Source organism: Stomoxys calcitrans, chromosome 1 (genome assembly GCF_963082655.1).
Source record: "Stomoxys calcitrans chromosome 1, idStoCalc2.1, whole genome shotgun sequence".
NCBI classification, from domain to species: Eukaryota; Metazoa; Arthropoda; class Insecta; order Diptera; family Muscidae; genus Stomoxys; species Stomoxys calcitrans.
The window spans coordinates 67384406-67650742 of record NC_081552.1 but is presented as its reverse complement, the minus strand read 5'-3'; the positions used below and the strand labels follow the sequence as shown (position 1 = coordinate 67650742).

Genomic DNA, 266337 nt, shown 5'->3' with positions numbered 1-266337 from the left:
AGAACTCGACAAATGCGATCCATGGTGGAGGGTATATAAGATTCGGCCCGGCCGAACTTAGTACGCTTTTACTTGTTTTTTAATATTAAGAAACCCACGCTTATTAATTGATAGTACACACACACATATCCGATATATTTTAAGAAAAATCGAGAGAAAAACACTCTCAAGCCATCGTAAATATTTATCTTCATTTATTTCCAAATAATTGTCCGTCGTTTAGTTAACAAATTTCTTTTCGTTAGCGAAAACAGCTGATTTTAATGATGTCGATTATCGTTGAAAGTGGCTACTGAATACCAAAATCGTTAACTTTTCTGTTATCGATTTTTAATAAACGATTTTCGTTAAAACGCTGGCCTTGGCAGACATTTACATTCAAGTGACTTCGTCACGTTCCATCATATTTTTCTTTGTGTTGATTGGTATAGTTAGATTTCTTATTCATTTTGATTTGATTTGATTTGATTTATTTATTGACATTACTAGTACAACAAGATGAAATATCTTATAATTGACTGTACTAGAATTAAAAGTGAACACACAAAAAATGCAAACGATACTTAAAGAATAATTATAGAGTAATTATGGTAAGAATTAACATTATATAGGTTGAATATGAAAAACGATTATATAAATCAAGCATAAAATTTAAAAAGTTCAGTTTTAAAGGCGGAAGCATTGCTTAACAATTGAATATTATTGGGGAGCGAGTTCCAAAGACGTGGTGTGCCTATGTAGAATTGTCGTTCTGAAGAAAGTTTTCTAAATCTGGGTAGAATTAGTTTTTTTCCTCTATTGGATCTTGCGAACTGTAAACGATTGTACAGATAAGGAGGTACTTGTGTATAAATTATTTTATGCAGTTGTAATAGACATTTGATTTTAAGATAGTTGTCAAATTGGACATTAAAAATTTGGTATGAAAACTCCGAAATTCTTTCCCTTCTTCCTTTGTTAAAGACATATCTTGCAATATTATTATAGGCAACATTAAGTGTCCTTGTGTCATTATAACCGCAGCATGCAAAAACTTCACATCCATAGAGAAGCGTTGGGATTAAATACGTTTTAGCAAGCAATAAGCGAATATCTTGAGGAGTCGATGTACGTAATTTCCATAGGTTTCTCAACATGCCGTGAATTTTGCCGGAAGCTCGATTTATGTGGTTAGTCCAATTCAACTTGGTGTTAAAAGTCAAACCCAAATTGCTAGATGACTCCACTCGCTGAATAGTTGAGTCTGAAATTCTTAAGTTAATATCGGGTTGAGAGGCTGGAGTCTTGCCAATAATTATTAGTTTAGATTTCGATGGATTTATGTTTAAACAATTTGTACATGCCCATTCGCTGATTGCTTGCAAGTCTTTATTGAATTTTGAGATACAGCTATTGATATCTTCGACTTTTGTACTAGCATATAGTTGTACGTCATCCGCATACATTTGTATACTGCATGTCTCAGGGACGTCAGGAAGGTCATTTATATATAGGGTAAACAATAAAGGACCAAGAATAGAGCCCTGAGGCACACCTCGCGATATATCCAATACGTTCGACTTTTGTTCATTTAGGACAACACACTGGGAACGATTTGACAAATAAGACGCAATAAGATTGCAGGCGGTATCGGAGAAATAAAACAGCTTATTGAGTTTTGAACACAAGATATCATGATTTACTGTGTCAAACGCCTTACTATGGTCCAACAGGACGAGCATGGATATCATATTTTTATCCTGTTTTTTACGAAGGTCTTCGACGACACCAATAAGAGTTGTTGTGCAGCTTCTTCTTTTCCTGAACCCAGACTGGTACTCAGTCAACAGTTTCTCATTTTCAAGAAACGCTGTTATCTGGGAACTTAACAAATTTTCCAAAACTTTTGATAGAAAAGGTAAAATTGCTATTGGTCTAAATTCGTTGTTTGCTTTCAGTATTGGTATTATTTTAGCTTGTTTCCACTTCTGGGGAAACGTGGATTTTGTAATTATGCTGTTAATTAGATACGTAATGTACGGTAATAGCTGAGGCATCAAAAATTTAATAAAAATTGGGCTAACGTCATCAGTACCCACAGCGTTGGACTTAATTGAAGTGATACTTTTCATGACATCAGTACTATTGACGCATTGAAATGAAAAATCATGTTCAATGGGAACCGTCTGGAGACATGAATAAAAATCGTTAGAGGTGCTAGAATTACCCACTTTTGTAAATAGCTCATTTAATTGATTTAAATTAACGTTAGTTGTATTGCATTGCATAGTGCCAATACCGATATCGCGAATAGTTTTCCATTTTGATTTGCTGTCCACAGCACATTTAAACTTCCTGCTGTAATACTCGTATTTAGCCGCATTAATGCTTCTTACAACTGCACGCCGGGCATGCTTAAAAATATCATGTAGATACGATGTTTTAAAACGTTGCCATCTTTGATAAGCCAGGTCTCTCTGTTCGATTAAAATTTTAATATTATTATTAAACCAGGGTTGCTGATTGTGACTCACCACCTTGGTTTTAACAGGAACACAGTAGTTATATAGAAAAAGAAGGTTGTTTTGCAGAAACGTTAGTTGGTCATCGACACTACTCAGTGTATAAATGAAATTCCAATTGATTTTATCAAGGCAACTGTTTACCAGATTGAGATCGATGTTTTTAAAATCCCGGTAGGTGTAACTTGTAGGCGTGGTATTAACATGCACATCATAGATAAAAAATAAAAGATCGTGTTTCGAAAAACCAGGAGCACACAGCTGATCGTACAAAAGTATTTTCATTAATGTACACAACAAAGTTATTTGTCAGATTGCGGTTTACACGACACGATCAGCCAATATGTCTTCTACAGAGTTAAGAGTTTAATTTTTTATGAGAGAGAGAGAGAGAATCAAAAAAAAGCTTTGCTAAGTTTTTTGTGACCACGACTAATGAATTTGTTGACAATAAAATTTCATAACAAATAATATGCAAAAAATGCCACATCGGTGCTGAATTCAAATTACCTTAAAGAAGTCTTTGAAAACAATGTCATTATAAACTTTTGGACTGCTGGGATACTTCTGGGCTAAATTTATTTGGTCTTAAAATAATTCATACAATCGCATGTTGTCCGGCTTCAGACCATAGGGTTATCTGTATCTATTGCAAATAGAAAACACAAAACCCTTATTTGTTAAAGTTGATTATTTATAGCTAATTTTTAGTTGCGTTTAATATGACATTTCTTAATTTCAAACTTTAAAGGCGCCAATAAACCGCCTTTTCATATCGACCATCATAGGCGGTGCCGCTCGTCCTCTCACTGAGACTGTCCACTCGTTATCGCTGATTGCCCGCAACTGCCGTAGCAGCTTACTGCGTATGGAGCATTCCACTATCCGCAACCTGTGGACGCGCATGGTACCTCGGAGCTAAGCTTCTCATGACAGCAATGAACACCGCTTAGATCGGACCTCAATGTTCCAGCCTGGGTGGTGCTCATAGCTACCCCGTGACGAGATTCGTGCTGAAGAATCGTTCTTCAATTAAACCTAATTATGCGTCTTTGCCTCAGGTAACGTCCTTCACGGTCTTACAAACAAACCTTGCTAGGTAAGAATAAACCCGTCGATTTCTCGCTTTCATGGTATTTGACTTGTTCTGTCAAAATCTACCGAACACTGTCTTGTGATCATTGTCATAAAGATCCTAGTTAGACAATATCAGGTCCTCCATCTCCACATTCACCATCTGGCACCTACCACCCCTGGAAAATCTCGTCCCGAAGGTTGAGGAATTCGATTACGATGGACCCAGAGCGGTTAGGGCTGTCAATTTTTGGCTATGGTTTGACGTTGAAATCTGGGAGGTGGATCCTTGTCTAAACACTTGGGTTCAATAACTGTCAAAACAATGGATTTTGAATGTTAATTTTGTTACAGAGGTCATGGCTATGATTTTTTTGGAATATCAAGCATACTTTTTATTATGGTGGACAATAGAAACTCTACGGGATCTGATCTCTATAAGCAAGCTGTACCCTTAGTCGTATGCCAATATAATCAAACCTATTTGCCTCTTTTTCACAGTTTTGAGACTTACATTTATTTTGTCATCATTTTAAAAATCTAATAGAATACAAAATTGAAATTATTTCCATGTTTTTTTAACAATTTGCCCCACTGTGCTATGTTTCGTTAAAAACGATTATTTACTATATACGCTAATTTTATTTCAATTGGCCGTTAGAAATAATTTACACTAGAAGATTATTTAGTTTTTGTGTAGTAAGAATTTTAAGGTTTTAAATAGTTTTTTTTTTTTTTTAAGTTCAAGGAAACATTTGTAAAAAATGTTGGATAAAGAAAGATAATAGCAAAGCAAAAAAGAGAACAATGTATTTTCCAAATTAAAGCGTAACTAAAGTTCTAAATTACATTTTAAATATTTCATAAATCAAAATATTGCATATACATAAATACAGACAAAAATAAATAAATATATTCTATATACACAAAAAAATATTTAAAAAACATGCAAAACTAATGACCAATAACATGTTTTTATTGCAAATTGGTTCTATATATTATTATTTAAAAAATGTACTGTACATATAAAGACGCATGTAATTTTAAATCAAAAAAAAAATACAAATACCATATGTAATTTATTTAAATTGAAAGTGTATTATTTAGTAAAAAAAAAAACAAAGAAGAAACTATAATAAAAACAAGTGGAACATTTTTAGATTTACAAAATACTAAAACAAAACTGTAAGTTAACGCAATACGAATAAACGAACATTTGGAGCTGTCATTGTAAATGCAAAATTTTTTGCTTTTTGACACAAAACACAAAAAAAGAAACTAAAAAAATATATACATATATATATATTTCAAATATGACAGTATTTTTAAAAATAAACATGAGATCTAAATTGATACTTAAATATTTATATAAAAAAAAAATAAATAAATATACCACATTTTAGAATTACAATCTTGAAAAAAAGTTTTTAGTGCATTTGTCGTTGGTATGGGGGTTTACGAAATTGTTGACCGAATTAAAATACATCGAGCAAACCTCAACCTAATTTCTAGTCTTCCTGGTGGTGATAGAGTGATGTGCTGTTTTAGACTGGTATTACTATGTGGGGCAGCAGTCACTTAGGTAAGTAAAGACACAATAATGGTCATGAATGTTTTAATTCCATCGGCCAAAAGACAAAAAAGTTTGCTGAAAATAGCAAGCACTGTCTGCTGAATATTAGTAGTTAATTTTGCTCATCTGATATATACAATATTTTCAAAGTCATCAAAACACTCCCTAAAACGGTAATGGTTGCCGATTATGAAAAAATTGCGCTCAAATGAAAGGTATTTGGAAGTAGACCATGAATCTGATATCAACATTCGGGACGAACCGTCTAGGTGACGTCCCACCACCATAACAACCCAAATAAATGATATATGGATATATGAGATTTTCAGGGCTTAGTGTTTGGGGGCCCACCCCACTCCCCAAACCACGACTAAATCGGGCATATTTACCGCCACAACAATGTGGGGCTTAAATGAAAGGTATTGGGGGGTAGAACAAGAATTGATACCCACTTTCGGGACCAAGTTTCTTTGGGAAAAGGGGTCTACCCCACAAACAAAAATTTTTTACTGACCATCGCAATATGGGGCTCAAATAAGGGTATTTGGTATTCCCCAAAACACCCCCCCCCCCCATGCCAATATGTGGCTCAAATGATAGGTATTTAAGATTAAAATTAAGAATTTGATAACAAATTTTGGGGCCATGTGTTAGGGTGACGCTTCATCCTGTAAACACCCCTTACACCAATGACAGTATGGGGTTTAAATAAATGGTATTTGAGAGAGGAGCACGATGCTGATATTGTTTCAGGGCCAAGTGTCTGGGGGACCATCTCATCCCCGAAAACACCCCTAAATCAGACATCATGAGAATATCGGGCAGAAATAAAGAATAGAGTACACCTTACATCCAAACTTCAATTCGTAGACCGATAAAGATCATATGGGATTCTGATAAAGGCACTTATAATGTTAAACTTTTAGTCAAGCGATATACTATTTTCGTAGCATGGTATTTCACTAAAAGCTCTTTAATTGTCGAAAATAAATATTCCAAGGAAACTTTTGTTCCATATAAAGTAAAAGATGGCGCAGCGGAGCGGGACCGGGTCAGCTAGTAAATTATAAATCAGACACCGACAACTGTGACAACATTTACAGAAATATAGAAGAAAATATTAGCATTAGTAGTAAAATAACTCCGTGGTGAACAAGTCAATTGTCTGGCGTTAAATATGTAATTATAACTAGAGTTTTTTTCTAAACGAAATTTCAACAATTAATTGTGGTAAATTCTGGTTTTTGTTACTTGTTTTATATAAAAAAAGAGCTGATATATTCCCTGAGGAAGATGTATGTATCGGTTTTTTTATAAATATATGACCTCGAGCCAGACAAACGGTGACAAACAAAAAACAGTAGGTCAACTATTTCAACAACAACATATTTATAAATAATTAAATTCAATTAAAAGAGAGCATGTACTAATAGCCTCCTTTAAACATATTTTTGGGTGAAATATTATCATCTGAAATATCAACATCAGATTCATCTTATCTGTGACAATTGTGATATCTATAATTCCATAATGAGACAAAACAGCGCATTGGAAAGCATTGTTGTCACACCTGCCCAATCATTTTATTTCCTCAGTGTTAAAATAGTTCATTACATTTAATATTTCTGTTGCATTACCGAATTCATATGTCATATCGACGACTGAAACAGGAGTAGATACATTTTTATACCCTCCACCATAGGATGGGGGTATACTAATTTCGTCAGTCTGTTTGCAACTCCTCGAAATATTCGTCTAATACCCCGTAGAGTATATATATTCTTAATCGTCATGACATTTTAAGTCGAACTAGCCATGTCCGCCCGTCAGTCCGTCTGTCTGTCGAAAGCACGCTAACTTTCGAAGGAGTAACGCTGGCCGCCAAATTTTGCACAAATACTTTTCATTAGTGTAGGTCGGTTGGGATTGTAAATGGGCCAAATCGGTCCACGTTTTGATATAGCTGCCATATAAACCGATCTGGGGTCTTGACTTCTTGAGGCACTAGTGGACACAATTATTGTATTATCCGATGTGGCTGAAAGTTTGCATGAGGTGTTTTGTTATGGCTTACAACAACTGTGCTTAGAATAGTTCAAATCGCTCCATAACCTGATATAGCTGCCATATAAACCGATCTGGGGTCTTGACTTCTTGAGCCACTAGGGTGCGCAATTATTATCCGACTTAGCTGAAATTTTGTACAACGGCTTCTCTTATTACCTTTAACATACGCGTGGAAAATGGCATGAATGGGCTAATAGCCTAATGCAGCTTCCCCATAAACCGATCTCCCTATTTTATTTCTTCAGCCCCTAAAGGTCACAATTCTTACTAGATTTGGCTGAAATTTTACACAATGACTTCTACTATGGTCTCCAATATTCAGTTCAATTATGGTCCGAATAGAACCATAACTGGATATTGTTCCAATAATATAGCAATTCTTTTCTTTTATCCTTTGTTTGCCTAAAATGAGATACCGTGGCAAGAGCTCGACAAATGCGATCCATGGTGGAGGGTATATAAGATTCGGCCCGGCCGAACTTAGCACGCTTTTACTTGTTAAACCTATTCCTTAATTCCGGTTATATTAATTTTCTGGGCAATTTACCCAAGACATTTTGTTGTTGTTGTTGTAGCCAAATTTTTATGTGGAGCTGGCGATTCTCATCAAGCTCCTGTAGGTTAGCAAGCTCGCTCCGGTCCAAAGGACCAATCGCCGCTAGAACAGGGTGGCCATTGGTTATTTAAAGGCGCCAATAACTCGCCTCATAGGCACTCAGTATTTGTGCAAGAGCCGGTACTGCCCGGCCTCTCAATTGAGACTCTCCGCTTGATACCGCTGATTGTCCGCGACTGCTGTTGCAGCTACTCCGTATGGAGCTTTCCAATATCCGCAACCTTTGGACGCGCCCGGTAACTCGAAGCTAAACTTCTCGTGGCAGCAAAGAACACCACACAGATTGGAGCTCAATGTTGAAACGTGTGTGGTGCTCACAGCTATCCCAAGCCGGGCAACACATTTTGTAAATGACCAAAGTATTTTCTTAATGTGACGTGACCAGTCTTTGCACAATATTATAACGAAATGCAATTTAAAGCTCCATATTACACAATGGTCTATCGGATGTTTAAAGAAGTGAAATTCGGTGGAAAAAATTTTCCAATAACATTTTGAGATTTGAAATCATTAACGTTTGGTTGAAATCATTAAAAGTTGGTTGTCTATTAACAGAAGGATTTTGGTATCATCTTTAAGACTAATTTACATCCAATGATCTCTTATTTCGAGAACAAAATGATTGTTCAACAATTCTTAAGATATTTGTTAAGTTGCCAAACTTTAATATTGGGTTTATAAATAACTGAAAGTTCGTGAACATTCAGCAGCTGTTCAGTTTGGTCTCCAAACTGCTTTCGGTCAAACTTCCAGTTTCGTTTCGTAATCGATAAACTGGAGCCACCGTAGCTCAGAGGATCACATGTCCGCCTATGACGCTGAACACCCTTGTTCGAATCCAGCAAAATTTTGGCGGTGGTTATCCTCTCCTAATGCAGGCGACATTTGTAAAAAAACAGCCATGTAAAAACTTCTCTCCAAAGAGGTGTCGCACTAAGGCTCGCTGTTCGAACTCGTCTATAGAAAGGCGGTCCCTTATAATACAATTTAAACATGAATTAGACATCACTCATTGAAATGTTGGCAGTTTTCCCCCTGTTCCTTAATGTAATGTGCGAGGGAAAATTTGCAAATTTGCAGTTGTAAAATGTGCTTATACTCCCGGATAATAGAGCTAATCGAAACAAGTAAAAGCGTGCTAAGTTCGGCCGGGCCGAATCTTATATACCCTCCACCATGGATCGCATTTGTCGAGTTGTTTTCCCGGCATCTCTTCTTAGGCAAAAAAGGATATAAGAAAAGATTTCCTCTGCTATTAGAGCGATATCAAGATATGGTCCGGTTTGGACACAATTAAATGACATGTTGGAGAACTGTGTAAAATGTCAGCCAATTCGAATAAGAATTGCACCCTTTGGGGGCTCAAGAAAATAGAGAGATCGATTTATATGGGAGCTGTATCGGGCTATAGACCGATACAGATCATAATAAACACGTATGTTGATGGTCATGAGAGGATCCGTCGTACAAAATTTCAGGCAAATCGGATAATAATTGCGACCTCTAGAGGCTCAAGAAATCAAGATCCCAGATCGTTTTATTTGACAGCTATATCAGGTTATGAACCGATTTGAACCTTATTTGACACAATTGTTGAAAGTAAGAATAAAATACTTCGTGAAAATTTTCTGCCAAATCGGAATTGCGTCCTCTAGAAGCTCAAGAAGTCAAGTCCCCAGATCTGTTTATATGACAGCTATATCAGGTTATAAACTGACTTAAACCACACTTGGCACAGTTGTTGGATATCATAACAAAACACTTCGTGCAAAAATTCATTTAAATCGGATAAGAATTGTGCCCTCTAGAGGCTCAAGAAGTCAAGACCCAAGATCGGTTTATATGACAGCTATATCAGGTTATGATCCGATTTGAACCATACGTGGCACAGTTATTGGATATCATAACAAAACACGTTGTGCAAAATTTCATTCCAATCGGATAAGAATTGCGCACTCTAGAGGCTCAAGAAGTCAAGACCCAAGGGGGTCCACCCTAACCACCAAAACATTCTAATCGGATAAGAATTGCGCACTCTAGAGGCTCAAGAAAATCAAGACCCAAGATCGGTTTATATGGCAGCTATATCAGGTTATAGACCGATTTGAACCCTTTCATTCCAATCGGATAAGAATTGCGTACTCTAGAGGCTCAAGAAGTCAAGACCCAAGATCGGTTTATATGGCAGCTATACCAAAACATGGACCGATATGGCCCATTTACACTACCAACCGACCTACACTAATAAGAAGTATTTGTGCAAAATTTCAAGCGGCCAGCTTTACTCCTTCGGAAGTTAGCGTGCTTTCGACAGACAGATGGACGGACAGACGGACGGACAGACGGACGAACATGGCTAGATCGACATAAAATGTCGCGACGATCAAGAATATATGTACTTTATGGGGTCTCAGACGAATATTTCGAGTAGTTACAAACAGAATGACGAAATTAGTATACCCCCCATCTTATGGTGAAGGGTATAAAAAGACAAAACTATGTTTTCTATCCCTTATAATAGAGGTTCGCGAATAATCGATTCTCGGATAATCCAAATCCGACTGTATTGTCATCTGTACGTTGTGCACAAATTTACATGGTCAGCCAGACGGACATAGAGAAATGGTTTTCTGTAGATCCGAATGCTTATTAAAGGGTCTTTCTCCCTTCAAACAAATGCGCCCAGTTATAATACCCTATACCACAGCAGTGGTGCATAATAATCCCGTGGTGAAAATAGGTTACTACGTTTTTTGTTATCTGATAATCTGGACCCTCCCCCTTACCTAAACTTTCAGAAACGCTAGATCTCGGTCATGGGTGGTGCGATTTAAGCGATACTTTGTGTGCTCTCTTATAGTACCCTAACCAAAGTACCCTTGGTGTCCAAATTTCGGATGCGTTACCAAGAGGCCCCTCTAAATCCCCACACTAAATCCTACCAGATATATATTTAGACCAATAACGACAATATGGGACTCAAGTGAAAGGTATTTAGGATAAGAAAACGCATCTGATATCCAATAGTCGGATCAAGTGTTAGGGGGTCCACCCTAACCACCAAAACACCCTAAATCGGACATATTTACCGACCACGGCAATATAGGACTCCAATGAAAGGTATTTGCGAGTAGAATACGAATCTGATATCCAAATGAGGGACCAAGTTTCTGGAGGTAAAGACCTTCCCCAAACAGGACTTATTTACCCAAACAGGACTTATTGACCAAGAATTTTCCGTAACTCGTAATAGGTCATTATTTTTGGAAGAAAAATGTAGGTCACTCAAGGATAGCTGCGATAGAGGTATCCATTAGGCGATTGATGATTGGCGTCTGTTTCCAGTGGAGCGGCAGATCTAGAGCCCGGGAGTAGGTTTAGAATGGACTCCAAAGAGCCAACAGTTGCGGTGGTGGTATTAGGCCGTAGCATGTAGTCTGATACTGAAAGCTCGACTGGTGGAGCGGCTGCTCCAGGCTCCACTAGCCGACAGACGACTGGTCAGCAGGGGCTTTTGACGAAGACACCTGGTTCGGGTTTAAAGAAAAAGGCCAAACCTATTCCTTCTTCGCATGCCAATAATTTGCCTAGGCCATCGACCTTCCCCGGCAAACCAAAACGTTCTTTAAGAGGTTTGAATAATAGAAGACGCCCTCAGGTTTATTGAGAGGCTTGGTGCGAATGATCATAAGACTCTCACTAATAGGGAGAGAGATTCCCTTAACTGGGCTCGGGAATTCGCTGCAAAGGCTATCCCAAAGATTACACGTCTAGATTCGGAAACTGCATCGCAGTCAACCCAAAGGCTGCGGTCACCTGGAGGGCATCCCATGTCTAAAAGAACTAGGGCGAATAACAGTAAGATGGGTCCAAGAACCTTTGCTAATGTCGCTAGGGACAGTTTGGTGATGGCAGTTGTCGACAAGGGAGAAGAACAGGGCTGCGTACCTAGGAATAATTGGAGTGGGATAGTCAATGAACTGTCAACAGTATACTCCGATGTCCTTGCGAAATTTCCTGGGTCTCCTCCAGTTTGTGACGATGCAGGCTGGTATCGAGGCCGATACAGACTAATTGCCTTCGGCGATCAACGCTCAATTGAAATGTATCGTTGCGCGCTAAGAAAAATTGGTGAGATCTGGCCAGGTGCAGCACTAGATTTAGTCAAGAAGGAAGATATTCCTTCTCGACCAATGGCGCATGCTTGTATACCAAGGATTCCCTCAGATCCTGAAGCGATACTTGGAAGATCAAGGGAATGTAATCCCAATCTTTCAACCACCGACTGGAAGATTGGATGCGGCTGATGATGACCCGAGACATGCAGTATTCGTACTAAACTCCGGCTGTCTCGCAGACCTCAACGAGGGATTGAATCCTACGGATTCAACAAGTTGAAACTGAAGGTCTATAGTAGCGGGGGAGTGAACACTTGCCTGAGGAACTAAAAGTCTGGCGGATTGCAGGAGACTGAAAATCCCCCTGCCACAATCGAGACAGGAGGGGATGGCATCGAAATGGGACCGGACAAGCCCTGTGTGGGTGGGTCACAAAGTTGGACTGGGCTCAAAGTGCGCACCAGCGGGGAAGCATGGAACTCAGAAAGTACTTCGAACGCAGCAGTTAGTGAAGAATCTAAGGAGAAATCGTCCACACCGTAAGTGTCCAGTGTCCTGAGGAAGAGTGGTTCCGCTGCTTTCTCACCTATCCCTGGATGCGTACGGAAGCTCTTCATGACAAGTTCTAACGAATCTTGTGAGGATGAACTCCTGGCGGAGTCAGAAGACGAGGCTAACACAACAGTGGTGGTGGTTCTGAATCCTGACTATGGTTCGGTTTCTACAGATAAATTTCCGCCATTGTAAGGCCGCGTCGGCGGCACTAAAGGTCCTCCTGATGGCTGGGGGATTTGACGTGGTTCATATCCAGTAACCATGGGTGTGTGGAGGAATGGTACGTGGACTAAGAATTCCGGGATTTAAACTTCTCAAGGGTACGGGGAATGGGAGACACAGAGCCTGTATTCTTGCAAAGGGTAGACTAAATGTTTTTCTTTTTCCGCCGCTAAGTACTGAAGATTTAGTAGTAGCCAGCCTTGAAATAAACAAGTCTTATTACTGGCTGCCCTCCCTATGTATTGCACACGATTCAGAGATGCCGCCTTCAAACCTTATGTCGCTGGTTGAAGCTGCTTCTGTAGGGAAGAAAAGCCTCATTGTAGGAAGTGCTGCTAACGCACGTCACCAGATATGGGGAAGATCGGATGTCAACAAAAGGGGTGAGCTGCTTATTGAATGTATTATATGTTGCAATCTGGCGATTTGTAATAAAGGGGATAAAACTACCTTTATTACCAGGAACAGGCAGGAGGTACTAGATATTACCTTTGTATCGGAAGTTATAAGTGGAAGAATATGCGACTGGGAAGTGTTGTATGACCACAGCTTCTCTGATCATCGTTATATATCTCGGCTAAACAGAAGAATGTCGGATAGGCATAAATTTCGGCACAAATTCTGCACTACTATCCCTTCTAGACTTGAAAAGGTAGTGGAAACTACGGAGAATAAAGACATAGTGGTCCAGCGGATCACGAAAGCCCTGAATCACTCGCTTGTGTCAGCATGTCCTAGTTCCAAGCCAAGGGGCTAACAGCGACCGCCATGGTGGACCTCAGAGCTGGTTAGTCTAAGGAAAGACTGCAGAAAACTCTTCAACGAAGCAAAAGCCACAAGAGCACCACACGATTGGGACATCTATAAGCTGAGCTAAGAAAATATAAGGGTGAGCTGAGAAAGGCTCAGAACAAATCCTGGGTAGAACATATCTTAGGGCAATGATCCCTGGATATCGCCTGTCGCGGCAACAGCATGCATATAGTAAAGGCAAATCCACTGAAACAGCCCTTCACGGCCTAGTCGGCTACATAGAGGGTTCTCTCACTGTCATGGAATATACAATGGTAGCATTTCTTGACATTGGAGGTGCCTTCAATAATGTAAAACCGACGTCAATCATGAAGAAGTTGGAGTTTCTAGGCATTAACTCTACCATAAGAAAGTTTATTAATAAATTACTTACTAAAAGATGCATTGCAGCAGGGGAACTCCTCAAGGAGATGTACTGTCTCCTCTACTTTGAAATATAGCCATTAACAGTATGTTATTGCCTCTGGAAGAAAACGGCATAAAAGTGGTCGCGTATGCTGATGACGTGGCAATTGCGGTTAGAGGAAAGTTTCCCATCACTCTACGAGATATACTTCAGGAAGTCCTACGTGCAACAGCAAAGTGATCTGGGTATAAATCCGTGCAAGACAGAGGTAGTTCTTTTCAGCAGGAGATACAAGTTGCCTAAAGTGGAACCTGTCTCCTTGTGTAGAGAGAATGTCCCATTTACAGGAAGCGCAAAATACCTGGTTGTTTTGCTGGACAGGATATTGAACTTCAAATCCAACATTTTGAAAAGGGCAAGAAAGGCCACTCTTGCCCTATACACCTGCAAGAGAGCAATTGACAAAAGTTGGGGATTTAGACCGTGTGTCATGCATTGGGTATATACTGAAGTTTTCAGACCTATTATGCTATATGGTGTCGTGGTCTAGTGGACGACGTTTCAAAAATCCACCTACGGCTCAATACTTAACCGGATTCAATGTATGGCTTGTTTGTGCATCACACCGCACTGAGGACGACACCATCTGATGCACTGAATGTAATGGTACATCTATAACTGGTTATATCGAAGAGATTCCTCGACCACTGCAGTGTGTATCAAGCAGAGATCCTTTCAATTAAGGAAGTGGTGGGATGGCTAAGATATAATGTCATTACGACGATTGGCATAAATATCTTCTCAGACAACCAGGCAGCCATTAAATCCCTGGAGAACGTATTTCTTAACACAAAAACCGTCCTCGAATGTTTCAGTCATTGTGTACGTCATGACAGGTAACTGTCTAATCGGAAAACATGCTAATGTAATGAAGGTTGCCAGCAACGACTTTTGCAGAAGCTGTAGGGACATCGAGGAAGAAGAGACTATAGAACACCTTCTGTGTGTATGTCCCGCACTAGCAGTTAGAAAGAGTTCCACTTTAGGTTCTCATTTCTTTGAGAACTGTCCCGCACTAGCAGTTGGAAGGAGTCCCACTTTAGGTTCTCATTTCTTTGAGAACCGTCTGATTTAGCGGATGTGAACATTCGTAAGTTATTGAGCTTTTTAAAGCGATCTGGATGGTTTAACGGTAGGAACTAGAAGGCATCTTCCTTCTTCTTTTCCTGTGATACCGTCTAAGTGAGTCTGATGGCAGACTGCCACTTAAACCTAACCTGACGTACTGACCATGGCAATATGGGGCTTAAATAAAAGGTATTTGAGTGTAGAATACGAATCTGATATCAAAATGTGGGGCCAAGTGTTTGGAGCCGCCCCTTCCCCCAAACCGGTCATGTTTGCGGCTATGGAAATATGGGGCTCAAATGAAAGGTATTTGGTAGTAGACCACTAATCTGATATCAAAATTCAGGGCCAACTGCATAAGGAACGTCCCACCCCCATAACAACCCCCAAATGGGACGGATTTGCTCACAATGACAATTTGGATATTGAAGGAAGTGGATCTCGATATTAATAATTTTTAGGACCCATAGCCCAAATCGGAAATATTTGCTGACTTTTGCCATAAGGGGTTAAATGGAAGGTATTTGAGATTAGAAAACGAATTAGATATCCAATTTTGAGGTCAATGCCAAAATGGGGTTCAAATAAATAATATTTGAGAGTAGAGAACAATACTGATATATTTTCAGGGCTGTGTTTAACCGAGCATATTTACAGACCACGTCAATGTGGGGCTCAAATAAAGGTATTTGAAAGTAGAAAACTAATCTGATATCCAAATGTGGGACCATGTATTTGGCGCACCGCCCCTTTTCTAAAACACCCCCCAAAGAGTACAAATTTTGGGGCCAAGAGTTTGAGATCGCCTCATCTCACAAACTCCCCTTAAAACAATGGCAATATGGGGTTTAAATAAATGGTATTTGAGCATGATGCTGATACTTTTTTCAGGGCCAAGTGTCGACGGGACCAGCTAACCCCCGAAATCGGACATCATGACAACATCGGGCTGAAATAAAGACTTTTAAAAATAGAGTATATCAAACACCTAAACGTTAATGACCCTAAAACTATTCACCAATAAAGACCATATAGGATTCAGATAAAGGCATTTATATTCTTATACTGTGAGTCATGCGATATACATATACTATTTTCGTAGCATGGTATTTCACTAATTGTCGAAAATACATATTCAAATGATAATTTCCTTCCATATAGGCGCAGTGGAGCGCTAGTGAATAATATAGCTTTTTGTTTTTTTAGTGCTATATTTTCCTCAAATTTTGGATAATTCATTTTTTCGTAGAGCGCAATTTTTTAATAGAATTTAATCTTTTTATTTTACCATAAAAAGGGTGAGTGGCTTAAGAGTCGAACAAAATATAAAACGAGTTCATATTGAAATACGTGTATACAAACAAACTTCTCTGTAATTTGTAGTTTTTTTTACAGCATATAGCAAAAACAAAACATATAAATTTTTTATAATTAAATTAAATTAAAAATTTAAAACTAGGTGAACCATATTGAAACCACGTCATTGTTAAAAAAAATAAAACCCCAACATTTCATTAAAATTGGCCAAAAAATAAGCATTTTATAGAACAAAATCAACAAATTTGCCAATTTTAAGGTATTTAATATCAATATCAAGTTTTTTGCCTGTTAGGGCGAGATCATTAAATTCTAAAATTTTTGTTTATTTCTCTTTCGAGACGAGCTCAATGATCGGAGATGCAAATGGAAAAGGAAAGCCAATGATAGCAACACACACCAACCACTATGGGAAGCATTTCGTCTTTGGTTAGAAGACTTTTTAACCATATTAGGTATGATGGCTTCAAGGGCCGTGCGTTGGTATGTTGTATTTGAATCGAATTAATTGGGAAAACGCATCTATGATAAAACAAGTATGAGCGTGCTGTGAAGTTCGGCCGGGCTGAATCTTATATACCCTCCACCACTGATCGCATTTATCGAGTTCTATGCGCGGTATCTCTTATTAGACAAACATAGAATATTGAATAAGAACTGTTATGCTATTTGAGCTATATCAAGTCATTGTCCGATTCGGACCATAAATGAATGCAGAACATTGTAGACGTCATTGTGTAATATTTCAGTTCATCCGGATAAGAATTGCGCATCGTAGGGGCTCAAGAAGCAAAATTGGGAGATAGGTTTATATGGGAGCTGTATCAAGCTACTGATCGATTCAGACCATATTAGACACGTACGTTGAAGATCATGAGAGAAGCCGTTGTACAAAACTTCAGCCAAATCGGATGAGAATTGCGCCCTCTAGAGGTTCAAGAAGTCAAGATTCCAGATCGGTTTATATGGCAGCTATATCAGGTTCTATACCGATTAACGCCGTACTTAGCACAGTTATTGGAAGTCATAGCAAAACACCTCATGCAAATTTTCAGCCAAATCGGATGTGAATTGCGCGCTCTATTGGCTCAAGAAGTCAAGATTCAAGATCGGTTTATATGACAGCTATACCAGATTATGAACCTACTTAGCACAGTTGTTGAAAGTGATACCAAAACTCTATGTGCAAAATTTCAGTTAAATCGGACGGAGAATTGCGCCCTCTAGAGGCTCAAGAAGTCAAGACCCATATGGCAGCTATATCAAAACATGGTCCGATATGGCCCATTTACAATACCAACCGACCTACACTAATAAAAAGTATTTGCGCAAAATTTCAAGCGGCTAGCTTTACTCCTTCGAAGTTACCGTGCTTTCGACAGACAGACGGGGTCTTAGACGCATATTTCGAGGCGTTACAAACAGAATGACGAAATTAGTATACCCCCATCAAATGGTGGAGGGTATAAAAAATGGTATTAAATATCTTTGAATAATTTTTGTTTTGGAAGGTAGTTTTATAAAAAAGTGAAAGCACGCATGCTGAGCTAAAAGCCATATAAAGGGTGATTTTTTTGAGGTTAGGATTTACATGCATTAGTATTTGACAGATCACGTGGGATTTCAGACATGGCGTCAAAGAGAAAGATGCTCAGTATGCTTTGACATTTCATCATGAATAGACTTACTAACGAGCAACGCTTGCAAATCATTGAATTTTATTACCAAAATCAGTGTTCGGTTCGAAATGTGTTCAAATTTTGTTCAGCGATGAGGCTCATTTCTGGTTGAATGGCTACGTAAATAAGCAAAATTGCCGCATTTGGAGTGAAGAGCAACCAGAAGCCGTTCAAGAACTGCCCATGCATCCCGAAAAATGCACTGTTTGGTGTGGTTTGTACGCTGGTGGAATCATTGGACCGTATTTTTTCAAAGATGCTGTTGGACGCAACGTTACGGTGAATGAACACATTTCGAACCGAACACTGATTTTGGTAATAAAATTCAATGATTTGCAAGCGTTGCTCGTTAGTAAGTCTATTCATGATGAAATGTCAAAGCATACTGAGCATCTTTCTCTTTGACACCATGTCTGAAATCCCACGTGATCTGTCAAATACTAATGCATGAAAATCCTAACCTCAAAAAAATCACCCTTTATAATGTTTTCTTTCTTCTATGTTCTTTTACATTTTCTAAAAAAAAAAACAAAAATATTTGTTTAAAAAACAAAAGATTTGGATACCAAATTTTTGTTTTTAGGTTACTAAAAGAGAGCACACAAAAATTCGCTAAAAATCGCACGACCCATTTCCGAGATCTGGCGTTTCTGAAAATTGGGGTTAGGGGAAGGGGCCGCCCCTTCTTCAGATATCAAAAAATGTAGTACCCTATTTTCACCATCGGGCCATTATGCAGTATCTGTGAATATTTCAAGAAAATCGGTCCAGCTGTTTTTAAGTCTATAAGTAACACACAAACAAACAAACAAACACAAATGGATTTACATATATGAGAGCTAGCTGAGCCCGTTCTCTTAATTTGGAAATTTCTGCCTAATTTCAGTTGAAAATGTATTGAAACCTTTCATTTAAGATCCATATTTCCATGGTCGGTAAATATGTCCGATTTGATGGGTTTTTTGGTTGTGGGGTGACCCACGAAACACTTAGTCCCACAATTGGGCATCAGATTCGCTTTCTACTCTCAAATACCTTTAATTTGATACCCATATTGTAGCGATTGGTCTATAAACCCGTTTGACGGGCACCCCACCTAATTCTGATACCAAATTATTGATTTTAGGTTAATGTAAGGGTGCCAACAAAATTTCGCTTAAATCGCCCTGCCCATCTCCGAGATCTGGTGTTTTTATACCCTCCACCATAAGATGGGGGGTATACTAATTTCGTCATTCTGTTTGTAACTACTCGAAATATTCGTCTGAGACCCCATAAAGTATATATATTCTTGATCGTCGTGAAATTTTATGTCGATCTAGCCATGTCCGTCCGTCTGTCCGTCCGTCCGTCCGTCCGTCCGTCCGTCCGTCTGTCTGTCGAAAGCACGCTAACTTCCGAAGGAGTAAAGCTAGCCGCTTGAAATTTTGCACAAATACTTCTTATTAGTGTAGGTCGGTTGGTATTGTAAATGGGCCATATCGGTCCATGTTTTGATATAGCTGCCATATAAACCGATCTTGGGTCTTGACTTCTTGAGCCTCTACAGTGCGCAATTCTTATCCGATTGGAATGAATTTTTGCACGACGTGTTTTGTTATGATATCCAACAACTGCGCCAAGTATAGTTCAAATCGGTCCATAACCTGTTATAGCTGCCATATAAACCGATCTTGGGTCTTGACTTCTTGAGCCTCTAGCGTGCGCAATTCTTACCCGATCAGAATGAAATTTTGCACGTCGTGTTTTGTTATTATATCCAACAACTGTGCCAAGTATGGTTCAAATCGGTCCATAACCTGATATAGCTGCCATATAAACCGATCTTGGGTCTTGACTTCTTGAGCCTCTAGAGTGCGCAATTCTTATCCGATAGGAATGAAATTTTGCACGACGTGTTTTGTTATGATATCCAACAACTGTGCCAAGTATGGTTCAAATCGGTTCATAACCTGATATAGCTGCCATATAAACCGATCTTGGGTCTTGACTTCTTGAGCCTCTAGAGTGCACAATTCTTATCCGATCAGAATGAAATTGTGCACGACGTGTTTTGTTATGATATCCAACAACTGTGCCAAGTATGGTTCAAATCGGCCCATAACCTGATATAGCTGCCATATAAACCGATCTTGGGTCTTGATTTCTTGAGCCTCTAGAGGGCCCAATTCTTATCCGAATGGAATGGAATTTCGCACGACGTGTTTTGTTATGATACCCAACAACTGTGCCAAGTATGGTTTAAATCGGTCCATAACCTGATATAGCTGCCATATAAACCGATCTTGGGTCTTGACTTCTTGAGCCTCTAGAGGGCACAATTCTTTTCCGATTTGAATGAATTTTTGCACGAAGTATTTCGTTATAATATCCAACAACTGTGCCAAGTATGGTTGAAATCGGTCCATAACCTGATATAGCTGTCATATAAACTGATCTGGGGATTTGACTTCTTGAGCTTTTAGATGGCGCAATTCCTATCCGATTTGGCTGAAATTTTGCATGACGTATTTTATTTTTACTTTCAACAACTGTGTCAAATAAGGTTAAAATCGGTTCATAACCTGATATAGCTGCCATATAAACCGATCTGGGATCTTGACTTCTTGACCCCTAGAGGTCGCAATTATTATCCGATATGCCAGAAATTTTGTACGACGGATCCTCTCATGACCATCAACAAACGTGTTTATAATGGTCTGAATCGTTCTATAGCCCGATACAGATCCCATATAAATCGTTCTCTCTATTTTACTTCGTGAGCCCCAATGGACGCAATTCTTATACGAATTGGCTGAAATTTTACACAGGTCTCCAACATACATATAATTTAATTGTGGTCCGAACCGGACCATATCTTGATATCGTTTTAATAGCAGAGCAACTCTTTTCTTATATCCTTTTTTGCCTAAGAAGAGATGCCAGGAAAGAACTCGACAAACGCGATCCATGGTGGAGGGTATATAAGATTCGGCCCGGCCGAACTTAGCACGTTTTTACTTGTTTCTAATTATTGTTAAGGCCCGTCATAGAGTGGGAAAGTGAAGTAAGAAAGAAAATAAGAAAAAAATAATATCGCAAACAACCGCAACGAAGATAAATGCTGTATGATTCATTTTGACCACTTGCCCTCTTTCTGTTCTTGTTGGCTTCTCCAAATTAGCGCCATTTAATGGCTGTTTTCAATTGGATCAACTAAATCCACTTGAAAACAGCCATTAGATGGCGCTAACTTAAATGTTAGTGCTACTACTCGATTGGAGTGGCTTAACGCCTATAATATTGATCAGCATGTGGTAGTTGTCTATAAATGACTATATGCCTACCTAATAAATATTCATCATTTAGGCCTTTTTAAAATTAAATTAAACGATAGCTATGACCGAGTAAAATTCCCATTTGGGGGCCCTTTTGGGAGTGGAGCGACCCGCATATACTTAGACTTAATTTTTTATGTCATATTCGTAATCTTCTCCCGAATACCTTTCACTTGAGTCCCGTCATGATATGTACGTCCAATATGTTCGTTTGGGAGTCCCATATTGTTGTTATCGTCCAATATGCCTACTTGAAGGGGTTTTGGGATCGACGCAGCCCCCTAGGTACTTGGACCCAAATTTTGATATAAATTTTGTATTCTACTCCCGAATACCTTTCATTTGAGACGCATTTTATCCCGATTGGTCCACTTTTATTTTTGGGCGGTACTTTTGGGGTAATGGGGAGGGTCCGCCCACCTTGAGATATCAAACAAGTAAAAGCGTGCTAAGTTCGGCCGGGCCGAATCTTATATACCCTCCACCGTGGAGCGCAGTTGTCGAGTTCTTTTCCCGACATCTCTTGTTAGGCAAAAAGTAATATATGAAAAGATTTGCTCTGCTATTAGAGCGATATAGAGATATGATCCGGTTTAGACCTGTGTAGTATGTCAGCCAATTCGAGTAAGAATTGCGCCCTTTGGGGGCTCAAGAAGTAAAATAGAGAGATCGATTTATATGGGAGCTGTATCGGGCTATAAACAGATTCAGACCATAATAAACACGTACGTTGATGGTCAAGAGAGGATCCATCGTACAAAATTTCAGGCAAATCGGATAATAATTGCGACTTCTAGAGGCTCAAGAAGTCAAGATCCCATATCGGTTTATACGGCAGCTATATCATGTTATGAACCGATTTAAACCTTATTTGACACAGTGGTTGAAAGAAAAAATAAAAAGCAAAAAACGTCATGCAAAATTTCAGCCAAATCAGATAGGAATTGCGCCCTCTAGAAGCTCAAGAAGTCAAGTCCCCAGATATGTTTATATGACAGCTATATCAGTTTATGAGCCAATTTGAACCATTCTTGGCACACTTGTTGGATATCATAAAAAAACATGTCGTGCAAAATTTCATTCCAATCTGATAAGAATTGCGCACTTTAGAGGCTCAAGAAGCCAAGGTCCAAGATCGGTTTATATGGCAGCTATATCAGATTATGGACCGATTTGAACCATACTTGGCACAGTTGTTGGATACCATAACAACACCCGTCGTGCCAAAATTCATTCAAATCGGATAAGAATTGCGCACTCTAGAGGCTCAAGAAGTCAAGTCCCAAGATCGTTTTATATGGCAGCTATATCAGATTATGGACCGATTTGAACCATACTTGGCACAGTTGTTGGATGTCATAACAAAACACGTCGTGCAAAATTTCATCCCAATCGGATAAGAATTGCGCACTCTAGAGGTTCAAGAAGTCAAGACCCAAGATCGGTTTATATGGCAGCTATATCAAAACATGGACCGATATGGCCCATTTACAATACCAACCGACCTACACTAATAAGAAGTATTTGTGCAAAATTTCAAGCGGCTAGCTTTACTCCTTCGGAAGTTAGCGTGCTTTCGACAGACAGACGGACGGACGGAAGGACGGACGGACGGACGGACGGACGGAAGGACGGACGGACTGACAGACGGACGGACATGGCTAGATCGACATAAAATGTCACGACGATCAAGAATATATATACTTTATGGGGTCTCAGACGAATATTTCGAGTAGTTACAAACAGAATGACGAAATTAGTATACCCCCCATCCTATGGTGGAGGGTATAAAAATGATATAGCATATTGCTCCTTTCGGACCACTCGGAAATCGGTTCAGCCGTTTTTGAGTCTATACGAACAAACGAATTACAGAACCACAAACAAACATACAAACACAAATTCATTTTTATACCCTCCACCATAGGATGGGGGTTTACTAATTTCGTCATTCTGTTTGTAACACCTCGAAATATGCGTCTGAGACCCCATAAAGTATATATATTCTTGATCGTCATGTCATTTTAAGTCGATCTAGCCATGTCCATGCTGTCCATGTCAAATACTTTTTATTGGTGTAGGTCGGTTGGGATTGTAAATGCGCCAAATCGGTCCATGTTTTGATATAGCTGCCATATAAACCGCTCTTGGGTCTTGACTTCTTGAGCCTTTAGAGGGCGCAATTCTCGTCCGATTTGACTGTAATTTTGCACGTAGTGTTTTGGTATCACTTCCAACAACTGTGTTAAGTATGATTCAAATCGGTTTATAATCTGGTATAGCTGTCATATAAACCGGTATTGGATCTTGACTTCTTGAGCCAATATAGCCCGCAATTCTCATCCGATTTGGATGAGATTTTGCATGAAGTATTTTGTTATACCGAATGGACTGAAATATAACCCAACGACTTCTACTATGGTCTTCAACATTCAATTCACTTATGGTACGAATCGGACTATAACTTGATACATCTCTAATAGCATAACAATTCTTATCCATCATTCTTTGTTTGCCTAAGAAGAGATACCGCGCATAGAACTCGACAAATGCGATCCATGGTGGAAGATATATAAGATTCGGCCCGGTCGAACATTGCACGCTCAAACTTGTTATAGATATAGATAGATAGACAATATGGGTATCAAATGAAAGGTAAAGTGTAACTTTCATACATACAATTTGGTGCAAGGGTCTCTTGGGACAAGAATTCTTCATAGCAAGAATCTTTTCATATAATCCAATTGTTTTATGTGGGACCGCATTTCCAAAGGAAGCATATTTTGGTCGTGGTTGATGTTCACCTCAACAACCACAACGAAAGAAGTTTTTAGCTACTATAACCCTCCAGTGAGATGTATTGGGTTGCCCAAAAAGTTGTTGCGGATTTTTAATAGAAAGTAAATGCATTTTTAATAAAACTTAGAATGAACTTTAATCAAATGTACTTTTTTAACACTTTTTTCTAAAACAAGCTAAAAGTAACAGCAGATAACTGACAGAAAAAAGAATGCAATTACAGAGTCAGAAGCTGTGAAAAAATTTGTCAACACCGACTATATGAAAAATCCGCAATTACTTTTTGGGCATTCCAATATTACACTATTACATACAGCGGTCAAAAAAAGTATTCATCATTCAATGTTTTTTTTTTAATAAGTCTACAAAAGACAATTGGAATAAAAACATATTAAACTAATGATGCAGTAGTGCTTGTGTGATATATATGTACACAATTTCATTGTTTTTAAAGAAAAAAATAGTATTTATTGGAACAAAAAGGGCCATTTTACAGCTGAACACAAAAAATTAAACAAAAAAAGTATTCATCATTGCAAAAAAACAAAAAAATAAATAACATAATTTAGAAAAATTAATACTTTGTTATTCGACCACCGCGTCTTATAACTTCTTTTAAACGGTTTGACATCGATTGGACTAATTTAGCGGTTATATTTTGGTCTATATTAGTCCATTCCTCCATTATCACCTGTTGCATTTGACTCTTGCTCGAAAAATTGCGCGTTCTCAATTTGCGTTCGAGATGTTCCCAAAGATGTTCAATTGGGTTCAAGTCGGGACTTTGAGGAGGATTTTTAATGACTTTGGGGCAGTTATACAGCATCCACATCTTGGTATTTAAAGCAGAATGTTTGGGGTCATTATCTTGATAATATTGAAAGTTATTACCAAGCCCAAGTTTTACAGCACTATCTTTTAAATTCCTCTTTAAAATGTCAATGTAATACTTATGATCCATTACTCCATTAATACTTTCAAGATTTCCCGCTCCTGAAGCCGCCATACACCCCCAAACCATTAAACCACCTCCACCATGTTTTACAGTAGCAACTGTGTTTCGTTCTTCAAGCTCTGTATTTGGTTTTCTGTACACTATGACCTTTCCATCGCACCCAAAAAGATTAAACTTGCTCTCGTCTGCAAAAATGACTGTTTTCCAAAATGATTCGGGCTGTTTTACATACATTTTTGCGAAGTTTAGCCTTTTCACTCGGTTTATTTTATTTATAAAGGGCTTCTTACGTGCAGTTCTTCCTCTGTAACTATGCCTTTTGAGTGTATTTCGAATTGTTTGTGTAGTAACTTCCTTCCCTAAATATTCCATAGTGTTTTTACGAAGAATGGTCGCATTTGTCTTCGGAGTTTTCTGAACTTGCCGCACTAGCCAACGCACATCTCCAACTGAAAGTGCTTTTGGTCGACCAGATCTTGGTTTATTGTCAACAGTTTTCGTTTCTGTCCACTTTCTGATGATGGATTGTATATGTAGTAGATCGTGGTCTATTTAATATTTCACTGATAGTTTTTTGAGTTAAACCATTCCTGTGGTGTTTTATTATCAAAACTTTTACCTCATCAGAAACCTCGTTTTGCTTACGACCCATTTTGACAAAAACTATATTTTCAATGAAATTAAATATTTGCTGTCAAGGGCAAAGCCTCCTTTACTAAATAAAACAGAAAAGGGGGATTCCCAAATAATATTTGAATTTGACTTTGATGATAGCACATCAATGATGAATACTTTTTTTGTTCTGTTTTTGGTGTTATTATATAAAATTGCATTTTTTGCGCTAATTAAATTTATTTTTTGAATTTATTTTAAAACATATTACGAAAAATAAACTATTGCATAAAACTGCATTATTTGTTTACTTTAAATTTTCTTCAATTACCCAAAATAAGTGAATTTATTATCAATTTTGCTAATGATGAATACTTTTTTTGACCGCTGTATTTCTCCTACGCCGATGGCAAACTTGATGTCAATAAAACTTGAGTTTACTATTAATTTTTTTAAAAAAGCTACAAAGCGTTTATTTTGGATAATATAGATATTTAAATATTTCTCAAGTTTTCGTACTTCGATCATTTGTTGTTCATTGTTTTTCACTAAAGCTACATATATAAATTCTTAAATGTATCATTGATGAACGTAATAAGCCCAGCTACTAAACGCAAAAGTAATTGCTAAAGAATTCAATTCTTTACCATGTTATACGAAATTTTTTATATTGTAATATTATAGTTGTTTTTACAAAAAAAAAATGTCGTTTTTATGCTTTTTTTTAATATTTTCTCAAATTTTAGGTGTATTTTGTAAAGTCACGATTTGTGTTTTGTTTATTTAAAGCCTCAGCCGAACGATCATCAATATCGGCATTGGCGGCTGTGGCACCTCCTTGAGCTTGGTTTTCCAGAAGCTGTGGGAGGGAGGTGAAGAAAATATAATAACATAGCAAGAATTTGAATAAAATATCTTTACCTTTGCCCTCAAACGCTTAATGCTACGCAATCTTTCCAACCAATTGGAAGCATAAGGATTTTTTGTTTTTAAACTTTGATAGACATTGGAGGCCAACTGAAATATAAGTAAAATTTTTAGAAATTTGTAGTTTATCCCAACCAAGTACTTACATTTGCATGCAAAGCCAGTTGTCTGGCCAATAAAGGGGCACTTTTATCGGAAACAATTTTCGGTCCTGGGTGATAAACAAATGTTGCTATTTCGGGGCGAACTTTTACATAAATTCGATTGGTATTCAACTCCAAAGGTTCCACAATCACGCAGGCATAGTTGAATTGACCCTTTGAAAAAAAAAATACATTCAATCTCTAAGGAATGATGCTCTTTTTAACTTACCGATATTGTATTGAGATTGTATTCCTCCCCACTTTCGTTATAAATGATGTTTACATAATCATTGCCAATATGCTTCTTCTTCTCGTTGCAATTTGGATCGCTGGTCAATTTTGTAGGCATCAAAGTGGCCACATGGAAAGTAACCTGAAAGAGGGGAGAAACATGTTAAAAAACATCCAATCAGTTTCAACGAATCAATGTATACCCTCCACCATCGGGTATACTTACTTTGCCATTCCATTTCTATGTCTTCGAAATATTGGTCTAAGAGCCTATAAAGTACATACATTATTGACATTGATATAGAGAACAAGATGGACCGAGGAGGCACTTTCACTTTGAGAGTGTGGTCCCACCCGCCAAGTCATGCCTATAAAGAAGTCCAGAATGACAACTCGACTATGCGCCTGAAGAAAATCCAGGCACAGAAAAAGGGCGATACAAAAGATGTTCGACCTTCTTCATTTCCTCCTCGTCATCAAACACCCTGCAGAAATATTCCTCTCCCCGCGGCCAGCGCGACATGAGAGACCAGACGATGCAATAATCAGTCAGGACTCCTATTAGCAGTCCGATCATTTACGGACGATTGTACGATCACAGCTTCGGGCACCCATCATTTGCGGACGATTGTACAATCACAGCTTCGGTCACCCTCTTTGATAATATATGCGTGAGGTTAAACCACTACCATTCTGATCTTTACGTTTATTCGGCAGCCAGAAATTTGAAGACATCCGAAGCACTTCCAGGGGATAAAGATCCTACCCGTGCGAATGCACAACTATGAGCTGTCTAAGCAGTTGTTGTAGAAGTTTGTTGTGTTCTATCTTTAGTCTGTTTGATTCTGTTGAGTGTCAAGACCCAGGAAATCTGAGACCAAGATGGGGTGCGTCCACAGGGATCTGGGTCAGAGTCGAGTGGGTCTGGCTGGGAAGTTAAACAGGTGAGGTGTATCGTGTAGTCCCTGGTTACAATCGGAAAATACACGTCGGTATCAATCCTTGCTCTGTAGCAGTTGAAACGGCTGCATGCAGGAACGGAATTGAGTCAGAACTACTCTGGTTTGCCGGGGGAGGTCAATTTCTTCAGGCGCAATGGGAGGCGGTCGTTCTCCAAGGACTACATTCACCTGATAACTATTTACCGCATCTGCTACCGTGTCTGCATGAATGTTGTCTAGACCTGCTTGATATGCCGTTTGTCTAGAGGTTCTCTCTTGTAGCGCTGAATCTCACGCTATACATCATGTAAATAGATCTACCTTAAGGCTTCTGGGCGGTGGATATATATCCACAAGATTATGATTTGGATGATCTCTGTGATAACAGCCCAAAAGGTATTGCTTAGATAGCATGTAATTATATCTTCGCACTGGTAGGATCTTTGACTCCTGATGGAGGTGGTCCATATAAGAACTGAGAAGACAGCCCGTCGCAGTTCGGAGGGCGGCATTCTGACAGATCTGAATATTTTTCCACTGCGTGTCACAGAGCTGACGAGACCACCCTGGCCAATTGCTTTGTACGTGGTGGAAGTGCTGCTGGCAAGTGACTTGAGGACCTTGTTTCTACTTTTGACTCTATCGCAAAGTGCTGTGGCATGTGGGGAGAATGTATATGAGCTGGCAAATGTGACGCCAAGTATTTTGGGACACTTGATGGTCGGAATCATTTCTCCACCGACCATCGCAGTCAGCTCGGCATTCACCACACGTATTGAGCAATGTGGCTGAAGATTTGGTGGCGGATATCTTTAAATGTCTTGCAGCGAAAAATGAGGTAAGTTCGTTGAGGTAGACGTTCAACCTATCGCAGATGTCAACAATGTGGGGGGAGGGGGGCTGATGTTATGATCCTACAATCGTCTGGAGGGGGTGGAATAGAGGATAGGTAGAGGTTAAACAGTGCCGGAGATATCACCCCGCCTTGGGGAACTCCTTGTTTCACTCTAAGGTGCTTGTTATACCTAAATTCCACAAATGATTGGCGACCACACAGATAATAAGTCGGGGCCCAACGCCTTAGATGATTTGGCGCCACGGATGACATTCGTAACTTCGTCCACGGTAAATTGTGATGGCTGTCCATTGGCTCGGAGACCACGGACACGACGAATGGCTCTTCTACTTGCCCTGTCACTCTCGGGATGCGCAATAAATTGACGGTTGAACAACCTGGCGCATCTCTTCGGATCAGTCACGGTTACGTCACTAAAAGTGACTGAGGTCCTGCAATCCCGTCTACCGGGGTCCGAGAGAGACTTAACAGTAGACCACAGCTTGCCTAAACCGGTGCCTAAGTTACATTGCTCCAAGTGTTCCAGCCACAAATTCCGCTTATGTTCGTTGACTACCCTGTTTATTTTCAGATTCATCTCGCTGATTCTGGGGTTAGTGGGGTCCGTACAACGAATCCCATCACGCTCGTCTTCGAGTACCACTGCCTCTCTGAAGCCAGCCCAATCGGCCTTCTTCTGATTGATAAACGTCCGGCGCTCAGAGGTTTTGAAATCGTGTTGTCGCTCGATGGTGAGAATTATGGGGAGGTGGTCTGACCCCAAAGAGATGACGGCTTGTCAGGATACGATTGTACGCTTGGCCATTAATTGGGGCACAGCTACCAACCGGCGGTGTGTACACGTTGTATTGCTCTATCTCGGCAGTACCGGACCTGACTGCTATCCCCATACACTTCATGTAGGGGTCGGGGGGGTCACATAGTCCGACGACGAGGACGCAGAAGACGACGACGACGCTTCTGACCCACTGCTATCTGTGTTCCCACAACACCTTGAAATGTACCCACATGCACCGGTTACACCTAACCGAGCGATGATGAAGACGGTTTTGGCAAACCGAACTTTTCAATTCCGGCACGGACTGGAAGCGTGAAAAAAGACGAACACGTACATCGAGGCGGCAGTCCTTGCCGATAAGGGATTCCATCGGGTCAATCCGGTGCGTACAACCGGCTGCCATGGGATTGCAGTAGTTATGGGCTGCGTGGCCGTCGCCTTCAATCCCCACTGCGTGGTTTTGAAAAACTTCTTATTCAATTTCCACCACCTCTACGAGTCTGGGATCCTCGTGTTTAGCTGCGACCGCTGCACCAAATCCCCACGGCGTCGAATAAGCTAAGAGGTGCGTACCTACAAAAGGTGTGCGACCGTCATCAGCTCCTCACCTCAGACCGTTTATAAATCCGCCTCAAAGGGGTTATGCTTCCTCAGCACCAGTATAAGTGACATCCTAATGCGAAAAAAAACTCGAGAACAAGGCTTTGTCCACTTGGCAACTCCCGGCGTCAGCCCCTCCGCATTCGCTCGGTTGTCGTAGAAAACGTCAACCCTATCAAAAAGCTTTCACAGGAAAGGGTTCGCGGAACCGCAATCATTCAGTGCCGCTTGACTATCCTGTTGACGTATATCGTAGAAAGTATATAGTACGATCGGTCAGCCTCTCTTGCATCGCAATCGTGTTCGGGAAATCACCAATATCTCAGCCACCACCACCAATATGACTACCAAACTCCAAGGTACTTAAATCAACTCCTGCCTTCTATTCACTTCCAATCTGGAGCCATCCTGTTATGCAGAAAATTATGCTTTCATCGCAGAGCTTCGTTAACAGGGAAGGATCCTATGTTAAATAGTCCACTACGATGCATATACTATGCCGTCACTCTGCATCACCAGCGCCCGACACAGGCATAAATATTGAGCTCCAATTTGTGTAGTGTTCATTGCTGTCATGAGAAACGTAGCTGCGAGCTACCGGGCGCGTCCACAGGTTGCGAATAGTGAAATGTGACTGGCGTGGCAGCTACTCGTCTGCCACGCCAGTCACGAACAATCAGCGGTATAGAGCGGAGAGTCTCAGTGAGAGGTCGGGCGGCACCGGCTCTTGCACAAATACTGAGTGTCTATGATGCTCGATATGACAAGGCGAATTATTAGCGCCTTTAAATAACCAATGACCACCCTGTTCCAGCGGCGATCGGTTCTTCGAACCGGAACGAGCTTGCTCACCTGCTTGACGAGGATCGACCCCTCAACATGAATATGTGGCTTCAACAACCAGCCCAACAGAATGGTACTTGCCGCATACTTTGCAAAGGCATTAAAGATGGGATTCGAAGATGGCATTCCACGATTCCCTCGGGGACGCGGTACCTTGTTCCCGATCATTTTGCAGATGGCACAGTTGCACACAGCTTGATGCCCGACCAGTTATCCATAGTTCAAAAACGACCCAATCACCGCCGTACATATCCAGTGCACCCATTCGGGGCCTAGGCCTTCAACTCCAACCTATCGAGTTGCGACAGATGTAGAGCGCATTTAGTCCTTTTTGATGGAAAATTCTTTTCCAATTCAGTTTCTGGCCAAGAATCACACCCATATATTTGGACTTTGGATATAGCCGCAGCTCCACTCATCTAGGTTACTTTCCTGGAATCCGAAGAAAACGACAGCTCTACCTACTCCATTACGGGTCCCTCCCCCTTACTCTAATTTTCAGAAACGCCAGAACTCGGAGATGGGTGGTGCGATTTAAGCGAAATTTTGTGTGCTTTCATATAGACCCTAAAAATAAAAATTTGGTATCCAAATTTCGGATGGGGTACCTAGGGGGGCTGCCCCAACCTAAAACCTACCAAACATATATTTAGGCCAATCATGACAATATGGGACTCAAATGAAAGGTTTTTAGGATAAGAAAACGTGTCTGATATCCAATTGTCGGACCAAGTGTTAGGGGGACCACCCCAAGCCCCAAAACATTCCTAAATGGGACATATTTACCGACCACGGCAATATGGGACTCAAATGAAAGGTATTTGAGAGTAGAATACGAATCTGATATCCAAATATGGGACCACGTTTCTGGGGGTCCACCCCTTTTCTAAAGCACCCACCAACCTGGACTTATTTACTGACCATGGGAATATGGGGCTTAAATAAAAGGTATTTGAATGTAGAATACGAATCTGATATCCATATATTTGGGGGGCCGCCTCCCACCAAAAACAACCCCCAAAGGGGTCAAATTTACGACCATAGCAATATGGGGCTCAAAGGAAAGGTCTTTGGGAGTAAAGCACGACTTTGATGTCAATATTCGGAAAAAGTGTCCCACCCCCACAACACCACCCAAATAGTAAGTATTTTCTGACTATTGCAATATGAGGCTTAAATAAGAGGGTTTTTAAAGGGGAACACGAATCTAATATATACTTTCAAGGCCAACTCACTGAGTGGCCGCCAATCCCGCAAAACACCCCCCAAGCCGGTAATTTTTTCCCAACTATGGAAATATGGGGCTCAAATTAAAGGTATGTGGGAGCAGACCACGTATCTGATATCAAAATTAGGGGCCGACTGTCTAGCGGACATCCTACCACCATAACAATCCCCAAATAGGACGTATTTGCTCACCAAGATAATTTGGGTCCTAAAGAGAGTGGAGCTAAATATTCAAAGTTTTTAGGGCCAGTACCCCAAACCGGACATATTTGCTGACTTTTGCAATAAGGAGTTTAAATGAGATTAGAAAACGGATTTGATATCCAATTTTGAGGGAATGGCAATATGGGGTTCAAATAAATGATATATAGATATATGAGAATAGAGCACGTTGCTGATGTATTTTCCGGGCTAAGTGTTTGGGGGACCACCCCAATCCCCAAAACACCCCTTAATCGGGCATATTTACCGACCATTTTCTGGGCGTCTACCCCTTTCCCAAAATACCGCACAAACAGCAATTTTTTACTGACCATCGCAATATAGGGGTTAAAAAAAGGTATTTGGGAGTAGAATACGAATCCAAAACACCCCCAAAGGGAAAAAATTTTTCGACCATGCCAATATGTGGCTCAAATGAAAGGCATTTGAGATTAGAAAACGAATTTGATTACCTATTTTGGGGCCATGTGTTTGGGGCACGCCTCATTGCGTAAACTCCTCTTAAGCCAATGGCAATATGAGGTTTAAATAAATGGTATTTGAGAGAAGAGCACGATGCTGATATTTTTTCAGGGCCAAGTATCTGGGGGACCACCTCTCTCCCGAAAACACCACTAAATCAGTCATCATGAGAATATCGGGCTGAAATGAAGTATTTTAAGAATGGAGTACACCTTACATCCAAACTTAAATTCGTAGACCAATAAAGATCATATGGGATTCATATAAAGGCACTTATATTGTTAAACTCTTAGTCAAGTTAGCATGGTATTTCACTAAAAGATCTTCGAAAATGAGGCAATAAATTGGTAATTTTTCATTAAATTTCGATGAAATTTGGCACATTGAGTTCTGGTAGATCCCTACCCATATCTTTGAAGTGTGGTTCAAATAGGACTATATTTGATATAGCTATAGCTAGCTATATACATATAGATATAGCTGCCCTATAGACCATCCGCCCGATATCCTGATATATGGTATTGAGGCCATAAAAGGTCCATTTATTACCCAAATTCCATGAAATTTGGCACAGTGTGTTCTGGTAGACCCCTACCCATTCCTGTCGAATATGGTCCAGATCAGACCATATTTGACTAAAGCTGCCATATAGACCGATCTACCGATATAGAGTATTGAACCCATAAAATAAGCATTTTTCATCCGATTTTGATGAAATTTGAAACAATGCGTTTTGTTACCCGTCTAAACCTTTTTGTTCGGCCAGATCGGACCATATTTGGATATAGCTGCTATATAGACCGATTTCCCGATATAGAGTAATGAACTCATAGAAGGAGCATTTTTCATCCGGTTTTAATGAAATTTGAAACAGTGTGTTTTGGTACCCCTCTTAACCTTTTTTTTTTTTAATATCGTCCAGATCGGACCATACTTGTATATAACTGCCATATACACCGATCTCCCGATATAGAGTATTGAGCTCATACAAGGAGCACTTTTCTTTCGATTTTGATGAAATTGGAAACATTGCGTTAGGATACCCCTATAAACCTTTTTGTTGAATATCGTCCAGATCGGAACATATTTGGATATAGCTGCCATATAGACCGATCTCCCGATATAGAGTATTGACCTCATAAAATGACAATTTTTCATCCGATTTTGATGAAATTTGAAACAGTGAGTTAGATAGACCTCTACATCTTTGTGTCGAACTTCGTCCAAATCGGATGTTTTGTTATTTCGCTCCGCAAGAATTGTTATGTAACTCGTAATAGGTAATTATTTTCGGAAAAAAAATTTAAGTCACTCAAGGATAGCTACGATAGTGTTATCTATTAGGTGGTTGACGATTGGCGTCTGTTTCCAGTGGAGCGGCAGGTCTAGAGCCCGGGAGTAGGCTTAGAATGGACTCCATAGATCCAACAGCTGTGGTGATGGTATCAGACCGAAGCATGTTGCCTGCTACTGAAACCTCGACTGGTGGAGCGGCTGCTCCAGGCTCTACTAGCCGACAGACGACTGGTCAGAAGAGGCTTTTGACGAAGGCACATGTGAGTCTTAAGGAAATGGCCGAACCTATTCTACCTTCGCATGCCTATCATTTGCCTAGGTCATCGGCCTTCCCCGGCAAACCAACAACGAATGATCCTAAGACTCTCATTTATAAGGAGAGAGACTACCTTAATTGGGCTCGGGGGTTCGCTGCACTACTACACGTCTAAATTCGGAAACTGCATCGCAGTCAGCCAAAAGGCTGCGGTCACCTGGAGGGCATCCCATGCCTATAAAAACTAGGGCGAACAATAGGAAGATGGGTCCAAGAACCTTTGATAATGTCGCTAGGGACAGTTTGGTGATGGCAGTTGTCGACAAGGGAGAAGAACAGGGCTGCATACTTAGGAATAATTGGAGAGGGATAGTCAATAGACTGTCATCAGTATACTCCGATGTTTTTGCGGTATTTCCTGAAGGTCTATAGAAGCGATGGGTTTGGAGAATCAGGAGACGACTCAGCAGTTGTTGCTGAACACTTGTCTGGGGAACTATCGACCACATCGCTAGTGTCAGGCCGATTGCAGGAGACTGAAAATTCCCCTGCCATGATCGGAAAAGGAGGGGAAGGTATCAAAACGGGTAATACCACAGGAACAGAGGTCGGGTGACAAGCCCCGTGTGGGTGGGCCATCCGGTTGGACTAGGGTCAAGGTGTACGCAAGCGGGAAGGACGGAACTCAAAAAGTACTTCGACATCAACAGCTAGCGAAGCATCTAAGGAGGAATCGTCCACACCGCCAGTGTCCTGAGGAAGAGTGGTTTCACGGCTTTCTCACCTGCCCATATATGCGTACGGAAGCTCATCATGACAAGATCTAACGAATCTTGTGTGGAAGAACTTCTGGCGGAATTAAAAGACGAGGCTAACGCAACCGTGGTGGAAGTTCTGAATCCTTACTAAGGTCCGGTTTCTGCAGATAAATCTCCACTATTGTAAGGCCGCTTCGGCGGCACTAAATGCCCTCCTGATGGCAGGGGGATTTGACGTGGTTCTTATCCAGGAATTATGGGTGTGTGGAGGAACGGTTGGTGGACTTAGAATTCCGGGATTTAAAGGTACGGGGAATGCGAGACACAGAGCCTGTATGCTTGCAAAGAGCAGTCTAAATGTTTTTTTTTTCGTCGCTAAGCACTGAAGATTCAGTGACGATACCGCTGATTGTCCGCCACTGCCATAGTAGCTATTTCGTATGGAGCATTCCACTATCCGCAACCTGTGGACGCAGATAAGCTTTTCGTGACAGCAATGAACACCAAACAGATTGGAGCTTAATGTGCCGGGTGTATGCTTTATGGTGTTGCGGTCTGGTGGACGGCGCTTCAAAATTTCCCCTACTGCTCAATAGTAAATCGGTTTCAAAAGATGGCTTGTTTGTGCATCACAGCCACACTGAGGACGACACCATCTGATGCACTTTAATACTACATCCAATGCCCCTAGACATTGTAGCTAGACCAATTGCTGCGACCACTGCCGTGAGGCTAGGGAAGTTTTCTCTTTGGTCATGTAGCGGCTACGGCCACAGTTTTATCCTTGATAGAATGTCCGATGTTACAGGCAGTGTGGACTACACCCTACTGAGCTGCTTTTTGATAAAAGGTACTGTACATCTATTCCTGATAGAACCGATTGGATCTACAATATCCCTGGGAACAGAAGTCACATAGACTTCTTACGGATGGTTCCAAACTAGACGACCAGATGGGCTTTGGGGTGTACTCTAAAGATCTAGTCATATCGAAAAGGTTACCCGACCACTGCAGTGTGTATCAAGCGGAGATCCTTGCAATCAAGGAATTGGTGGAATGGCTAAGATATAATGTCATAACGACTATTGCCATAAATATCTCTTCAGACAGCCATGCATCAGAACGTATTTCTGAACACAAAAATCGCCGTCGACTGCCGCAGGTCTCTCAACAAAATGGCTGAACAGCTCAAAATTCACCTTTTCAGGGGCCCACAGAGATATCCCAGGGAATCCTAAGCCGACGAGCTTGCGAGACTAGAAACTACCTTACACATTCCAGGAAAACTGGAATCTGTGGATAGGCCTCTAGCGACATGTTAGCTAAGTTTTCAGGACCAGGCCAGAAGGACAGCGTGTGATAGATGGTCACGAAGAGGGGGCTGTGAGCTTTCCAAAACTATGTGGCCTAATCTAGACTTGAAGAGGTCTACCTCTTTGCTGTCACTGACAAGGACAGACATCTCAGTCATTGTGACCCTCATGACAGGTCATTGTCTAATCGGAAAAAATGCTGGCAGACTGAAGGTTGCCAGCAAAGCTTTTGCAGAAGCTGTGAGGATATCGAATAAGAAGAGACTATATAACATGTTCTGTTTGTGTGTCCCGCACTGGCAGTCAGAAGAAGTTCCACTTGAGGTTCTTATTTCTTTGAGAATCTTACTGATTTAGTGGATGTGAACATCCGCAAGTTGTTGAGCTTTTTAAAGCGATCTAGATGGTTTAACGGAACTAGAAGGCATCTTCCTTCCTCTGTTCCTGTGGTATCACAATGGACGAAAGCGAGTTTGATGGCGTCTAAGCAAGTTTGATGGCTGCCACATAAACTTAACCTAACCTACAGCCATTTAAATCGATACCCAGGTATAATATACGCAAAACGGGAAAACTTCGTATTGAAAATTGAAAAGGAAGCACACAAGCTCTTAAAGAATATTTGGTCCTTGTGATTTTTTCTTTTATTTTGAATTTGTTCTTTAATGACTTACCTGTACAATATCATCTTTCCATACATAGGTAAATTTTCCATCCGCACCACCTGTGTCCAATGTTATAAACAAATTGTTTTGTGCAGCCTCCTTCAAACTGACCAGAGTTCCCATCCCCCTTAAGAATTCCACATAGCGTGTGCTACCATGAGAATTGCGCAGTATTTCCACAACATTGTTACACTGACCTTGGCCCACATACAAAACACCTATCTTATGCGTCTCAAATGGTGGCGCCAAATCCAGCAAAGTAATCGCACTCATTTGCTCCGGCGGTACTTTAATGGGTGTATCCGTCACTTGTGCATGGCCGGTGTGATAGAGTTGCATAAAGACAAAACTGGGATTTATGCAAAGTTTTGAATTCAGTTGGGGCTTACTATTGCCAAATCTAGAGAAGGAGTTCGCTGTAGGCCTTGACTTGCCATTATTAACCTCTCGCACTACCGAAATGGTTTTTGAACGACCACGCATTTCGCCATTGTAGTCGTTGTTCTGGTTACTTACTCCAGAAGCGGAGGAGCCCATGTTTACACTATTACCACCACTGCTGGATTTGGCCAGCCCTTGATGGGCGCCAAATGAGGTAGATTTTACAGCCGGAGCATGGCCTTTTTCCATACGCGGGGAGTGTTGTGGTGCTGGGGATAGAGGAGGTTTGTTTACCACCTTGTCATCGGGATTAGTTACAGCGCCGCCTGACTTTAGTGATGTTGATGACGTCGATTGTTGAACTGGTATATGGCCAATGGGGGACTTTTGACTAACATCATCTGCAGATAGTTGTTTTGGTGGCAAAGTTCCCGACTCTGGAGCTTTAAGCGTGGTATCACTTGCTTCCAAATTCTGAGGCGGTGTGGAGCCTGCAATCTCTTCGGGAATAGCTTCGCAACTAACTTTACTGTATTGTACCGCCTTCTTTTTCTGTTGCAACTGCTGCTGTTGTTGTTGTGGTTGGTTTGCATCCAACGTACACTCGACTGGCTCTGTGGGTTCTTGGGCCAAAGGTGCCGGTTTATTGGCCAAGAATGTATTACGCCAACTGGAGCTCATTTCAGGACTTGAATTAACTCTACGCACCGGCTTGCGAGCGCGCATTTCTTCTCCTTCTATGTTAACATAGTCCTCATCAGCTTCGCCATCACTCACACTGCTGCAGAGAGCCTCCTTGCCTCGTTTTCCAGAAGAGGTTTTCTTGGGAATATCTATGGCAGCGGTTCCAGCGGCTGCTGCTACCGTCACCGCCGACGATGAGATCTCCTCTTGCCTTAGCAAGGGTCTTGTCTTGGAAGTCGATCTGGTACGAGTCTCTTCCAAAGGTTTATTAACAATCACTTCCTGTTTTGGAATTTCCACAGGAATGGGAGTTGGTTCTTTAATCTCTGCGCTTATATTCATGTCCATCAAATTTTCCACTTGTAGAAAGTCGGGTCCAAAGACACCACCCTGGGAAGTGGGCAAGAATAGAGAGACCATACTGCTAAAGGGTACATCATAGCCAAAACATTCATTGGAAATGGGATTTTGTATGCGGGTTATCCATGATATATTTCCAGTGGGGCGACGAATGAAGATCTCTGCCCAAGCAGTGCAGGAACGCACGCATACTGGCGAAGCACAAATACTGGACGAAGACAATGAATTGCCCAGCAGAGATGCACAACTGCCGCCCACGCCCAAGTCGGTGCTCCCAGCCTCTGGATTCGATCCTCTGCGGGATAAAGCCTCCAAAGAAGCTGTAGAACTGTTAGAAGTTTGTCTTTGAGTAGTGTGCGAAGTGGAGGAAGATGATGAAGTCAAATCTGTACTGCCTGCCGACTCATTTCCACTACTGTGTTGCAGTGAAACTTTAGTATAGCGATGTTCGTACGTTGGTGCCACTGCCTGGATTGGCTGATTGATTTCCGGTGAGAGAGGGCTAGTGCCGGGATTAGTATCGGTGCTGGCCTTGGGGCTTAGAGTATAAGCTTTACCCAATTGAGAGCATCTATCACATAGACCAGTGCGAGTTGGAACCGAAGGGCACCCCGAAGTAGTGATGGTTACTAAATTATGTCCCACCAGCCAGGTTTGTGAATGACCATCTTTGAGTAGATGTTCTACAGCAGGAAGGCTGTGAGAGAGACTTTCGTTAGGGACCATCGTGAATGATTTATTTTAAAATGAAACTTACCGTTTGGGCAATGCCGAGCAGGGAGAGAAGGTATGCCTAGCCAGAAAATCAATACAAGTCTCAGCCAATTCAGCATGAAATGATTTCAAGCTGGCATTTAGTAGGGGACGCATCTCCGAATCATTGCGTCCCATAGCTGAGGTATTGCGGCTACCACGTTCGGTTAAACTTGTGCTGCGTTTACGATTCGACGAGTCTTCATTCAGGCTGTTCAAGTCTTGACGCGGTATATTGCGCGATAATTTATTAATGTCCTCATACAACATGCTGGCATTGGATTGAATGCTCTGGAAGAGAAAAAATCAATATAAAAAAATATTAAATGCATGGCATTTTTCGCACAAGGAAAAATACAAAGCAAACTCAAACTTCTCCTTGTCATCAACCACCCTGAAGAAACCCGCCTTTCCGCGACTTGAAATACCTGACATTTCAATGATTAGTCTGGATGTTCGAGTTCGTGCTTCTTCAGCTGCAGGATAAATGAAGCCATGTTTCGCTTTCGTCACCCACAGCATCCGCGCCAACCTCATTCGGACGATGATCATAAAAAACGTACACTACACGAATATGGTTTCACAGGGAAGCCTTCACTGCTTCCTTGGCATGATCTGCTCTCAACATTGATCCATTTCTGGCCACCTCGTCCGCCACCTTGTTCCCAGAACTCAGAGTGAGGCCAGACGCCAGAGTCTTCATTGCCGCCTGACTGACCACAAATATTGTGCCAGTTTGATCGGGCAGCCGCGTCGGCATCGAAATCGTCTCCAGTGCCTTCAAGACAGCGAAGATCTCCATATGAAAGACGCTACACCCGTGCAGAAACCTTTATGATTCCCTAATTCCAAGAAACTCAATAAAGACTGCATACAGAAGGTTCCGAGAAGGGCAGGTTACCTATCCGTTAACTAGGAATGGAGCATAAATCATAACGCTTCGCCACATCGTCATTCCACTGCAAAACATAATCATGTCCAAAATTTGAGGGGCACGAGGTTCCTGACTCCCTCAGTCTTAAGGCAATATTCGTTGCCACACACCTAATGTTCAGGTGCAAAGGCCTAAGATCGAATGTGGCATTAAGCAGCACCGCCGCTGTTCCTGATACTTTCCCGATCATCCTGTAGTAGGCACAGTAATCCAGAGCAGAGCGCATTCAGTTTCCCTCTTGACCCCAGCTTTTTCCTCCTGTTGAATTGTACTAGGTAGACCTTTCAGGTTTTATGCCAAACCCGTTAGCTCTCGCCCATCCAAACAGGCCCGGCAAGGAATAGCTGTGGGCACCACACAGGCCGGAACATTGAGGTCCGATCTGTGTGGTGTTCATTGAGCGCACACAGATTGCGGATAGTGGAATGCTCCACACGGAGTAGCTGCACCGGCAGTCGCGGACAATCAGCGGCATCGAGCGGAGTGTCTCAGTGAGAGGTCGGGCGGCTCCAGCAAATACTGAGTACCTATGATGCTCGATATGACAAGGCGAGTTATTGGCGCTTTAAACAACCAATGGCCTTCCTGTTTTCGCGGCGATCGGTCCTTTGGACCGGAACGAGCTTACTCACCTACGAGGATCGCCAACTCCACATGAAAAAGGGGCTACAAGAACAACAAACAGCTTCCTCAACCCTCCCTGGACTAGGTCTGTAATTGTATAGCGACCCATTATGATGATGACGTCATCCGCGTAGGCGACTAAATCCCCCCTCTCCTTCTCGAAAGACTTGAGAGAGAGAACTAGACGACACAAAGATAAGACAAAACCCCTTCGTGTTCCTTGATTATCCGTGCCAACGGCAATGTGCCGCTTTGGTTCCCGTTGAACAAACAAAATAAACTCTCTAACTCCACCAGGGACCTCATTCTGTCTATTTTTTGCCACAGACTGGTATCCTCGGTCGAACTGTTTCTATTTGCAGGAGTATCCAACAGTCCAGATCTGGTCTACAGTCTAGGACAGAAGTCTTCTTCTCCCTGACAGGGACAGATTACAGACAATATCCTTATTCCGCCACGACTGCGGCTGATTCACGAGCTCTAGCCATAGCACTCATCTCCTTTACATTACACGCCTTCGTTTTTTAAAGATTTTCTTGACAGGTACCCCTGTTGTTGTTGTATCCACGTTCGCTGAATTAACCCTGGTTTTCATAGGTAGATCTTTATCGTCATCTGCAATTGGTGGTGGGCTCCCAACAAGGGCTATATTCGGCTATGATGCAGTCACATTGGCGACAGTTTCTTGTTGAATATTGTGCAGGCCGTTTCTGTAGAAGGAGGATGTAAATGGATCAGTGATATGTTGTCGGATCGCGTCACTAAATATCTAGCTACTCCTGATATGTCTCGGGTTCTAGCTCAATTAGTTCCATCTTCGAGTGATTTTCTTGGTGGCAGCTCAGGAAGTGCTGCTAAAAGTGCATAAGGAAATTCATCATGACAAGATCAAACGAATCTTGTGAGGATAAGAGATAACGCAACCATGGTGGAAATTCTGAATCCTGATTTTGGTCCGGTTTCTCCCACAATTGTAAGGCCGATTCGGTGGCACTAAAGGTCCTTCTGAAGGCAGGAGGATTTGACGTGGTTCTTATCCAGGAACCATGAGTGTGTGGAGGAATGGTTCGTGGACTAATAGCCTGTTTGAGGATGTCCAACAATGATCCAGACGGACAAACAACAATCGTTCGAAATCGAATCTTTTTCGGTTTGTCGAATTCAATTTTTCGTCTGCACATGCATACGTAAGTCAAAATTTTCATTTTCACATGCTTACGATTTCTCCTAATCTACTACCAATTTGTATGTACGATTGTGTCTTTATCTCAATCTCAATCACATACACAAGTTCAAAACATTATTAACGTAAAAAACGTGATCTGTGTAATAAAAAACAAATGGAATCATCCATTGGCGTTTACTTTTTTGGCGGGTGAGGAGGAGCCCAACATTCTGCGAAGTTCCCCGGCGGGGGTTACCTATTACCATCACAAAGGGTGGAACTTTGATCTGCAAACTGTGCGGTGTTCATCGTTGTCACGAGAAACTTAGCTGCGAGCTACCGGGTGCTTCCACAGGTTGCGGATAGTGCAGTGCTCCATACGGAGTAGCTGCAACTACATTCGCGGAAAATCAGCGGTATCGAGTTAAGAGTATTAATGAGAAGCTATACGGTACCGGCTCTGGCATAAATACTGAGTACCAATGATACTCGATATGACAATCCGAGTTTTTGGCGCCGCGGCGATGCCGAAACGAACTTGCTCAACAACCTTGAGGCACAAAGGAACAATTTTTACTTTTTCCAAATTTTTTGCCTGTTAGGGCGAGATCATTAAATTTTACAATTTTTGTTTATTTCTCTTTCGAGACGAGCTCAATGATCGGAAATGCAAATGGAAAAGGAAAGTCAAAGATAGCAACACACACCAACCACTATGGGACGCGTTTCGTCTTTGGTTAGAAGACTTTTCAACCATATTAGGTGTAATGGCTTTAAGGGCCGTGCGTTGGTATGTTGTATTTGAATCGTATTAATAGCGAAAACGCATCTATGATACAATTACCACATTAACCAAGCTCGACAAGCCTGCTTATTAGCTGTACTTTTCCCAATGCATATATTTTTGTGTAATGACAGAAATTCTATCTGTATCAAATTACACTTTTTCCGTACTACTCATGATTTTGTTCATCTGTTGGAAGCTATATTGATGGCTTCGAACGCTAAGACAACGCTGTTGTTCCGTGTGGCCTGGTTCTGACGAATTTTTCGTTTTTCAAGTTTTTTTGCCTGTTAGGGCGAGATCATTAAATTTTACAATTTTTGTTTGTTTCTCCTTTGGAGCTCCTAGAAGCTCTAATTTATGTCAAAATTTTGGCCTCTTATTGTATAGAATCATAGAATCCGTGGAAGGCATCTAAGGATCTTAAATGTTAATATATGTATAATTTTATAAAATCAATGGCTTTTTACTTTCTACTTTTTCTAAAAAATATCGCGCCCGAAAGCAAATTATCAAGTGACTAGTTTTGACATTTGCCTCGCATTGTTGACAACTGCTACGATATGAATGCACCCATTTTTGTATGGGAATGCTTTTTGTTTGGCTTGTCGTTCGATAAAATCTTTGTTTAAAATGAGAAACACAAACCCAAATCATTGTTTTTTCGTTTTTTTCGAACGATTGCTTTCGACGTCTACAAACATGCTATAAGAACTCCGGTATTTAAACTACTCAAAGGTACGGGGAATGGGAGACACAGAGCCTGTATTCTTGCAAAAAGTAGCCCAAATGTTTTCTTCGTCCGTCGCTAAACACTGAAGATTCAGTAGTAGCCAGCCTTAAAAGATTCCGCCTTCAAGCCTTAAGTTGCTGGTTAAAGTCGCTTCTACAACGAAAAAGAGCCTCATTGCATTAGCATTACTTCCATATCAGGAAGTGATGGATGGAGTCCTTCATCGGCAGTGTACAACAACAACCAGATATGGGGAAGTTCCATTTGGCGGGTTTTGGAGGTAGCGCGGCCCCCTAGATATCCCACCCAAATAAGGATACCAAATTTATGTTTTTGAGTAATTACAAACAAACTAAATTTCTCTAAATCGCCCACCCATTTTCGAGATCTGGCGTTTTTGAAAATAGGGTAAGGATGTTAAAGTTTGGATGTTAGATCTACTTCATTCTCTTGGTTTTGGTGGTGAATTGGAGTAGCCAAACCCTTTGCACCGAAAGTGGATATCAGATTCATACTCTGCTCCCAAAAAACCACATTTAAGCTACATATTGCTATAGTCGGTTTATATGTATGGTTTAGGGGGAGTTTATGATGTAAGACGTCCCTGAAACACTTGTCCATAAAAGATATACCAGATTTGAGCCCCTTTTTGCCATAATCCACAAATATGTAGTTTAAGGGGTATGTAGAGTGAGCGGATACCTATGCACTTAGTCCAGGAAAAATATCACCATCGTGCTCTACTCTCAAATTTTTTTTATTTGAGCCCCAATTGTCATTGGTTTAGGGGGAGTTTATGGGGTGAGATGACCCCCAAACACTTGGCCTCAAAATTGGATATCAAATTCATTTTCTACTATCAAATACTTATTATTTGAGCCCCTTATTGCCATAGTAGGCAAACATGGCCGGTTTGAAGGGAGTTTAGGGGGCGACTCTGAAATAATATCAGCATCGTGCTAGAGCACGATTTTATTTAACCCTATAATGTCAAGCATTTTGAAGGTGGCTATCAAGATATTCAGGGCTACGGGTCTCGTTCAGATACATACTAATTAATTTTTGTTTTGTTTTGGTTATCTACATTCAAAATCATATTTCAAAGCTACCACTTGGGATACCACATTTTTAAAGATCCGGGTAAAAAGTGTACTCTACTACCAATGACTTTTTATTGCTGTCATATTCTATCGTGGTCGGCCTTCATATATTATTTTTAATTCCTTTTTTTTTTTTGAGTAGGATAGGGGTAGGGGGATTGCCCTCTAAAACATCCTTTCATTTGAGTCGTCCTACTTGACAGTTTGATGTTGTTTTTATTGGGAGGAGAGGGTCGCTCCTCCCGACGCTAAGACCCAAAAGACAAATTCGCGATATACATGTCCAGCTGAAGGGCAGGACGGCTGCACGTGACCCAGATTCTTGAATTGTTATATCAACATTAGATTAGAACTATACTGACATTGACTTTTTTAATTCACATATTATCCCGCTACACGTTCGATTGAAGGCTATTTAGTGGGTGGGCCAGTCCCAGACTCTATCCCAAATATGTATTCCAGATTCACAGTCAACTCCCAAAGACCTTTCATTTGAAACCAATTTTGTGACGTCGGACATTCATGCTCGTTTAAGGGGTTTTGGGGTTGGGGAGGCCCAGGAGGAGTAGACACCTTGGACCTAAGTCTTATAACAGATGTGTACTCAACTTCCAAACAACATTCATTTGATATCCATATATTCCTAATTGACAAATAAGCCCTACTGGGGGGTTTTGGTGGGTGGGGAGACGCCTCAGATACCAAAGAATAAATTTTTATATCAGATTCTTACTCTTCTTTTAAATACCTTTCATTTGACATCCCTATTGTCCCAGTATGCCCTGCGGGGAGTTTTTGGGGATGGCGGCCCCCCGAGCACTTTGGGCGAAATTTGTATGCCAAGTTCGAACTCTACTCTTAAATATCTTTCATTTGATACTCATATTGTTCCAATCGGTAAACATGTCCGTCTGGGTGGGTTTGATACCCCTATTGTCCCAATCGGTAAACATGTCCGTCCGGTGGGTTTTGGGATAGGTTATTTGAAAAATTGTATACCCCAGGTTATTTGAAAATTGTATTCCAATTTCGTGTTTTTGGGGTACCATAAGGTGGCATACAAAAGTTCGCTTAAATTGGTGCACGCATCTCTGAGATCTGGCGTTTTTCAAAATTGCGGTATGGGGGAGGGTCCGCCCACGCCTTCCGATATCAAAAAAAGTAGTACCCTATTTCCACGGGGGCCCAAGCTCTACCATCTTTTGGGGTGACCCACGAAACACTTAGTCCCACATGGATATCACATTCGCTTTTTACTCTCAAATACCTATAATTTGGTTCCCATATTGTAGTGATTGGTCTATAAATCCATTTGGCGGATTTTTGGGGATGAGTGGCCCTCCTGGACACCCCACCTCAGATTCTGATACCAAATTTTTGATTCTAGGTTAATGTAAGCGTCCCAACAAAATTTCGCTTAAATCGCCCTGCTCATCTTCGAGATCTGGTGTTTTTGAAAATTAATGTTAAGGCCCGTCTTAGAGTGAGAAAGTTAAAAACTAATACCGCAAACAACCGCAACTACATCATAACGAAGATAAATGCTGTTGATCAATTTTGACCACTCTGCCCACTTTCTGTTAATGTTGGCTTCTCCAAATTAGCGCCATTTACTGGCTGTTTTCAATTCGATCAATTAAATCCATTTTAAAACAGCCTTTGCAAACAGCCAGTAGATTGCGCTAACTTAAATGTTAGTGCTACTACTCGCTTGGAGTGGCTTAACGCCTATATCATTGATCATCATGTGGTAGTTGTCCATAAATGATCCTATTAAATAGTCATCATTTAGTATTTCTTTAAATCAAATCAAATTGTCATATTAAACGATTTTATGTGGTAAAGAACTATTTTGCCAGTCTATATATTTGGTGCAAACAGCCAGATGATGCTAACTTAAATGTTAGTGCTACTACTCGCTTGGAGTGGCTTAACGTCTATAACATTGATCATCATGTGGTAGTTGTCCATAAATGACTATATGACTACCTATTAAATAGTCATCATTTAGTCTTTCTTTAAATCAAATCCAATTACCATATTAAACGATTTTCTGTGGCAAAGAACTAATTTGCCAGTCTATATATTTGTTGCGGTGGCAATAGTTCTTACTATTAAACCATGAACAAAAAAGTGTTACCCAGCAGAATGTCGTTTGGTCTTGTCTATCGATCAGCTACAAATGGATGCAACCTTAACGTAAAGGTTTGCAACTCCTCCTATAACACTGAACGCCATAATTTTTGGGGTATGGGGGCCTCCATTTATTTGTGTCCCCACATATAAATTAAATCACAGTGTTCTGTTAGGTCATTATGATTGATCGACTGCATTGGGGTGAGGTGATTCGCTAGATATATGTGCAGAATGAAGATATCAGGTTCGTAGTCCACAACCTTATATCTTTAATTTAACCCCATATTGTCATGGTTGGTATATACAGCCGTTTGGTGGAGGGTGTCTATATGAGGGTTGTGTGCCACACTCCATCTGCCACTTGAGCACATATTTGAATTACGCACTCTACATATCTATTATTTGATGTATATATCTATATATTAGATCCCCCATTGTTTTAATTGGTCCAATAATCTATTGGAGACGATTTTGGGAGGTAAAACGCCACCCAAATTCTTGGACACAAAGTTTAATGTCATATTTGTAACTCCCGAATACCTTTCATTTGAGTCTTATAAAGCTATGATCAAGTAAAATTTCCATTGGGGGCCTTTTGGGGTGGGACGAGCCGCAAATACTTAGACATAATTTTTTATTTCATATTCGTAATCTTCTCCCGAATGCCTTTCATTTGAGTCCCATATTGATATGTACGTCCAAAATGTTTCTTTAGGGTATTTTTGGGGTTGGAGTGGCCCCTGGGTTCCTTGGACCTATCTTTTTATGCCATTTTTGTATTCTACTCCCCGATACCTTTCATTTGATACCCGTATTGTCCCGATCGGTCGACCTTGATTTTAGGTGGTGTTTTTGGGGGTAAGGGGGGAGGGTCCGACCCTTCCAGTATCAACAAATTATATAGCCTATTCCTCCTTCCTGAACAAATTCGTAATCTACTCCCGAATACCTTTCATTCGAGTTCCATGTTGTCATTATCGTCCAATATGCCTATTTGAAGGCGTTTTGGGGTCGGGGCAGCCCCCTAGGTACTTGGATCTAAATTTTGATATCAAATTTGTGTTCTACTCCTTTTGGGTGGTACTTTGGGATAGCCTCCCTCTTATCCCAAAGTACCACCCAAAAATAAAAATGGACCGATCGGGGCAATATCCGCCCTCATTGAGATATCAAAAAATTATATAACCTATTGCTCCTTCCGAACCAATCCCCGCAATCTGTGAAAATAGGAAAGAAATCGGTTCAGCCGTATTTGAGTCTATACGGAACAAACAAATTAACAAACCCATAAATTTTGGAAATCTGATTAATATGTGGTTTTTGGTGTTAACAATTAGTAATATATAACATATGTGAGAGTTATTAATATTATTGTTCATTGTTTTCACCCAACCCCTCCTGTTTCAAATTTCAACGAAATCGGATGAAAAATGCTCTTTTTATAGGCTCAATACTCCATTTTGGGAGATCGGTCTATATGGCAGCTATATCCAAATATGGTCCGACCTGCATCACATTCGACAAAAGAGTGTAGAGGTCAACAAAAATCCATTGTTTCAAATTTCATCGAAATGGGAAGAAAATGGTTTTTTTTAATGGGCCCAATGGGAGATGGGTTTATATGGCAGCTATAACCAAATATGGTCCAATTTGGGTCACATTCATGAAAAAGGTGTAGGGGTCCACAAAAACTCACTGTTCCAAATTTCATCGAATTAGGAAAAATGCTCCTTTTATGGGCTCAATATTCTACACATGAACGATATGTTGGGTGTGAGTGCAACCAAAACACAAGGAGTAAGAGTAAACTCAAATTCATAACTACTTTCCAAAAGTAGACAAAAATAAGGAGCAAAACACGATGCTGTTTGTTCTAAAAATAGACCAATTGTATTTGTTTACCTTTAACCGCGCACATTATAAGCAAGTGGTTGGCTGAGTTGGTAGCGCACCTGACTAGCAAACGAGATGGCCCATGTTCACCCACTGGCGGCAAAAAGTAAAGGTAGCACTAATATTGAAAGAACGGTACAAAATAAGAGTTTTATAAACAACAACAACATTTTAATTGTAAGAAAAACATGATTTTTTTTAATTTAAAATCCGATTATATATAATTGGATCTGTTTATATCTAGGACAAATTGAGATACAATTGTATCAGATTGTATAACCATTTTTCGGATCCAATTATATCTGGTCCCAGATAAAATTGGATCTGACTATACCATCTTTTTCTACTCGGGTGTGTTTATTTACCAACCTGGGTTTAACACCAGACTTGCACATGCAATTTTAATTCCACAGGCATTGTATGGACTGAAAGTTGTTTCTGGTTTCTTTGAATATAACTTACTAAAGATCAGGCGAATTTTAAACAGTATTGTTCGATTTGTATATAATGTTCGGATTTGTGAACATATATCAGAATTTGTTGCTAAATTTTTTGGAACAGCTTTATGGTTTGCAGGGTTTTATATTTGTTTATAAGTAATCAGGAGTGGTATGCCACTTCCACTTTGCACTTTATTCCACTTTTCACGGTCGAATAGAAATACGCAGGTAAGAATACCTCGAATTCATAGAGCTGTGTTTGAAAGATCCTTTATCGTTCGTGTTGCTAGGTGTTGGAATGCCTTACCTGTGGAACTTCGAATATTTTCCCATTTCAACAATGTTTTCCGACTAAAAATTCGTAGCCATTTTACGGCTATTTAAAATTTATAGGTTATATTGTTTTTTTTTTTTGTTTTGTTATTAACTTAAAATTTTTTATAAATTTTTATTCAACTCTTTGCTAGAATTTATATTATTATACCCACCACCATAGGATGGGGGTATACTAATCTAGTCATTCCGTTTTTAACAACTTGAAATATTCGTCTAAGATCCCATAAAGTTTATATATTCTTAATCGTCTCGACGTTCTGAGGCGATCTAGCCTTTTCCGTCCGTCTGTCGAAATCACGATAGCGGTCGAACGCGTAAAGCTTGCCGCTTGCAATTTTGCACAGATACTTTATATTGATCTAAGTCGTTGGGGAATGCAAATGAGCCATATCGGTTCAGATTTAGATATAGCTCCCATATAAACCGATCTCCCGATTTGACTTCCTGAGCCCCTGGAAGCAGCAATTTTTTTCGATTTGGCTGACATTTTGGACGAGGTGTTCTGTTATGACCACAAACAACTGTGCTTAGTACGGTCCAAATCGGTCTATAAACTGCTATAGATCCCAAATAAACCGACCTCCCCGATTTGACTTCTTGAGCCCCTGTAAGGCGCAGTTGTTGTCCAATTTGGCTGAAATCTCGTATGTAGTGTTCTGTTACAACTTCCAACAACTTTGCCATATGCAGCCAAAATCAGTCTATAACCCCATATAGTTCCCATGTAAACCGGTCTCTCGATCATCCTTGTTCGGTTCCCAGAAGCTTTAATTTTTTCTGGTTTGACGGGAGTTTGGTATGTAGAATAAAATTATGCCCTGCAACTTAATTTATTTTGTATAAATTTTTAGCAGAATCTATGGTGGTGGGTTCCCAAGATTCGGCCGGCCGAACTTAGTACGCTTTTACTTGTTTTTTTTATTAAAGTATTTGCCTACTTATGTTTTCTTATTGTGAAAAACATATTTTAGACAATAAGGCTTAGATTACTAAAATTTAAATAAATACAATAAAATAAAACTATGTGGCCAAATCTAGACTTGAAAAGGTCTACCGCTTTACTGTCGCTGGCAAGAACATACGTCTCAGTCATTGTGTGTGACATGACAGGTCAATGTCTGATGGGAAAACATGCTGACAGACCTAAGATTGCAAGTAACGACTTTTGCAGAAGCTGACTATAGAACATCTGCTGTGTGTGTCCCGCATTGGCAGTCAGAAGAAATTATACTTAAGGTTCTCATTTGAGAACTTGTCTGATTTAGCGGATGTAAACATTCGCAAGTTGTTGAGCTTTATAAAGCAATCTGGAAGGTTCAATGGTAGGAACTAGAAGGCATCTTCTTTCTCCTGTTTCTGTTCCCCTGTAAGGTCGGAGCAAGTCCTTGTTAGACATGTCTCGCTTTCTTGCCCTTTGATTTGGTCTTACCTAGCTTCACTTCACTTGATTGTGATGAAAATTGCGCCCTCTTGAGGCCCAAGAAGTCAAGATCCCAGATCAATTTATATGGCAGCTGTATCGGGTAATGTACCGATTTTCGCCATACTAAGCACAGTTGTTGGAAGATATAACAAAACATCTCATGCAAAATTTCAGCTAAATGGGATGAGAATTGCGCCCTCTAGCGGCTCAAGAAGTCAAGATCCAAGATCGGTTTATATGGCAGCTATATAAGGTTATGAACCGATTTGAACCATACTTAGCACAGTTGTTGGAGGTGATACCAAAAAACCACGTGCAGAATTTCAGTCAAATCGGACGAGAATTGCTCCTCTAGATGCTCAAGAAGTCAAGACCCAAGATCGGTTTATATGGCAGCTATATCAAAACATGGACCAATTTGGCCCATTTACAATCCCAACTTTACTCCTTCGAAATTTAGCGTGCTTTCGACAGACAGACGGACGGACGTGGCTAGATCGACTTAAAATGTCATGGCGATCAAGAATATAAATACTTTATGGGGTCTTAGACGCATATTTCGAGGTGTTTCAAACAAAGTGACGAAATTAGTATACCCTGATCCTATGGTGGAGGGTATAAAAAGTATTTATTAATAGAGTACGAATCTAATATTTATATTAGGAAACCTATACCCTTCAATAGGCCTTAAAAATCGATCGATCCTTGCTCTGTAGAAGTTGAGGCGGCTGCATCTGTAGAAACATAATTGAGCCAGAACTACTCTGGTTTGCCGGGGGAGGTCGATTTCTTCTGCTGCAAGGGGAGGCGGTCTTTCTCCAAGGACTACATTCACCCGGTAGCCATTTACCGCATCTACTACCGTGTCTGCATGAATGTTGTTTAGACTTGCTTGATATTCCGCTTGATCTAGAGGTTCTCTCTTGTAGCGCTGAACCTGGGACACTTGATGGTCGGAATCATTTCTCCATTAACCATCACAGTCAGCTCAGTATTCACCTCACGCGTATTTGTAGTGAACAATGTGGCTGAAGATTTGGTGGCGGATATCTTCAGATTTCTTGCAGCGAAATATGAGGCGAGTTCGTTGAGGTAGACGTTCAACCTATCGCAGATGTCATCAATGGTTGGGGGGCCTGATGCCATGATCGTACAATCGTCCACTTATGATACGATCTCTATGCCGTCTGGTGGGGGTGGAATGGAGGATAGGTAGAGGTTAAACAGTGCCGGAGATATCACCCCGCCTTGGGGAACTCCCTGTTTCACTCTACGTTGCTTCGACTTCTTATCCCTAAATTCCACAAGTGACTGGCGACCACACAGATAATTCGCCACCCATCGTTTCAGATCTGGCTGGAGGGACGTGTTGGCTATGTTCTCGAATAATTTGGCATAGCTGAATGTGTCGAATGCCTTCGATAGGTCCAGTGCCACGAGGACCGTTCTATCACATGGTCTGGGCTGATTTAAGCCACGGTAAATGTGTGCGGTGATGGGATGCAAAGCTGTTGTTGTGCTATGCAGTTTTCGAAACCCATGTTGATGCCCGGCGAATGGAAATTCTCCTACGAGGCTCGGGAGGAGTAATGCCTCAAGCGTCTTTGCCACTATGAGAGAAGGGAGATCGGTCTGTACGACTCCCCCAATCTCGGGTCTTTTCCAGGCTTCAGTAGCGGGATCACTCTGCCCATTTTCCAGACATCGGGAACTATAAGAGTGTTCAAAGACAGGTTGAGGACAGCGGTAAGGTACTCAACTCCAGGTGAATCCAGATTCTTCAACATCAATGTAGAGATTCCGTCGGGGCCCAACGCCTTAGATGATTTGGCCCCACGGATGACATTCGTAACTTTGCCCACGGTAAATTGTGATGCTGTTCATCGGCTCGGATGGATTACCCTGTCTCTCTCGGGATGCACAATAAATTGACGGTTGAACAACCTGGCGCATCTGTTCGGATCAATCACGGTTATTTCGCCAAAAGTGATTGAGGTCCTCTTATGCCGTCTGCCGGGGTTCGAGAGTGACTTAACAGTAGACCACAATTTGCCTACACCGGTTCCTAAGTTACATTGCTCCAAGTGTTCCAGCCACAAATTCCGCTTATGTTCGTTGACTACCCTGTTTATTTCCAGATTCAGCTCGCTGATTCTGGGGTTAGCGGGGTCCATACCACGAATCCCATCACGCCCGTCTGCGAGTACCACGGCTTGTGCCGGGAAATTGGACCGCTCTTGGGGTATTCGACCGGCTGGTATAAAGCAAGCGGCTACTGCGTTAATGATGTCTCGGAATTTCCTCTCGGCCACTAGCACATCAGAGAGGGATGGCAGTTCACTGAAGCGGCGATTGGTATACTCTCTGAAGCCAGCCCAATCGGCCTTCTTATGATTGATAAACGTCCGGCGCTCAGAGGTTATGAAGTCGGGTGGTCGGTCGATGGTGTGAATTATGGGGAGGTGGTCTGACCATAAAGAGATGACGGCTTGCCAGAATACGTCACTCAGGAGATCAGGGAATGCAATGGAGATGTCTGGCGAGCCGCTACACCTCCTAGTAATCCTAGTGGGGGCATCCTCATTTACCGTGCAAAACGTGAAGCTTTCAATCTGCTCTGCCAAAGCTATGCCACGCTGGTCGTTACCTAAGGGAGAATGCCATGAAGTGTGATGCACATTAAAGTCCCCTAGAAGCAGACGATTGTGGCCAGATAGCAACCCACTTATGTCGGAGTTGTAAGCCTGGCCATTAATCGGGACACAGCTAGCAATCGGCGGTATATACACGTTGTATAGCTCTATCTCGGCAGTACCGGAACTGACTGCTATCCCCATGCATTCCATGTAGGGGTCACTAGCGCCATGTGCAGGCGAGATAAGTCTATATTGCACGGAATGGTGTATCACGAAGGCCAATCCCCCACCTTCATTCTTTGAGCGATCCTTACGTAGCACATTCTAACCGTGACAACTGTGCAAGCTGGTGTGTGTTAATAGTATCATGGCGCTGAGTTTTTTTATAGTTAACCAACACGCAGGGAATGTCCCCTATACACGCTGTGCATTGCGTTTGCGAATGGAAAATCAGAAGTCGGAGGGGGAAAGAGGGTTGTTGCTGTCGTAGCTGTGTGTTTTACACTGCGCCAGCAGCCCTTGCCGATTAAGGATTCCATCGGGTCAATCCGGTACGTAAAACCGGCTGCCATGGGATTGGGTGAAGAGGGAGTAATGTTTATTCACATTTGTTTCATATTTCTAGAGGTTGTTGTTGTTGTAGCAGTGTGTTATACACTGAACCCTTGCCGTTGAAGAACTGCATGGGTTCAATCCGGTGCGTACAACCGGCTGTCATAGGATTGTCCTAGAGGTCGTTAATAGTAGGAACGATATTTGCCGAAAGTCGATACCACATTCGTATTGTTCCGACGAAACACGAGTTTTTACTGTACTGCAGGTTTCAGTTAATTGGCCAATCGATCACAAACTGGTATGCTTTCCTAGAAAATCTCGTGTCCCTGGTGAAACTCCTTAGCTCAGGTTTAAGAAGACTTATCTATGCAGAGCAATTACCATGAGAGTATTGATAAAACAGCATCACGCTGCCAACATTTCGACGATGCTCAAGGGAAACGATAGAGTTGGATACCTTATCAACGTCGATCAACATCATACCTCTCCTCTGAACCCTGTAAAGTAGCTTCAAAGGCGATTTTGGAGCCCCCGCCCATACATGGGACTTATATTCCATTTTTGCCCAGATGAAGATTGTAAAGATATTGAGAAGAGCAAAGAAAGTGAAACACTTCTTGCACCGCTTAAGAAAGCCCAAGCACTTGAATGCTGTTTTCGAAACTTCGAATGAATGTTTTGACCAACAGACATCACATTGTATCTTCATTCATAGCTTATTCAGAGAATCTGACAGATCCACATCAACTCCGACGATAGTAAAGGGTTAGTGAAAGGTTTATGTGACAACAAACAGCACTGGTTCTTACGTGCATTTAAATCTACTGAAATGGCCAGCAGCCCCCTCCTGTCTTCAATCTCTCGTATCCTTGGCCTAGGGTCGAAAGCAAATGAATGACAGAGGTTGCTGACATCCGCAAATGAGTAGATCGGAGTCGAAGTCTGACTCAAAAAATTGTCAATGGAAATAAGGAAAAGAGCGGAAGAAAAGACAGATTTATATCCACATCGTCGTTTCAACCAAACCAACCATTTGGAACCAACTCCCTCCCCAAAATAAAAATACTCTTAAACGTACATGTAGAAAAGCAGGGACTATTTTACTCAAATGAAAGGTCTATGGGAGAAGAATCTTCCGAATCTGATAACTAATTAAGGATAAGTGTTGTTGTTATTGTAGTCACTTGTTTATATGTGGAGGTGGCGATGCTCGTCTAGCTCTTATAGGTGAGCAAGCTCGTTCCGGTGCAAAGGACCGATCGCCGCGGGAACATGGAGGCCATTGGTTATTTAGAGACGCCAATAACTTTTATAGTGAAATAGGGTTCATACAGATTCATTTTTTGACGCTGGCAACATATAAATCTTCTTCCAGACTTTGCGTTAGCACTAGTTTAGTGGGTATCTGCCAATTTCGATTAACTGAACTTAGTTTTTTCTGATTTTGTATAAAAAAATTGGTTTTCATTTATGCTAATTTATTACCCAAAAAATGTCTATTTTACGAAGAACAGACAGATCTTCCAACATCAAATTTGCAATTGCCGGGAATAGTACTTACCGATATTATATATTTAACACAATTTTTACGCAATTCCAATTTACATTTCAGAAACCAACCGGCTATTACATGATGAGCCAAAGACACCGTATAATGATCATAGCGATGAGGTTTGGTATAAGCTAAGGAAATTGCAAAGACATACATATATTGACGTGGTGTGAAATTGGTAAACAAATCATTGGGCAAACGACTCAAAACTAAAAAAAAAAAACACACAAAAAGAAAGCACCGATTTAGTCCAAGGAGATTTTTTTCTTTGAATTTAGACTTAAACACTTACTAGATAAAAATTCCAAAACAGATATTGACACTGTAGGTTTATCGGACATCTTTGACATTTGCAATAAAATATCTGGCAATTTGCGCATTAAGGCCTCTGGCATTTCCAATATGATGGTTGTCATGGTATTGATACAAATATTAGCTATGCCCGATAGTATGCCCATTTTGAGAACATCAATGATTTTATATTGATTCGAAGGCTGTATAAATTTATGATAAATAACCAATGAAGCTATGGCTGGCAATACCAATGAATTTAGCTCATCGATACTAGACTTGTAGGTGACATGCAGGGTTTTATTACTTTCGAAGATAATTTTAAATAAGGCAGCAGCTAATGATTCGATATCATTGCCCTGTATCAAAGCTTTATTTTGCATTATTTTAGGCAGCTCCTTGATAACCAATTGGAAAATTTGATAATCTAAAGGAAATAAAATCGATAAATGTGAATAAACACTGATTGTTGCTTCATCCAACCTCTGTCCTTATCCAAACATTTAACAATCATTTCGCAAGCCCTCTTTATGGATATGGTGGTAAAATGTGGATTTGGTACACTGGCATCATGGGCCGAGAGTTGTGTCATCAATTGATGGCGTTGCTGATGATGAAGGGTGGATATTTCATGGGCAGCAGGAAGGCTGGAATCTATGCCCAGATAATAGCTGTACTTAATGTTGTCATTATTTAAGGGATCGGGATAGCCTATGTGGTACAAGGCATTGGCACGAGCCTTTAACATCCAGGAGAATATCTTAAACAACACAAAAATCAAATTAAAGTTCAATTAAAACCCTCCCTTTTCCTACCTTGTATCGCACAATATTGGCCTGTTCGAAAACCTTTGGTGTATTATAATTCTGCTCCAAGTGAGCCACCAATATATTGAATATCTTAATGGCATGGCATGAGGGCAAGCGATACAATTTCACCAAAAATACTTCGATAAGACCATCCACCGCGGCCACCACATCTTGTATATCCTGCTCGCTTTTAATCTCCTGACCATTAAGTTTAAATTGTTCGTAAGGACGATTAATGATTTTCTCTAGCAAATCTAAAAGTTCACCACAGCGTTTAGTATCACAGTGACGGGCGAATTCGATCAAAGCATTGGCCACAGTACATCTTAACTGCACATCTGTTTCATTGCAAACTTGCGAAAACAAAGGCAACACCACTCGCTCCAAAATCTCCTCCTCATAACAGGAACGATTCAAATCCATTATATTCACCAAACTTTGGATGACTTTTATGCGTATGGGTGTACTGGACATTTTATAGAAACGCTGAACAAATGAGTTCAATAACTGCAGCCATTCCGGACGTGTGGCTGTAATTTTCGAAGAGCGATAGTCGATCAACATTAACACAGAAGATTCGGGACGGCTCTCGGCCACGCGCTCTATGAGATCATAAATACGATCATAATTGGCAAGAATTTTGGTTTTTTCATCTTGCAGCAGCTTTTCAATGCAGTTGATATTTTCGTGGAAATGATTTTTGAGATGGGTGACGCCCTCAGTGTCGCCAGAAACTTTGCCTGTAAACGCATAGAAATTTGGAAGGAAAATCATACGTTTGGGATAAAAACGAAATGGTTTTTCTATATCGTTCAGCTTAAGTTTCCCGAAGTTTCTCTAACTTACCATAAACTTCCATGTTACTTTCTACAGCTGACATTATATCACATATACGATCCCAAATGATTTCGGGTAGTTCGGATTTATATTTTCCAATCAAAATATAAATCCCTACTATAACTTCATAGGTGACACATAGATGGCGACTGTCCAGAGCCTAAAGAAAGAGAAAAAAATAGAGTTTCAAATTGAATTTCAGATGAAAAATAATTCATAAATTCAGCTTTTATTAGAAAAATTGTTCCAAAAATTCACCAGATCATGAACTGAATATGTGTACAATGGAAATCGGTTCTTATATAGGTATAAACACAAAATATCAGGGATATTTTTAAAAGCAAGATTCAATTCAAAGAAAATTATTGAAGAGAAAATTTTAAAGATTATTTTCCAACATTTTTCTAAATAAAAACTTTCCAAGCTTATGTTTCTAAATGAGATTGTTTATAAAGACGAAAGAAGAAATTTTCTTTAAAAAAGACATTTCTATAAAAGATTTTCTAAAGACAAAATTTTCTCTAAAGACAAAATTTCAATTAAATATTTCTAAAGACAAAATTTCAATTAAATATTTCTAAAGACAACATTTCAATCAAATATTTCAAATATAAACTTTTTCAAAAGCCAACTTCAAAACTAAAAAAACACTTCAATCAAATCCTTTCTGAAAACAAAATTTAAAAACATTTTTTTTTTAACAAAATTTCAATAAAATACTTTTAAAATTTTCTCTAAAAAGACAAAATTGGAATGAATTTTTTTCTAAAGAAAAATTGCAATGAAATTTTTTCTAAAGATAATGAATATAATACTACTTGAAAATCGATTTTATCTAGTATATAGATATAGATATATCTAGCCATACCTTAAATTATTGGAAACATTTCAAGCTTTAATTGAAGTTCAAAAAAGTGAAAAAATCCCCGTAGAATTTCTTTTTAATTGTGAAACTTTTGAAATTTGTTAAAAAAAAATAGCCATATTGATCTTAAGATAACGGGGTGTTTGATATCAAAATGAAAAAAATGACATTAAAAATTTTTCTTTATACCTCTTCTTTATGAAAATGGAAATAAATTATGCTTTTATGGCCAAAGATTGCGAAAACTTGAAAGAAATGCGAGTATATTTTTCGAAAATTTTTGCAAATTTTTGAAAACAAATTTGCTTGTTGAAAACAATAGCAATTTTAAACCGCTAAATATGTAGACATTATTCTTTTTTATACTATGCACTCATATACTGACACAATTTGTGTGAAATTTGAAGTATAAAGCTTAAAAATTTATGGAGTTATTAAAAAAAACACTGAAAAACCCAATTCAGAATGTCGATATTTTAAAATTATATAATGCATATCTCATTAACGGTACACGATGGCATAAAACATTTTGCCGTTTGGCCCACTGTTTGGCGCTGTTTGTTCTAAGACAATTGTATTTGTTTACCTTAAGCCACGCACATTATAAGCAAGTGGTTGGCTGAGTGATCGCAACTGACTAGCAAACGAGAAGACCCATGTTCAAACCCCACTTCGGCCGGGCCGAATCTTATATACCCTCCACCATTGATGGCATTTGTCAAGTTCTATGCGCGGTATCTCTCTTTAGACAAACATAAAATATTGAATTATAACTGTTATGCTATTGGAGCTATATCAAGTTATAGTCCGATTCGGACCATAACTAAATGCTGAACATTGTAGAAGTCATTCTGTAATATTTCAGTCCATTCGGATAAAAATTGCGCCTTGTAGGGGCTCAAGAAGCTAAATCGGGAGATAGGTTTATATGGGAGCTGTATCAAGCTATTGATCGATTCAGACCATATTAGACACGTATGTTGAAGGTCATGAGAGAAGACGTTGTACAAAATTTCAGGCAAATCGGATAATAATTGCGACCTTTAGAGGCTCGAGAAGTCAAGATCCCAGATCGGTTTATATGGCAGCTATATCAGGTTCTATACCGATTTGCGCCATACTTAGCACAGTTATTGGAAGTTATAACAAAACACCTCATGCAAAATTTCAGCCAGTCGGATGAGAATTGCGCGCTCTATTGGCTCAAGAAGTCAAGATCCAAGATCGGTTTATATGACAGCTATACCAGATTATGATCCGATTTGAATCATACTTACCACATTTGTTGAAAGTGATACCAAAACACTACGTACAAAATTTCAGTTAAATCGGACGAAACTTGCGCCCTCTAGAGGCTCAAGAAGTCAAGACCCAAGATCGGTTTATATGGCAGCTATATCAAAGCATGGACCGATTAAAACCATACTTAGCGTAGTTGTTGGAAGTGCTACCAAAATACTACGTGCAAAATTTCAATAAAATCGGACGAGAATTGCGACCTCTAGAGGCTCAAGAAGTCAAGACCCAAGATCGGTTTATATGGCAGCTATTTTGATATAGCTGGACCGATTAAAACCATACTTAGTGTAGTTGTTGGAAGTGATACCAAAACGCTACGTGCAAAATTTCAATAAAATCGGATAAGAATTGCGCCCTCTAGAGGCTCAAGAAGTCAAGACCCAAGATCGGTTTATATGGCAGCTATATCAAAACATGAACCGATTTGGCCCATTTACAATACCAACCGACCTACACTAATAAAAAGTATTTGTGCAAAATTTCAAGCGGCTAGCTTTACTCCTTCGAAAGTGAGCATACTTTCGACAGGCAGACGGACGGACATGGCTACATCGACATAAAATGTCATTACGATTTATGGGGTCTTAGACGCATATTTCGAGGCGTAACAAACAGAATGACGAAATTAGTATACCCCCATCCTATGGTGGAGGGTATAAAAATGGTTAAAATAAAAGTTTAACTAAAAACAACAACATGTATAGTAAACAAAAAACATGTAAAAAGGCGTGAAGTTCGGCCGGGCCGAACTTTGGATACCCACCACCTCGGGTATATATGTAAACCACCTCTCATCAAAATCCAGTGAAAATTGCATACCTTATGTCCCATAGCAGTTATATCGAAATATGATCCGATTTGGACCAAATACTAATAAGTACAAGTTATTGTTCAATTATGTATAACAAAATACTGGTCTTTTTAGTACCTTTATCTAAAAATAAACCGATCTGAACCATATACAACATGGATATCGAAAAGCCTAACATAAGTCAATGTGTCAAATTTCAGTTAAATCGGATTATAAATGGGTCTTTTTTGGGGCCAAGACTTTAAATCGAGATATTGGTCTATATGGCAGCTATATCCAAATCTGGACCGATCTTAGTGAAATTTAAGAAGGATGTCGAAGGGCCTAACACAACTCACTGTCCCAAATTGCGGCGACATCGGATGATAAATACCCTTTTCCTGGCCCTAAAACCGAGAGATCGGTCTATGTGGCAGCTATATCCAAATCTTGACCGATCTGTGCCATAATGCAGAACTATGTCAAGGGGTTTAACCTAACTCAATGTCCCAAATTTCGGCGACATCGGACAACAAATGCGCCTTTTATGGGCCTACGACTCTAAATTGGAGGATCGGTCCATATGACAGATATATCCAACCTGGACCGATCTGAGCCAAATTGACGAAGGATGTCGAAGGGCCAAACATAACTCACTGTCCCAAATTTCGGCGGCATCGGATAATAAATGCGCCTTTTATGGGCAAAAAACCTTAAATCGAGAGATTGGTCCATATGGCAGCTATATCCAAATCTGGACCTATCTGGGCCAAATTAATGAAAGATGTCGAGGAGCCTAACATAACTCACTGTCCCAAATTTCAGCAAAATCGGATAATAAATGTGGCTTTTATGGGCCTAAGACCCTAAATCGGAGTATCGGTCTACATGGCAGCTATATCCAAATCTGGGCCGATCTGGACCAAATTGACGAAGGATGTCGAGGGGCCTAACACAACTCACTGTCTTAAATTTCAGTAAAATCGGATAATAAATGTGGCTTTTATGGGTCTAAGACCCTAAATCGGAGGATCGGTCTATATGGGGGCTATATCAAGATACAGTCCGATATAGCCCATCTTCGAACTTAACCTGCTTATGGACAAAAAAGAATCTGTGCAAAATGTCAGCTCAATATCTTTATTTTTGAAGACTGTAGCGTGATTTCAACAGACAGACGGACGGACATGTCTAGATTGTCTTAGATTTTTATGCTGATTGAAAACAATAGCAATTTTAAACCGCTAAATATGTAGACATTATTCTTTTTTATACTATGCACTCATATACTGACACAATTTGTGTGAAATTTGAAGTATAAAGCTTAAAAATTTATGGAGTTATTAAAAAAAACACTGAAAAACCCAATTCAGAATGTCGATATTTTAAAATTATATAATGCATATCTCATTAACGGTACACGATGGCATAAAACATTTTGCCGTTTGGCCCACTGTTTGGCGCTGTTTGTTCTAAGACAATTGTATTTGTTTACCTTAAGCCACGCACATTATAAGCAAGTGGTTGGCTGAGTGATCGCAACTGACTAGCAAACGAGAAGACCCATGTTCAAACCCCACTTCGGCCGGGCCGAATCTTATATACCCTCCACCATTGATGGCATTTGTCAAGTTCTATGCGCGGTATCTCTCTTTAGACAAACATAAAATATTGAATTATAACTGTTATGCTATTGGAGCTATATCAAGTTATAGTCCGATTCGGACCATAACTAAATGCTGAACATTGTAGAAGTCATTCTGTAATATTTCAGTCCATTCGGATAAAAATTGCGCCTTGTAGGGGCTCAAGAAGCAAAATCGGGAGATAGGTTTATATGGGAGCTGTATCAAGCTATTGATCGATTCAGACCATATTAGACACGTATGTTGAAGGTCATGAGAGAAGACGTTGTACAAAATTTCAGGCAAATCGGATAATAATTGCGACCTTTAGAGGCTCGAGAAGTCAAGATCCCAGATCGGTTTATATGGCAGCTATATCAGGTTCTATACCGATTTGCGCCATACTTAGCACAGTTATTGGAAGTTATAACAAAACACCTCATGCAAAATTTCAGCCAGTCGGATGAGAATTGCGCGCTCTATTGGCTCAAGAAGTCAAGATCCAAGATCGGTTTATATGACAGCTATACCAGATTATGATCCGATTTGAATCATACTTACCACATTTGTTGAAAGTGATACCAAAACACTACGTACAAAATTTCAGTTAAATCGGACGAAACTTGCGCCCTCTAGAGGCTCAAGAAGTCAAGACCCAAGATCGGTTTATATGGCAGCTATATCAAAGCATGGACCGATTAAAACCATACTTAGCGTAGTTGTTGGAAGTGCTACCAAAATACTACGTGCAAAATTTCAATAAAATCGGACGAGAATTGCGACCTCTAGAGGCTCAAGAAGTCAAGACCCAAGATCGGTTTATATGGCAGCTATTTTGATATAGCTGGACCGATTAAAACCATACTTAGTGTAGTTGTTGGAAGTGATACCAAAACGCTACGTGCAAAATTTCAATAAAATCGGATAAGAATTGCGCCCTCTAGAGGCTCAAGAAGTCAAGACCCAAGATCGGTTTATATGGCAGCTATATCAAAACATGAACCGATTTGGCCCATTTACAATACCAACCGACCTACACTAATAAAAAGTATTTGTGCAAAATTTCAAGCGGCTAGCTTTACTCCTTCGAAAGTGAGCATACTTTCGACAGGCAGACGGACGGACATGGCTACATCGACATAAAATGTCATTACGATTTATGGGGTCTTAGACGCATATTTCGAGGCGTAACAAACAGAATGACGAAATTAGTATACCCCCATCCTATGGTGGAGGGTATAAAAATGGTTAAAATAAAAGTTTAACTAAAAACAACAACATGTATAGTAAACAAAAAACATGTAAAAAGGCGTGAAGTTCGGCCGGGCCGAACTTTGGATACCCACCACCTCGGGTATATATGTAAACCACCTCTCATCAAAATCCAGTGAAAATTGCATACCTTATGTCCCATAGCAGTTATATCGAAATATGATCCGATTTGGACCAAATACTAATAAGTACAAGTTATTGTTCAATTATGTATAACAAAATACTGGTCTTTTTAGTACCTTTATCTAAAAATAAACCGATCTGAACCATATACAACATGGATATCGAAAAGCCTAACATAAGTCAATGTGTCAAATTTCAGTTAAATCGGATTATAAATGGGTCTTTTTTGGGGCCAAGACTTTAAATCGAGATATTGGTCTATATGGCAGCTATATCCAAATCTGGACCGATCTTAGTGAAATTTAAGAAGGATGTCGAAGGGCCTAACACAACTCACTGTCCCAAATTGCGGCGACATCGGATGATAAATACCCTTTTCCTGGCCCTAAAACCGAGAGATCGGTCTATGTGGCAGCTATATCCAAATCTTGACCGATCTGTGCCATAATGCAGAACTATGTCAAGGGGTTTAACCTAACTCAATGTCCCAAATTTCGGCGACATCGGACAACAAATGCGCCTTTTATGGGCCTACGACTCTAAATTGGAGGATCGGTCCATATGACAGATATATCCAACCTGGACCGATCTGAGCCAAATTGACGAAGGATGTCGAAGGGCCAAACATAACTCACTGTCCCAAATTTCGGCGGCATCGGATAATAAATGCGCCTTTTATGGGCAAAAAACCTTAAATCGAGAGATTGGTCCATATGGCAGCTATATCCAAATCTGGACCTATCTGGGCCAAATTAATGAAAGATGTCGAGGAGCCTAACATAACTCACTGTCCCAAATTTCAGCAAAATCGGATAATAAATGTGGCTTTTATGGGCCTAAGACCCTAAATCGGAGTATCGGTCTACATGGCAGCTATATCCAAATCTGGGCCGATCTGGACCAAATTGACGAAGGATGTCGAGGGGCCTAACACAACTCACTGTCTTAAATTTCAGTAAAATCGGATAATAAATGTGGCTTTTATGGGTCTAAGACCCTAAATCGGAGGATCGGTCTATATGGGGGCTATATCAAGATACAGTCCGATATAGCCCATCTTCGAACTTAACCTGCTTATGGACAAAAAAGAATCTGTGCAAAATGTCAGCTCAATATCTTTATTTTTGAAGACTGTAGCGTGATTTCAACAGACAGACGGACGGACATGTCTAGATTGTCTTAGATTTTTATGCTGATCAAGAATATATATACTTTATAGAGTCGGAAATGGATATTTTGATGTGTTGCAAACGGAATGACAAAATGGATATACCCCCATCCTTCGGTGGTGGGTATAACAACAGCATTTTTTTTTTATTTAAGATCCAATTAGATATTATTATACATAATTGGATCTGGTTATATCTCGGACAAATTCCAGATACAATTGTATCTTATTGTATCAGGTTGTATCCAATTAGATCTAATTGGATACAATTAGATCCAATTACATATAACCATTTTTCGGAACCAGTTATATCTGATCTCACCATATCAACTTTCCTTACTCGGGAAGACAAAATTTCAATGAAACTTTTTCTAAAGACAAAATTTCAATGAAATGTTGAAAATACAAAATGCAAATTTGCCCATGAACATTCTATTAGGGAACAGAGGCGAACTGGGACAAACCTGTCACATATCAATAAGTGCTGTTCGATTCAAGGTTAAGCTCATTGATAAGGCGCCTCCTATTTATAGTCGAGTCCGAACAGCGTGACGCAGTGCGACACTCTTTGGGAAGAAGTTTTTATATGACAAAGTACCACACAAATGTCGCCAGCATTAGGAGGGGATAACCACCGCTAAACATTTTTTCTGATGTTCTCGCCAGGATTCGAACACAGTCGTTCAGGGTCATAGGTGGACATGATAACCGCTGCGCTACGGTGGCCTCCTTCTTCTGACAACGATGAACACAATACATATCGGATCATAATGTTCTAGCCTGTGGGGTGCTTATAGTTATCTCGTTCCGGACGCAGACAACTATCATCCCAGCTACTCCCATTTCTGTTGTCAGGATGGAAACCAAAGTGCATGGGAACTCGATATGTTAAGTAAAGGTCACCTGCGAGATATAAACATGTCGGAGGTCAAGAAAGCAGGCGATGTCTATCAACGGGCTTGCTGTTACCTACAAAAGTTTGTCGTTTAGAGCAAGCTCGACCTCATGCAGAGAGAGATAGAGAGGACTAATTAGAACAGGGCTTCTGGATTAATTTGGAAAAAATCAGCACTATTCAGGAAAAAGATTGGTATTTTCGGAACTTCAGTTTTAAAAATTTATTTGTTTTAACATAAAAATATAAGTACATAGTTCTTAAAGGTAGAACCCATAATGGATATTTTTTAACCCGGGTAAAAAATACATGTTATGTGATCTCACTATGACCATATTTACGGCAGATATAGTCAAAAACAAAGTGTCAAATGAACTCAAGAAGTCTACACGTTCGATATTCATGGCAGCTATGTCCAAATTACTTCTTTGGAGTAATAGGGAGTATATATAGGGTCAAGATAGGCTTTAAAAGAGAAAAATAAATTTAATCAGAAGACATGTATCTGTGACAATTATATAAAACTGGTCCCTTATAACTCTCAGTACACTTTTTTAGCCGAATCCCGCAAAAAATATGCCTTTTGTGAACTGAAGAAGTTAAATCAGACGATCGGTTGATATCAGGTAATGGCCTATTTTCGAAGATAATTTGCAAATCTGACAGCCCTGAATTAGAGTCAACTAGAGTGAGGTTCTCAACATGAGAGGATATATCCAGAGATGGAAAACATTTTTCAACTCCTTAGTTCGCTTCCCCTCTATGGAACATCTTTGGCCGATACTCCTCCGCCTGTAGTCGAGTCGGCTTTAAACGTCGGAGCTCCTCCACCAACGGCGGAATCAAAAATATCATTCCCCTCTCTGTGCGATCAGGTGTCAACACTTGCCCGCCTGTTGTCAAACTAAAGAGAGTGGCGAAAAAAGTCTCAGTTTCTGCACCATCAGAGGGATCGAGAAATATAGCGCCCGATTTAGTATTAGCCAAAAAACTCTGTAATAAAAAGGACGGACGTGTAGAATACACAAATGCTTTGACAGATGTTCCTCGGTCAAACCTAAAAGTCACAAAACCAGCCCGGTTGAACTCTTCGTTTAAAAATACAACATTGTATGAGGCAATTGAGTTAAAGAGATTACAAGGCACGAAGACAACGAGATAGGTGAATGCAAAAAGAGAGATTGATTCAGATTTTAGTAAGAGCACGTTGTATAATGCATGTATTCGGGTACATTTTGCTTCAGACAAAGTATTTTTCTTGTCGTCTGCTTTTGTAGTACGAAATTCGTAGAAACTCAACGTGCTTGGTTTGACAAAACATGGGTAGCATATAGGTTTGTTTATATGAGACAGACACAACAACGATTTGTTCATTTCAGTGCGATTCAGTGCGCAGCGAGTTATTTCTCATATCTCACTGTTGCGCCGTTGAATACGAGATAAAAATACTACCAAGCACTGAATGGGGGTTGTTTTTCAAAATTATCTACTTATCAGCAACTTGTGCCTTTAACTCTGTCTACCGTGTCTCGTTCTTCAGTAGACTTGAAATACAACAACATGTGGCTTCAGCGTTCACGAGTTCAGCAAAAGCAGTCACTATGAATGGTTTTGTGTAGGCCTTTGGTATTGACCGGATTTACCCGATGGAGTCCTTCATCGGCAAGGGCTGCCGCCTCAGTGTACAACACATTGCTACAACAACATTGCAGGACAGGAAAGCGACGCTGAAAGTTCTGTTGTCGGGTCATATCAGGTCGAGCGGTGTTAGAGATGCAAAGTCCAAAGAACATTAAAAATGGCTATCACCCAGGCCATAAAGGTAGGGTCAGCAATTAAAAGCTGATGAATATCTTAACCCACTCCTGTAGTGGCTTCTTGGCAGCGCTATAACCGCGCAAATGGGGCGTGAGGCCTTGCAGGGTGGGCAAGCCTTTATGACTGGCATTTATCCATGGGCTAAGAATGCATGACCTCGGACTACTGATAGGAGACTGGATTGGTCACTGCAATGGCAGGTCTTTGAAGTCCCAATGGACACAAGAGTAAATGGACTTCTAAATTATGTGTGGTAATAGGAAGGAGTTAGAGACGGTTTTATTTCCTTCTCTTCGCTTCCAGTTTCGGGCTTACGAAATTTTGTTTGGATTTCGAAAATTTTCATCAGACGGATATAAGACATAAATCGCATAAAATCTGTGCTGCAACAGCCATAAAATTGCAGATCGGATAATATGAAATACGAGAGATGTATGTAGCTCTCGTATTTCATATTATCCTATCTGCATATATCATATATACATTAGGGTGATGACTTTTTTGCAACCTTTAAGATAAGATAAAATTTTACATTTAAGATGATTCGATAAAAAAAATCTCACGCATGATTTGACAAAATTTTATTTCGGCATTTTAGAAAGTCAAGGAAGTTACATATCCACGTTGTCATCGGTAAGATGAATCTTAGTGGGAGGTTGTCCTTGTTGCAGCAGGAGTTGTATAAGCTTTACATAACTTTGATCGCACGCTCACATCATTGGTTGCTCCGGGAAATGTTGATTGCGGATTCATATTATTTAAGAGCGTTTGGGTAGTAATTCAAAATCTTCAGCCCGAAACAATTGACTACTAAACCAATGATCAGCTTTCAATTCATCAAAATTGCTCGTCAATTCCTGCACAATGCTCATCGTCCATGACAACACGAAGAACGCGATCCAGTGCATAGTGCTGGCAACTTCCCACACCCAAGTTCAAGGTGTGGGCTGACTTTTCTCTTTGAACTAAAACGCGTGTCTTTTTGCCGGGCCGGTATTCACGCTTTTGTATCGGCAACAATCATCTATATGTTGAACTCATCCTTCTGCGATTGTTTGAGCTTTCCCATCTTTTAGAACAGTCAATTTAATTTCTTTGGATTCATTCTTAAGACCACGGCCTGATATTCAACGTTCTCAAGGTGTTTGCCGTCAAATTGCACTTCTCAAGTTGAAGCTTGCTTACCAAGCACTCCTTCACCCAAGCAGCTTCCTTGTATATAGCCTTGTGGATTCCTAACAGACATGGCGTTGGGATTTCAATGAACTCAGCGAAAAGCTGGTGGCATACCGTTGCTGTTCCATGGGACGACCGCTTAGAGCTTGTAACAAGGCGTTTTGCAATGCCTGTAGGGTTATGCTTCCTTTTTCTCTTAGATGTTCCATTGTAATCCTCCCAAAGAATAACTGTATTGTTGTTGAATGAGTCCGCGATACTTCCCGAACAATCAAGTATCACTGAGTTGGTAAGTGTGAAAACAGCCGCTTCCATTGGTACCAGCAGATTTGCCGCTGGAGTAGCCAACGCGGCCTTTGCTCTATACTTGTAGTTTGTATATGTCCTCATCTTCCTTGCAATTCCTTCAAGTTTTGTTTTTTCCGCAGCGCTCCTTGTCTTTTAGGAGTTTTGTTAGCTTTACACATATGGCTTGATCAGATATAGGCGGGAAGTTCAATGTTTTGCTCGATAGGGACTTAAGCTCTATAGCAATTAGATCGATCCTCTCTCTCCGTTCTTTGGTAGAGGGCTTAAGAAGCGTCCAATTGCGTGATTTTTCAGGGACACTCGATTCCGTTCACTTAATGGTCCATTAACATTAGAGACGTTACATCTTCTTGATGATCCTTGAAACAGGGCTAGGTTCTTTGTTGAAGTTTCACTGTTAAAAGAGCTCTTCTTAAACGGCATGTTGTATTGTATTCAATAACTTCTATGGAAAATGCCTTGCCGTTATTCAATTTTGTCTGAACTTATTGAGTGACACAAATAGATCAGTGAACACCTATTCATATAATGCATTTTCAATATTTTACATACAGGTTTTTATGAATGGGCGCAGCTCATTTTACGATAACGAAATCATCCCCAACAGGTAGCCAACGGAAAAATGCACTTTCCTTCTCCTCCATGAATTGAATGTAAACGGAGTGGCTATAATAAACAAGTAAAAGCGTCATTAGTTCGGCCGAATCTTGAGAGCCCACCTCCATGAATTCTGCTAAAAATGTATACAAACTAAAATTAGTTGAAGGGTATAATTTTATTCTATATACCAAAGTTCTGTCAAACCAGCAAAAATTAAAGCCTCTAGGAGCCGAACAAGGCTAATCAAAGACCGGTTTATATGGGAGCTATATCAGGTTATAGACTGATTTGGACCGTACTCTGCACAGTTGTTAAATGTCGTAACAGAACACCGCATGAAAAAATTTCAGCCAAATCGGACAAAAATTGCAGCTTGTAGGGACTCAAGAAGTCAAATCGACAGATCGGTTTATATAGGCGCTCTACCAGGTTATAGACCGATTTGGACTTTACTTAGTAGTTGAAAGTCATAACAGAACACGATGTGCAAAATTTTAGCTAAATCGGACAAACATTGCGGCTTCCAGGAGCTCAAGAAGTCAAATCGAGAGATCGGTTTATATGGGAGCTATATCTAAATCCGAACCGATATGGCCCATTTGCAATCGCCAACGACCTACATTAATAGTAAGTACAATTCGATGGCAGCCGGTTGTACGTACCGGATTGACCCGAGGGAATCCTTCATCGCCAAGGGCTACTGCCTCGGTGTACAGCACACTGCTACAACAACAACAACCACAATAGTAAGTATCTGTGCAAAATTTCGAACGGGCAGCTTTACGGAGGCTACCGTAGCGCAGAAGTTAGCATGTCCGCCTATGACGCTGAACGCCTGGGTTCATATCCTGGCGAGACCATCAGAAAAAATTTTCACCGGTGGGGTTCCCCTCCTAATGCTGGCAAAATTTTTGAGGTACTATGCTATTTAAAACTTCTCTCCAAAGAGGTGTCGCACTGCGGCACGCCGTTCGGACTCGGCTATAGAAAGGAGGCCCCTTGTCATTGAGCTTAAACTTGAATCGGACTGCATTCATTGATATGCGAGAAGTTTGGCCCAGTTCCTTAGTGGAATGTTAATGGGCAAAATTTGCATTTGCTTAAATTTGCATTGATTTTAACAAAAATTGTCACCTAAAGGTTTTTAATTTTTAAAACGAAAGGTCTGCATGACAAATAATCGAAATGACTCGGAATCAAACAAAAAAAAAATAGGATCTGCAAAGGCTGTTTAAAAAGAACGAATTTTTTTAACACGCAAAAAAAATATTTAAATCAACACATTAGTACTAACCAAACCCCTTACTAAATGAGCTCAATTAGTAAAAGAAAGGGCCTGGATAGGATTCAGCCTTTCAATTGTTGAATTTCAACTTTGCATCTCCTATTACAGTTAAAAAAATTACAAATGGGAGAACATAAATAAAAAAAAATAAAAGTCTTAGATAAAAACAAAACCAGACCCTAAAAAAATTATAAAAAAAAATCAAAAGGTCATTAAAAAACAAGTACAAGCGTGCAAAGTTTGGCCGGGCCGAATCTTATATACCCTCCACCATGGATCGCATTTGTCGAGTTCATTTCCCGGCATCACTTCTTAGGCAAAAAAAAAAGGATAAAAGAAAATATTTGCTCTGCTATTAAAGCGATATCAATATATGGTCTGGTTCGGACCACAATTAAATTATATGTTGGAGACCTGTGTAAAATGTCAGCCAATTCGAACAAGAATTGCGCCCATTGGGAGCTCAACAAGTATAATAGAGAGAACGCTTTATATGGGAGCTGTATCAGGCTATAGACCGATTCAGACCATAATAAACACGTAGGTTGATGGTCATGAGAGGATCCGTCGTACAAAATTGCAGGCAAATCGGATAATAATTGTGACCTCTAGAGGCTCAAGTGGTCAAGATACCAGATCGGTTTATATGGCAGCTATATGGATTATGAACCGATTTGAACCTTATATGGCACAGTTGTTGAAAGTCATAATAGAATACATCATCCAAAATTTCAGCCAAATCGGATAAGAATTGCGCCCTCTAGAAGCTCACGAAGTCAAGTCCCATATCGGTTTATATGACAGCTATATCAGGTTATGGACCGATTTGGGCCGTGCTTGGTACAGTTATTGGAAGACTTAGCGAAACACGTCGTGCAAAATTTCATTCCAATCGGATAAGAATTGTGCCCTTTAGAGGTTCAAGAAGTCAAGACCCAAGATCGGTTTATATGGCACCTATATCAAAACATGGACCGATATGGCCTATTTACAATCCCAACCGACCTACACTAATAAGAAGTATTTCAAGTGGCTAGCTTTACTCCTTCGAAAGTTAGCGTGCTTTCGACAGACAGACGGAAGGTCATGAGAGAAGCCGTTGTACAAAGTTTCAGGCAAATCGGATATATATATATCAGATTCTATACCGACTTGCGCCATACTTAGCACAGTTATTGGAAGTCATAACAAAAAACCTCATGCAAAATTTCAGCCAATCGGATGAGAATTGCGCGCTCTATTGCCTCAAGAACCAGATTATGAACCGATTTGAATCATACTTACCATATTTGTTGAAAGTGATACCAAAACACTACGTGCAAAATTTCAGTTCAAAATTTCAATAAAATCAGATGAGAATTGCGCCCTCTAGAGGCTCAAGAAGTCAAGACCCAAGATCGGTTTATATGGCAGCTATATCAAAACATGGACCGTATAAACCATACTTAGTGTAGTTGTTGGAAGTGATACCAAAACACTACGTGCAAAATTTCAATAAAATCGGATAAGAATTGCGCCTTCTAGAGGCTCAAGAAGTCAAGACCCAAAATCGGTTTACATGGCAGCTATATCACATGGACCGATTTGGCCCATTTACAATACCAACTGACCTACAGTAATAAAAAGTATTTGTGCAAAATTTCAAGCGGCTAGCTTTACTCCTTCGAAAGTTAGCGTGCTTTTAACAGACAGACGGACGGACGGACATGGCTAGATCGACTTAAAATGACATGACGATCAAGAATATATATACATTGCGGGGTCTTAGACGCATATTTCGATGCGTTACAAACAGAATGACGAAATTAGTACACCCCCATCATATGGTGGAGGATATAATAATATATGATAATAAATATTGATGAGCCAAGAGACTGTGAAGTCATTTGTTTTATTAATAAATGTATATGACACTTCCGGTCCAGAATTTCAGTTAGGGTCGTTGGTAAGCATTCAGGTGCCAATATCGTATTTGCACTTCTGTAAATATCTATTTTCTTCATATGGTTTAGTAGACATCCGGCACCAACACCAGATGAAGCCTAACCTCAACTGGGTAACACAATACGAGTCACCAATACAAGGGTGGGAGGATTTGTCGTCGCTCCTTTTCTTTTTAAAATTATTTCGGGTGTATTAGGCCGGGAAAATTTAATTAAAGACTATATGCTCTACCTTTTCGCAATTTGTATGGGAATATGATTCCAACTACTGGTTTGTGACAAAATTTGAGATCGAAGCCACCGCTGCTTCAAATCTTATATCCAAAGAAGGCTTCCCAACATATTTTCCACTGAATTCCTTCTTAGTGCGGAAACAAAATAACAGCCTCCTGACGTCCAGGATGCCTTGTGTCCTATATAAAAAAACATAACATTCATAAGCATGTCATCACAATCTCATGCAAAGTCATACTTACTTCGTTTATTGGACAAAATATATATAAAACAACAAGCAAACGCACAACCATTTTTCCGCCACAATTAGAATTAAAAATTTTCTTGAAAAACTAAAAAAAAAAATATAATACTTCTTCCAATTGTTTATTACCAAAAAACAAGGGCTTACATTGCTTAACCACAAAAACAAACACAAATAAAAAAATCAAAAGACCAAACCAAACATTTCGGGAAAATTCTGAAAGTACCTCCTTTTATTAACTTGTTTTCACTCAAATCCCCCAAAGAAGACATATTTTTTCCAGTAGCCATATTTAATTATTCGTTTTTGTCATCTTCGCCGCTCTATGCCGTTTTCTTTTTTGTCAGATCTCTACCCAATTTCATATTCTATCAAAAGCCGGTTTTTTGAATGAAAACTGCTTTATCTGGTATTACGATGGCAACAACAATTTCGGCCAGTGTATTTCGCACATCAGGGTTGGCAACGCGATGCAGTGATATCTGTCAATTAAATATATAACAGCTGTGCATATTAAAGCACACAGGCCCACCACCGCAGCCAGAAATATTAAAATAGTATAAGAAATACAAACCCTGATGCGCATGGAGGAACCGGCCAGATGTTGTTTTAGGTTTCCACGATATTTTCTTGCCTTAGAGCTGAAAATATCTTGGAAATATAAAACTCACATCCCTGAATTCTTTATACGGTTCAGGCATAGGAATGCAGATAGCCAACAAAAACCACAACAATGAAAACCTGGGCACGACAAACCATTAAAGCTCACAGATGGTTCCCGTCGACGTGTGTCCAGCCTTTTCAACAGGCAAATAAGCGTTGCTGATGAGACTGAAAATATTTGTCCCGCAACATCCTATCACACTCATAACTAGTGTATGTAGTGCTTTTTATATGTAGAACTTATCTCGAAATCTAGTCAGACTTTAATTTGGATACCAATTGAAATAGCAATTAAGAACCTTGTTAGATTTTCCTAACATAGGCCAAAAGATTTGGATTTCCACATCCTTAAAAGGCCATATCGGATAAAAAATTATATGGGAGTTATATCGAAACCTGTGCCAATTTTAATGACACATACTGGGACATGAAATAGAACATCTCACCCCCTATATTGTAGGGATGTTATCAAAAGTGTGGCTTTTATTGCCTTAAAAGTCCATATCAGATGAAATATACACATTGGAGCTATATATAAATTAGGACTGATTTGAATGAAATTTTGCGCACGTATTGGAACGTCAATTAAAACGTCTCATGCAAAATCGGACGAAAATTGTGGCTTCTACAGCCTTAAAAGGCCATATGGGATAAAAGATATATATGGGAGATATATCTAAATCTGAACCGATTTTTATTTTTAAACTTTGCACACATATGAGGACATTAAATAAAACACCCCGTGCTAAATTTTGTAAAGATCGGACCAAAATTGTGGCTTCTACAGCCTTAAAAGGCCATATCGGATGCAAAATATATATGGGAGCTATATCTTAATCTGATCCGATTCTGAAGAAATTTTGCACACATATTGGGACGTCACAAAAAGCATTTCGTGCTAAATTTGGTAAAGATCGGACCAAAATTGTGCCTTCTACAGATTTAATAGGTCACGTGGGATGAAAGTTATATATGGAAGCTATATCTAAATCTGAACCAATTTCGATTAAATTTTGCACACATATTTTGACGTCACACGAAACACCTCATGCTAAATTTTGTCAAGATCGGACCAAAATTGTGGCTCATACAGCTTTAAAAGGGCATATCGGATGAAAGATATATATGGGAGCTATATCTAAATCTGGACCAATTTCAATGAAATTTTGCGCACATTATTATTATTATTATTCGTTTCTTTATTTTGCAATTATCATTTTAATCCATAATTTCATACAAATTTTTAAGAAAAAAGTCATCACCCAAATTTAGATATATATTGGGTTGCCCAAAAAGTAATTGCGGATTTTTCATATAGTCGGCGTTGACAAATTTTTTCACAGCTTGTGACTCTGTAATTGCATTCTTTCTTCTGTCAGTTATCAGCTGTTACTTTTAGCTTGCTTTAGAAAAAAAGTGTAAAAAAAGTATATTTGATTAAAGTTCATTCTAAGTTTTATTTAAAATGCATTTACGTTCTTTTAAAAAATCCGCAATTACTTTTTGGGCAACCCAATATAAAGGGTGATTTTTTTGAGGTTAGGATTTTCATGCATAAGTATTTGACAGATCACGTGGGATTTCAGACATGGTGTCAAAGAGAAAGATGCTCAGTATGCTTTGACATTTCATCATGAATAGACTTACTAACGAGCAACGCTTGCAAATCATTTTCAGTGAATGGGCCCTAGAAAAGTTGGCAGAAAATCCGCTTTTTTATCGACAAATTTTGTTCAGCGATGAGGCTCATTTCTGGTTGAATGGCTACCTAAATAAGCAAAATTGCCGCATTTGGAGTGAAGAGCAACCAGAAGCCGTTCAAGAACTGCCCATGCATCCCGAAAAATGCACTGTTTGGTGTGGTTTGTACGCTGGTGGAATCATTGGACCGTATTTTTTCAAAGATGCTGTTGGACGCAACGTTACGGTGAATGAACACATTTCGAACCGAACACTGATTTTGGTAATAAAATTCAATGATTTGCAAGCGTTGCTCGTTAGTAAGTCTATTCATGATGAAATGTCAAAGCATACTGAGCATCTTTCTCTTTGACACCATGTCTGAAATCCCACGTGATCTGTCAAATACTAATGCATGAAAATCCTAACCTCAAAAAAATCACCCTTTATATGTGAGTCTGCGACGAACCAAGCAATAGATTTGGCTTCTCCCCGAAAAATTGTATTTGAAATACTGCATATGGAAAAAAATTATGCTGGACATAGCCATAGAAATTGACTGGACCGGAGGATAATTTGCTAGGCTGCTATCCCTCTTGACGTTTAACACGAACACACCAAGTCTTAATACCCTGTACCACAGTAGTTGTAGTCGGGTATCGAAAGATTATTGTGACTATTCAAAAAGTTTCACGACAACAAAAATGCTATTAACTTACCCTTAAAAAACTATTCAACACCATGGAGGCATAAAATAATGGTGACACTTGAAATACCATGGGTACTCCAAATATATTCATAGTCAAATGGAATACAGCACCTCTCAGTAAATACTCATCTTCATAGAGAGAACGATCATTTAAGATATTGCACATCATTTTCATAGAATGATAGCCAAGTTCAGTGCCCAAAAGGTTTTTCATAATCTGCAAAAAACAAAGAAATTTGTGAAATTTAATAATCTTCGCCCTAACTGGCAAAAAAAAAAACTTGAAAAGGAAAAATTAGAAATTCAATTGAAATCATACAAAATAACGTGTTCTTTGATCAGTCAGGCCTACAGATTTCTGTTATGAAAAGTAGCTTTATAATAAACTTTAAAGCTTTTTCCCCATTTCTCATTTATATAAATTTGATTAAGCTATGTGTGTGAGAGAGAGAGTGAGAGAGAGCTCATTGGGGATTGGAATCTTAACAGCTGTTTTCTGTTTTGTTTGGCCTCCACTCTCTTTTTAATTCTGACAGAGTGGAGGTCTACTTTTTTATCAAGCCAGTAGTCGTATCTGTAGTCGCACAATTGATTAGAATAGGTACCTATTTATTGACAAATAAAAACACGCATTTAGAATGAAGAAAACATAATTCGATATTAAAGTATAAATAGCGGTCAAAGTCAATGTGAAAACTTCGAAATGAGCTGGAGGTGTACCCATTGATTTGTAGAGCATATGGTAAGACTTGCAATTATAATGAATTTGATTTATTAATTAATTATGATCTCCGCCATGTTTTAAAGTTTAGAAATGTTTAAGGCTTAGCATGTCAAATGACTATAAAATTACGGAGATAGAATCATAAAGTTTCTTCGGCAGTTCTTATCCTTTAACACGAGCATTTGTGGGTAAGTCCTGAAACCATATGTCACTTGCAAGAAGCAATTTTGTTTCGAACAGAAGTTCCATATTATAGGTCTAGAATTATATCGGACAGAAGAAAAGTCACCTTACTTGTTAATAAGGTGTCATTGTTGTTGTAAATGTTGTACAAAAGCATTTGAAAAGTTGACGAAATTTGGAAAATTAAAATTTCTGGCACATTCACTTTGTCCGTAAAGCAAGATTCCAATACTTATTACTCTGAATAAGATCTTTCAAAGTGTATTCAGCAGAGAGTTGAGTGGGTTTGATTAGTCTGTCGCATAACTACAGGCGAGTTTTGCACAGACGTTTACCGCAAGGCAGACATTCTGTTTTGTGACATCAATTCGGACCCAGTAGAAATAAGTTGTTGTTGCCATGTTTGCATGTGGAGGCAGCGATCCCTAACTCGCCTTGTCATATCGAGCATCATAAGCATTCAGTATTTAAACAAAAGCCGATGCCGTCGTCCTTTCACAAAGACTCTTTACTCGATACCTCTGATTGACCGCGACTGCAATTACAGTTACTCCGTATGGAGCATTCCAAGTAGCTCTCACCTAAGCTTTTCGTGATAACGATGAACAGCACCCAGATGGAAGCTCAAAGTTCCAGTCCGTGTCATTCCGTGCCAGGGTAGAAATAAGTTGTTGCCCTAAGCTGATCTCAATTACCGCAAGGGGACTTTTGAGTGTCTGGACAGCTGGTAACGGATGGGGATGAACTCCTAGGACAATATTTCTTCTGATTTATCTCGCATTTGGTCTTCTTTTGGTGTAAAGTATATAAAATACTGAGATAGTCTTAATTTTGTATGGGACTATAGTGCAGCATGCAGTTGCTGCATTAATGTAAATATTTGTCATTCCTGTCTTATAGGCCTATAGATACATAGACTTTTTTATATTTGTTGAACATGAAGCGCTTAGGTGATAGAAACTAAACAACCTCAATGTATTCTCTCCGATTCAAGCTTCAGATCTATGAAAAGCAATCTTCTTTTAATAGCCAAGTCCAAACGGCGTCCCGCTAAACGATACCTTTCGCAAAAAAGTTTTAAATGGCAAAGTCACCACCGCTGAACATTTCTATACCTTCTACCATAACGCCATTTAAGTCTATAATCTCTTTTTGTAGCGTTTGGTGATCAATGGGATTCTCAGGTCCTTCGAGAAGGGCTTGGATTGATCTTGGATCGATTCCGCTACGCACAAACGATGAAAGTTGTTTCCTTCGCAGGTCACAGTAGGTGAAGCAGCTACACACCATTGCACGTAAAGCCAACGCGGGTCACGGTGGACCTTGACGAGGGCGTGTTGAGTATGGCTGAATGCCAGTGGGCTTGGCATAAATTCCAAAAAGATTGAGCTGATACTTTTTACCAGGAAGCGAAAAGTGAGTGATTACAGAGGACCTGTACTGAAGAACTGTAGAGCCACCACTCTTTGGATGATGCTCAACTGGAAGCTAGAAGGACTCCATCGGATCAATACGCCGGCTTACAGCCGGCTGCCATAGGATAAAGTTGAGGACTCAAGCCAGTTACAATACACTGAATGTCAATGTCGGTGATTCGGCCGATTTTAATTTATGGATGTTTAGTGTGTGATTGGCCTCTGGACACATGTGCTCTCATCTGGGTGATCGAAAAGGTGCAAGGCTCCGCAGCAATGTTGATATCTATGGTAAGGATTGCCCTGAAAGATACGGCTCACCCTTTGACCTTGCTTTGTATGTTGGATATGCGGTATCGTAGATCGCCCTAAGATGGAGGGTGAGAAAGCTGGCGTTCCTTAAACCTTAAGCGCTTTTCTGTTCTGCTAGCGGCTGTTGGTGCGCCTCTACGGGGTTATGTAATAAAGGAGCATTTCCTTGTTGACGAGTTGGACTTCGTGTTCGTACAAAGGGAGCTCAGGTCTGGGGTTAAACCGCCTTTCACTGGACCTTCCAATTAAATGGGAATGCGAATCTTCAATGACATCCTAGGAATAGAACTACACGGGCGTAGCGTCTACCAGGTGGAGGTTTTTGTATTCCAGAAGGCACTAAAGACAATGCCCATGCATTTCGGTTTCTCGACTATAAGTTAGGTAATTCACCAGATCCCTGCTTGAACGGGTAACTTTTTCTGTATACCCAGACCATGTTCATTAGCCCTACAGTTTACCCTCAACTCATTTCGCAATAGTATGGAGGTGCAATGATTTCCGCTTGATACACATTACACTGATCGAATAACTTTCTCTGTATGCCCAGACCAGGTTCTTTAGAATATACCCTTAAACCCCACAGAATACCCTCAACTCACTTCGCTATAGTACGGAGACATTTTTGTAGTAATTTAGTCCTTAGAAAAAATTTCTTAGCAATTTTGTTTTTAAAGAAAATTCCGTCGAAATGGAGACAATTTTATGGGGTACATATAATATACTATATATGTCATAATAAAATGCTAGGTTTCCAATAGGGGTTGGGAACTTCGGATTGAAATTCCATAAATAATATCGACTCTGACAAAATTCAGGCCTTTGTTTACAAAGTCGTTTTTTTTTGCCTAACCACATTGCCATGTTTTTAGCTATAAACAAAGAACATAAACGAGTACTTAACTCTCCTCGTATAACCCATTTGCACACTCTTCAAATTATTGGCAAATTGTCTAATCCTGTTAAACTTTCAAACAACAAGGTAAGCTCCAAATAACATATCTTTACTATTCCATTATTAATCCTTCAAAATTTCCCTTTCAGATGGCCGAAGACGAAAAACACATCTTGTGTGTGGGCATGTGCGTTTTGGACATAATTCATGTTTGCGCTGAATATCCCAAAGAAGACACCGACAAACGTTGCCAAAGTGGCTATTGGCAACGCGGTGGCAATGCCTCTAATAATTGCACCGTTTTAAGAAAGTTGGGTGTCCCATGTGAATTTCTGGGTATGATCAGCAACTCACCCGCCTTTGGTTTTCTCTACGATGATTGCCGACAAAGACAAATTATAATAAAAAATTGTCCCAACATCGATATGGATCCGCCCTTCTCAAGTATTATATTGGCGCAATCGAAAGGAACGCGCACGATAGTACATTCCAACCCAGGATTTCCCATATTAACCTTTGAACACTTTAAGAAAATCGATTTATCATCCTATGCCTGGATACACTTTGAGGGACGCAGTGTTGAAGAAACTGTGCAAATGATTGATATGATACGTCTATTTAATAAAAATCATAAAAAGTCAATTAGAATATCCCTGGAAATGGAGAAACTCAATAAGGAACTATTTCGTTTAGCCTGCAGAGCTGATTTGGTATTTATTTCCAGAGATATGGCGGAGCATATGGGTTGGTCCTCGGCGCAGGAAGCGATATATAAAACACGGCAAATCATTAAGGATATACAAAGTAAAGAAAATGGTGAGAATAATTTGCCTTGGCCTACACCCTGTCTAATAAGTCCTTGGGGTTCTGAGTGTTCGGATTGTTTAAGTTCATCAGATGAATATGCCTCATTGCCTGCCTGTGATGTAAATGAAGTGGTAGATTCATTGGGTGCTGGCGACACTTTTGTCGCAGCTTGTATCTACGCCTTGAATTATTTAAAAAAATCGTTAGCTGAGTCTGTCAAATATGCCAACAAAGTTGCTGCATTTAAAATACAACATAGAGGGTATGATGATTTGGAACAAATGGAATAGACCATACAGGATATCAATCCCACGGCAGCCGGTTGTACGTACCGGAAATAATCCTTGGATCCTTCATGGGTAGCTGTCGGCTACAACAACAACCATACATGATAAACAATTTTTCTTAAAAAATTGAAAGAAATGTGCAATCTTTACATTCCATTGATATAGATGTGATAAGAAGAAAATTCATAAAATATTTAATTGTTAATTATTAATTATTAATTATTATTATATAATTATTAATTATTGTTTCAGACTTTAATCATTGAATTTTTTGGTTTGAGGGACGGTTGAAAAGGCAAGAGAATTGGAAAATACAATAAAGAGGAAAGCTTGTGGTGGATATTTAAAAATTTTTTATTACCTCAAATCCTATCAAAAAGCTACATAAATAAAACAATTGCATTCATCTAAATTTGTTCCTTTCTATGGGAAATTTTCGGAAATTTTTCTACAGAAAATTTAAGTTGAATGAGAAAATTTAATTTCTATAGAAAATTTTCGAGGAATTTCATTTCTATAGGAAATTTACGAAAATTTTCATTTCCATAGGAAATTTTCAAAATAAGGAAATTTTCAGGAAATCTAATTTGTATTGGAAATATTCGAAAAATTTCAATTTCCATTTCCAAGCAAATTTTCGATAAAATTCAATTCTATAGAAAACTTTCGCAAATTTTCATTTCCAGAGGAAATTTTTACAAAATTTTATTTCTCTAGAAAATTTTCGGAAATTTCTCATTTCTATTGGAAAATATCATTTGTATAGAAGTTTTTCTTAAAAAATCATTTCTATTGGAATCTTTCGGAAAATTTAATTTTTATAGGAAACTAGCCGAACTGAGTCGTCTTTGGTATGCAGTTTTCGTAATTTTCCTCGTGTTTCTGGGAGCACAGCTTTGTTTGTCGGACCAAATGTATTTATCGGTTGAAAGGTAATTTTGTTGACTTTCACATTAATAAAGTTTCCATGTGCCCGAATTTTGTTTGTTTATTTGTGGATATGTAGGTTTGGTTATTCCTTATAGACTCAAATACGGCTAAAGCGATTTTCTCGAAATTTTCACAGATTGTGGGGAGTGGTCTGGAAGGAACAATATGCTATATAATTTTTGACATCGAAAGGCGAGCAGACCCTAATCCTTCCAACAAAAGTACTTCCCAAAAATAAAAGTGGACCGATCGGGACAATATGGGACTCAAAGAAAAGTTATTCAGCAGTAGAGTTCGAATTTTATATTAAAAATTGGGTGCAAGTAACTGGGGGCCACATTGGAGACCAGACAATATGGGACTCATGGAGTGGGTACATTTCCGATCTTGCTCTGGCCTCACATCGCTATGGGGAAAGTCACACTGAATATGTTGCAAAGTACTGTGCGAACATAGACAGCAGTGGGTCGCAAGCTTCTTCGTCGTTTCCTTCCGCGTCCTCGTCATGGGACTATGTGAACGCCCGACCTTTCCCGTGCGGCAATATACGCAACAACAGCATCCCAGCCCCATTATTGCCAGGCCAGTGCCGGGAAGTGTATCATTTTCGCAATTAAATTGCAACGGTCTCGGTGGCAAGATTGACGAGATTGTGGATTTTATGAGTGGGAAGAACATATTGGTTACAGCGATCCAGGACACAAAGCTGACCAACACCTGCAGCTTGCACAGTTGTCACGGATACAATGTGCTACGTAAGGATCGCTCAGGAAATGGAGATGGGGGATTGGCCTTCGTGATACACCATTCCGTGCAGTATAGACCCATCTTGCCTGTGCCTGGCGCTAATGACCCCTAGATGGAGTGCATGGGGATAGCAGTAAGTCAGCCTTCACAATTTACCGTGGACGAAGTTAGGAATGGCATCCGTGGCGCCAAGTCATCCAAGGCGTTGGGCCCCGACGGAATCTCTACACTGATGTTGAAGAAGGAGGATCAATATGGAGTCGAGTACCTAACGACTGCCCTCAACCTGTCTTTGAACACTCTTATAGTACCTGATGTCTTCTTTTGCAAAAAATTTAACTTTTGCGAAAGTATCCATCGGGAAAATATCAATCAATATTCGGCCAAAAAAAAATTTCAGCGGTGTTATCCCCTCCCAATGATGGTGACATTTGTGAGGCACTATGCCATGTAAAAACTTCTCCCCAAAGAGGTGTAGCACTGCCGCACGCCGTTCGGACTCGGGTATAAAAATGAGGCCCCTTATCATTGAACTTAAACTTGAATCGGACAGCACTCATTGATATGTAAGAAGTTTGCCCCTGTTCCTTAATGGAATTTTCATGGGCAAATTAGCATTTGCATGGCAAAGATCATATAAATTCCAAATTTTGTCAGCGTCGTTTTGATGCCCTCACAGTAGTTAATTCAAAATTTAGTAGCCTAGCAGCTTCCCAGGATTTATTTTCCGTAAAACCCTTCATACCAGATGATGGTATTGGTTCTGAAGGACTTCTGCGCAGCAATAAACCCCCAGCTGAAGAACAACAATACAGGAGGATTCACGCTGATGATGATATGCATCAACTCATTTGTGCAATCTGGATAGAAGAACACATATAACCAATGATTGTTCAACCATGGATCACATTTAGCAAGTTTTTTGCTCGGTATCTCTTTTTAGGAAAACGAAGGATAATGAATACGAATTGCCATGCTATTGGAGCTATATCAGGTTATAGTCCGATTCGGACCATACTTGGTTTGAATGTTGGAGATGCAATATTTCAGCCAAATTGGATTAAAATTGCGCCCTCTAGAGGCTCAATAAGTATAATCGGGGATCGGTTTATTTGGGAGCTATACCAGGTTATAAACCAATGTATGGCATAGTTGTTGGAGGTCAAAACAAAGCACTTCATGCAACATTTCAGGCAAAACAAATAATAATTGCGCCCACTAGAGGCTCAAGGAGTCAAGATCCGGCATCGGTTTATATGGAAGCTAGAATAGTAAAATCTTTTAACTGATAAAAAAAAATTATATTTTTCTGAACGCATATACTATTTTTTTGTAGATTTACAGGCATTGTATTGCCGTTAAGTTTTAATCCTTTAATAAAAGTAAAAAGTTTTACGTGTTCTCAAAAAAGTCCTAAAATGTGTTTATTTCAGAATTAAGGGCGGTAAAAATAATAGCAGTGATAACTAAAACTCAAGATAAAATTCAGATAACTTTTTTTACCTAACTTTGTTTGTACGAATACGAATTTATAAGGAAAGCTCAGTAAAATGTTAACTTTTTCTATAAGTTTATTCTTCAGATATCAACTTTTTATCCAACGACGAGTGGCCCCATTACAAAGTTTTTCACGTTCCGCTTTTGAGAACATTATCAACTCAAAATAACACGTAAGTCACTCTCTAACTGTTTTCAGTTTTAAATCCAATTAAGACTGAAAATTTTTAAATTTTAACGATATTTTCCTTACTTTATTATTCAATGCTATTTGACTGTCTTAATATGGCAACTTTTCTAAAATAGTCATAATAACATCAACACATTCAACAAGTGTACCATTATTATACAATCCCATGGCAGCCGGTTGTACGTACCGGATTGATCCGATGGATTCCTTCATCGGTAAGGGCTGCCGCCTCAGTGTATAACACACCGCTACAACAACAACCAATATTATAGCTTATTTAGTGTTGTACTGACGTACGACAAAGACAGGTAGGATAAGAACGGATAAGAATTGCGCTCCCTAGTGGCTCAAGAAGTCTAGATCCAAGATTGGTTTATATGGGAGCTATGTTAAAACATGGATCGATATGGCCCAAAGCGAAGTATTTGGCAAAATTTCAAGTGCCTAGCTTTATTCCTTCGAAAATTTGTGTGCTTTGGACAGACCGACGGACATGGCTAAATCGACTCAGTATGTCAAGAATATATTTGTTGGGTCTGAGATTAATATTTCGATGTATTACAAACGGAATGGCGAAATTAGTATACGCCCATTATATGGCGGATAGTACAAAAAGATTAAAATATTGCTTGCTGATTATCAGATCGATATAACGATGTGCTACAAACTGAGTGAAGAAGTTGTTATTTCTTCCATACTGAGGTAGAAGGCGTATATTATCACTACAAACCACGTCGTTTAAACAAATATTCAATTCGTAGTAACCCATGCTAACGCCACCCCAAGTACATACTATACCATGACTCTTTTAAAGCAAATTTTCTTAGCTGTATCATGTGCTGTGGTGGAACATTTATTAAACAACTCTTTAAAAAAACCTTACCTAAACAAATCAATTTCATAATAACTATACAAAATTGAGTCTAACAATAGTTAATGATCCGGAAGTAACCAATCAAAACATTCATAAAAACATTTTCTTGGAGATCTCCAATCTAATCTCTGTGATAACTCTTTGTACTTATCACGATGATACAGCTTAAAACCAGTTAGAACAGGATTGCCTTTTCATCCACAGACAATAAAATGCGTCGATTTGTTTTTTTTTTATAGAAAACATACCTTCTAATTAGTATAACAAACGTGTTAACTTTATAATATCACCATATACTCATCAATATAAAACTCCCTGCAAAAAAAGTTCACAAAACCTTATCGGCTATTTTTTTAAGGTTTCATATTTCTTCCCAATCTAAAAAAGTCTGCGTATCCATTATCAATAATTACTCGTAAGTGCAAATAATTTCGTTGAAAGTTATTGCATATTCCAAATTATCGCAAGCTCAAGGCAATTGAGAAATATTCCATCCATAAAAAATTGCAAATCTACATTTTCAACTATATAAGATATCATCGTCTTTGATATTGGCGAGAACATTTTTGCACTTTAAGAAATTAAAAGGAGGTCTACGTTCAAACCAAAATGGTTAAAGCAGCGTGCTAAGTTCGGGCGGGGCGAATCTTACATACGCTCCGTCATCACATTTGTCAAGTTCTTTGCCCGGTGTCTCTTAATACGCAAACCAAGTATGGAACGATTCTGACCATACTTGGTTGAGATGTTGGAAACCAAAATGGAATTCATTGTGCAAAATTGCAGCCAAATCGGATAAGAATTGCCCCCTATAGAAATAAAATTGGGATATCTGTTTATATGGGAGCTATATCCGGTTATGGACCGATTCAGGGCATATTTTACACCAATGTTTAAGGTCATACAAGAGGCCGTTGTTCAAAATTTCAATTTCAAAATCGGATAAGAATTGCGCCCTATAGGCGTCAAGAAGTAAAATCGGGAGATCTGTAAATATGGAAGGTACATCAGGTTATGTACCGATTCAGCTAAATCTGATAGGAAATTCACCCTCTAGAGGCTCAAGAAGTATAATCAGGAGATCGATTTAAATGGCAGCCATATTAGGTTTTTGAGCCGATTCGGACTATGCTTGGTTAGTATGTTGCAGGTAATATAAAGGTCACTGTGAAAAATTTCAGCCAAATCGGATAAGAATTACGCTCCTAGAGGTTCAAGAAGTAAAATCTAGAGATTGGTTTATATGGGAGCTATATCAGGTTATACACCGATTCACGTTTCACGTTTACGATTAATATTCACCATTGGCACGTATGTTAGAGATCGTAGTAGAAGTTATTGTACAAAATTTCAGCCAAATCGGAAAGGAATTACGCCCTCTAGACAAACTTATGGCAGCCGGTTGTACGCACCGGATTGACGCGATGGAGTCCTTCACCGACAAGGGCTGTAATTTACATGTTCGTCCTTTTTCGTAATGGGAGAGGCACATTTCTAGTACGTGCCGGGATTGTAAAGATCCCCGTACCCTGGTTCTGTTCGGTTTGCCAGAACCGCCACAATCATCGTCGGTGCCGGTGAGGCGTAACCGGTGCATGAAGTGGGCACATTTTCGATCTTGCTCTGGTGTCACGTCACTACGGGAGTATAGGAGGTTGGAGATTGGCCTTCGTGATACACCTTTTCGTGCAGTATGGACCTATCTCGCATGCACCTGGCGCTAGTGACCCTAACAAGGAGTGTATTGAGATAGCAGTCAGGTCCGGTACTGCCGAGATAGAGCTATACAAGGTGTACATGCCGCCTGTTGTGACCAAGATTACAAGCCCGACATAAGTGGGCTACTGTCTGGCCATAATTGCCTGGTTCTAGGAGACTTTAATCACGTTTCATGAAATTCTCCCCTAGGTAACGACCAGCAGGGTATAGCTTTGGCAAAGCAGACTGAAGTCTACACGTTTTGCACGGTTGTAGTAAAGTAGACGGTGGTAGAGTATGAATTGATGTTTATTTAAATTATGTGTACAAAATAAGGTGGTAATCAATAGAGTCTATGAGTATAATAAAGAAAATGAGATGATAACTGAGTACTGCAATATTGATGACTCTCTACGTGACATCCCCTGTAAATATGTAAATCTATTTTTAATATGCTGGTAAAAGATACTCCAGACTTTGGTAGCCGGTTGAATAATTTCGGTGGTGGGTTTGGAATCCATCTCTTGTATATTTACTTCCGCAGGAAGTTCGGTTGCTGTTGAAGGCATGTTTGCTACGATATTGCGTGACATTGGTATGTTCGCCTTTGTCGGTTGCACATGTAAAGAATTCCTTCTTATAAATTTTTCATCATCTGTTCTTATAATAAACGAGCGAGGTACATTTTCGCACATGTTTTTTATTTTTCCAGTTACCCAATTCCGATGTCCACGTTGAATTCTCACACGATCACCTATTTGAGCCAATGTGCAGTTTTTTTTTTATTTATATCTAGTTCTATCCATGTTTGACTGTACATTAGTTATAATATTCGGTTTTAACACTGCATTGGATGTCGGTATTGTAGTTCTTGTCAATCTGCTCATTAATCTTTGATTTGGAGATTGCAATTCTTCCGATCTTGGTGTATTTCTGTAGTTTAACAAAGCAAGATAAATATCGCAGTTGTCTTTTGAGCATTTTTTTGTTGATTCCTAGATGACCGGTGTGAATTTTTATAATTATATCTTTCTGTAGTGACTTCGGTAGCCTTAGTGGATTTATATATAATCCCATCATTCCAAATTGAGTAAATCACGAAAATTTCTTATCTCAGAGGGCAATTCTGCAATAAGCGGCGGCCATCTATCAAGTATTACGCGTTTTAGTAACTGCAGACTGGCATCTCTCGCTGTTTCGTGTTTGAATTGTTCATATGTTGTTGTTATGTTTGAAACTCCATGTACTTCAATTTGCTCTTCCTGATTTTGATATTGTTTATTTTCGCAGTCCCTGCTAAGAGTATCTGCTAATTTAATTATTGTGCCTTTTTTGTAAATAACGTGGAGAATATGGCATAACATAAACAATAATTGTCTGCAATTTATGTGGAGCGGAGTAGGGAGGCTTTTTGGAAATTGTTTCCAGTGGTTTATGATCGGTGTCAATTACAAGTGTTTTCCCATATATGTATTCCTGAAATTTCTCGCATGTGAATCGGATTGCGGTGGCATCTTTTTCAATTTTGTTAAAGCTTTTGAGGCGTGTGCTACCGGTTGATCATTTTGTATAATGATCAACCGCTGGATTTGCTTGCATCGACTTAAAGCTTCACATCGAGATTCGGATCTTCTTATCCCAGTAGCGGAGTTGAAGCGAATGCCTTTTTAAGCTTTTTAAATGATACTTCGTGATGTGGACCATTCCGCGTCTTTTTTTAGAAGGTCTCGAAGAGAAGCTGTTATGTCTGAAAAGTTTGCAATGAATTTGCAAAGATATGTAACCATACACAGCCTTCTCTTTAGCTGAGGTGCGATTTTGCGGCGGTTTGAGCTGATTAATTGCCGATATTTTATGGCGATCAGCAGCTATTCCTTCTGAAGCATCTATTCCTCCAAATCGGACAAAAATTGCGGCTTCCAGGGGCTAAAAAAGTCAAATCGGAATAACAGTTTATATGGAACTTATATCTATATCTGAATCGATATGGCCCATTTGCAATCCCCAACGACCTACATTGATGGTTAGCATCTGTGCAAAATTTCAAACGGCTAGTTATCGTGATTTCGATAGACAGAAGGACATGGCTAGATCAACTCAGAATTCCGGGACGATCAAGATTATATATACTTTATGGGGTCTCAGATGAATATTTTGAAGTGTTACAAACGGAATGACTAAATTAGTATACCCCCATCCTATGGTGGTGGATATAAAAATTATGTGAGTTATGTTTTATTGTGAACAACACATCTTAAAACAAGTTCTTCACAAATCTATGGTTGCTCCACCGAATGCTATTAATTTGTTTATAATATGTCGGATATATTTTAATTTTTTTTTGTTTACAACACTCAATGGAATGACATTGCATTGTGCTGCGGTGTCCAGTTTGAATTTGATTTTCTTTCCATCCACTATTATTTCTTCATACCAATTGTTTTTTATACCCTCCACCATAGGATGGGGGTATACTAATTTCGTCATTCTGTTTGTAACTCATCGAAATATTCGTCTGAGACCCCATAAAGTATATATGTTCTTGATCGTCGCGATATTTTATGTCGATCTAGCCATGTCCGTCCGTCCGTCTGTCTGTCGAAAGCATGCTAACTTCCGAAGGAGTAAAGCTAGCTGCTTGAAATTTTGCACAAGTACTTCTTATTAGTGTAGGTCGGTTGGTATTGTAAATGGGCTATATCGGTCCGTGTTTTGATATAGCTGCCATATAAACCGATCTTGGGCCTTGACTTCTTAAGTCTCTAGAGGGCGCAATTCCGGTCTGAATTGACTGATATCCAACAACTGCGCCAAATATGGTTCAAATCGGTTCATAACCTGATATAGCTGTCATATAAACAGATCTGGGGACTTGACTTCTTAAGCTTCTAGAGGGCGCAATTCCTATCCGATTTGCCTGAAATTTTGCATGACGTATTTTATTCTTACTTTCAACTACTGTGTCAAATAAGGTTCAAATCGGTTCATAACCTGACTTCTTGAGCCGCTAGAGGTCACAATTAATATCCGATTTGCCTGAAATTTTGTACGACGGATCCTTTCATGACCATCAACATACTGGTTTATTATAATCTAAATCGGTCTATAGCCTGATACAGCTCCCATATAAATCGGTCTCTTTATTTTACTTCTCGAGCCCCCAAAGAGCACAATTCTAATTCGAATTGGCTGACATTTTACACAGGTCTCCAACATATAATTTAATTGTGGTCCAAACCGGACCATATCTTGATATCGCTCTAATAGCAGAACTAATCTTTTCTTATATCCTTTTTTGCCTAAGAAGAGATGCCGGGAAAAGAACTCGACAAATGCGATCCATGGTGGAGGATATATAATATTCGGCCCGGCCGAAATTAGCACGCTTTTAATTGTTTCATTTCTATTGTTTCCCATATTCTGACAGTTAACACAAACAGATCGATGTCAGCGTCAGACTCGACACTTTGATTGTGCTGCAGGGAATTAACTTGCTTTGTGTTGCTACGTTTACTTCGAAAACACAACATAGCGAATTGTCCTCTTTGTTGGCAGTTGTGACATTTGTCATTAAAAGCTGGACAGTTACGACTCTCATGGCTTTTTCTACATCGTTTGCAGTCGAATGTTGTCGCCGTTCTCTCAATGCCGTTTTTGTTGTTCAAAAGCTTTTAGGTTTTGCATACTTTTTTATGGCGTCTACTTTCATGTCATCGTTTTAAGGCATTTTTTTTAGTTGCTGTGTGGCCATCTCACTTGCTCTGCAGGTCTTAATGGCTCTTTCCAAATTTATATTATCTTCAGATAACCGTTTCTCTCTGACTGCATCATTTCCAATGCCAACAGCCACGCAGCAGAGAATCTTCTATTATACCATTTAAATAATGTGTACAAAATTAGGTGGTAATCAATGGTGTCTATGAGAATTAAAAGAGAGAGATGATAAAGAGAGAGATGATAACTGAGTACTGCAATAATGAGAATAGAGAACGTACAGGGTGATGAATCTCCACTTGACACGGTAAATTAGGATGCCCCATATTAGAATTACGAAGAGGTACAGCAGCTTGCCAGACATTTCCATTACATCCCCTGATCTCCTGAGTAACGTATCTTGGCAAGCCGCCATTTATTTCGGATCAGACCAGAGAGCCATTCGTCGTACCCGTGGTCTCCGAGCTGAAGGACAACCATCATAATTTACCGTGGACGATGTTACGAATGTCATAGGTGGCGCCAAGACATCCTAGGCATTGGGCCCTGACGAAATCTCTACATTGATGCTAAAAAATCCTAATCTACCTGCAGTGGAGTACCTAACGACTGTCCTCAACCTGTCTTTGAACCCCTTTTATAGTACCGGATGTATGGACGATAGAAAGAATCCGCGTAAGGGGAAGTCTTGCAGATCGATCTCCCTTCTGTTACCAGTAGCCAAGACGCCTGAGTGACTACTCCTCCCGAGCCTCGCTGGAGAATTTCCATTCGCCAATCATCAGCATGGATTTCGAAGACTGCATAGCACAACAACTGCTTTGCATGCCATCACCGCACACATTTGCCGTAGTTTAAATCAGCCCAGGTCATGTAATAGGACGGTCCTCGAAGGCATTCGGCACGGTCAGCCATGCCAAACTATTTGAGGACATCGCCATTTGTGGAATGTAGGGATAAGAAGTCGAAGAAACTTAGAGTGAAACAGGGAGTTTACCTAGGCAGAGTGATATCTCTGGCACTGTTTAACCTCTACCTATCCTCCATTCCACCCCCTTCAAATGGCATAAATATCGTATCATATACGGACGATTGTACGATGATGGCATCAATGTTGATTCATCATTCGCGATAAAGTCAAAGGTAGAAACAAGATCCTCAAGTCTCTTTCCGCCACCACTTGGGGTGCTGACAAAGAATCGTTGTTGACCACGTACAAATCAATTGGCCGGTCTGTGGTAAATTATGCAGCGCCGGTGTTGTGTCGTCAGCTCTGTGACACACAGTGAAATAATATGCAGATCTCTCAGAATGCCGCTCCTTGAACTGCGACGGGCTGTTTCCTCAGATCTCACGAGGACCACCTCCATCAAGAGACACAGATCCTACCCGTGTGAAGGCATAACCATATGCTATATAAACAATACCTTATGGGCTGTTATCGCAGAGACCATCCAAATTATTATCTTGATAGGTATCCACCGCCCAGAAGCCTTAAGGTAGATCTAAATGATCTATAGCGTGATGTTCAGCGCTACTAGAGAGAATCACCGGAAGAATTGACCTCCCCCGGCAAACCAGAGTAGTTCAAGCTCAATTACAATCCGGAGGATGCAGCTGCCTCAACTCCTAAAGAGCAAGTATTAATGCCGACGTGCAGGACATATGTCCCGATTGTGACCAGGGACATCACGTCACTTATTTAACTGACAAGCTAGACCCACTCGACTCAGACTCAGATCCCTCTGGACGCACCCCATCTTAGTCGCAGAGTAACGTAAACAAAATGATATTATTTTGTAGATGCTTTTTAAGTGAAACTTGAACAAGATGTATGTCTACTTAAACATGTGCTATATGTACTTCAAAATAGGCAATTTTTTATTAAAAAACTGGAAAAACCCCTCGAAAGGGGGGCAAATTTTTTTTACTCCACATGTCCCTTCAATCCACGCAAAAAAACTTTTTCCAACTAACTTTATTTGTAGCCTGCAAAGCTAATTTACTTAAAAAAAATGCCGATTTTGAAACCATATTTGCCCAAAAGGGATATTTTGGGGATTTTTTTTTAAAAAATTCGGGCAGAATTTATTTTTGGTTTTTTAAGGACACTCTGCAAAGTTCAAAAAGAATTACTATGACATCTTTGTTAATTTTTTTCTTACTTTTCTTATCTTATATATAAAAATCAATTTGTGTTTGTTTGTTTATTTGTATGTTTGTGTGTTCCTTATAGACTCAGAAACGGCTGAACCGATTTTCTTGAAATTTTCACAGATGGTGCATAATGACCCCGTGGTAAATAGGGTACTACATTTTTTGATATCTGAAGGGGGCGCGGACCCTCCCCCTTACCCTAATTTTCAGAAACGCTAGATCTCGGAGATGGGTGGTGCGATTTAAGCGAAATTTTGTGTTCTCTCATATAATACCCTAAAAATAAAAATTCGGTATCCAAATTTCGGATGGGGTACCTAGGGGGGCTGCCCCACCCTAAAACCTACCAAACATATATTTAGACCAATCACGACAATATGGAACTCAAATGAAAGGTATTTAGGATAAGAAAACGTATCTGATATCCAATTGTCGGACCAAGTGCTAGGGGGACCACCCCAAGCCCCAAAACACCCCTAAATCGGACATATTTACCGACCATGGCAATATGGGACTCAAATGAAAGGTATTTGCGAGTAGAATACGAATCTGATATCCAAATGTGGGACCACGGTTCTGGGGGTCCACCCCTTCCCCAAAACACCCCCCAAACTGGACTTATTTACTGACCATGGGAATACGGGGCTTAAATAAAAGGTATTTGAATGTAGAATACGAATCTGATATCCAAATATGGGACCAAGTGTTTGAGGGCCGCCTCTCCCCAAATACATCCCCCAAAGGGGACAAATGTACGACCATAGCAATATAAGACTCAAATGAAAGGTCTTTGGGAGTAAAGCACGACTTTGATGTCAATATTCGGGAAAAGTGTCTATGGGGCCACGACACCCTCACAATGCCACCCATATGGTAAGTATTTGCTGACTATTGCAATATGAGGCTCAAATAAGACGGTTTTTAAAGTGGAAAAGGAATCCGATATATATTTTCAAAGCCAACTCACTGAGTGGCCGCCCATTCCACAAAACACCCCCCAAGCCGGCCATTTTTGCCGACTATGGAAATATAGGGCTCAAATTAAAGGTATGTGGCCACGTATTAGGGACCAACTATCTAGGGCACAATAACAACACCCAAATAGGACGTATTTGCTCACCAAGATAATTTGGGTCTTAAAGAGAGTGGAACTAAATATTTATAGTTTTTAGGGTCAATACCTCAAACCGGATATATTTGCTGATTTTTGCAATAAGGTGTTTAAATGAGACTAGAAAACGAATTAGATATCCAATTTTGAGGGCAATGTCAATATGGGGTTCAAATAAATGATATATAGTTATATGAGAATAGAGCACGTTGCTAATATATTTTCGGGACTTAGTGTTTGGTGGACCACTCCAAATCCTTAAAACACCCATAAATCGGGCATATTTACCGACCATGTCAATGTGGAGCTTAAATGAAAGGTATTGGGGGATAGAGCAACAATTGATACCCATTTTCGGGACCAATTTTCTGGGGGTCTACCCCTTTCCCAAAATACCCCACAAACAGCAATTTTTTAGTGACCATCGTAATATAAGGCTCAAATGAAAGGAATTTGGGATTAGAATACGAATTTGATATCCAAATGTAGGACCATGTATTTAGGGCAAAAACACCCCCAAAGGGAAAAAAAATGTTCAACCATGTCAATATGTGGCTCAAATGAAAGGTATTTGAGATTAGAAAACGAATTTGATTACCTATTTTAGGGCCAAGTGTTTGGGGGACGCCCCATCCTGTAAACTCCTCTTAAGCCAATGGCAATATGGGTTTTAAATAAATGGTATTTGAGAGAAGAGCACGATGCTGATATTTTTTCGGGCCAAGTATCTGGGGGACCACCTCCCCCCCCAAAAACACCACAAAATCAGACATCATGAGAATATCGGGCTAAAATAAAGTATTTCAAGAATGGAGTACACCTTACATCCAAACTTAAATTCGTAGACCAATAAAGATCATATTGGATTCAGATAAAGGCACTTATATTGTTAAACTGTTTTGTCAAGTTAGCATGGTATTTCACTAAAAGACCTTTAATTGTCGAAAATAAATATTCCAAGGAAACTTTTGTTATATATAAAGTAAAAGGCGCAGCGGAGCGGGCCCGGGTCAGCTAGTATCAAATAAAAATTAAAACTCAAATATCCCCGAAACCAGTGGAGATATTGTACAACTCAAGCGGACTATTTTGTAGGAATTTTTTGAGCACAATCCAGCAAAAGAGAATTTTGAAAATCGGACCACAACCGTCAATTTATGGAGCATCCCGAGGGTGACAAGGCCAGGAGGAGAGCCATTCGCCGTATCTGTGATCTCCGAGACGATCCCAATTTCTACACTGATGCTGAAGAAGATTTACCTGGAGTCGAGTACCTTACAACTGTCCTCAAACAGTTTTTGAGCACTCTTATGGTACACGATGTCAGGAAGATGAGCAGAGTAATTCCACTAATGAAACCTGGAAAGAGCACGAGAAAGGCGGAGTCGTACAGACCGATCTTCCTTTTCTCACCAGTAGACAAAACACTTGAGAGACTACTCCTCTGGAGCCTCGTTGGAGAATTTCTATTCGCCTAGCATTAGCATGGATTTCAAAGACTGTATAGTACAACAACTGCTTTGCATGTCATCTCCGGCCACATTTGTCGTGGCTTCAAGCAGCCCAGACCATGTGATAGGACGGTTCTCGTGGCAACGGGTCTATCGAAGCTATTCGACACTGTCAGCCATGCCAAACTATTTAAGGACATCGCTAACACGTCCCTCCATCCAGGCCTGAAATGCTGGATTGCGATTTATCTGTATGGGCGACAGTCGTTTGTGTTTGTGGAATTTAGAGATAAAAAGTCGACACCCTGTAGAGTAAAACAGGGAGTTCCCCAAGGCGGGGTGATATCTCTGGCACTGCCTAATCTCTACCTATTCTCTATTCTACCTCCTCCAGATGCCATTGAAACCGTATAGTAAACGGACGATTGTACGAGCCCCAAACCCATTGATGGCAATTTAAAAAAAAAAAAAATCTAATATAATGTAGGTAACAGTCTAGGCAAGCTGTATAGGTACTTATTTTTGTTCTGTAGTTGCAATACGAACCCTCCGAAAATAAAATCCTTGCTACGTCCCTGGTCTATATCACTGATCTTGCCACTAATTTGCTGAAAGAAATTTGAAGACATCCGCCATCAAATCTTCAGTCACATTGTTCACCACATATACGCATGAGGTGAAAGATAAGTTGAATATTAAAGTCGATGGAATAACGATTCCGATCATTAAGTGTGCGAAAATACTTCGTGTCATATTTGACGGCTCTTACAAATTCTCCTCACATGCCACTACAATTTGCGTAGAAACAAGTTCCTCAAGTCACATGCCGGCAACACTTGGGGTGCTAGCAATGAAAACTTGTTGACCACATACAAAACAAATGACCAATCTGTGGTAAGTTATGCAGTGCCAGTGTGGTCTCGTCAGCTTTGTGACACGCAGTGGAATAATATTCAGATCTGTGAGAATGACAGTCTTTGGACTGAGCTTTTATTGCAGGGACCATCCAAATAATCATCTTGTGGATAGAAAAAAATTAGAAAAATGTATAATTTTTGCAGTTTTTGTTCAAAAAAAGTATAGTCATTGATCAGACTTTATTAAAAAAACTTGCTTAACTGCCTTAGTTTATATTTTTGTGAAGAGAAGATATTGTGGATGCGTTGTAAGCGAAATTTTAACAAGATTTGTACACTTAAATGCGTGCTATATTTAACTTCCAAATAGCAAATTTTTTTATTAAAAAATTAGAAAACCCCTCGAGTTCTCAAATTCCAAGCCCAGATCCCCTGATCTGATTTGTTCTAACTAATTCAGATATAAGCTGAGTTAAAAAGTGCAAATTTTTAGGAAATTTCATGGTAGTGGCAGTATCGAAAAGATTAAAGATGCAGATGCAGACTTTCTGATAATTATTGTTCCCAACTTCTTCCTCTTGCCCTTATTGACTGGGAATTTTAAGCATTGATGCGATCAACTATTTTATATATCTTGGGTCTGGCGGAAAATGCATTGCAGTGGGCTCTTTTTCTGCTCTTACTGCTTACAACGACTAACCCATAATATTGATATCAACATAGTAGAGCAACTTGTTTTACTTAGTGTATAATGTGCCAAACCTATTGACAACTGCAAATCGTATAATCTTCTTGAGCAGGATATTAATGAAATCGGATGAAATGCTACCCCGTTATCTGAAAATTCATTTAGTATTGAACGGTTCGGTGAAGTGGACACATATTTCCTTGCCTCAGTTTTTTTTTATGCAAGACATAGAACGCAGATGCTTCAATGATCAAGTCGTCGTGCGTCGCCTTTTGTCTTCAATAGTTTAGCTGACCGATGGGTTGGCTACTTATGCCTTGTTGACCTTCTTTCTGGCCATGCGCTATACATTATAAATATATCATTAGAGATTGGTTCTGTGGTGTTCTCGTTGCCGCCACTATCGAATATAAGCTATACGAAATAAACCCCAATAAAATAACACCCAAAGAAAGTGTGAAATAAGCCCCAAAAAATTTCATGCATTTTGGAAATAAGTCAAAAATTTTTGCAAATAGTTTCATAATGTCGGGGACTTATTTTATTTTTCACCCTAAAATAAAAAATAATTTCCAAATATAGGGATTTGGGATGATTAATTTGTTGAATGAAACGGTGAGCGATGACAATGGGTATAGTAGTACCTGTTGCTTGAATTATGTCTCATATAATACTGAGAACTTAGATCCTCAAAGACTACGGAACTCAGGCTACCTTACGCATGTGTCGGGGCACTCGCCATAATGTAAACCCAGACTGCCGAGGTTGCAAGGACCAATTTAGAGACAGCCTGGGTCGGCTAGATTTTTTGGAGTTATTCTGGATAGTAAATATAAGTGCATAGGATCAGCAAATACATGGGCAACATAGGGTACAAATTTTTGCACAAACTCCATGACAGATATTCACCTGCCTCCCTCATACATTTATTACGGGCTAGTACTATGTTATACGGAAACGTAGTACAGGGCCAAACGGCGAAAAATTGGAAATAAGTTCACAACTTTTTATGTTCTAGACACTGTGCGTGGTTAAATAGATGAAACTCAGCAGCAGGTTGTGAATATACGAAAAAACTATGGGACGAACGCTCGGACCGTAATATATATGTGCTACTATGGATAGAAAGAATACATTTAGGAGCCGTGATAGGAATTTGAACAGGACTTACTTTACTTACTTTGATTGGCTATGACAGAAAATTTGTCTCATTAGCCGAACGTAGAATAGCGTCGTTTCAAGCGCCTCGACCTTCTGCGCTCATTCTAAAATATGTGACACAAGGTTTCGAGGTGTCTCCCACCACTTGATCTTTCCACCAGGCTTTTGATCGTCCCGGTTTCTTTGCTGGAGCTTCTTCATCCATTCTGATAACATGACTTAGCCAACGCAACCGTTGTATTTTGATACGTGTAACTACACAAATAAAAATAATTTTGAAAAACAACAACTTTGGTCGAAAAAAACAGCTACGACAGTCGTTTATTTTCCTGCAACAATTTATTTTGAATTTCAACGACCAAGTTCAAATTTGTTGTTGAAAGTCACTCTTTGCAAGCTAACATATAACAACAACAACAACAATATATCCATAAGCAAGGCAAAAAACATCTAGCCAGCCAACCCCAAAGCGTGTGCTTCGTTCCGGTGGTGATGTTTTTGTTTTCTTTGTTCGGCTTGCGCTGCTTTGTCTCGTTCGTTTAACTGCTGCTCTCGAGTTTTCCTCTGTCACTCTCTGCTATTACCCTTAAAAACAAATTTTAAAATTTTGGTATTGGAAATCATGATCTCATGTTTAGTAGTCTAGCACGCATCCTCTAGCCTACCGACATCATCCTCTTTATTATGAAATAAATCAATAAGTACTGCTGTGTATTAATAAGTATCTCAATTAATAAAATAAAAAAAAATAAAAACCACTCTAAAAAATTTTTTTCCGAGTGTTCGCATTGTTCATATCTTATGTGAGTGATTCTAATATTCAATCTAGGATTTATCTTGATGACTACCTAATCCCGGCTACGGTAAACTTGTTTCTTAAGTGTCGTAGTGTGCGTATTAAGAAACAAATTTCAAAATATTCTTTGATCAATGGTTATATTCCCAAAGTGAGACGTGAGACTAATGGGGTAGCCAAATTTGTTGACTCTCGGTAATTCGATGAAATGTTTAAAGAAATGAATAATGTTTCGATTATTAATGATGGTGCTTCTTGACTTTTTATTCTACAAGCAAATATATCATTTAGAAAATTTTTTTCAACAAAAGATCCCTCATGTGGATTATTAGTATTATTATTGTATCCACTTGAATTGTTAACTTATTAATTGTTTTTTTTTTTAGTTATTTTCTGAATTGTTAACTTATTAATAGTTTTTTTTTAGTTATTTTCTGAACCAAATTATTTTAAAGATGTCCATAGTTTGGGTTTTTTGGTTCCCCATAGGTAATTCAGTTTTCGATAATGGTGGTTAATTTAAACCTTGGTCCCGTTTTCAGCAATGGTTCTTTTTTAAAAAGAGTTTTTGATGAATTTTATAACAAACTAACATTTGGTCATATGAATTGTCAAAGTATAAGGCCCACTAACTATATAGATAGACGAACTTAATGGTTTGTTATACGTGTTATAAGTTTTGATATATTTGGTGTCTCAGAGACATGGCTCAAGCCATATATCTCAGTTTAATCCGTATCTATTCCTGAATATTCGTTTGTTTGAAGCGATCGACCTAATATTGGACGTGGTGGAGTGAATATTTTTCGGTAAAGTCGTCACATGTTGGACGGTATACCGGTAAAATTTCTTAAAATTATTTTTCCCTACGTATCTAAATATGTAATGGTTATCGTAAAAAGTATTGTTATGACTTCTGTTTTTTCAGCAACGTGGAAAGTCGGCTGAATTGTTCTATACCGAAAGCTCGTGGTTCTTTTGAGTATGCTTATACTAAGCTATATCGATGAGAAATGTTTGCTAAATGCATCGCAATATGGATTTAGACAAGGTTTCGGTACTCCTGTTTACTTTACTTTAATTGGCTATGACAGAATATTTGTTCCACTAGCCGAACGTAGAATACCGTTCCAAGCGCCTCGATCTTCTGCGCTCATTCCAAAATCTCTGACACCAAGCTTCGAGGTGTCTCCCACAACTTGATCTTTCCATCGGGCTTTTGGTCTTCCCGGTTTGCGTGTATCACCGTGTTTGCCTTCAAAAGCCTTCTTTGCTGGAGCTTCCTAATCCATTCTGACAGCATGACCTAGCCAACGCAGCCGTTGTATTTTGATGCGTGTAACTATCGTCGTTATACAACTCGTGGTACATACGTCGCCTATATTCTCCGTTAACGCAAACTGGTCCATATATTTTACGAAGAATCTTTCTCTCAAATACTCCAAGCACTGCCTCATCTGCTTTCACAAGTACCCATTCTTCAAAACCATATAACAGCACGGGTAGTATCAGTGTCTTGTAAAGTGTAGTCTTCGTCTGTCGAGAGGTGGCCTTGTTTCTAAACTGTTTACTTAGTCCAAAATAGCATCTGTTTGCTAGCATTATTCTTCGCTTTATCTCAAAACTGGTGTCATTCGTTTCGGTTACGGCGGTGCCAAGTTAAATAAAGTTACTGACTGTCTCAAAGTTGTGGTTCCCAACTTTCTCCATTTTCTTTATCTGCTCCGTTGTGCAAGGCTTTTTGGGAGTTGAAACCATCCATTTCGTCTTATCTCCATTTACTGTCAGACCCATTTTCACTGACTCTCTTTCGATTCTTTCAAAGGCTGCAGTTACTACTCCCGGTGACAGACCTATGATATCGATATCGTCGACATAGGCGAGCAGCATGTGCTCTCTTATGATTAGTGTGCCATATCTATTCACATCTGCATCTCGTATAATCTTCTCCAGCAGGATATTAAGTAAATCAAACGGATGCAATTAGAGCCGCTCTTAACAACCATTATAATTGTTCACTTGTTGATTAGATTTAACTAAAGCATTTGATAGAGAAGGCCACCTCAAACTAGTAGACAAGTTAAGCACCAAATTTTCATTGTCTTCCTCTGCTTGCAGACTAATTTTTTCGTATCTGACTGGACGTTCGCATTGTGATCTTTCTAATATTAGAAGTGTTAGTAGTGGAGTCCTCCAAGGCTGTGGACCCATCTTCTAAAAGGTGAATTTTTAGCTATTTTCTTTTTGACAATACTGGTTTAAACAGCTCACGCACGTTTCGTGTTTTGTTTCACTGTCAAACATCTTAATTTTGGTCAATAATTTTACCATGAATAGTCTTACAAACGAACAACACTTGCAAATTATTGCATTTCATTATCAAAATGTGAAAACTTTCATAGCGCGCTTCTTCCATTTTATGGACGAAGCTCATTTTTGGCTCAATGGGTACGTAAATAAGCAGAATTATCGATTTTTGAGTGAAGATCAGCCAGAAGCATTGCAAGAGCTACCAATGCATCCAGAAAAAGTCAGTGTGGTGCGATTTATGGGCTGGTGGGATCGTTGGACCGTACTTCTTCAAAGATGATGCGTATCGTAACGTAACCGTAAACGATGAGCGCTACCATGAGATGATATCAAACTTTTTTTGCCCAAATGGCAAGAGCTTGTCTTGCATGACATGTGGATTCAACAAGACGGTGTCACATGCCACACAGCACGCGTAACAATGGACTTATTGAGAGGCGAGTTCGGTGAACATTTTATTTCACGTTCGGCCGCCTAGATCGTGCGATTTAACACCTTTAGACTATTTTTTGTGGGGCTATGTTAAAGCTCATATCTATACAGACAAGTCTGACATCGAAGCATTGATTCGTGAGATACCGGCCAAAATATAGGAAAGAGTATGCTAAAATTGGGCTAAGCGGATGGACCATTTAAGCCGCAGTCACGATCAATATTTACATGAAATAATCTTCAAACATTTTATTATATGGACCATACTGTCGATTCAAATAAAGATTTATCGCATTTTTCTGAATTTTATGTGTTTTTTTGTTGAAAAAACTTTCCTATAGCTCTTAAAAAATCAGCCTTTATTTATTCTTTATATTAAAGATATTGTTTCATGCTCCAACATTAATATATGTGATGGTTCTTTTTCTTAATGATGTTCACACGTTGTTAAACGGTGGTTCGATCTATAGTCTTGAGTCTAATATAAATATAATGCTTGGACAAATACGAGTTTGGCTTAACGAAAATGGGCTATGTGTGAATACAGCTAAGGACACGGCTTTGCCTTTTAAACCCAATACTTATTTTGATCGTGTATTAAACATACATATTGATAGTCAATGAGTTGAGTTTGTTGGCAACTTAAAATGCCTTGGCATAACTTTTGATAGAACGCAGAAAAAATGAGAAACGTGGTTCAATTAAGAAATTTGTACATTCAATAAAAAAATTAGCTGAAATCGGACCTATAAAGGAATTTCTATTATTGATTAACCTATAAAGGAATTTGTGTTATTGATTAACAATTTGATTTGGATTTTTAACAAGCTCACAAATCCAATTAAAGCGGTTATTAACGCAATAAACCAATTTATGTGAAAGTTGTTTCTTCACTCAAATAACATTTTTACCGATTTCATATAAGAAGCCACCGTGGCGCAGATGTTAGCACATTCGCCTTTGACGTCGTTATCCTCTTACAAATGCTGTATACGTTCGTGAGGCATCCTGCCATGTTAAAACTTCTCTACAAAGTGGTGTCGCTATGCGGCACGCCGCACTGTGGGGAATTCGACCTAAAAACTGCCGTTTAATATAAAATTTAATTTTCAAACTATAATAAAATATTATGCACCATTCGAAAGGGCATAACATTTTTTCATATTCCGGAAAAATATGGTCTTAAGCCATTTAACCTGGTTGTTGCAGGTTCATAAACATGCACTTTTTGATGTTTCAATTTAAGGTGATTTCGTATAATTTGTGTACGAATTTTTTCATATGACCTTGAAACTTTAAACCCATTTGTTTTAGGCGTTGAACTAATTTTACAAATTTTGCTACAGTAGAATTTAAACATTTTCATTACGTAATACTAATACTAAACTTCTGACGACATTAACATTTTTATGTTTTTTTCAGAAAAGCCTTCACATATTAACTATTTTGGTTTTTCCAGTTCAGGGGATCCTCGACTATTTAGACATATATTCAAAAGACTTTTTCCCGTTTTTGCCCCATTTGGATTTTTGGTGCTTTTTATACTAATTTCGTCATTCTGTTTGTAACACTTCGAAATATGCGTCTAAGACCCCATAAAGTATATATATTCTTGATCGTCATATAAACCGATTTTGGGTCTTGACTTATTGAGCCTCTAGAGGGCGCAATTCTCGTGAAATTTCACACGCGATGTTTTGGTATCACTTCCAACAACTGTGCTTAGTATGGCGCAAGTCGGTTAATAAGCTGGTAAAGCTGCCATATAAACCGATCTCCCGATTTTATTTCTTTCTTTATTTCTTATATATGTATTATATATATATATATATATATATATATATATATATATATATATATATATATATATATATATATATATATATATATATATATATATATATATATATATATATTCGTGAGGCATCCTGCCATGTTAAAACTTCTCTACAAAGTGGTGTCGCTATGCGGCACGCCGCACTGTGGGGAATTCGACCTAAAAACTGCCGTTTAATATAAAATTTAATTTTCAAACTATAATAAAATATTATGCACCATTCGAAAGGGCATAACATTTTTTCATATTCCGGAAAAATATGGTCTTAAGCCATTTAACCTGGTTGTTGCAGGTTCATAAACATGCACTTTTTGATGTTTCAATTTAAGGTGATTTCGTATAATTTGTGTACGAATTTTTTCATATGACCTTGAAACTTTAAACCCATTTGTTTTAGGCGTTGAACTAATTTTACAAATTTTGCTACAGTAGTATTTAAACATTTTCATTACGTAATACTAATACTAAACTTCTGACGACATTAACATTTTTATGTTTTTTTCAGAAAAGCCTTCACATATTAACTATTTTGGTTTTTCTAGTTCAGGGGATCCTCGACTATTTAGACATATATTCAAAAGACTTTTTCCCGTTTTTGCCCCATTTGGATTTTTGGTGCTTTTTATACTAATTTCGTCATTCTGTTTGTAACACTTCGAAATATGCGTCTAAGACCCCATAAAGTATATATATTCTTGATCGTCATATAAACCGATTTTGGGTCTTGACTTATTGAGCCTCTAGAGGGCGCAATTCTCGTGAAATTTCACATATATGTATTATATGTATTATATATATATATATGTATATTATATGTATTATATATATATATATATATATATATATATATATATATATATATATATATATATATATATATATATATATATATATATATATATATATATATATATATATATGTATTATATGTATTATATATATATAATATATATATATATATATATATAATCATATATGTATTATATATATATAATATAATATATATATAATACATATATAAGAAATAAAGAAAGAAATAAAATCGGGAGATCGGTTTATATGGCAGCTTTACCAGCTTATTAACCGATTTGCGCCATACTAAGCACAGTTGTTGGAAGTGATACCAAAACATCGCGTGTGAAATTTCACGAGAATTGCGCCCTCTAGAGGCTCAATAAGTCAAGACCCAAAATCGGTTTATATGACGATCAAGAATATATATACTTTATGGGGTCTTAGACGCATATTTCGAAGTGTTACAAACAGAATGACGAAATTAGTATAAAAAGCACCAAAAATCCAAATGGGGCAAAAACGGGAAAAAGTCTTTTGAATATATGTCTAAATAGTCGAGGATCCCCTGAACTAGAAAAACCAAAATAGTTAATATGTGAAGGCTTTTCTGAAAAAAACATAAAAATGTTAATGTCGTCAGAAGTTTAGTATTAGTATTACGTAATGAAAATGTTTAAATTCTACTGTAGCAAAATTTGTAAAATTAGTTCAACGCCTAAAACAAATGGGTTTAAAGTTTCAAGGTCATATGAAAAAATTCGTACACAAATTTTACGAAATCACCTTAAATTGAAACATCAAAAAGTATATATATATATATATATATATATATATATATATATGTATATATATATATATATATATATATATACATATATATATATATATATTTATATATATATATATATATATATATATATATATATATATATATATATATATATATATATATATATATATATATATATATATATATATATATATAGATTATTTTATATCTTTCTTTTTTTTTTTTTGTCTACTGTCCACTGTTTGTCTATATATGATAGAAAACTAGACATATATTTGGCTCATATGGTGCAGATCGGACCATATTTAGATATAGCTGCTATGGGTTCATAATTTATTTTTCACCGTATTATGGCGAAAGGTAATCTTATATATAACAAGTAAAAGTGTGCTAAGTTCGACCGGGCCGAATCTTATATACCCTCCACCATGGATCCCATTTGTCGAGTTCTTTCCCCGGCATCTCTTCCTAGGCAAAATAGGATATAAGAAAAGATTTCCTATGCTATGAGAGCGATATCAAGATAGGGTCCGGTTTGGACCACAATTCAATTATATGTTGGAGACCTGTGTAAAATGTCAGCCAATTCGAATAAGAATTGCGCCCTTTGGGGGCTCAAGAAGTAAAATAGAGAGATCGATTTATATGGGAGCTGTATCGGGCTATAGACCGATTTAACCATAATAAACACGTATGTTGATAGTCAAGAGAGGATCCGTCGTACAAAATTTCAGGCAAATCGGATAATAATTGCGACCTCTAGAGGCTCAAGAAGTCAAGATCCCAGATCGGTTTATATGGCAGCTATATCAGGTTATGGACCGATTTAAACCTTATTTGACACAGTTGTTGACAGAAAAAATAAAAAACGTCATGCAAAATTTCAGCCAAATCGGATAGGAATTGCGCCCTTTAGAAGCTCAAGAAGTCAAGTCTGTTTATAATTGACAGCTATATCAGGTTATGAACCGATTTGAACCATAATTGGCGCAGTTGTTAGATATCATGACAAAACACGTCGTGCAAAAATTCATTCAAATCGGATAAGAATTGCGCACTCTAAAGACTCATGAAGTCAAGACCCAAGATCGGTTTATATGACACCTATATCAGGTTATGAACCGATTTGAACCATACTTGGCACACTTGTTGCATATCATAACAAAACATGTCGTGCAAAATTTCATTCCAATCGGATAAGAATTGCGCACTCTAGAGGCTCAAGAAACCAAGACCCAAGATCGGTTTATATGGCAGCTATATCAGGTTATGAACCGATTTGAACCATACTCAGCGCATTTGTTGGATATCATAACAAAACACGTCGTGCAAAAATTCATTCAAATCGGATAAGAATTGCGCCCTCTAAAGACTCATGAAGTCAAGACCCAAGATCGGTTTATATGGCAGCTATATCAGGTTATGAACCGATTTAAACCATACTTGGCACAGTTGTTGCATATCATAACAAAACACGTCGTGCAAAATTTCATGCCAATCGGATAAGAATTGCGCACTGTAGAGGCTCAAGAAGTCAAGACCCAAGATCGGTTTATATGGCAGCTATATCAAAACATGGACCGATATGGCCCATTTAAAAATACCAACCGACCTACACTAATAAAAAGCATTTGTGCAAAATTTCTAGCGGCTACCTTTACTCCTTCGGAAGTGAGCGTGCTTTCGACAGACAGACGGACGGACGGACATGGCTAGATCGACATAAAATGTCGACGATCAAGAATATATATACTTTATGGGGTCTCAGACGAATATTTCAAGTAGTTACAAACAGAATGACGAAATTAGTATACCCCATATCCTATGGTGGAGGGTATAAAAATCAATTTGTGTTTGTTTGTTTGTATGTTTGTGTGTTCCTTATAGACTCAGAAACGGCTGAACCGATTTTCTTGAAATTTTCACAGATGGTGCATAATGACCCCGTGGTGAAAATAGGGTACTACATTTTTTTGATATCTGAAGGGGGCGCGGACCCTCTCCCTTACCCTAATTTTCAGAAACGCCAGATCTCGGAGATGGGTGGTGCGATTTAAGCGAAATTTTGTGTGCTCTCATATAGTACCCTAAAAATTAAAATTTGGTATCCAAATTTCGGATGGGGTACCTAGGGGGGCTGCCCCACCCTAAAACCTACCAAACATATATGTAGGCCAATCACGACAATATGGGACTCAAATGAAAGGTATTAGGATAAGAAAACGTATATGATATCCAATTGTCAGACAAAGAGCTAGGGGGACCACCCTAAGCCCCAAAACACCCCTAAATCGGACATATTTACCGACCATGGCAATGTGGGACTCAAATGAAAGGTATTTGCGAGTAGAATACGAATCTTATATCCAAATGTGGGACCATGTTTCTGGGGGTCCACCCCTTCCCCAAAACACCCCCCAAACTGGACTTATTTACTGACCATGGGAATACGGGGCTTAAATAAAAGGTATTTGAATGTAGAATACAAATCTGATATCCAAATATGGGACCAAGTGTTTGGGGGGCCGCCTCTCTCCAAAAACATCCCCCAAAGGGGACAAATTTACAACCATAGCAATATGGGGCTCAAATGAAAGGTCTTTGGGAGTAAAGCACGACTTTGATATCAATATTCAGGAAAAGTGTCCCACCCCCACAACACCACCCAAATAGTAAGTATTTTCTGACTATTGCAATATGAGGCTCAAAAAATAGGGTTTTTAAAGTGGAACACGAATCCGATATATATTTTCAAGGCCAATTCACTGAGGGGCTGCCCATCCCGCAAAACACCCCCCAAGCCGGTCATTTTTGCCGACTATGGAATTATGGGGCTCAAATTAAAGGTATGTGGGAGTAGACCACGTATCTGATATCAACATTAGGAGCCAACTGTCTAGCGGACGTCACACCACCGTAACAACCCCCAATAAGGACGTATTCGCTCACCAAGACAATTTGGGTCCTAAAGAGAGTGGATCTAAATATTCATAGTTTTTAGGGCCAATACCCCAAACCGGACATATTTGCTGATTTTTGCAAAAAGGAGTTTAAATGAGATTAGAAAACTAATTTAATATCCAATTTTGAGGGCAATGGTAATATGGAGTTCAAATAAAGGATATATGAGAATAGAGCACGTTGCTGATATATTTTCCGAGCTTAGTGTTTGGGGGACCAGCAAAATCCCCAAAACACCCCTTAATCGGGCATATTTACCGACCATGTCAATGTGGAGCTTAAATGAAAGGTATTGGGGGGTAGAGCAAGAATTGATACCCATTTTCGGGACAATTTTCTGGGGTCTACCCCTTTCCCAAAATACCCCACAAACAGCAATTTTTTAGTGACCATCGCAATATGGGGCTCAAATAAAGGTATTTGGGAGTAGAATACGAATTTGATATCCAAATGTAGGACCATGTGTTTAGGGCATCAACCCTTTCCCCAAACACCCCCAAAGGAAAAAAAATTTTTCGACCATGCCAATATGTGGCTCAAATGAAAGGTATTTGAGATAAGAAAACGAATTTGATTACCTATTTTGGGGCCATGTGTTTGGGGGACGCCTCATCCTGTAAACTCCTCTTAAGCCAATGGCAATATGGGGTTTAAATAAATGGTATTTGAGAGAAGAGCACGATGCTGATATTTTTTCAGGGCCAAGTATCTGGGGGACCACCTCTCCCCCGAAAACACAACTAAATCAGAAATCATGAGAATATCGGGCTGAAATTAAGTATTTTAAGAATGGAGTACACCTTACATCCAAACTTAAATTCGTAGACGAATAAAGATCATATGGGATTCAGATAAAGGCACTTATATTGTTAAACTGTTAGTCAAGTTAGCATAGTATTTCACTAAAAGATATTCGAAAATAAATATTCCAAGGCAACTTTTGATCCATATAAAGTAAAAGAAGGCGCAGCGGAGCGGGCCCGTCGAACTTAATGTTTCTTTACTTGTTTGTTTACAATTGCGTTTTTAATTGTATAACTTTGAGTAGTTTATGCATAGTAAATTTAAGTAATTGTTATTTATTTGCCGGTACTATATTTTGTATAATGTTTGTAATATTTAGTAATGGCCTTGTTGGCTTTTTTTATTACATTATAAAATGAAATGAAAATGTAATTCGACTAATTAGATTTGCCCGTATATAGTTACACTTCAACCCGCGCAGAAAAAATCGCTCTTTTCGTAAGGCGTTAGTGCCGTTAATATCAACCTTGTACTTTTCTAGTACATCCGCCAGGCGGTATATTTGTTCGGACATTCCAAGAGTAAATGCGCAAAGCATGGCTTTCAATTCATTAGTGGGGGTTCTCAACATAATGTGGATGTTTTTCTATCTTTTCAAAGTATTTTCTACAAAGACGGCACACAGAAAGAATATAACCCTAAGATGTCGATTGTTTTAATTATTTTTGACATTGAAATACGATTTTTTTTGTTGTTATTTAATAGTACAAATTGAGAGTATCTATTTTTGCGTTCTGTTGTGTACTCTTCCATCCAAATGTAATGCGAAGAAGTGTGAATGAGCCAAATATATGCCTACTTTCTATCGTATACAGACACATAGTCTCGTGGCTACACAAAAATATCGAGAAAAATAGAAAGTGTGGTTTTTACTTATCTTTCAATGAAATAAAATAATTTATTAAATAATAATTGTTAAGTAAAAACAATTTACTTTAAAAAGTGTTATGCTGAAATAGTGTAGAGCAGAAAAAATTACAATGTGAACAAATTTAATAAGTACATTCCAAACGAAACAAATTGGAGGACATGGAAAAAGGGAGACGTGTTATTTATAAATATTATATTGGGTTGCCCAAAAAGTAATTGCGAATTTTTCATACAGTCGGCGTTGACAAATTTTTTCACAGCTTGTGACTCTGTAATTGCATTCTCTCTTCTGTCAGTTATCAGCTGTTACTTTTAGCTTGCTTAAGAAAAAAAGTGTCAAAAAAGTATATTTGATTAAAGTTCATTCTAAGTTTTATTAAAAATGCATTTACTTTCTTTTAAAAAATGCGCAATTACTTTTTGGGCAACCCAATATTATGTTATTATCCCTATAGAGACTATATTGGCTTGGAAAACGACACTGATGACGGAAGATTACAAATGCAGTATTCTTTCATGTGGATCTGGATATAGTGGCGTTGCACAGTGGGATGGAAAAAAAATAAGTGGAATAAGGCTGCCATTTTGGAACGGATAGGGATATCTTCATGAAATTTTACATGGTTATAGCTGAGGTGTTATCCACTGCAAATTTTCAGGGCTCTAGAAGTCCCAGGGCCCATTGGTAGGCCTTCAAGGTTTGTCACCTCAGCCCCACAAAATTTTGGTTCGGGCCGTCAAAAGCACATTTATGGTTCAATTTTCAATTTTTTTGCTGGAATGTGCTTAAAAAGCCCTATAAAAGACATGCCTAAATGTGCGGGATATCTTTAATAGTGTCCAAGAAATTTTACTAAAAATTTTTTTTTAAATTTTCGCAGAGGCTGTTCTCTTATTTTGTTGCTTGTGAAAGCATTTCTGAACCGACTTCAAATTTTTTATTTAGTCGGAGCTGCAGCGGCTGGTGAGAAAAGCAAAACAGACAGGAAACGAGGTACTAATAGGGTGCGATGCGAACTCTCACCACATTTCGTGGGGTAGTACCAACACTAATAAGCGGGGCTAAGCCCTCGCAGAGTTCGTGAATACTAACGACCTAATAACACTTAATATTGGTAAAACCGCTACCTTTGTTAATAGGATTAGGGAGGAGGTATTAGATGTGATGATATATACGGAAAATCTAATCGACGAGGTTCAGGATTGGAGGGTCTCTATTGAACACTCTTTCTCTGACCATCGCTACATTAGGTTTAGAATAGCACGGCCAGCGGCGAATCCGATAAGCTTCCGGAATAAGTTAAAAACCAACTGGACAAAACTCGAAGGGCTACTCAGAAGAAGACTTGGGCAAGATAATTTAGATTGTCCAAGCATAGAAGACATTGACGAAAATGTCAACAGGATTACGACTGCACTGGTGGGGTCCTTCGAAGATAGTTGTCCTCTTCGGGAAAGGAAATCAGCCCAAGAAAAACCCTGGATGACCGGGGAGATTCGCAATATTGGGAAAGAGGTCCGCAGACTTTTGAACAGAGCACGTCGTAAAAAAGCGGAAGATTACCAGAGCGGCAAAACGTGCCTCCTGGAAGCTTTTCTGCGGACAGGTCGATAGCATTAATGAAGCCGCCAAGATAAAAAAGTTTCTCTCAAAAACCCATGTCCAAACTGAAACTTTAGTAGACGACATGGGAGTGAGAGCAGAGACAACGGGGGACATGTTGAGGCTTTTGATGAAAACCCATTTTCCACAGGATACGTAGGGACTCACAGAGACACCGGAATCTTGGAATATTGACGTTGATAGAAGGTTTATAATAACGGAACTTATGGCGAAGGAATCCTTGAGGAGCTTTAAACCCGGACGTGATGGAATATTTCCGGCGTTACTACAGAAAAAGGCAGACCATCTGGCGCCTCGTCTGGCCAAAAATGTTCACAGTGTGCTTAGGACTTGCATATACTCCAAAAGCCTGGCAGGAGGCAAGAATGGTGTTCATACCCAAGCCCGGTAAGGCAAATTATGCGACACCAAAGGACCACAGACCCATGTGTGCGCTTGGTCGTCGTTTGAAATGGTTACCGGTTAGCTGTAGGGAGACACTCAGGGCTAGGGGCCTCAACCCGCCAAATCAAACCCTGCACACAAACATTGAAAATCTGAGGGGACACTATTTCACTTACTAACTAGCGACTAAACACGAGAGGAAAAACATTTTACACAGGGATCTTGTTATTACGATCCTACACTTGCCCTCCCAACCATGGTCCAAGGCGTCCTCTTACCCATTTTCTTCTTGGACCCCAATCACCACACACATTAGCACACGCACTTACTTCATCGCTTCACCCCCGCAAGTATAACAATTACCAACACATATTCTTTTCTGTTAAACACTTAAGACATAATAAAATTTATTGAGTTTTTTTAAGGGGATAGAAAAATTTTAAGTTTATGTTGTTTCTTATAGTAATATTACACTTTTAAAACGGCAAACAAAACCCAAAGAACAATACCGTACGCTTTAATTGGCGCGAATATGCTACTTTTCCTATCTACTAAAAGAGCTCTCTTAACAGATCTCTGCCATTTATTTATAGCAGACCAAAACACAATTTAGAACAAAGTTTGGGGGCTCATTGGTTCCCTTAAGCCATTTTTTCTGATTGGAACAGGTATTATTCTCCTCACAATATAGTTTTTTCTTTATTCTACGTTACTTCCTATATCTAAATGCCTAACCTATATTATTCATTTATAAGCTTTCTTTCATAAAATTTCCTGTTATCTAATTACTTAATCTATGGTTTTTTCTTTTCACTAGCCTTCTGGACGGTTGCCAGACAACTTGTTGGACACAGTTGAGAACACACGGACACACACAAACTGGTAATACTTTTTACCTTGATTCCCGTTTAAATCTGATTAGTGATTTGATTTTTGTTGTTCTCTTTCTTTTATTTTAGGACAGTCTTCGTATGGTAGGCGTCTTACACAGCTCTTGGCCAGACATCACAAAAGGAATCACGAAATGGGGTCTTAATCCTAGGATAGTCCACTGGCTCTTCAGGAGCGTGATTAGACCAATACTTACTTACACCTCAGTAGTTTGGTGGACTGCTATGGAGAAAAGTGCAACATAAGGACCATACAACAGGTTCAGAGAACATGTTGTCTTGGCGCAGGCGGAGCGATGAGGACCACGCCCACTAGGGCACTGGAGACTATTCTAGATATCTGACCCATTGACATACAGATTAAGTGTAAGGCAGCCACTGCGGCTATAAGACTTAAGGCGATAGGAGAATGGATTGAAGATGGGAGCAGCTCATACCATCGCGGTATAATCGAGGTGAAAATAGGAAACCTGGAAGGAAGGGAAGATGTTTCCGATCGGATACCTGAGATGAACCTTGAAGTCGAGTGCGAGACACTGCTGCCAGAGGCACAGTCTTGGATTGACGGAACCCTAGAATTGCCATCTGGAAGATCATGTTACACGGATGGATCAAAACAAGAGGACAGAGTGGGCCTGGGGGTTTACATTGAGAACACAGGGACTGAGATCTGTTTTAGACTGCCTGACCATAATACGGTCCTACAAGCGGAGATCCAGGCGATCACGGAATGCGCAAAGTTGTGTGGTGCTAACGCGAGGAGGGCAATAACAACCAGGACGGTAAGGTCACGAACAGTCTTGGTTAACCCGAAGCCTTTCGGGTCGACGCAGTCCGAGTTAAGGGAGTAGGCGACGAATGCTCATGCAACATTGTGGAACAGCGAAACGGACGGGATTCCTAACTTAAAATTTTCTTTTTAGAGGTTACTTTATAGTTTTTAGAGCGCACAACAAGCCGATTACTGGCTTAGGTATATGTCCATAGTGGCATGGGGCGGATTAATATCTGCACCCTCTTGTCAACCTAACCTAACCTAGTTATATTTTTAACAGAAGTGTATTTTTGGTGTATTTTGTAATGCAAACATATAAGTAATGAACAAACTGCATCCTTTGGTACACAGTTATAATTTTGAGACAACTGTTCTGCCATGAATGAATGCCAAAATGACCGAGGTGTGCACATTGTGCATCGATTTTGGCCCATATAGTAACATATGTATGTATACAAGTTACACGTTTCTGGAAAGGTCATGACATGTGCTACAAAAAAATTCAAAAAATTTAAACATAAAGTTTAATTTTAGTCCTATTATTTGAGTAAAACCCCTAATGAGGCCAAAAATTTCAAATTGAAAATATCATAAAACCAAAACTACTGAAGATATCGTTCTAATTTTTCACAAATTTGTAGATGAATATCTTTTTAAAAAAATGAGTACAAATTTTGATCATATTTCTTTTTACTTTTTTCACATTTTTTTGATTTGTAACTCGCATAACTTTTGAATGATGAATCGGACCTTAGGATATATCACAAAAAAATTAAAATTAAAAAATTTTATAAGCTTTCTAAATCAGTTGAAATCGGTTCAGAAATGCTTTCACAAGCAACAAAATAAGAGAACAGCCTCTGCGAAAATGTGAACAAAAAAAATTTTTAATCAAATTTCTTGGACACTATAAAAAATATCCTGCACAAAATTTTAAAAATCGGACCATAAATGCATCCGAACAAAATTTTGTAGGGCCGAGGTGACCAACTTTGAACACCTCAGCTAGAACCGTGTAAAATTTCATGAAAATATTTCCGAAGATATCCGTTCCAAAATGGCAGACTTATTTCCACATAGTTTTTTTCCCGTCCAACTGTGCGTTAAACGCAAAATGCTAAGATTGGTATTTATTACAATTCACTTAAAAATATGTATTATTTTGTTCATTATACTTTTTACAGACGATGAAGAGTGGTTCATAAAGGAAACGCAATTGTTTTCTTCTTTCTTTTAGAAAATTTAATCTTAAAAATAAATATTTTAAAGCAATATATAACAAGTTCTACCCGCAATTCAATGAAATAAAAAGTTAATGCAAAAGATATCAATTATTTCCTTTTATTAAATTGGTAAAAATATTATTTGACAGAAGGGACAACTTTAAAATAAATTGGTTTATTGAGTAAATAACAGCTTTAACCGCAAACTTTAATTGGATTTTTGAGCTTATCATAAATCCAAATTACTAAATAGCTAATCAATTTTACAAAATCGTTTATAGGTCCGATTTTTAATTTAATGTACACATTTCTCAATTGAACAATGTTTTTTTGTTTATTCTGTGCATCCTTGGTGAGCATGGTCCAAATCAGATCAAATATGGATGAAGCTAATAAGCCTATTAAAGGCTTACTTTATACACGATTTCGAAGAAATTTGAAGCACTTCCATAAGTTTTCTAATTTGATCATACTCGACAGACTAAATAAAAAGAAACGCATTAGAAACAACACCAGCGATATTATTTTTCCAATGAATCCATTTTAAATAACTGCGATTGATAACATTTAATCTTGACACAAAAAAATGCATTTTCGATTTTCGAGACGGCTATAACCAAATGCGGACATTCCTAGAAATGTTGACATTGCTGTTACTATCTAAGCAAATTTTTTAATTGTTTAAAAAAAATATATTTTAAATGATAAACCCCAAATATTTCGACCAGAAAACAAACCTGAAAGTATTTCCCCCCTTTCGTTGGACTACAGCCACAAAACAAAATGAATCAAAAATTAGTACAAATTCCACATTCAAATATTAAAAAAAAAAAATTAAACAAAGTCAATATTAAAATTTTTATTTTCCCCCTATGACTAAGTGTTCCCAGGCTTGTTTATGGATATCATTATGGAGCAGCAATAAATAACTCATGCCATATTTCTCGCTCTATCGTCCATTGATAGGAATTTTTTTTTGGTAGATTGTTGAAAGTAAGAACAAGAAAATAAGTTCATCGATAAGAGGATGTTAAGCCGCCAAACAACGCCGTTTGAAAAAAGCATATTACCAATAATTATATCTACTAGCAACTGTAGAACAATATGTCTACTTGCCTTGATAAATAAAATCTATGAATGATAAAACAATTTATAAGACATTTCCAATTTGTATACCCACCACTAAACAATAAGGGGGCATATTCATTTAGTCATACCGTTTGCAACTCATCGAAATATTAATTTCCGACCCTACAAAGTATTTATATTCTAGATTGCTTTACAATTCTAAGACGATTTATTGATGTCCATGTGTCCGTCCGTCTGCTATAATCATACAGCCTAAAAATCGTACTACAGCTGAAATTCTTAAATGAGCAAAATCGTACTTTATTTGGGTATAGCTGCCATATAGACCAATATGCTGATTAAGGTTCTTAATCCCATAAATGGCGCATTTATTATCAGATTTCGTTGATTTTTGAAGCAGAGAGTTGCATCTGCTGTTTAAGGGTCTTAAGTCAATAAAAGGCGCTTTTTTATGTGATTTCGCCGAAAAATTAAACAGTGTATTAAATCTCCCGACATCTGTACCAATTATGGTCTAGATCGGATGGAAAGTTCCAGAACTGGCCATATTTAAATATAGCTGTCATATAGACTTATCTTCTAATTTAGAGATTTAAACCCATCAAAGGCACATTTAGCACACGATTTGGCTGAAATTTGAAAACGTGCGATGTATTAGATCCCTTGACATGCTTGCCAATTACGGTTCAGATTAGATCGTATTTGAACAAAGATGCTATATAAACCGATCTGCCGATTTAGGGTCTTAATCCATAAAAAGGGAATTTATTGCACAATTTTGCTGTTACTGTGACTTGTACAAGGCTTATATTGTTGTTTTTGTAGCAGTGTGTTGTTGTTTTTATAGCAGTATGTTGTGTTCATCTATTGTCTGCTTGGTTCAGTTGAATATCCAGATCCAGGAACTCTGCGATTAAGCTGTGATTGGTACAGAGGGATCTGGGTCTGAGTCGAGGGAGTCTGGCTGGGCCATTAAGCAGGTGACGCATGCTCCCAGGTCACAATCGGGACACACGGACTGATCGTCATTTTGCCAGATCTGCTCTGGTTTGCCGGTGAAAGTCAATTTCTTGAGGTGCAATGGGAGGCGGTCGTTCTCCAAGGACCACATTCACACGGTAGACTTTCACTCATCTGCTACCGCGTCTGCATGAATGTTGTGTAGACCCGCTTGATATGCCGCTTGGTCTAAAGGTTGTTTCTTGTAGCGCTGAACATCTCGCTGTAGATGATATAGATACATCTTAAGGCTTATGGACGGTGGATACCTATCCACAAGATGATTTGAATGCTCCCTGCGATAACAGCCCAGAAGATATTTCTTAGACAATAATGTTTTCGAACGGGTACGGATCTTTGTCTCCTGACGAAAGTGGTCCACGTGATTACTGTGGAGACAGTCCATCGCAGTTCAAAGAGCATAATTCTGACAGATCTGAATATTATTCCACTGCGTGTCACAATAGCTGGCGCTACATAACTGACCACTGACCGCCAAATTGCTTTGCACGTGGTCAACAAGGTTTCTTTGTCATTTGGCAAGTGACTCGAGGTCCTTGTTTCTATTTCTGACCTTATCGCAGATTGCAGTGGCATGTGAGGATAAATTGTAAGAGCTATATAATTCAACACCAAGTATTTTTGGGACACATGTTGGTCGGCATTGTGACTCCATCGACCATCACATTCAGCTCCCTACCCACCTCATCCGTGTATGTGGTGAACAATGTGGTTGAAGATTTGGTGGCAAATATCTTCAGATCTGAGTCATGATAGGTCACTGTCTAATCTAACCTAACCTAACCATCTTCAGATCTCTTGTAGCGATGTCAGCGGCAAGTTCGTTGAGGTAGACGTTTAGCCTATCGGCACGATCATACAATCGTCCGCATATGATGCGATCTCTTTCACGTCTGGGATGGAATGGATAATAGGTAGAGGTTAAACAGTGCGGGAGATATCACCCCGTCTTGGGGAACCCTCTGTTTTACTCTAAGGAGTTTCGATTTCTTATACCTAAATTCCACAAATGACTGGCGACCACACAGATAATTCGCGATCCGATAATGGCGATGTCCTCAAATAGTTTGGCAAAGCTGAATGTGTCGAATGCCTCCGATAGGTCCGGTGCCACGAGGACCGTCATATTACATGGGCTGGTTTGACCCAAGCAAAATTGTTCTGTGATGGCAAGTAAAGCAGTAATTATGCCATTTAGTCTTCGAAATTCATGCTAATGCTCGGCGAATAGAAATTCTCCAACGAGGCTATGAAGGTGTAGTCCCTCTTTGACTACTGGTCTGAGAAGGGAGATCGGTCTGTACGACTCGCCCTTGCTTGGGTCCTTTCCAGGCTTCAGTAGCGGCATGACTCTGCCCATCTTCCAGACATCGGGTACTATAAAAGTGTTAAAAGACAGGTTGAGGACAATTGAAAGGTACTCAACTCCAAAGTCCATCGGGCCCAATGCCTTGGATTATTCGGCGCCACGGATGACATTCGTAACTTCAGCCACAGTTACCTTGCCAAAAGTGACTGAGGTACTGTCATCCCGACTACCGGGGTTCAAGAGTGACTTAACAGTGAACCACAGCTTGCCTAAACCGGTACCTTAGTATCATTGCTCCAAGTGTTCTAGCCACAAATTCCGCTTATATTCGTTGACTACCTGTTTATCACCGGATTCAGCTCGTTGACTCTGCGATTAGTGGGGACCATGCAACGAATAACATCCCCTTCCTAATGCAGGCAACATTCGAGGTACTATGCCAGGTAAAACTTCTCTCCAAAGAGGTGTCGCACGCCGTTCGGACTCGGCTATAAAAAGGAGGCCCCCTTATCATTGAGCTTAAACTTGAATCGGACTGCACTCATTGATATGTGAGAAGTTTGCCCCTGTTTCTTAATGGTATGTTCATGGACAAAATTTGCATTTTTGCATTTTGGTCCCAAAGCAATGATGGCTTGCAGGATACGTCACTCAGGAGATCAGGGGATGCAATGGAAATGTCTGGCTAGCTGCGGCATCTTCTCGTAATTCTAGTGGTGGCATCCTAATTCGCCTTGCAATACGTAGAGCCTTCAATCTGCTCTGCCAAAGCTATGTCCCGCTGGTCGTTACCTAGGGGAGAATGCCTGCGCGTTAAGTCTACTAAAACCAGGCGATATGGCCTGATAATGTAGGACCTTTATACTTGGTCATTAACTACGTCACAACTACCAACCGGCGGCATGTAAAAGTTGTGTAGCTCTATCTCGGCTATCCCCATACTTTCTATGTAGAAGTCGCTAGCGCCGGGCGCGTGCGACATTGGTCTATACTGCTCGGAATGATGTGTCACGAAGGCCAATCCCCCACCATCACTCCCTATACGACCCTTACGTAGCACATTGTATCTGTGACAACTGTGCAGGCTGCAGGTGTTGGTCAGCTTTGTTTCCTGAATCGCTGCAGTCAATATGCTCTTCCGACTCATAAAATCTACTATCTCGCCGATCTTGCCTCTTAGACCATTTCAAGAAAAATAAACTTCTCGGCACAGGGCCCGCAATATTGAGGCTGCGATGCTGCTGTAGCGTATATTGTCACACGGGAGAGGCCACATAGTCCGACGACTACGAAGTTCGCCCGATACGGGATGACTATGGGCACCACACCGGTTGGAACTCTAATTTCCTATTTGTGTGGTGTTTATCGTCATTACGAGAAGTTCATCTGAGAGCTACCGGGCGCGTCCACAGGTTGTGGATAGTGGGATGATCCGTATACGGAGTAGCTGCAACTGCAGTCGCAGACATTCAGCGGCATCGAGTGGTGAGTCTCAGTGAGAGGCCGGCCGGCACCGGCTCTTGCTTAAATACAGAGCGCCTATGATAATTGATATGACAAATCGAGTTATTGGTGCCTTTAAACAACCAATGGCCATAACGTTCCCGAGGCGGAACGAGCGTGCTCCCATATGGAGTTTGACACCTCAACATACAAATTTTGTTACAACAACAACTACGACGCTTGTGATCCACTCCTGCCTATGTTCGCACAACACCCTTTCAACATACGAGTATGCAGTCCAACTAAACTCCCGTAAGGTCAGAGCAAGATCGGAAATGTACCCACTCCATGCAACGGTTACACCTCAACGACACCGGCAAACCGAACAGATCCACGGCCCGAAGTTCATTTCAATCCTAGCATGTGCCTCTCCCATGACGAAAAAAAAGACGAACACGTTCGCTGAGGCGGCAGGCTTTGCCGATAAAAGACTCAATCGGGTCAATCCGATTCGTAAAACCGGCTGCCATGAGATTGCATTAAGCCTCATAAGGCTTTTCGTTGCCTGAATCAAATATGATGGGATTGCATAAGGCCTCATAAGGCTTCTCGGTGCGTGAATCAATTATGATGCAAATCAGCCCATATTTGGTTACAACTATGTATATAGTAGTGAAATTATAATGAAATAAGATGACAAATATATCCATGGTGGTGGGTATCCAAAGTTCGACACGGCCGAACTTAATTCTACTGTCTACTTCTACTTGTCTAGATTTGTTTTAATAGGAATTTTTGTGATTGAAAAAAACAAATCGGAATTTTATTTAGGCAGACAAACACTTCGGCAAAACATGGGCTATTGGCCTTTATTGCGTTTTGAATTTGTCAACAAACATCATAAACAAAACAATTACCAATGTAGTGCTAACGGAAGTTATCAGCTTTTGGTTCCTGTGCACATAAAATTAATATTGACCAAATGACTTCAATTGAAATTTTATTGGCCTTGCGATATTGGAGGCGGGATTTTCATTTAAAAATGCTGATTGTTTGCAAGTACAGGCACAGTTTAAACCAAAAAGTGAACAAGTTAACACCTTTAGTAAGGAAAGAAAAAAACAAAAGAAAAGAAGCCTTTGCAAAACCATTAAAGTTTTTAAAGTGGCATATTAAAAAAAAGAAGTTAAACAAAAAAATAAACAAAGAAAAATATTTTTTTAAGAGAAAAAATAAAGTTTATTTAAAGCCAATAATAAAATGAAGGCTATAATCCAAATGTGCATTTTTGCAAGCCTTATGGCTATAAATCAATGCTTGGTGGTTCCCCATATGATGGAAGAAGAAGCACAAAAAGTAAGTGCAAACATATACTACATATAAAAAATTGTATCTAAAGACAAACATTTATATAAAAATTTCTCTAAAGATGAAAACTTAACACAAAAAATTCTAGAAAGACAACATTTCAAGAAATTTTCTCTTAAGACAAAATTTTCTCTAATGAAAAACTCATTATAAAATAAAAAAAAATTCTTTACAGACAAAATTCAAAAAAAAATATTCTTAAAAGAAAAAAATTGAAGAAATTTTCTCTAAACTAAAAAAGCTTAAAGGCAAAAAAATCTCTTCAGACAAAATTGTAAGACAAATTTTCATTAGACTAAAGAAAAAAATCTTAGAGTTAAACCACACATTTTCAATGAATCCCAAATGTTATTTAATTAAATTAAAATTTAAACAAATCCTTTAAAGGATTTACCAGGTTAACTAAACGCGATTTTGTACTTGTTTTCAATTAGAATACTTAATTTCTATAAATTCGTACTAAAAACTAGTCCAATTATTTCCTTAAAATATTAAAATTTGATTACTTATTATTATCTCATTATTTTCAGATGCAAGACGTCAACACCCTCTGCTCGGGCCGTTTTAATGGTACAACATTTGCCAACTCTCAGGATTGTAATAAATTCTATATATGCCTCAATAATCAAGCTGAAGTGTACAATTGTGCCGATGGCTATCATTTCGACAAACATTCCCTGACCTGTGTAAGCGGAAATGATTGCGATGACGATGAATTGACAATACCACCCACCTGTTCGGATGGCAGCAAAAGAGCTGTAAACGATGATTGTTTCATTTTTGAAATGTGTGTCAATGGCCAATACCAGAAGATCAATTGCCATCCAGGTTTTTATTTCAATGCCCCAAAGACGACATGCAAACCCATTAAGTATGACGCCGATTACAAGTGCAATTGTGTAATGCCTGATTATAGCATAATGACCAACCGCGATAATTGTGAGACATACTATTCCTGCCAGGGCGGAAAGGCCGATTTAATACAGTGTCCCCGGGGCGAGTATTACAATTCCTCCATAAACTCTTGCACCGTTGATGTTTATAACATTTGCCTAATGGAACCCACAAAAGCTCCTTTGATAAAACAAGCCCCATTAATGCTGTTAGCCAATGTGGAAGTTCCCAAAGTCAAAGCTGTATGTGGCACACAAGCATTGGGTAGCAATGAAATCTCTTTTCATGCGCACATCAATGATTGCAGCAAATTCCTTGTGTGTACCAATGGCCAGGCACATGAACAGCAATGCCCAAAGAAGTTCTATTTTGATGAAGCCAAGCAGTATTGCATATTGGACACCGAGAAGAAATGCATAAGAGGGCAAACTGAAGCTTCTTACAAATCGCCATACCATAACAAAATCTTTACAAGATTTTTGAAATATTAGTCTAAGAACTCTTAAAGCTTCTCATTTCTCGTCGCCAATGTACCTGCTGCTCGTCTGGCTACATCACTGATAGTTTTATATGCATTTTGAATATTTATTGTATAGCAATTAGTTTTAAGTGTACATACTAAATAAATAAAATAAGTGAATATTTAATATATTGTCCCAAAATTTATGGTGGAATATTTGTGCAATCTAATCTTAAAGTTTGTTAGTTTGGTTTTAATCTGATTTTCTGAAGGCGATGTGTAGTTAGCAAGACCCCATCTTGAGACAATTCCGCTTGTTTTGTTACCAACCTTAACACTACACTTTTTACACCACTACTGTGGTACAGGGTATAATAACTTAGTGCATTTGTTTGTAACACTCAGAAGGAAGAGAGAGAGACCCATTGATAAGTATACCGATCAACTCGGAATCACTTTCTAATTCGATTTAGCTATGCCCGTCTGTCTGTTTGTCCGTCGATCTCTCTGTCTATGTTAATTTGTGTACAACGTGCAGGTCGCAGTTTTCATCCGATTGTCTTAAAATGTTTTCGGCCTAGCGATGAAGCCTATTGAAATTGGAAAAAATCTGTTCAGATTTGGATATATATGTTCGTCCGATTAGCAGCAATAATGCAATAAAATGGTCATTTCTTAACCGATTCTCTCAAAATTTGGCAGGAGGAATTTTCTTATGACTCTCGAAATTACTGGCGAATATCATGGAAATCGGTTCAGATATAAAAATAGCTCTCATATATATATATCGCCCGATTTTAACTTCTATAGTCACAGCAAGCGCATTTATTAATCAATCTTGCCAAAATTGTGCACAACGCCTTACGCGACGACTACCACAATATCTATGAAGTTTGCTCGATATCGGTTCAGATTTAGATATAGCTCCCTTATATATGTTCGTCAGTTTTGGGTTATTTGCAATAATGTTGGAATTTGTCAGTTATTACAGTTTGAACATATTTGCTCGAAATTTGATAGGGAACAAATACCGAGGTCTATCAAAATTGGTTCAGAATTGGATATCGCTCCCACATTGTACTTATAGGGTAGGTGTAGGGTATTATACAGTCGGCAACGCCCGACTTATGCCCTTCCTTACTGGTTTTTTTTATCAACCATCACGCAGGGGATAAATTCAGTGCATTGCGTTCGAGTGGATAGTTAAGGATCGGAGTGGGGAAAAAGGGGTTAGTGTTTATTGGCATTTGTTTTAAATTTCTGGATTACGTAGGTAGTGGAAAAGACATCTGCCGGGAGTCGATTCTAAAGGGTGAGATTTTAGCTATTATCTTTTTGGCAACACTAGTTTAAACACTTCACGCACGTTTCCTGTTTTATTTCACTTTCAAACATCTTCAGTTTGGTTTATAACTTATCCATGAATCGTCTTACAAACGAACAACGCTTGCAGATTATTGAATACGTGATAAACTTTCTCTTAAGAAAGTTTATCTTATTGTACTTATTGAGAGGCGAGTTCGGTGAACATTTAATTTCACGTTCGGGGCCGGTCAATTGGCCGCCTAGATCGTGCGATTTAACGCCTTTAGACTATTTTTCGTGGGGCTATGTTAAAGCTCATGTTATACACACAAGCCCGCTTCAAATGAAGATTTCAGTGCGAGTCCGATCAGCTGGCCAATCGACTACAAACCGGTGTGATCTCTAGAAATTCTTATATTTCTGACAAACAAAGAATCAAAAGACTGATTTCCGAATAACACACACCCAGCGCCACACAACCCACATTTCGACGATGCTCAAGGGAAACAATAGAGTTGGATACCCTACCATCTCCAATCATCACCAACGTCCGCCTCTGGACACGGTCAAGCAGCCCCAGGGATGATTTTGAAGCTCCAGTCAATATATGCGAGATTCCATCTTCGGCCTGATGTACGCAGTGTAGATATTAAGAAGATCAGAGGGAGTGAAATATTTCTTACATCGCCTTAGAAAACCCAAGCACTTAAATTCAACGAACATCACATTGAATCTTCATGCTCAGAATATCAAGTCGGTTGTATGCACCGGATTGACCCGATGAAGTCCAACACACTGCTACAACAACAACAATAACATCAAGACCCTTTGACTGCTCGATATCCACACCGTCGAAAGATATTGACGACTGTAAAGTATCAGTGAATCGTTTGTGGGACAACAAACAGCACTGCGTCTTGCGTGCATTAAAATCCACACTCTTCATTCGACCCCACTCAGAAATGGCCACTAAATCCTAGCAGAGTTTTATGTCCATAATCCGCCTCCTGTCTTCAATCTCTCGAAGACTCGACCTACGGTCAAATGAAAATAAATGAAAGTATATCGGATTCGAAGTCCGACCAAGTAGATCGTCAATGAAAATAAGAACAAAAGAAGGGGAAAGGACAGAGCCTTGTGGTACTCTTGCGGTCAATTTATATTCCTCAGATGAGAAACCATCTACAACAATTGTTATAGTTCGATCTCTAAGAAAGCTTGATATATATCAAGCGAAGTTATCACCGACATCAAAAGCGACAAGCTTTGGAAATGCACCGTGCAAGACTCTATCAAATGCCTTGGCGGTATTCAGAGCCATGAATACAGCGACTCCAACGTTGCGACAGGAACGCCATCAGGTCACCCGTGAAGCGATTTCGGCGGAACCCATACTTTCCGTCGCTAAGAAGACCATTGGACTCTTAGTATCTCACGAAATGGTGGTTAGCCACACTCTCCATAGCCTTGGAAAGCGCCTAGCATAGCGCCATTGGTCGGTAATTCGCAGGGTTGGTGGCCTCACCTTTCTTGGGGATATACAGCACGTTCACAAAAACACCCGCACGGTAATCAAGGTCAAAAAGATTGGGTAAAGGACGAGCGAGCGTCGAAGAACACTCGAATGAAACAAGTGATGATATGCCATCCGGGCCGGGATTTATTAACGTCAAGATATTCCAGAATCCTTTTGACTCCATGTGGACCGATCTGAGCCAAATTGACGAAGGATGTCGAAGGGACTAACACAACTCACTGTCCCAAATGTCAGCAAAATCGGATAATAAATGTGGCTTTTATGGGCCTCAGACCCTAAATCGGTGGATCGGTCTATATGGGGCTATATCAAGATATAATCCGATATAGCCCATTTTCGAACTTAACCTGTTTATGGACAAAAAAGAATCTGTACCAAGTTTCAGCTCAATATCTCTATTTTTAAAGACTGTAGCGTGATTTCAACAGACAGACGGACCGGCATGTCTAGATCGTCTTAGATTTTTAAGCTGATCAAGAATATATATACTTTATATGGTCGGAAATAGATATTTCGATGTGTTTCAAACGGTATGACAAAATGAATATACCCCCATCCTTCGGTGGTGGGTATAAAAATTTCGTTAAAATTTTGTTGGTAAAAAGAAATCTATTACAATTTTGACGCTGAGAAAAATAAATTTGAGGCTGCTTTGGCCTGAGCTAATGTTTGTATTTATAGAATGTTATAAATATGAAACTTTCTCATTAAAGAAAATTTTACTGAAATTTTGTTTTTAAAATATATTTATTTTATATATCGTTCTTTAGACAAAATAATTTTGGGGGGCTCGGGCCCGATAGCATTAGAAGTCATACAAAAATACTTCGTTTCAAATTTCAGCAAAACCGAATAACAATTGCGCTCTCAAGAGGCTCAAGAAGTGAAATTGGGTGATGGGTTTATATGGGAGTTATATCAGGGTATGGATCGATTTGGACTATATTTGGCACGGCTATTGGAAGCCATAGCAAAGAGTATGTGTGAAATTTGGGTGGTCAAATCAGAAGATCGGTTTATACGGCAGCTATATCAAGTTACATACCAAATTCGACCATACTTGGCACGGCTGTCGGAAGTCAAAACAAAACATTGCATGGAAAATTTCAGTCAAATCAGATAAGAATTGGGCAATCTAGAGGGACAAAAAGACAAGACCCAAGATCGGTTTATATGGGAGCAATATGAGGTTATGGATGGATTTGGATCACACTTGGCACGCACAGCTGTTGGAAGTCATAGCCAAACTTTATGGGTGGTAATTGCGCATTCTCAGGTTCAAAAGATCGATTTTTATTGCAGCTATATCAAATTATAGATGGAAGCTATATCAAGTTTTTATGGCAGCTTTATCAAGTTATTTGGACCATACTTGGCACGATTGTTGGAATTCATATCAAATCGTTGCGAAATTGCAATCCAATACTTCTGAAGATCGGTGTATATGGAAACTATATCAGGTTATAGCCCGGCCGATACGGGATGACTATGAGCACCACACAGGCTGGAACTTTGAACTCCGACTTGTGTGGTGCCCATCGTTATCACGAGAAGCTTAGCTGAAAGCTACCGGGCGCGTCCACAGGTTGCGGATTGTGGAAAGCTCCGTTTTTATGCGGAGTAACTGCAAATGCGGCCGCGGGCAGTCAGCGATTTTCGAGAGGAGAGTCTCAGTGAGGAGTCAGGTGGCACAGGATCTTGACTAAATACTGAGTACCAATGATACTCGAGATGACAAGGCGAGTTATTGGCGCCTTCAAATAACCAATGGCCAACATCAGCGTCTGTTCCCAGGTTAGGGGCGGCTGGCGGCGAGCGTCGGATTTTGTAGCAAGCGGCTCGCCACAACGAGGGATACATGCAATCCCACAAACTCATGCGGTTTGGGCGCTGGGTCAGTAACCCGCCCCCGGAAAACATAGAACTACTATGAAAAACAAAAGAATAGTTAAAACGAACCCCCCTAACGTTGACGACCCACGCAAACGAAAAAAAGACCATGATTTGGGGATCTGCACCTGGAATGTCCGCACTCTTTATAGAGAAGGTGCAGTATACGCGCTGGCGGATGTATTAGAGAAGTACAAGGCAGATATAACCGCCTTACAGGAAGTCCGAAGACTACACTTTACAAAGATACTACCGTGCTGTTATATGGTTCTGAAGCATGGGTACTTGTGAAAGCAGATGAGGCAGTGCTTGGAGTATTTGAGAGAAAGATTCTTCGTAGAATATATGGACCAGTTTGCGTTAACGGAGAATAGAGGTGACGTATGAACCACGAGCTGTATGACGACGATAGCATAGTTACACGCATCAAACGGCTGCGTTGGCTAGGTCATGTTGTCAGAATGGATTAGGAAGCTCCAGCAAAGAAGTCTTTTGAAGGCAAACACGGTGGTACACGCAAACCGGGAAGACCAAAAGCCCGATGGAAAGATCAAGTTGTGGGAAACACCTCGAAACTTGGTGTCAGAGATTTTAAAATGAGCGCAGAAGATCGAGGCGCTTGGAAAGCTATTCTACGTTCGGCTAGTGGAAGAAATATTCTGTCATAGCCAATTAAAGTAAAGTATATCAGGTTATAGGCCCAACATGGCACAGTTCTTAGAAGTCAAAACATTTCATGCTAAATTTCAGCCAAATCGGATAAGAATTGCGCCCTCCAGAGGCTAAAACAGTCAATATCCGGGATTGAGTTTAGCAGCTATATCAAAACAAGGACCGATATGGCCCATTTACAATCCTAACCGACCTACACTTATGGGAAATATTTGTGAAAAATTTCAAGCGCTTTCGCTTTCGAAAATTAGCGCGCTTTCGACAGACAGACGGACAGAAGGATATGACTAAATCAACTTGGAATCTCAAGACGAACAAATATATACATTGTTGTGTCTCAGATCAATATTCCCATGTTTTACAAACGGAATGACGTCATCCTATGGCGAAAGGTATAAAAGGGGCATAAAAGTATTGTTTTGGTATAAAAAATAACAATGAACCAAAGGAAGGTGAAAGTAATTGTTGCCAACCTGATGCAATGATGGTGGCAATGCTGTAGTCCCACCCTTCAGGTCTTATCATATAGATAAGACTTCAAGTGTTGCACTATCGCCGTTAAGGTTTTTTTAAGATTTCCGATAGCCAATATGTGAGTGAGGTGGTGAATTCGTTACCAACCTCAACATTTAGTATATATTTGGCCTTGTTTTTTTTGAATATTTATTGGTAGTAAGTGGTAAATACAAATAAAAGCGTCAGCAAATCAACATTTTACTGTGTTCATGAATTGAAAATAACACAATATGATCAATCTTCCGACCACTTATAATTTCAAATTATATGGTAAACTTTCAGATAAAAATTCGATAAAAACAAGTTTTAAACAACAAGGTAAACTTTTTGTATACTAACCACAATAGATCTTTCGCGCATTCTACCCTATTTAGGTTAGGTTGGAGGGTACGCCACTAGCAATCTCGGTTGCTAGCCGCTTCACTTCGAGCGAATCTTAGGTCCATTGTGTTCGCCCTAGAAGAAGATAAAAGTGAGCAAGAAGAGGGAGAACGCGGATCGAGATTCAGCCCAGTAAGGTGCAAGACAGCAGATGCCAGGCTATGAAAAAGATGTTCACCTATTATTCTGTGTCTTTTCTCTCAATTGTGGGACAGGGAAACAAAAGGTGGTCGAATATCTCCAATGCTTCGTCATCGTCGCATACCCCGCAGAAATCTGCCTGTGTCAAGGACCTGACGATGCAATGACCATTCAGAAGAAAGCCGATTGTAACGGCTTATTTTCCGAATAAGGGAGAGTCGCAAAGACGAATCTCCCCTCTTTCGCCAATAGCCAAGATGCTCAAAGAACTTCCCTACCGAGACTAGCTGGAAAATTTATATTTGCCAACCATCAGCACGGATTCCGTAGATTGCATAGCACTACGACTACTTTGCACGACATCTTTACATATAGTAACCGCAGTCTAAATCAGGCCTGCAGGAGCTTAACGAGGATCGCCACCTCCATATGAAAATGTGGCTACATCAACAACAACAGAAGCGGTGAACAGCTACCGAGAGAATGAAGTCCTTGGAGGTCGACTGCAACCAATTACACCTGAAGAAGTTGGCCTCCCTCTGCAAATCAGAGTAGTTCTGCCTCCTCAGCCTCTTCAAGCCCTACTAATCTAGAAATTATGCTAGCGTAATGTATGTGTGTCCCGATTGTAACCTGGGGCCACACGACACGCGTTATCTGTTTAACTGTACGGTTAATGCTACTCGACTTTGGACCAGATCCCTCTGGACACATCCAAATTTAGTCGTTGAGTCCCATGAGCCTAGAGACAGCATATGAACGCTGCCCAAGACATTAAAATGGTGCTAGAAGACTTTGATGTCAAGATAGAAAGAGAATATTTCCCCAGATTTCAACATCGCGATACTCACAAGATCACATGGTTGCCCCCGGTTAATATGTGAAAACCCATATTGGTCCCGTTGGACGTTTGATCAATCCGAGGAACTAAAATTGAATCAAATCATTATATTCTTGCGGCGACACTATGGACATACTCCTAAGCCAGTAATCAGCTTGTTGTGCGCTTTAAATGGTAAAAAAGTAACGTCGAAAAAATCTTAGACATTTTTCCATTTCCTACCGTGCCGAAGTCTGTTAGATGCCAAAGCTGCAGGACCGAACTTTGGATACCCACCACATAATTTGTGCTGCCCCCATAGCAGCTATATCGAAATATGGTCCGATTCGAACCAAGTCTTTCTTCAAGTTATAGAACAAAATATTGGTCTTTTGGATATAGACTGATCTGAACCATATACCACACGGACGTCGAAAAACCTAACATAAGTCACTGTGTCAAATTTCAGCGAAATCGGATAATAAATGCGCCTTTTTGGGGCCAAGACTTTAAATCGAGAGATCGGTCTATATGGCAGCTATATCCAAATCTGAACCGATCTGGGCCAAATTGACGAAGGTTGTCGAAGGGCCTAACACAACTCACTGTCCCAAATTTCATCAAAATCGGATAATAAATGCGCCTTTCATGGGCCCAAAAACTTAAATCGAGAGATCGGTCTATATGGCAGCTATATCCCAATCTGAACAGATCTGAGCCAAATTTGAAAAAGATGTCGAAGGGCCTTTTATGGGCCCAAAACCTTAAATCGAGAGATCGGTCTATATGGCAGCTATATCCAAAGCTGGACCGATCTAGGCCGAATTGCAAAAAGATGTCGAGGCGCATAACACAACTCACTGCCCTAGCAAAAAAGAATCTCAATATCTCTATTTTCAAAGACTGTAGCGTGATTTCAACAGACAGACGGTCGGACATGGCTAGATCGTCTTAAGACTTTTACGACGATGAAGAATATATATACTTTATAGGGTCGGAAATAGATATTTCGATATGTTGCAAACGGAATGACAAAATGAATATACCCCCATCCTTCAGTGGTGAGTATAAAAAGTTGATATGGTCAGACCCAATTATATCTGGCACCGATCTGGCGTCTTGATTTCTTCAGCTTTTAGAGGGTGAAATTCTTATCCGATTTGGCTGTAATTTTGCGCGAGGTGTTTTGTTATGACTTCCAACTACTGTGATTAGTATGGCGCAAATCGGTACATAACCTGGTATAGCTGCCATATAAACCGATCTTGGGTCTTGACTTCTTGATTCATTATTCTTTGTTTGCCTTAAAAGAGATACCGCGAAAAGAACTCGACATATGCGATCCATGGTGGAGGGTATATACGATTCGGCCCGGCCGAACTTAGCACGCCCTTACTTGTTTTTTTCTTGGAAAGTGTTTATGAATTTGAGTTAACTCTTACTCTTTGTGTTTGGCTTGCGCTCACACCCAATATATCGTTCATGTGTAGAGTATTGAGCCCATAAAAGGAGCATTTTTTATCCGATTTCCTATTTGTATATATAGACCGATCTTCCGACATAGAGTATTGAGCCCATAGAGATTTTTTCATCCGATTTCGATGAAATTTGAAACAGTGAGTTTTAGTAGACCTCTACACTCCTTTGTTGAACGTGGAATAGATCGGACTATATTTGGGTATAACTGGCATATAGACCGATCTCCCAAAATGCAGTATTGAGTACATAAAAGAAGCATTTTTCATCCGATTCCGATAAAAAAAATTAAAGCAGTGACTGAACCATTATGGGCACCATCTTCTGTTCCTTTTGTATTTCATAATGAATTTTTAGCCAAAAGCGTATTTAAAAAAAACTTTGGACGAGAACCAACGAACCATCTTTAATTGGCAGAATGGACAAATATTATTAAAAATATTCAAAATATTTTTAATATTTTACATTCTGTAACCATATTACATTTAGAAAATAAAACTCCCACTTATCACATACTACCAATTCAAACATACTACCAATCACATTTTAATCAAATTTAAAAAAATAACAAAATATCTCACGTTTTTAGAATTGGAAACTTTGTTAGTAAAAGACCCAGGAACTCTGCGACTAAGATGGGGTGCGTCCACAGGGATCTGGGTCTAAGTCGAGTGGGTCTGGCCGGGCAGTTAAACAGGTGACGTGTATCGTGCTGTCCCTTGTTACAATCGGGACATAGATCTTTACGTCAATCCTTGCTCTGTAGGAGTTGAGGCGGCTGCATCTGCCGGAACGTAATTGAGCCAGAACTATTCTGGTTTGCCGGGGCAGGTCAATTTTTTCGGGTATTGTGGGAGGCGGTCGTTATCCAAGGACTACATTCATCCGGTAGCCATTTAACGCATCTGCTACCTTGTCTGCATGAATGTTGTCTAGACCTGCTTAATATGCCGCTTGATCTAGAGGTTCTCTCGCTGCTGAACCTCACGCTCTAGATCATGTAGATCTACCTTAAGGCTTCTGGGCGGTGGATATCTATACACAAGATCATAATTTGGATGGTCTCTGCGATAAAAGCCCAAAAGGTATTGCTTAGACAGCATGTAGTTATATTTTTGCACTGGTAGGATATTTGTCTCCTGATGGAGGTGGTCCACATGAGAACTGAGGAGACAGCTCGTCGCAGTTGGGAGGACGGCATTCTGACAGATCTGAATATTATTCTACTGCGTATCATAAAGCTGACGAGACCTCACTGGCGCTGCATAACTTACCACAGACCGGCCAATTGCTATGTACGTGGTCAACAAGGTTTCTTTGTCTGCACCCCAAGTGCTGCCGGCAAGTGACTTGAGGACCTTGTTTCTACTTTTGACTTTATCGCAAATTGCTGTGGCATGTGGGGAAAATGTGTAAGAGCGGTCAAATGTGACGCCAAGTATTTTGGGACACTTGATGGTCGGAATCATTTCTCCATCGACCATCACAGTCAGCTCGGCATTGACCTCACGCGTATTTGTAGTGAACAATGTGGCTGAGTTTTGGTGGCAAATATCTTCAGATTTCTTGCAGCGAAATAAGAGTTCGTTGAGGTAGACGTTCAACTTATCGCAGGTGTCAACAATGGGTGTGGGGGCCTGATGCCATGATCGTACAATCGTCCGCATATGATACGATCTTTATGCCGTCTAGAGGGGGTGGAATGGAGGATAGGTAGAGGTTAAACAGTGCCGGAGATATCACCCCGCCTTGGGGAACTCCCTGTTTCACTCTAGGCTTTTTCCACTTTTTATCCCTAAATTTCACAAATGACTGGCGACCACACAGATAATTCGCGACCCAGCGTTTCAGGCCTGGCCGGAGGGACGTGTTGGCGATGTCCTCAAATAGTTTGGCATGGCTGTCGCATGCCTTCGATAGGTCCAGTGCCACGAGGACCGTTCTATCACATGGCCTGGGCTGATTGAAGCCACGGCAAATGTGTGCGGTGATAGCATGCAAAGCAGTTGTTGTGCTATGCAGTCTTCGAAATCCATGTTGATGCTCGTCGAATGGAAATTCTCCTACGACGCACGATGCTCGTCTGCGAGTACCATTGCCTGCGTCGGGAAATTGGGCCGCACTTGGGGTATTCGACCGGCAGGTATAAAGCGAGCGGCTGCTGCGTTAATGATGTCTCGGAATTTCCTCTCGGCAACTTGCACATCCGATGGGGGTGGCAGTTCACTGAAGCGGCGTCTGGTATACTCTCTGAAGCCAGCCCAATCGGCCTTTTTCTGATTGATAAACGGGGGAGGTGGTCTGACCCCAAAAAAGAGATGAGCGGCTGCACCGCCTCGTTATCCTCGTTATCCACCGTGCAAAACGTGGAGCAATCTGCTCTGCCAAAGCTATGCCACGCTGGTCGTTTCCTAGGGGAGAATGCCATGAAGTGTGAGGCGCATTAAAGTCCCCTAGAACCAGACGATTATAGCCAAATAGTAACCCACTTATGTCGGGGTTGTAAACTTGGCCATTAATTGGGACACAGCTACCAACCGACGGTATGTACACCTTGTATAGCTCTATCTCGGCAGTACCGGACCTGACTGCTATCCATGTAGGGGTTACTAGCACCAGGCGCGAGATGGGTCAATATTGCACGGAATGGTGTATAACGAAGGCCAATCCTCCAGGTGTTGGTTAGCTTTGTCTCCTGGATCGCTTCGACCAATATGTTCTTCCGACTCATAAAATCCACAATCTCATCGATCTTGCCACGGAGACCTTTGCAGTTTAGTTGCAAAAATGATACACTTCCCGGCACTAGCCTGGCAATATTGGAGCTGTGTTGCTGCTGTTGCGTATGTTGCCGCGCAGAGAGGTAGGGGGGTCACATAGTCCGACGACTGGTGTTTTTTTTGTAAGTGCTACCTTTACTTTTTGCCGCCATTGGGTTTGAACATGGGTCCTCTCATTTGATAGTCAGTTGCGCTACCAACTCAGCCAACCACTTACTAATAATGTGTGCGGCTAAATGTAAATAAATACAATTGTCTTAGAACAAACAGCGTAGAACAGTGGGGTAAACGGCAAAAAAATTGGAAATAACTCTACAAATTTTTATCTGTTGGTTACAGCTGTACATAGTGAACTGGACATTTGTAGAGGAGGACAGGAAAGTGCTGTTGTAGGTCCATATCTCTAACACGGCCTGAGATACAGGGTGTCAAAATTGACCACTTTTAACTTCTCCAATTTTTTGGGAGCTATAACTTTTGATCTACTGAACCGAATTGCATGATCAAGGACTCTGGAGAAAGAGCTCGAAGTGATCTAAAGAAAACATGCTCATCGTGTATTGATAATGATATATGCATTATATAATTTTAAAATATCAAAATTTTGACTTGGGTTTTTTCGGTGTATTGTTAATAACTCTATCAATTCCTAAGCTTTATACTTCAAATTTCAAATTGTGCTAGTATATGTATGCATAAAAAAAGAATCATGCCTATATATTAAGCGGTTTAAAAATGTCGCTGTTTTCAATAAGGAAAATATTTTTTTTTTTTGTAAAATTTGCAAAAATTTTCAAAAAATATACTTGCATTTCCTTCAAGTTTTCGCAAACTTTGGCTATCAAAGCTTTATCATTTATTTCCATTTCATAAAGCGGAGGTATTATGAAAACTTTTAAATGCCAATTTGTTTCACGTTGATATCAAACCACCCCGTTATCTTAAGATCAATATGACCAATTTTTTTCTACTAAATTTCAGAAGTTTCACACTAAAAAAATTTCCACAGGGATTTTTTCACTTTTTTGAACTTGAATTAAAGCTTGAAATGTTTCCAACAATTTAAGGTATGTTTAGATATATCCTAGCCATAAATGAAGTCATGTCTGAATACCAAAATACTAAAAAATCGATTTTCAAATCGTGCTACATCCACTGTTAAAAAACAAGTATTACGTCTATTAACTTTATTGCACATATGTGTAGGAAACTTTTATTTGGTATAATTTCTTCTGCAAAACACAAAAAAGAATCATCATATGGACACCAAAGTCATGTTCTACTTCCAAATACCTTTCTTTTGAGCCCCATGTTGCCAAGATCGATAAATATTTCCAACTTGTGCGGTGTTTTGGAGTTTGGCGGGCATCCAAAGATTTGATCATCAAAATATATATCAATTTAGTGCTCTACTTTTAAATACCTTTCATTTCAGTGCCATATTGTATGCCCGGTCTGTATGCCAAATTTTAATTCCATATAACTTTTGAGTCTATACTAAACGAACAATTTTACAAACCCGCTCCCAAATCCCTTTTATTTAAATCTCACATTGGTCTATATGTTCGTTTGGGGTTCTTTTGGGTGAAGGGCGACTCCCTAGTCACTTGGGACCAAAATTCTTTTGACATTCTTTCCCCACTACCTTTCCCCATTCTATAGTAATGGGTACAACAGAAATTAACGAAGTATTTAAAAATATTCTCTTTGAAAGCTTTTAGGTTTTATTCAAGTATGGATAAAGATCCTAGTGCTGAAATATCAAGAGTGCAGTGACCAGTGTTGCCACTCAAGAAAATTATTTCCTAACAAAATTTAAGAGAAATCCTTCCAAATGGTCTACAAATCAAAAATGCAGTATATGTTTTTATACCCTCCATCGAAGAGCTGGCCATTTTGCCATTCCATTAATACCGATCCCCCTATAAAAGAAATCTTGGGTTCATAAAGTCGTATTTTTGCCCCGATTTCAATGAACAACCGTACCAAGTTTGGATACAGCGATCAGCTGATTTAAGTGTCTGATACCAGAAATGCGCTTTACTACCCATTTTAGCCGTTACAGTGAGCATGGATTCTTCAAGATCTGAGTATAGAACAGATTTCACCATATTTGTATGCAGCTGCCACATAGCCCTGTTTTCCGATTGAAGGCAGAGAACGCACAAAAGCCGCATTTCCTACGAAATTTATAAGAGCTTCCTTAATACCTGTACCAGTTATAGTCAATATAAGAACTAAAATTTGAAGCAATGTTACAGTATTTGGACCCTCGACATCCATAGTTTTATTCTGGTCTCTTAACGAATGAACAGAAACGACAAGAAGTGAATTAATTTTGAATTGTCCCTGCAATTTTTCCAGTACTTAACTTGGTATTTATATATTTGAAATACCTACCAAAAATTGAGGTCAGCCTACCAACCTACCAAGAGAATAAAAATCTACCAATTTTGATAGGAACCTACCAAAAACGGCAACATTGACAGTGGCAGTGACGATGAGATCATAACCTTCTCCCAAGAAGCCCATTTACTCAAGATTTGGAAAACTAGTATAGGCAAAGATCCTAATATTAGAACATCAGGTAGTGCAGGGACGGTAGACTCAATACAGCCTAACGAACGAAACCCATTACCGACTTTCTCATGATCCGGAAGACTAGGATATGCAAAGATCCTAATATAAAAACATCAGACAGTTCAGTGACGAGAAACTCAGTGCAGCCTAAAGAACAGGGATTAGACGATTAGACCATGATCCACTCCCAAGAAGCCCATCTAATGAAGGACCAACGATTGAGGTCATCAACCGGAGCGAGACAGCTACTCACGCCCTGAAAGAGAAAATCAGCAATGGCAAGATTCATGTTGCCTGAACTCAGGAGCCATGGACAACTGGAACAAAGTTTGTGGACTGGACTATATCAACTACCAATTATTCTATGCTAACACTGGTACTCGGCCGAGGACCTGCGTTATTTGTTATAAAAATTTCAATTATGTATTTTCCCCAGAGTTGTCAACGTTGAATGCAAAAGCGATAGCGATGGATGCAATAGGCATCACTCTATCTGCCTTTCGACCCACCGACACCGCCACCTACGTCGGAGCTGCAAAGGTTGGTGAGGAAAGCAAAACAAACAGGAAATGAGGTACTAATTGGGTGCGATGCGAACTCTCACCATATGGGGTAGTACCAACATTAATAAGCGGCGCCAAGCCCTCGCAGAGTTCTTGAATACTAACGACCTAATAACACTTAATATTGGTAAAACCGCTACCTTTGTTAATAGGATTAGGGAGGAGGTTTTATATGTGACAATATGTTCGAAAAATCTAAACTGATGTTCAGGATTGGATGGTCTCCATGGAGCATTCCTTCTCAGACCATCACTACATAAGGTTTAGAATAGTACGGCCAGCGCCGAATCCGATAAGCTTCCGTAATAAGTTGAAAACCAACTGGCCAGAATTCGGAAGACAACTCAGAAGAAGACTTTGGCAAGATATTGGGTTGCCCAAAAAGTAATTGCGGATTTTTTAAAAGAAGTATTGGGTTGCCCAAAATGTAATTGCGGATGTTTTAAAAGAAAGTAAATGCATTTTTAATAAAACTTACAATGAACTTTAATCAAATATACTTTTTTTACACTTTTTTTCTAAAGCAAGCTAAAAGTAACAGCTGATAACTGACAGAAGAAAGAATGCAATTACAGAGTCACAAGCTGTGAAAAAATTTGTCAACGCCGACTATATGAAAAATCCGCAATTACTTTTTGGGCAAAACAAATAAATGCATTTTTAATAAAACTTAGAATGAACTTTAATCAAATATACTTTTTTTACACTTTTTTTCTAAAGCAAGCTAAAAGTAACAGCTGATAACTGACAGAAGAAAGAATGCAATTACAGAGTCACAAGCCGTGAAAAAATTTGTCAATGCCGACTATATGAAAAATCCGCAATTACTTTTTGTGCAAACCAATAATGCATTTTTAATAAAACTTAGAATGAACTTTAATCAAATATACTTTTTTTACACGTTTTTTCTAAAGCAAGCTAAAAGTAACAGCAGATAACTGACAGAAGAAAGAATGCAATTACAGAGTCACAAGCTGTGAAAAAATTTTTCAACGCCGACTATATGAAAAATCCGCAATTACTTTTTGGGCAACCCAATAATTTAGATTGTCCAAGCATAGCATTACGACTGCACTAGTGGAGTCGAAGATAATTGTCCTCTTCCAGAAAGGAAATCAGCCCAAAAAAACCCCTGGATGACCGGGGAGATTCGCAACATTGGGAAAGAGGTCCGCGATTTTCGAGAGGAGAGTCTCAGTGAGGAGTCAGGTGGCACAGGATCTTGACTAAATACTGAGTACCAATGATACTCGAGATGACAAGGCGAGTTATTGGCGCCTTCAAATAACCAATGGCCAACATCAGCGTCTGTTCCCAGGTTAGTGGCGGCTGGCGGCGAGCGTCGGATCTTGGAGCAAGCGGCTCGCCACAACGAGGGATACATGCAATCCCACAAAACCCAGGCGGTTGGTGCGCTGGGCCAGTAACCTGCCCCCGGAAAACATAGAACTACTATGAAAAACAAAGGAATAGTAAAAACGGATCCCCCCAACGTTGACGACCCACGCAAACGAAAAAAGGACCATGATTTGCGGATCTGCACCTGGAATGTACGCACTCTTTATAGAGAAGGTGCAGTATACGCGCTGGCGGATGTATTAGAGAAGTACAAGGCAGATATAACCGCCTTACAGGAAGTGCGATGGGCAGGGAATGGCGTCACTTAGTCGGAGACTGAAACACCTTGTCTCCAGCTTTACTCCGGTGGATGAGAGGCTAGCCACAATCCGCATAAAAGCCAAATTCTTCAACATCAGCCTTATTTGCGCCCATGCCCCGACGGAAGACAAAGACGAGCAGACCAAGGATATATTCTACGAGCGCCTAGAGAGAGAATATGACCGCTGTCCCGCCCATGATATTAAAATCGTTCTGGGAGATTTTAATGCGAAAATAGGGAAGGAAGACATTTTTGGTCCAACAGTCGGAAAGTTTAGCCTCCACGAGATAAAGTCCAGTAATGGGTTGAGGCTGATAGATTTCGCCGCGGCAAAAAAAATGGTAGTTAGTAGCACCAGATTTCAATCCCATGGATGCCAATCCCATGGCAGCCGGTTGTACGTACCGGATTGACCCGATGGAATCTTCATCGGCAAGGGCTGCCGCCTCAGTGTACGTGTTCGTCTTTTTTCGTCATGGGAGAGGCACATCCCGGAGTGCCTTCTCCGTATGCTTTTGGTCCGTGCCGGGATTGAAAAGAACCCCGGACCCTGGTTCTGTTACGTTTGCCAGAACCGCCTTCATCATCGGTCAGTGTCGGTGAGGTGTAACAGGTGCTTGGAGTGGGTACATTTCCGTTCTTGCTCTGGCCTAACTTCGCTACGGGAGTATAGTCATACTGGCTATGTCGCTAGGTGCTGTGCGAACACAGCCAGCAGTGGGTCACAAGCGTCGCCGTCGTCGCCTTCGGCGTCCTCGTCGTCGGACTATGTGACCCCCCCGACCTCTCCCGTACGGCAATTTATGCAAAGACAGCACCCTAGCCCTACTATTGCCAGGCCAGTGTCGGGAAATGTATCGTTCCTGCAGTTAAACTGCAATGGACTGCGAGGCAAGATTGATGAGATTGTGGATTTTATGAGTCGGAAGAGCATATCGGTCGCAGCGATCCAGGAGACAAAGCTGACTAACACCTGCAGCTTGCACAGTTGTCACGGCTACAATGTGCTACGTAAGGATCGCTCAAGGAATGGAGGTGGGGGATTGGCCTTCGTTATACACCATTCCGTGCAGTATAGACCTATCTCGCCTGCGCTTGACGCTAGTGACCCATACATGGAATGTATGGGGGTAGCAGTCAAGTCTGGTACTGCCGAGATAGAGATATACAACGTGTATATACCGCCGGTTGGCAGCTGTGTCCCGATTAATGGCCAGGCCTACAGCCCCGACATAAGTGGGTTGCTATCTGGCCATAGTCGTCTGGTTCTGGGGGATTTCAATGCACATCACTCGTCATGGCATTCTCCCCTAGGCAACGACCAGCGTGGCATAGCTTTGGCAGAGCAGATAGATAGCTCCACGTTTTGCACGGTGAATGAGGATGCCCCCACTAGGATTACGAGGAGGTGCAGCAGCTCGCCAGACATCTCAATCGCATCCCCTGATCTCCTGAGTGACGTATCCTGGCAAGCCGTCATCTCTTTGGGGTCAGACCACCTCCCCATAATCCTCACCATCGACCGACCACCCGACTTCATAACCTCTGAGCGCCGAACGTTCATCAACTATAAGAAGGCCAATTGGACTGGCTTCAGAGAGTATACCAATCGCCGCTTCAATGAACTGCCACCCCCCTCTGATGTGCTTGTGGCCGAGAGGAAATTCCGAGACATCATCAACGCAGCAGCCGCTCGCTTTATACCAGCCGGTCGAATACCGCAAGTGCGACCCAATTTCCCGGCGCAAGCAGTGGTACTCGCAGACGAGCGTGATGGGATTCGTGCTATGGACCCCGCTAACCCCAGAATCAGCGAGCTGAATCTGGAAATAAACAGGGTAGTCAACGAACATAAGCGGAATTTGTGGCTGGAACACTTGGAGCAATGTAACTTAGGCACCGGTGCAGGCAAATTGTGGGCCACTGTTAAGTCTCTCTCGAACCCCGGTAGACGGGACGACAGGACCTCAGTCACTTTTGGCGAGTTAACCGTGACTGATCCGAAGAGATGCGCCAGGTTGTTCAACCGTCAATTTATCGTGCATCCCGAGAGAGACAGGGCAAGGAGGAGAGCCATTCGCCGTATTTGTGGTCTCCGAGCCGATGAACAGCCATCACAATTTACCGTGGGCGAAGTTACGAATGTCATCCGTGGCGCCAAATCTTCCAAGGCGTTGGGCCTCGACGGAATCTCTACATTGATGCTGAAGAATCTGGATTTACCTGGAGTTGAGTACCTTACCACTGTCCTTAACCTGTCATTGAACACTCTTATAGTTCCCGATGTCTGGAAAATGGGCAGAGTGATCCCGCTACTGAAGCCTGGTAAAGACCCGAGTTTGGGGGAGTCGTACAGACCGATCTCCCTTCTCTCACCAGTGGCTAAGACGCTTGAGGCATTACTCCTCCCGAGCCTCGTAGGAGAATTTCCATTCGCCGAGCATCAACACGGATTTCGGAGACTGCACAGCACAACAACAGCTTTGCATGCCATCACCACACACATTTGCCGTGGCTTCAATCAACCCAGGCCATGTGATAGGACGGTCCTCGTGGCATTGGACCTATCGAAGGCATTCGACACGGTCAGCCATGCCAAATTATTTGAGGACATCGCCAACACGTCCCTCCAGCCAGGCCTTAAACGTTGGGTCGCGAATTATCTGTGTGGCCGCCAGTCATTTGTGGAATTTAGGGATAAGAAGTCAAAACACCGTAGAGTGAAACAGGGAGTTCCCCAAGGCGGGGTGATATCTCCGGCTCTGTTTAACCTCTACCTTTCCTCCATCCCACCTCCTCCAGACGGCATAGAGATCGTATCATATGCGGACGACTGTACGATCTTGGCATCAGGCCCCCCACCCATTGATGACATCTGCGATAGGTTGAACGTCTACCTCAACGAGCTTGCCTCATATTTCGCTGCAAGAAATCTGAAGATATCCGCCACCAAATCTTCAGCCACACTGTTCACTACAAATACGCGTGAGGTGAATTCTGAGCTGACTGTGATGGTCAATGGAGAATTGATTCCGACCATCAAGTGTCCCAAAATACTTGGCGTCACATTTGACAGCTCCTACACTTTCTCCCCACATGCCACAGCAATCTGCAATAAAGTCAAAAGTAGAAACAAGGTCCTCAAGTCACTCGCTGGCAGCACTTGGGGTGCAGACAAAGAAACCTTGTTGACCACGTACAAAGCAATTGGCCGGTCTGTGGTAAGTTATGCAGCGCCAGTGTGGTCACGTCAGCTTTGTGACACGCAGTGGAATAATATTCAGATCTGTCAGAATGCCGCCCTCCGAACTGCGACGGGCTGCCTCCTTAGTTCTCATGTGGACCACCTCCACCAGGAGACAAAGATCCTACCAGTGCGAAGACATAACTACATGCTGTCTAAGCAATACCTTTTGGGCTGTTATCGCAGAAATCATCCAAATCATCATCTTGTGGATAGATACCCACCGCCCAGAAGCCTTAAGGTAGATCTACATGATCTAGAGCGTGAGGTCCAGCGCTACAAGAGAGAACCTCTAGATCAAGCGGCATATCAAGCGGGTCTGAACAACATTCATGCAGACACGGTAGCAGACGCGTTAACTGGCTACCGGGTGAATGTAGTCCTTGGAGTACGACCGCCACCCATTGCACCCGAAGAAATCGACCTCCCCCGGCAAACCAGAGTGATTCTGGCTCAATTACGTTCCGGCAGATGCAGCCGCCTCAATTCCCACAGAGCTAGGATTGATGCCGACGTGCAAGATGTATGTCCCGACTGTAACCAGGGACCGCACGATACACGTCACCTGTTTAACTGCCCGGCCAGACCCACTCGACTCAGACCCAGATCCCTGTGGACGCACCCCATCTTAGTCGCGGAGTTCCTGGGTCTTGACACTCAACAGAATCAAGCAGACGAAAGATAGTACACAATAAACTGCTACAACAACAACAACAACAACCAGATTTCAACATAAAAATATTTACAAACCCACATGGCTGTCACCCGATCAAAACACAAGAAACCAAATTGATCACGTTGTGATAGATGGAAGGCATTCATCCAGCGTGTTAGATGTACGATCGATCCGTGGAGCGAATATAGATTCGGATAATTACCTTGTTGCAGCAAAGGTTCGCACCCGTTTGAACATGGCGAGGAAAGTACGATCTGACACTGAACGGAAGCTGGACATTGGAAAGCTGCAAACACAACAAATGGCAGCGGCATCTCCACTCGACTGACCCAACTGCTTCATGAAAGCACTCCTTGTTCCGATGATATAATGGCGCAGTGGCAAACTATTGCCCACTCCATAGAAAATGCCGCGAAATCCGTACTTGGGTACCGGAAGCCTCCTCCAAAAAACACATGATACGACCAAGAGTGTCGAGATGCTACTGAAGCCAAGAATGCGGCATATAGAGCAACCCTGCAATCAGTAGCAACGCGCCAGATGAAGGAGAGGTATCGGGAGAAAAGGAGAGAGGAGAAACGTCTATTCCGCAGAAAGAAAAAGGAAATGGAAAGACGTGAGTGCGAGCGAATTGAGATGTACAGGAGTCAGAATGAAGTCCGGAAATTCTACCAAAGAATTAAACACCAAACCAATGGCTTTGGTGCAGGCACATCCTCCTGCAGAGACAATGAAGGAAATCTGGTAACTGACACAGACAGCATGCTTGGGATATGGAAAGAACATTTTACCCAACTGCTAGTGTCCGATGTTGACGGCGAAGAGGATACCGCAGAACCAATCCTTGACGATGGTATAGAATGTTTACCTCCTAGTCAGAATGAGGTCCAAGTAGCAGTAACCCGACTACAGAACAACAAGGCAGCAGGAGCCGACGGGTTAACCGCTGAACTATTTAAGACCGGAGGCGACACGCTGATAAAGCGTATGCATCAGCTTATCTCCGCAATCTGGCTAGAAGAACGCATACCCGATGATTGGAACCTCAGCATACTATTGTATGTCCCGTACACAAGAAAGGACACAAGACGGAATGTGCCAACTACAGAGGAATAAGTCTCCTCCCCATCGTATACAAGATACTCTCGAGCGTACTATGTGAAAGATTAAAACCTAAAGTCAATGAGATAATTGGGTCCTATCAATGCGGCTTTAGACCAGGTAAATCTACCCTAGACTAGATATTCACACTGCGCCAAATCCTGGAAAAGACCCGAGAAGGACAAATCAACACCTACCACCTCTTTGTTGACTACAAAGCCGCCTTCGATACTCCTTTACGTTCAAAGGTATTTCAAGCCATGTCTGAGTTTGGTATCCCTGCAAAATTAATAAGACTCTACAGGATGACACTTGCTGATACGCGTTCCTCAGTAAGAATAGGAAAGAATCTCTCCGAACCATTTAATACCAAACAAGGTTTCAGACAAGGAGACAGCCTATCGTGTGATCTCTTTAATATCCTGCTGGAGAAGATTACACGAGATGCAAATGTGAATAGATATGGCACACTAATCACAAGAGAACACATGCTTCTCGCCTATGCCGACGACATCGATATCATAGGTCGGTCACCGGAAGTAGTAACTGCAGCCTTTGAAAGAATCGAAAGAGAGTAAGTGAAAATGGGTTTGGCAGTAAATGGAGATAAGATAAGAAATGGATGGTTTCAACTCCCAAAAAGCCTTGCACAACCGAGCAGATAAAGAAAATGGAGAAAGTTGGGAACCACAACTTTGAGATAGTCAGTAACTTTATCTACCTCGGCACCGCCGTAACCGAAACGAATGACACCAGTTTTGAGATAAAGCGTAGAATAATACTGGCAAACAGATGCTACTTTGGACTAAGTAAGCAGTTTAGAAGCAAGGCCACCTCTCGAGAGACGAAGACTACACTTTACAAGACACTGATACTACCCGTGCTGTTATATGGTTCTGAAGAATGGGTACTTGTGAAAGCAGATGAGGCAGTGCTTGGAGTATTTGAGAGACAGATTCTTCGTAAAATATATGGACCAGTTTGCGTTAACGGAGAGTATAGGCGACGTATGAACCACGAGCTGTATGAGCTGTATGACGACGACAGCATAGTTACACGCATCAAAATACAACGGCTGCGTTGGCTAGGTCATGTTGTCAGAATGGATGAAGAAGCTCCAGCAAAGAAGTCTTTTGAAGGCAAACACGGTGGTACACTCAAACCGGGAAGACCAAAAGTCCGATGGAAAGATAAAGTTGTGGGAGACACCTCGAAACTTGGTGTCAGAGATTTTAGAATGAGCGCAGAAGATCGAGGCGCTTGAAACGCTATTCTACGTTCGGCTAGTGGAACAAATATGCTGTCATAGCCAATTAAAGTAAAGTAAAGGGAAAGAGGTCCGCAGACTTTTTAATGGAGCACGTCTTAAAAAATCGGAACTATATTGGGATGTCTATTACACACGGCTCAAGGAATACAATAAGATTACCAAAGCGGCAAAACGTGCCTCCAGGAAGGATTAGGTCGATAGCGTTAATGACGCCGCCAAGATGTAAAAGTTTCCCTCAAACACCCATGTCCAAACTGAAACGTTATTGGAAAGAAACAACCAATTCACGAAGACACCAGAATCTAGAAATAATGAGGTTGATCGAATTTATGGTCAAGGAAGCCTTGAGGAGCTTCAAACCATTTAAGCCACCCAGACCTGATGGAATATTTCAGGCGTTACTACAAAAGGAGGCCGACTATCTAGCGCCTCGATCCTCGTCAATTTCCTGTTGGTGTGCAAGCTCGTTCCGGTCCAAACGACCGATTGCCGCGGGAACAGCTTGGCCATTGGTTATTTACAGGCGTCAATCACTCGACTTGCCGTATAGAGAATCATAGGCGCTCAGTATTTATACTAGAGCCGGCCAATCACATGGTTGTTCGTACCGGATTGATACGATGGATTCCTTCATCGTCAAGGACTGCCGTCTCATTCTACAACACTGCTACAGCAACAACAACAAGAGCCGGTGCCGCCCGCCCTCTCACTGAGACTATCCGCTCGATACCGTAGGGAGCATTCCACTATCCGCAAACTGTGGACGAATCCGGTGGCTCGTAGCTAAGCTTCTCGTGACAGCGATGAACACCACACAAATCAGACCTCAAAGTTCCAGCCTGTGTGATGCCCACAGCTATCCCGTGCCGGGATTCATGGTGGTCACCCATAGGAGTGGCGATGCCTGTGCCTCTTTCTCCCTAGTTCAGTCTTTATCTAGTCTCTAAAGACCCGGTACTGGTCTAAAGATTGGATTAGTGTGTTGGTTCTTACATTGTTACAAGTCCCTTCGATGTTGTTCATATAGAGGTTGTGATATGAACAACTTTAGAGACTAGATAAACCTCGTCAAGCTGCTATAGGTGAGCAAGCCCATTCCGGTCCATAGGATGAACACCACACAAATGGTGTTCATCCAAGCTGAGCTTATCATGCTGCTTGTATCTGAACATTGCGTTGGATGTCTTACTCTTCATCATGGTATTCACTATACGTTCCATGGTTTTAAATATAATGGACGTAAGGCATATAAGTCTATAGTCCATTGGTGTTGCATAACTTGCCAAACGAGCCACCAACCTTTCACTTTTGCCACACCTTAAGAGCATACACTGGTATAAGTCATAAGAATATAGCTGCCAGAGCCACAGGTAGTCCAAATCTTTCTGTACTAACGACGAAATTATTCCATCAAGTCCTAGTGACTTAAAACTAAATATGTACAGTTATTGAATTTGTTAGTGGATCCAATTGGCCTGAGCATTCATTATTGCAAATGGTTCCGAACCATATAAAAAACAAATAAATCTTAATAGTCCGACCATTCCAATATGTGGCGCTTGAGTCAAGTTTAAAAACTTCAAAATTACTTTCAAACTAAGCAACATAAAACAAAATTAATTATCATATTGCTTACCTTCCATGAAGTACTACAATATGGAGCTACATTAACTGTTCGACACAATGTGAAAACAAATTGGGGCAAGGGATCGCTGGGAAATATTGTATAGCCAATAACCATTTCAAGAATAATCAGACACTGCAAACCAATGTCTTCATCCGAAACAGTGCAACTGAGATTGCAGGCATTTCTGAAAATAGTAAAACGCAATTGAGGAGCACTGAATAAAAGTGGATTTATGCCTAAGACTCACTGAACTATTCCAATGATTATATCATTATCCAAATGAGCAGCATTAAATTTTATCAAATTTCCCAACATTTCCAAATAGGGGCGCAACAAATTGGCTTGATGTATAGCCGGTAGCCACATCAGCATAAAACTACCAATCTTTAGAATAAACGTAAATTAATTAATTAAAGTGGAAAATATGCTTTCATAAACCCGTTTTACCTTCTCCTCCAAATTTTTGATATCTTTGCCATTTTCCGTCAGCGTATCCAACAGCTCGATACGATGTTTCAAATCATCAGCCACCTCATGATTTTGTATGACCAAAAAGAATTGTTCTCTCATGTACGTCAAATTTTTGTACTGCGTATAGATAAGTCTTTTGTAAAATGTTAAGGCAGTCTGACGACATTCGGGTGATTTGGTGGGAACCAAGAGATCTTTGGTTGTGTCCCATAGCTTAACAATGGCAGTCTCCTCGAGATTGAGAGACTGCAATTGCTCACTTAGGTCTTTGAGTATTTTGCAACGTTGAGCCACTGGTTGTTCTGGTCGCAATTCCCTCTCAGTTTCTGGCCTTAAAGTTGTTCCTGTAAAAAAAAATCAAAGTACCATTACATTTCATCAGCTTCTGATTTGAAGAAAAAATCCCCCACCTGCTGGATTTTTTGCATTCTTTAGGAATGACTTGAATTTGGATTTAGATAATTCTTTGTCCTTAGAACTCATTGTTTAGAACCTTAGAGGTCTAATAAAACCGTGAAAATTCCAATAAATTGTTAATAACTAAATTTAGTGTCGTTCTTGCTATTTCGTGAGTCCCTTCTGACATTCACCCAAGGCAGAGACTAACAGCTGGTTCTGAACAAAAGCCTTTGTTTACGAAAATTGAGAAAGGAGTAAACTGTCAAGAAACGTTAAATAAATGTAACGCCAAATTATAGCTAACGTGACGTAAAGGTCTTGTGGAAATAAAACTTATAGCCTGTTAATCGACGTCGAACATAGGCGTTCGTTCCAAGATAAATTCATTCACAGGTAGGAGCAGTTGGCCAACAACAAAAAACCGAGGACACTATCTGTCAAAATCAGTGTTTTGTGTAACCCTAATTTGTCTGTTTAACTAAAACGCACACATCCACAACCGAACCAAGGTGGATATAAATTTGATCTCACGCGAACAGCTAAAAACAGCCGGCCGGTTTGACAGTGTTAAGACGTCAGTTCTGTATTTACTTTCACACCAATCCACCCAATTTTTTTCAGGTTTTCCAAGGTGAATTAATAAAGGTGGTCTCATGCGAACAGCTGAAAACAGCCAGTCAGTTTGACGGTATTAAAGGCACTATTACACGGCAATTAGATGTCTTATGACATGTCACTTTTTTATAGTAATAATGCTTAAAGTTATGAAGATGCTTGTTAAATCATAAATTTGTAAAAACAATTTAATTTGGGGTTGCTTTCATTTGACTGACAACAAAAACAGCTAATTTCTTAATGTTTTTGTCAGAAGGAATAGAGCACGCTCTAAATGAAAAAATACATGTGCTATTTTGGAAAGTGATTTTCATATATTAGTTTTGTTGGTATCACACGACATGTACAACTCAACATGTGCTAAATTTGCCATGTCATAAGACAACTACATGACGTGTAATAGAGCCTTAAGACGACAGTTCTGTGTATATATTCACAGCAAACCACCCCATTTTCTGCACGTTCTTTTTTGTTTGCGTTTCTCTTTCTCTCATTTTACTTGTACACGTACAGACACTAGCGGATTCTCTCTAAACAATGTCATTTTTGAAATGACATCTTGATGGTCGATTGCACCACATGATTTGTGGTTGTTGTACAAATGAGACCAGCTTAATTGTTTCGCCATGCAAATGAACTTAATTGGAGGAGAAATATGTGCGTTATGTACAACATGTTTGCCAAATCAGTCACAAATTGAAGCTTTTTGGGGCCGTAAGGGACTAATCAGGAGATCGGTTTATATGGGTACCAATGGCGTACCTTTAGGTCGCGGTAGTGACTAAGCCCCCGCCAGAAAATCTGTAGCCCCCAGAATTATTTATTTTTATTTATTTATTATTTAGTTAATACAAGTTAAGTATATAATAAGCATTTACTACCTAGGCCATCAGCTAATTACTTTATAAAACAAAGGATAATCATATTGCTAGTCTAGACTGCAAAATATCGTTACAAATTGCATTTATATTTTCAGTGGTAGGGGTTTTTAAAGTATCAAATCCATTGTTTTGAAGTTTTATTCTACGTTGGCGGGAAAGCGATGGGCACGACTCAAGGCGGATTTAAGGATTAAGGTGGTCTCACGCGAACAGCTGTTAGCAGCCGGCCAGGTTTTAAGATGTACGATTTTTGTTTGCATTCTCTTTGTGGTCATCCTCCTTCTCACATATTCTCTATTCATGCACCCACACGGATACACATAAATTTCTTTGTGTCCGCATTTTGGACACTTATTATAGACACCCTTTTTAAGTAAATGTTGATGAGTAGCAATGGTATGTTCCATACGAAGTTAAGAAAATATTTTTTAATTCTCTTAGGGTTCGTATCCGTAGAATAGATTGGATATGGATAGTTTGTATTAATGGAAGAGTAGTGGTAGCTTGGTGGCTTTTGCGTTTGTCTGTTTCATGTCAATTTAGCTCATGTAAAATAGCGATTTTTAGATCCTCCTATTCAATAAGTGGATCAGTTGTTATATGCATGTATATTTCCAACTAAGGCTGGTACTACGTTCTTTTTGTGGAAATTTTTCCGAAAATCGTTCTTTCGGTGGTTTGAAAAGATTACCACATTTCATTTTTTGTTTTGTTTTCTTTGGCCAAAATATTGCCATCTACATATAAAAATTAATATGACATCAAACAATTTAGCAGTGCATGTGTACACACATATGTGAGTGTTTCGGTCGTACTGAAATTCATGTATGTTGTTGTAGTTTCAACCAAAACCCGTACGTAATTAACAAATAATGAAACACAAAACAATTTAAAAAAGAGACAAATTTAGCAATTATTCATAAAAATAATTAGATTTTGTAGTATTTTGACTGTTATAAGTTAAATAAGCGCCTTTGTCAGCATCTTCCACTTTTATCCAGATATTGTTGTTGTAATTGAAAGATCAAAAGCACAACACATTCTTTCACAAGCCTCATTATTTCGTACAGATTGATTGAGTTGCTTGTTATGAAAGAGATATTCTTTCGAGTATATTTATATTTAAAAAAGTTATTTATCCATCCACAAACACTTTTTTTCCACCCAGAGTAAATACATGTAAGCAACATCACTAACCTAACAAACACCCAGTTACAATTAGAAGTTTAGCGATCGCGTTTATTTTGCATAAGAAAATGACTCGTTGCACAGCGACTGTGGTTGTGCTCTCAATGGGCGTCCTGAAATGTAAATTTTCCCTAGATGAAAAAACAAGTTAAGGTTGATCCATATAAAAAAAAATAAGTGGAAAATATTGATGAGAAGTGTTCGTTTCGCTATAACTTGTTTTTTCATCTAGTGAAAATTTACATTTCAAGACGCTCAAGAAGAGCACAATCACAGTTGCTGTGCAACAAGTTGTTTTCTTATGTAAAATAAATGCAATCGCCAAACTTCTAATTGTAACTAAGTGTTTGTGATTGTTAGTGATCTTGCTCACATGTACTTACTCGGGATGGAAAAAATATTGTTTATGGATGCATAAATATTAAACTATTTGTATTTAAATATAAAAATATAAATAAATATACTTCTAAAATAAATGTTTCTTTTATAACAAACTATTGTACGAAGTCTTTGGGAAAGTTGTGTTTATTTAACTTTTACCAACAAAAATACAACAAAATCTAATTATTTTTACAAATAAAAGTAGGATTCGTTTCTTTTTTTAATAGTTTTGCGTTTCATTATTTATTTATTTTGAAGGGGTGGGTTTTGCTTGAAATTGCAACAACATATATGAATTTGAATGCGGTCCATACACTCAGATTTGTATGTAAACATCAAAGGCTGGTACTATATTAGTTTTTTGTGATATATTTCGCCGATAACTTTTTTTTGATAACAGATTTCAAGAAACCAAACTTGCTGATTTCATTCAGTAGTACATTCCCTCATAACTTATGAAACAATTTTAATCAATCAATCAATCAATTAAAATCAATGTGATTTTTTAGTGTATCAAAAGTAATAGCGAAAAACATGGGTTTTCAACGGTGAAAAACGAACATAGTACCAGCCATAAGCCAGCATGCCAGGGACCCAAAAAAGCTTTAGTTTACAGCTGCATCCTGTCAATACATCATGAAATTTGTTTATGATACTCCAGTCTGTATTGGATAAATGCATAACAGCCTTTAGCACAGATAAACTATCTAACTATTAGGCTTTTTTTTTTTTGGAAAGTTTCGCAACATGTAAGACATGAAGAATTCCAGCAGCCTCTGCAGAAAAAATAGAGGAGCAATTGCTTATTAATTTTGTGCAAATTACATTGCCACTGTAGTCCACCACTGAATATGCCGTAGTATAGCTGTTCTTGGAGGCGTCAGTAAATAACATGTTCCAACCAGCATGTTTAGCTGTAAAGTGATAGAAATTAGAATAGAATCATTAAGTGTGGTACTTTTGTCAATTTAAGAAAGGAAAATATTGCGGCAAATCATCACTTTGCAAGTTCCAGACGGGGTGGGTGATATTGAACTTGGTTAATTTTGCTTTGTATCCAAATTTTTGAGTACGTTCAATAATGTCTGTTGTTTCTTTCGTTTGGCTGCTGCCCTAACTTCAATGTTCAATAGATGTAAGTGTGTGTGTTTGTCTCTCAAGTATCATGTTATGTATTTGTGTTTGTCAATGCTGGTCAGCTTTAGCCATAGTACAATTAAGAGGTAGTGTCGTTAGCACAACAACAAAAAACTACACCCAACGAAACTACCTTGAGTGGAAAATGCTGTAAATTGAAATGTCATAGTGGTTTAAGAAATAAGCTTTGTTTTCCAACTTATCCTCTACAAATGTGTTTCATATTTCTATTTTCATCTTTATAACACTGCAACAATACAGTTTGTGTATTGTGTGGAATATCGGTCCAAATAGAACATCTTCTTGAGTTTTTAGAAAAATATCACAGCTGAAATATCAAGCCTTTGACATTTAGATTTACTACTGGTCATGCGAACATCTGAGTACAATTTTTTTAATTTGACAAAAATTGATAATTGTGCTTTCTTGTGTATGTGTGTTGTTACATGAAGACAAAATACTTGGAAAACGAAATACTGAACGTTGGTTGTATTTATTTATTCAGGTTAGGTATTTGCAAATTAAAAAAGTTTAGAGGAATTAAAACAAGTAAAAAGGCGTTAAGTTCGGCCGGGCCGAACTTTGGATACCCACCACCTCGGGTATATATGTAAACCACCTTTCATCAAAATTCGGTGAAAATTTCATACCTTATGACCCATATCAGTTATTTCAAAACATGTTCCGATTTGGACCAAATACTAATAAGTACAGTAGCTATATCTAAAAATTAACCGATCTGAACCATATACGACACGGATATTGAAAACCCTAACATAAGTTACTATGTAAAATTTCAGTGAAATCGGATTATAAATGCTCTTTTTATGGGGCAAAGACTTTAAATCGAGAGATCGGTCTACATGGCAGCTATATTCAAATCTGGATCGATCTGGGCAAAATTGAAGAAGGACGTCGAAGAGCCTAACTAAACTCACTGTCTCAAATTTCAGCGACATCGGACAATAAATGCGTCTTTTATGGGCCCAAAACATTAAATCAAGAAATCGGTCTATATAGCAGCTATATCCAAATCTGAACCGATCTTGGCCAAATTGAAGAAAGATATCGAGGGGCCTAACGCAACTCATTGTCCCAAATTTCAGCAAAATCGGGTAATAAATGTGGCTTTTATGGGCCTAACACCATAAATCGAAGGATCGGTCTATATGGCAGCTATATCCAAATCTGAACCGATCTGGGCCAAATTGACAAAGGAAGTCGGAGGGCTCAACACAACTCACTGTCCCGAATTTCGGCGGAATCGGATACAAAATGCGGCTTTTATGGCCCTTAGACCCTACATCGGAGGGTCGGTCTATATGGCAGCTATATCCAAATCTGGACCGATCTGAGCCAAATTGACGAAGGATGTCGAAGGGCCTAACACATCTCACTGTCCCGAATTTCAGCGGAATCGGATAAAAAATGTGGCTTTTATGGCCCTTACACCCTAAATCGGAGGGTCGGTCTATATGGCAGCTATATCCAAATCTGGACCGATCTGAGCCAAATTGATGAAGGATGTCGAAGGGCCTACCAAAACTCACTTTTTCAAATTTTAGCAAAATCGGATAATAAATGTGGCTTTTATGGGCCTAAGACCCTAAATCGGCGGATCGGTCTATATGGGGTCTATATGAAGATATAGTCCGATATAGCCCATCTTCTATAGTCCGATATAGCCCATCTGCAAAATTTCAGCTCAATATCTCAATTTTTAAAGACTGTAGCGTGATTTCAACAGACAGACGGACAGACGGACGGACATGCCTAGATCGTCTTAGATTTTTACGCTGATCAAGAATATACATATATACTGTATAGGGTCGGAAATGGATATTTCGATGTGTTGCAAACGGAATGACAAAATGAATATACCCCCATCCTTCGGTGGTGGGTATAAAAAAGGAAAAATGCATAGTCGTTTTACGGTTCTTTGTGGTTGTTTTCGTGGCAATAATAAATCATCTTTCACGTAACCAACACGCAGGAGATGTTCCCTATATATGCAGTGCATTGCGTGGGCAATTAGGAAAGTTAAGGGTTGGAGGGGGAAAGAGGGAGTAGTGTTTATTGATATTAGTCTTAAATTTCTGAACGTCAATGTCGGTGGGAAAGACATTAGCCGGAAGTCGATTCCACATACGAATGGTTCGGGCGAAAAATGAATTTTCTCGATAATGCATGGTTCGGTTGACTGGCCAATTAATTACAAACGGGTGTGAGTTCCTGGCAAGTCTTGTATTTCTGGTGAACATCCTAACGCCAGGGATAAGAAGACGAATATCGCTGGAACACACGCCTTGAAAATAACATAGAGCAATACAACGCTACCCACATTCCGACGATGTTCAAGAGAAGCAATAGAGTTGGTCCCCAATCCCCATCAACATCAAGTAGCTTCAAGGGTGATGTTGGAGCTCCTGCCCATATATGAGAGTTATATTCCATCCTCGGCCTGATGTAGGTAGTATAGATATTGAGAAGATCAGAAGAGGTGAAATATTTCTTGCACCGCTTAAGAAAGCCCAAACACTTGAATGCTTCTTTCGACAGTTCGAATACGTGTTTTGACCAGCGGACATCGCATTGTATCTTCAAGGCCAGAACATCGAGAGCATCTGAATGTTCAATATATATACCGTCGATAGATATCGACGATTGAAGTAGGTCAGTGAATCGCTTGTGAAGCAAGAAACATCAATGCGTCTTCTACGTTAAAGTCTACTCTGTTCATTCTACCCCACTCGGAAATGGCCACCAAATCCTGGGACAGCGCCTCATCCATAATGCGCCTCGTGTCCACAATTTCTTGAGGAATGGGCCTATAGTCGAATGAATATGAATGACACAGACTACTGTCATCGGCAAATGAGTAGATAGGATTCGAAGTCTGACCCAATAGATCGTCAATGAAAATAAGAGTAAGGGATGAGAACCCATATACAACAACTCGTATAGTGCGATATCTGGGAAAGCTCGATATAAATCGAACGAAGTTATTACCGACTCCAAAAGCGACAAGCTTTGAGAAAAGTGCACCGTGCCAGTCCCTATCAAATGCCTTGGAGATATCCAGAGCCACGACCTTACTCTCACCAAACTGGTGGATAGAGCTACTTCATCGTTCCGACAAAAATGCCATTAGGTCTCCCGTAGGACTCTAAGTATCTGACAAGATAACCATAACCTTGGAGAGCGCGGAGCATATGGCAATTGGCCGGTAATTTGCAGGGTTGTTCACCTCACCTTTTTTGGAGATGGGCCGAACGTTCGCAACCTTCCAACGTGCTGGGAAAACTCCCGCACGGTAAGCAAGGTTGAAAAGGTTGCGTAGTGGACGAGCAAGCGTCGAAAAACACTTACAAAGGACAAGTGTTGATATACCGTCCGGGACCGAAGATTTATAAAGATGAGATCCGCAAGGACCCTTTTAACTTCACGTGTTCGAAAGAATAACTGAGGCATCGAACTAGGTACACTATCAATCATGGGGAGTGCTTGATTGCTAAACGGCAAGGAAGAATTTGCAAACATTTCAGCTAATAGATTAGCCTTATCAACCGGGTCAGTGAATACCTGATCATCCTTAACAAGAGTTGGGATTGCCGATGGGTTGCCCTTTACTCTTTTTACGAATGAACAAAAACTCTTGCTTCCCCACGGAGAAGCAATAAGACACGAAGACGCTGTTCGTTAAGAAACTTTTCGTGTCTAAGTACTCTGGCACACGAAGTTCTTGCCTGTTTGCGCAGCATTTCGGTATTGGCAATTCACAATTTTCACATGCTTATTTTATTATTTCCATAATTGATTCGGCTTCTATTTCTTGATGTGGTGTCTCGTTTATGAAAGGAAATGCCGGTATACGTTTTTCACTCAACATTGAATTTGGCTCTCATTGATGGGTGAACAAAACAATAACTTTCTTTGGGCCAGAAAAATTATTAAACTTTCTTCTTCTAACCTCGGCAGACATTCTGCTGCCCAGCCGGCATTTGACATTACGAGTTGTAAACAATCCACCATGGTTGCACAGAAAAATGTTGTTGTAGACAAATTAACCTACCTTCTTAGTTCTTGTACCATGGAAATATGTATGACAGGATGCACTTATAAGGTGAGGTCATGCGAAAAGCTGAGTACAATTTTTTTATATTTGTTTTGATTTTGCAGTAAATCTAAATGTCAAAGGCTTGATAACACGATAGATAACGATTAGAGTATGTGAGATTTAATAGCATTAAATTTGTGTGTACAGCAATTACGAATTAATTCCTTGAATTAAAATGTATTTTGTTTTTATTACAATTTCTTAACAAAAATTATTAGTTATGAATAAATATTTAATACATGTTTAAAAGAGATATTTTGAACTTGCTTGCGTTGCTTAAAAATTGTATTGATGTTGGCAAGGAGTTCCATAGACGGACTGCATTAAAAACGAAATGCCATTCGGACACTAGCAGATTGTGTCGCTCTGGGACGATCAATATCCTTCTTTATTATAGAGATACTTTGGTGTTTTCTTATAAATAATTTTGTGCAGCATTATAAGAGCATTGATGTCTAAAAAATGCAAATTTTGCCCATGAACATTCCACTAAGGAACAGGGGCAAACTTTTCACATATCAATGAGTGCAGTCCGATTCAAGTTTTAAGCTCAATAATAAGGGGCCTCCTTTTTATTGCCAAGTCCGAACGGCGTGCCGCAGTGCGACACCTCTTTGGAGAGAAGTTTTACATGGCATAGTACCTCACAAATGTTGTCAACATTAGAAGGGGAAAACCACCGTTTGAAATTTTTTTTAGTTTCTAAGCATTTGTAGTTTCTAAGCATTCCAAATATTTTTTCTGTCGTTGCGATGTCGTGATCCGTCCATGTTAAAGTGTTATTTATTATTATGCCTAAATTTTTAGCTTTGTAAACTTGCTCAATTTGCTGGTCTCCGATGAGAACTAGAAACTCACAACATATGCCCTGCCTTCTGTCAGTAATAAGCATGAATATAGATTTATTTGGGTTTATTAGAAGAATGTTTGCAGTGGCCCATGTGTGTATTTTGCAGAGATCTCAGTTTAGCTTTAATATCCCATCTTATAGTGATGATTTGTGGCAATTAAGGTATATTTGAACATCATCTGCATATATGTATATGGATGTTTGATCACTCCAGTTGATGTGGCAAGTCATTGACGTACATGGAGAACAAGAGCGGGCCCAAGATAGAACCTTGAGGCACACCTCTATTCATTGCTAAGGGCGCTGACTTGGAAGTACCAATTATAACTGATTGAGTTCTATCTCGTAGGTAGTTCGAATTTTAGTCCAATAGCTGTGTTAGAAAAATTGAAATAGTTTTTTAATTTTAGGCAGAGAATATCGTGGTCAACACAATGATTTTTTTTAATGATCTAGTAGTACGAAACAGTCTGCAAGTCCGTCGTCAATGCCAGATCTTAGGTCTTCAATGACATCTATCAAAGCTGTGACACAACTATGATTTGCTCCAAAGACTGACTGCTTGTCCGAGAGTACGCAATGCTCATCTATATATCCGTGGATTTGTTTGTGAACTATGCACTCAAAAACTTTGGAAAGATGTGGCAAAATAGAAATTGGGCTATAATCGTTTCCAGTTTTAAATTAAAGGATAGGCACTATCTTGGCATGTTTCCATTCCGTAGCTGTTAAAAACTATAATTTTTAAAAATTTAGGATGAATTGAGTCCAAGCCAACCGCATTAGACTTTTCAAATAAGAAACATTCAACGATATCCTGTGATGTCACGCAGAAAAATTCGAATTGTTATTGACTATAAAAATGTAAAGTAAGGTATTACTACTTAAGATATAATGGTTAGGTATGGAAATTTTCACGTTGTATAAACCAATAGAGTTAAATGCATCTGTGAGCTCAGATTCCTTTATAATGTTTGAGTTAAAGTCACCTCCAACTATCAGGGCATCACATTGCGTAGAAACTTCCATAAGCTCATGTATGAGGTTATCAAATTTAATATGCCTGTTTGGTTTATAAACGCATCCAACGAGTAATTTCCGATTATTTATCCTTGATTCTAGAAATATTGTCTCAATTTTCTCTTGTTCCTCTGATTTTCTAATAATCTTACAATTCATGTAATTTGTAGCAAATATATGGCTACACCACCTCCAAAAGAACATCTGTCATTTCTGAAAACATTGTAGCCTTCGACCTTTATCATATTGTCGGTAATTGATTCTGTGAACCAAGTTTCAGACACGCATATTATATCCACATTGGACTCTTCGGCATTGATATGACAGATGTTAAGGCCAACATTCTGTTTCGACATAATGCGAATTAAACATCGCAATCCGTCATTGGAACTCGAAGTTTTATTTAAAATCGACATATATGTGATAAACATGCAACGCAAGCTTTGCAATGCTGTTATAGTATAGGCATAAATAAATATAGGACTGATTCAACAAAAAAAAATCGATAGGACAACATTTTAAAAAGATTTTAGTAAAATAAAATCTTATATATAAAATTCAATTTGTGTTTGTTTGTTCCGTATAGACTCAGGCTAAGGGAAGGGACGAACCTTCCCCCTTACCCCAAAAGTACTACCCAAAAGTAAAAGTAGACCGATCGGGACAGTATGGGATTCGAATGAAAGGTATTCAAGTGTAGAGTACGAATTTTGTAATAAAAGTCGGATCAAAGTACCTAAGGGGCCGCCCATCCCCGAAACCCCTTAAAATAGGTTTATTTGACGATCATGACAATATGGGACTCAAATGAAAAGGGAGTAAATTACAAATGTAGGCAGGAAGTAGGAATAGGCTTTATTTATTTATTGATAACGGAAGGGGGCGGACCCTCCGACTTTACCCCAAAAACACCACCCGAAATCAAAAGTGGACCGATAAGGGCAATATGGGTATGAAACGAAAAGTATGCGGGAGTAGAGTAGTAGTCGAAGTATAGGGGGCCACCCCACCCCCACAAAACCGCCAAAAATGGGCACAATAAGCAAATCACGGATATATGGGACTCGGTTTGTTTGTTTCGTATAGACTGAAAAGAAGAAGAAAAGAGCTTGCTCTTCAAAACGTTTTTCAATATTTTCTAATATGTGCTCAAGAGAAACTGGTCTTGCCATACGAGGGGTTTTGGAAACACTTTCTTGAAGTGAAATCTCCTCTCTCTCTCTCTTTTCGATGATGCCGTTAACTTCTCCACAATCTCGCTGTGTAGTTTGTCGTTTGAGTGTGTTATAACATCCAAAAGCTGGGCTTGTGATTCACTCAAGCACATCGCTATTTTTATTAACCACTTGATTCCTCTTTCTTTCTATGGTACTAAGTGAGAAAAGGGCTGAGAAATTTGTTGTGCTTTGTTGATGTTAGTGCGTCAAAAAATCTTTTGAGTAATTTCAACTTAGGTTTTTGTATTTTGTGCCAAAAGTTAGTTGTTCTCCAAAAACGTTTATTGTATGTAAAAACGGTGTTATCAGTTTAAGACGAATTTTAACGTAATTCACAGAGATTAAACTAGCCAGAAAATTAAACAATTCGGAGCAAACAAAAAAACACGTCCTCTCTTGCTGAGGACGGCATTTGCCAAGACAAACTTAACAGGTAGTAGCAGTTGACCAACAACAACCAATCGAGTGCACTTAGTGCAATTCTGATTATGAGAAAGTTACTAGTTCACGCCATTTTTCTTTAAATGTGTGTGCTATGGTTCTTAACTATAAAGCACACACACACAACCGAACGTTATGAAATCTCGTTGATAAATAGTGTGCTCCGCAAGAACAAAATTTTACTCAGCTGTTTGCTGTACACTACCTGGGTAAATTTGCCTTGGCATTCGCCGAACAAAGTAGTTTCGTTGGGGGTAGAATTTTGTTGTTATGCTAATGACCCTACCTCTTTATTGTACCATGGACCGTACCTTTAAGTTCTTGTACCATGACCTTTTTTTCCTTAAGTTTGACAGTCGACGTCACGTGTTTCACTAATTAAGCTGTGCAGCCGCTAAGAATGCACGACTCAGCATTTTGCGTCAACAAATTTATATTGGCATCTCTGGTGGCTTGACAAATCTAAAATTTGCACTGTAATTGTTCAACTATTTTTTGTGAAGGAGTACGATTTTTTTTGTAAATTGTAATAGAGATAAAAAGGTGAGCTTGTTTTTTTTCTACATATTGCATTAGTAAATAACAAGTTTCAAACAATTCGCAGCATTTTTTAAATAGAACATTATGCCCGAAGCCACTAAAGCTGAAAAGAAACTAGCCTCTTCTTCCAGTGAGAAGAAGGAACAAGATCCAAAAGCGGCCACAGATAAGAAAGACCCTAGCAAGGATGAAAAAGAACAAGAATTATCCGATGAAGATCAACAGTTGCAGGAAGAATTGGATATGCTGGTCCAACGCCTTCAAGAACCCGACACCAAATTGTATTTACCTGCTTTGGAAATGATGGCGAAGTTAATTAGAGCTTCTACAACCTCAATGACATCTGTGCCCAAGCCGTTGAAATTCATGAGACCACATTATGAAACCATGAAGAATTTGTACAAGCAAATGCCCGATGAGAAGACAAGGCATTTATGTGCTGATGTCATATCGGTCCTCTCCATGACCATGGGAAGTGGAAAGGATTGTTTGGCCTATAGATTTTTGTGCGATAGATCACAAAAAATTGGCGAATGGGGTCATGAATATGTTCGTCATCTTTCCGGTGAGATTGCTGCTCACTATTTGGATACTTCCGGGGAATTCCGTTCGCAGCTTATAGAATTGGTTAAGCAAATTATACCCTACAATATGGAACACAATGCTGAGGCCGATGCTTGTGATTTACTGATTGAAATTGATCATTTGCATTTGCTGCAGGATTACGTTGACGAGTCGGCATATCCTCGAGTTTGTTTGTATCTTCAATCATGCTATCCATATGTCCCCGAACCCGATAATACCATTATCTTGGAGACCGCTTTGCAATTGTCTCGCAAATTCAATCAATATACTCAGGCCATGCGTTTGGCCTTGATGCTTAACGATATTGACAAGATCACAGAAATTTTCAAGGAATCCAAGGATGCTGCTGTCCAAAAACAATTGGCATTTATGCTGGCCCGACAGCAGGTCTGTTTGGAGTTGGATGAATCTTTCCCCGACTATGACGACTTAATGGAAATAATGTCAAATGCAAATTTGAATAAACATTTCTTGAATTTGGCTAGAGAACTAGATATTATGGAGCCAAAGACACCAGAAGACATTTACAAGTCCCATTTGGATAATGCAAGAACAAGATTTGCTTCAATTCAGGTAAGAAAAATCTTTGTAATACATGAAATTATTTTTGGTAAAATTCTTCTTATAGGTGGATTCTGCTAAGCAAAATCTAGCCGCAAGCTTCGTAAATGGCTTTGTTAATGCTGGCTTTGGTGTTGACAAGCTGCTCTCCGAAGACGGCAACAAGTGGTTGTACAAGAACAAGGAGCATGGCATGTTGTCAGCCACTGCATCTTTGGGTCTTATCCTATTGTGGGATGTCGACGGCGGTCTAACCATGATTGACAAGTATTTATACTCCACCGAAGACTACATCAAATCTGGTGCTTTATTGGCTTGTGGTATTGTCAATTGTGGTATACGCAATGAAGTCGACCCCGCCCATGCTTTGCTTTCCGACTATATTCACAACCAAAACACCTCTATGCGTATTGGGGCGATTTTGGGCTTGGGCATAGCCTATGCCGGTTCAAATCGTTCTATTGTCATTGACACCTTGAAGACCGTTTTCTCCACCCCTCCAAGTGTCGAAATTATGGGAATCACCGCTCTTTCTCTAGGGCTCATTGGTGTTGGGTCCTGCAATGCTGAAATCACAGAGATTCTACTACAGACTATCATGTTTTTGACGAAGTCGGACTTGAAGGATACCTTTGCTCGATTCCTATTCTTGGGTTTGGGTCTACTCTATCTTGGTCGTCAAAAGGCTACTGAAGCTGTAATGCTGACTTTGGAAGTTGTGGAAGAGCCTTACAAATCAATGGCTACCACCATGGTGGATATTTGCGCTTACGCCGGCACTGGCAATGTGTTGAAAATTCAACAACTTTTACACATTTGCTCAGATCATTATGAGACTGCAGCTAGCAGCGAAAGTGATGATAAGAACAAAAAGGATAAAAATAACAAAGAAAAGGTAAACAGTAAATGATTTTACCAAAAACATAAATTATTTTCCCAAAAAAACATTTATTTCCTTCTAGGAAAAGGCCGAAAAAGAGAAGGAAAAAGAGAAGGATTTATCGGCAACACAGTCCATTGCTGTATTAGGCATTGCTCTCATTGCTATGGGTGAAGATATTGGCGCTGAAATGGCGTATCGTTCATTCGGAAACTTACTGCGTTACTGCGAACCCTGCATACGTCGTGCTGTACCCCTTGCATTAGGGCTGATATCTGCCTCCAATCCCAAACTTAACATTTTGGATACTTTAAGCAAGTTCTCCCACGATAGTGACGCCGAAGTTGCCCACAATGCCATTTTTGCTATGGGTCTTGTTGGTGCTGGCACCAATAATGCCCGTTTAGCCGCTATGTTACGTCAATTGGCCCAATATCATTCAAAAGATCCCAGCAACCTGTTTATGGTGCGCATTGCCCAAAGTTTAACGCATTTGGGTAAAGGTACTCTTACTCTCAGTCCGTACCATAGTGATCGTCAACTTATGAATCCCATGGCAGTTGCTGGTCTTATGGCCGCTTTAGTGTCCCTACTCGACGTTAAAAATCTAATTTTAGGACGCTCCCACTATCTGTTGTACACATTGGTGCCAGCCATGCAGGCTCGTATGTTGGTCACATTTGATGAGGATCTCAATCAATTACAAGTGCCCGTGCGTGTTGGTATGGCTATCGATGTTGTGGGACAAGCTGGTAAACCCAAAACCATTACTGGCTTCCAGACACACACTACACCCGTGCTATTAGCGATGGGTGAACGCGCTGAATTGGCCACAGAAGAATACATCGCTCTGACACCTATAATGGAAGGTTTTGTAATACTTAAGAAAAACCCCAATTATGTAAAATAAGTAGTGCGTATCTGAATGCAGAACGAGAAAAATTGTAAGTTAAAATTTATCAACTATATATAGTGTGCTTTTCATCGATTTCTAACATACTCTATAAAAAGGCTTTTCACATTACATTGCTGCAAACGATAACATAATTATTTGTAGTGACCCAACTAAAGTAAATGTAATGTTTCAGTCCTTAGTCATTCATAATGAGGACATTAAAATAAAATTTTCTTTTTTTAACTAGATTTTTTATTAAAGAGTTTCGGAAATCTTTTGGTGAGTATGAGTGATGTTTCAAAAGGGCGGAACTTTGATTATATTGTAGTAACATACGCACGGCGACCGAGATGGTCCAAAGTACTGCGAAAGTGCTGATCTTAAGAGCAAGGAGGGGTAAAATGCCATTCTCAATCTGATGCTCTTGTATTTTAATGTGTGGCGATGAGGGTCGCTATTATACTCAGGAAATGAAGAATCTGGCTTTCTTCGAATTTCCGGCATGTATAGGCTGCTCGACGGACCATATACTAAGAAATCACTGATGAATTGAACGTCGCTTTCCCAGTGAAAAGAATTGGACTGAAGATGTTCCATGTTTATCTGAAACTTTGTTACAGGGTGTTATGGGTCTAAAGACCCTAAAGAGACTGCTAGACACGTGTATTCAAGACCGTCAAGACCTTTTCATCAATATGCTTACATTTAGTGTGTTCGGGTACTCAAAAATTTGTGCAAATTTACACAAATTGTTACAGTCGTTAGCGTACATGAGAGCAAGCACGGTTTTGAGAGTTTGGTAGTTGAGAGCTTGCAAATTTCTACTGGAGGGTTTTTCCTAGCAGAAATTTGCAGCATCGGACAGCTGTTTTCTAAAAACCATCTGTTTTGTACATATAAATAGTAAAAGATATTAAAGGTGTTACTCTTCTGCAAATTGTTACTAAAGAGTACGCGACCTATTTATGGTCGGTAGGACCTATTTATGGTTATGGACAGTGCCTTTTATGATGCGGTTGGCAACATCGAAGGGTTTTGGGCGCGGGCGACACTACTTTTGCGGCATTCTTGGGCATGGAAGGGACTTGTTAGAATCCATACGTGCCACTCTGGGGGATATGAGGACCCCCTCTCTATTGGTGAAATGGGTTGATACCAGAGATGGCCCGTTTTTAGTTTTTGACAGAATAATTTCCTTATTATTCGTACAACTATTTTCCACTTTTGTGAATTTATGAATATGGCAACACTGGTGCATGGGTCAGAACAAGCTCCTATAACAGAAAACGTCAGAGTTCTCATCCTGGCGAGAACATCAACAATATTTTTTTTACTATTATTCCCCCTCACTAATACATAATGACAACATTTTTGAATATCTTAGCGTGGTGAAACTGGTCCGGAAGGCGGAGCGCTGACTAAAAATAGACTTAAAATAAAAACGTTTCACCATGCGGCTAAAGCTGGGAGTTTTCAGAAGACCTGTTCTGCATGGGGTGGGACTGCCTCCGAGCGACAAAATATCTAGTCGTGATTTTTGATCGGAGGGGAGAAGTTACAGTACCCTCTTTTTTAACTGCTAAGCTGGAGAAGGAACGCCGAGGGAAGGTCAAAAGGGGATTGAATGCGCTCTGCTCCTCTTGTAAATTGACAGGAAGAATTTGGGTCTAAGGCCGGGGACAGTCACTGGATGTTATTTGGAGTATGACATTTGATATCTGCTGAAAGAACGAGTGCCCTGTGAAGAGGAAGCGCTGAATGCCATGGTATATCGTAAGCCTTTGCATCTGTATGTTGGGTGTATGGCAAAGAAGATCGTTTTTTGACTAAAGAAGTTAGGAATTTGGTGCTCCTCAAATTTGGCAAGACGGAGGTTTTCGCTGTCGTGAAGACACTAAAGACGATTTCGACACAGGAGTGGTTGCCCACAGTCAGTCGGTGCGGAAGGCTTTGACATCGAGCCATATGGGTTAGAGCCTTCTAGCTCTGCTGGGTCCCAAGCCATTATGAGGCTCCTGATGTGCTACCTAGGAAAGGATTGCTGATGAATGCCTAAGTAAATAGTCGTATGTTTTAGCTTCTTGGTAGGATAGACGCTTTCTAAGCTGACCGAGCAAATGAGCGTGGGGTGATGCTGAATATTGGTCTAGGCCCTGCGGTCTGGTTTCTCACGGAAGAGGACAGCATTTATCCAGGAGAAACACGACCTCGGACCATTGCTAGAGGTCCTGGCTGATTATTGCATCGTCAAATCCTTGACATCGTGCTGAACACAGTGAGGAGGATGGTTTATGTTAATGAGGAATAGTAAGGGACAGTCGAGCACTTTTATTTCCACTGCCACAACTTTTTCATAGCCTAGACTCTCTTTAGGTTATAAGTCCACACGCTATTCAGGATTACTGTAGAAGCCTGACATGATAGATTGAAAAAGCTCTCACCGATAAGAACCCTTTCCTAATCCGCTTGGCGCCTTCTATTTTTTTCGTGAGTGTTAGTTTCCCTTCCCTTCTCATTTAATTGTGACGCTTTGCACCGATTATCATCGGACATGGGTGAGTCTTTACTGGTTGATGGACAAGGTCCAGGGTAAAGTGGAGGCCACCGTAGCGCAGAGGCTAAAATATCCGTTTATGACATTGAACGCCTGGGTTCCTGGAATCATGGCGAGAACATCAGAAAAATAATTTTTTCAGTGGTGGTTACCCCTCCTAATACTGGCGACATTTGTGAGGTACATGTCATGTAAAAGAGATGTCGCACTGCAGAACGCCGTTCGGGCTCGATAAAAAGAAACTAAAAACTTGAATCGGACAGCTCATGAATATGGGCAAATTTGCAATTTAAATGGTTGTTTTTGATGTTGTTGTACACTGAGGCGGCAGCCCTTGCCGATGAAAGAGTTCATCTGGTCAACCAGGTACGTACAGCCGGCTGCCATGGGATGGCAATTAAAGGGAGGCCTTGAGTAAGTTACTGGTCTTGACAACTGAGGCGCAGATTTTTGCGATCCTCAGGGCCTTGGATATAATCCTTGGTCGGGCGACGGCCCTGTTAGGCTGTCACAATATATGGCGACAGTCAGGCGTCGCTGAAGGCCTTGGCTCAGTGTTTCGTCGTTTCACTCCCTCCTTTTCATCTCTTTCTAGGAAGAACACAATGGGCGTAGGGTGTCCGAGCGGCTTGCAACTAAGGTTGCCACATCTATTAGTATAGCGTTTTAGATTTTTCAAAGCGACGGAGGGTAGAGGGAAGAAAAAGTTCCAAAGTGTTTAGTTCGGAAGCTTCATGAATACGAGTGAGTTTAGTTGAGTATCAATTATCGACTTGTTGTATTCTTTGTTTGTCTAGAAAATAGACATGTGCTCCATCCCACCTGGTATTAGAGTTTTTCAATGACAGTCAAAGATTGTGACTTTGTCTTATTTCGAACTAGTAGTTGGTTACGTTTCAATTTTAAGGGATCTGAGTTGTTCTTTACATTCAATGGCCTGTATTAACCGGCAAATTACATGTTTGGAGTTTGTCGTTATAGAATGGCAAATGATTTTTTTGCAAGTTATATCAAAGAATGATGTCCGCTAGTCACCAGTTCCAAAGAGCAGTGTGGAACGATACACAGAGAGAATTTTTCTTCATAAATGTAATGATCGGGTTTCATAACCTTTTGTTCATAACTATTATGAAAAGATTAATGAAAAAATCATAAATATTATGAAAACTCGTAATGAAGGAAAATGTATGAATATGATCGTTTATGAAAAAGTTCTTACATTTATGAATCTTTGGTTCATACATGTAAAGAAACTTTTCATTATATTAATAATTTTTGTCATAAATATAAAAATGTTATTGAAATATGTTTACGTAGGTATACAATGAAAATTGCCTCATTCATGAAAATTTGATGGGGAATTTTCCAAGTCAAGTAAACTACCTAATGTATACTTGGAAGAGGTACAGCATTTTGCCTATTTGACTATTTCCCGTTTGTTTTTTTGTTATCTATTTCTGCATTGATAGACCATCAAAATTTAAATAAAAAAGGTAACCGCGAAGCAATATTTTTTCAACTGTGGAACACTTGTGTTCGTGTACAGCGTCAGTTTATGTATCGGAACAATCCAGCCTTCCCAGAAGCTGGTCAACAATCGCTACCCACTTCCGCTTACAAATGTGAATATAATAACAACAATTACACAGTACCTAGATTTATGTATAAATTTTCTCTCAATAAATTTAATTAAATATCCAAGCTTTTGGTTTTATTTTTCTTGTTTATACATAAAATGAAAACCATTTATAAAAAGCATAACAGGGTTCCTTGAATATAATAAATGTTATTATAAATTTTATGAAATCTTCTATAAGAGCTTGACGAGGAATGGCACCTCCACATACAAATGTTGCTACAACAAAAATAAACATAACAAAAGTTATATGTTATATATTTCCCACAAAATAAATTTAACGGTTATTCAAATACACAAATTATTACTACCAAAAAATACACCTCTGTATATCAATCACCACCAACCGAAGTGGTAACAGCTGATGGTAACAGTAAAAGTTGCATTTTGCAAAGATTTCTTACTTTCGTTCAAAAAATGTATAATTATGGAGATTCTATCCTTTTTGATGGAATCTCTGATATTTATTTGGTAAGCATTGCCACAACATTATTGGCCGTTATTATTGCTTTTTATTACAGCAATTTTCTCAGGGATGGAAATGTAAGAAACTGACGACACTTGCTTTACTTCTAAATTCCCATATATAATATGTCATTATTTCATATATAGAATATAGAAAGACAACATTACAATTTAACGGAACAATTGGAAGATACTGAAGAAGTGTTGCAGGAGGACTATGTGCAAAGTGATACCTCTAATGAATCGGAAATAGAAAACCATTACTTTTCAAGAAAAGAGCCATTGGGAGAAAGGCACTCGGTGCATGCAGCTTATGATGAATGCAATAGTGACGATGACTATGAGGACGATCATGAAATTGCCTCTTCCGCATTAACCCGCAATTTGGAGAGTTCAGATTTCGATTCCGATGATTACGACGAAGATATACATGCTGATGGTTTAGTGGGAAAATTGAAATCAAAACGGGTGAAAGAATTAGAGGCACGTCTAACAATAGATCAACTGGAAGAAGAAAGAAGGTAAATACTGCCTATATAGCTTTTATCACTGATAGTCTTAAGTTTTTATTTTTTTTTATTCCAGAATTGAAAGAGAACAGTTGGCTGCTATATTTGAGCTGCTGAAAAAACAAGAAGCTGAACTAAATATGAAGGAAATCGATGAGAATGAGTTAAATGCTCAACTTGGACTTTATCGTTAGTTAACACCCATCAGGGAAATTGGAATCTATGATAGACAAAATGCGCAAACTTAAACCACCTAACATTTTGTAGTCCTTTTTTAAAATGTTTGTAGTATAGTATATATATTCTATATATATATATATGTGTTTAGATAAGTGTTGAATACAAAATAACCTAGACTAAGATACAAATATTAGATGTTGTGCATTTTTTTTTTATTTATAGCTATAGTCCCTAAATTACTAATTAAGCTGCATCAGCTGTGCATGTTATAAACACTTAGCTTGTTATTTACTTACGTTGTCTAAAGAATCGCATTTTTTAGATCATATAAATTTGATAACTGTGTGTAAAACCTTTTTTATTTAGATTTTTTTTTGGATCTCCCTTTATGTGAGCTTAATAAATGTTACAATGTTAAAAATTTTCTGGTTGAACATGCTTTAATATGATCATTAAGACGGAAATCGAAATTAGCAGCAAAACGTATGAGATGACTCTTACTTATAAGAAGTACAATTTCTTAGGTCATCGTTACTTCAGCTTTGGGGGGAATACATCAGAAGTGGTCCCTTGGTTTTAGCAGAAAGAAGGCGTATTGGGATAAGTTTCAGCACGTATTCTGCAGCACTTTCCTTGCGAGAATGACGAATGTATGACACCTGAACGACTCGCTTATGTCTGCATGATCTAGAACCAAATCAAGGAATAAACGATTAAAGCCATGATGTTTGACAGAACTGGTTTTCCTAAGGAAGGGTTGCTGAAGACTCTCCAATATTGCGATAGCCACAAGGGCACCATCGGCTGATAGAAGAAGATACAAGGGTAATACACATTTGCTAGAAAACTCACCAACGAAAAACGTGGCGCCAGAAGAGGTTGTGTTGTTATCGTAGCAACATTTTCCTGTGGAGGTGGCGATCCTTGCCAAGCTCCTGTAGGTGGGCAATCTCGTTCCGGTCCAAAGGACCGATCGCCGAGGTATCAGGTTGGCCATTGTCATATCGTGCATCATGGGCACTCAGTCTATGTGCAAGAGCCGGTGCCGCCCGGCCTCTCACTGAGACTCTTCGCTCGATACCGCTGTTTGTCCGCGACTGCCGTTGCAGCTACTCCGTATGGAGCATTCCACTATCCGCAATCTGTAGACGCCACACAGATTGGAGCTGAATGTTCCAGCCTGTGTGGTGCTGACAGCTATCCCGTGCCCTTGTTGTTGTTGTAACAGTGTGTTGAGTTGTTCTATTTTTCGCCTGCTAAGTTTTGTTGAATATCCAGATCCAGAAACTCTGTGACTAAGGTGGGGTGCGTCTAGAAGGATGTGGGTCTGAGTCGAGTGGGTCTGGCTAACAGTTAAATAGGTGTCGTGTTATCCCAGGTTACAATAGGAACACACATCCTGTACGCTGGCATCAATCCTTGCTCTGGAGGAGCTGAGGCGGTTGCATCTGCCGGACCCCAATGGAGCCAGAACTACTCTGGTCCATTTCTTCAGGTGCGATGGGTGGCGGTCGTTTTCGAATGACCACATTTGCCAGGTAGCTATTCACCGCATCTTCTTCCGTGTCTACATGAATGTTGTTCCTCCACCATGGATCGCATGTGACAAGTTCTTTGAATGACTTTTTCAAATTTATAAGAGCTATATCAAGTCATTGTCCGATATGCACCGCGCTTGTCATGACTTTTAGAAGCCATAGAAAAATACCACCTCCAAAATTTCTGGCAAATCGAGTAATAATTGCGCCTCCAGAGGCTTAGAAAGCCACATTGAGAGATCGGTTTACATGGCAGTTATATCATGTTATGAACGGATTAAGACCAAACTTGGCACAGTTATTGAAAGTCAAAACAAGACGCTGCGTTTGTTTCACCCAAATCGGATAAGAGTTGCGCCCAAATTTCAGCCAAATCGGAAACAAATTGCGCCCTTAAAAATCAAATCGGGAGATCGATATATAGGGCAGCTATATCAAAACATGGACCGATTTGCCCCATTTACAATTCCAATCGACCCTAACTAATAAGAAGTACTTGTGCAAAAATTCAAGCACCGAGCTTTACTCCTTCGAAAGTTAACGTACTTTCGACAGAAAGACAGACGGACATGGCTAGATCGACTTTAAATGCCATGACGATCAAGAATATATATGCTTTATGGGGTTTTAGACGACAATTTCGAGGTGTTACAAACGGAATGACGAAATTAGTATACCCCCTTTCTATAAAGGAGGGTATAAAAATAAAAAAAATCGGGGAAATTTTTCTTAGAGAAACTTTTATCGAAATACACCATAAAATGGCTTTTTGGAATCGATTGTTTTTTAAGAATTTTTAAGCTGGTGAAATTAAGGTCTACGGGTCTCGTTCAGATCCACACTAAGTAATGCATTGGATATCTACTTTCAAAATAATATTTCAAAGTTAGCACTTGGGAAAGCACATTTTTAAACATCCGCAGGTCCTTCCTGTGTCTATCCCAATTTAAGCCAAAAAGTGTACTCTACTACCAAAGACCTTTTAGTGCGAAGGAAATTTGGACTACATTAGCCACAGTTTATGAAGACAATGGTTTGGTAAGGAGAGTTGGATTAATTCAAAAATTCTGCTCAACAAAATTGAAAGATTGCGCAAACGTTGAAGAATATGTGAATGAAATAATCAATTACGAGCTGTTGGACTTCATATGTATGAAGAATGGATTGGATCAATGCTTCTGGATGGATTATCTGACGAGTATAAGCCAATGATTATGGGAATCCAAAGTTCAGGTATTAAGTTTACGGGAGATGCCATAAAACTAAAGATTTTGCAGGATGTTAAGACTGATTTAACCGAAATGGCGCTTGCAGGTAACAAAAAGAGAGTTGGAAAAAATAACAAAGGACCAAAATGTTACAATTGCAATCAATGTGGTCATATTGCTGCCAAATGTCCTAGCAAGTCAATCAAGAAAACATTAAAAAAAACCAGAGTGGAAATTCAGCGATAGGAGCTTTTTCGGTACATAATCTAAATAACAATGACTGGTTTTTTAATTCGGGTGCAACTATTCACATGTGTTCAAGTTCGGAATTGCTTAGTAGTCGATATGATTTTATTGGTCGATATGCAGAAAAGAAAACAGAAGTAATAATTGCAAATAACACCGTAATGAGTGTTGATGGAATTGGAAATGTTGACATGGTTTCAATAGTGGGAATCTCCAGGGAAAACGTTTCGTTCAAAGATGTTCTTCATGTTCCTGATTTGAGGATTAACCTACTGTCAGTTTCAAAAATTGTTGAAAACGAATACAAAGTTATGTTTAACGGAAAAGGCAAAACCATTGTTACTGTAGATTTGTTAGATGGAATGTTTCATATGAATACATCAAGTAACAAATCTATGATATCTCAAAGAAAAGTTGAAGAAAGCAATTTGTGGCATAAGCGTAATGAATAAGTAAATAATGAAACGTTGAGAAAAATAGCTTCAGGAGCTGTTCTAGTTGTAAACTGTGAAATAAGCAATGATAATTGCATCTCTTGCTTAAAAGGTAAGATATCAAGAAATCCTTTTAATGCTTTTAATTAATCCTTTAATACATACTGATCTCTGTGGTCCAATGGAGACATATTCAATTGGTGGTTCGCAATATATTCTGAACATTTATCGACGACTTCTCAAGAAAAGTATTTATTTATTTTCTGAAACGGAAATCTGAAGTTGCTGATAAGTTTGTTGAATTCAAGAATTATGTTGAAAATCAAACAGGAAGAAAAATTAAATCCTTAAGAAGTGACAACGGCACAGAATTTTGCAATGGAAGAATGAAGCGGATAATGATTGACAACGGCATTTATCATCAGACTACGGTACCATATTCACCTCAGCAAAATGGTGTATCCGAAAGAATGAACCATGCCATAGTTGAAAAAACGAGATGTCTTTTAGCTCAGTCTTGTTTGCCAAAAAAGTTTTGGGCTGAACCAGCAAACACCGCAGTTCATTTAATTAACCTGATTCCAACCAAAATACTCAACGATGTTCCGCCGGAAGAGGTTTGATTTGGTAAAAAACCTTGTTTAAAGTATCTGAGAGTATTTGGATGCAAAGCCGTGATACATATCCCTAATCGCACCGTCGAAAAATGTACGAAAATCTACAAGAACTTCAAAGCCAGTAAGTAGATATGGATATGTATGTCATACATCAAATGAAGATGAGGAACCCCAGACCGTACAACAAGCACTAGAAGGAATTAATAAACAAGAATGGAAAAAGGCAATGGATGACGAAATACAAGCCTTGTTACAGAATAGAACTTGGGATATAATTGACTTACCAAAAGGAAAAAAAACCAATTGATAATTAATGGTGTTTCAAAATAAAACGCAATTCGAATGGTGAAATTGAGAGATATAAAGCTAGACTTGTCGTGAAGGGGTATTCTCAAAAGTATGGGATAGATTATGAGGAAATCTTCTCTCCAGTGGTGAGATATTCCTCAATACGTCTCCTTTTAAGTTTGGCAGTGTAACATAATCTTGACATAGACCAAATGTATGTAGTAACGGCGTTCCTTCAAAGCGACTTGAGCGAAGAAATTTATATGAAAATACCGAAAGGCCTTAAAGGAAATGATGGGAAGTTTGTAAGCTACGAAAATCGTTATAAGGTCTTAAACAAGCTAGTCGAATTTGGAATAAGAAGTTAGACGAAACTTTAAAGAAAATTGGTCTTACTCAGTCTAAAACCGAACCTTGCATCTACTACAAATTAAATGAATTTGAAATAACATATATTGCAATATATGTTGACGATATTTAGATTTTTACCAACAACAACGATTCTAAAATGAATATTGGGAAAAGACTATCAGAAAGATTCAAAATGAAAGATATTGGTGAAGCGCACTATATTCTGGGAATGAGAATCACAAGAGATAGAGAAAACGAAAAATTGTGGATAGATCAAGAATTGTATATCAAAAACGTATTGAAAAAGTTTAATATGCAAAATTGCAATTCTGTTTCTACGCCATCTACGTAAATCAAAAACTAACGAAAGATAGGGTGAAACTTGTAACGTGCCGTATCAAGAAGCTGTAGGAAGTTTGACATATGCTGCACAAGTCTGTTGTCCAGATATATCATACGCAGTGGGGGTTTCGTCAAGATATAACAATAATCATGGAAAACCACACTGGGAAGCAGTTAAACGTTTAATGAGATACCTTAAAGGCACAGTGGATTACAAGCTTCAATTTTCAAAATACAATAATGAGTATCAAGGATTTTCTGATGCAGATTGGGCAGGTGACCTTGATGAAAGGAAGTCTATTTCAAAATAAGTTTTCATGTCTCAAAATGGGAGTATTTCCTGGAATTCAAAGAAACAGTCAACCACCGCGTTATCAACAACTGAAGCAGAATATATGGCAGTATCAGCATCTGCACAAGAAGCATTATGGTTGGGATCCTTGTTCAAAGAATTGGGAAATTCTTCTTTTATCAAAATTAAATGTGACAACCAAAGTGCAATAAATTTGGCCCATAATAGCACATACCATTCTCGATCAAAGCTTATTGATATAAGACACCATTTCGTCAAATACATAAACACTAATGATGTGGTCGCCGATGTCCTTACAAAACCTTAACAAGAATAAGACACTTGCATTGCTGTGATCTGATGGGATTAGGAGTTCAATATAGTGGGGGTGTTGAAGAAAGAGAATGAACAACCTAATATACTACTTTATATTGAATAATTAAAACAGAACATAGTTTGTTTGCTTTTGTAAATTTGTCATATTGTATGAATAGAAAAATAAATTTTTCATTCGTTGTAAAACTCTTAACATAATAACAGTACTCTACTTTTAAATACCTTTTATTTGATACCTATATTGTCCCAATCGGTAAACATGTCGGGTGGGTTTTAAATTTTATACCAATTTCATGTTTATGGACCACCATAAGATTGCATACAAAATTTCGATTTAATCGGTGCACTCATCTCCAAGAACTGGCGATTTTGAAAATTGGGGTAAGGGGGAGGATATGAAAAACTGTAGTTCTCTATTTTCACACTCTCAAACTCTACTATCTGTAAAAATTTCATGAAAATCGGTTCAGCCCTTTTTGAGTCTAACATACTAACAAACAAAGCGCAACAATTTCATTTTTATATAATTGATGTTTTTATGTGCTGTCTTTAAAGAAACTTTCAATAATTTTTACACACAAATTTAATTGAAATTTAAAAAATTAAGAACTTTTATTAAAATTTTGTTTCAAGAAAAAATTTAATTAAAATTTTGTCTTAGGGAAAAATTTTAAAAAATTTTTGTCTTAAGAAATTTTGTCATTACACAAAAACACTTTCATTGGGAAAAAGTATATTTTTCTTCGTAAAAACACTATGGAATATTTAGGGAAGGAAGTTACTACACAAACAATTCGAAATACACTCAAAAGGCATAGTTACAGAGGAAGAACTGCACGTAAGAAGCCCTTTATAAATAAAACAAACCGAGTGAAAAGGCTAAACTTCGCAAAAATGTATGTAAAACAGCCCGAATCATTTTGGAAAACAGTCATTTTTGCAGACGAGAGCAAGTTTAATCTTTTTGGGTGCGATGGAAAGGTCATAGTGTACAGAAAACCAAATACAGAGCTTGAAGAACGAAACACAGTTGCTACTGTAAAACATGGTGGAGGTGGTTTAATGGTTTGGGGGTGTATGGCGGCTTCAGGAGCGGGAAATCTTGAAATTATTAATGGAGTAATGGATCATAAGTATTACATTGACATTTTAAAGAGGAATTTAAAAGATAGTGCTGTAAAACTTGGGCTTGGTAATAACTTTCAATATTATCAAGATAATGACCCCAAACATTCTGCTTTAAATACCAAGATGTGGATGCTGTATAACTGCCCCAAAGTCATTGAAACTCCTCCTCAAAGTCCCGACTTGAACCCAATTGAACATCTTTGGGAACATCTCGAACGCAAATTGAGAACGCGCAATTTTTCGAGCAAGAGTCAAATGCAACAGGTGATAATGGAGGAATGGACTAATATAGACCAAAATATAACCGCTAAATTAGTCCAATCGATGTCAAACCGTTTAAAAGAAGTTATAAGACGCGGTGGTCGAATAACAAAGTATTAATTTTTTTTTAAATTATGTTATTTATTTTTTTGTTTTTTTGCAATGATGAATACTTTTTTTGTTTAATTTTTTGTGTTCAGCTGTAAAATGGCCCTTTTTGTTCCAATAAATACTATTTTTTTCTTTAAAAACAATGAAATTGTGTACATATATATCACACAAGCACTACTGCATCATTAGTTTAATATGTTTTTATTCCAATTGTCTTTTGTAGACTTATTAAAAAAAAAACATTGAATGATGAATACTTTTTTTGACCGCTGTAGCTAATGAGCAAGGTTGTCGAGCGTGGATAATGTGGTAATTGTATCATAGAGGAGTTTTCGCAATTATTACTATTCAAATACAACATACCAATGCACGGCCCTTGAAGCCATCACACCAAATATGGTTGACAAGTCTTCTTACCAAAGACAAAACGCGTCCCATGGCGGTTGGTGTGTGTTGCTATCTCTGGCTTTCCTTTTCTATTTGCAAAGAAAATCTCCTATCATTGAGCTCGTCTCGAAAGATAAACAAACAAAAAATTTTAAAATGTAATGATCTTCGCCCTAAAACGAAACGTGTCCCATAGTGGTTGGAGTGTGTTGCTATCTCTGGTTTTCCTTTTCCATTTGCAAAGAAAATCTCTTATCATTGAGCTCGTCTCGAAAGAGACAAAAAAAACAAAATTTGTGTTAAGAAAAAATTTCATTTTTGTTGTCATTAAACAAAACATGGTGGCCATTGGTTATTTAAAGGCACCAATAACTCGCCTTGTCATATCGAATATCATAGGCACTCAGTGTTTGTGCAGGAGCCAGTGCCACCCGACTTCTCACTGAGACTCTCCACTCGATACCGCTGATTATCCGCCACTGCAGTTACAGCTTCTCGTATGGAGCATTCCACTATCCGCTACTTGTGGACGCGCCCAGTAACTCGTAGCTAAGCTTCTCGTGACAGCAATGAACACCACACAGATCGGACCTCAATGTTCCAGCTTGTGTGGTGCTCACAGCTATCCCGTACCGGGTGAAATTCGATAGTGATCAGAAGTCATAAGAGAAAGTTTCGTGCCTAATTTCGCGAGGATCGGTTGACAAATTACGATATTATTGCAGTAATAGTCCAAATTGAACGAACATTTATCCAAAGCTATATCCAAATATGAACCAAATTTAATAGGCTTCGTCTCTAGACGAAAACAGATGCTTATAATAAGTTTATACACAAATTAACATGGACAGAAAGACGGACGGACATAGCTAAATCGAATCAGAAAATGATTCTGAGTCGATCGGTATGCTTGTTAATGGGTCCATCTCTCTTCCTTGTACGGTATAAAAATATTAAATACTCAGTTTTCGAACAGTTTGGAAGTCCGTACTCAGAAACGTTGTACGAAATAATTTTTAAGTTTTATAAACTAAAACCAAACTGGACCAAATGACCCATTTGCAACGGCCAACGACCTACACAAATAAGAAGTATCCATAAAAAATGTCATGCGGAAGGCCTCATTCGTTCGAACGTATCGTGATCGGCTATCTGTGGAACGGATTGACGAATATGGGTAGACTGACTTAACTGTCCATTAACGACGAATGGGTAGAAAAATACCCAAGAATAGAACTGTCTTAGAAACAGTCTCGAGCTAGACTGTTAGGAAAGAGTTAATCTAATGAAACTGAATTGGCGTAAAGAGGACGAATGAAAGTAATTAAAACATTTTCCCGTCAATAAAGTCCTGTTTTGGGGGGAAATTGGCTTGTCGAAATTCGGCAATTTTTTAGAACTCAAAAAATCGAACAAACAATTTTCTGAAAATTCTTAGAAGTGAGATTTCTGGTAACCGTTTTAGAGTCTTGTAGTAAAGGGTGATTTTTTAGCTATTATCTTTTTGGCAACACTGGTTTAAACAGCTCACACGCGTTTCGTTTCAGTGTCAAACGTCTTCAGTTTGGTCTATAATTTAACCATGAATCGTCTTACAAATGAACAACGCTTGCAAATTATTGAATTTTATTATCAAAATGGGTTCTCTGTTAAGAAAGTTCGTCGCGCGTTCATTGTGTTCAGCGACGAAACTAATTTTTAGCTGAGTAGGTACGTAAATAAGCAGAATTTTCAATTTTGGAGTGAAGATCGAACAGAAGCATTGCAAGAGCTACCAAGTCATTCAGAAAAAGTCAAAGTTTGGTGCGATTTATGAGCCGGTGGCATCATTGGACCGTAGTTATTCAAAGATGATGCGAATCGCAACGTAACTGTGAATGGTGACCGCTACCGTGATATGATATCCATTTTTTTTTGCTCAAAATGCAAGAGCTTGACTTGCATGACATGTGGTTTCAACAACACAGCACCCGTAACAATGGACTTATTGAGGGGCGAGTTCGGTGAACATTTTATTTCACGTGCGATTTAACGCCTTTAGACTATTTTTTGTGGGGCAATGTTAAAGCTCATGTTTATACATGACATAATTACCAGGTAGTGTACCGTCAAACAGCTGAGTAAAATTTTTCTCACGAAGTGCACCATCTGGCAACGAGTTTTGGTTGTGTGTGTGTATAATAGTTAAGAACCATAACTCACACAAACAACAAAAAATGCGCGAACTAGTAACATACACAAAATCAAAATTGCACTAATCACTGATTTTGACAGATAGTGTATTCAATATTTTGTTGTTGGGCAATTGCCACTACCTGTAAATGAATATATCTTGTGTCTATACAGACAAGCCCGCTTCAATTGACGCATTGGAAGACAACATTGAAGCACTTATACGCGAGATATCTTCTGAATTGTTGGAAAGGGTATGCCAAAATTGAACTAAGCGGTTGTAGCATTTGGGGCGCAGTTTGCATGAAATAATCTTCAGACATTAAATTATATGGACCGTACTATCGATTCATTCTGAATTCTATGTATGTGGTTTTTTTTTTGAAAATTGGAAAATAAAAATTGCCCGCAGCTCTTGGGGCAAACCCGCTTGCTCTAGAGGTTCTCACTAGATCATAAAAATCCAACTTGAAGTTTCTGGGCAGTGGAATACCTATCCACAACTAAATGTTTTGGATGGTCCCTGCGATAACGTTCCAGAAGATATTGCTTAGACAGCATATAGTATGTCGTCGCACGGGTAGGATCTTTGCCTTTTGATGACGGAGGTCTGCGTTAGAACTGAGGAGGTAGCCCGAAGGTCTGAATATTATTCCACTACATGCCACATACATAGCTAACGAGACCACACCGGCAACTGTTATCTGTTAGACTCTTATCCTTTATGCTTAAAACTCTTAGAGCGAGGATTCCCAAAGGTCACATTTCCTCCACAATAGCACGCCTATACCCAGGGCAAGCTCACATAAAAAGCCCTAATGTAGTTGGCTACATAGAAGCCTCTACCTGTAGGGAAACTTTCAAGCACTATAAGGAATATTCCCATACATGAGGCATTGCACTATCAAACATGGAAACTAATTTAAAAATCGGACCACATATGTGCCTTTCACAGCCCGGAAATTTTTTTTAGGAGTTAGTTGGCATTGATGTAATATTTTTTTTGGTTGCTTATGTTTTGTCCAATTGATTTTTTGACTATGTTAAGTAAAATTTAAATAAGCGCCAGTTATTTAATTTAAGCACATTAATTTAATCTTTTAAGCATTGTCAAGTTTTTTTTACGTGAGAAAAATAAATGTTGTATGTACCTACATATATTAGTGTTACGATCTTCAATTCACATTTTATTTATTTATTATGTCAAAAAATACATATTGGGTTGCCCAAAAGGTAATTGCGGATTTTTCATATAGTCGGCGTTGACAAATTTTTTCACAGCTTGTGACTCTGTAATTGCATTCTTTCTTCTGTCAGTTATCAGCTGTTACTTTTAGCTTGCTTTAGAAAAAAAGTGTAAAAAAGTAAATTTGATTAAAGTTCATTCTAAGTTTTATTAAAAATGCATTTACTATCTTTTAAAAAATCCGCAATTACTATTTGGGCAACCTAATATATTAAAAGTTACCAGTCATCTTTTAAGAAGAATAGCATAAAGGATAAGAGATTATATGACATTTCTTTATAACAGTGATATATTATAAATGAACATGGTTGTCATCTCAACACCTCCCCTATTTAGTGATTAGACTGGACTAAATCTTAAAGCGGGACGTCTTGTTCGTTTGGAACGTCCACTATAGGCATCTCGGTGTCGGTAGCAGGTGCTGCAGAACGCTCAATCATCGGACTGGGACCTACTTCGTCGTAAGGTTGGGATGTAGAATTTATTGGATTCCCCTTCGAACAATCATAAACATCAAGCGCAGTATTCCAATCAGCCTCGGTGTCATGATTTAAATGATTATTTCTTTACTGGTTGATATGAGCACGTATTAATTTTTCATTTTCCAGAAATACGTTGTACATTACGTTGCGAATACATTCTATTACTTTGCCTGGCTTCCAGCAACAGTTATTGTTGCCTGCATACGTCCTACACTGCATCCCCCTCGGTAAAAAAATCTGTTTTTGGCTCCATGTTTTGTATTAAATTGTTTCTCCATAATTTCATTTTTCTCAGAAGGTTTGAAATTTCCTTCAGGTTTTACTAAGTCAAGTACAATTCTTATTTTTCTTCCAAACAAAACTTCAGCCGGTGATTTCTTATCGGGAGTATAAGGATTTGGTGTAGACCTATAAATTTGCAAAAATGTTTGAACTTTTCGGCTTAAAGTTGCATTTTCGGTTTTTAGTTTGGTTAAAGGTGTTTTAAATGTATCAACAAATCTTTCGGCTTCACCGTTTGAAATAGGAAAGAAAGGACTTGAGCATGAATGTTGAATACCATTCTGTGTAAGATAGTTTTCAAATTGTACACTTTTGAATTGTGTGCCGGTATCGGACACAATTGTTCTCGGCAATCCAAATTTGCGAAAATTTCTTGAAAATTTCAATGGTTCGTTGTGTTGTAATGGACTGCGTTGGAACTATTTCTGGCCACTTGGATAGTGCGTCAACTACCACCAAGAAATATTGGGTTGCCCAAAAAGTAATTGCGGATTTTTTAAAAGAAAGTAAATGCATTTTTAATAAAACTTAGAATGAACTTTAATCAAATATACTTTTTTTACACTTTTATTCTAAAGCAAGCTAAAAGTAACAGCTGATAACTGACGGAAGAAAGAATGCAATTACAGAGTCACAAGCTATGAAAAAATTTGTCAACGCCGACTATATGAAAAATCCGCAATTACTTTTTGGGCAACTCAATAGTATCCATCAACTGGTCCAGCGTAGTCGATGTGAAGACGATCCCAAGACTGAAGGTATAGGCCAGGATTGAATTGTAGTTTTCGTCGGCACTTTTGCTGCTGCGGCACAAGTACCTCAATTTTGAATAAATGTGTTTATGCCTTCATCAACATTTGGCCAATAAATGTAGATTCGGACGATTGTTTTTGATCGTTCAATCCCTGGATGTCCGTGATGTATTTGCCTCAAAATACGTTTACGGTATATTTTTGGTATGACGACACGGTCGCCTAACATAATGACTACGCTTAAGCATTCTTTGCAGTTGAAAAACTTTTTTAATTCAATGTTGTCGACATCGGACGGCCAACCGTTCTCAATGTATTTATTGTAAATAACAATTTTAAAACATTATCATTTGCAGTCTCACATTTGATCATTTTATTGTTAATGGCAAATATTGAGGATTGTCGCTCAATATGGTTTTAATTTCTTTTCCAATTGTATTGTAGCAATTACATGGTCTGCACTTGGTAAATGATCTCTATCAATTAGTCGCGACAGGACATCTGCGTAGCCAAAACTATTGTATTTGTTGATATAAAACTAATTTCGAAATCATAAGCTAATAGTTGAACTGCCCAGCGCTGAAGCCGGTTTGCTTAATGGACAGCAATTCCTGATTTTCTACCAAAAATTGCAAGCAATGGCTTATGGTCGGTACAAATCTTAAACCTTCTACCAAAAATCATTTTATGAAATTTTGTAACAGCAAAGATTAAAGCTAATGCTTCGTTCTCTAGGCTGTATGACTTTTCTGCTGGCGTCAGAGATCTGGATGCATGACTAATTGCTTTAAAAGACTCATCTGCAAATTCATGAAAAATGCAAGCTAGATGCATCAGCTGCTACTAATATGTTCTTCGTTGGGTCATAATGGGTTAAGAGTAAATTTGAAGACAAAGTTTCTTTTAATTTTAAGAATGAGTTCTTATGAACTTTGGTCCATTGGACCATCCATTGCCATTTAACATAATTTTTCAATAATTCATCTAGTGGACCTCTAAGTTTACGAAATTTTGACCGAAAATTTGACCTTGAATCCATAATCTTGGATTCGATGTAGCACCTCATACAAATTTTTCTTATGCTCGGTAACATCCTTGACAGAAATATAAATATCATCTATATACGCCGAAACATAGCAGCAGCGGCAGGGAATATTTGAAAGGTTCCAAAGCTTCGTTTAAACCGGTTGAAAAATCTGTTCAAATTCGGACGGATCCATTCGGTTTCTTTATAACGACGATAGGTGCACCCCAGTCCGAATAATTGACAAGAGAGATTACCCCAGTATCTTGCAATCGCTGCAATTCAGCCTCTACCAGATGTTGCACTGCATATGCCATGGGGCGCTTAGCACGAAAAATTGGTTGAGTATCTGGTTTGGTAACCAAATGTGCCTTCATCTTGCTGCATAATCCAAATCTTTCATTGAAAACTTCTAAAAAAGAACTTTTGAGAGGAGAAATAATCTTTAATAATCTATCTATCGAAAAAGCACTTCCCCTTTGTCAGCATGTATGTTGTTGCAGATGTCGATTATCGACATGTCCTCCAGCTTCAATGCGTTAATCCAATCTAGACCTATAAAATTTAAGTCTTTGATTGGGGTTACGTAGCACGTTGCCTATGCAAATTTGTCTCTAAATTTGACATTGCATTCGAATTGACCTGAGAGAGGTACGTGTCCGCCATTTGCGCCTCTAGCCGGATTTGTCACATTCAGTGTATTTTCTATGTTGAGAGTTCACAAATTTGTTTCCGATAAAATTTGTATATCGGAGGCGGTATCAAATTGAAGAATCATGTTGTTGTTGTTTACTTCAACAGTGATGTACTTCGCAAAGAGTTTACTTGATTTACTACAAAAATGCCTTTTGTCTCCTATACAGCTTTTGTACCCTTGTTGAAAGTTTGTGTCTTGTTTTTGCTTGTAATCTTTTTCTTGTTTTTGGCAATATTACAGTACCTTTATTTGTGGTCATAGAAATTATAATGTTCGCATTTGTGTTTTTTATACGTACACCCATTAGCGAAATGGAGACCACCGCAAAATCGGCAAGGATACTATGGAGTTCTAGGTGACTGTGATTTCTTTATTTGTTTAGCCTTTGTATCTGCATGGTTTGCTTTTTCAATGAATACGGTATCCACTTTGAGGTTAATTATTCGTTGGCACTCTCTTGAAAGTGTGTCCAGCGTAACAGAGTCGCCCTCGTTTTCCAAATTTTCACTTTTGTTTTAACATTAAAATCTGCTGATGACTTTGCCCCATTACAAAAATTAAACATTTGAATTGATCGATTGACAATTCCCTCAATTTAATCTGTTCACATTGTCTGTTCAGAATACCTGCGTATGTGATAAAATCGGTTGCGGCATCTTTTGTAATTTGCAGACAGCTGTATCTCAAATTGAACAACGATGTATGAAGACCGAACAGTTCTGTAAACATCGTTACGGGTTGATCAGAAGTGAAGTCTCTTGGATGCTTTGGTAAAATGTAGCTGATATATGTAAATATTTGTTGTGTACTATGGTGTCCAGCTTCCTCAACAAGAGTTTCACTTTTGCTGCATCATCAAGTTTCTTTCCATCGATTTTAAATAGATCTTCGTAACGAGCGTACCGCATGTCGAATGTGAGGTTATGTTCATCGTGGTGGAATTCGGTGATGTTTGATGCTAATGCTTCAATTACAATCTCCGAACTATCCGCGCCTGGAGGAGCTGCAGTACTGACCTCGGACACTTTGCCGGTTCCCAATATTTTAACAAGCTCCTGTATTGCCAAATTGCTCTGCTGCTGTTGAGCCTGCATTTGTGTTAAGACTTGCTTTAACATTTCTTCCATTCTTCGCATGACAGCCTTTTCCGTATAATCTCAATTTAATTAGTTAATTACGAACGAAAAAAAATGTAAATCCACAATTCACGATGCTATTTCTTGATTTGATTGAAATCAAAGAATTTTTTCTTCACTTAAAAAAGAGTTTATTCTTTTTCTATTAAATTTTCGTTTTTCTCCTCTTCGACAATGTTACGGTCATCAATTCACATTTTATTACATGTCAAAAAACGCATATATAAAAAGTTACATGTCACATTATAAGAAGAATAGCATACAAGTTGGTACTACGTTGATTTGGGGGAAAATTTCCATAAATCGTTCTTTCAGTGGTTTGACGGGTACCACATTTGATTTTTTTGGGTTTCTTTCGCCAAAATGTTACCATTTACATATAAAAATTAATATGGCACCAACCAATTTATCAGCTGCTTACGTACATGAGATGTTGTTGCAATTTCAACCAAACCCCACCCCTTCGAAATTAATTAATAATTAAACACACAACTATTTAAAAAGAAACGATTTCAGCTTTTATTTGTAAAAATAATTAGATTTAGTTGTGTTTTGCTATTTTTAGTTAAATAAGCACAACTTTCCAAAGGCCTTTGGCCATCCTCCACTTGTATAAAAATAATGTTGTTGTAATAGCAAGACCAAAGAAACAACACTTTCTTTCAAAACCGTTAGTACTTCGTACATATTTATTACAATTGTTTGTTATAAAAGAAACATTTATTTTTTATTTATTTTAGAAGTATATTTTTATACGAATAGTTTCTTATTTATGCATCCACAAATAATATTTTTTCACCCCGATTAAATACATGTGAGCAAGATCACTAACACTAACAAACACTTAGTTACACTAATACTAACAAACACTTAGTTAGTTAGTCGAAATTTCATATAGAATTCTAAACGATTTCACAAATGATTTCGTATTTAAATCGGATGTTTCTCCTTAAATTTCTTACAGTGCAGGTAATAAAAAATAAACATCCCACTTGTCAATGTGTTTAGGCCATATTTACATCGAGCGTGTAACAACAAAAACATAAATCATATTTATTAGGAATTTGAAAATAACATTTACTTGGTTCAATAATAAAATAATTACAAAAATTTTACACAAAAACAGAAATGCAAATCGTCTGTGACGAACCGAGCTTGAAAAACCTACAAGACAAGCATAAGAGAAACATGAATAAGCAAGCACAATAAAATCATAACAAAAATATCTCTTTTAATGTAGAGAAATGGACGAAAGTATACCCCAGATAAGTCGGACAGAAATCGGTACGAAAATTGTTCAGTCGTGTCCGACATCCGACATCGAAATCGTTACGGAAGTCATATGGGCTGATTGACATGATTTTGGAAAGAAACGTCGAAGTTCCGGAGAAAAATCGGAACGAAATCTGAAGAAAAACCTTGGGAAATTCGGAAAGGGATTTTTTTTGCGGAAACTTCGTAAATATTTCTAAACAATGGGAATTAAGTTCGTATTGAAATCGGATGTAGCTTCCGTAACTTCGTACAGAATTCTGAACGATTTCGAAATTCATTTCGTATAGAAATCGGATGTTTGTGTACCTGCTTCAATGATTAAAAAATGTTGCAAAAAAACAGACAAGCGAATCGTTAAAACATTAAGAAAAAACAAAAATTGCAGCTTGAAAACTCCACAAGACAAATAGGACTGGAATATGAATGACAGAAAAAATTAAGAACATGGCTCAATTAAGATATTTGTACATTCAATTAAAAAATTCGTTCCTATCGGGCCTATAAACGAATTGTATTATAAATTAAAATTTTGCAATTTGGATTTATGACAATTGAAGCAATTATTAACTCAATGAAACAATTTATTTGAATGTTGTTCCTTCTTTCTAATAATATATTTACCAATTAAATAAATTTTAATTTTTTGCACTAATAAAAAAATTTTTATTTTATTGGATTAAATTACTGATAAAACGTGTAATTTAATGCCTAAAAATATTTCTTTTTTACTTTCTAAAAGAAATAAGAAAAAATTTCTTTTCCTTTAAGAGTCTCTCTTCATTGTCATTGATACCGTCTGTAAAAAGTATAATGAAGAAATAATTAATATATATATATATATATATATATATATATATATATATATATATATGTAGAGAAATGGGGTGAATGTATATATATATATATATATATATATATATATATATATATATATATATATATATATATATATATATATATATATATATATATATATATATATATATATATAGTGTCTATAGGGGTAATAACATATTAAAATAAATTTATATTTATAAATATATTCATTTACAGGTAGTGGGAGTTGCCCAACAACAAAAACAGAGTACACTATCTGTAACTCTGTAATTTATGTAACTCTGTTTTCGACAGACAGTGATTAGAGAGCTCTGAGTGACAGATTGTGTTTTCCGCCATGAGTGTGCGTCGTGTTGTGTTGCTACAAAGCAGGAATTTGAAATGCAAAATGCATATTTATTAAACAAAAATTTAATTATTAAACATTGTGTTATTGTTTTGGCCGGTCTGTGGTAAGTTATGCAGCGCCAGTGTGGTCTCGTCAGCTTTGTGACGCACAGTGGAATAATATTCAGATCTGTCAGAATGCCGCCCTTCGAACAACGGTCTCAAGTGGACCACCTCCGTCAGGAGACAAAGATTCTACCAGTGCGACGACATAACCACATGCTGTCTAACCAATACATTTTGGGATGTTATCGCAGAGATCATCAAAATCATCATCTTATGGATAGATATGCACCGCCCAGAAGCCTTAAGGTAGATCTACATGATCTAGAGCGTGAGGTTCAGCGCCACAAGAGAGAAACGCTAGATCAAGTGGCATATAAAGCAGGTCTAGACAACATTCATGCAGACACGGTAGCAGATGCGGTAAATAGCTACCGGGTGAATGTAGTCCTTGGAGACCGACCGCCTCCCATTGCACCTGAAGAAATTGACCTCCCCCGCCAAACCAGAGTAGTTCTGGCTCAATTACGTATGTCCCGATTGTGACCGGCCAGACCCATTCGACTCAGACCCAGATTCCTCTGGACGTACCCCATCTTAGTCGCAGAGTTCCTGGATCTGGATTCTCAATAAATTCAAGCAGACGAAAGATAGAACATAACAAACTGCGACAAGAACAACAACAATCCTACAATAACAACAACCACACTTTTGGATAGCCTTCTTTCGCGAAGGCAGGTCAAGAAGGATTTCCAACAAAAATTTAACGCACTGCAACCACCATATAAAAAGAACGAAATCTATTGAAATGTAATATTAACGAACTATGTTGAAAAATGTCAAAAAAAGTCTGTGACAAATGCCGTAGTTTAGACCACTTTCCTAATGTTAACAATTTTAATTCTATTGCATAAATTGTTACATCCAACAAATACATATGTTAAACATGTTATGAATACTTATGAAACTTATATCTACATAAAAAATAACAAGTAAAAAGGCGCCAAGTTCGGCCGGGCCGAACTTTGGATACCCACCACCTCGGGTATATATGTAAACCACCTTTCATCAAAATCCAGTGAATATTGCATACCTTGTGTCCCATAGCAGTTATATCGAAATATGTTCCGATTTGGACCAAATACTAATAAGTACAGTAGCTTATCTAAAAATAGACCGATCAGAACCATATACGACACGGACATCGAAAAGCCTAACATAAGTCACTGTGTCAAATTTCAGTGAAGTTGGATTATAAATGCACTTTTATGGGGCCAAGATTTTAATTCGAGATATCGGTATACATGGCAGCTATATCCAAATCTGGACCGATTTGGGCCAAGTTGCAGAAAAATGTCGAAGAGCCTAGCACAACTCACTGTCCGAAATTTCGGCGAAATCGGACGATTTAGGGCCTAAGACCCTAAGTAGGTCGATTGGTCTTTATGGCAGCTATATCCAAATCTGAACCGATTTGAGCGAAATTGAAGAAGGATGTCGAAAGGCTTAACACAACTAACTGTCCCAAATTTCAGCAAAATCGGATAATAAATGTGGCTTTTATGGGCCTAAGACCATAATTCGGAGGATCGGTCTATATGGCAGCTATATCCAAATCTAGACCGATCTGGGCCAAATTGACTAAGGATGTCGAAGGGCCTAACACAACTCGCTGTCCCAAATTTCAACAAAATCGGATAATATAGCCCTTCTTCGAACATAGCCCGATATAGCCCATCTTCGAACATAGCCTGCTTATGGACAAAAAAATTACCTGTGCAAAATTTCAGCTCATATCTCTATTTTTAAAGACTGTAGCGTGATTTCAACAGACAGATTTTTACGCTGATCAAGAATATATATTGTATACTTTATAGTGTCGGAAATGGGTATTTCGATGTGTTGCAAACGGAATGACAAAATGAATATACCCCCATCTTTCGGTGGTGGGTATAAAAATTAGGAAAAGCAAGAAGATTTAACATAACGAACCCTATTCGTTATCTTTACTATTGTTGTTCTTCTTTTTTGGGTCACCCATCTGCACCGTTATCAGCGGCCCCTGCAACTTCTCCAGCACCATTCTCATCAGATTGTGTTTTCGCACTATTGCCATTTGCCACTTCTGATTCTTCAAGCTTACGCTTCTTCTTTTGTGATGACGCCTCATCTGGCTGTGGATTAGGAGTTACAGTGGATGTCATTTCAATGGCTTCCTTCGTAACTTCTTTATTTTTGCGAGGAACTTCACGCAATTCATATAATTTCAAACGCTCCTTCACTTGCTGCTTCAAAGTCTAGCGAAACACCGCAGTAGGCTGCTGCAAGAAACAATCAATGCGCTATGCAATGGGGCATTTATTGGCTAGGAAACGTGAAATACGACCTTTGTTCTTCAAACCGGCACGCCCAATAAAGGAGGAATGATAGAGGAGGCCGTATTTAGGGGTATTTAAACGGGTCTCCAGGGCTATGAATAAATCCTTTTCGGCACCTAAAATTTGTACCGTGGAAGCGGGGTATTTAGCCAAATTTGTCAAGCTACCAGCACGAGATATCAGACGGGCATCAACTTGATCACCATTCAACGATTGCAGATTTGGAGCTGCACAGTCCATTTTGTTGTGTAAATAAGTTGACAGTTTCTTACGGTATTCCGAAACTTTCACCACGCGTTCCGCAAAAAGTTCAATATTCATTAGATCAACAATAGATATATCCATAGCCATGGATATCTTGACGGCATCAATGATAGCCTGTGCCTTGGTCGAATCCATTATCATTTTTTCCAATTCCTCTAGCTTATCTTGTGTTAGTGTTTTACGATCTTTAATGAATTTTGCGGCCTTGGCAAAAATATAGTTGTCAGGTACAATCTTAACCAACTCAGGGACACAGTGACCATTCACGTATACGCATCGAGAATGTGTTGACGTCTTTGTCCATCTGATCCAATAAGGCAATGGACTGTATAATCATGTTATGATTATGAACATTGAACTTACCTTTGGTACGAGAATAACTGTGGCCCAAACCAGCCAACTTGTCAGTGAAACCTGAAAATAAAAACATGGATGTTAGCCATTAAATGTTCAGATATATACTGAAAATTCAATCTCGCCTTTAATCAATTTGTGAAAATGAAATCTAACGACTCTCAATATTACTGGAACTACACCAAAATGGCTACACTGTACACCGATTGCTTCGGTAATGGCAGCTCCCAATTTCGAATCGCCTATGCCAAGTTGGCATTTGTTTTTCTTTAGCTTTGAGAAGAAATCGTCCAAGAATACCATTAAGTCTTGTGGCACAATACCTTCATAGATAGAATTAATGTTTTCAAAAGTTGATATGACCGTTTTAAAGGGAGCAAATCCATCAAATTTAACAATGGAATTGAATGTTGCTAAATCAGTTACAGACGACTCCACTTGAGGCAAAAACATGGCCACCTTCTCAAACTCCTTCACCCAGAACAAAGCGTACCCAGCCGCATGTTCATACAAAACGTATAGCTGTGACTGTAACGAGAAGAGGAAATCAGGTAACAATATCAAAGAGTGCAGTTATTTTCAAGTATTAGCTCAATGATTACAGAGGAGAAAACCTACTAAAATTCACATGAGCATTCCATTAGGAACAGGAGATACTTATCTCATATCAAAGAGTGCAGTTCTTTTCGAGTATTAGCTCAATGATAATATTAGGCCTCTTTTTTATACCCTCCACAATAAGATTGGGGGTATACTAATTTCGTCATTCTGTTTGTAACTACTCGAAATATTCGTCTGAGACCCCATAAAGTATATATATTCTTGATCTTCGTGAAACATGTCCGTCCGTCTGTCTGTCGAAAGCACGCTAACTTCCGAAGGAGTAAAGCTAGCCGCTTGAAATTTTGCACAAATACTTCTTATTAGTGTAGGTCGGTTGGTATTGTAAATGGGCCATATCGGTCCATGTTTTGATATAGCTGCCATATAAACCGATCTTGGGTCTTGACTTCTTAAGCCTCTAGAAGGCGCAATTCTTATCCGATTTGAATAAAATTTTGCACGACGTGTTTTGTTAAGACATCCAACAACTGTGCCAAGTATGGTTCAAATCGGTTCATAACCTGATATAGCTGCTATATAAACCGATCTGGGGTCTTGACTTCTTTAGCCTCTAGAGTGTGCAATTCTTGTCCGATTGGAATGAAATTTTGCACGACGTGTTTTGTTATGATACCCAACAACTGTGCCACGTATGGTTCAAATCGGTCTATAACCTGATATAGCTGCCATATAAACCTATCTTGGGTTTTGACTTCTTGAGCCTCTAGAGTGCGCAATTCTTATCCGATTGGAATGAAATTTTGCACAACGTGTTTTGTTATGATATCCAACAACTTTGGCAAGTATGGTTCATATCGGTCCATGTTTTGATATAGCTGCCATTGATCGTCGCGAAATTTTATGTCGATCTAGCCATGTCCGTCCGTCTGTCCGTCCGTCCGTCTGTCTGTCTGTCGAAAGCACGCTAACTTCCGAAGGAGTAAAGCTAGCCGCTCGAAATTTTGCACAAATACTTCTTATTAGTGTAGGTCGGCTGGTATTGCAAATGGGCCATATCGGTCCATATTTTAATATAGCTGCCATATAAACCGATCTTGGGTCTTGACTTCTTGAGCCTTTAGAGTGCGCAATTCTTATCCGATTTGAATGAAATTTGGCACGTATTATTTTGTTATGGCATCCAACAACTGTGCCAAGTATGGTTCAAATCGGTCCATAACCTGATATAGCTGTCATATAAACAGATCTGGGGATTTTACTTCTTGAGCTTCTAGAGGGCCCAATTCCTATCCGATTTGGCTGAAATTTTGCATGACGTATTTTATTCTTACTTTCAACAACTGTGTCGAATAACGTTCAAATCGGTCCATAACCTGATATAGCTGTCATATAAACCGATCTGGGATCTTGACTTCTTGATCCCTAGAGGTCGCAATTATTATCCGATATGCCTGAAAGTTTGTACGACGGATCCTCTCATGACCATCAACAAACCTGTTTATTATGGTCTGAATCGGTCTATTGCCCGATACAGCTCCCATATAAATCGTTCTCTCTATTTTACTTCTTGAGCCCCCAATGGGCGCAATTCTTATTCGAATTGGCTGAATTTTTACACAGGTCCGAACCGGACCATATCTTGATATCGCTCTAATAGCAGAGCAAATCTTTTCTTATATCCTTTTTTGCCTAAGAAGAGATGCCTGGAAAAGTACTCGACAAATGCGATCCATGGTGGAGGGTATATAAGATTCGGCCTGGCCGAACTTAGCACGCTTTTACTTGTTTATAATGAGTTTTTCTTATGTTCACGCCGCGATTTGAACCCAGGCATTCGGCTTCATAGGCGAACATGCTAACCTCAGCGCCACGGCGGCCTCCAACGAGATAATATTTATGATGTTTTCGCCAAGATCCGGATCAAGACAATCCCAAGACAGCCGGTTCTACTGGATAGAGTTAGTAGTGACTGAAAGTTAAAGTGAAAGTGAAATAAGTGATTTTGGAGTGATTTTTTTTTTTGGGAGCGTTTGTTTTGGAGGAGTTCTTTCGAGTCTGGATAGGATTTGTAAGATGATGGTGAAGAGATCGAAGGGGCAGAGTGGGAGTGTAGGAGGTGGGGGGACGTCGGATTAGTAGTGCTATTAGTACCGATTCGTCGGTGGCCCGTGCCGAACGGTATAAAATGAGGAAGGAGTCGGTGGAGAGTGGGAGTGAAGATGGGAAGCGCATAAAACTAGGTTCGCCTGGTGTGGCGGTTGTCAAGGAGAAGGTGGTGAATCGCCATCTGGCAGTCGGAAGACAGCTGATGTGAAGTCAGCTGGTGCGGTTGATGGCGCTGGTGGTAGTGCCAGTGCAGTGGTTGATGGTGGTGTTATTGTGGGTGGTGTTGCCAGTGAAGGTGGGGCATCGACTCCCAGGAAGGCAGAGTGGGAAAGTAGCGCTCGTAGGGCCTACTTTCCCACTCTGCCCTCCCATGGGAGGCAGGGAGTCACGGTTGGCGAGATGAAGGAGGTGACTGATGCCTTAGTGGGGACTGTATATGAGGCTGGGATAAGTGGCGCCATGGCGAAGAGGGACTAAAGAATGAGTCGATTAAGAGGAGGTTGTCGGCGTACGAGGCGATGGCTGCTCGCGGCGCGTTGGTGGGTGTATGTGGCGTGGGTGAGCGTCCGGCTGTTTCACAGTCGGTGCCTGTTGCCCCTGCTGTAAACGCACGTACTGGCACGTTTGTTGCCCCCGTCGCTGTCACTGCCGTCCCGTCTGTGCCGGTTACGCAGCTGGTGGTCAGTGTTGGTGAAGGGCAAGGGGAAGGTGGTGACAACTTCCGCGAAGGTTGGTAAGAAGGTGGTAGAGGAGGTGGGCCCCACATTTGGGGTGAGGGTTCACGGGGTCCGACCGATTCGAGATGGCGGGGCGGTCGGTCGCCGGTCGCTGCGTTTGGCTTCCGCGCCTTGGAAGCCTGAGGGTGGCGCTGCCAACATTACCCGGAGTGCACTCCGAGGGTGGCGGATAAGTTGTGCGAGGAGGGGGCGTACGTGAAGTGGTTTCGTTTCACCGCCCGGATGCAGGATGCGGTCTTCGGATGCCATCGGTGCATGGGTTTCGACCACAGGGTACGGGATTGGCGCGCGCAGGGTGATGTTTGTCGCCTTTGTGGATTGGGCGGACATGTGGCTTCGGCCTGTCCGAATCCCGTTCATTGTAGGAATTGTGCTTTCAAGGGGTTGCCGGCGGATCACATGATCATCTCCGCGGCCTGTCCGATCTATACTAGTTTGGCATTAAGGATCGTCATGGTGATTAAATTTTTCCAATTTAATTGCCAGCGGTCTAGAGGGGTAACGCAGGAGTTGGGTCATGCCATGCGCAGCGCTGGTTGCTCTGTCGCGCTGGTACAGGAACCATATGTAGTGGATGGTAATGTTGTAGGATTGCCGGGGGGATGGGAGTCTTTACTGACAGCGGGGATGACTCTGCGATAATTGTAGATGACGGCGACATCGACTGTGCGGTGGGTAGCTATAGCCAGTGGGGAGTCTGCATATGTGCAGAAGGGCGGTGTGGTAGGACGTTATTGTAGGTTAGCGCCGACTTGGATCCCTATCTTGGATATATGGATACGGTGCTACTACTCGCGAGTAGCAATCCGCTCATCCTAAGTTTAAACGACAAAGCAAAATCCCCGATGTGGTTCTCGAAAATGACCCAGCACTCGCTTGGTCATGAGAATCGCCATCGTGGGCAGTTGCTCAGCGAATGGTTAACTTTGAATGACGTTGGTGTGTTGTTGAGATTGTTGTCACTTCCAGGGATTGACGGACTCGGGTTACGACTGAACGATCCAGGTGCTGGAAAGATCAATACGTGAACTGGGACTTATATGTGGAAAGTTTTAGGGAGACTGCATCAGCATTGTCTTTAGATGACCAAATTGCTAAGGTAGACGAGTGGATGAGCGCGGTAAATGATGCCCTCCTTGGCAGACGTCGAAGGCGAAACCAAGTCAAGTGGTGGACCCGTGAGCTGGAAACAATGCGGCGGAAATTCAGGCGTCTGAGGAAGCGATTCCAAAGAGCCAGAAGTTCCAATGCTGAGGATCTTGTCTCACGCCGAAACGACTACCATAGCAATTTGAGGACGTACAAGCAACTGTTGATTAGGAGCAAGGAAGATCACTTTAGGAGGTTTGTACACACTTACACACTTTTCTCACAAACATTTGCCTGTAATACTTAGTTGAAATTGTTTTTCCTTTAAATAAAATGCGCTCTACAAGACAAGTGCAAGATAACACGTGGTGTAAGAAAAACATAAAAATTAGGAAGATGTTTGCTTTCCTTCGTGTTTGTTTTTATTACGATTTTGATGTTTATTCTTTATTATTGTGCTGTGTAAACCTTACTCATCTTCAGATTAATAGAGGTAGCAACAATGTGAACGCAACGATTAAGGAAATGGCATACCATTCAAAGTAGGAAAATTCATTCATAATTTTGGGTAAAAACATAAGGGTACAAATTCAATTCAATGGTAATAATGCTATGTATGAGTCCGCTGGTATGTCAGGAAGGGACAACTGGATAGGCAATATGGCGATTGTCGAAAGGTGTCGGAATATAGAAAATGACTGGTTTGGAAGCCTTCCAATTGAAATAGTATAGTTTATAAAAGAGAGAGCAGAACGACTGAAGCCATTAGTAAAATTTATCAAAGTGTTGAAGTGCAAGTCAGAAAATTGTAATCGTTCTAACGACTGATTTTAGATTAGTGTTTTCGCGATGTATTTTGGTTTTTTTTTTTTAAATATATTAAATATAACAATAATGTTTGAATGCAGGTGACACCAGTGCATCCAACGGAAATCGGAATATATTTTTTATTACCCTAAACCAGAGTGAAGAAGAGAATAAGGAAGGTTTCTGATAAAGAATAATGGAATTTTAGGTAAGGCCGCAAATAAGTTTGATTTCAACAACAAATAAGGTAGGAAAGTTATATTTCCGAGAAGACCAAAAACCATCCTATATATTTGACATTGTCATCAGCTCATCTGAGCCTACCAATAGATTCGACTAGGCTGCAGAAATAACTGGAATTGATTGACCCTCTTAGGGGGGTTATCACTTACCAAAGCAAGATACATTTTAATATCTGATCATCTTCACCAAACAAATGAGTTTGCCATACCGCCAAGAGGGCGTTGAAGGTGTCGTGGTATCTACGCTAACCTCACATTTGCCTGCTAACAGCATTCAGCCAAAGGAAGTGGTGAGACTGGTGAAACTGTGTTAATTTCCACTTCGAGGTGGTGTGGTGAGAGCATACAATTTTTGGGCGCAAGCTCTAGAGTCCAAACCCATAGAAAAAATCAACCACGGCGTTGACGGTATCGACCCCCATTCGTTCATAAAAGTGAATCAACAAACAGATGTTGTCAGGCCAACAACCAAAGTGCTCAAACCAAAAACGCGATTTCGTCCGCAAAACGTTAACAGAAAAACAGCATCCGTTCATAACAGTGCACATCCTGACAACTAAAAGAGCATAAGTTGATAATTAATACTTACAATTCAACAACCAATGGTGCACACATTAATAACATTGAGTGTGCGATTGGTCAACTTCGAGCGGACAAGCCCACAACAAATGATGCACAAGCTACCAACATTAGATACACGATTTGAAAACTAATGGTGCACGACTTGTGGACCTTTGGTGAACACCTTGATACCAATTTGATGATCTTTCAATAACGTATCGAGTACAACAAGAAACGACAATTTTAATTTTTATACCCCCCACCATAGGATGGGGGTATACTAATTTTGTCATTCTGTTTGTAACTACTCGAAATATTCGTCTGAGACCCCATAAAGTATCTATATACTTGATAGTCGTGACATTTTATGCCGATCTAACACGCTAACTTTCGAAACCGATCTTTGGTCTTGATTTCTTGAGTCTCTAGAGTGCGCAATTCTGGTCCGATTTGACTGAAATTTTGCACGTGGTGTTTTGGTATCACTTTCAACAACTGCGCTAAGTATGGTTTAAATCAGTCCATGTTTTGATATAGCTGCCATATAAACCGATCTTGAATCTTGACTTCTTGAACCTTTAGAGTGCGCAATTCTTATCCGATTGGAATGAAATTTTGCACAACGTGTTTTGTTATGATATCCAACAACTGTTCCAAGTATGGTTCAAATCGTTTCATAACCTGACATAGCTGCCATATATACCGATATTGGGTCTTAACTTCTTGAGCCTCTAGAGGGCGCAATTCTTATTCGATTGGAATGAAATTTTTCTCGACATGTTTTGTTATGATATCCAACAACTGTGCCAAGTATGGTTCCAATCGGTTCATAACCTGATATAGCTGTCATGTAAACAGATCTGGGTACTTGACTTCTTGAGCTTCTAGAGGGCGCATTTCCTATCCGATATTGCTGAAATTTTGCATGACGTATTTTATTGTTATTCCCAACAACTGTGTCAATTTGTCTGAAATTTTGTACGCCGGATCCTCTCATGACCATCATCATAAGTGTTTACTATGGTCTGAATCGGTCTATAGTCTGATACAGCTCCCAAAAAAATCGATCTCTCTATTTTACTTCTTGAGCCCCCAAAGGGCTCAATTCTTATTCGAATTGGCTGAAATTTTACACAGGTCTCCAACATATAATTTAATTGTGGTCCAAACCGGACCATATCTTGATATCGCTCTAATAGCAGAGCAAATCTTTTCTTATATCCTTTTTTTGCCCAAGAAGAGATGCCGGGAAAAGAACTCGACAAATGCGATCCATGGTGGAGGGTATATAAGATTCGGGTAGGCCGAACTTAGCACGCTTTTACTTGCTTAAATTAAACTACGCACAAACATATACTGTACAATTAAAAAAATCGGTTTACGCAAAAAGGTCAGACAAAAGTAAAAATAACTTAAAAATTATATGTATTTAATCCTAAAGTATATTTTCCATTATTCATTGGATACAAGTGGAATGGAAAAGTAATAAAATCGTCTAATATTTTAAAATGAATTTCGTTATAAAATTAACCGACTTCATAAGATTGTAAATGGTTATCGAACCCACTGACTTCTACCATATTACAATACACATATACATTTTTATTTTGAATCAAAAAGTGCTTTATCTTGAAAAGTTTAATTTCTTTCACATTTATACATAAGTAGTAATTTCGTTTATAACGAGTGCCTTTATAAATTATTTGTTCATAAATTTTAGAAGCATCCAGATTAGGATAATGTGATTTGTAAAAAGATGCATCTGATGACTTAACTGTTTTGGTGTCAATGACTTTTAAGTCGAGATCAAGACCATGTTCATGATTTGTAAAAAAATGTGCAAATTTAATTATCGCTTTAAGAGATAAAGAATGACAAGGATTAATTCTAGATGTTATACTTTTAAAATATTTTCTTGCTTCCTTATGTTTCGTTTCAAATCGCATACTCCACACAATCATAGGGGGGACAACATTTTTTATTGCTGTTGGGTAGTGTACTAAAAAGTGATGTTTTGGCTTTAAATGTCCGTATAGTCTCAAGTAGAGTGTATGATGTTTTGTAATTAATTCTTCCAAGACAACAAAATCAGATTTTACATAACTAGATTTAAGGAGCATATCAATTATTTGCAGCAATGTTATAAACACACTCCAATGCAAACACACAAAATTGCCTATCATTGGAGGTAAAAAATTGATGAAACAAGCAATTTCACTTGCGGAGTTAAACTCTTTTAATCTTTCGTAGTTTAATGGTAATGAGTTATTTCCAACTACTAGTTCACCAAACTGAAACAAGGTTTGTCTGCTGTTTATTTCACTTAATGTTCATATATTTTCGTTAATCAATGAAAGTAGAATATTGCAAATGTCTTACACATACTCCTTCATATATGTCGTACATGAAATAAAAAAAAAATTTCTACAACATAAAAATTAGGTATATCTGCGAAAATACACGCATTTTTTATGCCTGTTTCCTGAAATTTATTTTTTTGTAGATCTTGCTCATAATTAGTGCAGTTTCGTAAAAATGGATCACTTTGGTAAATGTCACATTTCATTGCCTCTTAAGCAAACACGACAAAATCTTTTTGAATTAAATGACTGAAAAAATACCTAAGACGCTATATACAGCAAGATTATCGCCAACAATTAATTTTCCTTACTTTGCCGTCAATTGAAATCTCAATACCACATTCTAACCTTTTTAGTTCATCAACCAAGTGATAAAAAGAAATTTCATTTCCAATTGATTTTAAATCAGCAGTGGGTATAAATGCAGCTGGAAATATGAAATCTAATTTAGGGAGTAAATGCTGCGGCATCGTCGGGAAATATATGTAACATCCGCATATTGAATATGTGTGGCTGCCTAAAGAGTTATTCATTTGGAAGTCATCTAAATATACAACGTATGGAATAATTAACGAGGGCGCATATTTTAGAAATTTTACCTTGAATAACTATCCGCCTGCAAAGTTGTCAACATTTGTTGAATTCGAATATTTGCTTGTATTTTCTAGTGTGCATTCTAAAAGTTTCGGTATTTTAAAAATGGCTTCAAATATAAATTGTAGTAGCATAACATATATCGCGGCCGATTTAAGGCCCAGATTGGGATTTCCGTTTATCACTACTTCCGAAATGCGGTTACTTATTTTAAAAATCTTTGGTGCTTCGTATAATTTTTGATCTTTAAGAATATTAATAAATCTGTGTTCAGTTCTTACATCGTCGAAAGGATGTTTACAAAAATTTAACAAATATTGTAAATCTTCAGTAATTTTATTATTCAATAGATGGGTTTCCAATTATTTTGATATAGGTAAAGTAATCATTGCCACGGACCTTTGTATTTCTAAAGCCCGACTTCTAGGCATGTACAATAATTCTCTTGGCACAACTGCAAAGTAAATTTCAAAGCCTTTTTCTTCATTTGGTCTACAATTTGTGTGAAATTATCTGTATGGCTTGGTAGTGGTAAATTATCTATTATTGTGTCGGAAAGTTTTTCATGCGACTGAGAAAATTTTATGTTTTCTAATGAATTATCTATTTTAACGTTATTAGAAGTAGGAAGTTGAGAATTAGATTCAGAATTTGGGTTGGGTTTAAATCGGGTTTATGTTAATGTTCTAAATGCACTCGAAAAGAACTATATCTAGTAAATATTTGCATGCAACTGTTTTGCATGCATTGAATCTTTCGAACCTTTGTTGAGATTAAGTGTTTCGTTTTCAAATTATGTAATAAAATACCTGGAGTATTGAAATTATTATGGCAAAGGAAGCACACATTCATATTGTATTTGAATTTGTTTAAGAACAATTACAAAAATATAAAAGAGATGTTAGGTTTGGTGATTTTATATCATATTCTGTTTCAATATTGTAGAAATATTGACCCACCCCCAATATCCCCCTAAGCGGACATGTAAGCCGATCATGACAATATGGGACTCGAATGAAAGGTATTTGAGGGTGGAGTACAAATGTAGCACCCAAAGTTGGTTTCAAGTCTCTGGGAGGCAGACCCACCCCCAAAATCCCCCCAAGCAGACATTTAAACCGATCATGACAATATGGGACTCGAATGTAAGGTATTTGCGGGTTGAGTACGAACGTAACACCCAAAGTTGGTTTGAAGTCTCTGAGAGGCAGACCCACCCCAAAATCCCCCCAAGCGGACATGTAAACCGATCATGATAATATTTGCGGGTGGAGTACGAATGTCCCGACCGATACGGGATGACTATAAGCACCACACAGGCTGGAACTTTGAGCTACGACTTGTGTGGTGCCCATCGTTATCACGGGAAGCTTAGTTGAATGCAACCGGGCACGTCCACAGGTTGCGGATGGTGGAAAACTCCGTTTTTATGCGGAGTAGCTGCAAATGCGGCCGCGGCCAGTCAGCGATTTTCGAGAGGAGAGTCTCAGTGAGGAGTCAGGTGGCACTGGCTCTTAACTAAATACTGAGTGCCAATGATACTCGAGATGACAAGGCAAGTTATTGGCGCCTTCAAATAACCAATAGCCAACATCAGCGTCTGTTCCCAGGTTAGGGGCGGCGAGCGTCGGATCTTGGAGCAAGCGACTCGCCACAACGAGGGATACATGCAATCCCACAAACCCATGCGGTTGGGGCGCTGGGCCAGTAACACGCCCCCGGAAAACATAGAACTACTATGAAAAACAAAGGAATAGTAAAAACGGACCCCCCAACGTTGACGACCCACGCAAACGAAAAAAGGACCATGATTTGCGGATCTGCACCTGGAATGTACGCACTCTTTATAGAGAAGGTGCAGTATACGCGCTGGCGGATGTATTAGAGAAGTACAAGACAGATATAACCGCCTTACAGGAAGTGCGATGGACTGGGAATGGCGTCACTACAACACCAAACGGTGACGAACTATACTATAGCTGCCATAACACGAGGAATGCATTTGGCTGCGGATTTGTGGTTAGTCGAAGACTGAAACACTTAGTCTCCAGCTTTACTCCGGTGGATGAGAGGCTAGCCACAATCCGCATAAAAGCCAAATTCTTCAACATCAGTCTTATTTGTGCCCATGCCCCGACGGAAGACAAAGACGAGCAGACCAAGGATATTTTCTACGAGCGCCTAGAGAGAGAGTATGACCGCTGCCCCGCCCATGATATTAAAATCGTTCTGGGAGATTTTAATGCGAAAATAGGGAAGGAAGAAAATTTTGGTCCAACAGTCAGAAAGTTTAGCCTCCACGAGATAACGTCCAGTAATGGGTTGAGGCTGATAGATGTCGCCGCGGCAAAAAACATGGTAGTTAGTAGCACCAGATTTCAACATAAAAATATCCACAAAGCCACATGGCTGTCACCCGATCAAAACACGAGAAACCAAATTGATCACGTTGTGATAGATGGAAGGCATTCATCCAGCGTGTTAGATGTACGATCGATCCGTGGAGCGAATATAGATTCGGATCATTACCTTGTTGCAGCAATGGTTCGCACCCGTTTGAACATGGCGAGGAAAGTACGATCTGACACTGCACGGAAGCTGGACATTGAAAAGCTGCAGACACAACAAATGGCAGCGGCATACTCCACTCGACTGACCCAACTGCTTAATGAAAGCACTCCTTGTTCCGATGATATAATGGCGCAGTGGCAAACTATTGCCCACTCCATGGAAAATCCCGCGAAATCCGTACTTGGGTACCGAAAGCCTCCTCCAAGAAACCCATGGTACGACCAAGAATGTCGAGATGCTACTGAAGCCAAGAATGCGGCATATAGAGCAACCCTGCAATCAGTAGCAACGCGCCAGATGAAGGAGAGGTATCGGGAGAAAAGGAGAGAGTACAGGAGTCAGAATAAAGTCCGGAGATTCTACCAAAGAATTAAACACCAAACCGATGGCTTTAGTGCAGGCACATCCTCCTGCAGAGACAAAAAAGGAAATCTGGTAACTGACACAGACAACATGCTGATGAAATGGAAAGAACATTTTACCCAACTGTTAGTCTCCGATGTTGGCGGCGAAGAGGATACCGCAGAACCAATCCCTGATGATGGTATAGAATGTTTACCTCCTAGTCAGAATGAGGTCCAAGTAGCAGTAACCCGACTAAAGAACAACAAGGCAGCAGGAGCCGACGGGTTACCCGCTGAACTATTTAAGACCGGAGGCTACACGCTGATAAGGCGTATGCATCAGCTTATCTGCGCAATCTGGCTAGAAGAACGCATACCCAATGATTGGAACCTCAGCATACTATTGTATGTCCCGTACACAAGAAAGGAGACAAGATGGAATGTGCCAACTACAGAGGAATAAGTCTCCTCCCCATCGCATACAAGATACTCTCGAGCGTACTGTGTGAAAGATTAAAACCTAAAGTCAATGAGATAATTGGGTCCTATCAATGCGGCTTTAGACCAGGTAAATCCACCCTAGACCAGATATTCACACTGCACCAAATCCTGGAAAAGACCCGAGAAGGACAAATCAACACCTACCACCTCTTTGTTGACTACAAAGCCGCCTTCGATACTCCTTTACGTTCAAAGGTATTTCAAGCCATGTCTGAGTTTGGTATCCCTGCAAAATTAATAAGACTCTGCAGGATGACACTTGCTGATACGCGTTCCTCAGTAAAAATAGGAAAGAATCTCTCCGAACCATTTAATACCAAACGAGGTTTTAGACAAGGAGACAGCCTCCCGTGTGATCTCTTTAATATCCTGCTGGAGAAGATTATACGAGATGCAGAAGTGAATAGATATGGCACACTAATCACAGGAGAGCACATGCTTCTCGCCTATGCCGACGATATCGATATCATAGGTCGGTCACCGGAAGTAGTAACTGCAGCCTTTGAAAGAATCGAAAGAGAGTCAGTGAAAATGGGTCTGGCAGTAAATGGAGATAAGACGAAATGGATGGTCTCCACTCCCAAAAAGCCTTGTACAACCGAGCAGATAAAGAACATGGAGAAAGTTGGGAACCACAACTTTGACATAGTCAGTAACTTTATTACCTCGGCACCGCCGTAACCGAAACGAATGGCACCAGTATTCAGATAAAGCGAAGAATAATACTGGCAAACAGATGCTACTTTGGACTAAGTAAGCAGTTCAGAAACAAGGCCACCTCTGGACAGACGAAGACTACACTTTACAAGACACTGATACTACCCGTGCTGTTATATGGTTCTGAAGCATGGGTACTTGTGAAAGCAGATGAGGCAGCGCTTGGAGTATTTGAGATAAAGATTCTTCGTAAAATATATGGAACAGTTTGCGTTAACGGAGAATATAGGCGACGTATGAACCACGAGCTGTATGACGACGATAGCATAGTTACACGCATCAAAATACAACGGCTGCGTTGGCTAGGTCATGTTGTCAGAATGGATGAAGAAACTCCAGCAAAGAAGTCTTTTGAAGGCAAACACGGTGGTACACGCAAACCGGGAAGACCAAAAGCCCGAAGGAAAGATCAAGTTGTGGGAGACACCTCGAAACTTGGTGTCAGAGATTTTAGAATGAGCGCAGAAGATCGAGGCGCTTGGAACGCTATTCTACGTTCGGCTAGTGCAAGAAATATTCTGTCATAGCCAATTAAAGTAAAGTAAGCAGTACGAATGTAGCACCCGAAGATGGTTCCAAGTTTCTGAGAGGCAAACTAATCCTTAAAAACACCCCAATGTGGGACTCAAATAGAAGGTACATATATGCGAGTGGAGTACGAGTACATCACCCAAAGTGGATGCCAAGCGTCGCCCCTCTAAAAAAACTCAATTGACAGTTATGCACATTTGGACTAAGATGAATGAATCTGATTCTAAAAGGTGCTGCACCTCCCCCAGAAAATCCAATGCTGTCATTTCAATCGAGGACATTATAAAGCTCAAATGAAAGACAATTGGTAGTAGAATACTATGTTTAATGAAAAACGATATTTCAGTCAGACCCACTCCGAATTATCTTAAATTATCCTTAGCCAGATATTTGTTCTGTAAAATAAAGAGCAGCGAAGCTGGCCGTGCTCACATTGTTTTATAAAAAGAGAGATCTTTAAGATGATTGTGAACAATTGGTAATGAAACTGAGAACAAGCGTGGATGAAATCAACAACGGGCGTGCTCATTTTTATTGACAACTTCCGTGGTTAATATCATCCACATGTGTGGACGAAAATGCAACATAATTTTGCTATCAGTGTTGTAGAGAAGTTTTAACATGACAGGATTCCTCACAAATCTTGCCAGCATTAGTAAGGGAATAATCACCGCTGAATATTTTTCTGATATTCACGACGGGGTTTGAACCCAGGCGTTCTGCGTCAAAGGCGGACATGCTAACCTCTGCGCGACGGTGGCCTCCAATGATCATATACTTTTAGATGGAAATCCCATTTTATGAATGATTTTTAAATTCTTCGTTTAATTGTGATTTTAGGTACCTATGACCTGATTAGGTGTATGTCCATAGTGGCATGGACCAATGACCTGATTATAACGTAATTGTTGAATATATGGGCATTTACCTGAAATTTCCAAAGCATTACAGAATGAAAACTATAAGTCATATACCTTGAATGACAATAAGATAGTAGTGGGTTTCCCCGGAAAGCACGCCATACGAATATTTGAAACATGCCTTTTTACGTTTTTGCCCCTAAAAATAAATTGGGACAACTGCGGGCAGGCAAACTTTTGAATTATTGTAAGGGGCATTCAAAGAGTGTATTTTGAAAATATGGCGAGGGTTATTTTGGGTTATTATTTTTTATTTTCATCAAAGCTGAAAAATAGTAAAAATGGGTAAATAGTGATTTACCTGGAGCAGCCCCGAAGAAACCATTATAATTTTTTTGATAATTCTACACTTATTAAGTATATCCTTCCATACACAAAATAAAAAATGACAATTCCTTAACTATAATACCGCAAACAACCGCAACGAAATTCCTATATTTTATTTTTCTTTATTCAAAGGACCGATAGGTTGTCATAACAAAGATACATGCTGGATGATTAATTTTTACCACTCTGCCCTCTCTCTGTTCATGTTGGCTTCACCACATTAGCGCTATTTACCGGCTGTTTTCAATTGGATCAAATAAATCCAATCGAAAACAGACAGATGGGGCTAATTTAAATGTTAGTGCTACTCTCTTAGGGTGGATCATCATATGGTGGTTGTCTATGAATAGTCATTCATACTACACCATACCATAAGACTACCTATTAAAAGTCATCATTTAGTATTTTTTTAAATCATATCAAAATGCCATTTTAAAAGATTTTCTGTGGTAAAGAAATAATTTGCCTGTATATATTTGGTGCGGGGGCGATAGTTCTTACTATTAAACCATGTAAAAATTTACAACGAAGAAGTGTTGCCTAGCAAAACGTCGTTTGGTCTTGTCTATCAATGAACTAAAAATGGTTGCAATCTTAGCGTTAAGGTTTGCAACTCCGACTGTTTTGGGGTGAGGTGGTCCGCTAGATATATGTGATATATATGAGAATAATGATATCAGATTCGCAATTCACAACCTTATACCTTTAATTTAACCTCATATTGTCATGATTGGTGTATACAGCCGTTTGGTGGAGGGCGTCTATATGAGGTTTGTGCGCCACATTGCCACTTGAGCAAAAATTTGAATGACGCAAATTAATAGGTCACATATCCTATTGGAGGCGATTTTAGGAGGTAAAGCACCATATAGATTCAAGGACACAAAGTTTAATGTCATATTCGTAATCTGATCTCAAATGCCTTTCATTTGAGTCTTATATAAATATGATCGAGTAAAATTCCTATTTGGAGGGTTTCTTGGGAGTGGGGCGACCCGCAAATACTTAGACATAATTTTTAATGTCGTATTCGTAATCAACTCCTGAATACATTTCATTTGAGCCCCATATTTTTATGTACGTCCAATATGTTTGTTTTTTTGTTTCTTTTGGGGTTGGAGTGGCCTCTGGGTTCCTTGGATCCAACTTTTAATACCATATTTGTATTCTTTTCCCCAATACCATTCATTTGATACCCATATTGTCTCCATCGGTCCACTTTTAATTTTAAGTGGAGTTTTTAGGATAACGGGGGAGGGTCCGCCCCCATCCAATATCAACAAACTAAAAAGCCTTTTCCTCATTCCTGACCATTTTCGTAATCTACTCCCGAATACCTTTCATTCGTGTCCCATATTGTCATTATCGTCCAATAAACCTATTTTAGGGGGTTTTGGGGTCGGGGCGGATCCCCATTTACTTGGATCCAATTTTTAATATAAAATTCGTAGTCTACTCCTGAATACCTTTCATTTGAATCTCATATTGTCCCGATCGGTTCACTTTTATTTTGGGGTCGTACTTTTAGGGTAAGGGGGAGGGTCCGCCCCCTACCGATATCAATAAATTATATAGCCTAGTGCTACTTCCGGATGATTCCCCACAATCTGTGAAAATTTGAAAGAAATCGGTTCAGCCGTTTTTGAGTCTGTACGGAACAAACAAATTTACAAACCCACAAACAAACAAACACAAACTCATTTTTATATATATAGATTAATATGGATAGGATAAGGCATGTCCGAACTGAATGGGTTTTTACATGTTGTGTCTCATTAAGGTAGGATTTATAGTTATATTTGGTTATTTTATTCATTTTATTCGGACTAAAATTCTAAAAATCATTTTCTGCCTCATTCTATCACAAATGTTGCCACATCATATCGTATTGCTTTATCATTTTTATATAAGTACTATCTGAACCGGGCCCGCTTCGCTGCGCCTTCTTTTACTTTATATGGAACAAAAGTATCTTTTGAATATTTATTTTCGACAATTAAAGAGCTTTTAGTGAAATACCATGCTACGAAAATAATATATGTACAATATATCGCAAAAACATAACAATATAAATGCCTTTATTTGAATTCCATAATATATTTACTGGTCTATGAACTCGCTCGGAGGGTTTAGGGTCATTAACGTTTGGGTGTTAGATATACTCCATTATTAAAAGTCTTTATTTCAGCTCGACCCTTGGCCCAAAAAAAAATATCAACATCGTTGTCTTCTCTCAAATACCATTTATTTAAAACCCATATTGCCATTGGTTTAAGGGGGGTTTATGGGATGAGGCGTCCTCAAATATTTGGCCCCAAAATTTGTACTCATTGGGGGGTGTTTTGGGAAAGGGGCGGTGCCCCAAATACATGGTCCCGCATTTGGATATCGGATTCGTATTCTACTCCCAAATACCTTTATTTGAGCCCCATATTGCGTTGGTCAGTAAATAATTGTCAATATGGGGTTAATACCTTTCATTTGAGACCCATATTGACGTGGTTGGTAAATATGCCCGATTTAGGGGTGTTTTGGGGAGTAGGTGGCCCCCCAACCTGAAAATACTTATCCCTGGGGTGGCCCCATACACAATTTTTCGCGAATATTATAATATGTTATTATATATATCAGATTTGTGTTTTACTCCCAAAGACCTTTCTTTTGAGCCCCATATTGCTATTGTAGTAAATTTGTCCTCTTTTGGGGGTTATTTTTGGAATGGGTCCCACACTTGGCCCCACATTTGGATATCAGACTCGTATTCTTTAATACCTTTAATTTGAGCCCCATATTGCCATGATCAGTGAATAAGTCCTGTTTGGGGGGTGTTTTGCGTAAGGGGTGCACCCCCAGAAACTTGGGGGTGCACCCCATTATATATATATATATATATATATATATATATATATATATATATATATATATATATATATATATATATATATATATATATATATATATATATATAATCGAATTTTACAATCTTTCTGAACCGCTTTTTATAAAATTTTACGAAAATTTCTATAGTTATTCACGAAATATATATCCTTCTTGCTAAATTGCGAGAATCGGTTAATAAATTACCACATTATTGCAATATTAGTGCAAATCGGACGGATATATATGTATGTAGGAGCTACATCGAAATCTTTACCCATTTTTTCCAATTTCAATAGGCTTCGTCTCTTGGCTAAACAAATGCTTGTGCCGAATTTGAAGATAATTGGATGAAAATTGCGACCTGTACTTTGTTCACAAGTAACATGGTCAGACAGACGGACATAGCTTAATCCAATCTGAATCTGAGTGATTCTAAGTCCATCGGTACACTTATCAATCCGTCTAGTTCTCTTTCTTCTGGGTATTACAAACAAATGTACTAACTTATAATACCCCGTACCACAGCAGTGGTACACCACTATATGTACATATCAATCTTAGCATTTTGTGTACACTATCACGAAATCTAGATCCACATACAGGGTGGCTGATGAATATTGCTATATTAGTATTTTTTTAAATCATATCAAAATGCCATTTTAAAAGATTTTCTGTGGTAAAGAAATAATTTGCCTGTATATATTTGGTGCGGGGGCGATAGTTCTTACTATTAAACCATGTAAAAATTTACAACGAAGAAGTGTTGCCTAGCAAAACGTCGTTTGGTCTTGTCTATCAATGAACTAAAAATGGTTGCAATCTTAGCGTTAAGGTTTGCAACTCCGACTGTTTTGGGGTGAGGTGGTCCGCTAGATATATGTGATATATATGAGAATAATGATATCAGATTCGCAATTCACAACCTTATACCTTTAATTTAACCTCATATTGTCATGATTGGTGTATACAGCCGTTTGGTGGAGGGCGTCTATATGAGGTTTGTGCGCCACATTGCCACTTGAGCAAAAATTTGAATGACGCAAATTAATAGGTCACATATCCTATTGGAGGCGATTTTAGGAGGTAAAGCACCATATAGATTCAAGGACACAAAGTTTAATGTCATATTCGTAATCTGATCTCAAATGCCTTTCATTTGAGTCTTATATAAATATGATCGAGTAAAATTCCTATTTGGAGGGTTTCTTGGGAGTGGGGCGACCCGCAAATACTTAGACATAATTTTTAATGTCGTATTCGTAATCAACTCCTGAATACATTTCATTTGAGCCCCATATTTTTATGTACGTCCAATATGTTTGTTTTTTTGTTTCTTTTGGGGTTGGAGTGGCCTCTGGGTTCCTTGGATCCAACTTTTAATACCATATTTGTATTCTTTTCCCCAATACCATTCATTTGATACCCATATTGTCTCCATCGGTCCACTTTTAATTTTAAGTGGAGTTTTTAGGATAACGGGGGAGGGTCCGCCCCCATCCAATATCAACAAACTAAAAAGCCTTTTCCTCATTCCTGACCATTTTCGTAATCTACTCCCGAATACCTTTCATTCGTGTCCCATATTGTCATTATCGTCCAATAAACCTATTTTAGGGGGTTTTGGGGTCGGGGCGGATCCCCATTTACTTGGATCCAATTTTTAATATAAAATTCGTAGTCTACTCCTGAATACCTTTCATTTGAATCTCATATTGTCCCGATCGGTTCACTTTTATTTTGGGGTCGTACTTTTAGGGTAAGGGGGAGGGTCCGCCCCCTACCGATATCAATAAATTATATAGCCTAGTGCTACTTCCGGATGATTCCCCACAATCTGTGAAAATTTGAAAGAAATCGGTTCAGCCGTTTTTGAGTCTGTACGGAACAAACAAATTTACAAACCCACAAACAAACAAACACAAACTCATTTTTATATATATAGATTAATATGGATAGGATAAGGCATGTCCGAACTGAATGGGTTTTTACATGTTGTGTCTCATTAAGGTAGGATTTATAGTTATATTTGGTTATTTTATTCATTTTATTCGGACTAAAATTCTAAAAATCATTTTCTGCCTCATTCTATCACAAATGTTGCCACATCATATCGTATTGCTTTATCATTTTTATATAAGTACTATCTGAACCGGGCCCGCTTCGCTGCGCCTTCTTTTACTTTATATGGAACAAAAGTATCTTTTGAATATTTATTTTCGACAATTAAAGAGCTTTTAGTGAAATACCATGCTACGAAAATAATATATGTACAATATATCGCAAAAACATAACAATATAAATGCCTTTATTTGAATTCCATAATATATTTACTGGTCTATGAACTCGCTCGGAGGGTTTAGGGTCATTAACGTTTGGGTGTTAGATATACTCCATTATTAAAAGTCTTTATTTCAGCTCGACCCTTGGCCCAAAAAAAAATATCAACATCGTTGTCTTCTCTCAAATACCATTTATTTAAAACCCATATTGCCATTGGTTTAAGGGGGGTTTATGGGATGAGGCGTCCTCAAATATTTGGCCCCAAAATTTGTACTCATTGGGGGGTGTTTTGGGAAAGGGGCGGTGCCCCAAATACATGGTCCCGCATTTGGATATCGGATTCGTATTCTACTCCCAAATACCTTTATTTGAGCCCCATATTGCGTTGGTCAGTAAATAATTGTCAATATGGGGTTAATACCTTTCATTTGAGACCCATATTGACGTGGTTGGTAAATATGCCCGATTTAGGGGTGTTTTGGGGAGTAGGTGGCCCCCCAACCTGAAAATACTTATCCCTGGGGTGGCCCCATACACAATTTTTCGCGAATATTATAATATGTTATTATATATATCAGATTTGTGTTTTACTCCCAAAGACCTTTCTTTTGAGCCCCATATTGCTATTGTAGTAAATTTGTCCTCTTTTGGGGGTTATTTTTGGAATGGGTCCCACACTTGGCCCCACATTTGGATATCAGACTCGTATTCTTTAATACCTTTAATTTGAGCCCCATATTGCCATGATCAGTGAATAAGTCCTGTTTGGGGGGTGTTTTGCGTAAGGGGTGCACCCCCAGAAACTTGGGGGTGCACCCCATTATATATATATATATATATATATATATACAGGGTGGCTGATGAAAGCCGCTACCAAAAAAAAATGTAATAACTTTTTTTCTATTTAATAATAATAATTTAATAATTAATTTAATTAATTAATTAATTAATTTAATTAATAATAATTTAATAATTAATTTAATAATTTAATTTAACATGAATAAAAGAAAAATGTATTCCATACACCGAAAAAAAAATGTAGCAATATTCATCATTGTAGCAATATTCATCAGCCACCCTGTATATATATATATATATATATATATATATATATATATATATATATATATATAATCGAATTTTACAATCTTTCTGAACCGCTTTTTATAAAATTTTACGAAAATTTCTATAGTTATTCACGAAATATATATCCTTCTTGCTAAATTGCGAGAATCGGTTAATAAATTACCACATTATTGCAATATTAGTGCAAATCGGACGGATATATATGTATGTAGGAGCTACATCGAAATCTTTACCCATTTTTTCCAATTTCAAAAGGCTTCGTCTCTTGGCTAAACAAATGCTTGTGCCGAATTTGAAGATAATTGGATGAAAATTGCGACCTGTACTTTGTTCACAAGTAACATGGTCAGACAGACGGACATAGCTTAATCCAATCTGAATCTGAGTGATTCTAAGTCCATCGGTACACTTATCAATCCGTCTAGTTCTCTTTCTTCTGGGTATTACAAACAAATGTACTAACTTATAATACCCCGTACCACAGCAGTGGTACACCACTATATGTACATATCAATCTTAGCATTTTGTGTACACTATCACGAAATCTAGATCCACATACAGGGTGGCTGATGAATATTGCTACAATGATGAATATTGCTACATTTTTTTTTCGGTGTATGGAATACATTTTTCTTTTATTCATGTTAAATTAAATTATTAAATTAATTATTAAATTATTATTAATTAAATTAATTAATTAATTAATTAAATTAATTATTAAATTATTATTATTAAATAGAAAAAAAGTTATTACATTTTTTTTTGGTAGCGGCTTTCATCAGCCACCCTGTATGTTATCCGTCTTCAACGCCGTTTTCCAAGTTAATACAATCTCTATATGTGCAATTAAATATAAGATAATGTCAATAATATTTATAAATACCACTTTTGAATTCCACAATGTCCTTCAATTCGTTGAGTTTGGAATTCATCCATTATATTTGTTCACATCCTAAATTTTCCACTTTTTACTATTTCAGTGTAACGTTTATCACAATAATTTTTTTTACTTTGAAATTATAATCAATTATATTTTACGGCGATATAAAAAACTACACTTCCTATTTAATTTGTACAGTTGTGTCTTTTTTACCATTCGCTTGTCGTGATACAAAAGACAATCAAATTTCTGTGTCAGAAATTAATAAAGTAGTTAAAGTTGTTTGAAACGTTTTTTATAAGTCATTACCAAATTTAGTCGGTTAAATGCAGGCACATATTTTTTGTGCAATAAAACATCATTAACTGCAACATAGTTTTTTAATACATTACCTTTTTTCTGTACGCATTTTACAGAGTATTAAAAAATTGTTTTGAACATACAATAAAAATAACTATCTCAGGGATTTCAGTATTTATTTTATATGCTTTGACTGCAATTAAAGTCATACATCACAAAGACTATTAAGGAATTTATAATATAATTAAAAATATATTTAAATAAATCAAATAAAGGTCGACAATATATGCAGGTGGAATAAATGTTAAATAAAACGAGTTTCAATTCATAGCATTTTTAATTATATAGATAGTTTAGGAAAATACATACATTGGGCTTGAGAAAAAAATTCAATTTTTAATTTTTACTTCAATTCGATAGGATTTGTTTCAAATATTGTAGAAGAAAAAAATAAAAATAATAAATACATTAAAGGTTTTAAAACATATGCTTTAAGTTTATTTCTCATTAGTCATAGACCTAATTTAAAATTAACTCACAAATAATTGAGTACACAAATGTAAATGGAATAATATTATTGTTTAGATTAATAATATAAAAACCCATATTTTCGCTATCAGCAGACCTTTTTTCAATGGGTGTTTGTTATATTTAAACGAAAATCTTGGAAACGGGTTAAATTTCATTTTCATAAAAAATAATTTTACATTTACAAATAATAAGGGCAAAACAACCCGTTTTCCACAAAACCAGAGTCACTCAAGGCAGGGGAAACCAATTGAATGACAAAATTATTCTTAATCAAAAATCTTGCAAACTAATAGGTGAAATACACAAAACTAAGTGGATTACCCAAAACCAAGTTTGGTAATAAATAACAGAAATAAAGACAATATATAACTGCAAAAACTTTATATGGAAAGGACTCCTCTTATAAATCTGCTGTTAAAACCAAACATCGTCGCCGAATAACAAAAATAACAATACTGATGAAATAATTCGTTCCTGTTTTTCGACAAAGTTCAAATTTCAAAGAAAAAAAGAATTAAAATAAATTTTCAGTAGGTGTAGAATTGTTGTGGTGAATATAGGGTACTTAATTTTTGGATAACCGAAGGGGGGAGTACTCTCCCCCTTACGTTAATTTTAAAAAAATTAGATCTCGGAGATGGAAAGGGCGATTCAAACGAAACTTTTTTTGCACTCTTAAGGCCAAAAGCCAACGTAGCGCAGAGGTTAGCATGTCTGCCTTTGACGCCGAACGCCTGGGTTAGAATCCTGGCGAGACTATCAGAAAAAAGTTTTCAGCGGTGGTTTTCCCCTCCTAATGCTGGCAACATTTGTTAGGTATTATGACATGTAAAAACTACTCTCCAAAGAGGTGTCGCGCTGCGGCACGCAGTTCGCAGTCGGCTTTAAAAAGGAGGCCCCTTATCATTGAGCTTAAACTTGAATCGGACTGCACTTATTGATGTGTAAAAAGTTTGCCCCAGTTCCTTAGTGGTATTTTCATGGGCAAAATTTGCAATTTGCAAGGCCAAAACTGACTAAGCCCGTAGAGCTTTGTTTTTGAGTGTCGCGTTGCTAAAGAATTTTCAACTTTGACGACTAAAATTCAGCGTCATTCAGTCAGAGTGTCATTGCCATACGTTTAGGCGTCAACGTTAAAAAATTGTTTAATTTTTGCATAGCTTTTTTGACATCTGTTACATCGTTAATGCAACGCTCAAAAACAAAGCTCAAGGCGCTCATTCTGTTTTGGCCTTTTTGGAAATCAAAAAACAAAAATTTGGTATCCTAAATTTGGTCGGGGTACCCCAAAATCCGCAAAAGGGTTATATAGAGCAATCATGCCAATATGGACTTAAATGAAAGGGTATTTGAGACTAGAATACGAATCTGACATCCAAATTTGCGGCCATGTGTTTATGGGCCGCTCCACACCCAGAGCCTTTCCAAATCGGAAATATTTACCGACCATGTCAATATAGGGCTCAGGGCGATATTTGGGAGTATTTTACGAAACTGATAGCCGCCCACCACCATAACTACCCCCAAATAAGACTTATTTACTAATCATGGCATTATGGGGATCAAATAAAAGGTATTAGAGTGTAGAGCTAAAATTTAATAGCATTCGGGGCGAAATGTGTGAGGGGCCGCAAAAATAAAAACACCCCACAAACAAAATAAAAGGTATTGGAGAGTGAAAGAAGACGAAACGAAGCGGGTCCGGACCAGCTAGTTAAAAATATATGTTCACCCTTATTCCGGTGGTCGAAGGCGAAAGTCGACAGCAGTCGAAGGCGAATTTCCTATTTCGTTGTATTCTGTAAAGTTTTTGCCTTTGACGCTTTAGTAGTAAAAGTATAATAACCAAAAATGTAAAAGAATATTTAATCAATCAAAAAAACATGTTTGTAAATGGACAGTAGCTGTGTTCGCCTTCTCTTTAGTTTGTTCGTTGTTTATTTTAATAAAATAAAACTGCTATTTTTATACCCACCACCGAAGGATGGGGGTATATTCATTTTGTCATTCCGTTTGCAACACATCGAAATATCCATTTCTGACCCTATAAAGTATATATATTCTTCATCAGCGTAAAAATCTAAGACGATCTAGACATGTCCGTCCGTCTGTCTGTTGAAATCACGCTACAGTCTTTAAAAATAGAGATATTGAACTGAAATTTTGCACAGGTAATTTTTTTGTCCATAAGCAGGCTAAGTTCGAAGATGGGCTATATCGGACTATATATTGATATAGCCCCCATATAGACCGATCCTCCGATTTAGGGTTTTAGGCCCATAAAAGCCACATTTATTATCCGATTTTGTTGAAATTTAAGACAGTGAGATGTGTTAGGCCCTTCGACATACTTCGTCAATTTGGCTCAGATCGGTCCAGATTTGGAGATAGCGCCATATAGACCGATCCTCCGATTTAGGGTCTTAGGCCCATAAAAGCACATTTATTATCCGATTTCGCTAAAATTTGGGGCAGTGAGTTGTGTTAGACCATTCGACATCCTTCGTCAATTTGGCCCAGATCGGTCCAGATTTGGATATAGCTGTTATATATACCGATCCTCCGATTTAGGGTCTTAGGCCCATAAAAGCCACGTTTATTATCCGATTTTGCTGAAATTTGGGACAGTGAGTTGTCTTAGGCGCTTCGACATTTTTCTTCGATTTGACCCTGATCGGTTCAGATTTGGATATAGCTGCCATATAGACCGAACTCTCGATTTAAGGTTTTGGGCCTATGAAAGGCGCATTTTTTGCCCGATGTCGCCGAAATTTGAGATAGTGAGTTAAGTTATGCCCCTTGACATACTCCTGCAATATGGTACAGATCGGACTAGATTTGGATATAGCTGCCATATAGACCGATCTCTCGGTTTTAGGTTTTGAGGCATAAAAGGCGCATTTATTGTCCGATTTCGCTGAAATTTGGAACAGTGCGTTGTGTTAACCTCTTCGACATTTTTCTGGAACATAGCCCAAATCGGACCAGATTTGGATATAGCTGCCATGTAGACCGATCTCTTGATTTAAAGTCTTGGTCCCATAAAAGGCGCATTTATAATCCGATTTCACTGAAATTTGACACAGTGACTTATGTTAGGCTTTTCGACATCTGTGTCGTATATGGTTCGGCTTATTTTTAGATATAGCTACTAAAAAGACCAATATTTTGTTATACACAATTGAACAATGCCTTGTAAAGGGTGATTTTTTTGAGGTTAGGATTTTCATGCATTAGTATTTGACAGATCACGTGGGATTTCAGACATGGTGTCAAAGAGAAAGATGCTCAGTATGCTTTGACATTTCATCATGAATAGACTTACTAACGAGCAACGCTTGCAAATCATTGAATTTTATTACCAAAATCAGTGTTCGGTTCGAAATGTGTTCATTCACCGTAACGTTGCGTCCAACAGCATCTTTGAAAAAATACGGTCCAATGATTCCACCAGCGTACAAACCACACCAAACAGTGCATTTTTCGGGATGCATGGGCAGTTCTTGAACGGCTTCTGGTTGCTCTTCACTCCAAATGCGGCAATTTTGCTTATTTACGTAGCCATTTAACCAGAAATGAGCCTCATCGCTGAACAAAATTTGTCGATTCACTGAAAATGATTTCACTGAAAATGATTCACTGAAAATGATTTGCAAGCGTTGCTCGTTAGTAAGTCTATTCATGATGAAATGTCAAAGCATACTGAGCATCTTTCTCTTTGACACCATGTCTGAAATCCCACGTGATCTGTCAAATACTAATGCATGAAAATCCTAACCTCAAAAAAATCACCCTTTACTTGTACTTCGGAACACATTTCGATATAACTGCTATGGGACATAAGGTATGCAATTTTCACCGGATTTTGATTAAAGGTGGTTTACATATATACCCGAGGTGGTGGGTATCCAAAGTTCGGCCCGGACGAACTTAACACAAACATAAAAACATGCTCAAGGCTGTAAACTGATGTTAGAAAAAATCTCCAGTAAAAATTTGGAACTTAAATAATCAAACACTCAAGCTCTCTCCTGTTGCCAAATAATGTGTGGCATTCGTTAACAATCCACTTGTTCTGGAGCAATCGAATAGAATTGTTACTTGATATAAATAATTAAAACAATAGTAAAAATGCAAGTTTTTGATTGTAATTATAATATTAAATAAATAAATACATATTTTTTTGTATTTTGAATAATTTATACAAAATAAATGGGCTACAAAAGGTTGAAATGGCTCAATTCATGGCCATCAGAATTTAGCAAAAAAAATCCAAATTGTAGCCAAGGGAAGGCAATATCTAAAGAACAAATGATGCCAAATCTTTAAAAAAATTAAGAAACAACCAATTGCAGGTTTGGTGGTACCGCGGTGGATATGAGCCCTTTGAAGTTTAGCTCAAATCAATCAAAGTAAATGCAATGTATTATTATTAAAACATGTTGTTCACAGTTTTGGAGCCGTGGGCAAGCAATATTTCGGTCGCAGACCATGAACATACCAACAAGACTCGACACCGTGCTTTAGCAAGTGTAAACCAAGAATGGCAAAAAAGTCATGTTCCGTACTGCATCTGATACACAGAGTGGCTGTCCAATTCGCCACATGCCAATTCGACAGACTTTTTTGTTTAGGCCACTTTTCAGAGCAAGGTAAAGACTACAAAATATGCCCGTATGGATGCGCTGAAGAAATACATTGTACAGGAATGGGCCATCATACCGGCAGATTACATTCGTTCTGCTTGCAATTCCTTTCTTTAACGACTCAGAACAAAAGTTAAAGCAAAATGTGGGCATATCGCGCAAAAGTGAATGGAATGTTTCCACATTTTTTTGTGCTTTGAATCAATAAATCTAAATAACACACATCTGTTACTAATAATATAAATATTTTATTTAGAATATTTATTTACGCTTTAATTGGCAATGACATTGGATCACTTTTATCTATCATTTCTCTGCAAAGTTGTTGTCCTCTTCAGAATCAGAGAATGACAAGCACAACACAAGCAAATCTATAATTTCTCTATAATTTCTTTGCGAATACGCACAAAGTTGTTGTCCTCTTCTGAATCAGAGAACGACAAGCACAACACAAGCAAAAAAAATTTACGATTCTATCCAAAAATGTCAATAAATTCATTTTTTTTACAAAAGCCGGGTAGATGTTAATTGCCATTTGTGTTGTGTTGTTGTGCCACAAAAATATGTTCAAATCAACTCTGATGCAAAAAATAATCGGAAGCCATTTGAAAAATTTCGATACGACAGCTTTCGAGTGTGGTAATACATCCATTCGATACGTGACGAAATCTCATTCGATACAAAAACGTACTCAATCAGGTGATCAGTGAAGCGTTTATCTTTTAGTAGGAAAGGACACTCCATTTCAATTTTTATTATTTGCAAAACTTTGTAACCTTTCCAATGCTGTAATCAGATTTGAAACGGAATAAGAAATCGATCCATCAGTTTCATAAACACCGAGGATAGCTTAAATGAAATTTTCAAAAAAAAAAAATTTTAACTCCAATATCTCATAAACCGTTGGAGATGCTCCAGGCATGTAGGCATGTTTTTGTAGGATTTTACGAGCTCTATGATTACGATCGAACTCTAAATGCTTATTTGGCAGCACTTTAAAAATTGAAATGGTCGAGGTGACCAAAATTCACTCTCCGTGCAAGACCCTGGATCTACATACTTATTGGAAACCATCTTAACATTCACAATGTCAAGTTATGTGTAAATATCTTTACCCATTCAAACGTTTGGAATTATTACAAAGATTTTTCGACATGTCCTCCATAAAATTCTTGAACCCTGCATTTTTAAAATTTTCATCTCTAAAAGAAAATAGGGTAAGGACGTTTGAATTTTGTTAAGGAGCAATCAAAGAAAAAAGGGCATTCCTTTTTTCTTTCCATCAAAGTTGAAAAATAGTGAAAAAATTGCTACTTTTAAATAGTGACATAGAGAAGCTCAAAGAAATCATTCTTATTTTTTTGATAAGTCTTCGTTATTAAGTATATAAATAGATTCAACAAATAAAATATGACAATTCCTTACTAAGATTTCGAGATATTACTCTTGAAAATGGACCAAATTATCTAAAAACTGTGTTTTTTTTCTCTAACAATCTAACATTTCTTTGGGTAGCATTTTTGAAAACGTTAAAAAGTTTTACATAAGATAAGTTCTTTCACAATTTCGTAGGAGCACATGAAAATTTTGATTTTTGCCACCACCAGAGGAATCTGTCCGCGCCATTGTGATCCGGTGAAAACTACTATATCATGACACGTACACTGAGGCGGCAGCCCTTGCCGATGAGGGTTCAATCGTGTCATCCGGTGCGTACAACCGGCTACCATGGGATTGTGAACCACCTCCATCAGGAGGCAAAGATCCTACCAGTGCGAAGACATAACTACATGCTGTCTAAGCAATATCGCAGAGACCATCCAAATCATCATCTTGTGGATAGATATCCACTGTCCAGCAGCCTTAAGGTAGATCTACATGATCTAGAGCGTGAGGTTCAGCGCTACAAGACAGAACCTCTAGATCAAGCGGCATATCAAGCCGGTCTAGACAACATTCATGCAGACAAGGTAGCAGAATGGGTACATGGCTACTGGGTGAATGTAGTCCTTGGAGAACGACCGCCTCTCATTGCACCTGAAGAAATTGACCTCCCCCGGCAAACCAGAGTAGTTCTGGCTCAATTATGTCCCGGCAGATGCAGCCGCCTTAACTCTTGATGCCAACGTGCAAGATGTATATCTCGATTCTAACCTGGGACCTCACGATACACGTCACCTGTTTAACTGTCCGGCCAGACCCACTCGACTCAGACCCAGATCCCTGTGGACGCATCTCACCTTAGTCGCAGAGTTTCTGGGTCTTGACACTCAACAGAATCAAGCAGACGAAAGTTAGAACACAATAAACTGCTACAATAACAACAACAACTATATCATGACATGATTTATTTATTTATCTTCAAATAATCAAAAAATGTATCTCCTTCGCCTTAGTCTGTGCGCAATTCCTTATGATTCTATGCTAAATTAGAGTGCTAGTTTAATTAGTCGACTAAAATCGATTGTTGTAATGTTTGTTGTATTCATGTTAATAAGTAACTAACATTTTGGAAGTCAGCCTTGTGCAAAATCAAAGGAAATTGGATTTCGTACTCATACATTCATAAAAAAGTAAAATAAATGTGACTGAGTATTATACTTAAGAGCCAATTCTGTAACTGCCGGATAACTGTCACTTTTTCGCAGTTGAACGCACTAAAAATAAAGCCTAGTGACTGACTTTGCTTTGCTGTCACAAAATGAATGCAAAACATATTTACGCAGCTAAGTCTTAAATACTTTAAACCTTTCTTCATTATAAATAATCTTTAATTTTCAGGAGTTCAAGTGTATGTTTGCGAAATTGTACATCGTGTGTTACAAGCTTTATAAATAAAAAACCAGTAAGGAAAGGCAAAAGTCTTGCGGAGCCGACTATATATTAATACCCTACACCAAGTGAGTCTACGTAATACTTCTACTCTATAGCACTTATATCCAAATTAAGTCAGACTTAATTTTGCATACCTATTGAAATATCGAATAGAACCTTCTACGATTTTCTTACGATGGTACGAAAATTGTGGCAAGGGAAAATTGTGTGTAAGGGAGTTTTATCTAAATCTGATTCGATTTTGATGAAATTTTGCACACGTATTGTAGAGATCGGACCAAAATTATAGCTACTACAACCTTAAAAGTCGAAACGATTAAAAGATTTATATGGGAACTTTACCTTAATCTGGTTCGATTTTGATGACATTTTTTGCATGTAGTGTGACGTCAAATAAAACATCTCCTGCAAAATTTTGTAAGGATGGGCCAAAATTGTGGCTACTACACTTTAAAGGGGCATATCGGATGAAAGATATATATGGGAGCTATATATAAATCTGATCCGATTCTGATGAATTTTTTCACACATATTGGGACGTTACAAAAAGCAATTCCTGCCAAATTTGGTAAAGATCGGACCAAAATTGTGTCTTATACAGCTTTAAAAGACCATATCGGATGAAAGATATATATGGGAGCTACATATAAATCTGATCCGATTCTGATGAAATTTTCCACACATGCCAGGACGTCAAAAAAGAACTTCGTACCAAATCTGGTAAAGATTGGACCAAAATTGTGCCTTCTACAGCCTTAAAAGTCGAAACGATTAACAGATTTATATGGGAACTTTACCTAAATCTGGTTCGATTTTGATGACATTTTTTGCATGTAGTGTGACGTCAAATAAAACATCTCCTGCAAAATTTTGTAAGGATGGGCCAAAATTGCGGCTACTACACTTTAAAGGGGCATATCGGATGAAAGATATATATGGGAGCTATATATAAATCTGATCCGATTCTGATGAATTTTTTCACACATATTGGGACGTTACAAAAAGCAATTCCTGCCAAATTTGGTAAAGATCGGACCAAAATTGTGCCTTCTACAGCCTTAAAATACCATATCGGATGAAAGATATATATGGGAGCTACATATAAATCTGATCCGATTCTGATGAAATTTTGCACACATTGGGACGTCACAAAAAGCTCTTGGTGCCAAATTTGGTAAAGATCGGACCAAAATTGTGCCTTCTACAACCTTAATAGTTAAAATCGGATGAAAATTATATATGGGAGCTATATCTAAATCTGAACCGATTAAGATGAAATTTTGCACACGTATCAATTCAAAATCAATAGAGTCCGTCCTTGGACCAAAAAAGGGACTATTTTGCATAGTCCCTTTTTTTGCATAGTTGTGAAAATCGGACAACAAATGTGACCTGTACCTTGATTACATGAATACATGGACAGACAGACGGACATAGCTTAATCGAATCAGGAAGTGTTTCTAAGCCGATCGGTATACTTATCAATGAGAATACCTCGTCTCCTTCTTAGCGTTGCAAACAAATGCACAAATCTATAATACCCTGTACCACAGTGGTGGTGTAGGGCATAAAAACTACACATTTCTAAATATTGTAATTGATTTAAAAAGTTAAGGTATACATTTTCAAAAAAAAAAATGTCCTTGAATTGAGATTAGTGTACAGTCGGACCTCGATTATCCGGGATAAACAAGATATTTTTTAATTTTTTTTTCATAGCTTCGATTATCCGTACTTGCCTCCATTTACGGGGAGTATAAACACACTAAATCATTATATTTGAAAAGCCAAACAAAATGAAAATAAATCGAAGATGGGAATTCATTCGTTCTAATTTTTGTGTGTGCAAAACGTGACTCTCTTTTTGGATTTACAAAAAGCCTTAGGAAACGCAGAAGAGCCAAAAATGGTCTTGGTCGTCGAGAACGATTTAAGGGATTTTCGGTAACAGGCTCATTGATAAAGGAAAAGGCTTAAGTATTCCACTCAAATTTGAAGACAAGTTTGAAGATAACGGCGAAATGAAATTCACAAGCGTAGGGCTAAAAGAGAAAAAACCTCAGCTGACATTCTGGTTTTTCGAAAATTGAATTAATTTATTTCAAGGGAAAAACTAGGTTGAAAAGAGGTTGCGGATATTAATCCCCCCCATTGCCACTATGGACATACATCTAAGGGAAAACTAAGCAATAAGACAAATTTTGAATGGAGATGGAGCTGTCCTATTTTGGAAGTGTTTACACTAGAGCAGTTTGGTACGCCTTGATGAAGCATTCATAGATGGGTAAAGGAAAGACTAATTACATTATTGTGTGTTAATGCTGCTGGTACTCTCAAGTTAGTTTTGTGTTATTTATTAGAAAAAGAGTTTTAACAAACTTCCCGTTATTTATAAAGCCAATAAAAATGGTTGGATGTTTTTAAGAATAGTTTTAAAAAAATTGTTCCCAAACTAAGAGATAATTTTAATAAGATTGGTATGAAAAATGATAGAATAATCCTTCTGCTAATAGAAAACTGTCCGACACATCCAGACGTATAATTAATTAAATTCAGCCGACAGACCAGCGAGCAATATCTTCATATTGCTTCAAATGCCATTATCGACAAATGTATCTACTCGTTTCAGATGCAGAAATGATAGAAAACATACATTCGATAATGCAACAGAAATATTAAATGTTACGAACGATTTTACCATAGAGGATATGTAAAGATAGTTCAGGTATAACAATGCTTCCCAATTTACTGTTTTGTCGGATGGTGACATTATAGACAGAAAGAAAATAAGTAGTTCCGTTGAAACTGATGGCGATGATATTATTGACCCAAAAATATCTTTTAAAGAAGCAATACATGGTTCGATAAAATTTTTAGACTTCTTAGAGAGCCATGGCCGCTCCACCATTAAATATATTAGTAAAAAATGTAAAAAAAATATTACTCTATTATCCGGAAAAATTGAATATCCGTAATGTCTCCGATCCCGAGGATTCCGAATAACCGAGGTCCGACTCTATATTTAGTTATAAACAGCTACAATTTGTGCATGTTTTTGTCCACCTTTATATATCGTTTTATTAATTGTCATTGGCGTTCAACCACCACTGCATTTCATACACAGAAAAAAATATACCGAACATTTTTTCAATTAATTTTTAATTGAAAATAAAAATATACTTTAACATTGATCGAATTTTTTTATTTATTTTCACAAAATTATTGCCTCGCTACACTTCCTTTTATATTCGGAAACTATCACCCTTATTCCCGTTGTCGAAGGCGAAAATCGACAGCAGCCCGTAGTCAAAAGCAAAGGTATTCTGTAACTTTTTCGCCTTCGACAGTTTCATAACAAAAAACGAATTTTCGTCTTCGACAACCATTTTGTAAAAATTTCAACATTCGACTACACCATCGCCAACTGGAATAAGGGGGAATATTTTCCGTTTCATTTTTGAAAAAACCCCAGGAGGTGTTTTGTTTTTAAGGAGTGATCATTCATAGATGCACAGATGTAACATCTACATTGAGATGCACAGATGTAACATCTAACAGCGAGCTTTTCGCAAAAGTTTTAATATAACATTTTCAAATGTTATATTACACCGAAGCGCAGAGGTTAGCATGTCCGCCTATGACGTTCGAATTCTGGCGATACCATCAGAAAAAATTTTCAACGGTGGTTTTCCCCTCCTAATGCTGGCAACATTTGTGAGGTACTAAGCCATGTCGCACAGCGGCACGCCATTCGGACTATAAAACGGAGGCCCCTTATCGTTGAGCTTAAACTTAAATCGGACTGCACTCATTGATATGTGAGAAGTTTGCCCCTGTTCCTTAGTGGAATGGTCATGGGCAAAATTTGCATTTGCAATTTTTTAATTGATCCAAATAAAAAATTAATTGGATATTTCGAAAATTTCAATCTTTTTGGATCATTTAAAAAATTAATTCAAAATATCAAAAAATTCAATCATTTTTTTCAATTGGCTCAATTAAAAAATTAATTGGGAATTTTAAAAATGTTCAATATTTTTTTTAATTTAAAATTTTTTCAATTACCTTTTTCAAAAACTACAATATGATTGATATTATCATTTTCGTGAATGAAGCAGTTTTAATTAAAAAATAATTGGAACAATTAATTTCGTGATTGAAATCGATTTTTAATTTTTTCTTTGTACCTTCCGATCTAAAAATGAACTATTGAAGAAATTTTTATTTGTTTATGAAAATCGTTCGCGAACTTTATTTGCCAAGCAATGAGAACGACGAACTATGAAGCTGGAAATTTCGGAAAAAACCTACGGAAATGGTTGAGAACCGGCAAAAGTTGAAAAAATCCTTATTTCCGTTGGCGAAGGCGAAAATCAACAGCAGTCGTAGTCGAAGGTGAATTTCACATTTCGTGGTATTTTGTAACTTATTGTGGTATCAAAAAATACAAAAGTAGGTTCCATACTCTTTTGCCAAACAGGCGCGATGTAGTTTGGAATGCAATTAAATTATATATATTTCGTTTTCGTCAAATTTCACAGTCGAATTCCACTTACGTAATACCAAAAATGTGAACAAATTTTCGTATCCGACAACCATAATACCGTTTTATAAAAATTTCGACATTCGACTATTCATTAGAAATAATACGCGGACAGACGGATATGGCTTTTTATTTTTTTAATATCATAGCCACAGCAGTGGTGAGAATTTTAAGCGAGGTTCCAAAATACTCAACTGGATTCCCTATAAATCATTAGTCCAATTTGGACGTGCAACAGTCAAATGCATATTCTTGGTCGCCGTAAATATCTACGACGATTTACCCATGTCCGTCCGTCTGTCTGTTGAAATCACAGATATAGAGCTGAAATTTTGCACAGGCAGGTTAAGTTTTAAAATTTCTGTTTCGGAATATATCCTGATATAGCCTCCATATAGGCCGATCTCCTGATTTAGGAAGCTAGGCTCGTAATAGCTGTAGTTATTACCCGATTTGGCTGAAATTATTGGCGATTTGGCACATTTATTTGTGTTGAGATCCCCGACATCCTTGCCGTATATGGCCCAAAACGGAATATCTCAATATGGACGATCTCCCATAAAGACTGATCTCCTTAAATAACGTGAAAGTGAGCTATGTTAAACCTCTACATACCCTCCCCGAATATGATGCAGATCGGATTACATTTGGATATAGCTGCCTGGATTTAAAATGTTTTTTTTTATACCCAAAGTGGTAGTAATTTGAAGTTTGGGCTGTAGCACCCCCAGAAAAAATGTCTAGCTACACCAATATTGATTGTATCTTTTATGGTTATTAAAGGCGTGCAGCAAGTATCAACAAAACAGATGTACCACATACCAAAGAGCGTAAGAAAGAACAAGAGCTGGCGTTAGAGGGCAATACGGGATGACGAGTGACAAAATTTAAAGACACAACATATTTGAATTGCTTACGATATTTCGTTTTTCCTTTATTCCAACTTTCGGTTGCAAAGAAACAAAACAAAATACGAAAAAATGTTCGAACGAATGCCCGAATCAAAACAGAATAACCCGAAAATGTTGCAACCCTCAATGTGAATCCAATTGGAATACAATAAAAATGTTGTGTCTTTAACGCGAGTTATTTTACGGTACGGGGAAGACAAAGCAGAAACCCTCTCTTGTATTAGATCTTATACTCTTTGATGCGCACTCCTTCAACAATAACAGAGAGAAACAGATGTTCGAGTGAGGAACATATTTTTTTGTTTTCTTGTTCTCAAATATCTGTGGTACCACAAATATTTTCAAATTACTAGTAGTGACAAAAATAAAATTGTTTGTACATCGTAGATGGGCATCAACACACGTCCACACATAATTTCGTTTACCCGCGGGCAAAGGAAAGACGAACAGAGCAATCAACTTCGTATGACACCACAAATATCTGTTGTGTCACTGCCAATATCTGTTTATAACTGTTTCGGAGGCCACCGTAGCGCAGAGGTTAGCATGTCCGCCTGGGTTCGAATCCTGGCGAGACCATCAGAAAAAATTTTCATAATGTTGGCAACATTTGTGAGGTACTATGCCATGTAAAACTTCTCTCCTAAGAGGTGGTGCTCTGCGACACACCGTTCGGACTCGGCTATGAAAAGGAGGCCCCTTATCATTGAGCTTAAACTTGAATCGGACTGCTCTCATTGATATGTGAGAAGTTTGCAATGTTCATGGGCAAAATTTGCATTTACAACTGTTTGGAGAAACCCTAAGAAAATCAGATTCTTTACCCACTCACACTTAATTTCCCGTGTTAAGAATAACGTATTCTGGAATAAATAAGCTATAGAGGCTATCGATTAGCTCCTCATATCCCATTGATTACCTTTTCCCACAGGGACGTTAAATTTTGAGAGTTTCTTATAGAGAGCTTGCAAAATTTCTATTGTAATTTTTTTTTATTCCCAGCAGTAATTTGCATCATTGAAAAGCTGTTTTATGAAAACCAGCTATTTAATTCAAATAAATAGCCAAAGAGACTAAAGACTGTTCTTACTCTCCTGCGAATTTTTACTGGAAAAGTACGCGAACAGACCAAATAGTTATTGTTTTGAGACCCGTGGACTCGGTATTGGATATTGTGGTACAACTTCTTGAAAAGCATCACGATTATAAAGACAACCTGCTGGCAGCGTTTTTGAAGGAGCCTATAACAATGTGAAAACTTCTGCTATCGATGGGACAGGTTTGGGGAATAGTAGGATGGCTTAGATAATGAGTACGCTGTTGAATAGAGATAACGGCCAGTATGGTAAAGGGGCTAGATGACACTCCTTGGGGAGGGTGTCATCTAGCCGCAGCTTTGGATCCTGTTTTTAGACGGACTTCTTAAAAGGTTGGAGAATATGGGTGATAGGGTTTGTCATCACTTTTTAGCCAACAACCAGATGCCCTATTATAGATCAATGCGTATGTAATAGGTAGCCGCATCGGTAAATTGCAACAACAAAGCAACTTTTTTGGCAACTTGATATGACAAAATTTACAAACAAGTGCACCACTAAAAAAGACCTCACGGAGAAGGATAGTGATTAGAGGAACGCTGTGAGGAGAATTTTTTATCTTCTGATTTAGGGCTCTTGGTTACCAATGGTATTTTTAGGTCTTCTGAAGAACAGAGGGTGAAGGTTGTTGCCTACGCTGATTTGAGGTGGAAAATAAGCTAGGTTGTTGATTTTTTTTTTAATTTAGCTCTACACGCAAAATAAAATTGCAATGCGATTTAAGCCAAAATGGTTCAAATATAGTAATCAGAAATATTTGTTTTTGAGTTGTTACTTGTGGCTTATTGATTTATGGCTTTCTGATAACAATTTTTTTAAATATTTGTGACCTGAGATTTGGTGAGCGCAAACGTGTATTTTAAAAATTATTGCAATTTAAAAGTAACCGTGTTTGCTTGCAAATTAAGCATTTCAATCTGCAATAAAGTTCTCTAGGAAGAAACAAATTGATTTTTCATTCATTAATCGTTATACATAAGTATGTGTTTATGTTGCCAGAGCTGTACTGAATAATAAGTGTGTTCGTGTACTCAAAATTTTGTGCAAATTTGCACAAATTGTACAGGAAGTCGGTCGCGTACTTTATTTGCCAGCAGAAGAGAGTGGGAGAGTGCTTGAGAGCGAGCAAAATTTTGAGAGTTTGGTAATTGAGAGCTTGGAAATTTCTACTGGAGTTTATTTTTGCCATCAGAAATTTGCAGCTTCGAACAGCTGTTTTATGAAAACCATCTGTAAAATTGCAACCATCTTACTCCTGCAAATTTTTACTGGAAAGTACTCGAACAGACCTAATATTCGTGGTTTGTTTTTATGCGTACTTAAAAATTTGTGCAAATATGCACAAATTGTTGCTGGAAGTCGTTTGCGCGTACTTTATTTGCCAGCGGAAAAGCGGGAGAGTGCGTGACAGCGAGCAAAACTTTAAGTTCGGCAATTGAGAGCTTGGAAATTTCCACTGGAGGTGTTTCTTCCAGCAGAAATTTGCAGCATCGAACAGGTGTTTTATGAAAACCAGTTGCGCTTGTTCTGCTGCGAAAGTATGGGAACAGACCTTTTATTTCGGCTAGTGTAAAGAGAACTCGCATCCACCAAAAGAGCATAAACTACTGGGCGAAAATGATCAGAAGAGCACTTATGCCTACGTCTGCTTTAAGGTTTGTATCAGCGACTGGATCATTAGAGGTTATGTTGAGGATTTAACATATTTAGATTATCACAGTTTGACTTACGTCGTATGTGGTTACCGGCAAGACACACTTTTATTTTACATAGTACCTTAGAAGACTCTCAGAAAGACTTCCAGATAAGGTTATGCGTGGTAGATAAAAGACTACATTTAAGGTGAATGCGCAGTGTTGCAAAAACTGGGTGTGGTATCTATTAGAGCGAACTAGATATCAACGTTTCGTTGAAGACGTGGAACGAGTGCAGCATTTTTCAAGTGGAGATTTTATATTACATAGTACTTTAGCAGACTTTCAGACAGACTTCCAGATAGGATAGATAAACGACTACATTTAAGGTGAATGCGCGGTGTTGCAAAAACTGGGTGTGGCATCTACTGGAGCGAACTAGATATCAACGTTTCGTTGAAGATGTGGGACGAGTGCAGCATTTCTCGAGTGGGGATTTTTGTGATGGCTGTAGCCGCGAAGCTTATGGTGTCTACGGATATCGACCGCTCTGGAATTCTGGAGTTTTGCGATGGTCAAACAATTTTATTCAAGTCAAGTCATTAAATGGTTCGTGTGTATGATTCAAACTTCTGCGTCGCTGTCGGTAGTTACAGATACGTCTACTGGAATATCATAATTTAACTCTATTGTGGGAATTGAGACACAAGAATATCGAGGGAAACGAAAGGGGTTATGTACTTAAAGTTCAGAGACATATTTCCTTGGTGATTATTACTTTTTATAGGGAAAAAGAGCGCCAAAAGGAAACTTAGTTAATTTGGTGCTATGTGATCGAAGGCTATGAACAAACGAAGTTAAGACGAACGTTCGAAAGGAACTGGAATCAATAGAAAAAATTCATTTAACCCATTAACAAGGAATGGGTAGAAAAATAACCAAAAGTAGAGCAAACTTAGGAAAATTGTAGCTAGAGTTAGGTAAGTGGTATCCCAATAAAGTTAAAATTTATGTAAAGTAGACGAATGAAACTAGTAATAGAACATTTTCCCGTCATAGAAAATAATAACCCTTACTTCGGTAGTCGTTGGCGTAATTGAATTTGGAAATTTAATCAAAATGGTACTATGCAGTGTTAAGTACATCTCACCTGTTTGATCTTGTTTGGCCGCCACACTGCGGTAGCTATCAGATGCGGTAAACAGCTTCCGGGTGAATGTAGTCCTTGGATAACGACCGGCCTCCCATTGCACCTGAAGAAATTCACCAGAGCAGTTCTGGTTCTATTACGTTGATGATGAAGCCGCCTCAACTCCTACAGAGCAAGTATTGATGCCGACTTGCAAGATGTATGTCCCGATTGTGACCAGGGACCACATGATACACGTCACCTGTTTATCTGCCCAGCCAGACCCACATCCCTCTGGACGCACCCCATCTTTGTCGCAGTGTTCCTATGGGCATTGACATTAAACAGAATCAAGCAGACGAAAGATAGAACATAACAAACTGCTACAACAACAACGAGAAGAGGCTGTCGAGGGTCACCCCTAGGATTTTCGGGTGGTTCACTGTCGGAGCAATTTCGTGGGAGAGATTTTCAAGTTGCAACTTCTGAAAAATTTCGCCAAGTCTTGGAGAAAAATGTTTATTCATTCACATAGTTTATTGATGTCATTCCCGTGTGGTATTATCTCTACGTCAGTTGGGGTTATGGACAGAGAACACCCCGCAAGTATCGAAGCAAGTTTTCATTTTGTTCATAAATGTCATGCCTCTTCCCAAAGTTGAAATGGAATGCTGGGATCTTTTTACTTTCAGGCGCTAGAAAAACTAAGAGGCATAAACTTTGTCAAATAGAAGGCTATGTGGATCCTGAGACAGATCTTCAAATCAACTTCCTATTTTTGAATAATATCTCTTTAAAACAGTTATGGACACACTAACATATGAAACATTCCGCCTTATTCTGGTTGGCGATGGCGTAGTCGAATGTCGAAATTTTTACAAAATGGTATTACGGTTGTCGTAGACGAAAATTCGTTTATATATTTGGTATCACGTAAGTCGAAATCGACTGCCAAATTTGACGAAAACGATCGATATATAAGTTAATTGCATTCAAAATTACATTGGGCCTGTTTGTCGAAAGAGCATGGAACCTACTTTTATATAGTTTTTTTTTTTTACAATATTTTTCTATTATGAAACTGTCAAAGGCGATAAGTTACAGAATACCACGAAATGTGATATTCGCCCTCGACTACGACTGCTGTCGATTTTCGCCTTCGACTACGGGAATAAGTGTGATTATTTCGAAGCCCATTTGGCTTACCCCAGTTGCCTAGCCAGTAACCAGTTGGCGCCATCATCTAGTTCAATAGCTAACTTTTAAGCCAATTTTGTGTATGTAGTTCAATTTTTCCTAAAATTCTATGCATCCGGCTCTCAAATACTATTTACCAAACTAGTAACAAATATTCCTAAGAACTGACCGTGCATCTTCTTTCCGTGAAGAAAAACTGTGTACCACCAAAAATTCACACGCCACTGATAGATTCGCAAACCCAGGTTCGAATCTCCCGGCCGGTAATTTTTTGTTGTTATTTTTACTTTAAACTAATTTTAGAAAATTCGTAATTTCTTATGTATTTTTTTAAAGCGATTGCAACACTTTTTTTAAATTTATTTTAATTGAGAAACATTTTGCTGTACAGTGACGCTTATTGCGTTATTCCATCATTAACAATGTGATGCTATTGGCTAGAGGATGTGTGGAAGACTACCAAACATAAGATGATGAGTTTGAATCTCTTCGTCGACCACTGATAAAACTTATAATATTGTTTAAGTAGAGAGAGAGAGAGAGAGAGAGTGTGAGAGAGAAAACCCAAGAGCAAGCAGAAAAATCAAAAATATTTTTTCAAACATTGACAAATGTCAAAAGAAGCCTATTATTGAACTAGTTTGTTGCAATTACTTGAAGGACTAGTTATACCTATAACTGGTTATTCCAGTGAAAAACCCATGTTAAATTCACCAGTTGCAAAACGGAAAGTAAACAAAGGTGGACCCAGTTCTAATAAACAGGTTTGGAACTAGCGGCCTCGACTACTGGGACATTACGGATTTCGAAATTTTGCAGAGGGGCGGACAAATATGTTTTATAAACAAAATTTGTAGGATTAATTGTGTCTAATTATTGTGTTTATTATTTCACACTGTATTCAATTATATTTTTTTTATATGGATATTGAAAATAACTCACGCGCACAAACGCACAGAATACCAACACGTTCAAGTCTGGCTGCCAATACCCTTAGGACCGTATTTCTTTTTAGCATAGTTAAAAAATAAAACAAAGTACACTTTTGCAAAGGTCCAATAATAAATGTTTCTTTTTGAAAATGTTTTAAAATTGAGATTTTGTATTGATAAAGTATTTTGAATACCAATTAAATTATGAGAACACAAGCGTGTGGTTACAACAACATCATTAAATACGGTCTGTACGTGTACTTTTCCAATAAAAATTTGCTAAGTAGTAGGTTGGAATAGGTTGACAAGAGGATGCGTATTTTAAAGCGACCCATGCCACTATGGGCTACACGCAGGACAGTAATTGGTTTGTTGTGCGATTTAACTAAAAAGTAAGCTCGAAAAATGTGGCAAGTAAGAACAACTCTTCCCGCTTACTATGTTTTTTAAGTGAATAAAAAATCACGGTATTCGAAAACGTATTCGTCTGTTGACAGACGATGAGATCCCATCTGTTGACAGACGATGAGATGGTCATAACTTTTGTTTACGACAAAAATGCCATTGGATGTTTTTAGAAATGGTTGCAAATAGCAAGTGAATTTGATGCAAAAATAAAAAAAATTCTGGTCAACGGGAATTTCAACAATATAATCTTTTGACCTGCAGAAGCTTCCAAAAGACCACGCGAAATATTCGAAACTACATTAGCATAAGAGATTTCACATATTATCTTCTTATTAACTAGTATCTTCTTCTTAACGAGGTCACCATGTGATGCATAAAGTTTCTTGCAGGCTCTTTGTCGCCTTAGCCTAAGCGAAATTCATTAATGATTCTGTGCCAAACTAGGGAGCTTGTTCATTAAATCGGCTTAAATTGCTTGTTCAATTCATGCTAAATTTATGCATAATAGTTATTACATGGCTCCTTAAGATACATAAAGTATTAAGGGGAAGCCAACAAATATAAATTGAAATTTTTGAGTTCTTGTGTATGCGAATATAAACATAGACTATCAAAAACGAATGTTTCTCGATATCGTCTCTGGTGATTCGAAAAGTGTACAATTCGATTGAATAATCTTGAAATCGAATGCTCCGGGTTTACATAAAACATCTGTCCAAAATTCAAGATACATTATTGAGTATGCATACGTGCCAATGTTCTATGACATGTAGTGTCCCTGTGGAAACTTTTGTTTAAGTTATTGCATTGAGTTGAGAGAGTTGATCGTTTTTCATGGCACCAAGGTTCGAACTCAGTACGCTTACAATAAAATTCATAAAATCTTAAAACTTTTTTAAAGGAAAATGCATTACATAGATTTAAATAAATAAATACTTGCGACCTAGTCCTTAATTATAGTTTTCAGTCTAAATAAAAATGAACTCCAGGTAAATAAATGAATAACGATTAATACGATTTAACATGCCTCTTACATTAAATTGAGCTTCATGGAATTACTTGGTAATTTCAGTTTTTTGCTTGTACCTGCTTCAGCTTTACCCCTCTACATTCGTATGCGTCGGAGGAGTTAAGTCTTTATTATTGACACATTCGAAATTTGTATCCAAAATTTCTTTCCAATTACCATCCGGTTGTATGTGTTCGTGACCGGCAGTACTTTTCGGGTGTAATTGTTGGGCAACCTCAAAACCATCTTCATTGTGTGATAGGGTTTGAGAGAATTTATAGCACTGCTTATAGAAGTTCCTTAGCATATGTTCGTGCAATAAATGATCGTAGAGTTTAAGTTGAAAAGCCACCTTCTTGGCCAATAATATGCGATAGTCCTGTGATAAAGGGCGGCCATAGGGGTTTTTTGAGATCTAACACGAAAAAAGTGTAAAGTTAAACATATTAAAAGTGGAAATGAAACAAATTTAATGGTAAATGGTAAATCAATTTTTAAAATTAAAGCTTCGGGCGATGGGTTTAAGGGACCGATTTGGACTATACATGGCACTACTATTGGAAGTCATATCAGAACACCATGGACTTTAGATGTCAAATCGGGAGATAGGTTTATATGCGAGCTTTATCAGGCTAAGGCCGATTTAAACCATACGTGGCAGGATCGTTGGAAGTTATAACAGAACACCAAGTGCAAAATTTCAGCTCAATCTAATAGTAATTGCAGCTTCCAGGGGTTGAAAAATCAAGTCGAAGGACCACCATATAAATGAAAGATATATCCTAATCTGAACCGATATGACCCATTTACAATCCCCAACGAATTACATCACTAAGAAGTATATGTGCAAAATCTCAAGCGTCTAGCTTACCGCGTTCGACCGCTATCGTGATTTCCACGGACGGCCATGGCAAAATCGACTTAGAATGGCAAGACGATCAAGAATATATATACTTTTTCAGATGCTTTCGAACCCAAGCGTTCGGCGTCATAGGTTGACATGCTAACCGTTGCGCCACGGTTGCCTCAAATCTCAAAGCTGGCTAATACTTGGTGTGTTTTATTTTAGTACTGGATAGACAAGCCGTGAAGGGCTTAAAAAACGCGAAAAAGACTTCCAGTTTGTTTGTTTGCCATGAGGTGGTAATGTCATTTACCAATCTGTCAAATCAAAACGAGGAAAAAAAATGTATAAAAGAATGAATGAAGCAAAATGAATTATGATTTGTGCACGCAATTTTATAAATAATTGTTTAACGTGGCTGCATGGTTTGGTACCTGCCAGCAGTGCAACTATACACACAAACTAATAAACATGCATACTCCCTTGTCTTTGCGTATAAAAATTTAAATCTTCGTTTTTATACCCTCCACCATAAGATGGGGGGTATACTAATTTCGTCATTCTGTTTGTAACTACTCGAAATATTCGTCTGAGACCCCATAAAGTATATATATTCTTGATCGTCGTGACATTTTATGTCGATCTAGCCATGTCCGTCCGTCTGTCCGTCCGTCCGTCTGTCTGTCGAAAGCACGCTAACTTCCGAAGGAGTAAAGCTAGCCGCTTGAAATTTTGCAAAAATACTTCTTATTAGTGTAGGTCGGTTGGTATTGTAAATGGGCCATATCGGTCCATGTTTTGATATAGCTGCCATATAAACCGATCTTGGGTCTTGACTTCTTGAGCCTCTAGAGTGCGCATTTCTTATCCGATTGGAATGAAATTTTGCACGACGTGTTCTGTTATGATATCCTACAACTGTGCCAAGTATGGTTCAAATCGGTCTATAACCTGATATAGCTGCCATATAAGCCGATCTTGGGTCTTAACTTCTTGAGCCTCTAGAGTGCGCAATTCTTATCCGATTGAAATGAAATTTTGCACGACGTATTTTGTTATTATATCCAACAACTGTGCCAAGTATGGTTCAAATCGGTCCATAACCTGATATAACTGCCATATAAACCGATCTTGGGTCTTGACTTCTTGAGCCTCTAGAGGGCGCAATTCTTATCCGATTTGAATGGAATTTCGCACGACATGTTTTGATATGATACCCAACAACTGTGCCAAGTATGGTTTAAATCGGTCCATAACCTGATATAGCTGCCATATAAACCGATCTTGGGTCTTGACTTCTTGAGCCTCTAGAGGGCACAATTCTTATCCGATTTGAATGAATTTTTGCACGAAGTATTTCGTAATGATATAAAACAACTGTGCCAAGTATGGTTGAAATCGGTCCATAACCTGATATAGCTGTCATATAAACAGATCTGGGGATTTGACTTCTTGAGCTTCTAGAGGGCGCAATTCCTATCCGATTTGGCTGAAATTTTGCATGACGTATTTTATTTTTACATTCAACAACTGTGTCAAATAAGGTTCAAATCGGTTCATAACCTGATATAGCTGCCATATAAACCGATCTGGGATCTTGACTTCTTGACCCCTAGAGGTCGCAATTCTTATCCAATTTGAATGAATTTTGACACGTAGTATTTTGTTATGGTATCCAACAACTGTGCCAAATATGGTTCAAATCGGTTCATAACCTGATATAGCTGCCATATAAATCGATCTGGGATTTTGACTTCTTGAGCCTCTAGAGGTCGCAATTATTATCCGATTTGCCTGAAATTTTGTACGACGGATTCTCTCGTGACCATCAACAAACGTGTTTATTATGGTCTGAATCGGTCTATAGGCCGATACAGATCCCATACAAATCGTTCTCTCTATTTTACTTCGTGAGCCCCAATGGGCGCAATTCTTATACGAATTGGCTGAAATTTTGCACAGGTCTCCAACATATAATTTAATTGTGGTCCGAACCGGACCATATCTTGATATCGTTTTAATAGCAGAGCAACTCTTTTCTTATATCCTTTTTTGCCTAAGAAGAGATGCCGGGAAAAGAAGTCGACAAATGCGATCCATGGTGGAGGGTATATAAGATTCGGCCCGGCCGAACTTAGCACGCTTTTACTTGTTTTTTTTTTTTTTGAAATAATACCCTGTAAAAAACATTACAAACTCAAACATAGTCTTTGCAAGAATTCAGACTCAATATCTCCATTTTTAAATGGTGGAGTGAAGACTTATCTGTACAAACCGAATATTGGTCAGGGTTCAAATTCTCCAGCACTGCTCCATAAGTCTCACCGTCTGTGTCCGGAAGGTGTTCGTCCACACAAGACTCTTTTGATTTTGTCATAATGGGCTTCCCAATGCATTCAGGCGCAGTTCAAAAAGCATTGCCATCACTATTCCTCAGTGCGCTGTTGTGGACAAGTTCTCCTAAGATACTTTCCCAGCTGCTGCGGTCGAAGCACCTCCTGAATAACTAGCTTTACAGCTAGAGCAAACCTTGAGCATAATCCAAAAGAATGACACATTTATCTCGGAGGGAAGGGAATTTTCCCGTTTCCAGCAATCCGCCAGGTTTCCTCAACAAATAAGCCGTCTTCGAACTCCGAACTCCACAGCTACTATACAACTTGAGCCTCAATCCCATGGCAGCCGATTATACGCACCGGATAGACCCGATGGAATCCTACATCGGCAAGGGCTGCCGCTCAGTGTACGTGTTCGTCCTTTTTTCGTCACAGGAGAAACACATACCGGCGACATAGTGTATTTTATGAGTCGGAAGAACATATTGGTTGCAGCGATCCAGGAGACAAAGTTGACCAACACCTGCAGCCAGATCCGGTACTGCCGAGATAGAGCTATACAATGTGTACTACTGCTGGGTGGTAGCTGTGACCTAGTTAATGGCCAAACTTAGAAGCCCGACATAAGTGGGCTACTGCCTGGCCACAATCGTCTGGTTCTAGGAGACTTTAATAAGAGATGCCGGGAAAAGAAGTCGACAAATGCGATCCATGGTGGAGGGTATATAAGATTCGGCCCGGCCGAACTTAGCACGCTTTTACTTGTTTTTTTTTTTTTTGAAATAATACCCTGTAAAAAACATTACAAACTCAAACATAGTCTTTGCAAGAATTCAGACTCAATATCTCCATTTTTAAATGGTGGAGTGAAGACTTATCTGTACAAACCGAATATTGGTCAGGGTTCAAATTCTCCAGCACTGCTCCATAAGTCTCACCGTCTGTGTCCGGAAGGTGTTCGTCCACACAAGACTCTTTTGATTTTGTCATAATGGGCTTCCCAATGCATTCAGGCGCAGTTCAAAAAGCATTGCCATCACTATTCCTCAGTGCGCTGTTGTGGACAAGTTCTCCTAAGATACTTTCCCAGCTGCTGCGGTCGAAGCACCTCCTGAATAACTAGCTTTACAGCTAGAGCAAACCTTGAGCATAATCCAAAAGAATGACACATTTATCTCGGAGGGAAGGGAATTTTCCCGTTTCCAGCAATCCGCCAGGTTTCCTCAACAAATAAGCCGTCTTCGAACTCCGAACTCCACAGCTACTATACAACTTGAGCCTCAATCCCATGGCAGCCGATTATACGCACCGGATAGACCCGATGGAATCCTACATCGGCAAGGGCTGCCGCTCAGTGTACGTGTTCGTCCTTTTTTCGTCACAGGAGAAACACATACCGGCGACATAGTGTATTTTATGAGTCGGAAGAACATATTGGTTGCAGCGATCCAGGAGACAAAGTTGACCAACACCTGCAGCCAGATCCGGTACTGCCGAGATAGAGCTATACAATGTGTACTACTGCTGGGTGGTAGCTGTGACCTAGTTAATGGCCAAACTTAGAAGCCCGACATAAGTGGGCTACTGCCTGGCCACAATCGTCTGGTTCTAGGAGACTTTAATACGGATCACGTTTCATGGCATTCTCCCCAAGGTAACGACCAGCGGGGCATAGCTTTTAAAGAGCAGATTGAATGCGCCACGTTTTGCATGGTCGTCGTCGTGGCCACACTTTCATGTGGAGATGGCGATAATGGTCAAGCTCCTGTAGGTGAGCAAGCCCGTTCCGGTCCAAAGGACCGATCGCCGCGGGAACAGGGTGGCCATTGGTTATTTAAAGGCGCCAACAAGATCCGGTGCCGCACGGCCTCTCACTGAGACTCTCCGCTCGATACCGCTGATTGTCCGCGACTGCCGTTGCAGCTACTACGTACTGGTGGCGCCTTCAAAACTCAAATTTGGAGTTTGGTGCACGTCACCCAATTATATTACCTAAAAACCATCCAATTACAACGTCTCTAGTGATGCACTTTCATTTCAAATTGCTGCATGCTGGCGCGCAATGTTTATTGGCACCCATTCGGCAACAATTTTGGTCCATCGGTGGACGAAAACTGGTAAGCTCTATAATAGCCAAATGTGTTAGTTGCTTTAGAATAAGGCCAAAGCTAATGCAACACGCTATGAGCAATTTACCCTCGGATAGAGTTAGACCGAATAGAGCTTTTCACACAACTAGTGCGGATTTTTGTGTACCATTTTTCTACAAATCGGAGATCAAGAGTCTCCCGCCCCTTTTTACTATTCCGGAACTACGATATCCCTGGTAATAGAAATTACATAGATTTCTATACGGATAGTTCCAAATTAGACGACCAGGTGGGCATTGGGATGTACTCTAAAAAAACATAAAAAGTGATGAGAAGCTAGTGTTTTTATTGAGCTCCGCAAAAAATTAATTAAAACTCTAAATAAAGTAGTGTATCGTAGTCCGATCTACGAATTTTGTACGCTGTTGTCTAAGCTAATTGCATCTCGTACTCGGATACCATTTATTTAGTATTTTTTTGTTCCCGCCTCTCTAACCTCCTGTTGTTGTTGCTGTGTGTTGCCTCGATATCCCGGCATTTCATTTGATTTGGTTTACCATTGCCATTGTTCGCCTTTGAATCATGGTTCCTGCGCCTGTTAAAGATGCTGTTGCTAAAAGATGGAAATGTCCTGTTTGTGGCAAATCATCACTCCTGGTGTTTACAGTATTGGGTGTTCTGACTGCCCCCATTATTTCCACACAAAATGCGTCAATATTTCTAGTAATGAAATCAAAACAAACAAATCGTTGCAGTTCACCTGTAAGAAATGCAGTGATGATAAAGCCGGTTCTCCGCGTTCCAGTTGTGTTGAGAGGTGCATTACCCAAAAGCAGTCAATTTGCTAATGATAGTGCCGGTGATGCGCGTTCCAGCAGTGTCGGTAATTCCAGCATTTTGAGGACAAAATTATCCAATAGCAGCCAATCTATTTCTGTTGACGCCGTGTATTCTCAGAGTGGTGCGCTCGGCCTGCTTACTGGTTTGCAGAGTGTACGTGTTGGCCCGTCTGAGCAAGCAGCAGATGATCGTCTCAGTTGTATTCGTGGGCTTTTTGATGACATTGTTAAGTCCATGAAACAAAAATTTGATGACCAGACGCAGAAATGTTTGAAGAATTTTCAAGCAATGGTGGATGGATGGTGTTGTTGCTTCCTTTCGAAGTGAGTTTATTGCTTCAATTCAGAAAGTCAAATCTGACGTTCTTGTTTGCCAATGTTGATGCTAGGCTGTGTGAGAAAATACGGCAGTTGGAGCAGTGCAATTTGGTTCAGCAAAGACGCCTGATTCACGCGGACATTCTTATTAGTGGCATGCCGAGATCAATTACCAATCTGCGTGAGCCGGTGATACAAATTACCCGCTTGTGTGGAGTGCAGATTGCCCACAGTGATATAAATCACTGCTGTTATATTTCTGGTGGTAGGATGGTGCTGGTCAAGTTCAATTCCGTTCATACCAGGGATTTGAAACTAAAGCTCTTTTTATACCCACCACCGACGGATGGGGGTATATTCATTTTGTCATTCCGTTTGCAACACATCGAAATATCCATTTCCGACCCTATAAAGTATATATATTCTTGATCAGCGTAAAAATCTAAGACGATCTAGACATGTCCGTCCGTCTGTCCGCCTGTCTGTTGAAATCACGCTACAGTCTTTAGTCTCAAATAGAGATATTGAGCTGAAATTTTGCACAGATTCTGTTTTTGTCCATAAGCAGGTTAAGTTCGAAGATGGGCTATATCTGACTATATCTTGATATAGCCCCCATATAGACCGATGCGCCGATGTAGGGTCTTAGGCCCATAAAAACCACATTTATTATCCGATTTTGCTGAAATTTGGGACAGTGAGTTGTGTAAGGCCCTTTGACATCCTTCTTCAATTTGGCCCAGATCGGTCCAGATTTGGATATAGCTGCAATATAGACCGATCCTCCGATTTAGGGGCTTAGGCCCATAAAAGCCACAATTATTACCCCATTTTGCTGAATTTTGGGTCAGTGAGTTGTATTAGGCCCTTCAACATCCTTCTTCAATTTGGCCTAGATCGGTCCAGATTTGGATATAGTTGCCATATAGACCGATCTCTCGATTTAAGGTTTTAGGCCCATAAAAGGCGCATTTATTGTCCGATTTCGCCGAAATTTGGGGCAGTGCGTTGTGTTAGGCTCTTCGACATTTTTCTGCAACTTGACTAAAATCGATCCAGATTTGGATAAAACTTCCATGTAGACCGATTTCTCCATTTAAAGTCTTGGCCCCATAATGGTCGTGTATGGTTCAGATCGGTTTATTTTTAGATATAGCTACTAAAAAGACCAATATTTTATACACAATTGAACAGTAACTTATACTTATTAGTATTTGGTCCAAATCGGAACATATTTCGATATAACTGCTGTGGGACATAACGTATGCAATTTTCACCCGATTTTGATGAAAGGTGGTTTACATATATACCCGAGGTGGTGCGTATGCAAAGTTCGGCCCGGCCGAATTTAACGCCTTTTTACTTGTTTTTATTATGCTTTAACAATTTTTTTTTATTTTATTACGTTGATCTTTTTTGAGTATGATTTTTTTAATCAGTTACTGCTTATAATTTTAAGTAATTTATTTTTTATTTGTTATTTAGTTTTATCTATTGGGTTGCCCAAAAAGTAATTGCGGATTTTTTTAAAAGAAAGTAAATGCATTTTTAATAAAACTTAGAATGAACTTTAATCAAATATACTTTTTTTACACTTTTTTTCTAAAGCAAGCTAAAAGTAACAGCTGATAACTGACAGAAGAAAGAATGCAATTACAGAGTCACAAGCTGTGAAAAAATTTGTCAACGCCGACTATATGAAAAATCCGCAATTACTTTTTGGGCAACCCAATAGAATCAGTAAGTGTTAAATTTTTCCATTTTCTAAGTTTTTAGGTTTTTTATTTTAATTGAGTAGTTTTTAACTTATGTTAGAAAAGTAGGTTTTATGCATAGTGTGATTGTTTATAGGCCTGATGCTTCCCATTGCATGAAATGAAATAATTAAAAAAATAAATAAAATCTGGTCATATCAAAAAAGTTACCCGACCACTGCAGTGTGTATCAAATGAGATCCTTGCAATTGAGGGAGTGGTGGAATGTCATAACGACGATTGGCATAAATATCTTCTCAGACAGCCAGGCAGCCATTTAATCCCTGGAGAACGTATTTCTGAACACAAAAACCGCACTCGACTGTTGCAGATCTCTCAACGATATGGCTGAAGAGTTCAAAATTCACCTGTTCTGTATGCCGGACCACAGAGATTTGTAAAGCGGATGAACTTGCGAGACTAGGAATTACCTTACACATTCTAGGGAAACTGAAATGACCAGGCCCGAAAGACAACAAATGACAGATGGTCACAAAGAGGGGGCTGTGAGCTTTCGAAAACTATGTGGCCTAATCTAGACTTGAAGAGGTCTACTGCTTTGCTATCACTGGCTAGAACAGACGTCTCAGTCATTGTGTCCGTCATGACAGGTCATTGTCTAATCGGAAAACATGCTGACAGACTGAAGATTGCCAGTAATGACTTTTACAGAAGCTGTGAGGACATCGAAGAAGAAGAGAGTGTCCCGCACTGGCAATCAGAAGTAGTTCCAAATAAGGTTCTCATTTATTTGAAAACCTGTCTGATTTAGCGGGTGTGAACACTCGTAAGTTGTCGAGCTTTATAAAGCGACGGTTGTTGTTGTTGTAGAAGTGTATTGTACCCTGAGGCGGCAGCCCTTGCCGATGAAGGATTTCATCGGGTCAAACCGTTACGCCCAACCGGCTGTCATGGGATTGACCTGTATGGTTCAACGGTAGGAACCATCTTCTTCTGTTCCTGTGGTATCACAATGGACAAAAACGTCTAAGTAAGTCTGATAGCAGACTGCTACTTAAACCTAACCATCCATCTTCTAACCTCCCCAGACAGCATAGAGATCGTATCATATGCGGACGATTGTAAGATCATGGCATCAGGGCCCCCACGCATTGATGACATCTGCTAGAAGTTAAACATCTACCTCTACGAACTTGTCTCTTATTTCGCTGCAAGAAATCTGAAGATATCCACCAAATCTTAAGCCACATTGTTCACTACACACACGCATGAGTTGCGTAGGAAGCTGAAAGTGATGGTTGACGGAGTAACAATTCCAACCATCAAGTGTCCCAAAATACTTGGTGTCACATTTGGTAGCTCTTCCACATTTTCCTCATATGCCACAGCAATTTGCCCTAAAGTCAAAAGTTGAAACAAGGTCCTCAAGTCACTTGCCGGCGGCACTTGGGGTGCTGACATAGAAACCTTGTGGACCACGTGCAAAGCAATTGGCCGATCTGTGGTAAGTTATGCAGAGCCAGTGAGGTCTCGTCAGCTCAGTGACACGCAGAGGAATAATATTCAGATCAGTCAAAATACCGCTCTTCGAACTGCGACGGACTGTCTCCTCAGTTCTCACGTGGACCACCTTCATATGGAGACAGGGATCCTTCCGGAACGGGATAGCTGTGAGCACCACACAGGCCGGAACATTGAGGTCCGATCTGTGTGGTGTTCATTGCTGTCTCGAGATTAGCTGCAAGGGCAGTTGCGGACAATCAGACATAGCTACCTGCTGTCTAAGCAATACCTTCTGGGATGTTATTGCAGAGCCCATCCAAATCATTATCTTGTGGAGAGGGTCTAGACAACAATCATGCAGACACAGTTGCAGATGCGGTGAATTGCTACCGGGTTAATGTGGTCTTTGAAGAACGACCGCCCCCCATTACAATTCCTACAGAGCAAGGATTGATGCCACCGTGCAGGATGTTTGCCCCGTTTGTGCCCAGGGACCACACGACAAACATCATCTGTTTAACTGCCCAGCCAGACCCACTCGTCTCAGACCCATATCTCTCTGGACGCACCCCATCTTAGTCGCAGAGTTCCTGGAACTGGATACTCAACAGAATCAAGATACAACAACAACCATTAGCCTCACATTATTGAATCCATAGACGCACCCTCAGTCAGACTGTTTGTGGTTTACGAGGCAGCCGGAGTTTTGTACGAATAGTGCATGTCTCCGGTTCTCATTAGCCTCCGGTGCAATTCTTTAGTCCCCCAAGTATGGATTCAAGATCTGAAGAATTCTTCCTAACCCCACCCCACTACGACAAACCTCCCTTAGACTTATTGTGGTATTCGAGGCAGCAGCATTTAGTACGAATACTACATGTCACCTGGTCCCTCTAACCTACCAATTTTGAGTAGGTGGTTGAATGATTGGGATTGCAGTTCCTCGGTCCCCTTAAATATGGGTTCTAAAGGATTCGTTGGTATCTATGCTTGTGCCAAATAAGTACTGTCCCAGGACAAATGGCACACAAACCTTTTTATGTCGTAGCTGCTATGCAGGCGCGGATAATCAGCAGTATCGAGTGCAGGATTTCAGCGTGAGTTTCTGATAGTGCCCGTAATACTCAAAATGGCAACGTGCAAATGGAAAAAGCTGTCCTAACAACATAAGCAAATGTCTTTGAGGACCCACAATACTATTGATCGCCTTATTTATCTTGGGGCTCGTCCGACACGGGATAACTATAAGCACCACACAGGCTGGAACTTTGAGATCCGACTATATGGTGTCCATCGTTACCACGGGAAGCTTAGCTGAAAGCTACCGGGCTCGTCCACAGTTTGCGGATGGTGGAAAGCTCCGTTTTTATGCAAAGCTGCAAATGCGGCCGCGGACAGTCAGCGATTTTCGAGAGGAGAATCTCAGTGAGGAGTAAGGTGGCACTGGCTCTTAATTAAATACTGAGTGCCAATGATACTCGATATGACAAGGCGAGTTATTGCCGCCTTCAAATAACCAATGACCAACATCAGCGTCCGTTCCCAGGTTAGGGGCGGCTGGGGGCGAGCGTCGGATCTTGGAGCAAGCGGCTCGCCACAACGAGGGATACATGTGCAATCCCACAAAACCCATGCGGTTGGGGCGCTGGGCCAGTAACCCGCACCGGAAAACTATGAGAAATACTATAAGAAACAAAGGAATAGTAAAAGTTATCATGGGGATGTGATGCTCACCAAGTGACCGCAATGTTTTGGATTCAGGCAAGGGACAATTCGAGGTAGCCTTGTCAATTAAATTCACGAGCCCAACTAATGGAGTTTCACTCTATATATGTGAGTCTCCGGATCTGTCGCACCAGGCCTCTTACTAAACTTGAGAAAAAGGTGCCCTTTACTTCTACCTCTTCGAGTGACCTACGTTTTTATCCCAAAAGACCGATGGTTTAGGCCAATAGCAGGCATGCTAGTACGATATTAAACAAGTTTTGTCTTGAAGCTCCGAATTAGATGTCTGTACTCGTTGGCTAGTGGAGTTTGGTGCGGTCTGATATCACCTTTTGGCTCTTTAAAGTCCATTATAATCCTACTCCTAGCCTTTGGATCAAACCGATCCGATCCAACTGTTTAGGGGATAATACTGGTATAGCTACCCTGAGTGGATGTTAAAAAAAGTACCTAGTACAAGGTGTAGACTTATTCTGCGCCCACTTCAGTTAACAGTTCATCCTAATTATCGGCCCTAAAAAACTTAAGGCTATCTCAGAATGAGAGGTCGCTCTCTCTCTCTCTCTCTGTAACTACAAAAAGAGTTCTCGCTAATATTCATTAATTCAATACTCACACTTGTTGTATCACATTCCGATTCGAAATATATGTCCGATAAATTAAATATAACCTGTACGACTTCTTCCAATGATTTATTGGCCTTTTCTCCAGAAACCAAGCAATAGGCCACAAATGTATCAAAAACTCCTTCTAGCTCCAAACCATGACGATGCTTAAAATGATCAACCAAGCGGTGGCTAAAGTGTACAGCTTTACGTGGCCTCTCTGATTCCAGTATCAAACGAAACTCTTTAAAGATTTTGCCTAAATTAAGTACATCAAATATATAAACAGTGCGTGGTGTTGATATTATAACCAAAGATGTTTTGCGATGTCTTGCCGTTTGTATGGGATCAATTAACAGACCAATAACACTTTGTGTTCTTATGTCAGCCAAAGCTTTGTGATATTTTTGATCGGTTTGAGTTATATAGACCAATGAATCATATTGTGTTTGCAGCATTTGAAAATCCAAGGGAGATAATTGAATTCCCAGAGATTCACATTGTTCCTTACTGCTGACTGAATTTTCACGTTCTGGCGATTTATCTTTACTCAATGTATAACGATTTAGGTCAAGTAATTCCTCTCCAGATTCCTTATTATTTGAAGTTGCAGAGTTGTTGCTTTCAGTCTCGGTTATTATTTTAATGCTCTTCATTTGTTGATATGCCAACGTTTGAGGTGAATGGTATATGAAATTTGTTTTTACATCGCGTACATTTTCCAACTCCAACATTAGACGTTTTGTGTCAATATAACTTAAAGTGCCCATTAACAGCTCTCGATTTGTTTCAATCAATAGCAACTGACCCAGGGACAGGGATTTGATCATTATTGCTTGTGAGCCCATTTTGCGTGGTTCTGGAATAAAACAAAATTTTATTATACCAGAGGATAATTTTTAGGTTTGCCAATTCAATATTCGTTGTGATGCTAAAACAATAGGATATGGTCTTATATATGATAGTTGGTTTCATGGTACGCAAAAGTTTCAAGTCAATACATACCGGGTTGACCCGATGGAAAAGAAACGACAAATGCCACAACACACCAACCGCTATGGGCTGCGGTGGAGGCTTCAAGGGTCATACATTGTGGTAGGTCGTACTTATATCGAATATACCGCGAAATCGATGTAAGTACGATACTAGCACAGGTTTTACACCTTTCACACTGAAGAACCTGGTTCCACCAGGAGTTGAGTACCTTACAACTGTCCTCAACCTGTCTTTGAACACTCTTATAGTTCCCGATGTCTAGAAGATGGGCAGATTGATCCTACTTCTGAAGCCTGGAAAGGACCCGAGTAAGAGAGTCGTACAGACCGATCTCTGCTCTCTTAAAAGCCAAAAAGCTTGAGGGACTACTTCACGGCACTGGACCCATCGATGGCATTCGACACGGTCAGCCATGCCAAACTATTTGAGGGCATCGTCCCTCCAGCCAGGCCAGAAACGCTGCGTCGCGAAACTGTGTGGTCGCCAGTCATTGTTGGAATTTAGGGATAAGAAGTCGAGGCACCGTAGAGTGAAACAGAGAGTTCCCCAAGGCGGGGTGATCTCCGGGGTGATACCACCCCCTCCAAACGGTATGGAGATCTTTTCATATGCGCACGATTGTACGATCATGACATCAAGCCCTCCACCCATGAGTTGAATGTGACAATCAAGAGTCCAAAAATACTTGGTGTCACATTTGACAGCTCTTACACATTCTCCCCCATGCCGCAGCAATTTGCGATAAAGTCAAAAGTAGAAACAAGGCCCCCAAGTCACTTGCTGGCAGCACTTGGGGTGCTGACAAAGAAACCTTGTTGAACACGTACAAAGCAATTGGCCGGTCTGTGGTAAGTTATGCAGCGCCAGTGTGGTCTCGTCAGCTTTATGACACGTAGTGGAATAATATTCAGATGTCAGAATGACGCACATTGGGCTTTTATCGCAGAGACCATCCAAATCATCATCTTGTGGATAAGTATCCACCGTCCAGAAGCCTTAGTAGATCTACATGGTCTAGAGCGTGAAGTTCAGCGCTACAATAGAGAACCTCTTGATCAAGCAGCATACCAAGCGGGTATAGACCATGTTCATGCAGATGCGGTAATATCTACCGGGTGAATGTGATCCTTGGAGTACGATCGCCTCCAATTGCACTTGAAGAAGCAAACCAGAGTAGTTCTGGCTCAATTATGATCCGGCAAATGCAGCCGCCTAAACTCCTACAGAGTAAGGATTGATGCCGACGTGCAGGATGTATATCCCGATTGTGGCCAGGGACCACACGACAAACATCACCTGTTTAAAAAAGCCAGACCTATTCGACTCAGACCAGATCCCTCTGGATGCATCCATCTTAGTCGCAGAGTTCCTGCATCTGGATACTCAGCAGAATCAAGAAAGACGAAAGATAGAACACAACAAACTCCTACAACAACCTTTCACACAAGCTGTTCTCTTCCACCGCATGTGTTTTTGTAGTGATATACATATTTTCCAATCGACGACCTTGCTTCCATGGCATGGTTAGATTAGGAACCCCAGCCGGACTCTGCCGGCTCTTTTGCCTGTTAGGGCAAAGATTATTTTATTTCACAATTTTTCGCTTGTTTCTCTTTCGAAACGCTCAATGATCGGAGATTTTTTGCAATGGAATAGAAAATACATAAATCACAACATTAAAGCTATAATGAAGGTATTTCCCCTACAAAATCCCAATTTTTTCCTTTTTTCCCCATCAAAGTTCTCGCACTTCAAACGAGAAAAAATTTTCCCCGATCACAAAAAAAAAAATCCTCTGTTTGGGGAAATATCCACTAATCTGAAAACACTGAGCCAGTGTGTTCTAGTCAGCTATGTGACACGCAGTGAAATAATATTCTGATCTGTCATAAAGCCGCAAATTGTTACCAAATCGAAATGTCTTGAAAATAATTCTGCAACTTTTGAACGGATACATATGTACACGAAGCTTTACATAGTCAATGTTGATAATATGGGTCCCAAATAAATATGCAAAATTCGGGGACTCTAGTGAGTCCGCAGGCTGATCCATGGGCCTTGAAATTTGTTCTCCTTGAGCATGTAAAATTTTGAATTGCTTGCGGAACAGTCATTTATGGTAAACGCTACAGAAACAACAATTTTGCTGAATCATGCTTTGAAATTGATTCTTCCGTCAAAAGGTATGCGGGTTAGAATTCAAAAATGAAGCTTTAAATAATAAAAATAAGATGAGCTTTTTAGTAAACTAACTGTTTCTCACAAGTTAAAAGCTAGAATGTAGAAACCTTTTGCAGTTAGTTAGTAGATGTTTGGGGCTTCTTGAAAGTGTTAAAAACTTGATGTCGTTGCTTTGAGAAATTTGAAGAATTTTTTTTGTCTACAAATTGGTAATTTTGGGACGGGGCTTAACATATATATTAGTTGGTCAAGTCGGGACTTCCGCAGCATTAATAGCATCTGCATTTAGTCCTCTCTCAAACATAAAAAAGAAAATAACAACTACGGGAACAAAAAACAAGTAAAAGCGTTCTTAGTTCGGCCGGGCCGAATCTTGGGAACCCACCACCATGGATTCTGCTAAGATTGTATACAAAATAATTTTAATTGAAGGACGTATTTTTATTTTACATACCAAACATCTGTCAAACCAGCAAAAATTAAAGCTTCTTGGAATAAGGTTAATCGAGAGACCGGTTTATATGGGAGCTATACCAGGTTATAGACCGATTCGGACCGTACTTGTCAAAGTTGTTGAAAATCATAACAGAACATTATATTCAAAATTTTAGCCAAATCGGACAAAAATTGTAAGGCCTTAATAAGTCAAATATGGAAATCGGTTTATATGGGAGCTACGTTATTGACCGATTTGAACAGTACTTGGTACAGTTGTTGGAAGTCATAACAGAACATAATTTGTAAAATTTTAGCAAAATCGGACAACAATTGCGGCTTCAAGGGGCTAAAGATGTCAAATCGGGAGATTGGTTTATATGGGAGCTACACTATCGGAGAAAATAAAGTGCGGTCGTGTACCCTTCTTCATTAATCCTCAATATGTTTTACCTACGTGTATTATTTACTGTTTTTTTTTATTGTCCCGTTATTTGTTAGAGTCCCTCAATTATTTCCATAAACATTTGAAATTTTTAAACTCGTTCGTTCAGGTTTCTGATGTAAAAGTATTGTAGTGTAAAAAGTCTTCGCGACATAATAAAGTGCGTTTTTTTATAAATCGTGAAATTTATAATATATTGTATTCCAGAATTTTTTACAAAAAATTTTGTAAGTTATTAAAAAAAATAATTTGTAGCAAAGTACCTATCTTTTTCATTCAATATTAAATAAATATATAGAAAATCAGCATGGACCATTACTTTTTCGAAATGAAACCTGAAACTCAAAAAGATATGTTGGTACAAGATCGCGCAAATGGGATGAAATTGAAAGCTTTGAGTTCCAAGTATAAAATATTGTATCAGAATCTGGGGTCAGAAAAATTATTGATTTGTATAAAATAAGGGAGTCAAATAAAAGTTTGGAAAAATTATGTAGCAGAAAACGTAAGACGACGAAGATTGAGGATGATCAAATTGCAATTCTAGCAAATAGAAATTCTTTTATGACAGCCAGAGATATAAAAGAGAAGCTAGAATTAAATATTTCGACTCGAACTGTCCAAAGAAGACTTAATGAAAGGAGTTTAAAAAGTGTCTTCGCTAAGAAAAAACCAGCCAATAGAAAAAAAACGATGCTTTTGCAAAAAAGTATTTAAATATGGCTGAATCATTTTGGAATAAAGTTATTTGGACAGACGAGTCAAAATATAAACTAAACAAGTAAAAGCGTGCTAAGTTCGGCCGGGCCGAATCTTATATACCCTCCACCATGGATCGCATTTGTCGAGTTTTTTTTCCCGGCATCTCTTCTTAGGCAAAAAAGGATATAAGAAAAGAGTTGCTCTGCTATTAAAACGATTTCAAGATATGGTCCGGTTCGGACCACAATTAAATTATATGTTGGAGACCTGTGTAAAATTTCAGCCAATTCGTATAAAAATTGCGCCCATTGGGGCTCACGAAGTAAAATAGGTTATAGACCGATTTCAACTATACTTGGCACAGTTGTTGGATATCATAACGAAATACTTCGTGCAAAAACTCATTCAAATCGGATAAGAATTGTGCCCTCTAGAGGCTCAAGAAGTCAAGACCCAAGATCGGTTTATATGGCAGCTATATCAGGTTATGGACCGATTTGAACCATACTTGGCACAGTTGTTGGATATCATAACAAAACACGTCGTGCAAAATTTCATTCAGATCGGATAAGAATTGCGCACGCTAGTGGCTCAAGAAGTCAAGACCCAAGATCGGTTTATATGGCAGCTATATCAGGTTATGGACCGATTTGAACTATTCTTGGCACAGTTGTTGGATATCATAGCAAAACACGTCGTGCAAAATTTCATTCCAATCGGATAAGAATTGCGCACTCTAGAGGCTCAAGAAGTCAAGACCCAAGATCGGTTTATATGGCAGCTATATCAAAACATGGACCGATATGGCCCATTTACAATACCAACCGACCTACACTAATAAGAAGTATTTGTGCAAAATTTCAAGCGGCTAGCTTTACTCCTTCGGAAGTTAGCGTGCTTTCGACAGACAGACGGACGGACGGACGGACATGGCTAGATCGACATAAAATGTCGCGACGATCAAGAATATATATACTTTATGGGGTCTCAGACGAATATTTCGAGTAGTTACAAACAGAATGACGAAATTAGTATACCCCCCATCTTATGGTGGAGGGTATAAAAATTGCAAAAATTGAAAAAGAGTGTGATGTGAACCAACACAAAGGATAAAATCGAAAAACCTTGTACATACTGTAAAACATGGTGGAGTAAGCCTCATGATGTGGGGATGATGGTAATTACGAGCCTAAATTTACTCTAAAATGACTGAAGAGCACTACGTAAATATTTTGGAACAAAATCTTTATCTTGTATAACTCCCTTATAGACCGGTCTCTCGATTTACCTTATTCGGTTCCTGGAAGCTTTAATTTTTGCTGGTTTAACAGAAGCTTGGTATGTAAAATAAAATTATGTCCTTCAACTTAAATTATTTTGTTTACATTTTTAGCATAATCCATGTTGGGGGGGTCCCAAGATTCGGCTGCTTCTATATAAATCGATCTTCTAATTTTTAGTTCTCATTTTCGTTTCTAATATAGGAGATGGGAAAATAACGTTAGTATCGATAATATTGATATTTATTTTTAAAACTACTGAAAATATCGAATGTTGCGATTATCGATAGTTTGCCAGCGCTACATTAAAGGCGCATTTATAATCCGATTTCGTTGAAATTTGACACAATGGCTTATGTTAGGCTTTTCGATATCCGTGTTGTATATGATTCAGATCGGTCTATATTTGGATATAGCTACAAAAAAAGACCAATATTTTGTTCTACAAAATTGAACAATGACTTGTTCTTATTAGACCACTCAATATCCGTGCCGGATTTGGTCCAAATCGGCCATATTTCGATATAGCTGCTATGGGGGCATAAATTATGCATTTTTCACCGGATTATGACGAAAGGTGGTTGGTATCCAAAGTTCGGCCCGGCCAAACTTAACGCCTTTTGACTTGTTTTTTATTTTCCGCATGTCATTAAATGTTATCGCTTGTTTTGTTTTTACAATAAAAATTATATTATAAAAAATTAAATATTTATGTTTTTAATGAAAAATATTAAAAAGAGGGCAGTGATAAACATTCTAGTTGCCATCCATACTTCGAAAATAGAACCATTTAATTGTTTAAGACTAATTTAAGAGAGTGACGAACATTTTTGAAGATTTTTTTCTCAGTTTTTGCGGAAAAACTTCTGGCACCACTCAGGAGTTTATTTTGTAGTTTATTATTACACATTATTTTGTAGATTATAAGAAAAAATATTTTTGGCCATATATGGAAGTTTATAGGAAAAAATCAAAGAAAAGCGCGGACGGCGAAATTTTTTCAAAAAAACTGACACTCATATTACCTAGGGTTAAGGGGTTCAAATTTCTCAAGACTCTAGCTCTGTGGGAATTGAGGCGGCTGCATTTGCCGGAACGTAATTGAGCCAGAACCACTCTGGTTTGCCGGGGGAGGTCGATTTCTTCGGGTGCAATGGGTGGCCGCATCTGCTACCGTGTCTGCATGAATGTTGTTTAGACCCGCTTGATCTAGAGGTTTTCTCTTGTAGCGCTGTCTAGATCTACCTTAAGGCTTCTGGGCAGTGGATATCTATCCACAAGATGATGATTTGGATGGTTTCTGCGATAACAGCCCAAAGGGTATTGCTTGGACAGCATGTAGTTATGTCTTCGCACTGGTAGGATCTTTGTCTCCTGATGGAGGTCGTCCACATGAGAACTGAGGAGGCAGCCCGTCACAATGTGGAGGGCGGCATTCTGACAAAGTTGACGAGACTACACTGGCGCTGCATAACTTACCACAGACCGGCTAATTTCTTAGTACGTGGTCAACAAGGTTTCTTTGTCTGCACCCCAAGTGCTGCCAGCAAGTGACTTGAGGACCTTGTTTCTACTTTTGACTTTATTGCAGATTGCTGTGGCATGTGAGGAGAATGTGTAATAGCTGTCAAATGTGACGACAAGTATTATGGGACACTTGATGGTCGGAATCATTTCTCAATCGACCATCACAGTCAACTCAGTATTCACCTCACGCGTATTTTTAGTGAACAGTGCGGCTGAAGATTTGGTGGCGGATATCTTCAGATTTCTTGCAGCGAAATATGAGGCAAGCTCGTTGAGGTAGACGTTCAACCTGTCGCAGATGTCATCAATGGGTGGGGGCCTGATGCCATGATCGTACATGATATGATACGATCTCTATGCCGTTTGGAGGGGGTGGAATGGAGGATAGGTAGAGTTAAACAGTGCCGGAGATATCACCCCACCTTGGGGAACTCCCTGTTTCACTCTACGGTGTTTCGACTTCTTACCCCTAAATCCCACAAATGACTGGCGACCACACTGATAATTGCGAGCCATAGTTTTCGGCTGGCTGGAGGGACGTGTTGGCGATGTCCTCAAATAATTTGGCATGGCTGACCGTGTCGAATGCCTTCGATAGGTCCAGTGCCACGAGGACCGTGCTATCACACGGCCTGGGCTGATTGAAGCCACGGCAAATGTGTGGTGATGGCATGCAAAGCTGTTGTTATGCTGTGTAGTCTCCGAAATCCATGTTGATGCTCGGCGAATGGAAATTCTCCTACGAGGCTCGGGAGGAGTAATGTCTCAAGCGTCTTTGCCACTGGTGAGAGAAGGGAGATCGGTCTGTACGACTCCCCCAAACTCGGGTCTTTTTCAGGCTTCAGTAGCGGGATCACTCTACCCATTTTTCAGACATCGGGAACTATAAGAGTGTTCAAAGACAGGTTGAGGACAGTGGTAAGGTACTCAACTCCAGGTGAATCCAGATTCTTCAACATCAGTGTAGAGATTCCGTCGGGTCCCAACGCCTTGGAAGATTTGGCGCCACGGATGACATTCGTAACTTCGCCCACGGTAAATTGTGATGGCTGTTCATCGGGTCGGAGACCATGAATACGGCGAATGGCTCTCCTTGCCCTGTCTCTCTCGGGATGCACAATAAATTGACGGTTGAACAACCTGGCGCATCTCTTCGGATCAGTAACGGTTATCTCGCCAAAAGTGACTGAGGCCCTATCATCCCGTCTACCGAGGTTCGAGAGTGACTTAACAGTGGCCCACAGTTTGCCTACACCGGTGCCTAAGTTACATTGCTCCAAGTGTTCCAGCCACAAATTCCGCTTGTTCGTTGATTACCCTGTTTATTTCCAGATTCAGCTCGCTGATTCTGGGGTTAGCGGGGTCCATAGCACGAATCCCATCACGCTCGTCTGCGAGTACCACTGCTTGCGCCGGGAAATTGGGCCGCCTTGGGGTATTCGACCGGCTGGTATAAAGCGAGCGGCTGCTGCGTTAATGATGTCTCGGAATTTCCTCTCGGCCACAAGCATATCGGAGGAGGGTGGCAGTTCACTGAAGCGGCGATTGGTATACTCTCTGAAGCCAGTCCAATCGGCCTTCTTATAATTGATAAACGTCCGGCGCTCAGAGGCTATGAAGTCGAGTGGTCGGTTGATGGTGAGAATTATGGGAAGGTGGTCTGACCCCAAAGATATGACGGCTTGCCAGGGTACGTCACTCAGAAGATCAGGGGATGCAATTGAGATGTCTGGCGAGCTGCTGCACCTCCTCGTAATCCTAGTGGGGGCATTCTCATTCACCGTGCAAAACGTGGAGCTATCCAACTTCTCTGCCACGCTGGTCGTTGCCTAGGGGATATTGCCATGACGTGTGATGCGCATTAAAGTCCCCTAGAACCAGACGATTATGGCCAGATATCAACCCACTTATGTCGGGGTTTTAAGCCTGGCCATTAATCGGGACACAGCTACCAACCGGCGGTATATACACGTTGTATATCTCTATCTCGGCAGTACCAGACCTGACTGCTATCCCAATGCATTCCATGTAGGGGTCACTAGCGTCAAGCGCAGGCGAGATAGGTCTATACTGCACTATTGGCACAGGCCAATCCCCAACCTCCATTCCTTGAGCGATCCTTTCGTAGCACATTGTAACCGTGACAACTGAGCAAGCTGCAAGTGTTGATCAGCTTTGTCTCGTGGATCGCTGCGACCAATATACTCTTCCGACTCATAAAGTCCACGATCTCATCGATCTTGCCACGAAGTCCGTTGCAGTTTAACTGCAGAGCCATACACTTCCCGGCACTAGCCTGGCAATATTAGGGCTAGGATGCTGCCGTTGCGTAAATTGCCGTACGGGAGAGGTCAGGGGGGTCACATAGTCCGACGACGACGACGCTTGTGACCCACTGCTGGCTATGTTCGCACAGCACCTTGCGACATAGCCAGTATGACTATACTCCCGTAGTGAAGTTAGGCCAGAGCACGATCGGAAATGTACCCACTCCATGCACCGGTTACACCTCACCGACACTGACCGATGATGAAGGCGATTCTGGCAAACCGAACAGAACCAGGGTCCGGGGTTCTTTTCAATCCCGGCACGGACCAGAAGCGTGCGGAGAAGGCATTCCGATTTGTGCCTATCCCATGACGAAAAAAGATCTTGACTTCTTGAACCTCAAAAGGGCGTAATTATCCGATTTGGCCGAAATTTTTTACAACGGCTCCTCCGACCACCTCCAACATACGTGTCAAATATGGTCTGAATCGGTCTTTAGCCTGATACAACTCCCATAAAAACCGATCTCCCTATTTTACTTCTTGAGCCCCTAAAAGGCAAAATTCTTATTCGATTTTGCTGAAATTTTACACATAAACTTGTACTGTGGTTTTCAACTTTCAATTCAATTAGCACTATTATTTTATTTTATCCTTTGTTTGTCTAAAAAGAGATTCCGGGAAAAAAAAACTCGACAAATGCGATCCATGGTGGAGGGTTTATAAGATTCGGCCCGGCCGAACTTAGCACGCTTTTACTTGTTAAACATATTTTTCATATTCGTAATCTACTTGCTAATACCTTTAATTTAATACCGATATTGCCTAGGTTGGACCACATCCCACCCAGCTACTCCGTGTGGAGCTCGCAGCTAAGTAGGTATTTGTCGTAGGCGGCGATTTATAAAACTTGGATTTTGCGGTTAGTCGCATTTGTCAAGCTTCAAGTTTTACAGCCATTGAATAAAATATGTTTCACACTGCTATAGAACATACTGCCTTTTTTTATTATGTGAGATGTCACTGCAACTCCAAACTCTGTTGAATTTAAGAAAGGCGCTTGTTGCCTATGTCTACTTCTGATCCTCCGTCCTTTGTTATTTTGCTGTCAAGATAGGAAAAGTTATCAACTTCTTCAATGACATACCCGTTTATAGTAAGGGGTGTCAGGTTTTTTGTTCCTATGCCCATCAATTTGACCTAATTTGGCCGCGTTCCAGGCTAAGGTGTAGTAGGTCGTACTTATATTAAATATAACGCGCAATCGTGTCTGCAATGTATGAATATTTTTCTATAGTTCTTATATTAAACTGGCGGCACATGCTAGCTCACTACCAACGAATGTAAGTGATATCTCAGGTGTCATTATTAGAACAATGTTATACAGTTTTGAAACTTTTGTAATTCATATTCGACATCGGCAAACACGATAATAATAACTTGTTGTGAATACGACTGATTGTCTTTAAGTTGATGTAAATTAATTGGTAAGAATCTCCTGCAAAGTTGAAATTTTGTAACTTACATCTCTTTTAAGTTAGTGGAAGATATGGTCTTTCTGGGCGTTGTAAAGATATCTATGGCATGCTAGTCCTTGTCACCGAAAACCTAATATCGGCTTAGTACTTCTCTAATGCCTCCGCTAACGTGTTAACTGTACTTTCTCAATAGTCCCGAAATGTATCTACTCTATGGGAACTTCTTGTATATTTTATCTCTTTCATTAAACCATTTTTTAATACTGAGGTGAACCCGCAGTGCAATTTAGTTGATTTTAGACTTTAATGAAAGCAAAGCAAACAACTGGCATATGTGATGAATAAAATCAAACGGTATTTTGCTTCGAATGAACAGTTATATGTAAGTGTTGTGTGAAACACAAAATAACCGGTTATAAAGTATTAAACGGTATCCAAATTATGGCGTTTTTACATAGTTAAACTAGTGTTCACAGCTGAGTCGTTTTTCGATAGTTCAACAATTGGTAAAATCTATTTTTGATTTAAAGTAGTTTATATACAATTGTTTATGCGTCAAGTCTTGTGCTGAAGATCATTCCAGAGAGAATATATTCTTGGGATATAATTTTCATACCCACCACCATAGAATGGGGGCTATACTAACCTAGTTATTCCGGTTGTAACACCTCGAAAATTTATCTGCGACCCCACAAAGTACATATATTCTTGACCGTCTGGACATTTTGGGTCGATCTAGCCATGTCCGTCCGTTTGTCAAAATCGCGATAGCGGTCGAACGCATAAGCTAGCCGCTTGAAATTTTGCATAGATTCATCTTTTTAATGTAGGTTGTTGTTGTTATAGCTACATTTTCATGTGGAGGTGGCGATCCGATCTCCCGATTTGACATATTTAGCCCCTAGTAACCGCCAAGTACGGTTGAAACCGGTCTATAACCTGATATAACTCCCATATAAACCGATCTCTCGATTTCACGCCGGGATCCACTGGAAGCCACAATTTTTGTCCCATTGGCTAAAATCTTGCACGTGTGTTCTGATACCACATCCAACACAACTGTGCCAAATACGGTATAAACCGATTTCTCGATAATCCTTGTTTGGTTCCTAGAATCTTTGATTCTTACCTGGTTTGGCAGAATTTTGGTACGTAGGGTAAAATTATGCCTTTCAACTTATTTTATTTTGTGTCAATGCTAATTTACTTGTTTTCTCTCGCAAGTGAATAGTAGTGGGTAAGCTGAGAGCCTATCTTTCCAATCGTTGCTTTGCAATGATGTTTTAAAAAGGCCCATTATAAAGCCTGTATAATGTATGTAAATCTACGAGTTAGGCGACCCGAAATTTCGATTTTTTTGACTCGATGTTTGGATTTCTCATACATCTGAAACGCGCAATATTTGCACGTCGTGTTCTGTTATGGCTTGTAATGGCTGAGTCAAGTATGGTCTGAATCCTTATTTCTGCCAATGTCCTTTTTCTTTCTGGGATTAGAGGAATTTCAGTACTCTGAATACAGCCATATATGTATTAAGCATCGATACTATCTTCAAAGTGGTACGGGAGAGGAGATTGAATACTTGGAATTAGTCTCACATTTGTATGTTATTATCCAACTTTCTCATGGCAATCGGTTGTACGTACCGGATTGACCCGTTAAGATCCTTCATCGGCAAGGGCTGCCGCCTCAGTGTACAACACACTGCTACAACAACAACAACATTATCCAATCCCATGGCAGCCGGTTGTACGTACCGGATTGACCCGATGGAATATTCATCGGCAAGGGCTGCCGCCTCAGTGTACGTGTTCGTCTTTTTTCGTCATGGGAGAGGCACATCCCGGAGTGCCTTCTCCGTATGCTTTTGGTCCGTGCCGGGATTGAAAAGAACCCCGGACCCTGGTTCTGTTCCGTTTGCCAGAACCGCCTTCATCATCGGTCAGTGTCGGTGAGGTGTAACAGGTGCTTGGAGTGGGTACATTTCCGTTCTTGCTCTGGCCTAACTTCGCTACGGGAGTATAGTCATACTGGCTATGTCGCTAGGTGCTGTGCGAACACAGCCAGCAGTGGGTCACAAGCGTCGCCGTCGTCGCCTTCGGCGTCCTCGTCGTCGGACTATGTGACCCCCCCGACCTCTCCCGTACGGCAATTTATGCAAAGACAGCACCCTAGCCCTACTATTGCCAGGCCAGTGTCGGGAAATGTATCGTTCCTGCAGTTAAACTGCAATGGACTGCGAGGCAAGATTGATGAGATTGTGGATTTTATGAGTCGGAAGAGCATATCGGTCGCAGCGATCCAGGAGACAAAGCTGACTAACACCTGCAGCTTGCACAGTTGTCACGGCTACAATGTGCTACGTAAGGATCGCTCAAGGAATGGAGGTGGGGGATTGGCCTTCGTTATACACCATTCCGTGCAGTATAGACCTATCTCGCCTGCGCTTGACGCTAGTGACCCATACATGGAATGTATGGGGGTAGCAGTCAAGTCTGGTACTGCCGAGATAGAGATATACAACGTGTATATACCGCCGGTTGGCAGCTGTGTCCCGATTAATGGCCAGGCCTACAGCCCCGACATAAGTGGGTTGCTATCTGGCCATAGTCGTCTGGTTCTGGGGGATTTCAATGCACATCACTCGTCATGGCATTCTCCCCTAGGCAACGACCAGCGTGGCATAGCTTTGGCAGAGCAGATAGATAGCTCCACGTTTTGCACGGTGAATGAGGATGCCCCCACTAGGATTACGAGGAGGTGCAGCAGCTCGCCAGACATCTCAATCGCATCCCCTGATCTCCTGAGTGACGTATCCTGGCAAGCCGTCATCTCTTTGGGGTCAGACCACCTCCCCATAATCCTCACCATCGACCGACCACCCGACTTCATAACCTCTGAGCGCCGAACGTTCATCAACTATAAGAAGGCCAATTGGACTGGCTTCAGAGAGTATACCAATCGCCGCTTCAATGAACTGCCACCCCCCTCTGATGTGCTTGTGGCCGAGAGGAAATTCCGAGACATCATCAACGCAGCAGCCGCTCGCTTTATACCAGCCGGTCGAATACCGCAAGTGCGACCCAATTTCCCGGCGCAAGCAGTGGTACTCGCAGACGAGCGTGATGGGATTCGTGCTATGGACCCCGCTAACCCCAGAATCAGCGAGCTGAATCTGGAAATAAACAGGGTAGTCAACGAACATAAGCGGAATTTGTGGCTGGAACACTTGGAGCAATGTAACTTAGGCACCGGTGCAGGCAAATTGTGGGCCACTGTTAAGTCTCTCTCGAACCCCGGTAGACGGGACGACAGGACCTCAGTCACTTTTGGCGAGTTAACCGTGACTGATCCGAAGAGATGCGCCAGGTTGTTCAACCGTCAATTTATCGTGCATCCCGAGAGAGACAGGGCAAGGAGGAGAGCCATTCGCCGTATTCGTGGTCTCCGAGCCGATGAACAGCCATCACAATTTACCGTGGGCGAAGTTACAAATGTCATCCGTGGCGCCAAATCTTCCAAGGCGTTGGGCCCCGACGGAATCTCTACATTGATGCTGAAAAATCTGGATTTACCTGGAGTTGAGTACCTTACCACTGTCCTTAACCTGTCATTGAACACTCTTATAGTTCCCGATGTCTGGAAAATGGGCAGAGTGATCCCGCTACTGAAGCCTGGTAAAGACCCGAGTTTGGGGGAGTCGTACAGACCGATCTCCCTTCTCTCACCAGTGGCTAAGACGCTTGAGGCATTACTCCTCCCGAGCCTCGTAGGAGAATTTCCATTCGCCGAGCATCAACACGGATTTCGGAGACTGCACAGCACAACAACAGCTTTGCATGCCATCACCACACACATTTGCCGTGGCTTCAATCAACCCAGGCCATGTGATAGGACGGTCCTCGTGGCATTGGACCTATCGAAGGCATTCGACACGGTCAGCCATGCCAAATTATTTGAGGACATCGCCAACACGTCCCTCCAGCCAGGCCTTAAACGTTGGGTCGCGAATTATCTGTGTGGCCGCCAGTCATTTGTGGAATTTAGGGATAAGAAGTCAAAACACCGTAGAGTGAAACAGGGAGTTCCCCAAGGCGGGGTGATATCTCCGGCTCTGTTTAACCTCTACCTTTCCTCCATCCCACCTCCTCCAGACGGCATAGAGATCGTATCATATGCGGACGACTGTACGATCTTGGCATCAGGCCCCCCACCCATTGATGACATCTGCGATAGGCTGAACGTCTACCTCAACGAGCTTGCCTCATATTTCGCTGCAAGAAATCTGAAGATATCCGCCACCAAATCTTCAGCCACACTGTTCACTACAAATACGCGTGAGGTGAATTCTGAGCTGACTGTGATGGTCGATGGAGAATTGATTCCGACCATCAAGTGTCCCAAAATACTTGGCGTCACATTTGACAGCTCCTACACCTTCTCCCCACATGCCACAGCAATCTGCAATAAAGTCAAAAGTAGAAACAAGGTCCTCAAGTCACTCGCCGGCAGCACTTGGGGTGCAGACAAAGAAACCTTGTTGACCACGTACAAAGCAATTGGCCGGTCTGTGGTAAGTTATGCAGCGCCAGTGTGGTCACGTCAGCTTTGTGACACGCAGTGGAATAATATTCAGATCTGTCAGAATGCCGCCCTCCGAACTGCGACGGGCTGCCTCCTTAGTTCTCATGTGGACCACCTCCACCAGGAGACAAAGATCCTACCAGTGCGAAGACATAACTACATGCTGTCTAAGCAATACCTTTTGGGCTGTTATCGCAGAAATCATCCAAATCATCATCTTGTGGATAGATACCCACCGCCCAGAAGCCTTAAGGTAGATCTACATGATCTAGAGCGTGAGGTCCAGCGCTACAAGAGAGAACCTCTAGATCAAGCGGCATATCAAGCGGGTCTGAACAACATTCATGCAGACACGGTAGCAGACGCGTTAACTGGCTACCGGGTGAATGTAGTCCTTGGAGTACGACCGCCACCCATTGCACCCGAAGAAATCGACCTCCCCCGGCAAACCAGAGTGATTCTGGCTCAATTACGTTCCGGCAGATGCAGCCGCCTCAATTCCCACAGAGCTAGGATTGATGCCGACGTGCAAGATGTATGTCCCGACTGTAACCAGGGACCGCACGATACACGTCACCTGTTTAACTGCCCGGCCAGACCCACTCGACTCAGACCCAGATCCCTGTGGACGCACCCCATCTTAGTCGCGGAGTTCCTGGGTCTTGACACTCAACAGAATCAAGCAGACGAAAGATAGTACACAATAAACTGCTACAACAACAACAACAACAACAACAACATTATCCAACTCTGGTTAAACCTAATTGAATTATCCATTTTAAAAGATATCGTCGTGTTTAAGAACATTTTTGGTTACCTGGGTTTCCATCATCTGGTTCGGAACATAGTGTGAACGCCATATCTATTTCACGGGATAGTCGCCGCCACGTTCGGGGCTCATGTCACTATCCAACCTTAGCAGAAGCGATGATACGAACTCAGTCTATTTTTAAAGATGTTTAACCGCCCATTTATTGAACATGCCGAGTGAGAAAATGCGAGAAGAGGAGCCAATTGTCACATAAGTGATCTGCGACCCACAGAATTTAGCATGGTGGAAATTACTAATGTCATCTGCAGCACTAAGTTGTCCAAAGCACTAAGCCCGAAATCCCGAGAGACGAAAAATTCCATCTGCTGAGCATTAGAATGGATTTAGCAAGTTGCATAGCATGATCACTTCGTTGAAAGCCATCGCCGCACATATTATACGAAAACTCAGCCAGGTCACACTTTCAACTTAAATAACCAATGGCCACCTTGTTCCCGCGGCGATCGGTCCTCTGGACCGGAACGAGCTTGATCACATACATTAGCTTGACGAGGATTGACTACAACATGTATGTGTTCAGTGTCTCTTCTTATTTGGAAAAAAAAACTTTGATTCGCGCCTTTTTCTCTTTGGTTAAAATTGAACTCGATTTAATTCTTGAAAGTTACAGTTATTTTCCCTATTTATTGGCAAAATAGGAATTTGAGCCTCACAAAGTTCTTCTCATTGTAAATTTTGGTTGCCTTCGTTTTAGCAGTTAGTTGGGACATCACGGTAAGCTCTACATCGAAACATTTTGCTGCAATAACAGGGACTAATGGTAAAAATGATTTTAGGGATTTAAATACAATTTTAAAAGTATTTTATTAGAGGAGTAATGATTTGATTTTGTCAAATAAACTAAATGCTTTTCATTCGCTAAAAATTTTATAAAACCACTATCAGTGCTGGTTTTGATACTTTACGAGTGCTTAAATAGCGTTTTTTATTGTCCTTTTATTTTCACTCAATATTTACCAATTTGATATCTTCGTCCTCAATATATAATTTAATGTCCACAATTTATACTAAAAAGCATAAATAATTGCTTAACAAACTTCTTTTAGCTTTTCACAAGTAAACAATAACACATGATAGCTTAGCCAATAAGAAAAAAGAATCAGAGTATCGAGTACTCATGCAGCATGTACTCGATTATTTATTGTAATGGGGCGTTTACACAAATGGAAGCAATATCAGAATATTGTTACAATTGGGTTTTATTCGTTTTAAGGTCCTTTTAGTATATTTTCCTTTATTTTAAATTTTAACGAGCTTTCTTACAGCGTCATCACACATTGTTTCTAGTATTCCCTAGAATTTCTTTATTGTTCTCTGTTATCATTCTTTTATTCATAATTGTTTCTGTTTTGTTTAACTCCACGCTTGTTCAATAGATGTAAGTGTTGTGTTTAAGCGCGGTATGCACATCTCGTGAAATTTTAGTGACCATAAGAAATGCTTTGACATATCCCAAGGAGGATTTAAAAAGATGGTCTCACGGGAACAGCTGTTAACAGCCGGCAAGGTATGACGGTATTAAGATATCAGATTTTCGTTTGCATTCTGTTTGTTATCATCTTCTTTTCGCATATTCTCTGCTCATATACGCACACAAATTTCTTTGTGTGTGTTGGCAAAACGTTGATCAGCTTGATGGCAATATGACGGATTGCACCATATGATTTGTGGTTGTTGTAAAAATCAAACCACCTTTAATTGTTTCGCCATGGACATATCCTAAACGAAATTTTCGTAACCGGTATCGTTATCGAAAATATCGCTTGGAGGTACGCAGCTCAAATTAAAGTTTCTTTGCGTAACAGAGGGACATTATAGGCATTGGTTAATTTTTTATAGCAACTACAAATCCAAATGTGTGTTTTAATAGCTCCATGCAACATAAAATAAAGTATTTATATACTTTATTACCCAAAAACGAATAAAATTCGTTTAAAATTATAAATCGATGTTCGTCGCTATCTTGTATTCTACACAACTATTTTTCAGCAACCGAAAATTTCGCTAAAGGTGCATACTCAGTTTAAGCTGTCAAGTATCATGTTATGTATGTGTGTTTGTGCTCGTCAACGCTGGACCGCAAGCAGTAGTAGTAGTAGCCAAGAAGACGAGTTTTAAAGTAAAAATGTCTTATGTATTGTATATCAGCCGTCGTTTGCTTATACACACAAACACATCTGTGATATTTACACAAAGTAATTTTCATTCATTATTTGTTTATACTATCCAGCACTGTATGTCAACATAATTTAACAGTCTAGTTCAAAGCGGATTCTAAAAGGTGGTCTCACGGGAACAGCTTATAACAGCCGGCCGGGTTTGACGGTATTAAGATGTCAGATTTTTGTGCGCATTCTCTTTGTTGTTATCTTCTTTTACGGATATTTTCCGCTCATGTACGCACACTTACACAAATTTGTTTGCGTGTGCTGGCAAAACGACGGCAAGATGGTGGATTGCACCATACGATTTGTGGTTGTTGTACAAATGAGACCACCTTTTGGTTTCGCCATGAGTCTAATTCTTATTTAGTTTTAAAATGTTATTTAGTTATAAATTATTTATTATTTCACAGACCATGGTGCTCTGTAAGTAATAGCAAAGACCGTGAGCAAGACTTTAAATTCAATCATTTGTTTTGATTCTCATTCATATATGTACATACGATCACGATATCGTGTACTAGAACGAAACAACAATAGTTCTAAGTTTGTTTGCCTTAACCGATATGCAATACATGCCCGTGTAATTGAAAATAAGAAAAGACTCAATGCGCTGCAAACATTTTCAATCGTGCGAGTCACTAAATCTGCACTCAAGGAAGTTGAAAACAATCTCAGGCGATATAATTTTTTACTCTAATTAGTGTCTCGGTACGGGAGAAAACGTGTCACTAGGCGATATATACCCATGAGAGACTAAATAGGGACTAAAACAAGATAAATATTCGATTATCAACGTCATTAATAAAAATAAATATTTTTGTTTTTTTCTCTTTCGAGACGAGCTCAATGATCGGAGATGCAAATGGAAAAGGGAAGCCAAAGATAGCGTCCACTATGGGACGCGTTTCGTCTTTGGTTAGAAGACTTTTCAACTATATTAGGTGTGATGGCTTCAAGGGCCGTGCGTTGGTATGTTGTATCTGAATCGTATAAATAGCGAAAACGCATCTATGATACAATTACCACATTAACCACACTCGACAACCCTGTCCATTAGCTTTGGCTTTCCTTTTCCACTTGCATCTTCAATCATTGAACTCGTCTCGAAAGAGAAACAAACAAAAATAGTAAAATTTAATGATCTTCGGCCTAACAGGCAAAAAAACTTGAAGGGTGAAAGGTTCGGCAGATCCCGGCCGGGATTCGAGCCTGGGCACACGGAGCAACAGCGAGGGCCATTGCCGTTGTCTTGGCGTTCGAAGCCATCAATACAACTTCCAATAAATGCACAAAATCATGTGTAGTACGAAAGAAGTGTAACATGTCACCGATAGAATGTCTGTCATCACACAAAATTAAATGCATTGCAAAAAGTACAGCTAATGGACAGGGTTGTCGAGTGTGGTTAATGTGGTTATTGTATTATAGATGCGTTTTCGCTAATAATACGATTCAAATACAAAATACCAACGCACGGCCTTTGAAGCCATCACACCTAATATGGTTGAAAAGTCTTCTAACCAAAGGCGAAACGCGTCCCATAGTGGTTGGTGTGTGTTGCTATCCTTGGCTATCCTTTTCCATTTGCATCTCCGATCATTTAGCTCGTCTCGAAAGAGAAACAAACCGGCAAAAGAACTTGAAGGGTCTAATGATTTTTTTAACTGTTAGAGGAGGCTTGTATTTATTTCGTTTTCAAATTATTTCTTTTTCAAATCGAGATTAATAGTCGAAGATTTTATATGCAATGATTTTCCATGACTGGGATTTAAACAGCCAACCTTACGATTGTGAGACGTATGCTATCCCTCTGTGTTACGCGACTTCCTTCATTACCCAAGGCTAAGTAAACATACATTCTCTTGTGTGGGGTTTTTTGAGTTAGCGTCCAAAACAACAACAAAAAATCTATTTTGAAATTTGTAAAAATAACAGTTGATTATGATAAACTAATTAGCGAAAATGAATGATAGAATTCCGATGGTAATGTATTTTGTTGTTTCATATCATGAAATCTCCACAAACTATCTTACAAAAGGATCTTAAAAGTGACAATTCTGGGAGGAAGTGAGAAAGTCCTTCCAAATGTTTGGAGGATAAACGCCACTACTACTATTTAACCTGTCAAGTAACATCCCTCAATCAATAGAGGAATTATCGCGAAGTTACCACATTGGGTATTCTCCAAACATCGATGGGGCCAGCAAGAGGTATATAAGGCAGTCGCACAACAGTCTCAGTCTTATCTGAGAACGCGCATTGTAAACGTATCATCAACCAGCAGTTAGCAAGTTGTAAACCAAATAAGTACATCAATAAATCATTTTTAAGTAAAGTAATTGTAAACGAACTAGATCTGGCAAAATAACAATGACCCTATCGATATTTAATTTTTTGACTGAACATTGATTGACATTTTTCCGATGGATACTATCGGAAGATTTAAATTTTTTGCAAAATTAAACAGAAATAAGCGATGTGACACTAAAAGTAACCTTTAAGATGCATTGCGCCTATAGATGGCGCATTTACATCCGATTAGGTTAACATTTGTACAATGATACCTCTCATGACTTCCAACTGACTTTATTAATCTTGGATTTATTTGGTGTGTATATTGATATTTCTTCTATATAAATCTATCTCCTGATTTTTAGTTTTCATTTTCGTTTGAAACATAGGAGATGGGAAAAAACGATAGTATCGATACTATCGATATTTATTTTTAAAACTATCGAATGTTGCGATTATCGATAGTTTGCCATCTCTAAAACGAACTGTGTTTTAATTGGCAGTAAAACGTCTACAATAAAAACGTGACAACTGGTGTCAGAAGTGAAATTACAAAAAAAAAACGTCTACGTCTGATGATGTGTAAGACTTGAAGAAAGAGTTATGTAAAATGGAGCAAGCAACTACTGGCATCAAGGCGGAACTACAAAAACGAATATGAGTTCGACAATAAGAGTGATCTCGATATATCGATAAAAGGTGATGCTAGCGGCGAGGTAGTTTCGAAAGAAGCTGCAAGAGAGTGGAAAGTTCGGCCGGGCCGAATCTTATATACCCTCCACCATGGATCGCATTTGTCGAGTTCTATGCGCAGTATCACTTTTTAGGCAAACAAACAATATTGAATAAGAACTGTTATGCTATTGGAGCTACAACAAGTTATTATCCAATACGGACCATAAATGAATGCTTAACATTGTAGAAGTCATTGTGTAATATTTCAGTTCATTCTGATTGCGCCTTTTAGGGGCTCAAGAAGCAAAATCGGGAGATAGGTTTTTATGGGAGCTGTATCAAGCTATTGATCGATTTAGACCATATTAGGCACGTATGTATGTTGAAGTTCACGAGAGAAGCCGTTGTAAAAAATATAGCCAAATCGGATGAGAATTCCGGGTCTCTTATGGGGTCTCAGACGCATATTTCGAGGTGTTTCAAACAGAATGACGAAATTAGTATTCCCCCATCCTATGGTGAAGGGTATAAAAATTCTA

At 39.3% G+C, this 266337-nt stretch overlaps 5 protein-coding genes and 1 pseudogene across 8 annotated transcripts; 4 read left to right on the top strand and 2 right to left on the bottom strand.

Annotated features, from left to right (window-relative positions):
* Nucleotides 1-26135: 26135 nt before the first annotated feature.
* On the bottom strand, nucleotides 26136-147414 carry LOC106093055 (tuberin). The gene is made up of 16 exons (XM_059362508.1): nucleotides 147227-147414; nucleotides 146793-147160; nucleotides 146593-146729; nucleotides 146355-146529; nucleotides 76345-76551; nucleotides 57646-57796; nucleotides 56806-57539; nucleotides 56474-56750; nucleotides 55992-56417; nucleotides 55709-55908; nucleotides 39393-39679; nucleotides 37220-39332; nucleotides 26992-27135; nucleotides 26766-26936; nucleotides 26614-26709; nucleotides 26136-26551 (listed from the first exon to the last, which is right to left on the bottom strand). The coding sequence occupies exons 1-16, from the start codon at nucleotides 147297-147299 to the stop codon at nucleotides 26435-26437; spliced, it is 5676 nt and encodes a 1891-aa protein (XP_059218491.1). The 5' UTR covers nucleotides 147300-147414; the 3' UTR covers nucleotides 26136-26434.
* Nucleotides 76878-81369, top strand: LOC106093057 (ketohexokinase). 3 transcript variants are annotated; one of them, XM_013260035.2, is made up of 4 exons: nucleotides 76878-77076; nucleotides 77147-77246; nucleotides 79841-79950; nucleotides 80013-81369. In XM_013260035.2, exon 4 carries the CDS (start codon nucleotides 80013-80015, stop codon nucleotides 80958-80960), a length of 948 nt encoding a protein of 315 aa, XP_013115489.1. In that variant the 5' UTR covers nucleotides 76878-77076; nucleotides 77147-77246; nucleotides 79841-79950; the 3' UTR covers nucleotides 80961-81369. The 3 variants fall into 3 exon arrangements, with proteins under 3 accessions (XP_013115489.1, XP_013115488.1, XP_013115490.1); XM_013260034.2 differs by having other exon boundaries at nucleotides 77142-77246; XM_013260036.2 differs by lacking the exon at nucleotides 77147-77246.
* On the top strand, nucleotides 120506-122276 carry LOC106093056 (peritrophin-48). The gene is made up of 2 exons (XM_013260033.2): nucleotides 120506-120740; nucleotides 121283-122276. Exons 1-2 carry the CDS (start codon nucleotides 120645-120647, stop codon nucleotides 122135-122137), a joined length of 951 nt encoding a protein of 316 aa, XP_013115487.2. The 5' UTR covers nucleotides 120506-120644; the 3' UTR covers nucleotides 122138-122276.
* A 12089-nt stretch (nucleotides 147415-159503) lies between the features above and the next one.
* LOC106093060 (26S proteasome non-ATPase regulatory subunit 2) lies at nucleotides 159504-162766 on the top strand. The gene is made up of 4 exons (XM_059364016.1): nucleotides 159504-159605; nucleotides 159681-160760; nucleotides 160816-161643; nucleotides 161711-162766. The coding sequence occupies exons 2-4, from the start codon at nucleotides 159687-159689 to the stop codon at nucleotides 162536-162538; spliced, it is 2730 nt and encodes a 909-aa protein (XP_059219999.1). The 5' UTR covers nucleotides 159504-159605; nucleotides 159681-159686; the 3' UTR covers nucleotides 162539-162766.
* A 4301-nt stretch (nucleotides 162767-167067) lies between these two features.
* Nucleotides 167068-168282, top strand: LOC106093054 (uncharacterized). Of its 2 annotated transcripts, none has more exons than XM_013260030.2 (3): nucleotides 167068-167184; nucleotides 167326-167699; nucleotides 167764-168282. In XM_013260030.2, the coding sequence occupies exons 1-3, from the start codon at nucleotides 167131-167133 to the stop codon at nucleotides 167879-167881; spliced, it is 546 nt and encodes a 181-aa protein (XP_013115484.1). In that variant the 5' UTR covers nucleotides 167068-167130; the 3' UTR covers nucleotides 167882-168282. The 2 variants fall into 2 exon arrangements, with proteins under 2 accessions (XP_013115484.1, XP_013115483.1); XM_013260029.2 differs by having other exon boundaries at nucleotides 167068-167256.
* Nucleotides 168283-187606: 19324 nt separating this feature from the next.
* LOC106093053 (nucleolar protein 56-like) lies at nucleotides 187607-261722 on the bottom strand (annotated as a pseudogene).
* Between the last annotated feature and the right edge of the window lie 4615 nt (nucleotides 261723-266337).

What these genes read in the sequence shown, in the direction of transcription:
- LOC106093057 (XM_013260036.2), top strand. Translation starts at nt 80,013, where the DNA reads ATGGCCGAAGACGAAAAACACATCTTGTGTGTGGGCATGTGCGTTTTG.
- LOC106093056 (XM_013260033.2), top strand. Translation starts at nt 120,645, where the DNA reads ATGAAGGCTATAATCCAAATGTGCATTTTTGCAAGCCTTATGGCTATA. An exon ending in TGGAAGAAGAAGCACAAAAA is followed by an intron (nt 120,741 to 121,282) that starts GTAAGTGCAAAC and finishes CATTATTTTCAG; the next exon opens with ATGCAAGACGTCAACACCCT.
- LOC106093055 (XM_059362508.1), bottom strand. Translation starts at nt 147,299, where the DNA reads ATGAGTTCTAAGGACAAAGAATTATCTAAATCCAAATTCAAGTCATTC. An exon ending in ATTGTAGTACTTCATGGAAG is followed by an intron (nt 76,552 to 146,354) that starts GTAAGCAATATG and finishes TGTTTTTTGCAG; the next exon opens with ATTATGAAAAACCTTTTGGG. An exon ending in AACTGGCTTTGCATGCAAAT is followed by an intron (nt 26,710 to 26,765) that starts GTAAGTACTTGG and finishes CTTATATTTCAG; the next exon opens with TTGGCCTCCAATGTCTATCA.
- LOC106093060 (XM_059364016.1), top strand. Translation starts at nt 159,687, where the DNA reads ATGCCCGAAGCCACTAAAGCTGAAAAGAAACTAGCCTCTTCTTCCAGT. An exon ending in CAAGATTTGCTTCAATTCAG is followed by an intron (nt 160,761 to 160,815) that starts GTAAGAAAAATC and finishes TTCTTCTTATAG; the next exon opens with GTGGATTCTGCTAAGCAAAA. An exon ending in ATAAAAATAACAAAGAAAAG is followed by an intron (nt 161,644 to 161,710) that starts GTAAACAGTAAA and finishes ATTTCCTTCTAG; the next exon opens with GAAAAGGCCGAAAAAGAGAA.
- LOC106093054 (XM_013260029.2), top strand. Translation starts at nt 167,131, where the DNA reads ATGTATAATTATGGAGATTCTATCCTTTTTGATGGAATCTCTGATATT. An exon ending in ATTTTCTCAGGGATGGAAAT is followed by an intron (nt 167,257 to 167,325) that starts GTAAGAAACTGA and finishes TTTCATATATAG; the next exon opens with AATATAGAAAGACAACATTA. An exon ending in CAACTGGAAGAAGAAAGAAG is followed by an intron (nt 167,700 to 167,763) that starts GTAAATACTGCC and finishes TTTTTATTCCAG; the next exon opens with AATTGAAAGAGAACAGTTGG.